The sequence below is a fragment of the Monodon monoceros genome, unplaced genomic scaffold (assembly GCF_005190385.1).
Source record: "Monodon monoceros isolate NGI ecotype Baffin Bay Population unplaced genomic scaffold, NGI_Narwhal_1 Super_Scaffold_21, whole genome shotgun sequence".
NCBI lineage: Eukaryota > Metazoa > Chordata > Mammalia > Artiodactyla > Monodontidae > Monodon > Monodon monoceros.
This window is the reverse complement of record NW_021703778.1, coordinates 63,565,975-63,854,332: the sequence shown is the minus strand read 5'-3', so window position 1 is coordinate 63,854,332 and position 288,358 is coordinate 63,565,975. Positions and strand designations below refer to the sequence as shown.

The window sequence follows — 288,358 nt, the reverse complement described above, 5'->3', positions numbered from 1 at the left end:
CAGAATCCTCCAACCCTTCAGTGGTTCCCAAATATCATTGATCTTCACGGTTTGCTGAGAAGCATTTAAAAAAAATAAGTGCCCGCTCTCTATCACCACCTATATGGATCATGATTCCGATGGTCTGGGGAGAGGCCAAGGAATCTGAATTTGTAAAAGCTCCCCTTGGTGACTGAGGATCTGACAGGTTTGGGAACTACTGCTCGGGTCTAACCCTCTCCTCTTACTAGTGAGGAAAGGATGCTCACGTCAGTGATATTAAGGTAAGCCTAAACTTTCCTTTGAGGCCACTGAAATCTCCTTTCGGAGGGGGTGAGGTGCACACCATGAGCAGTTTCTGCCATTGTGTGGATGTTATTAACACATCTGAGATAGCCTTCTGATTATGTCTGGCCTTTCTATCAACCAGTGTGTAGGAAAAACGTGGGCAGGCTCCCAGTCTGTTACCCCAAATGATCCAAACAGAAGAGGCCCCTGTGATGCTTTCCCAACCCTGTATTCCTTTTCTGCATAAACCTTGCCCAGGAGCTCTGGCCTTCTAGCCCTCGGAGCCCCGGGGCTGGGTCTTGCCACCATTGTGACCACTCAGTGGGGCAGGCTGGGGATTGTGCCTCAAAAGTCAAGGCCAACTCCAGTGGCAACAGTGATGCCTCTTCTATGTTGCTTTTTTTTCAGCAACAAAGTCCAGGTTTTAGAGCCCTGCAAGTTGTGAATGCTTCCTATTTATAAGGTGGTGTTTCTCAGGCCCTGAGCACCTGGTGTGTATCTGCCCCCTTCCAGGCACTGGAATGGCGAAGTTTGAATGACACAGACACCACACTGCCTTTGTGCAACTTAGATTCTAGTCCGGTGAAACAGAAAAGTGGAACTACTCTGGCTGATGTGGAGGAAGGCCGACCCCCTTCTGCACCAACTCCAGCCCCTCCTTCTTTGGAAAATGGCGGTGCCGTAGCCCATCATGTGGCAGATGTGATGTTGCCATGGGGGCAACAGCAAACACAGCAGGCTTCACCTCTGGTCTCTTCGAGTGTATGTTCTCGTGGGAAGAGGTAGATAATACCTAAGTAAACATATAAATGAACTAGATAAATACAGATAGTGACAACAGCTTGGCCAACATAGAAATTGTAACGGCTTAGAATTGCTTATGGCCTCATGGATGAACAGCAGGGAATGAAATCCAAGAATTTTTTCTAACCAGTGATGAATGTCCTGCCGTAGACCCAAGAGGGAGTTTAGAGGTCATCTGGTCTCTTAGTTCTCAGCCTTGTCTGCCCACTAGACTGTCTAGAGAGCTTTTTGAAAAACACCAGCCCAGGCTCCACTCCTGGAAGCTCTGATTTTATTGGTCTGAGGTGGGTCTCAAGTATTGATAATTTGTTAAAGCTGTCCAGATGATTCTGGTCGAGAAACCTCTGAGGTCCAACACCCTTATTTGACATGTGAGTCGTCCGTCCCCAGTGCAGGGCAGTAGTGTTGGATGGTGGAACCCCACCCCCCACCCCCATGTAGGGTGGGAGAAGACATGGGTTCTCCTGCCAGGTCAGGCTACCTCAATTGCTCACTTTCCCCATTTGTAAAATTAGGGGAAATTGATAGCCATCAAGAGCTTTTCCAGCTCTCTCATTCTGTGAAAATGTTTGTCTTAAAACAGAAGGAAAGGTCTGGTTTCTCGTCCAAGACTGGGAGGAACAAAACAAATACACTCTGGTTTCCTTATTCCTTGTCTCAACCCCTAATTGCTAGAGGTCCCTTCATCAGCTGATCGGTTCCTTTGGGGAGTGAAAATTTAAGGTAGAAAGAGGTAATTACTTTCTGCCAATTATTTAAATAAATTTAAGAATAAGCAAGCTTTCATTATATTTATGCCCTGATTTAGTTCTCGTAAATTAGTCATACCTTATGTATCAAATTCTAGCCCAAAGCGTTTTTTGATGGTTGAGTTAAAACCAAGGAGGTCGGGTAGGGAGGTTGCTTAAAAATGGAAGCCCTGGAATAGTCTTAACCATCACACACCACAGTAATTTTATTACTTACCAAATATTCCAGGCCAGAAACCCAAAGACATTGAGTCTCTCCCAATATATTGTTTGCAGTTTTTAACAAGCAGAAACAGTGTATCTCTCCTGTGTTGCCAGCTTAATAAAAGAAAACTACAAAACTAAGTTCTATCATGAAAAATATCATTCTACTTCCTCATCTGTGACCCTGTATCTCTAAGAACTTGGGTTTCGTTGAAACATTTATTCAGAAAGATACCAGTTCATTATAAACCAGCATGGTGTGATGTAAGCACCTTAACTTTATTTCCTTTTTGTGTGGAATCTCCCAGCGGGGTTTGATAATATTTGGCAGTTGCACAAATGAGAAAGGAGTTTGAAGAGTAAATCTGATGGGAGCCGGTAAATGAAATCAGAGCCGTGTATTTTTCAACAGAGATTTTTTATAGGATGAGCACATTGCCTGTTTGGCATGTATATATTTAAGAAATTGACACATGTTGATATACATCCATATGTTCTCCTTAGACAGAAAATTATAGAAAGCCATCTTCCTGTAACTTAAGCTACATCCATAATAGCAAGCACCTTCTGAAAATGATACCGTTTGACAAAATAATTGGCAGAAATCTATTTCAAAAGCAATGTTTCTATCACAAGCATAATCATGTAGAACAGAAGTGTTTTGTTTCCCCCACTGCAGAGAAACAAAGTCATTTAATGTGAGTCAAGACTTCTCAAAGTTTTGGCAGACTTTCTAAGCCCCCTGTTGCTGTTGCATTCAGAATCCCTTTTAAAGTGGCTTGGAAGTTTCTGTATGATTTCAATGGCTGCTTAGGGGAAATATTGGCTAAACTCCTCATTTTGACTGTTAAGATGGCTTGAGTGTTTTCAGAATGTTTTCATTTGCTAGAAATATGTTTTGCGCTCAGGCTTCTCTTGTTGCAGAAGGTTGGTTACCAGCCGTCTGATGACGCCTCAGGGTGTTTACAGAAGATGTGGGTGCTATAGTTATATTTGAGCACAGCCCTCCTCCAATGAAGTGTGTGGTAGTCAGCAGAAATGCGAAAACATGTACTTAAGGATTGATGCTTGTAAGAGATGTGCCGTAAAGAAAAACGGTTGTTCAGACGTACGACATGACTGACAGCCCTCCTTGTAGGCATGCTAGTAACAATAAAGTCTAGAAGTTCAACATCAAAGCGATCACAGCTTACTCCACCAGTGACTTACACATCAAAGAGAGAGCGCAAGACAAAGGAAGTGCACCGAGGTGTGTTTTTCTGCCTCGTAGCCAGATGCTCTGGGGTAGCTCCCAGAGCTCCTTTCTTGAATGCAAAGTGATTTTTTTGCAGATCAGCGTCTTCATTTCATAAATGACCAGGAATATAAAAGGAGGGCAAATGAGCTCTATAATTGCTCCCCGTCGCTCTAAGTTTGGTTAGGAGAGACTCATCGCAGGAGAGATTGGTCTCTGGTTTCCTTAAGAAGCAAATTGTGTACCGGCATGGGCAGCTCTAACTTCACCTAATAGGGTCCAAGGAAATATACACAAAATAAGAGTACAAATTGGATACATTTCAAGTTGGTTGTTTTGAATTATGCTTGACATAAAACTGGACCTAAGTTTCTGGAGTTGTCCCCACCGGCACCCCCACACACACCCTTGCTTTTAAATTTTTTAACATTTGCCTTGTGGGTGGATTTTTTGCTGAATCAGGTGTGCGTTACCTAACAGGTGTGTGTGATAATGAAATTTAGACCTGTTACACCGGCTGTTAATTAGTCGCCAGATCGGTGCCTCAGTTCTGTCAAGCAAGTGGTGTGCACTCCAGAATGCTAACGGTAGAACGGGAAGAAGAGTCTGGATTTGACTCCCCCCCCCACCACTTCTTGTTATTAAATTGAAAATAAAATTAACCATGCAAGCATTTTGGGTGGTTTGAAATAATGTGCTTTTTTTTTTTTTGCTTGCCTTTGACATTTGAAGTTCTTTTATAGTTCATCTTCAGTAATTTACTCATTTTTAAATGCTATCGAAAAATAGTAGTGCTCTGCGTAGTCATTAATAAATACAAAGCAGCTTTCTCAAGGCTCTAGGGAGACCTAATAAACAACTGTTACTAATTGATGCTATACTGAGCTGACAAAAGTAGTGCATCGGTAAACAGAAGTTAGAAAGCAAGAAGTTAAAGAACTATAGGGGATTATGTAGACATCAAGGGTTGGAAATTATAATAAGGCCTCTTTAGGGGAGCATTAATTTGCATGTGGCTGAATTAGGACACCCAATTATTTCTGAGGACACTATGAGGAGCTCATCCAAAATACCCCCGAAGTGAAAGGTTTGGGAGGGTTGGGAGTTAGACGGGATAGAAGGGGGACTGAGCATGTCATATTTCCTATAACTCACAGTAGTTTTCCCAATAGCTTGTTAGAGTAGCTTTCTTTGTTAGGGAGAAAAATGCTGATGAACTCAAGAGTACTGCAATTTCTTTGTTCTATACACACTATTTATGTTGGATCGCCACAATGGAATTTTTTTTGAGCAGGGAGGGCAGGAATGTGGAGACAGAAATAAACCTTTTAAATCTTCTTTCTGTGAACCCCACAAGGACATAAGCATTGAGCAGATTAGAGAGTGGATTTATACTGGTACTATCTACCACAGCAGTGGTCCTCAACGTGTGATCCAGGCACCCCTGGGGGTCTCCAAGGCCCTTTCAGGGGTTCCAAGAGATTAAAACTCTTTGCATAATAACACTAAGACATTATTTGCCCTTTTGACTGTACTGGTCATTTGCATTGATAGTGCCAAAGCACTGGCGGGTAAAACTCCTAATGCCTTTGCAGGAATCAAGGCAATAGTCATTTTTGCTATTACTGTGGACTTGCTGGTAACAAAACATTACCAAGTTCATTTGAGACTGTCCTGATGAAGCAGTAAAAATTATTAAGCTTATTAAATTTTGACCCTTGAGTACAAGTCTTTTTGACAAAATGGGAAGTACACATAAAGTACAGAGCGCTTCTGCTCCGTACCGAAGAAGGATGTTGATCTCCAGGGAAAAGTACTTGTGCCATTGTTCGAGTTAAGAGCTGAACTCACTGCTTTTTGAATGCAATGCCATTTTCTTACTAGAACCACTGACGGCAGTTGTTCAAACTTACATGTATGTCCTACATTTTCTCAAAAATGAACCAAGTAAGCTCATCATTTCAAGAAAAATAGTTGACAATATTTATTACTAATAGATTCAAGCTTTCAGGCAAATATTAGAATTTTGTAACACTTGTACCCAACACCGTGAACCTGACAGCATCCTAATACATAAAAAATTTTCTGATGATGTAGGTGGTGATATCAATAAATGTGATTACTTGATAGAATCCCATTTGGTAATTCAACATGTCAACATCTGGAAGAGCTACATAACTCATTGAACTAATAGCTTCCAAGTGACCAAATGCATGCCATTATAAAAATATGGATGGGTGTAAAAGATTCATTCAAAGTGCAAAATATACCAGTGTATTTGAATATAACAGAATACAGAAAATTACTGGTATGGTTTCAGGTTCCATATTCCAACTAACCTTTAAGAAACTACTACTTGTTGAGTTTTGGTGTAGTGTCAAAGAAGAAAATCCAGAATTATTTGAAAAACCCAGTAAAATGCTCCTCCCTTTTCTAGCTGCATATCTGTGTGAGGCCAGAATTTCTTCACATACTTCAACCATAAGAACACAACAGATTGAATGCAGAAGCAGATATGAGAATCTACCTGTCTTCTCTTAAGCCAGAGGTTAAAGACGCAAAAATAATGGCATTTTTTTTACTAACTTTTTTGTTTTGTAAATATATATTTAAATACTTTATGTCAGTATGTAATGAATTTATTCCTGTTATTTTCAAATTAATTATAGATAAATATTGTTAAATGTTCTGTTTTAATTCCTTGTGCAGTAATTACTGATATCTAGCCCACATAAACAGAAGCTCTCTTAAGAGCATGAAATGATCCAGACACCAAAAGTTTGAGAACTGCTCTCTACAATTTACTCTAGGAGACACAGAAGATTTTTTTTTTTTTTTTTTTGCGGTACGCGGGCCTCTCACCGCTGCCGCCTCTGCCATCGCGGAGCACAGGCTCCGGACGCTCAGGCCCAGCGGCCATGGCTCACGGGCCCAGCCGCTCCGCGGCACGTGGGATCCTCCCGGATCGGGGCATGAACCCGTGTCCCCTGCATCGGCAGGCGGACTCTCAACCGCTGCACCACTAGGGAAGCCCGACATAGAAGATTTTGTGATAAAGCACAAGGTAACAATAGAAGGGGCTTTAAATTTATACAGATTTAGCAGATAAACCCCCAATTATATATTAAACAAAGCACTTTCAAACATGAATTCGAGAACAAATTTTCTAATCCCTGTTTTCTTTATAACGTTATTTCCTCTTTATTGGCCGTGTAAGACCATTGCTGGTGGTTACCTTTTTGTTGTTTCCTTTTTTAATAAAACAGAGGTTTGGCATAAAATTGTGGTTTATGGAGGCTTTATGATTTATCTTTACCAACTAAGAGGCACGCAGGTCTTGGTTCCATGTAGTTACCTACCGGCAGACCATCAGTTGACTAGGAGCAAATGTATTTTGGCACATTGTGCATTGCTAGGGTCTTGCTCCTGACTCCTCTTGCCAAGAGAAGAGTTGGTGCCCCTAGAGCCAGATCAGCGTCAGAGTACTGGGTTATCTCGCTCCCGACATGGTTTTATTAGCCAATTAAAGGTTAGGCTGAAACACACTCACTGTGTAAACAGTGGTTGTGCAATGGCCCAGAGTGAGGCTGGCCAGGAGAAAGAGTGCCTCATTTCCTCTTGGATCTGCCCAAAAGCGGGAGGGCTAAAGGAGAGTGAGAGAGTGAGATGGTCTCACGTCAGAACAACACACAATGATGACGTGAGGGAAGGACGGGAGCGGAGAGGAAGGGAACAAAGATAGCGTCCTCTCTCCTTAGAAAGGCTGTGGGGAAGGCGAAGCCCTCACCTTTGTCAAAAGGGTTAGAGAGCGAACTGCATGCCTACTTACGGTTACAAAGAAAACAAAACTTCTTCCAAATTTCCGAGATAATTATCTTTGAAGGAAGATGGCTCTTTTTAGGCATTGTATTTTATTAAATTTCTAATATTTTCCTGCTAACTGAACTTAAAATAATAAGTTTTATACCTTCAGTTTTGCATTAGTCAGTGGTTTTGACCCAGGCATAGAAAGACTAAAAACCAAAAGGCATTTTTTTTCTTGATCTCAAAGTGTTTACTGTGAAAATTCGTCAAGCTTACATTTGTGAGTTGGGCCTATTTCTGTGTATGTTGCACTTCGACAAAAAGCTTACTAAAGGGCTTCCCTGGTGGCGCAGTGGTTGAGAGTCCGCCTGCCGATGCAGGGGACGCGGGTCCGTGCCCCGGTCCGGGAAGATCCCACGTGCCGCGGAGCGGCTGGTCCCGTGAGCCATGGCCGCTGAGCCTGCGCGTCCGGAGCCTGTGCTCCGCAGCGGGAGAGGCCCGCGTACTGCAAAAAAAAAAAAAAGCTTACTAAAGGGTGGGGGCATTCTAGTTCCCTTTGTGTAAATAAGACACTCACAGTACTGAAAATATTCTCTGGACTGCAGGCTTTGGAATTTTTCACTGCCATTTAACACACATTGCGTTTATCCTCAGTTTCTTCGTACCACCGGTTCACAAACAGAAGACTGAATCTGTGACCCGACAAAAGGGAAACTGAAGGCATTTGTATACTTCAAATATGTGTACAAAGCCATAAACTATATCACAATAGCCACCTTTACATTTTTCTTTTCTTTTTTTTTTTTTAATGTTGGCTTTTGAATGATCCAGGAGGAAGGTAGGAGGAGAAAGTGAATCAGGAGACACGGTGATATTGTTATGGGTACAGGAAGTTCTTCTAAGACTTAATGCTTTCTGTGTACCTTTGAGCTCTTTGCTAAGGGTTCTGGTTCTAGGTAAGGATGGCTCAGCACACTGGCTGTGTTTTCAAAGTCCATCATCTCCTATCTCAGCTCTCCCAGTGGTCTCCTGGCTTAGCAGCCCAGGGCTGAGTTGCACCACCCCCCGTCCCCCGCCCGGCTACATAGAGATCAGTGGTGCCTCTTTTCCAGACCGCCCCCTCTTCCCTCTCCCCAAACTCAGTGTTTCCATCTTGTGTCCCATTCTCTCCTAGCTCTTCCAGGTGACATGAGGGAAATGAATAAGGAAGGAATGTAAGAAATTCGGCACAAGTATAAGAGCATGGATGGATCTGAAAATTTTTCCCAATAGGTTTAAATCCCATAAATACTGCATATGCCAGCTGAAGGATCTTAGGCAAATCGCGTAACCTCTCTACACCTCAGTTTTATCAGCTGTAAAATTAAAAGATAATAATAACATGGACCTCATATGGGTTTTGGAAAGTAGGAAGTAACACATCCAAGGTGCTTTCTACAGTGTCTCACCAGTAAGAGGTGCTTCGCCCATAGTAGGCAGTGAACAAGCATTATGATGAATACGGTCCTCATCATGTTCACGTGGGGAATGGGACACACGCCATGTACACAGATTTGAAGTTGGGGTAGTGACTTCATCCAATCTCACCTCAGCTGATGCACACTGGCATTTTAACCGGGGCCTTTGTCGGTGCCCAAAGACGTGAGTTATGTGATTTGGTCGCAAAGGGGCTGGTGGAACGGGCACCTGGATGATATTTCTCATCATACAACCTAAGAAGCTTCTAATTCTTGAATCTGCACGATCCAAGCCCTACCACTGTGAACAGTAATACAAGTCCTAAGCCTGTCATTTCTAAAGTGCTTCCCCTGTGTGCCAAGCACTGTGAAGTGGATTCCCACATTTCATACTCCTGTGAGCCTTTTACCGCCACCCCTCGGAGGCAGGGACCTGCCCAATGGCCACAGAGCTAGCACGGAGCTGCCCTTGGAGGCCAAGCCTGTCTGACCCCCAAGCCCATGTTTCGAACCTCCTTGCTGCTCTGACCCAACAGCGCAGCACCACAGTGGGAGTCTCACAAAGATACATTGTTCCAGACTCCGAGCTTGGGTGCAAACTGGGATGGCAGGCTCCTTCGGAGCACTTTCGTGGAGTGAGAGGTAGGCAAAATATGCACAGATATTTATTGAGCACCTGCTGTGTGGCAGGAACTGTACAAAGTGCTAGGAGCAGAGAGAAGGGAAGATGTAGTCCCTGCCTTCAAGGAGCTCACAGGCCAGTGAGGACTCGAGGCAGAAATAAAACCATGACACGGTGTCAGTGCCAGATTGGAGAAATGGGGAGTTTGTTGGGAGCACGGAGGAGCCCGAATCAGACTGAGGGCTTAGGAACAGCTTTCTGAGGGAGGCAAAAGCTTAGCTGAGCTTTGAAGCGAAGGAAGTTCTTCCCAACAAGGAGTAGAGCTTGGGAAAATTCTCAAAGGCTAGACAGGGAAGGAGGCGAGTTTGGGGCTGGCAAGTACTTGAGTGTGGCCTGTACGGACTGCAGGAGATGAGGCAGCTAGAGGAGGCCAGTGGAGTTCAGAGCATGAAAGGCCCCAGCTGTCGCTCTAAGGGAGTTGTTCTTTAGAAAGGTGACGGTAAGCCCCTGGGGGAGGTCGCCAAACATTTTCAAGGCACATGGAATTCATTAGGAACAATCAGATGTTCTCAGTATCGTCCTTTCCCTTAATCATTTCAGGGAAGGAAAACAAAAAACAAAAAACGCTTTTTGGATGTTGCAAAAGACCTTTCTATGGTATGATTTGGGTTTCTGTGCAGACACTTTGCCTCTCGTATGCTGTTGAGAGATATATGAAAGGCATCAGCCACGAGACTCCTTCAATGGATTTTTGCACTTTGCTTGTTAGAAATTGATTCCGGGACTTCATTTTGATGTCGCGAAGATGAATGGGGCAGTAGTGTTTTGGCTTGCGCTGCCAGGAGGAGGGAAAACAAGGTTCTGTGGTGCCGCAGTTCAGTCACGCTGCTTACAGAAGTAGGGCCATGAAAGGATGGAGGAGTGTGTCTTTGATACTGGAAGCCCTGTAGCCCTGTTGGTGCTACAAGTGAATGCTTAAATTAAAGGTTGGAGCCCGCTTTCAAGTACTGACTAGCAAGCAAAAAGCTCAGCCCACACGCATGCACCTACTCAAGCTTGTTAAAATAAAAATCCACTCTCGGCTAGGCTCGTGTCACAGCCAGCGTAATTATGACATGGAAGACTACTGTTTAAATTTGAGAGGCTGGAGCACATGTTTATTTAAAGCTACACTTGGTAATTGAATACGTGTTAGTCAGGACGTAGGCCCAAACTGCGAAGAAGTAAGTATCATTGCCAACTGCTTCTCAGGTTGTTTCTCCTTCATGTATTCAAGATCAACACTTGGCACTGGGCAGATTCATCCAGAAGAGAGGTGGTTTGACTCCCTTACCTTAGGATGGGTTACTTACCTCTCTCAGCTCTCATCCACCAATGGGGATAATCATGGCATCACCTCAGTGGATTGTTTTGAGGACTAAATGAGATAATACATTTAAGGTGCTTGGCACCCATCACTGAGTGCTTCATGGTGTAGTTTCTTTGTTTGTTTTTTAAGGTTGTGATTCTATGTACTGACATATAGTTGATTTACAATGTTGTGTTAATTTCTGTTGTACAGCAAAGTGATTCAGTCATGTATACACACACATACACACACACACACACACACATTCTTTTTTTTTATATTCTTTTCCATTATGGTTTAATCTCAGGATATTGAATATAGTTCCCTGTGCTGTACAGTAGGACCTTGTTGTGTATCCATAATGTAGTTTTATTGTATTATTTATAGATTTTTTTTTAAACAGTGGGCAGGAGTATGACTTAAATGCCCCTCTTTTTGTCTGGCTACCAAAGATAAAGGCAGAACAATGCAGCTATTTGTAATAGCCATGGCCTTATTAGGCCCGTTGAGTTAGAGTCCCTGCATTTCTGGTGGTTAGATAATATGCTCAAATTATCCAAGTGTTTGGGAAAGCCATGGTATCATGCTCATTTTGAGAGCATGAGGTATTATGCTCATTTTGTGATTGGTTTCTCATGGGTTCTTCCCCTTGCCATAGATATTTCGAAGTCATTCTCCCTCCTTGCCCTGTATGGACCATGTGAAATGCAGGGTAGCATGTTCTCCAACCAGTGAATCCCCTTTATACCCACTTTATACTGAGCTGCTTTCTACATTTAAGGTATTCAACCTTGCTATGTCATTTTAAGATCCCAGAATTCAGATTACAGATACTGAGGAACAGAGGAGGGTGTGCCTAGTATCTTTTCTGCAGAATCTATGGAATCTCATGCATGGAACTTAGAGGTCAGGCCTCCGTCTCCCCATCTGAGAGTGCTGGGATTTATGACCTCTGCAGCATGCTCTGGTATCTGTAAGTTAGGGCATTATTCTATTTATATAACTCACACTCTGCACTTTTGTGTGGATTATTACATTTTTTTTAATTAATTTATTTAATTTATTTTTTGTCTGTGTTGGGTCTTCATTGCTGCGCGCCGGCTTTCCCTGGTTGCAGCGAGCGGGGGCCACTCCTCCTTGCAGTGAGCGGGCCTCCCACCTCAGTGGCCCCTCCCACTGTGGAGCCCGGGCTCCAGGCACTCGGGCTTCAGTAGTTGTGGCACGCAGGCTCAGTAGTTGTGGCTCGCGGGCTCTAGAGCTCAGGTTCAGTAGTTGTGGCGCACGGGCTTAGTTGCTCCGCGGCATGTGGGATCTTCCTGGACCAGGGCTCAAACCCGTGTCCCCTGCACTGGCAGGCGGACTCCCAACCACTGTGCCACCAGGGAAGTCCCGATTATTACATTTTAATGAGAAAAGTAGTGAGGTCAGTTTAGGAGTTGGCACAGTGTTCTGATGAGTGAATTTTGATAACTCCCCAGCTGGATTTTTTTTTTTTTTTTTTTTGCGGTACGTGGGCCTCTCACTGTTGTGGCCTCTCCCGTTGCGGAGCACAGGCTCCGGACGCGCAGGCTCAGCGGCCATGGCTCACGGGCCCAGCCGCTCCGCGGCATGTGGGATCTTCCCGGACCGGGGCACAAACCCGTGTCCCCTGCATCGGCAGGCGGACTCTCAACCACTGCGCCACCAGGGAAGCCCAGGGAGCAGGATTTTGACTGTGGAAGATGACATAGCTAAAAACAACAGTCCCTTAGCTAGTCAGGCATTTTATAGGATATTTGACCTATAGCAACTTCAGAAGTCATCTAATCCAATGTGTGTGCTTTACACAGCAAGTACCTGGGAGATGAAATGCCCTACCCGGGCTACACTAGTGGCAGGGTAAGGACTAGAATCAGAGTCTCCTTACTCCTCTTCTGGAATTGTTTTCACTGATCATGTTTCATCTGAGAGCTGCAAAGAGTTTACAGTGGAATATTCTTATATCAGAGAGGGCTGTAAGTGATGTGTTAGGTCTGTTTAACTCTTTAGTAACAAAGCCATTCATTTTTATCAAAACGTCTGATTGCATCATTATTTGTATTTTCATAGAAAATGGACAAAAATTAATTCCAGCTAAGCGTAACAGTGCAGAGAAGACCTGGGCTTTAGTGTAGTCTTTAAAACATGGAAAAACACAGGAAACCACTTCAAATATACCGTCACAATGGGTTCAGACTGTGTCAGAGAAGCCAGCAGAACGGTGTCCCTTCCTGCTGAGTGTTGTGAAAATCTATCCTCGTTGTTTGCTGTGGTCTCCCTGCGAGGGACACGTCGAAATTCCTCTCCAAGGAAAAAAAAAATAGCAGGAACAGTAAATAACAACCCTCAGATAATACAGATGGGTAAACATTTCCAGCATTGATTATATAAAGTACTGTTGACAAGCCACGAGCAGGCAAAATGAGAAGGCAGTGGAAAAGAGGACTTTTATCTGCCATTCAGCGCTGGGCTTATGAGGCAGGAAAGAGAGCAAAAGACGTGATTAACATGGTAATATACATCATTGCCTGTGTAGGATCACAGAGGGCCGTGAGAGTTATCTGGTCTGGGCCACTCCTGTTACTCCAGAGGAAACAGAAACTCGAAAAGGTTAAGTGGCTGGCCCAGTGTCACACGCTTCACAGCAAAGCCAGTTTTGGAACCGTGGTCTCCTGCCTGTCAAGTCCAGTGTTCCATCTGCTGTAGCATGACCCCCTAACTGAATCTATGACAGGAGCGGCATCAGGGGTACAAGATGAGGCTCATAGAAACCTCTCTAAATAGATAGATGTTTTAAAGCCATCCCCAAAGGGCAAAAACTTGTTAATTCAATATTGTATAAAATCGTAAGCTGTCATCAGATACAGAAAAGAAGGGATTCCTCATGTATATTTAGTTATGCAACAAATATTTACTGAGTGCCTGTGCTGTATTTGTGTGACCCGTGGTCCATGCTCAGTTATCCTCTCTCTTTTCTTGGAGGCTGATACGCAGGGGGATCACTGGATCTGTCCGCTTCACCTCCCTTCTGTCTAAGGATGTCACGCTCACATCGTTCTCTACTTTTTCCTATCCTTTTAATCTAGTCTTTAAATGTCAGTCTCTGTTCTCGTGTCCTTTTCTAACCAGTGTGGGTTTCTCCTGTTTCTCTTACTCTCCATTCGCTGACGTATTTGCATCACTTTAGCTGCAGTTAATATCTGCTAAATCAAACCATATTGGATTGAATAGCTTCCATTGATTTGTGAACAAAAGGATGCTTCAGCTGCCCAGCCTTGCTCTCTGTCCCTTCTTTGTTACCAGTAGGGTTAACTTACTCAAAACCCTCCTTGTCCTTGTCCCTCTGTTACCCCTGTATTGTTCATCCTCCCCCTGTTCAAGCCGGCTCATCCTTTTGGACTGTCGTTACTATCAACACTATCTCTTGTTTGCGGAGGTGCCTGCTATTTCATTTACTCATTATTTACTGAACGAGAAGACCAGTTGTCATTTTTCTTTGCTGTTGTCCTGTTTTTACTTTTACCCATCACCCCTCCCCCAGATTATCGTGAGGACCACAGTCCTTATTGTCATGAGCTAAGCCATATTGAGCATCTCCTCCCTATTTGCTAAACATCTGAAGACTTGAATTTGGTTTAAAAAAAATGGAGCCTTTGGTTTCTTTTGAGAAGGGGTGCACAACGAACAAGCCGCTTTCACTGATTAATTTAATTCAACCAATTTTCTCTAAATAATACCTCTCCCCAGAGGGAAATGATTAGATTCTATATGCCGAAAGAAGGAATTGTGAAAAGCACTAAGCACAAAAAATAGGATTTTGTAAGTCGTATCATCAGCCTCTCTATTTTACACTCCAGGAAATGCTGTCACCTTGATATTTCCTTCTTAGTTCAAAAGCAGTCCAACCTGAAATCCATATGAAAAATATCAAAACTCTGCCATCAACTTTCACCTACTTCTTGCCTTTGTCACTTAACAGTTGCCCACTCTTCACCTGCAGAAGAAGCTCATCTTTTTTTACTCATACTAGGAAAGCATACAAAATCACACTGACAGGTTGCTGATAGAGCAATAATGCGTAGATTCGAGAGAAACTTGTATTCCCGGAAAAACGAAGGAAGCTCTCAGATGCGTGGGCTCTGTGTTGGAGGCCTTAGAGTTGGAGGACCGGGAGGCCCTGGACGTGGTCTGATGTGTTCTGAGGTCCGTACCTGGCCTCTCCCGGATGTTAGCGCAGCAAGCCCTGCTCTCCCCAGTGACACCCAGAGCGGACCCCGCCACTGCCTTGTTGGGGTGCAGAGGCTTTATCTGTCCTCAGAGACATTCTGACGCCGCACTTGGCCAGGGTATGTGAATGGGGAGGTTTGGGTCTTGAGTAAATCGTGTAAGTTCCTGTCTTCTTTCCCTCAACTACATCAGTAATTAAGAGCATAGAAAGAGGGCTCTTGGTACAAATGAACTTATTTACAGAAATAGAGTCACAGATGTAGAAAACAATCTTATGGTTACCAGGGGGAAAAGGGGGGGAGGGATAAATTGGGAGATTGGGATTGACATATACACACTACTATATATAAAATAGACAACTAATAAGGACCTACTGTATAGCACAGGGAACTCTGCTCAGTACTCTGTAATGACCTTATTGTCCTGGAAACCCTCCTCCCCATAGAGCAGCAGTTCTCAACAGGGAGTGATTCTAACTCCTAGGGGACATTTGTCAGTGTCTGGAGACCCGATTGATTATCACAACTGGAGAGAGCTACAAGCATCCAGTGGGTGGAGGCCAGGGATGCTGCTAAACATTCTACAATGTCCAGGGAAGCTTCCCAAGATATAGAATTATCCAGCCTTAAATGTCAATAGTGCTGAGGTTGAGAAATCCTGCTGTGGAGCATGTTCTTTACCCCATGTTCACTGTGGGCCCCTCACACATGACATCTGCCTTTTCAACCCACATACGTTCTATTTAAAAGTACTTATCTTCACTTTTAAATAAAGGTATCAGTGGAAAACCTCATTGGCAGGAGGGGTCCAAAAAAGGGGTAAAGGGATGTACTGGCCAAAGAAGCCAGAGATCATCAGTATGAATTAACTCATTGAAGTTAATTTATGCTGCTTGCAGTGGTAGAAAGACACGTGCTGTTGAAAGAGGACATCTCTTTAAAAGAGAAGGCACAAACCCAAATATTTAGTGCCCCTGGGCAGGTGGTATGAGTGTGGCAGAAAGAAGAGGCACCTGGGCCACTGGACAGCACATGTACCATCTTGGGGCAAGCCACCTCCCTTGGCTCTGACCAACTGTCCCCATTTAGAATAACGGGTCCACCATTGCCAGGCCTATTGATTTTTCTCAAGAAAATCTGGAGATCTGAGCTTTTATTGAAATTCCCTGGTTATTAACTGTTAGAAACAAATTTTAAAACTCATAAGCTTTGTGTCGTTGAACGTGGGCCAGAGTCTCTTCTAATACATGGATCTGAATAGGCTGCCCACCCCCTCCGTTCGAAATCTCTCAGTGACTTAGAAAATAAGTCCAAATTCCTTTGCAAAGTATTCGAGACCCTTTAAGATTCGGTCTCACCAAGCTGGCTACCTACTTCCCATCCGTTAGCTCCTCTCCACCCTCCTTTGAACACACCACGCATGCATATGCGGAGACCTCAGCCTGGCTTTTTCCCTCACTGCCATCGCAGCTTTCTCTGCCTGTTGAACTGTGATATTCATTCTTCATGGCCCAGATCAAATGACAAAGGATCTTCCTGAACTCCCTCAAAAAAATCTGGTTTGGTGTTTTATGTTATCATGATCTTTACAACTTACCCTGCATTCATCTAGTCATCTCCCCATCTCAAGGAAAATATAAGACTTGGAGGCTGGGAACCCACTTTATTTACTGTTCTCTCCCACATGTAAACTAAGGTTTCAGTATATTTCAATCACCTTCTCCTTAACCATCCACCAGTATGCACTGTTATTAATATGGCAGTTTCTGTATGTAACACGAAACTCTCCCCCTTCCATTTCTATGGCCAAATTCTCCCCCCAAATTACAGTAACATTGAAATATATTAACGGCAGTAAGGGAATTGTGAATTTTTTTGCATCATCTAGGACCTTTTATCAAGAGAAAAAAAGTAAAACTTCAGAGATGAGTAATACTTATTAGACACTTGGAATAGCATTAAAATAACTACTTGTACATAGTTAAATATTTGCGCCTGTACTTAGATATATAAATTACTATTTTTTGAACTTGAAGTGGATTTTGAACTGTACTTGCCACAATTATAATAATCATACAGTTTATTTGTTGAGCTATATAGACATTAACCAATTAATTCTTGATCAAATTGCCTAATAAGGAGACTTTCCTTGGGTACCCACTTTTCAGAGTACGCATAGGAGTGTGTGTTAATTATAGGCCTCTGTTTTTAACTTTGCATTATATTACCCAAGTGCTTACTTAATAATTTACCAACATCGAGGGGTAGGTGGACAAGAAGCTTGTATCTGACTTAACTTCTGTTTCAAGCCAGGAGGCAAGTGACATCTATAAATCCATCAAGTACTTGGCCTGAGTTCAAGGACAATTTATTTTCTTTAAGTGTTTGAGTGGGTGTTCAAGGGGATGTGTTGACTTTCGCAATTCAGGTCACATCATAATTAGCTAATTTTTGTTGGAAAAAACAGGGATGATAGATAAATGTGTCTGAGCCAAATTGAGTTTTATTATGATCCTGGTTCTGTGTAGAGGATATAGCTAATAATTAAGTTACCCCATTCAGTTATGCTTTCAGAAGTTGCTGTCACCTGCTGCCTGTGCCATTTAAAAAACTACCGTACTTATTAATTTTAACATGAAACGATCCATTTGGAGAAAATGCATTATGAAGGAGACAGAGTTGTTTGTTCAGTAACATAGGTTCAGGCTCAAGACTAAACATAAATGTGGTACAAATGGGAAGATATTGGACAAATGTGATTTATCTCATTATTCAGCAGCGAGGTATTCCAAATGCCTAATGAATGCATAAAAACAGATTGCGTATAACATGCATACTGTGAGTCTCATTTGCAGAATTATTTTTGCCACCTCTGTCACTGTCTGAAACCAATCCTGTTTGAATAGCAACAGTTCTTGAGCTTCTCAAGATTACAAGAAGCAGCTCCTTTAAAGAGAAAAAAGAAAACTCAGTGTCTTATCTGTGGAATTTACCTTTATGGAAGAATTCTTGGGAATCCATCAGTTTTATCTAAGTCCGATTGTGTTGTCCTCTGTTAAACCTCTATTGTCCCTTGAAATCGGCCCACATGAAAAGAAGACAGTGTTCTTCAAAGCTCTGGTGGACGAATGCAGAGACTGAGGTTTCTGGAACACTCAGTCTCTTTGCTGAGATATTGTTAGAACACAATAGATAATATTCACTGAGCTCACGGCGAGGACACTGCTTGCCCATAGCAGTTTGTAAGCAGTTGGTTGTGGCATTGAATTTAAAAGCCCCAAAGAGTGAAGCAAAAATGTGTAATGATGCTATTATTGCCCTGGTTACAGGGTTCTAACTCGGGTGTTATTCGGGTACTGAGTGATTTAAATATCACTATTTGCTCTCCTATAATTTTCTGAGAATAAGCATTATTTTATTTTTTTAATTAGTTTATTTACTTATTTATCTGGCTGTGTTGGGTCTTCATTGCTGCGCATGGGCTTTCTCTAGTTGCAGCAAGCAGGGGCTACTCTTCGTTGCAGTGCACAGGCTTCTTATTGCGGTGGCTTCTCTTGCTGCGGAGCACGGGCTCTAGGCGCGTGGGCTTCAGTGGTTGTGGCTCGCGGGCTCTAGAGTGCAGGCTCAGTAGTTGTAGCGCATGGGCTTAGTTACTCCGGGGCATGCGGGATCTTCCTGGGCCAGGGTTCAAACCTGTGTCCCATGCATTGGCAGGCTGATTCTTAACCACTGCGCCACCAGGGAAGTCCCAGCATTATTTTACTTTGAGAAAATAGTGTTTACTCTAGAATTCTCTCTGATTCCCATTCCCCCAAATATGTTTGAACAATACATCTGTTGAAAGTTCAACAAGTCGAAGATGACTTGCTCTCGTGGGCCCCCATCTTTCATGGTTAAGAGGATTGTCCTAATGAGACCGAAAGATCAGATTTACCACAGCCTAGGAGACTTCAAACACAGGAAAACAATTTTTTGCAACCCTCCATTGTACTCTTAACCCTAGCCAGCTCCCTCCTAAGTGGAAGTAAAAGTAACCAGATGAGAGAGTGTGGGTAATTCTCTGCAAGTTATCATCCCTGCATGTTAAAAACCAGCTCCTAGTTGGAGGGCCAGATGTGTTACCATGTTAGGATAAAGTCAGCAACAGTAACAACACAATCTGTCATTTATTGAATCTTTTCTATCTGCCAGGCCCTGGGCTCAGCAGTCAACATGCATGGTCACACTTCACTTGTAACAGCTCCCTAAGTAGGAACCATGGTTACTCTCCTTTTGCAGATGAGGGAAGCTGAGGATGAGGGAGGTCAAAGTGACTTGCACGAAGCCACATGGTGCTGTCAGCTGGGATTTGCGTTTAGGTGTCTAACCCCAGGGCCTCTCAACCGTGTCTCCACAGCCATGCTGTGTACCGATTGTAAGTGTGCACATTTCTCAGATGTCAGAGTCATTGTTTGGACATATAGTTCACAGGCTAAAGGAATGAAGTGTGTGGTGACAAGCAGGCTTAAGTTAGAAGGCCTGCGGAAGGCTGTACCTGAGAGGACAAAGTGAAGGCTGGATATACTTCAAGCCCACGGAGTACTGTGAGAGCATTTTACCCAATCCTGAGGGCCGTGATCACAGTTCGATAAATATATAGGCCATTGTTATCAATGTGTGTACTCGCTGTATTGGAAGAATTTCCCGATGACAACTCAAGAGTGAACCACAGTGAATTAAAACCTATGTCCTCTGATAAACAATGTCTGTGATGTCGCCACACATGAAAAGCCACGATTTGAACCTCTGGGAAGCCAGTTTCCTACATTTACTGAGAGTCCTGTATCCCCCAAGCACTGTACTATCTCATTTCGTTTTTAGGACACCATGAGATGAGGTGAGTGGTAAGATCCCCCGTAAATAAAATTTTTAAAAATTAGAAAAAAATGAAGCCTCTTAATTTGTTAAATTTTCTTTTTGCTTTTCCACTGTTTGTACGATTTTCCCTAGGCTATGGGATATGGTAAAGAAGAAAAGTGTATATGAAAATATCAACTTAAAAAACTCTTCTTATGATGTGCTATTTATATTTACAAAGAATTTTTGTAAAGAAAAATCTTGAATATTGGTATAATTTGCATCTGCATCATTCTTTGAAAAACATGAATTAAGGTGTTTAAAAAAACAAAAGATCCCCATACTACAAGTGAAGAAACCGAAGCTGAAGGAAATTTTCCTAAGATCTATTTATGTAAGTGGCAGAAGAGAAATCCTAAGTGTTCTTTAGCACTACAGTAGATGAAAATATACACAGGAGCTAAAATCTCATGAAGCTTCCCTAATCAAACTCACAAGGTAGACTTCATTTTGAAGTGAAGTGAGACACCTTCTAAATGAAAGCCTGTTTAATATCTTCTATCCATTAGAATAAATGTACACTTCAGCCACAATACAAGAAGTGGAATCCCACATGGAAAACCGCAGGCATATCCAGTTAGGCAGAGGAGCACAAAAGGCTGGGCAGTTGTCTGGCACACCTGGTATTTGCATAATGAGGATCTTGCACGTAGTAGGTATTCAGCAAGTATTTGTGGTTTGTTTCAGGAACAGGGATTTTTGTCTGAATATTTGAATACTCACCTCATTTCGGATTTGCTTCGGTAGGCTGACTCTGTGCTCACTTTGGGAGAATTTCAACTTCTATGGACATAGTTTTGGATTGACATTTACTTTCCTTCTGTTTTTCTTGACCCTTTTTAAAAATGCATTGGTATTTTACGATTTGGAATCTATGGAAGGGGGTCCAAAACCTTGGGAAGCCGTCTTGTGGTTAAAGCACCTTCCTTAAGTTTTCCTGCATCTACAGCACTGGGTGAAATTCTTGTGTTCATTTCAAAGTTAAAGAGTTTAAATTTTTCTGTATTACTTTTTTTATCACAATTGCAATTATGTCTCAATTATTTATAAATATTGCATTTTCTAATATTAAAAAAGTACAAATTAAAATCCTGTGTATGGAAGCACTTGTATTTTAAAACATTAAATGTTTTAAAACATGTGTGAAGATGTATGTATAAAGGCATGTACATATTTAAAACTTTGATTATCTCTAGGAGTGAAGACTGTGAAAACATATTTTTTATACTTTTGTTTATTTTCTAAATTCTGTCCAATAAGCCTGTGTAACTTTTAAACAGAAAGAATATTTAGCCTAAAATTACAGTTAAATATTAGCAGCTGCTGCTAAGGGCAAATCAACACATTGTCCAGGCAGCCACAGCAGAGGGAGGATAACTACTTGAATCTAGTTATTAAGCACAAATATTAAAAAAATGGAATGGCAGCTCAGTTCCTGTGTTAACAAAATATTAAGGGTGTGGCTGGGGCAAGTTGACCCTGGTTGGGTCACATGATTTTTTTATTGTTTCAGAAAGCACTCTTGGAAACAAAAAGAAAAGCAAAAGAAGAGAAAAGAAAAAAAAAAAAATTAAGCACTCTTGTTACTCGGTGTTTTTTAAGTGACATACATCGTAACATATAGCCAGAGTGCATTTCGTGGGTGTATAATCATTTTCCACCTAAATCTCCTTAAGAAGTGAGTCAAATTCTCTAGAGAGATTTAAAATTAATACAGTCTCATAGGAAACATAATAAAGACTTGCTCTGATAAACTTATTGCTTTGCCAGATATGAATGACACATGATTGGTTGGCGGGGTCCGAAATGAACTCAGACCACACATTCAGGTCATTCACAGACATCTTGTTATAACTTAACCCCTTAAGAAAAATCAACTATAGTAACTTTTGACTATCTGTAACAAAATAAAAAAGGCAGTAGCCAGAATTTATCAAGTCTATATATTTGGCTTGGAATATTTGGGGGGGAAACATAAAATTTGTCTTGCTAAAGTAATAGCGAATCAATTTGCTGTTCCTTAAAACATATCTACTTGAAGGCATTGAGAAGGATCTGAGAAACTTTCTCAAACTTAATGTGCTTTCGATAATTATCAAGCCCTGATGCCAATAACAGAAAGGTGAGTGTCATACTCTCTGCACACACTTTCTCTGGGTATCTTGAAGAACATGGTCTTACAGTCACTCTGTTTGCCTTCCTACGGTAGCAATACTTCACCTATGATAAATCTGTCCTCTTGCGACCTCTTTTATCAGGAACCATCTGAGGACTTAAGCGGTAAGCAAACAGGCCTTTGGGTTGCCAAAACAGAGTCCCAAATTTCAGGCACAACAGCTCATGTACTTGACTCAGAGGAAATCCCTGTAGACACGATACATCCTATTTATAATTGGTCTTTATACAGGTCCTCTATATAAAGTTTGGGTGTCTGGCTGGGTTCCAAGCACATAGCGGATTCTAAGATGAAATATTAGTTATAAGTAAGAGGGCCTCATGACATGTAGCATATGGCTACAGATGGAAGGAAAACAACTGATAAAGGGGAAAAAACTGTAAAAGGGACAAGAGACTAGGGCATTTAGCTTTGGGGCAAAATGTCATATAAACCTTAGAAGGCCCTCAGAGTATTACAGCATATAAAATAATTTTGTGCTGTTTTGATAAGTTTCTATTTCGTACTGTTTTGATAAGTTTCTAATAAGTTTTAAAAATAAGTTTTGAAATACTACTTCATCATCAAGAAAGAGTAAATTATGTTCCAAATACTCTAAGAAGAAGAAAAATATATCATGATTTTAGAAATATTCCATAAAAAAGATTTACAATAACTACCCCCTTTGTTTTGATGTGCTTGCTTGGATAAAACTCCAGCTATGAGAAAATTTAGCTTTACTTAGTAAAGCTCTAATCAGCTGAGATGCATTGCCGTTTGCTCTGGTGATGCTCTAAAACACATAATGTTCACAAAAGTTTTCTGCAGGTAGGATAATTTACTTCGTTGAATTCTTTGAGAGAACTATGTAGAAAATGACTACTTGTTTCCAATTTGCAAGATATTTCTCTTGTAGCCCAAGGACATATGCTCCCGATGAATGGTGGGCTTGACAGACTGGAGGATGGAGGACAGAATTTCGTGTGTTTATCCTCCCATCCCAGAGTTTTAACAGTTGACTCTGGTTATTTAAACTCAAGCAAGGCTGAGCTTGTACTTCATTACATAATAGTACAAAGTTAGTTACTTAGCCAAAACACAGGGTTCACTACCCTGGCCCTTCCTGTCATGTAACCACGACCTCTGTGATTTTCGCTGCTTCCAAGTGAAGGCCAAACCACATCTTACACATTCTCTTCTAGGGCCAAAAAGCCCCACTCTCTAGTTCCCAGGTAACCATAACGGTTGTGTGCAGTTTAGATCTTACTTAATTAAGAAAGTGGGTTAATTTTAGATATGACTATAGAGGAACAATGCAAATTCTTCCATGGCAACTTGAACTTCAGCCTTCCCAGAATCAAAGAGTACTGGCCAGAAAGAATACTTTTTTTGGTAGCAAAAAAATTATTCCTGCCAGCAAGGAGAAGGAGGAGGAGGAATTTCTTTAGAAAAAAGGAGAAAAAGACATCCAGTGACAGTGGGAGTAAATCAGAGAGTCGTCGGAATTGGCTATTTAAAGGGTACTTATGGGGTACTTATTGCTGTTCAAGCATTTGGGGATGTTCATTTGGAGATGATACAGAAATATATGCTCCAATAAATCTGTTCCTTGTCATTTATCGTTGAATTAGGGTGGACATACAAATGTTCCTGGGGGGAAGGTGGGAAGGCAACATGTTCACAAAAGTAGGATAAGGAAGTTCACACTGGCTTCATGAATGGTGGTGGGAAACATCTGTTGTAATTTGCAAGGTTTCTTCATTTTACAAGACTTTCAGGAGGAAGTAAGGTTTGAATCAAACATAGCCTATGGTAGAACCCGAAATGATGGGTAGAGAGGGGAACCCATGAACTTCTAGGCGTAGAGGACCTCATTAGTGGCCAGTGGATTTGTGGACTTGGCCCACAGCACTTTCTCCTACCCCACCTACTCAGAGTATGGGGAGTAGTCAATGGCACTGTCTTCACCTACAGAGTAAATGGAACCAAGAAGATAGCCTGGATCCTCAGAGTAGGAAAAAACATTTCCCTAAAATATTTAGAGGAGTAATACAGAACTTGTTTTCAGATAACTGCCTTAGTTCTCTATTTTTTTTTTTTTTTAATTTATTTTTGGCTGCGTTGGATCTTTGTTGCTGTGCACAGGCTTTCTCTAGTTGTGGCGACTGGGGGCTACTCTTCGTTGCGGTGCGCGGGCTTCTCATTGCGGTGGCTTCTCTTATTGCGGAGCATGGGCTCTAGGCACGCAGGCTTCAGTAGTTGTGGGACACGGGCTCAGTAGTTGTGGCTCGCGGGCTCTAGAGCGCAGGCTCAGTAGTTGTGGCGCACGGGCTTACTTGCTCCGCGGCATGTGGGACCTTCCCGGACCAGGGCTCGAACCTGTGTCTCCTGCATTGGCGGGTGGCTTCTTAACCACTGCGCCACCAGGGTAGCCCCTAGTTCTCTATTTTTACATGATGTGCTCGTGAAATAAGAGGGGCATGGGAAGAGGTGAGGATCAATGGTATAAATTCAGAAGTTGTTACTTAGGCCAGATTTTTTTCCTCCCTGTTCCTCCTATTCATGAAACTATCCATAGCACCTTCAGTTTTGAGGATAGATTTCATTTGGAGATGGCGAGGGAACAGAGAGCCTCCCACGCACAATTGGATGCATCTAAAGGAGAGCGAGCGTGAAATAAAGATGAGAGACACCCAAGAGGTATCCCATTTTTTTTCCCCTAAACACTCACCTGAGATGCCAGATGCTCTAAAAGCGTTCATTACAGATAATGCGAAACCCCTCTGTTGTCTGTGCTTCTTGGGCACATAGATGGACCCCTCTTTCAAGTGGGGGAGATTTGTGTAACAGAAAGAAATAGCAGAAAATAGGTCAACAGAGTCAAGTGACCCACACAGATGGGTGCTTTGAGATGTGTAAGCTGTGGTTCCAGAGTCACTACCCAGATTCACTTAAAGTAAAGGCCGGAAGTGGAAAAATATTCTCTGGGCAGGTGGGAGAGGGGAATATGGAGAAGTAGGTTATCATTCTTCTTTCAAGTAACTACTACTTGAAACATTTTTTTAAAGTTTCCTTCAAGTCATTTTGCTCATCAGACGACAGTATTTCTCAGAAAAGAAGCAGAAGAAAATGTCAAGCAATGTGAGTGTTCTCCCAACCTTCCCTCTCTTCCCACCTGTGAACACAAAACAATTCCTTTGTCCTTTATTGGCCCCGTTCTGCTTGGATATCGCAAAGTCGTGCAATCACATCTTGTTTGAAACAGTAACCTAATACCAAACAATTTAAACACAGCCACTAATCCTTTTGAACAAGGCTGTGTTGGCAATTATGAAACAGGGCAGACGTTGGCAAGCGCTTTTGGAATAATTATAGGGTTCCTTGAGTAGTACAGTATAAATAATTGCGGGTTTAAAAGCGGTATTGTGAGCAGCAATTTTTACTAAAATTTATATTTGCTCCTTGAAACCAATATACGTCAAGAGTGCCTTGCTCCCACCCCCACGTCTCCACCTTGAGATCTCAAGGGCTTTGGAAGCTTTTGATTCCATTGCACTTTTAACTCAGCAAGGCAACTACAGGGCACATCTGGGCTGTAGTGAACAAGGGTAAGAGTGATGCATTTAATAAACGGACATGAATGAAGTAATGAAACTCTTCCAGCTCTGGCCACCCGGCATGCTCCCAGGGTACTGGCATGCAGAAAGACCATTTTGGTACAGAGAGAAGCTAAGAAGTGCAGTGGTATCACTTTTGCCTGGCAAGTAGGGCACACCGAAGAAGATTATCGCCTCCTCTTTGGCTGATGATGGTGTGACTGCAAGGCACAGAGGACTGAGGCATGTCCACTGCGGAAACTCATGGAGATAATGCAGCTCTAAAATAGCCACAGAGACTTATTAAAATATCTGTTTTCCTCTCTGTGGAAATTCTCATTTTATCCTATGCCACAGGAAAGATGGGTAGGGATGTCAGGAAAGTAGGGGGTGGGGCTGGGATGGGGGTGGGAGAAAGCCAGGGTGATGGAGGGAGCTGGGCTTTTTTTTTTTTTTTTTTTACATCTTTATTGGAGTATAATTGCTCTACAATGGTGTGTTATTTTCTGCTTTATAACAAAGTGAGTCAGTTATACATATACATGTGTCCCCATATCTCTTCCCTCTTGCGTCTCCCTCCCTCCCACCCTCCGTATCCCACCCCTCTAGGTGGTCACAAAGCACCGAGCTGATCTCCCTGTGCTATGCGGCTGCTTCCCACTAGCTATCTACCTTACGTTTGGTAGTGTATATATGTCCATGCCACTTTCTCGCTTTGTCACAGCTTACCCTTCCCCCTCTCCATATCCTCAAGTCCATTCTCCAGTAGGTCTGTGTCTTTATTCCTGTCTTACCCCTAGGTTCTTCATGACATTTTTTTTTCTTAAATTCCATATATATGTGTTAGCATACGGTATTTGTCTTTCTCTTTCTGACTTACTTTACTCTGTTTTTAAAGGGCTCTGCTCTTGGGGTGAATGCTGAATAGAGGCCTTTCTTTTTCCAAGTAGGTGACTGTACGTGGCATCTTCTTGTCTTTCTCTTGATCCTAGTGGCTTCTCTTACCCAGGCTGAGAACTCCCCTGAGATGTTCACATCCTGAATGTTTCTCACCAAGCTAGCTAGTGTCCTCAGATAATGTGGTTTTTGTTTCAATTGCTGTTCCTGGTTTCTGCTCTCTAAAACCCTTTTAAACCATATTTTCCATGATTGTTCAGTGCTGGCTTTGGTATTTAAATAAGGCTTTCAATGGGTCATTAGCCCTGTAATTAATTGCAGCTATTTTTAAATGGTGCCTTGGTTATTAAAAGAGCTGCCATATTCTCAACAGCCTTGTCTTTCTTGAAGCATCCCTAAGCATTAGCTGATCTTTCCCTTTTTTTAGTGCCAAAAATATGGTAATTTTTTTTTCCTCCTTTCAAATATATTCTTCATGGGTAGGAAGAGTCAAACTTTTTGAAGGAGGACAGAAAATATTGAGCTGTTACACTTCTGCATGACAGCCTCGGGCTTTTATTTTTCTTTCAGATGATCTCAGCAGATAACCATCAAGGACTTCCTGTAGGCCAGGCCCTGCCTTATGTATTTTTCACTTACGTTTTTAAAATCAAGATTGGTAAATCACAGGATTTGAACAGAAAGTGATTTTATGGAGAAGAAGTGGCTGGAACAAAATCACTTTAGCCAGTTAGTTACAGAGCTAGAGTTAGGACCCAGACCACCTGACCCTTAGCCCCTTCTTTCCGTTTCTTTGTGCTTTGTTATATAATATTAACATAGCTGTTGGTCTCTGTGACACTAGGAGAGGCTTACCAATTCTAATATTAGCACCAGTGAGCGTGGCCCCATACCCTTGGCAAACAGCACAGTCAACCACAGCACAATGCATCACAACCAACATCTCAGGGATCCACTAGAAATCCGTCTGACTTGGAAAATGAGCTGAAACCCACTTGCCACCTTGACCTTCCAGTAATCCCAGGATAAAGCAGTAATGCCTGGTTCAGAAAAGCAGATGGAGATTAACTTTGATTATTGAGTATTATCTGAGATCAGATAAAAATACCAATAGCTCATACAATAATAGTTAATAGGGCTACCACTGTGTGCCAGGCACTGAACTGGTTGTTTAGATGTCTTCTTGCATTGAGCCTCCTAACAACCCTGTGAAATCGTTACTATTACCTCCATGGTACAAATTACCATGAAGTTAAATAACTTGCCCGTGATCACTGAGCTAAGAAGTGGCCAGCTCAGCTTTCGGACCCAGGTCTCTCTATCTCTAAAGCTACTCCTTGCCATCTGACAGCCCACACAGGGTATCCATGTGCTGACCACTTGTGGACCAGCCCTCGATGTCAGAAGAATATTCCTACATTTCTCGTCCTGAGACTCCCCCTTGCCTCCACCCCCAGCCCCAGCCTTTTTTCTTTCAATCCTGTGAGGTTCTAGTAAATGTAGTTCCGAAAAGAATGCTTGCCCCAAGTGATTTATGTTTGTTTCATCTTTTATGATAAATTAGGAATCCTTTCATTTATTTTGGTTCTCGCCATGGTTTCCATTGCTAGAAGGAAATGCCTAGGACTGTCTAGGATAGCTTTAACAACCCTTTCATCCCCTCTAGGGTACCAGAGAGTACATGCTAGAAGCAGGTGATAGAATCTCTAATTTATTCATTTTTTTGGAGCCCCTGCTGTGTGTCAGGCACTGAACTAGGCACTGGGGATATTGGATAAGGAAAAAAGACTCATCCCTGCTCTGTACCCCTTCCATTCTCAACGTGTGGAGACAGCCAATAATTATGTAGCATTCCAGGGAGTGATAAATGCTATGAAGAATGAATCCAAGTATTATAATGGTAGATGACTTGGGGGTAGAAGGCTAGGAATGCCTCTGTTTTTTTATTTCCTGTGGACCCTAGCACAAATATTAAGGGAGACTTTAAAAGGCAAGTTAAGCTTCTGTATCTCTAGATGTGTCTGCAGTGCACAGTGGCCAGGACTGAGACTGGGGGAAAATGTCCAGTGGACACAGTTTTATTTCGATATAATCTTCCTCTTTGGTACCACCATCATTTTTTCAATCTGCCGGGACCTTATCTCCCTGATAGCTCTCTCCACCCTCAGCTGCCCGGCCTTGTGTCTGTGATGCCAAAGCTCTTTGTGTCTCCCTACCACCACCACGGTGAACCATGAACTGTCCTGTGTTTTGTGTCATCAAGGTCAGGCCCACTGCGGCTGCCAAGCCCTTGACTGGCCACCCTGATAAATTAACCTCTGCTCACTCCTCCCAAGTGAGTGATTTCTGTTGACACTGGTTCTGTTCTTTCATCTGTGAGATGGGGAGGTTGGGGTAAACCTAGTTGGAAAGATGGCAGGAGAGTGAGCGCATGTGGGTGGAAATCTCTCCTGGGTTTCCCACCAACTTGGTAATCTCGGGATGGTCATTTTACCTCTCCGAGCCCCAGTTGTCTTGGCTAAAGAGTCAGGCGTGTGATTGGGTGATCTCAGAGGTCTTTACCGCCTGGAATTCTGTAATCTGAAACGTTAGGTTTAGCTCTTTAGAACACACTAAACAAAACAAAAGCTATGATTCACAAGAGGCAAATCATACCTTTATTGTCTAACCCAGAGAAGGAGTTTCAGACAAGGAAGGGGGCCAGCAAGGTATCATTGCAAGGGCAGTAGGAGAAATTATTTGAGGTTTTCTAACTTCCCTTCCTGAGAACAGTCAGTGTGATGGAATCTTACTGAGATTGTTAATGAAATGAGAACCGAGATGACTCTTCATATACCCAAACTATGTTTAATGTATTAAACCTTGGAAATAGCAGGTTTTAATTAAGTCTGCCACATCTGCTGACCAAGATGTGGGAACTGAGCAGAGGCCAGAATGAGCCAAAGCATCAAAATCACTTACTTGTGTAAGGGACCAGCTTCTCCTTCCTTGGTGTCTGTCATTGTACTCCACATTGAGATCAGAGTGGTAAAGCCCTTATGCAGTATACGTTTCCTTTTGCCTAAAAGATATGAGATTATCAAGACAACAGGCAAGGGCACTGAATCACTCTTACCAGTAATTTCCAAATGCTGAAGATAAATGCATCGTGGATCTAGTCTACATGGGTATATCAATGTGTTGCGTATGCCTTGTATAGCTATAATTATCACTCAATTGATAGCACTTATGGAATCCTGAGACATCTCCTTGGAGAAATCTGAAAGATTAAAAGATGCAGTGTAATTCATAGCTGTCTTGTCTTCTTCTAAAAGTGTTGGTTTAGTGTGTTAAAGAACAGGTGGTCCACACAGCGCATCTTCTGCTCAAACTAAATTAGCAGGAAGAGCAGCAAAACCAGTGTGGTTCTGCAGAGTGCTCCTCTTGTTTTCTGTAAGTGTGGTAATGATTTCACACAACTGAAAACTTATTTCTGTAAGCCTGTGTTTGGTGTAATATTGAGGTGTTAATTCAGTCATTCATTGCTTGAACTGTTATTGTTTTAGAATTAAAGCAGCATTATTTAGATTCCTTCTTCATCTCTTTTGAGAGTCACCATTTACCTGATCATATATACCCCCATTTACATCTTTTTCTGACTGTCCTTGAGAAAAACAATGTCAAGAAAAAGATTAATTTTTTTCCAATGAAAGCTTGTTACACACTGACAGTAACTTTAATCTCCTTAATGTCCAGATGAAGAGGATTGATAACTGATAACGCTTCCATTGATGTCTTCCAGAAATGATTCTATAGCAAAAAAAAAAAAAAAATTTACTGCCTTTTTGGTGAGCACTAAAGGAAGAAACCATTGATACATAATTATAAGTTCTTAGCCTTTAAACATTATTTTTTGAAATGAATGTGTTGTGAATTTTGAAACTTTAGAATGCCCATCCAGATTTCAAGCCTTAGATATTCCCTGCCTATACTTTTTACTAGGTCAAAAGCAGCTCAAATATAAACAGTTATGTCCTTTGGTCATTTAGGTTTCAAATATCAGCTATATTTTGTTTTATAAAGTGATCTACGTTGTCCTTGTGAGTTCATTCATGGCTGGAAGAAAATCAGACACTTTGTATAAAGCAAAACTTGCAAAACCCTGGAGTCCTATTTGTGGCTGTTTCATAATACGAGTGATAAAATATAAATTTTTGTTTGTTTTGTAGATTAGAAAGGACATGGGAGAGGATGGAGAGTGACACTGTAGTTTGAATTTATAATTTGAAAGAAAGCATAGAAAATAAGTGATATAAAAAGATTACCATAAAAGTATCACCATTTTGCCACCCACCCTGCCTCCAACACCCAGGCGATCTGTGAGAATTCACCTTGGCTGTTTAAAACTCATTGCAATTAAAAAGTGATATTAAAAATAGTATACTACCACTTTAGCCAGTACAACACATATGTGATATCCGGGAAATTGCAAAACATCTTCTTATCCAAAGTTTGGTACCTTGCTCTTAGAGTTTTGCAACCAAGGAATATAGCAAATACTGTTTTACATTTCACCTATTCCCTGATGTTTTGCTTGTTTCCTAAATTAATTCATGGGCAATGCATGGCGGGAGGAAAATAAAGAAAGCAAAATACACTGATGATATGATAGCAAGTACCACTTCCTAACACTACCAACCTAAGACAATAGCTTTATTTTCTTCTCTCTGGTGCCCAGCTTGATTGCATAGAGCAAAAAAATAGATGGCAACTGTTTTCTAATGTACTGTTAATTCCCTCCCAACCCAATATGCTTAATTCCTCACTCTTCATACCTTTGGGATGAAGTATAGTGTTTTGTTGCTTGTTTACAGTATAGTCAGGCAACAGACACCGTACATAAAAGGTGCTACATATCATCAAACATATCAGGAATGCCGGAGAGTTTTGCTTTCATCAATAAGACTGTTCCACTGTACATATCAAGAAGTTCAAGGGGAGCAGTGTAAAGCTACTCTGCTGTTGTAATATTTTTATCCACTACATTTTTTTTTTTTTTTGCGGCACGCGGGCCTCTCACTGCTGTGGCCTCTCCCGTTGCGGAGCACAGGCTCCGGACACGCAGGCTCAGCGGCCACGGCTCATGGGCCCAGCCGCTCCGCGGCATGTGGGATCCCCCTGGACCGGGGCACAAACCCGTGTCCCCTGCATCGGCAGGCGGACTCTCAACCACTGCGCCACCAGGGAAGCCCCACTACATTATTTTTGAACCAACTCTCTGTACCTTTAAATGTAATATTCATACTTCTTGCCTTCCAAAGTTTGAGGATTTCATCATTCACTTGCGATATTCCTCAGAAAGGAACACGTTCTCTTGTGGAAATTATTGGCTAACATTAGCAAATTCAGGCCACCTGTTCATTGAAGAGTGTTGTATTTATTGGAGTACCTAGAATGGATTGCCCAGAGGTTCTCTTTTGGAAAAGTGCCAGCACAGTGCCCGAAATACCAGAGAGTGGGAAAGTCGTGGTCTGGACGGGGAGTGACTGCTGCACTCATGAAAACAGTGTTTGCGCGTGGCTGACATTAATGACAACCGAGGGCTGTGCGCTCACCGAATGTTTTCATTTCAGAAGAGCATCAAAACCACCGAGTCCTTTCAAGTCATCTTCTTTTACTGCGAAACCAGAAACCATGCCGACAGCGACTTCCAGTAATAACCTGGGTCCCAGCTGCAGGCTGTATTGAACTGCGTGTCGTATAATTTTCTAATTTGTGTGTAGGTAGTTGTAGCAGACAACTTAGTTTATTTCAGAGCATGACATCAGAAAGCACATTTTAATGCAGCAGTGATGGGTCGTGAAGTCAGAATTTCCACAGAATCTGCTCGAATTGAACAGTAACATAAGGAGGAGGAAACGGGAGACTCAGAGGTTCCTCCCAAAGTCATTTACATTATTAGGTAAGGAGGCTGATTTTAGTTTAACAAATGTACTAGAAGGTATGCTTCCACGGGAACATTGCCCTGTCAAAGCAGTCAACCGGAGAGGCTAAACCTCTGTACCTAAAACACTGTCACGGCCCAAAAACTAATATGTGATTTCTCTTCTGGAACCTCTTTCAACTCCTTTAGCAAAGTTTTAATGTTCTCCATAGTGACCGCTGTTCCTCTGAAAAAGTGAATTTGATTTTTGAAAACAACCAACAGTTACTGCGATGAATAAAGAGAAGAAACCAAGCCAGGCTGTTTTCCTTTAAAAAAAAAAGTGACTCTAAAGTGACAAAGGTGTCTTTCTCCTCTCATCTCATTGGCACTGAGAGCAGTTGCTAAAGAAGGGACTCAAAGTAGTCCTGTAGCAATGACAACATCACTACTTTGAAGAGCAGTGCTTATTCTGGGGTAGAGGCTGGTGCCAGTGATTTTGCTGGAAGAAAATACTGGCCACTAATTTTCTTCCTCCAGAATATTAATATGGTAGATAATGGCCACAACAGAAACACAGGATGGTCAAAGGCCATCCTCTGCCACAGCACAGGAGCACCTCCACACATCCAGTATGTGTCCAGGATCCAGATGACCTTACCCTGATCGTACATGTTTTCGGTTGTGTCAGAATTACTATTCCCCTGACTAACAAAATTGTACAGCAAGTGTCAAGGGTGGGGAGTCAAATGGAGGAAAAACAAAAGGGAAATTCCTGCCCAGGAGGACCATGGAATGGTGACTTTCATTGTCATAGTCTGATGGTGGTCACAGGAGAATTCTGACTGCAGCCAACAGTTGAGAAATCACTAAGATGAAGCAGGGTTTGGTTGTGGGGCAGCTCGGTGGTTTTACTGCAGTCAACACAGAGTTCCGTGGTTCCGGGCTGGGTGAACCTCACCTACTCGGCAGGGTTCAAGACAAGGGCACCCTGGGGAATTCGATGGAAACGTGAGTTGTGGCATTGAAGTTTTCTCCATGAGAAGTCCTTTGGAACTACCCATGTTTTATCCTGTTTTGCAGTTTGATGTGTTTGGGTGTATAAAAATGGGCTTTCTTAAAGTTTCCTTTCTTTTAATGTCTGTGAAATGCTACTGGATGATATGCAGAACTGCTACCTATCTTCTTGTCCCTATGCCTTTCTCGCAGGGGTTGTTTTGACTTGTTGCAGATGGAGAAAAACAACCACATGGGAGTGAAGGGAGCGGCAGCAGAGTCCTGGAGGAAGCATTCTTACATCTGCCCCTCATGATCTCAAACCCCTTGGCTCACTAAGCCCACTGCTGAAGTCTTTGTGACTAATCTCCCCCAGTTTAGCAATTACTCTCTCCATAGGCTGACCAAACATTAATTCAAATAACAATTAATACGAATTTAAATTCCTAGATTACTAAAATACATCATTCGTTTAGGAACTAAAACCATCGGGGTTTTTAGCTTTCTCCTATATCATCCTTTCTTCCTCCCCGTCTCGCGATTGTAGTTGAATAGAACGTGGGCCTGATAAAGTCAGCAGGGATGGAGAAACCACACAGCTGTTTATCAGGTTAGACGAGGAGTGAAGAAACGTGGTATCCAGTGGGGTGAAGACTCCCCAGCCCTTTGACCCCTTGATGTACGTTAGACTAAAGGCAGCCTAATCACCACTTTCAAATTTTGGTTTTCTCCATTTTAATCTCTTCCTGAAAGCCCCTTTAAGGAAAGCCCCTGGAATGACGCAATATAAAAGTCACACAGACCTTTTTTTTTTTTAAACATCTTTATTGGAGTATAATTGCTTTACAATGATGTGTTAGTTTCTGCTTTATAACAAAGTGAATCAGTTATACATATACATATGTTCCCATATCTCTTCCCTCTTGCATCTCCCACCCTCCGTATCCCACCCCTCTAGGTGGTCACAAAGCACCGAGCTGATCTCCCTGTGCTATGTGGCTGCTTCCCACTAGCTATCTATTTTACGTTTGGTAGTGTATATACCAAAGAGTATGTATATATAGAGTCCATGCCACACTCTCACTTTGTCCCAGCTTACCCTTCCCCCTCCCCGTATCCTCAAGTCCATTCTCTAGTAAGTCTGTGTCTTTATTCCCATCTTGCCCTTAGGTTCTTCATGACCTTTTTTTTTTTTCAGGTTCCATATATATGTGTTAGCATATGGTATTTGTTTTTCTCTTTCTGACTTATTTCACTCTGTATGACAGACTCTAGGTCCATCCACTTCACTACAAATAACTCAATTTTGTTTCTTTTTAATGGCTGAGTAATATTCCACTGTATATATGTGCCACATCTTCTTTATCCATTCATCTGTTGATGGACACTTAGGTTGCTTCCATGTCCTGGCTATTGTAAATAGAGCTGCAGTGAACATTTTGGTACATGACTCTTTTTGAATTATGGTTTTCTCAGGGTATATGCCCAGTAGTGGGATCGCTGGGTTGTATGGTAGTTCTATTTTTAGTTTTTTAAGGAACCTCCATACTGTTCTCCATAGTGGCTGTATCAATTTACATTCCCACCAACAGTGGGAGAGGGTTCCCTTTTCACCACACCCTCTCCAGCATTTACTGTTTGTAGATTTTTTGATGATGGCCCTTCTGGCAAGTGTGAGAGGATATCTCATTGTAGTTTTGATTTGCATTTCTCTAAAGATTAACGATGTTGAGCATTCTTTCATGTGTTTGTTGGCAATCTGTATATCTTCTTTGGAGAAATGTCTATTTAGGTCTTCTGCCTATTTTTGGACTGGGTTGTTTGTTTTTTTGATATTGAGCTGCATGAGCTGCTTGTAAATTTTGGAGATTAATCCCTTGTCAGTTGCTTCATTTGCAAATATTTTCTCCCATTCTGAGGGTTGTCTTTTCATCTTGTTATGGTTTCCTTTGCTGTGCAAAAGCTTTTAAATTTCATTAGGTCCCGTTTGTTTTTGTTTTTATTTCCATTTCTCTAGGTAGGTCTAAAAGGATCTTGCTGTGGTTTATGTCATAGAGTGTTTTGCCTATGTTTTCCTGTACGAGTTTGATAGTGTCTGGCCTTACATTTAGGTCTTTAATCCATTTTGAGTTTATTTTTGTGTATGGCATTAGGGAGTGTTCTAATTTCATTCTTTTACATGTAGCTGTCCAGTTTTCCCAGCACCACTTATTGAGGAGCCTGTCTTTTCTCCACTGTATATTCTTGCCTCCTTTATCAAACATAAGGTGACCATATGTGCATGGGTTTATCTCTGGGCTTTCTGTCCTGTTCCATTGATCTATATTTCTGTTTTTGTGCCAGTACCGTACTGTCTTGATTACTGTAGCTTTGTAGTATAGACACAGACCTTTTTAAATCATTGCACTCTCTATGCCTGAGAACTCCCTACCTTACTGATGCAATTATGTTTTTGCAAAGTGCGCTGAACTTTGGTATAGGTTCTCAAAGAATATTTGTAAAATTATGCCCGAAGAAAACATTCTTTGAAATGAATTAGTAATGTCCAAAAGTCAAGAAAGAAAGGAAGGAAGTAAAGAAAGGGAAATAATAAATTCACTTTAAAATGAACTGTACTGTCTAATTGGGCAATGAAGTGTATCTCTTGAGCACCATTTAGCTCGACAGACCAGAAGAGGGGAAGGGATTGCTCTTTCATAGATGAAGTAATTCACTCTCAAGAAACAGTTTGAAATGGACTGATATTTGTCTGGTAGAGTTACCTGCTTTGGTAAATTTTATGGTAAAATAATCAGTTCATCTTGTCTAACTGACAACTCAAAAAGCTGATTCCAAGAACAGGAGATTGGCTTCAATAGAAATACTATTTGTTTCTTTTAGAGGGTGGGGATGGGTAAGGACCCGGTCAAGCTTACTCTCCTGACTTATTTTAAAGGATGTTTTAAATGAATAATAATTCCTCATAAGTCATCCTTCTGATTATTGGTGGGTGTGTTTGAGGTGTGACTGATTTTTTAAACAAACCTACCAAGGTTATGCACCTAAAAAAATCCTGTTCCATTCAGAATTTCAATTTGAAAGTCTGTACACTTATTCAACTTATTTTTTTCTAAGCCTTAATTTTTTTTTGAGCTCCATTTTTTGGAATTGCTTTCAGTGACTGGTTTGGTTTCCCTTTAAATAACAGGAAAGGCAAGATCAGGGCAGGTCTTGGTGAGTAGTTAGGTTGATTTTCCTGGAGCACTGGAATGACTCCAGTCAGCCCTCTGGGCATTGGTTCCTCAACATCTCACAGGGAAGGCTCTTGCCTTCTGATGAGTACATTTTGGTGTTACCACCAGACCTTGCTTCAGAATTTACTTCTCTATGTCCTAATGGTCCCTGACATGGCCTTGGACTTGGTCCTTGACATTTAATGCCTTAGACAGTTATAGCTGGGAACCATGTAGCTTGAGGGCCCAAAATGCTTCATTGGTGGCGATGGTTTTGTTTTGAAAAACACATATCAATGGGAAATAGATTTGCATTACTGATGCTACCTGCCAAGGGCTTTGCCTCTGTGGATTTAAAGCAAAACGTACCTATTGTGGGCTTCGACAAATAAAAAGCACCAAGCCCCTGCACAACCAAATAAATAAATAAATATGTTAAAAAAAACGCACCTAATTCGGTCCCAGAACCGTCAATTGAAATTGTTTACCTTGAGAGGAAAACCAAATACTTTATTTTCCATTCACACCATGTTAGCATTGTGCTGCCCTGTCTCTTCTGTCAATATATGGCAGGGTGTGGTATTGAAAGGAATTCTCTTTGACAGTAATAAACACTATTTTTTTTTTTTTTTTTAGTAAGGCCAAAAAAAGGAGGGGACAGGTGTGTAGAAACAGAGTGTTCTAGCTCCAATGGGTATTATGCCGGAGCTTTTACTCTGGACCTTGATGAGAACATTTCAGTGTGTTCCCTTGTCTAAACCAAAATGCAATTAAAATGGACAGAGTGGTTGCCAGATGGGCTTCTCTATCACAGTCTATGACTACTTTTCCTGACTAGTGACCCCTGGTGGGTTTCACCATTGAAGAGATCGCAACTGTTGGGGAAATGACTGTTCAACTCGCTCGCAATCATCATATCACCGTGTAACATAGCAGGACCGGATCTGGCAGTTTATCTGGTGCAACACTACACCTAGGGGCAGGGAGTAGCTACAGTATTCCCTAAGAGGGAAGCTGAGCCCTGGAGAAAGAAGGTCACAACGTTTCACACATGTCTGGCAAATTTCACTTGCTAGCAGGTAGTTTTAGAAGCTTCGGAACCCTGCAGCTGAGTCCCTTCCCTACTTCACCACACAGCTTTTAGAAGCCTGGCTCCCACTTCCTCTGCTTACCACCTCTTCAAGATGCCAGCCTTGCTGTGGGCTTTACTTAGAAAGTGGGGGAGCTGCTTAATACCCAGTGGTTTCTTTCCGTCATGCTTTGTACCTGCTTAGTGTTACTTCTCATATTAGGCCTCTGCATTAGAAACAAAGCCGCTGGGACTTCCCTGAGTGGTGCACTGGTTAAGAATCCACCTGCCAATGCAGGGGACACAGGTTCAAGCCCTGGTCCGGGAAGATCCCCCATGCCGCGGAGCAACTAAGCCCGTGCGCCAAAACTACTGAGCCTGCGCTCTAGAGCCCGCGAGCCACGACTACTGAGCCTGTGTGCCTTGAGCCCGTGCTCCACAACAAGAGAAGCCACTGCAGTGAGAAGCCTGCGCACCGCAACTAAAAGTAGCCCCCGCTACTAGAGAAAACCCGCACACAGCAATGAAGCCCCAACACAGCCAAAAATAAAATAAATTACTTTTAAAAATTTTAACAAAGAAAGCCACTGAACTCCATGTCTTTATCTGAAAGGAATATAATGACCTATCCCTCTTCAATCCTCTTGCTCATTCCCACAACTCCAGTAGCAGCTCTTGCCAAATACTACTGTCCTTGAAAGATGGGTGGTGTTGGTGATGATGATGATAGCTAATATTTATTGACCCCTTACTACATGCTATGCACTGGTTCTATAAGCACTTGGTTACCCTATAATAAGGACGTAGGGGTTACTTTAAAGGCTAGGAAAATAAGGCACAGAGATTAAGAAAGCTGTCCAAGTTCACATAGCTAGTAAGTGACAGGGCAGGGATTCAACCCCAGCCTCTAGCGCTTGCAAAGTAAGCCTCTCCACTTTACTTCAAGGTTGTACTCTTCTTTCTTCTTTAAAAAAAAAGGCTCCACTATCATCCTTAATTCACATATACAGTGAAGCTAATGTAACAAGATGACGTGGGCCAGTGGGTTCTGTGTACCCTCTTGTCATCCGTGGTGCCTAGTCGTGCAGGTTACCAGCAAGTGGTGGTAGGACTTACAGCTGGAGAGACCTGTGTGTAACGGTATGGAACGTGTGTGTGTGTGCGTGTGGTGATTTAAGATGGTAGCAGCCATTGGCATTAAAAAGGGCCTGCTATTCTGAGCTCTGGCTGTGACAGTAAGATGCGCCTGTAGCAGCTGTTAGCAATCAGAGTGTCTCCATCTGATGTGAAATGTGCTGCCATCACTTGTGAAGTGGATTTCAAAACCTCGCCGTCCTGAAGTACCAAAGTGTGTGAATGGTGCACTTTTACTGCAAATTAGAAAGAGTCACTTATGCCAGTGATAGTGTCACACTCACTCAAGCTCTCTTTAAGTGACAAAGACGCACATTGCCAAGTGCTGGCTAGCTGATAGGCGTATGTGCAGGACAGTCATAAAATGTCATCTGAAATGTTTGTCTGCAGGCAAAAGGAGCTCCTCGGATTGGAGGAGCAGAAACTGAAAATGGAAGAGGAAGGACAGGGTTGTGAACCTTATTTTGCTATCTTTCCATGGCTGTGGCATTCTTACCCCACCCCTAGTGCATGACTTACATAAAGATAGATAGTTTCAAGGTAAACCCCCAAGATATACATTTTCTGTTGTAGGGAAGAATGACATTCATTAGGTGTTACGGTCTGGGAATTGATGCTTAGATGTCAGACCTTCTTAAAATAAATCTGACAGTCTCTAAGCTTGGTCCAGAGCATCCCCTCTCCTCCTGTCTCACAACTACTTAATATCCTCAAGGCTCTGCTGCCTTTTTCTGTATTTGCCTTTCCAGTGAAGAAATAACTAGAAGCTCCTGCTTTCCCCCTTTGGGAATAGACATAGAAAACAACTCTACTTCAGCTATCAGCCCATATTGTTATCCATTGTCTAGTTGATGTTATGTATTATAACTAAGAATGGAAACATTTCTTTAATAAGCAAGTTTAAAGAACACGTGTTTAGGTAGTCAGAAAAAACTCCTTCGGGCACTTGTCTGGTCATTCCTGTGTCCAGCTAAACTGGTTGTCTTAGAAAAGCATTATAAAAGAGAATTTTTTTTTTTAAATTACCATTGACCTGCAGTCTAGAAATACGTGATTGATGTTTTCAAAGGCTGAGAACTTGCCATATCTGTTGTTTAGACATCATTGGCTATGTCCTGGAAATTGGAGGTGGAGAATCTAGTAGAATCTGTCTTCTAGGAATTGGTCACTCATCCTTCAAGATCTTAGAATCTTAAAACAATTAGTGTGACAACATCTACACTTCTGCTTCTGGCAAGTCTAAATAATTTGCTTGTGATTTTTAATAAAAACCAGACCTTTCCCTGGTCTCTTGCCCAGAGTTCCATGCTCCCTATTAATTCTAGGGAGACTTTGTGAAGTGGGGAACAGCACAAAGGTAGAATGGGGATCTGGGCTGTGAGATAGTCCTCACCCACTCAAATGACCTGTGGACCAAGAAATTTTTGGTATCACCAGTCTGTGTTCCTGTGGCTATGGATGTGTTGTCATCTTAGTTCTCAATGGCTTAACATAGAGGAAAGCAAATGTATTTTCAAGGTTTAAAGTTACAAGTTATTTCCAGTTTTTTTGCCATGAATCCAAACAGTTTGGTTAGGGAATATTTCTTAAATGACATGGTCTAATATTCAATGAACAGTAATTGATCTTCACAAAAACTACCTAAGCTAATGGAAGGAAAGAATAGGTTCCTTTGCCTGGTGAGCTATGATGACTTAACCTGGATTCTTGTTATTTTGACCCACTTCTGCACATCTTCAGCAGGGGCTGGCACCGTTAAGGAGTATAGAAATTGTGCAGTTAGAATTAGCAATCAGTAGCTGACTTTTTAGGCAGGAGACTTGGGCCTTTAAAGAGAATTCTGAGACAAACAGAATATTTGGATTGATTTATTCAGTGAAGTATGATGCTATGTGCTAAGCATACAATGGACCAGACTCATAGGAAGCCATAGAACAAATAGATTTAAACAGATATCCTACTTGTTTTAAGACCCATTTCTGTGTCAATGGATTTTTCTGTCTTTGGACTTTGTAATTGAATCACCAGGTTTGTTTCTTTTTGTAACATTCTGTATATCCATTGAAAAAATACAATCTTGTAAATTGAAGTACCAAGATCATACAATACCTGTAAGTTGAGGTGTGCATAGGCAGGTGCAAAGCTAAGAGGGCTGTAAAATGGAGTGCTTATCTCTTGGGCTTAGGTGTGAGAATTTGGGGGTAATGGTGTAAAGTAAGGTTATTTCATAAAACGCAGTAAGAGTAATTTTGATGTTTTTGGTAAAGCAGAAACTAGATAAGATCTCCAGATTTGGTTTGGTTTTAAAGATGTTCTTCTCTGTTGTTGTGAAAAACAGACTTTGAATGATGAAAGCAAAGAGCTGACCCCATTGCTCTCAACTGTGAGCAAAGGAAGACGTAACCTAAATGTGGCACAATTGCTCTTGTTAAGGGAAAAAAAGGAATTGGTATCTAGAGTGAGGTTGATCGCTAGAAAAGATTAGCTGCAGTTCTGTGAGTCAGATGACATTTTTTTGGGTCTAGTATTATCCAGAATTATATAAGGGACACATACCTATTGTTGGAAAAGAAGTTTTTAAGAAACTCTCTTGGTCATAATCTAACAACTTAGTAAGATCAGATGGATTCTTTTTCCTGCTGATATGAAATGGCTTAACCCACCCTGAGAGATTCAAGAGAAGGATTTTGATCAGACATTTGTGATTTCAAGGTCCAAGAATATCTGCAAGAACTTCATATTGAAAAAATGTGGTTAATTCTAGAATCTTAGAACGACCTTGAGAATAATTGGCTGAATGGCCAGTTACCTTTGTCTTAGTCCCTGATTTCACATAACCCCAGAAATCCTCAAGAACAGGGATGCTCCGTTGTTCACAAAAGTGATAGAGATTAGATTAGGAAAGACCAAAAAAAAAAAGAGAGAGAGAAAAGTATTTGTATTGCTGTTCTTAATGGCATCATCTTTTGTTGGGTGAGAATTTCTTCAGTATTTGACCTACTGGATAAGTAAAGTGGAGTATGAGGAAGCAGCTTCTCTTGCTGTTCAGTAATTTTTTTCAAGGTCTAATTGGTCGCCAGGTAATTATCAAAAGAGATAAAGAGTATGTTGCCTTAAATTGAGGTCTTCTGTGCATGACTATGTCGTAGGAGAATTCTAGAGAGAACTGGATCTAAAAATCAAAGCCATCCACTGTTCCTCTATATGAAAAATCTGTTTCTTCTCTGATTTGACAGAATTTCCCCATCTAGGGACAAAAGTACTCATTGGGATTTTGCTTTTAGCAGAGATACATGTGCATCAGGGAATGCGAGTCAGTTTCTCTGGAAAGCTTAATCCAGTAGAGATTGAAACATATTACAAAGGATTAATATTCAGTTCCCATTGTCAGAACTACCTGCATATTCACAGAAAGCCACATGACAACACATACTTGTCTTCCTCATTCTTCAGATATTTCCTGCGTACACAGCTTAGCTTTCTCTGAATTCATATGGGCTTTAACTCCTAGGCTCCTAAGTCTTACATGTGTAAAGCCTGAAGGAAATAAAGTTTCAAAAATCTAGTTTTGTCATATTTTAGCTTTAGTGTGCAAATGCTTGATCTCTTGAAGAGTTTGAGGTGTGTTTATGTGTATGTATTCGGCAAGTATATGTAACACTTTTTATTTTAAAAAATGATTTTTAAAAAGCTGTTACATTTTCAGCAGAAACCACAATCCAGTTAAAGCTTTTAAGAAGTAGCTTTAAACAGTATGTAAGGTGTAGGACTTTGCTCGGGGGGAGGCAGAGTAAGGTACAGGACCTGTTTTTGGATGGCTATAATTTGACAGGGTCCTTTGAGTCAGGCATGAACTTAATACCGAGGGTCAGAATGTCGGAGGGCAACCTGTGTGTTTATTGTGTATAACAAGTGGGAATCATACCATTTCCAGGATACCTCTGCAAGACAACTGAAGCCCTGGTGAAGAGCTTAAGTTCAGTGACTTTGCTTGTGACAGCTGTTACAGAGAGGTGACTTCTCCATCTATGTGCTTTTTCTCTGAAGCTGAGACAAAGATAGTAACCTCTGGACCCATGAGTCCCTCAGGAAGGCATTTTGGAAACCAACAATTAAAAAAAAAAGCTTGAGTCTAGTTAGCAGATGAAGATTACAGTTCTGCAGATTTTTCTTTATTCTCTTGGTGGCAGAGCCTGTAGTGGGGTAGTAAGGGCACAGCGTCCTGGTCCTTGCCAAGAATGATATGCCAAGCTTCCTAAAGCTTCCCATCTATATAGGTCTTTTCATCTTCAAAGAGCTTTCTGAGCATTCGTTTACCACCACCTGCCTGGGAGACAGGAGTTATTCCCATTTTATAGACGGAGGGAGTGGAGGTGTAAGTGACTTGCTTGAGGCCACTCAAGGAGTTGAGGGTCAGAGGGAAACGCAGGAGTGCCAACTCCACTTTTTAGCTGGATCAACCTCCAGCTCTTTCTCTCTCATGGCATTTCCCCTTGAGAGCCCCAGATTGATGATAACATAAATCTAAAGTCATCAAATAATCCTGAGCAAATAGAGACACCAAGTCTGTCTTTTTTTTTTTTCCTTTGGTGGCTGCCTCTACAGTTAAACCCTGGGAAACCTAGACCTAGAGAAGAAGCCATTTAACCCTCCTGAGATTCACTTTCCACATCTATAGAATGGGGCTAATAAGACCCATCTGCCTACTTCAGAGTTGTTATGAACACCAAAATCAAAACAAGGTAGTGAGGACAAAAACTTTGAAAACCGTTACAGAGCTCTGCAAATATCAAGCATTATTGTTGTTGCCAGAAATGACCACAAGACTGCTCTACCAAAGGGGTAGGACTTTTCTAATTAGGGGGCTAACTGCTTTGGTGATGTTCAACTAGGATCAAGTACTATCATGAAAAAATCCAAAAATCAGTAGAAGGAAAGACTGTACCGGGGACACATACCAGTATTATATTTAGTATATATTTAGTAGAAAAAAATGGCGGAACAAGTTGATTTTTAGTTTGCAGTGTGTAGCTGGAACTCAGCCCTCCCCACCCAGGATGCCTATTGAACATGCCTGCACTGTGAAACAAAATCCATGTTATACTCCAGGCCTTAGGTCCAGGGACAGAGTGTGCCAGACTGTTTGAAGCCCACAGTCTGTTCTTCCACCATGAAGATGTATTGCGAGCTCTCTGCAAACCCTGCTGGTGGCCTGGGGCCTCCAGCAGCAGCGCTGAGAGAGTAGAGAGAGAAAAAGGCTCCCTCCCTCCAAGCTGTTCCAGCCACTCAGCAGCAGGGCTCACAGGCAGGCGAATTTCAGCCCCTATTTTTGCCCCCTTGGCTGAGCCCCATGGGGCAGAGTCCTTGGAGACCCTGGAACTAGAGGTGGCCAGACCCAGAGGGGCTACAAAACTCTAGAAATCAGGAGTTGCCGAAGTCCCTCCAGGAAACCAGGTGAAGACTCCCTACTCCCCCCCCCCCCCCCCCCCCCCCCCCCCCCCCCCCCCCGGCCCCAGCTGGCCTTGACATACAGGCCAGACTGCCATCCAGGCAGCTGCAGAAGCCTTTAATACCCCAGCAGTTTTAAACAGGGGATAAAATAAAGTGACTAATCCATAAAGGACTCAAGCCATTTTGCCGAAAATAAAATCAAGCCTTAGGGTTTTTCTTTTTAATCTTTATTGGTTTTTCCGCTTACAAAAGTAATACATGCTGGTTGTAAAAAATTCAAACGTTAGAAAAATATGTTAACATAGCAGGTGAAAAGTCCTCCATATTCTCAGCCTTCCAGGAAAAACACGGTCAGCAGATTGGTATAAAGATAGGGCTTTTTTTGTTTTTTGTTTGTTTGTTTATAGCAGCAGTTCTTGACAGTTTTTGCAAGACACACAAAATTGCTTGGCATTCATATGTGTGACATAGCGTCATGGGTGTACCCAAGGTTTGGCCATTTCCTGGCAAGCCAGCAGTAACCCCACCCTGTTCCGTCCAATTTGAGAAAGCATATGGTTGTGCAAGTGAGCTAGAGTGAAAGATCTTATGGGGATGATCTTAGGTCCATGTTAGTTTATTTTTTTATATGAACCAGTAAAAAACTTTATTTTTTTTTTTTTACTATTATTAGCAACAAATGCCTTGTGACACATCCCACACTGATTACAACATGCTGCTATGTTGTAGCAGTTAAGTGCCAACGTTGTAAAGGATCGCTGTGGTAGCTAGTATGAACTGCCTGTCATATTAGCTAGAGGCTAAGCCGCTTTTCTCTATCCCTGCTTTGGAAAGAGCTTAAAGTCTGCAGAAAAGAATTTCATTTCGCTATAAGGCAGGATTTCTTATCAACAATAACAATAATAATAACTGTGTTTTGAGTGCCAACTCTTTCTAAGGATTGTGTGTGATGTGCATATATATAGAACACATGTATAAAATAATCATATGTGCTGTGTCATTTATACATCATATCATTGAATCTTCAAATAGAAAACTGAGACTCAGAGAGGTAGGTGAAGTAATTTTCCCAGCCTTAAGAATTGTTAAACATTGGTATTGGTCAGCCTAAGGTCAAAAACTCGGAATTTTATAAAATTGAGAAGAATGGTCTTAGAAGGTTGATGATTATTTCCAGTTATAAACTAGTCAAGTAACTCCCAGAAAGACATCTTGACATCAGTTCTGAGTACTATTAAGTTTAACCAGATTACTTGTGAGATGTCTTTTGATCCTTGGGTAATGGTTTCCTACCAAGACCAGTATCTTCCCAGTGTTTGTATTGGAGTGATTTAGCTCGGCTATTCAGTATGATGAGAAGGGGGGTAGGGTGGAGAGGGAATAAGCTTTTGAGTTAAGAGAAAAAGACCAAAATGTGTCCAAGTTCCAGCCTTCCTTCTTCCAAGCTCTCTGACTTTGGGCAAGTAGTTAGCCTTTCTGAGCTTCAGTTTTCTCATCTGAAACAAATGCAGATAATGATGATAATGATAATAATATCACCTATACCTCATAGAGTTGTTGGAGCAGCAAATTAGATAATGCCTGAGACTTTATGAGCCCAAATACGTGTTCAGTATTATTATCAGTCTATTTAGACTATCATCGAGACATCACTGTTCACCCACAGAATGAAGTGATGGGTACAACTCTTGTGCAATTATATTTTTTAATACTTGGGCAGAATGGGCATTTTTCTCTGGACCACGATAAATCCAGAAATAGGTCCTGAGGAGCAAGTGAGGTGTTAAGAACGCCAGTGTCTCGTTACCTTTTATAATGAAAAGTAAAAAGCAAACTTTTTTACAGAGGTACAACGGTAAATGCCCACGCAGCCTAAGGACCACTTGGCTAATTAGCACACCTGCTTTCCAGGATTTCCTGATGCCCCGCCGCCACTTGTTGTCAGCTCCTTGAAACTGCAGAAATTTGCCTGTGCAGGTGTGGAGAGCCTGTTTGAATTACTTAGGGTGCATGAAAGAGCAAATTATTTAGGCAATAGAGCTGAAAATGTAGGCAAATTAGAATTTTTCATAGCGAGATTGTTCATTGTTAAGCCAATTCATGATTATATGTGTGCGTGCATCTTGCTTCAGATATTCCGCTACAAAATAAACCTCTTTGCTGCAATGAATATGGATGTGGACTAATTTAATCAATATACTTGTGACAGTTGTGGTGTCTGACAGATTTCATCCTTTGAAATACTGGCTGAGTCAATGTGTGCAGTATATATATGGGCCAAGACTCATAATTTTTGTTACAAGAAGATTATTTTGAAAAGACACAATACTGCCTGTCAGAAAATGGAAAAGCCTGAGGGATAGAAAGCAAAGGGCAAGCGGATTTTTGTCCTGTTCCCTCTTACTGGTCTGAAAACTCAAATTTGTGAAACTAAACTGCTTTCCTTTTTAAAAATTTGTAAGGCATTGACTATTTTTCTTCTCCTTGATACATTTGAATTCTGTAAATTGACTAAAAGGTGAAGGGAGGTGGATTTTGTGCGTTGTTGGATGAAATGGAAGATTGAGTAAGTGCCCTGCTCCGATCAGCAAATGTTTACTTTCTGGAAAGATCAACACATGTGACAGATCACTTTCAGAGAATTTGCTTTTTAGAGCAAGTGGATTTTAGTCATTTCCTAAAGAGCACTTGCACCTGAAATTGTCTTCTGAGATAAGAGAGCCACCCAAGGGGGTAGGCTAGTAGAATAGTTTAATCCAGCCAATCAGAATATCGGAACCTGGCTTTGGAGAACCCTCCCATCACCTCACCATGAGATCCCTAGGGAAGCTTGTTCTAACTAATTTGGAGTCTTTGGCCAGCATTGCCCACTGGAGCCAAGCACAAACACAGTGCGGCAGGGGGCAAAGTTCTAGGCAAATGGCCCCTCGCTTGAAAATGCAGGTCAGTCTACAGTGAGTCCATTCATACTAAGCATCTTGGCCTCCATGAAGTCTCGTAAAATATGCCTCAGCTTGAGTGCCCTGCAGATCTGAAAGACCCTGAGAGCTGAAGGAAGGCTGAAGACCAAGAGTTTAGGAGCCTGACTCAGGCCAGTGGTCCTATGAAGTAGTGGCACCAAACTGGATTTATACTACAGTGACTTTCCCAACCCTCACTCCCACCCTCTCCCCAGCCAGCTGAGAGCCATTCCAAGGGTGGAAGTGCTGGGCCAGGATGTCAATCCCAGGGGCACCCCCATCATGATCAGACCCCTCCCTGCCAGACCTCCAGATCACTTGCAATGTTACAGGAGCCTTTAGTAGGCGTTTTGGTCACTGCCTTAAAGATCATGATGTCACTTCTCACGGGTCATCCACTAGGAGTCCAGGCAGAGTGAACAGCAATACACCATTTTCCATTTGATCCAGATACATACAGTTTTACTCAGTGTTCCCTGTCTGGCCTGCCCAGAGCTTTCCTATCTTATAAAGGACTAAATAGATTTGCTTAATCTCTCCATTGCTAAGATGGAATGAAAATAACTCTTGAGAGGCCCGAGTTTAGTGTTAGTGTTGCTTTTAGTTTTGATGCTGACTTAAACTATAGGGCCTAATGAGGTTTGTCTAATTTCTGTGACTGCAACTTGAGGTGAGACATAAGCAGAAGAAGCTCAGTGTCTGTCTTCTTTATTTCTTGTATGAGTTTTATTTAATAGGTGGTCCAAGTACTTTGTGTTGTCTAATTCTTCTCTTCCTTAGGGGTTGGGGTTGGGGTTAGGGTTAGGGTTAGAGGTTTCAGCTGATACCACCTTTCAGAATTTCTTTACTACCACTTGGCTTTTATGAGTCTCTGAAAAATGTGGGGAACAACCATCTCTCTGGAGAGCTGCAGACAATCTGTGGCACAAAACTTTGCCTTAACTATGTATTAAAAATATTGGAGGAGGGCTTCCCTGGTGGCGCAGTGGTTGAGAGTCTGCCTGCGGAGGCAGGGAACATGGGTTCGTGCCCCGGTCTGGGAGGATCCCACATGCCGCGGAGCGCCTGGGCCCGTGAGCCACGGCCGCTGAGCCTGCGCGTCCGGAGCCTGTGCTCCGCAATGGGAGAGGCCACAACAGTGAGAGGCCCGCGTACCGCAAAAAATGTATATATATTGGAGGAGCCTAAGTGTGGAAACATTCTTAGAGTTTAGATTTCATAAAGAATTTTCCTTGAAGAAATCAAGCTAGCCTCTAAGATGAGGAGGCCGACTTGAAGATGACGGTTTTTGTTAAGCGTGATCTTGTAACATATTAAGTTGCATAACTCAGAATAGACATTTAGATAGTGTACGAAGATGCCACTATTGGGGTATTAGAAGGCTTGAGGATTATGGCACATTTATTGGAGGTGAGAGTTTGAACAGTCTCTAACTCTGGATAGTGAAACTCAGGATGTCAACACTAAAAGTGACTGGTCGGCAAAGGACTCACTAAAGGCACTGCAGTACTTGTGGTCCCCTTGAAAGGAAGTTAGCAGGGACACATGGTTTATAATGAGGTTAAGTCCAGTAATTTAATGTGTCCTCTTTTGAAGTATTGAATACAATATTGTATCAAATCCAGAGTAGGTGGCTGTGGAAATTACCCCAGGATATGAGATCACATTGGAAGAAAGGGTGGGCTCTGTGTATGTGTGTTACTTACATCGTGCGATACGTTTGTTGGACTAGTCATTGCTTTGTGTGAGGCATGGCACTAGGTAGGGGCTTTATGAAAATGAAATATACTTGGGCACTTGCAACTGCCTTTGTGTGTGTGACTTAGTAGGTAATCTGACATGATATCCAGTAGTGATAACCATGGAAAATAAATTTAGTGTAATGGAGCATTCCAGGTAAACGGGTGAAACTTGTCATCCTGTATATGCAGCTCAGTGTTGGTTCTTTATTTCGCATATAAATTGTATTTAATAGGTGGTCCAAGTACTTTGTTTTGCCTAATTATTCTATTCCTTAGGGGGTTTTTTAATCCTTAATTATACTCTTTCCAACTCTGCTCAAGATATAATGTGTTTTCTTAGAAACGTGCTTTAACATATTTGAGAACTTTGATGTAATATGTATGAATTATTTGGTTATTCTTCCAGTATGAGGCAACTGTAAATAATCAGTTAGATAGAAACACACGCACGCTGTACCAGAAAATCAATTTCCAATGTAAAGAACTCTGAAGCTACATATTCTATTTGTCCGGATTCATCATTTTTAAATTCAAATAGGATATGAACTTTATGGTTGAAAGGTTTTGATTGTTCACAAGTCGACTAATTTTTAACACATGGCAGGTACATTAATTAAAAAAAGATGAGTAAGGAATTCTTACCGTCATATGTAACTTATTAATATTTAGAGTTGAATCATTTTCCTAAGTAGTTTTGGCTTTTTGGAGTCTATTTTTCTCCACCAGCCGAGCTACAATGCTCAGCCAAGACAGGTTTATGACCTTTTAAAAATAATGATGGAAAATGAGATCGGAGGAAACATTTTAGTATCTGCTTTGCTCTGAGGCCTAAACTGTGAACTCTCCAGTTCTTGAAGGCTTTGAAATGCTGATTCCAGTCTTCTTGTGGGTTCTTAAACACCTCCTCAAATGACCCATTTTAATAACCCGAAAGCTATTATATAACGAGCAGCCATAATTTAGTCCAGGGCTCTAGGGGGACCCTCGCAGTTCAGCAATGAATAGTTAATGGAGTATAATGTTTAGCAGGTTATTAGTTTTCACTATACAAATGCTGATCAGGGAACGCTTTTATAAGGTGTTTAAAATAAAATGTAATTAACTGGTTGCGTGCTTCTGTTGCAGCTCAAATTGAAATTATTCCATGCAAGATCTGTGGAGACAAATCATCAGGAATCCATTATGGTGTCATTACATGTGAAGGCTGCAAGGTAAGCCTTTTTAATTGTTGTTGTTGTTTCTATTAACGTTAGGATGTATCTTTGTGACTTCTATTCTTTACTTCTACTATGCCTAGAAATTCAACTCCTTGGCATTTTGAGTGACGAGAAACGACAGGACAGAATAAATATTTGGGTGTTCATTACAATCAAGGAAGTTATATATATTTTTATGCCTCCCATCACAATAATGAGAGGCTGGAGAATAGTATTCGAGCATGGCTTGTTTGTCACTTCCAATCCCAGAATTGATTGAACTGATGAAAAAATCTCTTGGGTTATCTTTTTTCAAAAGAGAGATGACTCTAGACTTCTGTAAGGTCCCTGTTATACGCTTTATAAGAAGGCGTTTCCAAGAAGTTTAATGGGAATGTGATTGAAAGTCTTCTTGCTGGCTCACAGATGTTGACACGTCTGGCCAAATCATGGCAAGGTTTTTAGAAAGCACAGAGTCCTGGTCCTGGGGCCGCCCTTTGTCCCTGTTGTTTTGGGCATGTCTTCATCTTTTAGTGACTCTGTTTCTTCATCTGTAAAGTGGCATTCTTCCTACCTTTTAGAACTATTCCAAGAATAGAAATAATAACTGTGAATAAACATCCTTATAAACTGAAAAGTGCTATTTAAATCTAATAGTCTTATTGCTGTTGTTACTATTTTAATTATTACTGATGCTGATCTCAGGGCAACATGGACAGCACATGCATAATGTGGGAGTGGAAAATAGAATGTTTATCCTAATCATTCAAGACTCCGGAACCTAGATTGCCTCCGTTATTCAAATTTCAATTTATTAAGATTTAAATCCTCCCGCTTATCTTGGAAGGGCCTTGAGACAGCTTATAGGATAAAACAGTGCAAAATAAACAGGAGAGAAGCTATTTAGACATGCGTGAGGCCTCTGAGACAGTTGTTTGCCACTGAACCAGGCCTGAATTAGCCCTAAAGCATTTGGAGGCTGAAGCAAAAAATAAAATCCACAAATTTGGTTAGCTTTCCTTTAGTGAAATTAGAAAAATACGATGTCAAAAAGTACAAAACCACCTTCAGACACAAATAACTACTGGGAGACTTCAGGGAAGTTTGCCTTGTAATTTCCTTATGTCTTTGTTCTACTGTTAATCATCATAACACTTGCCACTTTGTACATATACAAATGCTTCATATTGATCCTATGTTGGGGAAGCTTGAGATTTTTGCACACCACCTACCATACTTCATTATTCAGAAATCCATCTCGGAACAGAAAAAGGACATTATCAGAAAAACTGATGAAATCCAAATAAAGTCGGTGGTTTAGTTAGTAGCACTGCACTGATGTTAATTTCTTAGCTTTAATAAATGTAGCATAATTACATAAGGTGTTAACATCAAGGGATGCTGGATGAAGGGTAAAATGGAAATGTCTGTGCAATCTTTGCAACTTATTACTAAATTTAAAATTATTTCAAATTAAGCAGTTTAACAAAATTAAAGAAAAGTTCACCCACCTTTAGCAATAGAGAGCTTTCTACTCAAAGGGGATTTTGAATTATTCATCTCTATGGTACCCTCAAGACCTCAAGGTTCTGTATTACCAAGGAAAGAAATTATTTCCTCAATTTGCCCTCCCTCCAAATTAATTAATGAATTAAAATTAAACAAAATGAAATCAACGGCCTGGCCTATGTTATCCCAAGATGTAAGCAAGAGAGGTACCTGCCTGTGACAACTGTCCCTCCATTGATTTGGGGGGGTTAATTCGGCTGATGTGGCTGGGCCCCTGTCACACTTCACCCTCACCCACTCTGTGTACGCACCTTCTTATCACTGGTAGAGGATGGCATGGTCCTTCTTGCTGAAGGGTGTATAGACAGCAGTGCTCCCCTACCAGGAGTTCCAAGCAGACTTGATTTTTGTGCATTGCCTATCACCTAGGTATTTTCTTAAGTGGTCTGGGTCCCAGGGATTAACCACGTGTGTACCATCATGCTGTTCATGAAACTGATCGCTCTCTCTGTGTCTCTCAGTAATGCCACATGTAGTATTATGTGGCAAATTGAATACGATACCTAGGAATGGCGTGCAGGGCAGGACCAGGGAGAAGATGGGGGCTACTTCATAGGAAACACCTCAACAATTCAGAAGATTAATTAACAACACGCTATTCAATAAAATCTGAATTCTCTGAGTACCACTGTGTTTACTGAGGCATAAACAATGTGTGTTTTCTTTTTAACACAATGTTTATTTATGACAGAAATAAAAGCAATAAGAAAACAAAGGGCAGCTATTATTTCACTGTTGTCAGTTTTCTAGATTCCCTTCCAGATCTTGTACAGCCTCGGTGCCAGTGTGTTTTTCGGTCATCTGCAGTTCTGCTTCTCTTTCCTATTGACTTTATACAATGGAACTCACAAAAACAATCAATTAAAACTTCATTTTATTAACAGATTGGGCCTGTACCCAGCCTGGGACCTATACGGTAGCATGTGTTTATATTCGATGCATATAGTATTTGCCCTGCGTCATAGTTTCTGCTACAACTAACATTTTTTTTTTATTGAAGTATAGTTGATTTACAACGTCATGGTAGTTTCAGGTGTACAGCACAGTGATTCAGAATCTTTTTCAGATTCTTTTCCCTTACAGGTTATTACAAAATAATGGGTAGAGTTCCCTGTGCTATACAGTAGGTCCTTGTTGGCTATCTATTTTATATATAGTAGTGTGTACATTACAACTAACATTTTTATCTCTAGTTGCAGTGAAGTCAAGAGACTTCTTTTGCCACTGATGTTAATGATTTATCATGTTCTAAGCAGGTGAAGGTGGTTGTATCATGACAAATTATAAATAATTTGTCTCTGTAATAGTATCATTAGACTTAAGGAAAATTTCTGATTAGATATATAAATAGAAATCTAATGAGAGAGAAAAAGTGACTCGGTCATTTTCTGAGCTAATCGCTTTGTGAATCTATTTTAAATTGCATTTTAAAATCAACAACCTGAAACCACAAGAAACCGGAGAACCTATTTAATTGCTGAAATGCTTCTCTTTCACCACATACTTGCTCAAATAAGCATTGCACATGAACAGCAAAAGTGGTGGACATTTTGGTAGCTCTTTTTCTGGTTCCTGAGTATTCCCAGCTCACCCCCTCCAAGTCCCTTTGGCCACGTGTAGAGAGACGGTATAGTGTCAGGCTTATGCCCTGACTGTGGAGCCAGACTGCCTGGGTTCAAACTCCAGTTCTGCTATTTACCAATTTGAGCAAATACCCAACCTCTCTGTGCCTCTGTTTCCTCATCTGTAAAATGAGGATAGTAATTGTAGTTACTTCATATGGTTATCACGTGCATATAGGTAAAGCACTCACACGAGTGCCAGGCATGTAACAAGCACACATTGAGTGTTGGCTCTTGTTATTATCATTCCTGGGCAAACTCCTCATGTCTGAGTAAATGTGCTGTGTAGAGTCAGACACTATTTCCAGGATATCTGTGGGTCCAGTCTTGATTTTGCGACCATTCGTGATTTGTAATGTAGACTCTGCCAATAAAAGCAACGAAAATATGAGCACCCCCTTGGGTGCTCTCTAAGCACTATTAGGAGTCCAAAGACACAGAAGACCGAATCCTTCCCTCGAGCAGCTTACAGTGTAGTTGTAGAGATGAGGCCTTCATAGCAAACGAAGAACTAAATACTAGAGTAAGGCCGCGGCCCGTGATGTGACCCAAGAAGCACACATCCACTAGGCAGCCAGAGCCTAAAAGTGGGGAAGTCTTGGTTGTACAGCCCGGTTTGACTGGAGCAGAGAGTCACTTTCTGCAGTTAGTGGAAGCTAAGGGTAGACAGGTGTGCCACTCCCAAATTCTTAAGAGCTCTGTTATGCCAAGGTTTTCATTGTAAAATTATTTTCCTTGTTCTTTGGAGATCATGAAAGAACAGTGTAGGAGCACTGGGCCAGCCCTGAATATTGCATTTCAGAAGACCGTTGAATCCAGGCCTGCAAGGGCTTGGTGCTGCCAGTAAAGACGTTCCTGAGCTCTTGGAACAGAATTTAGTCCCAGCCCTGGGTGAGCATTAGCAGGGGGTGTAAGGTAAGCTGGGTAGGCCTGCCAGGGAGGAGGGGCCCGGTCATGGAGCACGGGGACAGCAGAAAAGGCCAGAAATAAAATGAAAGGCGGCAGATGTTAGGGTTAAGGTTCGATCTTCAAAGTGAATACAAATGCTGAAGTGCCTATAGAAAAACGACGACTGGTGGAGGCTTTCTTTCGAGAAATGGTTCTGTTTATCATTCAACTTCATTTCCTAGCTTCAGTATTAGATACAGTGGCTGCTTAGAGGAGGAGGATGAAAAATCTATCTCAAGATTAAGAAAACACGCACACACAGAATTTTTAATCCATATCTATTTAGACTTTGGGCCTCTACCATAACTTTTTTCCCCAATTTTGTTGAGAAATAATTGACATACGTTACTGTATATGTTTAAGGCATTCAGCATGACGGTTTGATTTACATATCTTGTGAAATGATTACCACAATAGTTTCAGCTAGCATCCATCTTCTCATGCACAGTTGACCCTTGAACAACATGGGTTTGAACTGCATAAGTCCACTTACTTATACTCACATGGATTTTTTTATTGGAAAAAATCATAAATAAATATGAATTTCTTTTTAACATTATCTTTTCATTTTTGATGTCTAATGTTGGTAATACATATAACATCTCCTTTATCGTATATGACAATATGGATGTAGATACTGACAGACAATTCACCTTGAAAACAAAGGACATAAACTTACGGTATTGATAAATACAGTACAGTACTGTCAGTGTATTTTCTCTTCCTTATGATTTTTTTAATAACATTTTCTTTTCTCTAGCTTACTTTATTGTAGTATTTTGGTATATAGCACATACAACATACAAAATTTTTGTTAATCAACTGTTTATGTTATCAGTAAGATTTCCGGTCAACTGTAGACTATTAGTAGTTAAGTTTGGCGGGAGTCAAATTAAGATCTACTCTTGTAGTAGCTTTCCTTTATATCATAAAGCAGTTTTAGCTATGATTATCATTCAACTATAGCTTCTTAAATAATAATGTACAGTTGAGTATCGAAGTTAGTGAATTGATTTCTGATTACATCTAAGACCCTTTGCCTCGTGATCAGTCTAAGAATAGAGTCCATTCATGTGTCAAATATTTATTCATCAATTAATACACTTAAGATGATGTCTTATGCAAAGCTTCCTCTTCCACTCAGGAAAGGGAGAACTTGGAATAGTTTCGTCACATTAACAAATATGCTCTCTGAAATTAACAATAAAAAGTCTTTTCAAAGATATCCAGAATGTATAATTGGTACTTTTTTTTTCCTGAAAGAGTTAAAGCATTTTCTGGAGCTTTTTATGTATTAGGTTAGAAACCATATCCGTAATGTTCCTTTTAGGCCCAAATTGTTTTTTGAAGGATTCTAATATTTTTATTTCAGTTGTAAAATATCACTAGCCCTGGATGAGCTTGTCCACTTTTCAGCATTGGTACATTCATGCTCCACATTTTTACTTTAATATTTTATAACACTTGGCCCCAGTATTAGAGCTAGCCATTTAAAATGAAAATTAGACTTGGCTTTTATTACATCCTGTGACATCAGAGTTTCACTTCTGTTATATACAGGTGATAACAAATTTTTTATTTAGCAAAATCTTCCAGGCCTGTGATGAAATAAATGCACAAGTGGTAGGATGTGTTAAACCCCAATTTGCATCAAGATGATTTGAGGGTTTTTTTTTTTTTTTGTATTTTCCTGGTTTCTTTGGTTTGGTCTTAATCATGCCTCAGCTCACAGAAGATGCTGGGCTTCTGACCTTGTCATAGATAGGGTCTAACACGGTGTCTGGCTCAGAGTAGGGCCTCTCATGCTTGCTTGGGAATCACTGTTGCTGAATGTGCCCACTGGATTGGATCTGAGGATGGCACATCACCGTATGGCAAAGCAGACATCTCCACTTACCAGATAGAACACACGAGGTCAGCTTTAATCAGAGATCATTTGCATATACAGTTCTACGGGGAGGCCAGTCACTACTGAACAGGAAAGTAGTTGAGGAGGTCCACGCTTCCATGACTTCCTGCTGCCCGATGCCTGAGTGTGGGACCACACCAGCTCACTTTGGAGAATGAGGTTTCCTGTTCTGTTTTTTTTTTTCCTAAAGAACAAATTTCCTTCTTATTTGCTTCCTTGGGGACTGTTGTTCCTGTCTCCTCCCCCCATTTTAATTTTATCATTTCTTCTGCCTCTTCCTCTCTCTGATTTTAATCCGTGCATGCCCTCTCTTTCCCCCTCAATAAAATTAAGTTGCCAGTTATCTTCTCTCTTAACTTTAAATCCTTAACTTTCTGCCCACGTTTATCCAAAGATATTTCTTGTTCCTCACCCCTATACTTCCGAACATTCCAACAGAAACTTCCCAAAATAAAAAAAATTGAAACAGAGTTCATGCCTCTCCAACTAGGATTCTCAGCTCATCTCAGCCACAGAAATGGAATGAGAGGGATTCCCACGTCCATAGTCCCCCAAATACCAACATTTCCGTTGGATTGGAAAATACAATAATCCGCTCAGGCATATGAGCATTCACCATAAATCATAGAGTTATGAATAAATCTTGGTTGTCAAAAGCAAATGTGTAGCCGTTCCAACGCGTCTGCCATTAGAATTCAGCAAGGCAGCTGTCAGCTGTTTTCTTGTAATTAAACAGCCAATGAGCAGCTAATTAAGACATATGTGTATACAGAAGTGGAAGTGGGTATGTTAATGAACTGTAGGAATCAATTCATTAAGTGAAAATTGTCAAAAGACCAAACATCAGATCAGCATTTCAGCCTGTGCCTCACTGGGAAGGAGCCCCGAGCCGGAGGGGAGCCCCTCAGAGCTACACCCCACTCCACCCCAGCACCTTTCCAGCCAAACCCACAGGTCTCTGTGCAGCCAACGCCCTCTTGGGGGCAAAACGATTAATAACCCCAATAGGGAATACCATGTCTGTTTCAAAGCTTTTTATCAAGGAGACCTAGCAAAGGAGAGCGTTTTCCTACTTGTGTAAGCCTGGTATTCGATACCCTATAAAATGCCATCTCCCTCACCTTGTGTTTGAACCATTACATGGAACTTTGTACAGCTGAAAAGTGGGGCATTTTTACTTGTCTGTTTTGTTGTTTATCTGTTTCTGTTTGGTCTGCCCCACATGTTTGTCTGGATGACTTTTGGATAGTGTATTAAGAAGTCTCTGGCCTTTGGGTTAAGATGCACCCAGGGTTCAGGGATTCAAATCCTGGCTCCTCTCCTTACCTGCTGTGTGACTTTGGGTACATGGTTTAACCTCTCTGAAGTGTCGTTTTCTTATTTGTAAACAGATATAAAAATACCTACTTTGCAGTGTTGTTGTGAACTGCAAATAAATCGTGTTTGCGAAGTGTCCTCCACGGTGCCCGGTATAGAATAGGAGCTAAGCATGTGATTGTCACCACTGTTTTTATCACTGGCATCATTTTTCCTCTGGTCATTCATTTCACAAGTGTTTGTTGACTGCTCCAAGTACTAAGTTAGCTACTGGAAACAAAGAAACAAAGCTGTCAGTGAGGGAGACAAATTAGTAATACAGCAAGTTAAGGGCTATGAGGGGGATAGCTGCAGGGCTCTAGGGGTGTACATGGGAGGGACACCTCAACCAGCCTTGGGAAGGGCAAGGTCAGAGAAAGTGAATCCTCAAGAGAAGAGAACTTCCAGGAAGGTTGCGGGGCCGGGGTGGGGGTGTGTGTGGAATCCTTTGAGGAACTGTGGACACAGTGGTTTAGGCTTGGCCAGAGTGTGACTTCGAGAAGAGGAGAGAGCTGCCTGGACAGGTGGTCATAGCCAGGTCATCAGTGAGGAGCCATTGAGGGCTCCTAAGCAGGGAAGGGACTTGATCAGGGTTCTGTTTTTAGAAACAGAACATCTTCGGTGATTGTGTGAGGATGGATTGGAGGGAGGGAGGATGGAAGCAGGGAGCAGTGGGGAGGCTGTGTAATAACCCATTCAGGAGATGGTAGATGTGGGAACCTGAGAAAATTGCGGTAAAGATGGAGAAAGGTAGATGGATTGGGGAAACATGAAGATGACCAGAAACAGCCTAACTTAGTGAGTGCATGGATGTGGGTGGCAAGGAGGCCGGGAAGCCCACCTTTGTGCCTTGAGTATCTGGGTGATGGTGGTACCCTTGACTGAACAAGAAAACACTGGAGGAGAAGAGGCTGGGAAAATGGTCAGTGGGTCGGGAAATGTTCTGTTCGGAATGAAGATCAAGCCATTCAGTATGTATTGAATGGGTAAACAACAAGGTCTTACTGTATAGCACAGAGAAAAACTCTACAGTATTCTATGCTGAACCATAATGGAAAAGAATATTTAAAAAGAAGGCATATATATATATATTATATATATATAATATATATATAGCTGAATCACTTTGCTGTACAGCAGAAATTAACACAACATTGTAAATCAACTCTACTTCAATTAAAAAGAATAATAAAGCCATTCAGCTGAGGTTTCTGGAGAGTGTGTGTGTATGTGTGTGTTGGTGATGGGGGTGACAAGGCTATAGAAGGCCAGGCCACAGCTTTGGGTTTGTGCCTGTCCAGAATACAGGGGAGCCACTCAGACAGCCTGGTGAGAAGCGAGGGGTCCAGCAAGGACTGGACTCAGTCCAGTCACGTGCTGGTCAGTTTTTAGCAGCCAGCAGTGTCTATATGTATGTCCATAACTTTAGTGTATATGTCACTGATGTAATTTCATACATTTTATAAATAGTAAAATCGACAATATTATAAACAGAGAATATAGTATATAGTGTGTGTATATATATATATATATATACATACACACTATATAGTATATATATAGACGGCCATTTCTCACGGAATGTGCACATTGATTTTTGCTGAACTCTCACATCCATACCTGTGGTTGCAACTGACGAAAGACTGTAGCACCAACGTGATTTTTCGTTTACATTAATGAATAAGAGGAAAGTGAAACAAGGAAAAACATGTTTTGGAGCGTCACTCATTCGTCAGTGATGACTTGAACAACTTCTTTGCTGAATCAGATAATCGTGTTTAAAAACTGGAAGAATATTTCTTTACATTCTTTCTTGTGCTCTTCACAATGTGATGGCTACAGACATGACATATTTTTAAATTGAACCCACATCATTATCATTTTCTTCATCACTTTTTAAAAATTTTTATCGAATTATAGTTGATTTACAATGTTGTGTTAGTTTCAGGTGTACAACAAAGTGATTCAGTTATATATATATATGTACATATATCTATTCTTTTTCAGATTCTTTTCTCATATAGGTTATTACAGTGTATCGAGTAGAGTTCCCTGTGCTATACAGCAGGTCCTTGTTGGTTATCTATTTTTATATAGTAGTGTGTATATGTGAATCCCAAACTCCTAATTTATCTTCATCACTTTTTAAATCTAGACGGTAAGCAGAGCCATAAATCAAGCCCTGATCCGCAGCACTTGTCAATTTCTGTGGCGTGAATACTCTCAGCACCTGGTCAATTTCAGACCCCCCCACATGACACCTCACTGCACGCAGGATAAGGAAAAGGTGCACAGTAGCACACCGTTATGCAGGGAGCTACCATTCAGATGTAATTGATGTAAATAACCTCAAAAACAGGGACAGCAGCAAAATAGTAATAAAATAATAAGTTAACGTTTAATAATGGTGATGTTTAACAGTTGGTTTACAAAATTCCTGAAATGTTAACATTCAGCTCTTGCAACCTGGTATCAGCCTTCTCCCACACCCACGGCCTCAGTCCCTGTGCTGGGGAGCTCCAATCTAGTGGAATCGATTAAAAATTTCATAGCATACATCCAAATTGTTGTGTTTTTTTAAATTAAGAAATAAAATTTTCCAGGGCTTCCCTGGTGGCACAGTGGTTAAGGAATCCGCCTGCCAATGCAGGGGACTCAGGTTCGAGCCCTGGTCCGGGAAGATCCCATATGCTGCGGAGCAGCTCAGCCCATGCACCACAACTACTGAGCCTACACTCTAAAGCCCGCAAGCCACAACTTCTGAAGCCTGCGTGCCACAACTACCGAAGCCTGCGCGCCTAGAGCCTATGCTCTGCAACAAGAGAAGCCACCGTAATGAGAAGCCCGCGCACCGCAAGGAAGAGTAGCCCCCACTCGCTGCAACTAGAGAAAGCCCACGCGCAGCAACAAAGGCCCAATGCAGCCAAAAATAAATAAATTTATTTATTTATTAAAAAAATTTTTTTTCCCAGAGAATAGAGGCAGGAATCAGGAATAAAACTCAAGGAAAGGCACTTTGAAAGACTTGGTGAAATAAGGGGAGATAAACTTGAGAGTTCTCTTTGAGGCAGCAGGAATGGGGGCAGAAGGCTGACATGTGTGAGGAAATCAAGACTGTGTGACATCGGTTTTGTTAGCCCAGCACTGCAGGAGAGATGCTTACGTGGGAGGACACTGCACTTAAAATTAGGGCATTGGAGTTTGAGTCCCAGCACTAACACGTAGCCATGGGAGAGCCTTGGACAAGTCACTTACCATTCTGAGCTTCATTTTTGTTATCTGCAAAATCAGAAAACTAGACCTTAACAAGGGAAGGCAGCCGAGTCTTCAGAAAGCTTTGTTAAAATGTTTGCCATACAAAATGACATTTCTTCTTTTTTGACCTATAAAAATGGTGCTTTCACATGGTTCAAACTAGTTTGTATGCCTGCGACTATACTCCCAAAGGTTGTAGTTCAATAGATCTCATGTGTATTTTCTAAAAGCTCCATGGGTGATCCTCATACACCGTCAGTTTGAGAACTACTGAATCTGATAATCTCTCTACTTCATTTCATCTCTGAAGGCCTGTTTGTATTGTTCTAATGTATTGCAACAACTGCATGTGAGTATGCTGCCACTAGGTGGTGGTAGTGTGCCGCAGTCACACCAAGTGCTGTATCTTACCCTGCAATTCATCATGGTGGCCCTCTCTGCTCAAGCCCACCATGTTTATAATGGCACATCTCCGTGTATCTTGACATCCATAAAAAGTGAACTTTTAAGAAAGCCAAAGAAGTCATTCATTAGCTTAGCTTTTAGAAATAAAACTCCAAAATTGTGTACTTAATATCTTTCCCAGCTGACTCACAGCTTCAGCACTTTCTTCTTTATGTATACCTCCTCAGTTCCACCCCAAAACTCCGAGTGCTGCCTTGTGCTGTCACTGCTCTCTGTGTGGCCTCAAGCTTCCCAGCCCCTAGAACTGGTGTCTCAGCTTACTCATTTCTCAGTGTGACCCTCTCCAGGATTGCTCCCCAGTCAGTCAAGATCCTGCTTCTACATTTATGAGCATACTTCTCCCTTGAGGAAGGAAGGTACCTACCACACTTTCTCCCTTTCTTCCTCTTCTTTCTTGCTCTTCTAATCCTTCTCCTCTTAGGTGTTCATCAGCTTTAAATACTTTATCAGTTTAACTGCCCAAATCCTCTGAGAAACCCCAAGGAATACTGAAATGAAAAGTTTTATTGTTTGTTTGTTTTTAAGGGAAAAAAGGGAGCAGGAAAGGAAGACCAACCTCATTCTGTCTGAAATGCAAAGTTTAGTGTATCAGAGTCACCCAGGCTTACCCTCTTTCTCCCTTCACAGCTCTCACCTTATAACCCCACCTGACCCCTCCCACTTGGTATTTGATAGCTAGCCTTGTGGGCATGACTCTGTCGACTTAATCCAAAAGAAAGGTCTCTTTTCTGGTCCTTAGCACTGCCATTCTCTGAACTTTCCACAGTCATTTGCTCAAATGACTCAGTGAGAAATAAATGGTGTTGTAAAGAGTAAGGTGAAGCATCCATGAACAAGAAACTATATTCAATATCCTGTGATAAACCATAATGGAAAAGAATATTTAAATAAAGAATATATATATATATGTAAAACTGAATCACTTTGCTGTACAGCAGAAATTAACACAACATCGTGAATCAACTGTACATCAATAAAAAACAAACAAAAAACAAAGCTGAGGCATCCGAAGAAGTGTAGTCCTTTTCCAAACATTGGTTGCAGCCTCAGTGCTGTCGCTCCAAGAGCATGTGGAAAACCTCGTGGATTTGCCTTGCAACTGATGGCATTTCTCAGACATCTTTAATGATAGTGATTGTGTGTCCTTGAAGTCAGTTTGTTGTTGTTATGTTTGTTTTCTAAACAAGCCAGAGTAAAAGTAACTTGAATAAATGGGGACATAATTCTCCCAGTCGGAAATGAGGGAAAAATCACGAAATCGTGAGACTGGTTTCCTCATGTGAATAACCCACATCAGGAGGTGGCAGTAGAAGAGGAATCTGTAAAATGCCTGGGCATTGGCGCCGTGGCCAGCCAAAGGGGCTAACCTGAAGGAAAACGCTAATTTCAGAGCAGATCAGTCTCGCTCTTTTGTCATGCATACCTTGTGCCTTGACACTGCCTCCTTTCAGGATTGCCTTCTATGAGAACCCCCAAGTGGGAATCCTTCTGACACCCAAAGGAAGCAGAAAAATAACAAAAGGGATAAACGTGTGAGTTCTGGAATTAAACCACCTAAATTCAGATCCTGGCTTTACCCCCATGCAGGGGGGTAGGGGGGGCGGGGGTGGGGGTGGGGTTCTGAGCTAGTGCCTCTCTAAGCCTCAGGTTCTTTGACCTAAAAACCAGGAAAACGATAGCAACTGCCTCGTGTTGCTCTTGTCAAGATTACGTGATGAAATCCATGTAAAGCACAAGGTGCCTAGCAAATAATAAGCTCTGTTTTAACGATTCCTGGGATTGGTTTTAATCAAGTAGGTGAGACATATAGACAAAAAACGACTGCTGTGAAGAGGGAAGTTTGTCAGATTCACAGACTTAGAGAGTGAATTTGTGGTTACCAAGGGGGAAGGGTTGTGGGGGGGATAGATTGGGAGTTTGGGATTGACATGTACACACTGCTATATTTAAAATGGATAACCAACAAGGACCTACTGTATAGCACAGGAAACTCTGCTCAATATTATGTAACAACTTAAATGGGAAAAGAATTGGAAAAAGAATAGATACATGCATATGTATAACTGAATCACTTTGCTGTACACCTGAAACTAATACAACATTATTAATCAACTATACTCCACTATAAAATAAAAATTTTTAAAAAGAGAAGTTGGTTATAACATAGGTCCCTTGAAACAGGAGGCACAGCATGCCACACAGAGGACCACAGTGGAAAGCACCAGGGTCAGTCAGGAGGCAGATGGAATGAGGGGGAAGCATCGGAGGAGGTGGCTGGATGTTAGGGCTCTGGATCGGTTGGTCTGCATGTAAAAGGTGTGCTCCCAGGCAAGTTGTTTGCTATTTCTAGGAATTAGGTAGTCCTGGGGAGCATAATCTCTCCTGGGTCATTTGCTCCTGGGTTATCAAGACCTCAAGATGTCAAAGCATTAAAAATACAGAATAAAAAGATATGATTAATATAGACACTCATTAAGATCTCTCTTATCATCATCATCATTATCATTATCGTTATGCCCTCCCAGACTTCTCTTGTAGCAGAGCAAACTAGTGGTTGTATATAGCGTCTGTGCTAACATCCTGGAATTTCATTAGTGGTGGTTTGATGTTAACTTGAGTTTAGTATGTGAAAACTAAAGAGTAGCCTTTTTTTTTCCTTTGATAATGATCCAAGCATTATTCAAGAGCTGTGTCTAGGGGCTTCCCTGGTGGCGCAGTGGTTGAGAGTCCGCCTGCCGATGCAGGGGACACGGGTTCGTGCCCCGGTCCGGGAAGATCCCACATGCCGCGGAGCAGCTGGGCCCGTGAGCCATGGCCGCTGAGCCTGCGCGTCCGGAGCCTGTGCTCTGCAACGGGAGAGGCCACAACAGTGAGAGGCCCGCGTATCGCAAAAAAAAAAAAAAAAAAAAAAAAAAAGAGCTGTGTCTAGTCCTGGATTTCAGATTTTTTAAGAAAGTGGAGAAACTGGAAAGGATCCTAAGAAGAAATACTAAAGGTACAAAAGAACCTAGAAAGAAAGGTGACAGATGCTGTGATTCGGTCTACAGACAAGGTACTGGGAGATAACTTGGCAGCCTGCAAGTACTGGTTCCATTTAAAGAAAAAAGAGAGATTGTGTAGACATTCTTCATATTCGACGATTATAGAACGAAATGGAGCAGGCTCATTCAGCCTCAGTTAAAGGAGAAGAAAAATTCAGCGTCAGCTAAAGGAAAAGCAAATAATTCCTGATCCTAGGCACCTGCAGTGACAGCAAACATGGAGGGTCTGAAGGTGGTGGAGTCTCAAGAAGGTAATAAACACCTTTCAGCCTTGACAGAGATTATGTGTCTCCGACTCAACTGAATACCTAGACAGGTGACCTCTTGGTATCTCTTTCTAAGGATTATCTGCCTCTGTTACCATTTATATTTTCTTGAATTCTCTCCACTAAGCCCCAAAGAAAGCTTTACTTCTCACTTTCTTGTCAACAGAGGAAAAAAAAAAAAAAAAAACCCACAGCTTTTTAGATATTTTGAGAAGAGAGAGAGATTGCCTCACAGAAGAGGCCAGACTTGATATCAGGGAGGTTTGAAGTACAATAGACATTCTGAGACCCTGGGCCCCCAGCCTTGCCCATGTTGGTCAGTGAGCAGCCTGGCAGAGAGGTGGTAAGAGGTCAGTGCCTGTCCCTCCCATCCTAAGTTGGTTTCCAAAAGGAAAGAACTGGGAACTGAGGTCATATCCATCATAACCGTGACTTAATCCACCAAGTCCCCAGCCATCACAGAAGAAAGCAGATGTACTGAATAGTTCTTCCTGAGTAGCTCACATACCTTTCTACCCACATACTGTAGAAAAATCAGAAAGCACAGATGAACAGAAAGAAAATTAAGATCACTCATGCCCCCACCAACCAGTGCCAGCTGTTCTTTTCACTCGAGGGCATAATTTTCCAAAGTTTCTTCCATGTTAAATATATGGATTTTCCCTACAAAATTGGATTATGTTGTGTTTAGTTCTTTAGCTGTTTTTTTTATTCAGAAGTATATTTTTAATAACCTTTTTATGTCAATAATTGTATTTCTAAAACACCGTTTTTAAAGGTTGCTGAATGTATAGATATCCAGTATGACTCTTACAATTCACTACTGTTGGACATTTAGCGTCTTTCTAATTTTTTTTTTTCCCTTACCGATAGTGCTGTGATGAACATCCATGTAGGTAAATCTCTGTACCATTCTTAACATTCCTTTAAAACATATTCCTTAAAGGGTAGTTACTGGTTCAATGGATAGGCATGTTTTTAAGGAGTTTGATAGAACTGCCAAGTTGGCCTCTAGAAAAATCTTCTGGTGAGAGAGTGCTCTTATCAGTTTGCCCAGCACTCTGTCACTCTGTTAGTTCTTCAGGATTTTACCTTACCTTCTCCACTAGTGTCCCCTTGGTTGGGATCATCTGTCTTTGCCATTAGAGATTTGAAGGTGACTCTACTCTTGTGTACCTTCCATGGCTCTGCTTCATAGAAATGACTCTGGTTACCTTCTTTTTTTTTTTTCAGAGTACATCCCTAGTTTGGAAAACCACTGAGAGATAAGTAAACAATCAAAAGATAACCAGAAACAAACCCCCCATATGTTTGGAAATTAAGAACTGTGCTTGTATAGATAAACAACAATATCCTACTGTATAGAAGAGGGAACTATATATATATATGTATATATATACACACACACACACACATACATATATATGTAACTGAATCACTTTGCTGTGCACCAGAAACTAGTACAACATTGTAAATCAACTATACTTCAACTTTTAAAAATGTGCTTCTCAAGAACATATGGATTAAAGAAGAAAGCTGTTGAAAACTAGAGCAGATTTCAGGTTGAATAATCATGAAAATACTACATAGCAGAACTTGTGGGTTGCTACCAAAACGTAACTAAAAGGAACCCTTGCAGCTTTAAGAAAAGAAACAGCAGTGAAAATTAATGAGCTACTAAGAATCCAGCTCAAGAAATCAGCAAAAATGAATGGATCAATGAGTGAATGAATTAGTGAAATCCTTGAGGTCAGTGCTCCTTACGCATCTTAGTACAGCTCCTTATTTCCAAAACAGTGCTTACTAAGTGGAACTTGATGAACATCAGATTGGATTTGTTCAATCTTCAAGGCCATGATTCTAAACACAGGATATTTCCAAACTGTCAAGGGTAGAGTATTCCCAGTCTGACTGATCTGCCAAGATAATCCTTCCAAGTGTCACTTAACTTCTTGGGGCAGTAGATTCTGACTTGAGGAATGGAAGACGCCTAAAAGACGGTGGATTTACGTGGTCTGGTTGAGATGAGCACAGTGTACCAGGATTGCAGCCACCTGTGTTACGGTGAGGCTGCACCTTCTTATCTCTGGACACCCCAGAAGAGTGTTTTGTGTGTATTCTACTAAAAATGTTTTGGAGATAAAGGTTAAAGATAAGTGCCTTGGTACCGTTTCATTAAGCACACAGCCTTTGATCATCAGAGACCAAGAAGAGGGCCCAATCCTGTGCCTTCTACATAGGCAGCTGTCTGCTGCAGTTAAAGAAAGCTTTGCATGTGTAAGGGACACAGGATTGGGCTCTGGGGATCAATTTTACTCGAGGAAAAAGAAGTGACTTTAATTTCATTAATGGTCTCCAGGATGATTGTGCTACCAGTTTAATTCTCCATTAAATGTGCATGCTGCGTGGCGCTCCGTTTCTTGCCTTTAGTATCATTCAGCTCCAGCTGACACTAACCTGTTTCCTATTTCATAACTGAATCACAGGGCTTTTTCAGGAGAAGTCAGCAAAGCAATGCCACCTACTCCTGTCCTCGTCAGAAGAACTGTTTGATTGATCGAACCAGTAGGAACCGCTGCCAACACTGTCGATTACAGAAATGCCTTGCCGTGGGGATGTCTCGAGATGGTGAGCACCCGGATCTGCCAGAATATGTCCCCTCTGTCCCTCGACCCCCTCCACCCCTCCCTCCTCTGGCAGCTTTGTGGGTGTCACAGCAGTTACTTCTCCTCCATAAACCATTCCAGTCAGTTCACTGGCTGATGGGGGGCTGGGGGCGGGGGTGGCATGGAGGAGAATTGTCTGTGTGGTCAGAACACCTTCAGATTTTTGACGTTTAAAACAGGGGTCCCTTGGGCTTCCCTGGTGGCGCAGTGGTTGAGAGTCCGCCTGCCGATGCAGGGGACACGGGTTCGTGCCCCGGTCCGGAAGGATCCCACATGCCGCGGAGCGGCTGGGCCCGTGAGCCATGGCCGCTGAGCCTGCACGTCAGGAGCCTGTGCTCCGCAACGGGAGAGGCCGCAACAGTGAGAGGCCCGTGTACCGCAAAAAAAATAAAACAGGGGTCCCCAGCCCCCAGGCCATGGACCATTACCAGTTAGGAACCGGGCCGCACAGCAGGAGGTGAGCGGCAGGCCAGCAAGCTAGTGAAGCTTCATCTGCCGCTCCCTCATCGCTCGCATTCCCGCCTGATCTCCCCCGTCCCCCGTCCGTGGAAAAATGTTCTTCTATGAAACCAGTGCCTGGTGCCAGAAAGGTTAGGGACTACTGGTTTAAAACATTACATGTGGATGAATTGATGGAAGGTAAGTGTTAACCTGAGGGTCTTAAAAAGGATACCTTCTAGAAGCATTTTTCCCCACAGAAGACACAAGCCAGAGCTAATTGTTACATGTCTTACACTAGTAAGGTTATTGCCAGTTGGGATGAATTAGCTTTTATGCTAACTGGATCCAAAGTCAAACGTTTGTACATACAGTATGTGTGAAAATAATGCAAAGCATGCCCAAGTGACAAATGTTCTTTTCATTAAGAGAAGCTATTTTAAGAACTAGAGACCATCTACCATTTATTTGCAAAACAGTTCAGGATCTTCCTGGAAAACTGTCTTAAGTGCACGGAATAATCAACACCAGATTTCAAGACTATTCTTATATAAGGAAATTGGGCAGTTAGTGTAGTGGATACATTTTAAGGACTTTTCCAAATATACTGGCTGGCTGGTTCTCTTGAGAGATCTCTTTGAAGGAAACATCTCTTCCAATGGAGTTTCAGCCTGTGGAAAAATAACTTCAGACTGCTGGGCAGGCATTCTGAAGGTCTCCTTTCCCCATAATCAGATGTTCTTGGGGCCTGTGGACCCACCCAGGCACAAGTTGTACACAGGGTGACCTCTTAGAATTTGTAGGACCAAAGTGAAGTTTTGGGGATTGGAAGATGCAAGTCACAGAACTCACACTGTATTCTCAGAAATCCTGTGATATGCAGCTCTGCAGATTTCATCTTCCAGTGGCACTAAACTCACAAAATTAGGTATATCTCTTATGAATCTGTAAGTTAAAAATCACAAGTTGTGTGTGTATTTTCTCAAGACCCAATCCAGGGACTTCCCTGGCAGTCCTGTGGTTCGGGCTCTGGGCTTCCACTGCAGGGGGCGTGGGTTCGATCTCTGGTCAGGGAACAAAGATCCCACAAGACGCACAGCACAGCCAAAAACAAAAAAAGCCTGATCCATTCATTTCACTTATGGGATAGCATGATTACTGTTGTTAATATTAAGAAAACAGTTAAAACACAATTCAGAGTCATAGCAGAACAAGTTTCCCCTATGGGTATTAATCCCCTTGGGGGTTCCAGAGTATTCTTTTCAAAAAAAATTAAGTACCTTCAGTATGCCTTGTGGAGATTTCTCGTATAAGTGACAGCACACTTTGTTGTGGACTTGGAGTGAATCTGGGGGCTTATACAATTATAGGCCTGAAATTCAGAGCCTACATCAGCCTGACTGCTATCTAACCAGCCCCACCCAAGTTTGTCACCTGAGTTGTGGAAACTGGAAATTGACCAGAATCCAGCTCGCTTGTTTCCTCTGTGCAGAATGAAAGCACATCCTCCTTGGCAGGAAAAAGATCCACCAGCTGGCCTGGACAGTGGGCCCTGATTCCCAACTTCACTTCCATCTATCCTGCCTCCTGCCCCAAGAGTCATAGAATTATGTTGATGGTCAGATGGGTGAATTCATCCACCTGGTCAGGTATCAATTTAACCATAATCAATTAGGAGGTTTTAATCCCTCCAGCAGCGGCTTTATCTACACATACAGAGTCAGGCTGAGAAATAAATGGGTTAGTGGGGGGTTCAGACCAGGAAATCATAGGATTTTTTTTCTCAATTATCTGGGTGTTTTAGGAGAAATCATTTGGGATACTAAATGAACTGGAAAATTACTCCAGTCACTGTTCCACTTTAAATATGGGGACACATCTCACGGAGAAGGGCTGCACACACAAATTCTCCCGATGGGGATCTTCCACAGAGTCTGCCCTTTCCAAAATTCTGATATTCTTTTTACTTGAGGCTAAATGAGTACAGCAGAAAGTGTCCTTTAAAGATGGATCCAAGGCATGGAAGCAACCTAAGTGTCCATCGACAGATGAATGGATGTAGAAGATGTGGCACATATATGCAATGGAATATTACTCAGCCATTAAAAGAAACAAAATTGTTATTTGTAGTGAGGTGGATGGACCTAGAGCCTCTCATACAGAGTGAAGTAAGTCAGAAAGAGAAAAACAAATACCGTATGCTAACACATATATATGGAATCAAAAAAAAAAAAAAAAAAAAAGGTTCTGAAGAACCTAGGGGCAGGACAGGAATAAAGACACAGACATAGAGAATGGACTTGAGGACACGGGAAGGGAGAAGGGTAAACTGGGACGAAGTGAGAGAGTGGCATGGACAAATATATACACTACCAAATGTAAAATAGCTAGCTAGTGGGAAGCAGCTGCATAGCACAGGGAGATCAGCTCAGTGCTTTGTGACCACCTAGAGGGGTGGGATAGGGATGGTGGGAGGGAGATGCAAGAGGGAGGAGACATGGGGATATATGTATACATATATAGCTGATTTACTTTGTGATACAGCAGAAACTAACACACCATTGTAAAGCAATTATACTCCAATAAAGATGTTAAAAGAATAATAATAATTTTAAAAAGACAGGTCCAAGGGTCTCACAGGGACCTCAAGACCCAGGAGCAAGAGAGGGCATAGACTCAAGAGATGTAATTCATGGAATTGCAAATGCTTCGTCCAGTCTGTTGAGCTTTCTCAAGGAAGCCCCAGATTTGGCCATTTGATCAGGAAGAAACTCATGTGAGCATACGGATTAGCGAAATGAGTGCAAGTTGAGGTTTGACTGCTTGTGCCCCAGTAACACCTCCGTGAGTCTGTGCGTCCCTGTGCTTTGTTCTGAACACTGGGAAAAGAAACATCTAGACCATCTACCTGGGTAGAGAGGGAACAAGCCCATTAAGTCGCATTTCAGTAGCTCCTACTGAGCCTGGGGTTGTGTGACAGCACAAAAACGTAGGTGGTCATTGCTCTGGGTCTCTTATACCAGCCCTGGGTCTGTTTCTGAAACGCAGCTCCTCTGGGATGTGTCTTTGCTGTTTGGGATGTGGAACAAGCCTGTGTGAGGTGGGACCATTTATTTTCACCTCAGGATCATGTCCTTATTTTGTGGTTGTGTGGTTTTTGATGGAATTGTCTGCAACTTCAAAGGAACTCCTAAAGCATGTTGGAGAGGATCATGGAGAAAAGCGTGTTGTACATGGTGTGTCTTGGCTTTTTTCTTCCAGCTGTAAAATTTGGCCGCATGTCGAAAAAGCAACGAGACAGCTTGTACGCAGAAGTACAGAAACACCGGATGCAGCAGCAGCAGCGAGACCACCAACAGCAGCCTGGAGAGGCCGAGCCGCTGACTCCCACCTACAGCATCTCGGCCAACGGGCTTACGGAGCTTCACGACGACCTCAGCAGCTACATTGACGGGCACACCCCCGAGGGCAGCAAGGCAGACTCTGCCGTCAGCAGCTTCTACCTGGACATACAGCCTTCCCCGGACCAGTCAGGTCTTGATATCAACGGAATCAAACCAGAACCAATATGTGACTACACACCAGCATCAGGCTTCTTTCCCTACTGCTCTTTCACCAATGGAGAGACGTCCCCAACTGTGTCCATGGCAGAACTAGGTAATGGCTTCCGTGTTTCCATTGGGATGGACTACTTGTGCCATTTGAAGGAAATGGGATTTGTCTGACTTTCCTTTAATGAGTTATGTTATTAAAATGATGCATCTAAAAGGGCGAGTCACCTTTACCATTTGGACCACTTCATAATTCCAACCTGCCCCCTTGGTTTTGACTGTCCACTGTTTCCCATCATATATCCAAGAAACTCAGTGACCTCTCAGCATCAGAGCTGAGACAATATGAACTTAAAGCAATCTTTAAATTCCACAGAAAACTGTAAGTTCAGGGAATGGCCCCATTAACTCCACTGATTTAGTTATGTTCTAAGTATTGCTTTATACCAAAAGTTATAAAAATAGCAACCCACAGACTTAACCTGGCACATAGACATGGGTTTTTGACCAGTGCAGAGCTTTACAATTTTTGAATTGGTTGCTAAAATTTTAAACCTGGACAATTCCACCTGAAAGTTCAGATTTTCAGTTTCTTGTGGAAGGAAAAAAAAACATGGTCTAGTTACACTGGACCAGCATTTGGGAATGGCAACAACCAACTGGTACCACTTAGGGCCTAACGCCTTGAAATGGGCCCATCCCACTCTCGGCATTTATATCCCTGCCCAGTCGCCGTATGCATCTAAGTTTTGCAACTCTGACACATTCTATAATCGTTAAAGGGAAATTGGCTTCTTTATTTGCCAAAATGTTTTGGTGATGGATATTAATGCAAAACTGATGTATGTCATAGAAGACTCACCATGCCAAAAAAAACCCCACAAAAACCTGTCATTTCCTTATTCCTGTGACATTGGTGCTTCTTGGGAGATGTGACCTAGAAATGTTAACACAGACAATGGAAAACTTTTCATTTCAAGGAAGTTGTGTTATAACATCCTCTGTTATATTTAATCGATTTTTAAGTACAGCACTATTATTAGAGAAACTTTGATAAGGACCTTTACTGTTTGAGAATTTGATCTACTCCTCCCCATGGTTCCTCACACAAGGTTATAATCCTTTGGGATATTTCAATTAGTTGCTATGAAGATGACTAAGTTAAGACGAAGAGAGAAGGAAGACTTCACATGGAAAAGAACCAGCAGGTTCTGACTTGAGCACAGACGTCCTTAGTTCACAGAAATAACGGTTGTGTTCTTTAGACGGTTTCTCCACCTCTGTACCCCATAAAACATTTTTAAAGTGAAATTTATATTTCCAGTAAAATCTTTCTCCAAATAGAACAAATTGAATGTTCTTTACGGTTTTTACACAAGCACCTCTTTATGGGTCTAAATTTAAATCCTCAGGAGCAGGGACATTTTAAGCCTGGTCTTTAGCCACTGAACAGCATTAAAGGTGTATCACAGCTCTTTTGATTAACAGAGAAACCTCTGAACTAGAAGCCAAGCTGAGCCAGAGCTAGGCTTGATTTTTTTTTTTTTTTTTTCTTGAACTAGAACAAAAACCTTCCGTTTTTGTCGTGAGATCTTGGTTGACTGAGCCTTAAGCAGAGCTGTAATGAAAGTAAAATTTTCAGAAATGAATAAGGATTTGATTGAAAACTGACATGATACAGTGAAAAATGACCTAGCTCGCTTTAGGTTTGCTTCTACTTTATCATAAATACTAGTGAATCTATGCCATTTGCTTGTCGAATGTTCAACCCGGAAATAAACTCACACCGCTTGGCCTAAGTGTGTCCCTTGAACATGGCACTTGGGCTAAATGTGCACTAATACCTGAGTGGAGCCAGAAGTGGCTCAGCCGATTTCCCCAGCCCCTCCTTCACCCACAAATCCCTTTCCTCTTCTACAGCTGTCACCTCCCAGTGAGTCTGAGAGCCCTGTGCCCTCATCCATTCTCCATGTTCTCCTAAGCTACGGATTTTTCACACGTAATTGTGGCATTTTTTTTCCACGATGAATAAAACTAACTCATCGCTAGGATTTGCCCCAAACCCAAAACTAAACAAGAATTTCGTTGAAAGGGATATAATGGAGCTCTGATTTTCTGTCCCATTTAGAGGTGCAAAATAGTTTGAGGAGCTAAGAGTAGCGTAAAAGCAGCCAGAGACCTTGCTGCTACTTCTTCAAAGCTCTCTGAAGTTCCCTGACATTTCCTTGGGGGCTTAAGTCCGACTCTTTCTTTAACTAACTTGACTTCATTTTAGGCTAAATTTTACCATCAGATTTGAAACAAATGAAACCATTTGTGCAATTGGAAAATAAATTGTAAATTAACATATCCTAAGCTCAGTTCTATCTTTCAACAATAGTACCTACTAATCCATTACCGTTAGTGGAAATACATCTGCATTCCTGGCTATGAAATTTTGCCCTTGATGTACACTTAGTACCTGAATTATACATTCCAGATAAACTACCTAGGTTCCTTTTTTAAAAAAAGCTAACTGGGGAATTCCCTGGCGGTCCAGCGTTAGGACTCAGTGCTTTCACTGCCATGGGCCCAGGTTCCATCCCTGGTCGGGGAACTAAGATCCCGCAAGCCGAGCTGCACAGCCAAAAGAAATAAAAAATAAAAAAGCTAACTGCACTTATGACTATAATTAATAACTAAAGCCTTGTACATAAGAGATAACAGATATGTTGGGCAAAGCATGAGACAAGAAGTCAGCTTCTGTGGGTTGTGGTCCTAGCTTTGCTGTAGGTTGTACAACCTAGTATAAGTCATGTTACCTCTGCAAGCTGCAGTCTCCCTACCCATGGACTATAAAGATTCAGAGCATAGACTCTGGAGCCAAATTGTGTATGTTTGAATCACCGCCCACTTGGCAGCTATGACACCTGGAAAAGTCACTTTACCTCACTGTGGCTTGGTTTGTTCATCTGTAAAATGGAGATAATACTAGTATCTTCCCCCTGTCCTCCTAGAGTTGTCGTGAAGATTAAGAAAAGATATTTGTATATATACACAGTGTGTGTGTGTATATATATATATATATATATATATATATATATAATGTGTATATATATATAGAGAGAGATGTAGTAGGTATATTAGTCTGTTATATGAGTCTACGTTATATAGAGTTTACATGGTAAACTCTACCTAAGTGTTAACTTTTATCATCGTTGTTAATGTTATTATCTACAAAGTGATGAGAGTTTGGACTAGATGATACCTAAAGTTCCATACCACTGTGAAAATCTGTGACTTTCTCAGAAGACAGGATTTTCCATCTGAAGTATCTAGACCTTGGTTGTCCTGATGAAGCCATCATAGTTGAGGAGGTGAACTGATTTGCCTGTCACAAAGTGAGTTACCCAACTGAGCTCAGACCAGAAACCAGGTCTCCTAACTCCTAGTTCCAAGGTATTTCACTATTCCAGACTGTTTGTCTGAGAGACCACACTAACTTCTTAGCTTTTACTCAGTCTGACCATATTCTCCTTTGCTGAAATGGAGACTTAAAAACAGCACAGTGTCTAAAATCTTACACTTGCCAAATCAAGTATGAATTTTGATCAAAGGCAGCTGGTGAGAATGCAGCCACTGCCCTCTACTGGTCATTGGACATTGCATCATTTGTTGTCCCTTCTAAAAGCTGGACTCAAATAGGTAGGGATGGGTGGGGACAATTTTTAGGATGAAGTGAAACAAGAAGATGCTGACCATATTAACTGGAAACAGAGCATGATCTGGAAGAGAATACTGTGAGCTTCTTCCCATTCTTCCCTTCCTAGGATTCTCCCAGCTTCCCTGTGAACACTTTGCCTTCATCATTTCTTTCATATTTACAAAAATTGAATTTACTATGTACACACTTATTTTCTTGTTTCTGATTCCCCATTATTTTGTCTTTATTCCCCTCTTCTCTTCACACACGTCACTGACTCTAAGACATAGACATAATTTCTTTCTCTCTCTCAGTTTCTGTCTCCTTTAATTTTTTTTCTTTCGTTTATGTTTTATGATATTTACTTATGTTGTTTTCATGTCTGTGTGTTGCCAAGTAGAGCTGTTAAGGTTTATTGTGCTTCAGTGTTTCAGAATCTCTGAGGAGGTTCTAGTCTCGAGCTTTGTTTAGGTGAACCTGCTCTGTTTTCACACAAACAAATCTGATTCTGTTTGACGTAAGCAGTAACAAATTTCCAAACAGACACTCTTACTAGTGTTGCTAAGTTTGCCCTCAGCACCACTGTTTTAAATAACTTTCCTATTATATATTCAAGACCCTGGGAGGGGCATCACTTTGGGGTATGGTTTTGTATTCTTGGAGTCTTGTCAGTTCTTCTTTTAAAATACTTCTTGAGTTGTCCTTCCCTTCCATAACAATTATTAGCAACCTGTTTCAAGCTCTTAGTCCCTTACATCTAGATTTCAGCAGCCTTCTAATTGATCCTCCTGCCTCCAGTCCACCAATGACAAAACTGCTTGTTCTGTTTCCCCAAATACAGTGTTCAGCATGTCAGCTCCCTCTTGAGACTCCTCCTGACTCCTTTTGTTAATCAAGTCCATACTCTCAGTCTCAACATTCAAGATCCTTCAGGATGTGGACTCTTCTCTACCCATATTTCTGTTTTGACACCATCACTTTATCACATCTTCCTGTCTCCTGTAGATGCCATATCCATTCTTTCATCTACCATCCCTTGAACGTGGAACTGGTCCACTGCCTCACACACTGGCCTCTGCCTACCAAATCCTCCCCTTCCTTCAGGGGCCAATCCAAATGTTCCTCTTCTGTCAAGAAGCATCCCCTAACTCCCCTCATCTCTCTGATAGCACCTATTATGTTTTTATTTTTCTTTCTCTTCTAGTAGAATTCAACTTCATGCTTTATTGTCTAGTGTCTTGAATTGTCCTTTCAGCATGTATGTACATGTTCACCAAATTATAAGTCCCTAGAGAAACTTATTTGGCATCTGTTTCTTTTAATGTCTTCAAATTCGGTACACTTCAGGATAATAAGAACAAATGTTTATGTAGCAGATGCTATGTTATCCTCTCTATTCTAAGTGCTCAACTCACTTAATTTTCACAGATGCCCTATGATAAATAGGAAATTAGGTACTGTTTCCCTCATTTTACAAATAAAGAGACCTAAGCGCAGAGAGGTTAAGTAACTTACCCAAGATCACACAGCTACTAAGTAGCAGAGCTGAGATTCAAACCCAAGCAGTCTGGGTCCAGAGTCCATCTCATCTCTTAACCACCACACTATATATATATATATATATATATATATGTATGTATATATAGCGACATAGTAGGCTTCAGTAATGCTTGTTCTGCCATTTTTGCAGAAAAAACAAAAGAAATACGTAGTTGTTGTCCCCCCAAAAATACCATTTTCTAATTTTTCAAGAGTAATCCTCCACCAGTCAATGTATATGGCAGATCTGTCTTCATAAAAATACCAAGTACAGGTCGTGTCAGTCATTTTTCACACTTCTCTAGGTCAATATTTTCAACTCCAGCATTCACTCCCAGATGCTGGTGTAAAGGCACAGAGAAGGTCAGGTCAGGAGGGTCTTTGAAGATGCCAAGCCTTATTGCTAAATGTTGGCTTTGCCTGTCCTTTATCCTCATGTCCCCAAATATAGAATAGTTCCAAATTGCTTACTTAAATATGTCGAGCTCTTTAAAACTGGTTCAGCCATGTTGCTTTATACTTGTTACTTTTTAAATCAGATATTAAGTAGGGAAAACCCTGAAGAACTTGGCTTTTCATGTTGTGATCTCCTGTTTTCTCCTTAGAACACCTTGCACAGAATATATCTAAATCACATCTGGAAACTTGCCAATACTTGAGAGAAGAGCTCCAGCAGATAACGTGGCAGACCTTTCTGCAGGAGGAGATTGAGAATTACCAAAACAAGGTAGACTGAAGAATTTTACCTAAGATCGAGGCAACGTTGGGAAGGGTGTTTGTGCAGGAGGTTTGAATACAAACAGACCAAAGAATGAATGTTTTTCATCAGATAGCAGATTTCTATTTAAAAATCTTTTTTCCAGAGCTGATCACGTTCTTGGGGCTTTATCACCTTATTGAGATGTCAGTGTGCGAAATTTCAGAAATAGCACACAGATTCTATTGTTCCTGTAACTAAACACATATGTCCTATCATTTGTCAACAGGGAGCTAGATTAAGGAGCTTCCAAAAGGCTCAAAGAATTGGGATTTGTCCCGATATCACAATGGAAGATTTCACGGTCCAGAAGTTGATGTAAAATAATCTCAGCCTCATGGTTCCGAAGTTTAAAAGGAGGAGTTTAGAGAATATGTGTAAAAAAAAGTTTGGAAGCTATGCTTCTAATTCCAGTCTGAATCTAGCAACATGAGGCTGACAAGTAGTACTGCCAGTTACCTTTTTCTATAAAACAGTCTGATCAACAAATTACCTAAATGGGAGGGCAGGGCTGGAGAAGGAGGACTTTGAATTTTCCATTCTGCCTTTAGTAAAAGAAAGTGCTGTGATTGTTCCCAATAATCCTAGAAATTCAGGCTTAGGAAGTACCGTAGAGATTGTCAAGGTTAATCCTCCCCTTCATTTTACATATGAGGAAACGAGCATCCCTTGGCACGTGGCTGAGAGTGAAAACATCAGGACTAGACCAAGAGTCCTGGTTCCTAATTCAGTGTTTCTTCCATCCTGTTGTATTGGTAGAAACAGTCTTAAACTAAGATTGGGGAAATAAGTGAGCAACAAGATGGATCCAGGTTAGCCTGTAACTAAATTGGAGGGTGGGTATATAAAAGGAATTAAACAGGACAGGTTGGGGGAATAGCAGCGCATCACCTTGTTTACCTTTGAGATAGCAGGTAGCACCAGCCGCCAAAATCACAAAGGGAAGCAAGAAAGCAATAAACAGCAGCAAGGTGTGTGAAATGGGATTCAGAGTCAGAAATGCTGGGATTTGAATCCCACCTCCAGTACCTCTTAGCTGTGAAACCTCTGTGAGCATTTGTGTCCATTTATGGGAAATGGAAAAACATTCTTGTGAAAATGAAATGAGACAAGGATGTCATAAAGCACCCAGCTCATAGCGGGTGCACAATAAATATAACTGACTCCCCTTTTCTTCCCTTCCCCCAGTAAAGTGGTGGGAAATTCCCCAAGGCAAAATAATTGTTTATAAGGAGATTCTACTTTGCTACTCTCCATGGCCCAGGGTTAAATCAGTGGCGTGAGTTGCTTTCTTGACTCCCGTTTTCATCTTCTGCTGCATGTATGCTCATAACATCTTCCCCCTGTCCCTTTGCCACCAAAATGGTAAGAGAGGAATTGGAGGAGACCAGGAAGAACTTGGAAGCAGTCATTATAACGGAAGTAACTGGCCGACTGATTATTTTTAAATCCTCTAGCTTTTTTGGATCCATTTCCAAAGAAGGATTTTACACAACAGGAACAGTTAAAACAACTGTGTCAAGGGTATGGGTAATGGGGATGTTAATGTGTTTCCCTCTTCAACAGCAGCGGGAGGTAATGTGGCAGTTATGTGCCATCAAAATTACAGAAGCTATACAGTATGTGGTGGAGTTTGCCAAACGCATTGATGGATTTATGGAACTGTGTCAAAACGATCAAATTGTGCTTCTCAAAGCAGGTATGTGCTTTGCAAGTGAATTTTGAGATCTCTGACTAACCTGCTTTCACCGGCTTATTAAAGAAATGCTTGGTAAGGAAGGTGTCGAGAACAGTTTTTCTCCAAATGGTAATAGCTCAGTTTCTCTTAGCAGAAACTGAGAGGTGTTTTTTTTTTTTTAAGGTTTTTGAGCTATTTGTAGGAAACATTCCCTCCATTTTGTTTCTCCTCTGGGTGAAAAGATTAATTTGAAAGACACCTGCATTCCACAGTTTTAACCATCACCTGTGTTTTGTTTCTGTGCCCCAGGTCCTCAGGAGGTTTTGGTAAGCTGTTAGGAAGAAGGCTGCTTGTGGAACTCAGAGAGACATCCCTGGGTTTTTGTTTGTTTTAATAACAGGAGTCCATGTTTTTCTCGCAACTCTGAGATTCTGTATTATTGCAGGACAGAGAAGTGCCCAAGAAGTAATTCATAAATCAGTCTCTCTTCAGTAATACAGGCCTTAGGTTTGGCACAAGTCTTTAATTACTCTAATGAACTCTGCTCTTTTAAATAGAGAGCTAAGGTGACTGAGAGCCTGCTAGTTAAGCCCAGCCCCATTGACTCAGAAAGGGGTCTCTGTGGTCAAAATCAACTCACCAAGGCAATAACCCACCCCGTTTCTGCCTTTGCTCAGGTTCTCTGGAGGTGGTATTTATCAGAATGTGCCGTGCCTTTGACTCTCAGAACAATACCGTGTACTTTGATGGGAAATATGCTGGCCCTGACGTCTTCAAATCCTTAGGTAAGGAAATCTCTGGGTGCTTTGTCTTCAAATCAGGACTAGGGGAAAAGATGGGAGTTGGGTGAAAGCTCTTCTTGAACAAAATGGAGATTGGTTTTTTGGACACAAGAGTTAAAGGATTTTATACCTATGTTACTTTATAGTTAATCACCATAGAAAATATACACAGCTCAAATGCTTTTTGTCTATGTTACACGTAAGGGTCTAGAGTTTCATTTTATCTAATTGGTAATCGAAGAAATTTATGTTCTATATCCTTCCAGTTCCCTTCCAGATTTTAAGAACCAGGTTTGCAGGGGATATATAATTCAATAAACTAGAGGATGTGATTTGCTACATAAAATCAAGCAAGGAGCTAAAAGTCTGCCCTTCCATACCCGTTAAATAGCAACCGTTAATGAGATATCAAAGAAAGAAAGTATAGCTAAGTGAAACTGTGACATATACTTTAAAAATAAATTATTTTAGATTTCTGTAATTTAAAGTAAGACAAAGTCATTAAGAAGAATGGGACGGTATCCAAGATATGTTAAGTGATTTTAAAAACAATTAAATGACGGAAGGTATGTATACTTGAGGAGAGCCCGTTGACACTTTTTTTTATTTATTTATTTTTGGCTGCGTTGGGTCTTCGTTGCTGCGCTCAGGCTTTCTCTAGTTGCGAGGAGCAGGGGCTACTCTTCCTTACGATGCGCGGGCTTCTCATTCCAGTGGATTCTCTTGTGGCAGAACACAGGCTCTAGGCACACAGGCTTCAGTAGTTGTGGCATGCAGCTCAATAGTTGCGGCACGCGAGCTTAGTAGTCACGGCACACAGGCTCGAGGGCGCAGGCTCAGTAGTTGTGATGCATGGGCTTAGTTGCTCCATGGCATGTGGGATCTTCCCAGACTAGGGCTCAAACCCATGTCCCCTGCATTGGGGGGGGACCACTTAACCACTGCGCCACCAGGGAAGCCCCTAGCCTCTTGACATTTAACTATATGTACATAATATGGAAATCTGAAAGAACAGACCCCAACTTAACCAGCTTTGTGGGGGTGGGTTTTTATTTTATGGGACTTTCACATTCTGTGTTTTCAGTTCTGTAATAGTTACAATAGGGACTTCCCTGGCGGTCCATTTGTGAAGACTCTGTGCTTCCAGTGCACGGGGCATGGGTTCAATCCCTGGTCAGGGAAGTAAGATCCCACGTGCCATGTGGCACGGCCAAAAACAAAAAAAATTATAATGGTTTTACCACCATAATGTGTCACTTGTTTTCACTTTTAAGCGTGTTGTACATAGAATAGAGTAGAAAACAAAAAAATGAGTGACGTTAACATTTCAGTTAGATTATAGCTGTTAGACTCTGTTGGTTAAGAGTGTGGGCTCTGAAGTCAGGTAGCTGGCTTTGAATCTCAGGCTGTCACTTCCTACTTGTGGAATCTTCAGCACATTCCTCTTCTTTCCAAGTCCATTTCCTTGCCTTTAAAATGGGGATAGTAACAATAATACCTCCCCCATAGGGCTGTTGTGAAATAGTAGAATCCCCAAAGAATCCTCTCAGAGCAGCACCTATCACAGTAATCACACAACAGAAGTTCACTCTCATTATTGCAGACGATGATGGTGGTGGCGATGTTGGTGGTAATGGTGATGGTGGCTAAACTGATTTTTCTTTTAACATTTGAAAGTATTAAACTATAGAAATGTTATTACTATTCCCTCTGATCTTCAACTGCTAGATCCCTCTTCACCTTCTTCCATATTTTTCTCCTAGGATAATAACCAAACTCCTAACCTGTCTTTAATTTTGGCAGGTTGTGAAGACTTTATTAGCTTTGTATTTGAATTTGGAAAGAGTTTATGTTCTATGCACCTGACTGAAGATGAAATTGCATTGTTTTCTGCATTTGTCCTGATGTCAGCAGGTAAGATAACCAAATACAATGGTTTTTAAATTGTCCAGGTAAAGAATTTCTACAAGTACATAACTTACAATGGCTATAGACTATTCAGAGGGACTGCCACCCTTATTAAGTCTAATTTTAAGTTTTTCAGACAACAATCCCCTGCTACACACATACATATACATGTACGCTTCTAAGAAGACCTCATGCCATTCTGATAAAATCTTAAGAAATGAGGATTGAATAAAATCCCATCTACAGTTAACCTCCTGCTACCAAGAGAAATGCTGTGGTAGAAAAGGTGTGCCCTTTTCAACACCAATCTCCAAGATAACATGGTTTTTAAAACATTCTACTTTTTAAAGAAAATCCATTTGGATGTCATCCACAAGCCTATCTGAATTTAATGTATGTTTTCAACCAGTACTGCCTCTTGGTGATAATCACTTTTGCAAATTTGCTGACTTCGTTTTGGAATTCTTAAACATAAAGACTTTATCCTAAATTAACAATCCTAATTCATTTGGCACTCTCTTGACAATTTCAGTTGCCTTAGACTCTAAGGCAATTTTCATATTTGCCAGAAAGACTTAGCAGGATTGATATGAGTATGTCATTCAGAAACATAGCTATTAGAAAGGCTTAAGGGCCATGGTGGTTTCATTTGCACTCGTCCGAGCATGGCCTTAGATTTAAATGGCTGTCTTTTTGGAAAGGGAGGATCCTTCCTTCTTTCAAGTGTCAGTAAAGATGGAAAGGCTTAACACTCTGTTTTGTAACTGTCCTAGATCAGTTTTTCACTCCTTTAGGAGCAAATTTTGAAAGAGGGGTGAAAGTGGCCTGTTAGTCCCTGACTCTGCAGTGTGGTGTAATAATCTGTATCTAGGAGTCAGGAGGAGTTGGGGTGTTCTGACACCATGTTGGAAGAATACTCAGGAGTATGGCTTTTCATATTTAGATCGCTCATGGCTGCAGGAAAAGGTCAAAATTGAAAAGCTGCAACAGAAAATTCAGCTAGCTCTTCAACACGTCCTACAGAAGAATCACCGAGAAGATGGAATACTAACAAAGGTGAGAACCAAAGGTTTCCAACTGACAAGGCTGAATTATCCCTTGCCCAGATCACGCCAGCCACGTTTATAAGTCATGCCGCCAGACCCCAAAAGTATCAATAAGCAATGGCCTACTGAGAAGAGAGAAGTATCCTCATTTCAAAAAATTATCTTGGGCCAAAATTCAGGTTAAATTCTATTTATTATCATTGGTTATAAAGTGTCCTGGAATAATAGAGCAATGATTGAGTTTTTTTTGAAGCATTAATTCATTCTGAAAAATCCTCCACCTATCCCATCAAAGATGGGCAGAAGGCAGAGTTAATGTCCTGCCGTGAGATAAACTAGAGAATTTAGAATTTAAATCTTTGATTTTAGAAAGACGAAGTTATGAAGGACTAAAACAATAGAATTAATCTATTCTAATATTAGTTCTAGTTCCATTAAAGTCATTAGTAATCAACAGTAAATGACTTTTGTATTTTCTTCATCAATTTCTCATTACTACCCTGTATTCAAAGCATAGGGTTTCATTTTTGCTAATTACTGTCTTAATAAAAATATAATTAGGATGTCAATTTAAAATATGATAATATCCTTCAGTGATAGTGCTAGTAGTATGTATTTGGTCTTAGAAAAATCAGCCCTATTCTTTCTTGGATTATTTTATGTGTTCTATTGTTCCAGAAGATGATTTGAAAGGTTTGGATTTTTCTTCCTGTCTGTTTTCTTTCTTTTCTCCTGATAGCTAGGTTAGGTCAGAAAGGGGAAGTTGGGGAGTTAAATGCGGTTTTGTTTTTGATTTTGCCCCTGTTAAATGAGACACTGAGGCAGGATTGGGAAAGAGAAGGAAAAAGAACTTTTCTCCATCTTCTTGCCCCAGTGCAAGGGTACCATTAGGGTCTTTTGATTATAGAGAGCACCTAACACATGGCCAAGATCGATGCTCTGGTGAAAATGTTTCTTAGGATTATTCTGGGTGGAGATAATAAATATTTTGTGCTGTACAGTGCTTTAGAGTTTAAAAAGCATTTTTGCAAGTCATGTTATTATACTCAACAGGTAAATAGTCAATGCTGAGACTTCCACCAGGCCTGCTGACTATTTTTTTTTTGTGTTCCAGTCAGGGCCTTTCGCTCAGACCCAGAGTTGCTTTGTTCTAGGCAGAGCTCTTTCTCCAGAAGAAACTTGTTGTCACTGGAGTCGACTAGTACTCATTTTGCATAAAATATGTAGGTGATGCCATCATCTCTAGTTGCAGTGACCTCACCTACCGGTGGCTGCCCCCTTGCCCACTTCTCTATTACCACATGTCTTCCTTTTCCCCAGTGGTAGAGGACGGGGTTCAGGATGGTAGAGCAAAAAGCATGTTTGAATAGGAGGAGGAGGTGAGACACTTGGGTTCTTCTGCTTATGAACATGTTTTGGGGTTATAAATTATTTGTCTTCAAAATCATATTTAGTGTATACCTGGTATTCTGTGATATGACTATATCATCATTTATTTTTACCCTTCCTCTATTACTAGACGTTTAAGTTGCTTCAGGTGTGTTTCACCGTTGTAAACAATGTTGAAGATGATCCAGATGCCCTGATTTTTGATTCTCACGTCTCTTCTCTCCTGACCCTATGTCCTTTCTTCCACTTACAGTTAATATGCAAGGTGTCTACATTAAGAGCCTTATGTGGACGACATACAGAAAAGCTAATGGCGTTTAAAGCAATATACCCAGACATTGTGCGACTTCATTTTCCTCCATTATACAAGGAATTGTTCACTTCAGAATTTGAGCCAGCAATGCAGATTGATGGGTAAATGTATCACCCAAGCACTTCTAGAATGTCTGAAGTTCAAACAATGAAAAACAAACAAACAAACAAATTAACCAAGACACTTTATATGGCCCTGCACAGACCTGGAGCGCCAACACACTGCACATCCTTTGGTGATCGGGGTCAGGCAAAGGAGGGGAAACAATGAAAACAAATAAAAGTTGAACTTGTTTTTCTCATGCATATGATTTCCATTATGCCTACAGATATGGACCCTTTTTCTGTCTCGACTTCTTGATCATTGACCTCTGTTTACAACAGAAGGCGGGTACTAAAGTCAGAGGATGTCCTTTTTTTGTAGCTCACTGCCCACAGACTTTCTACATCTGTCGGTAACAACAGAGAGTCCAGCACTAATCGGTGACTGGTGTGCATAGCGGAGGTTGCGGCATTACTTTGCACAACTTGCTCTTTGTCTCATGAAGGAAGTTTTTATTTTTTCACCGATTATTGCCAGTCAGCAGGATGGCACGAAAAGGGTCCATAGCACTAGCAACAATAGCATTATAATATATTACAGGGTAAATGGGCATGAAGACTATATATAGCTAAAAGAGATATTGTTTATATATTGTTTTAATTAATATAAAATGTAGTTACTGGTGTAGCTTTTCCTGTTGAATTGATAAGGCACTTTCATTTTGCACCTTTTTTCTTTAAATTAAATGCTAGCGTGTTCACTGTCGTGTCGCATGTGCACCAGAAACACAAGTTTAACTGAGAAGGCTTGGAAGGTACGTCGGGAGGTATTTATGCTGCTGTTTACACAATTACTTTTAAAAGACTGGCTGGTCATATCTAGAAATCACGCTGTTGGATTAATTTTTTTTTTTTACACATGAATTTGGAATTAGAAACAGAACTCTCCCTAAATTGTACTTTGCTTTTGGGTCAGTTTAAGGATAGATGTGTTTATGCTTCATACAAAGTTGAGTGATTGATTGATTGGTGCTGTGGACTTACACCCTCGCACACAGTATTTTTTAAAAGCTTTTGAAAATGCCACCTCATTGAGGCAGGGGAAGGGAGGCTCATTTTGCACAGCTGCGTAGTTATATAGACTCGGCCTCAACTTGGAGTTCTTAGGCTTTAAGAACAGATCAGTAACCAGAATATTTATCAGAATCTAGCTTTTATTAGAAGAAAGACCCAAAGATTATATCTGGAGCAAATGCACACTCCCCATGTGAAAACATGAAGCATTTACTTTGTGAATGTTTATGTTCTTGGTATAATCTAGGAACCCTGAGAGTTTATCTCAGAGTGAATGGTTTCTAGACTAACTGCCTCTAGATGGTGTCATTCTAGAACACTGTTCTCCATATTTCATAGCCAATGGATAGGAGGGCAAAGGAGGCGTGCAATGTTGAACCAGTTTCTCTTATTTAAGTATTAAATATTTTAAGCCTTTAAAGTGAAGTCGATGCAAGCTGCAAACATTTACTTTTGTATTTATCTTCACTAGAAAACTGTGGACTGTAATTTATTTTATTAAATCTTTAGAAGATTGTTTGGCTTTTGTGTTCAGGTGAGAAATACTGAGGTTTTTTTTTTAATAATTTTTTATTAATAATTCCCAGTGGGGGAAGGGAGAAGGAACAGTCTGTTAGACAAGTGTGCATATTTTAAAATAGGTGACCTTTGGGGATGTAGGCATTTAGATGATGATTTTAGTCACACTCGGAATGGGATTCAGACTTCTGGTCTGCCATCGAAGACCATGTTTGTATAGAAAAGAGAACATTTCCCGTAGTGTAAAGGTGGGAGTTTCCAAGCAGCCGGGTTACAGCGAAGAAAGCATCTCCCCTACCACCAGGGTCCCTCCCAAATCTTCTGCAGGAATTTGGCTCCTGCTGTCGTGCTGGGTCATCAAGCAGGAGTTTCCCAGAGTCCTCCACTCTGTTTTTAACTCCACTGGCTTTCTGAATTGTTTCCTGAGGGACTTGGAAACGGGGAAGGAATTATTCACACCGAAGTGTGTATGAAGCCTAAATGACATCTAAAAAATTGTTTTTTCAAAAATATAGTAAGGGTTTCACCATAAACAGAAGACGAGAGTAATATTTACTTAAATTTCTTACAAGCATATAAAACTTTATGGGACTTTATATAGAGAGGTAACTATCAGCATATAGTATTTATATTTGGGCAAGAAGGGTTAAATCAAATTTTTTATTTAAATAAGCATAGTTCCTTGAAAGATCAATAGTATTTATACTCTGAAAAGAGTACCAAGCTTAGTTCGGTTATTTATTTATCCATTTTATTTTTTCCTGTTGTTTCTCCTTTGGGGGGAAATGGTGTGTTTTTATTTTGGTTTTGGTTTGTTTTTTCTTTTTTTTTGTCATTCTGATTCACTAAATTTGGGGATGGTTTTATTAAAGTCTATTAACTTCTTTTTAACCAAAGCTTTCTGAATATGACCAGCCTCAGGTGCTAGCGCATTAAAGAGCAACTAAACCTAATTCCAGTGTCCATTTGTGAAATGATGAGAGCTAATTGAACTTCTCTGAGGGTGAGAGAGAACACAATGTTGAACTTAAATTCCTTTTCCCAGAAAGGATTTTGCATGCACCTAATGCAAAAAAAAAAAAAAAAAAAAAAAAAAAGATGCTCTAATCTCAGTAATAGTCACACCATGGTGACATTGCTTTTAGAGTAAACCAAGATACATTGACATGATGCTGCTACTAGGTCTTTGTGAAAGAAATACAGGGTGTGAGACTTTAAGACTAAGTACATCGACAGTGTAGGAACAGAGTAGAGAGTAATAGAGGCGTGCTAGGTGAAATGAGGGAACAACTATTATTCGGATTGAAGTTGGGATCTGAAGTTAAACAATAATCTCTTGAAAAAAATATGAGGTACAGAGAAGGATGTGAAAAACTTTGTATTTTTATTTTCTTCCTTATTATAGAAACACCTGTGTGATGACACAAAATACTTGGTGATATAGAACAATTATTATTAATCGTTCTTATAATTAAAATTTCCTAATCTTAAATGTCCAATAGTCTTTTAAAGATTGGAATCACATCATTGTTATCCCGGCTGCTGTAATGCCTTTTATACAATATTTTAACATAGGGTAAATAAGGCTTTTGCACAGAGCCTGAATACCTTCGGTTACAGTGGTGTCCAAATGATTGCATTATATTGTGAAGAAACTGGCCGTGGTCACAATGAAATCAAAAGTGCAGGTGAAAGTGCTTTTGGGGGCAGTTTGCAAATTGCAGTTAAAGCTACGGATTTTTTTTTTATTTTTAAGTGTTCAGCATCCCAATTTGCTTTAAAGGTGTGGGTTTTTTTTTAAGTCTTCAGCATCCTAATTCACCCTTTCTAACTTAAAGAAAACATGACTTAAGACACTGCTTCTAAGTTTGGTTGTTCTTTATAGTGTGGATATTCAGATCTCTGTGAGTGTATGGGGGTGGGCTGAGGGTCAGATGAGGAGGGAGCGTGTGTGTGTGTGTGTGTGTGTGTGTGTATGTGTGTTTATGTCTGTGTGTATGGTTTTCGTGTGTATGATGTGTGTGTGTGTCGAACCGCTTCTAGGCTACTAAGTGTCAATGGAAAAGAAAATGTATTCAAAATACTTAAATCAAAACTAGAAGATGGAAAAAAAAGATTTATTCTATACAAAGCCTTGTCTGGACCACTTTAGAGAGACTTCTATTTTTTTAACCCTTCTATAAATATTTGATGGCACTTGAAATATTCCTGCAATAAAATGTGATTTGTGTAAAGAAAAAAAAAAAGATTTTGTAATGTGAAACAAAGAAAGAAAGTAATGTAATTTTCTAAAAAAAAAAATACAAACAAACAAACTTTGTATTATTTTCTTGATGGAATTTGTCTATCTGTCTTTGGAAAACTTTTTATTTCATTGAATGTGCCATAGTAGAAATACGTGTTTTTAGTTTTAGACTTAAGGAATAGCTGTTTGTGTTCCGACATTCCAAAATGCAAAACAACCTAGTAGAATCTTTAATGAAAAGGTTTAAGTAGGATGTAAGCTTCTCTCATTGTTGCTTTTTTGCACATGTTCTTCATTCCTCTCTAGTGCAATATGTACATAGAGCACTTGCGGGTGTACCTTGATCCCTCAGGGAAAAATACATATTTGTACAGTTTTTTTTTGGTTTTGTTTCTTGTTTTGTTTTTTGTGGTTTTTTGCCTTTTGGTTTTGGCTAAGGAATGTCGACTGAATCACTTGTTATTGTTGAGGGGCAGCCAGATAATAATCCTAAAGCCACTGTTTCAAACATTGATTGTTTAAATCATGTGTCCTTCCAGTGCTATTATTTGAAGATAATAATAATAAAAAGTTATTTTCTGACAGTTCTTTGTGCTGATTGGTGAAAGAAAAGGGTAAATAAGCACCTTACAATTGACTTACTGTGAATGACAATCCATCTTGATATCAACAATAGAAGCCCTATCACTTTGGAGTTGGGGTTAAGAGTCAGAAACAATGTGCTCAGGGATCTTCTAAAACTCTTAAAACAGGGTGGCCAGTACTACTGGGACAAAATTGTGTTTTGTATTGTTAATAATAATGATAATACTATCCCTCCAAGGCACAAGTGAACTGTGTAGAACTGCGCGTGTGTATAAACTTCACTGTTGTTAATTTTGTTTTGTTCAGAATGTATGCGTTCTTCAGTCTTGTATGCTTAAAAACATTGAATAACTTCCAGAGCAGTACAAAGTGATGCCAGTATGTTCAAAAGATAAATTAATAGGTCATATATCAACAAAGAGCATCATTCAGAGTACAGTCCTGCCTACTCCACTTACCATTTCTCTAATAATTAAAATATTCTTGATAAATATATTTATAGCATTATATGTTAAAAACTATTATTCCAAATCCTGTATAGCATGGATAAAAATTTTGTAAAGCAGTAATGAGAGCCCTACCTATCAGTGCAGTGAGAGAGGTAAAAGATGAAACATTGTGGGGTTTTTTCCCCAAATACCAGCAAATAACTCCCATTTTCATCATGTTCTCCTCTAGAAATAAACCAGGAAAATCTCTTTATGTAACACGATTCTTCTACTTACCGCATTTGTAATCTGTACGAGAGCTAATGTTTAAAGACAAACAAAACCCACCAGTGTAACAGCGATGTGAGCCAGCTTTTAGTGTTACATTTTACATTTTTGAAACATTTTGAAAGTAATATTTTGATATATTACTTTCCATAAGGTCAATGAACATCACTGTAATTGTTGGCTTTGGTTCTTGCAAACCTAGAATATACTTTCAGAAGAAGCTTTACATGTTTTCTTACCACCATGGAAAAGCAAAATTTGCGATAACTTTCCATGTGTTTAGATTAAAAAGAAACCATCACTTTGTTTTGATGATAAAGACTATGGGAAATGGCAGATCTCTCTCTCTCTCTCTCTCTCTCTCTCTCCCCCTCCCTCCCTCTCCCTCTCTCTCTCTCTTTCTTTCTCTTTCTCTATCTATCTATCTGTATATACACACACAGACGTTATTGACGTACATACTATAACATTTGGTTGCCACTTCTTACTTACAAAGATATGACACAGCAGAACCCCATAAAAACAACTTTATACTGTGGATCAAATTATATGCCTATAAATGCAATTGCAACAGTAAATCTTCATCTATTACTAAAAGTCTGTGATATGGGTCTTAATTGTATTCCCAAAACAGTAGTATTGTTAAAGAGGTTCCACCAGATTGGACAAAAGAGACCTTCCTATTATTGTTTATTCTTAAGAAAAGAGCAGGCTGGCAAGCAATTTCTTTACAAAGCAGTTGGTTTCACTTTTGGGTCTGTTTGCTTGTTTGTGTAATTGTGATCATTTTTGTCAGGCTCTCAGTACAGCTTTTAAAATAATCCAGAAGCCTGGCTTCATACCAAGGAGACATCGTAGATGGGGGGGGGAATCTCCATGTTTAACCAGACCTTCAGAACTTAGAGCAATAAATACATTCAGTCATTTATTTATTTATAAATGAATGACAGAATATTCAGTCCAAATAGAAACAATGTTTTTTCAGCAATGCAACATAACATGGAGTCTTACGTTAAGAAGGTGAATATGAGAATATTAAGTAGATGCCTAGAAAATCCACGTTTGCTGTTGACATTTAGTGTGTTTGCCACATTAGTAACATCACACTTCTTTTTCCCTTCTAAGAACTGATGAAAGATCTCTTGCTGTTAGCTTTGACATGCTGCACGTGCCATTATGTTGTTCTCTAAGAGCAACTAAATTCTTTGCAGTATTCGTGTGTGATTCCGTTCTCCCTCGTTATTACTTTAATGTGGATGAATACTATCTCTAGGAACTTGGTTATCATTGAACAGATTGCATATGTAAATGCAGATAATTCTTGAGCAATATAGTGAATCTGATTTCACACACACACACAAAATCCGTATGTACTGTACACATCTTCCTGAATCCAAAACTCTCTCCTTATCCACAATGGTTTGAAATCTCATATAAAACAGTGGTAAATTTTTAAACATTAGGACATTAGCTGGCTGCTTCTTTAAATGTACCTGTATTGTCTGCCTGCTCCTTTTGTGGAGATGTGTTTTTGTATTGGATGTTTGGGCCAATGGGAGGCTTCAAGCTACAACATATTTTCCCAGTTTAAATATATTTAACATACGACAAACCCCAGACAAGGCTTTTAATATGTATAAAGAACTGCAGTGTTAGGTGGTTTATTTGCAAACCGTTTTCAATGTTGTCCATTTTTATGGCACCTTTAACAATATTCTTGTTTCCAAAGTACAAAAAAAAAAAATAGGTTAAATAATCTAGCCATAACTGAATGTCAAGCAATAAAACAAATGACTTCTGTGCATAGACTTAAAAAAAATACAAATTTTAGACATCTGCATGTAAATGCAATCTCTTGTTTACTGCTTTCTTCAACTTGAGCAATTGATTCCTTATTTACTATTAACTTAAGAACTTGTAATGGCCTGTAAACATTTTCTCTCTTACTCTTCTTTCAAATTTACCTTCGTCCCTGCTTTTGAGTCATAATATTTAATGTTGTTCTGCACATCTCTATACAGTTAACTTTTTGGCTTTCATTCTGTATAGATAAGAAAATGTTATATTATAAACAGCCTACTCAGTGCAAATATTTATCTGTTTATCAAATCCACAATATGCTGTATGATACTGGTTTTACTATATAATCTATTTTAGACATAGCTGTTTAGAACTAGAGTGTGCTATTTTTGTGTTTTTCTGATGTGTGGTGCTAGATAAGTTACTTTTGTGAACAAACAAAAAAAAAACCCCTTTTATTCCTAGACAATACCACCTTTGGGTCTTGTTAATTTCACTGAGTATAACTATATATTTGTATATATATATACATATATATATATATATATATATATATATATATATATATATATATCTACCTGTGCCCAACTGGCAGCTGTATCAGAGTGCTGGATTTGGGACATGCTTTTCTCTTTAAATACATAATATCATTATATAAATTATTCTAGAGTGTATTTAATTAGGATAAAATTACTTCCTTAGTATGGATATTTGACATCTATAGGGTGAATTTGTTCGTAAATATGGATATATAAAAACGTATTAGCATTTACTTTATGTTTGCTACTTGGCTTTATACCATATCTCCTAAGCTGAAAAATAATTTGCCAGGCCTTCAAGGTCCTAAAGAAACACTCTAGTTTAATGGAGTAATGTTTTTTTTTTCTTACTAAGGCACCTTATTATTGGCACCTGGCAGAGTTATGTATTAGCTCCTATTATAGATAATAGGCACTTATATAAAGTATCCTTGGTGGCTTGATGGCAGAATAAACCTTTCCCCTCCTACCTGAGCCATAAGAAGTATATAGACGTCCACTATCATGGCAGAACATTGGCCATAAAGCAACTTTGACAAGGGGTGTTCTGTGTTAACATGACCTCAACCAGTTCCATGAACTGAGTGAAGGACCTTCATTTTAAAAATCATTTAATAATGAGCTTAGTTAAACTCTTTCACCTGTTCTTCCGAGACCTATCGGCATTGTTAAAAAATCAAAGTATATCAAATATCTAACTAAGGATGTAGTTAACCTTATTAAATATTGATTAGAATTGTTCTGTAATATTACTGAATTTGTAAGATCTTTAGCAAAGATTTTTGAGCAATTTATAAATATAGAGCAAATGTTTCTGTTTATTGCACTTTTTGTAATTGAAGGTGATAAATCCTCAAGCCATGGTTATTGGCTTCCATGCACTGAATATTTACCCACAATTCTAGACATTTTCCATTTTTATGGAAGAGTTGCTGTTACCTTAATTATAAATGCAGTCATGTGGTTAATGAGAGCTAATGCTAATAGTTAACCTTTTAAAGTGAATTGGCTACAGTTTAGGGAGAAATCTCTTTTAATACAAATCACGTCATTCCTTATTGCTTCGCTTAGAAAGGAATTGAAACCTTTTTTTTTTTTAAGCACCATTTAGTATCCTAAGCTTCCTGAGGATAGAGATTGTATCTCTTTATGTCTGCACAATGGCCAGAACATGTCAGCATTTGATCATTGTTAAATGACAAAAAGTATGCCCCAATTCAGACTTTTTTCCTGGGTTGTTTTGGAAAATTTATAAAATATGCCAAGCCTTATGGTTAAAACTTTCTTCTACAACTAAGTATTAAAGCCACATTTTAAAAGACCACATGAAATGCTGATTCTAATTGTGTGTAGGTCTTGAGGATTAAGCACACAAATTTCACAAAACTCTGTGAGTAACAAACTCAGCCTTCTGTAAATATACATGCAAGTTTGGAAACAGTAATACTGTACCTATAAATATATGCTGTCTGTTTTGTGTACAGTATGTAAAAACTCTTTTTCTGCCACACTAAAAATGCAAGCCATTTATGGGAATCCTAAAAATAGTATTGTACTAAAACTTTGCTAATGATCTTTATTAGAGGATCATCCAACTTTTCACTTACATTGGGTTTTCTTTTCAATTCACTCTTACAGTAGTCTGCTTATTTCCAGCTGTTTGTTATTTTATTGAGTCCTGAATTAAAAAAAATATATTTTGATTTCATTTTGTACATACAAGCTGTAAAAAAAGAGAGATTTAATGTTGTCTTTTAAATACTCCGATTTTCATTCTAATATGAATGTTGTTATATTGTACTTAGAAACTGTACCTTTAATATTACATTACCTTTATTAAAAGTGCATTGAACACATCAATTTTAGATGTGCTTTATGTACTGTTATCCTATAATAAAATTTCAGCTTCTAATGGAACACTTGCCTTGTTTTTCTTCTTTTTTCTTGGTTCTTGAGTTGCATTGTACAGTTTTCTAGCTTACATCTTGTCTCCAGAGAATGGAGTAGTAGAACCTCGCTACTCAAAGTGTGGTCCACAGACCAGTAGCACTGGCATCACCCGCGACCTTGACCTTGTTAGAAATGCAAAATCCTAGGCACCACCTCAGACCTGCTAAATCAGAATGTGCATTTTCACAAGATCCCCAGGTGATTGGTTTACTTATTAAGGTTTGGGAAGCACTGCTCTATAGTGTAGTACTTTAAAAAATATAATTCATTTCTATTTTGCAGGGGACAAAACACATATACAAGGATCAAACTACCCTTTGATCAGAAAAGGGAAAGAAAGAAACTTCAACTTGTGAGTTAACGTCTATTGATTGATAGTAGCTGCCAGAAATGCAGAATTGAGGATTCTTAAAGGAGGGCCATGACTGATCAGTGATACCTGTCCTGAGTGCAGGAGGGGAGAAATCCTGAATGCACACCACACTTTGTCATTTTTGCTTTAGAAATCGTTAAAATAGAATGTCAGAATAATGCCAAAGACTTTAATGATGCCAAAGACTTTTTAAAAATCTGGCTTTACTGGGCTGTCGTTGTACCATCCCAGCCCCACCCCCTTCTCTTGAGTAGATCAGATAAGAGTAAACCAACAGGGTTAACATCAGCTAAATATCACACTATTTTAATGATGCAAAACCTCATCATAAATTATTTCCAAAGTAATCTCAAGGACATTCAAATTATAAAATATTCAGAAGTCAGAACAAAGGCAACTGAGTTGGGCTTTTCCTCCACCCACATTCTATAATACCTAAGCGTCTCTTGCACTTTATAAAATAAATATTTGAAATGATCCCAAAAGTCATTGCGTATAACAAATATCATGAATCACATTGATGGATCCCCAGCTTTTCTGAAGGCAAGCCTAGATTCCCAAGAGTGGCAGAAGCCTCTTGCTAGATTAACAGGCACTCTATCCTTGCCCTGTACCACCAGTTGTGAGCTGGAGAAAAATCCCGTTTTTTGCTAATGTCATTTATCTATGATGTAAGGAGCTAACAAACTAGTGTTTGTGTGTTTACTTTGATTCTGGATTTTTTTCTCTCCTTTGAAGGGGAAATATTGACTCTAGTAAGGTATAGTCATGTCTCAGTAATCCATTTGTTGTTTATCTGCTTGATAGAATTCTCAAACAGTATTTTTAATTCCAGAATGATTTCTTTGTGGGGGGAAGTTGCTTCAACTATGAATTGTTCTGTGCTTAGAGAACAAAAATTAATTTTAGCCTCACAATTAATTATGATAGTCACCTCCTAACAAGTCTCACATCCATCCTCTACCATTCTCTCTTTACCCCTCCCATAAAATGCACACTTTATTGTAAAGACAAATATAAATAATTAGTTATCCTACTTGGAATTATTTCTGCTATCATTACCTTCTCTCTGTGGGATAGTTAGGTGCTACCTGTAAAAGACCAGCATTCATAAAGAGGGTGTGGAGAAAAGGAAACCCTCCTACACTGGTGAGCATGTAAATTGGTGCAGCCACTGTGGAAAACAGTATGGAGGTTTCTTAAAAAACTAAAAATAGAGTTGCCATGTGATTCAGCAGTCCCACTCCTGGGCATATATCTGGAGGAAACTCTAATTCAAAAAGATACATGCATCCCAACATTCATAGCAGCACTATTTACAATAGCGAAGACATGGAAGCAACCTAAATGTCCACTGACAGATGAATGGATAAAGAAGATATGGTATATATCTAATGGAATACTATTCAGCCATAAAAAAGAATTAAATAATGCCGTTTGCAGCAACATGGATGAACCTAGAGATTATCATGTTAAGTGAAATAAGTCAGAGAAAGACAAATACCATATGATGTCACTTATATGTGGAATCTAAAATATGATACAAATGAACTTACTTACAAAACAGAAACAGACTCACAGACATAGAAAACAAATTTATGGTTACCAAAGATGAAAGAGGGTGGGGGAGGGATAAATTAGGAGTTTGGGATTAGCAATTACAAACTACCGTATATAAAATACATAAACAATAAGATTCTACTGAATAGCACAGGAAACTATATTCAATATCTATAATAAACCACAATGGAAAAGAATATGAAAAAGAATATATATATTTATTTATTTATAACTGAATCACTTTGCTTTACACCAGAAACTAACACAGCATTATAAATCAACTTTACTTCTATTTAAAAAATTTTTAAAAGAAGACCAGCATTCAGATGAACAGTTGTTTCTGGGTCTTTTTTTAGCCCAGGGACAATCTTACACAGAATACAACAAAATATACTATAGAAATTATCATCTTCTGAGTAGAAAAATTTGAATACTTTAGCCATTCTCTTCTGACACAGTATATCCCAAACACAGCATAGCCAGTATTTTTCTGGTTTTCAGGAGTAATAATAATTCCTCCCCACTTGAAATACCATTTATTGCTGAAAAGCCTGATTTGAACAAACTACTATTGGCAACAGTATTTCCCCCACTAGTTTCTGAATCAATTACTAGATTGAAACCTCTTTGCTAGAGGGCTATTTCTGGATTCTCACTTTGAAAGGGCCTTATGGATGATTGTAAATTCATGAAGTAATTCCCTGAGTGAAGTAGTTACCAGCCATAAACTCTCCAAGGCCAAGTTCACCCCAGATCAAGCAAAGGAAGCTCGTCAGCTGAGAGGTAGGAAAATAACTTGGTACTGATAAAAAATAGATGATCTTGCACATTTCTCTGTCTTGATTTGGTCTAAAGAAATACACATCTAGAACAACTCTGATAACTTCACTTAGCCAGGTGCTTGCAGTTTTAAGAGTTATTTTTGAAATTGTGGTCCACTGAAACATAAACTCAAAATAAGTAACTACTGTTATCAATTCTTTCAAAAAGAGATTGGCTTCTCATTCAACTCCCGAGTTTGTTTATTTCTCAGTTTAGAAGAAATGGAAACCAAATCTTTTTTCTGCTTGAACATCCACAGAATAAAATGGAACAATCACTTTGGAAAACAGTTTGGCAGTGTCTTAAAGTGTTGAACACAAATTTACCATACAACCCAACAATTCTATTCCTAGGTATCTGAGCAAGGGAAATGAAAACACAAAGTTCACACAAAGACTTGTATACAAATGTTCATACCAATATTACTCATAATAGCTATATATATATAAAGTGGAAACCATCTAACATCCATCAAGTGTTGAAGGGATAAAATAATTGGGGCATATACATAAATGTCATTCTACTATTCAGCAACAAAACAACTGCTAATGCTTGCTACTACGTGGATGATCCTCAAAAATGGATAATCTACTAGGAGAAAGAATCTGGATGCAAAAGACTATATATTGTATGATTTCATTCACATGAAATGTCCAGAAAAGGCAAGTCTGTAGAATCACAAGCAGTTTAGTGTTTGTCCTGGGGCTGGGGATGGGAAGAGAGATTAACTACGAAGGAGCACACAGGATTTTTCAAGGCAATGGAAATGTTCTAAAACTTGGTAGTGTTGATGGTTGCACAACTGTACATGTACTAAAAATTAGTGAATGATAACTGAGTGAGTGAATTTTATGGCACATAGATTACACCTCAATAAAGCTGTTTTACAGACACACACATACACACTCACGCACACACACACACAGTGGTTTCCCTATCACCCAGAGAATGAAGTCCAAAGTTCCAAATTCTCTAGCATGGCATGAAGATCCTCTCAGGCCCCTCCTCCCCTGTCCGGTCCAATGGCCTCCACTTCCCCCACAAGGCAATACAGTAGCTGTTCCCCTCCCTGCAACACGCAGCACTGTTTCACACTTCTGGGCTCTTCATACCCCCAAAACCACAGCCCCTTCTCAACCCAGTGAACTCCTACTCATCCTTCAAGACCCAATGTAAATTAAATTTTTTCTCTGAAGTAGTCTATAAATTGTCAGAATGAGTTCCTTCCTCATTGTGTTCCCATAGAATCTATAATTGTGTGTGTGTGTGTGTGTGTGTGTGTGTGGTCGACTGAAATAGAAACAACATGAGAGCTGTGAGTTTCAATTTTATTTAGGGACTTACTGAGGAGTATAGCCCAGGACACAGCCTCTCAGATAGCTCTGAGAAACTGCTCCAAAGAGGTAAGGGGAGAGGTCAGTATATATGTGATTCTGTTGAAGTGGGGTATGTGCAATCAGGCACATGTCTCGGTAGAAGGTTGCTGCCAGTCACAAGGAACAGACAGGTAATGGTTTTAGGGATTTTCTAAGTATGGGAAGATGCAAGAATCCAGGTTCATAAAAAAATTCTCCTGAAAATATCTAACTCTCTAAAGGCTTGTTCTGCCAGTTTTCCCAGAGCACAGAGTGTCTCATTCCTGATCTCTGCCCTGAACTCCTTTCAGGGTGTGTTAAAGGTCAACGGCTACAGTGGCTAATTACCTAATCCTTGTAGAGCCAGATGGAGAGTGACATTCTTTAGTTGGCAGCGTATATCATTTCCTGTTTATACTGTATTATAATCATTTGTTAAACAATGCCACCACCACCGTGAGTGGTCAAATGTATTTGCTTGTTTGTCTTTGGCGTGAAAGTGTATACTAATAGCTACTACTTGTTGAGCATTTACTCTTTGTACTGAAATTTTTACATGTTACTTCTAATCCTCACAACAATCCTGTAGGTGAGATAATTACCTCACCCATTACCCAGATGTGGAAACTGAGGCCCAAAGAGGCAACACAACATGTCTGGGATCACACTGCCAGTAAGCAGGAAAACTGAGATACAAACCTATATCTGCTGGACTCCAAAAATCCATGTTCTTTTCATTAAACTGCTTCTGGTTTACAGAGTAGCGTGTAAAGAGGGAAGGATGCATAGACTTAACATTTTAATGGCAAAAGTTATGAGACCTGATTTGTAGTATCAGCTTTACCACTGATCACGTAAATGTTGGAAAAGTCACTTGACAATGTGGGCCTCAGTCTCCTTATCAGGAAGACAAGAGAGTTGGACTACATAATCTCCAAAGTTCCTTCTTGTAACCACTGGCACTCAGATACACTGGACCAGAGCAAACTGATGATAATCTGTAATCTCAACACAGGCCATGTCTGGTGACATTACCATGCCACACTACTATGGGCTGGTGCACCCCAGCAGCATGAGTGCTTCAACAATTCTTGAGCAGTTTTTTTTTTTTTAAAGGAAATATTTAATTTTTATTTTATTGATGCATAGCTGATTTACAATGTTGTGTAAATTTCTTCTGTACAGCAAAGTGATTCAGATATATATATATACACATTTTTTTTAATATTCTTTTCCATCATGGTTTATCACAGGACACTGAATATAGTTCCCTGTGCTATACCATAGGACCTTGTTGTTTATCCATTCTCTATATAATAGTTTACATCTGGTAATCCCACTCCATCCTTCCTCCATGCCCCCTGCCCCCTGCCCCTTGGCAACCACAAGTCTGTTCTCTATGTCTGTGAGCCTTCTGTTTTGTAGATAGGTTCATTTGAGTCATATTTTAGATTCCACATGTAAGAGATACCATATGGTATTGCTCTTTCACTTGAGCAGTTGCTGAAGACTAGGACATGACTCCCAACTCCGACTGCATGCTTTGCGAGATAGTACCCAATTCTTAAACTTCTACACTGCCTCGATGTCCGTCTCTGTCCTAGCGCGTGAGTCAGCATCGCTCACCTAATAAGAAATGCTTCCCCACAGTGCTGGGCACTGCACCAGTTGATTTGCAAGCATCCACAAGCACTGTCTCCTAACTGGCCTCTTCCCTACAAATCATTCAATACATTGCCAGATAAACATTCCTAAAACACAGAAGCTCTGATTGTGTCATTCCTCTCCTTATAAGCTCCCCTCTCCCCTCAGCATCCCATTTCTTATACAATAAAATCAAAATCCTTACTCTGGCTTATAAGGTCTTCTGTGTTCTATTCCCAACCTAATTTTCCAAACCCTTTCCTATACTGCTCTTCAGAGACCTTGTAATGCAGGCAAAGTAAATTACCTAAGGGTCCCTGTATTCAAGGGAGATTTTTCACATACGTGTGATTTCTATGTAAACATAATTTTAAGCAATATCACAAATCATTCTAAACTTCAGAACATGCTTTCCTGCTAGCACACAAACTGGACTCTGTTCATGCAGTAGGTGTATGCAGCTCCCTGTGCTGGTCTCTATCTAGAACCATCCTTTTCCATCATCCACATACCTCAAATTCTTCAAATGGGCTGACATGTCAAGTGCCCAAAGTGGTAACTGACATATAAGTGCTCAGTAGATGTCTTTAGCTAGTCAAAGTTGCTTTCTGTTTCTCTCACTAGTGATTTCTCTCCCTCCCTGAACTCACACAATCTTTTCTATAATACCTTTCTTATGTAGCTCATCACTTTGTATTTTATTTTGTAATTATTTAATGTGTATATCTTAGATTCCCAATGATCAAAAGCTCTTGGAAAAACCAGTATTGGCTCCGAGTCCTATGTGTACGCAGCACCAAGCACAAGTTATAAGTGCTCAATAAATCTTTCCTGAGTGAGTGAAAATCTTACACTTAGTGAGTGTAAGAGCCAGAGTGACCGCTGGTAGAAAATGACATCTAAAATGGGAGGAGAATGGAGTGGAGATGCTACTGCGTGCCAGGTAACTGCGCTGAGCACAGCTTCATCCCTTATTTCATTTAATCCTTTCAAAAAACCCTTCTAAGTAGGTGCTTATATCTCCATTTTATTGATGAGTCAGTTAAGACACTTAAGGTCACAACCAAGTCTGGGTCTTTCCAGTACTGTACTTGTTCCAAGTCTGGGTCTTTCCAGTACTGTACTGTACTGTCCTTCTCCCAGTTTATGATCTCCTCAAGGTCGAGGACTCTCTAGGACAATACATAGCCCCCCAGCCCTCAAGGTGAGCTCCAGCAACCCGTCTCACAGTTTCCAGCGGAATCTACCAGGAGTCCGGGGGCGGGGAGGAGGCGGGAAGGGGGCGGGGGGGAGGCGGGAAGGGGGCGGGGGGAGGCGGGGGACGGCCCTCTCGAGTCGCACGGGCCCCGCCCGCTGCGTCGCTGATGACGTCACCACGCAAGGCCGAGGCGGCGCGGCCATGTCCTTTAAATAAGGCCTTCCCGAGGCGCGCGACAGAGAGGCGTGGGTTGTACTGGCGTGTGATTGTTTCGCTAGGGTCCAGGTCGCGGTTCGGGGCGGAGGCGCCGCGGACCACGAGGTGGGCGGCAAGGCTGCTTTGTTGCAGAGACTCGGCGGGGAGGGCGCGCTTGTGAGGGGCGGGAGGAGGGAACATGGCGGCCCCTAGGCCGGGCCAGGACCCTTCGCAGCTGGTGCTGGCGCGGTCCCCTCCCCTGTCTTTGCTCACCGATTTACAGCATTTGTAGAACCTTGTTTTTCCTTTGGTTCCCTTTCCCTCAGCCTTCCTTGTGCCTTCATCGGCTCTCCCGCCCCAGCCCCTCACCGGGCAGAAGCGTGGGAGGTGGATTAAGTGGGAGCAGGTGAGGCCCGCCCGCTACTGAGAGATCGACTCCTACGTTTGACTGTCCGTTGCTCACAAACTCTTTATCCGCACGGGGTGGCAGGAGAAGCACTGAACATGCAGTGTTGACGTTCAGGCCAGATGCAAGCCAGATTTCTAGTGCTGGTGAGTCCTCTAAGTGATCCCGTGAAATGTCACTTAAGTTATCTGGCCCTCAGTCTCCTCCAAAAGTGAGGTTCTCTTTGAAAGATTCTTGACATCCAGATAGCTTTCGTCCTTCGTTGCTTGCCAGAATCTGCCCCATAATAATGTATGGTTGGGAAAATGGAAGCAAGATTTATTTTGACAATAAGGGAGTCGGGGCAGGGGACTGAGTCAAGACATACAGCCCATTCTGGGATCTTGTATGTGAGCAATGAGAACACCATTCTGTTTCGGTCTTCTTTCGTGACGTTCCTGGAATAAGTTAAATGGAGAAGGACTGATCCTATGTTAGCTTCGCTGTTTTGCCTCAAAGACCTTGGGAATATTCGTCTGTCTGCCCTTTTCTATTTTACGTGTCTGTGTCGATTGAGGGTGGTTGTTAGGAACAGGTTCTTGACTCATCTGAGTTAACAGTATCTGGTCCAGCCAATCACCTGCTTTTGTTCTTGACCTTTGGTTTTTTCCTCAGTTGAGTGAAAATTCTAGAGACACCCTGCCTCCTTAGGAGCCTACACTGCCAGGCAGCAGAATTGTGAACTAGAGTGAAGCAGAAATCTAGGAATATGAGCTCCATGATGGCCATGGGTGAACCAAGGCTGAACTGGTGAGTTACATCTGTTTGTAATCTCCTAAAGAGGATTGAAGTGGGTCTGGTGTCTGCATTAGGAAAGGAGGGTGTCTGGCCTGGAGAGATTTGGAGGAAACAGAAAGAAGATAAGTACAGTGGCTTAGAGTTTACCCCATTCTCATCTACCCCGTTCTTTTTTTTTTTTTTTTAAATTATTATTATTTTTTCGGTACGCGGGCCCTTCACCGCTGTGGCCTCTCCCGCTGCGGAGCACAGGCTCCGGACGCCCAGCGGCCATGGCTCACGGGCCCAGCCGCTCCGCCGCACGCGGGATCCTCCCAAACTGGGGCACGAACCCGTGTCCCCTGCATCGGCAGGCGGACTCCCAACCACTGCGCCGCCTGGGAAGCCCTACCCCGTTCTTATCTACACCTGCTTGGCACTTTTGAGTTATCTTTGACTGCACTTCCTCTCCTAAAGTGATAACAATTCAGCACTTAGATTGCTTCTAGGTATAACTCCATCATGTATTTATTGTTGATCTTAGTAAAGGAAAGATGCTGGAACTTTCCTGCGTTCAACAACCTTTTTTTAAGAATAGGCAAGCTTCTTTTTGTTATATTGGAATTTATATCAAGTGATAATGTAAATGCATAGACTATTTTAGAAGTGTATGAGAACTTTACAAATAGAGAACTTTATTAAGTAATATGGTGGCTATGTAGAAATCTAATGTGTGTGCTGCTTTAGATCAATTTAACACACATTTAGTGAGCATCTACTCTACTAGCGAAGGAGTTTGCTAGGGGAGGAGAATACAAAAGTTACAAGAGATTACAAAGATGACTGAAATAGTACCTGACTCAGAAGATTCAATCACTACATCCTCTAGTATAATGCATATAGACAATGATATTGTCTATAATTATGTAATGTGATAAATATTGATTCAGTGGCAATCATATTACAATATAGAAATGTTATCAAAGTGACATGCTGTACACCTTAAATTTACAAAGTGTAACATGTCAAGTTTATCAAATAAATACAATCAGTATGTGTTCAATAAGTATTTGTTTATTGAAAACAGTGTTTCCTCCAAGGAGCTCACAATTCCTGAGGCCCATGACTTTGTTTTTGTATGTTATGCAAAAACTTTAGAATTTAATGAGATGTCACAGATACAGCACAATAGCAAGTACTAAGAAACTACCCCGGTGCATAACAAATAAGACTTTTTAGATTTATCGTTAATACCTTAATTATTGTTTTTAGATAAACACCTTTAAAACAGTAAGAAATGAGTATGGAGCAAATATGCGAGAATTTCCCATTTTAGTAATGGGCCAGCCACAAGGTGCCATTTGACTAGATTTTTCTGTTGTAAGTTTTAAGAGGTACGCACATTTATGCTCCTTGCCATAAAAAATGTGTTCAAACGCAGGACAGATGCTCTTCTATATCATTGACATTGTGAAAGCAGACGTGGTTTAGAGCCTTTGCACAGTCCTTGGAATGGTCCTTTTCTACAGAATCCTTCTAATTTTTTTTCTCCCTAGATTAATTGTTCTCAGTGTGTTTAATTTTTAAATTCTTTCGTTCAACCAGCATTTATTGGATGCTTACTATACAGAAAGCATTGACTATAGTATGTTAGTCTGTAAATTAATTACAGTATAGAAAATCATATATGACCTTGCAAGTAGTTTTAGTAGAGGCACACCATTTATCACATTTGCCAAGTTAACAAAAAATGTTGGATAATCAGTCTTTGTAGTGTTTTTTGGCTGAGCACAATAGTGAATGAGACAAAAATAGGTTAAGAAGCACTTTCTTTCAGCAATCAAACATCTTAATGTTATGCCACAGAGCCTGAGGTGAGCCTTGCCTCTGACAGACCCTTTATGATACTTCAGTCTGCTCTATCTTTAACTCTCAAGTATCTCTGGCATTTAGTTGGGTACTAAAGGAAAAAGCAAGGCTGATTGTTGGAATTGGAGAATTTCAGAATGGGCCTAGGTTAAAAACTATCCAAGAAGTAAAACATCTAAACTCACACATGAAATTAAAATTATTAAGAGGTGATTTTCTGGGAAAGGGGGTGTAGGGGACGTGTAGTTTTAAATTACAATTGTACCATTATGCTTGTTAATCTAGCATGAAATTTTGAATTGTAAAATTCAAGTAAATTACTTTGTTTTACAGGGATGTTTCCCCCAAAAATGGCCTTAAGACATTTTTCTCTCGAGAAAATTATAAAGATCATTCCATGGCTCCAAGTTTAAAAGAACTATGTATTTTATCTAGCAGGTAATATGTTTATTTATTTGGTTATTTATTTCCATATTTGATTGTTATTTTCCTGATAGTTGAAGTTTTGTATATATCTATATCCACCATGATAAATTCAAATTATAGAAATATAGAAATTAAAAAATAGAAGAACTCAGTACCAGAAAGCGACCACTCTTTGGTGTGCATATATATCTTTTCAGACCTTTCTCTCCACTCATGAACAGATACATATTAAAACAAAAATGGGGGGACTTCCCTAGCAGACCTGTTGTTAGGACTCCGTGCTTTCACTGCTGAGGGCCTGGGTTCAATCCCTGGTCAGGGAACTAAGATCCGGCAAGCCGTGTGGCATGGCCGAAAGAAGGGGTGGGGGATCACACCATAAATACTGTAAAATGCTGTAAACACTATAAAACTGTTTTGCAGTTTGCTTTTTTCATTTAAAATAATAGCTTGGGTATTTTGTGCCTCTACATTAACTCAGTCTTCTTAATGGTTGCATATTATTTTACTATACAGAGATACTTTTAATTCTTTCAGCTAGTTTTACATTGCAAAATGTTTGTGTTCCTCTTTCTTTGGAATTTTAAACAGTAACATTTATAAAGTTCTTGTAATTATTTCTGTAAGATAAATTCATAGAAATTGAATTGTTTGGGCAGATTCTATAAACATTTTGTATTTTAATAGATACCACCAAATTGCCATAGAGTTTTTTTCTGGTATGAAAATGCCTATTAAGTGATGATTTTCCCTTCTCACTGCTTACTTGCCTGTAACAGCTCTTCTTTCCTTTGTGATTACCTGTTTCAACTCTATTGTGGATGAATCTTAAAACTAATCAAGTTTACTAGAAAGCAGTGAAAATATGCCAAATGAGGAATTGGGGAGCTTCCCTAGGGGAGCTTAATTTTTAACTTTCATCCTTTCTCCACTCCTTTTGCAATGGAGGAATCATACTTGTAACCTCTGCATGGAATGGGACCCCATCTTTTCCTGCCTTTTCAGTACCTTTTCTGTCAATTAGCATCCCCTCTTAACTCCTGTCTCTCTTTTTTTTTAAGCCATGCCGCTCAGCTTGTGGGATCTTAGTTCCCATACCAGGGATCGAACCCATGCCCCCTGCAGTGGAAGCGCAGAGTCCTAACCACTGGACTGCCAGGGAAGTCCCTCTTTGTTCTCTCTTGACCAATATTTAAACATGCTCAAGTTTGTCCCATCTCAGTCCCTGGGTTCCACATTCCCTCCTAGTTGCTTTCTTAGCTCTTCTCCCATTTGTACTTAGACTTCTTTAAATACTTGTATATGCTTGCTGGGAGGAAATGAGGGACAAAAAATCTATAAGACATACCAAAAACAATTAACAAAATAACATCGCTGAGTCCCTCCCTCCCAATAATTACTTTAAATGGATTAAACTCTCCAGCCAAAAGACAGATTTGGAGAATCAATTTAAAAAACAGGATGGAGGGCTTCCCCGGTGGCGCAGTGGTTGAGAGTCCGCCTGCCGATGCAGGGGACACGGTTCGTGCCCCGGTCTGGGAAGATCCCACGTGCCATGGAGCGGCTAGGCCTGTGAGCCATGGCCGCTGAGCCTGTGCATCTGGAGCCTGTGCTCCGCAACGGGAGAGGCCACAACAGTGAGAGGCCCGTGTACCGCCAAAAAAAAAAAAAAAAACCCTTCCCTTTATTGCATATCCCATTGCACTTGCTTTCACTGAACATTCCACTGTAATCTGCCTTTTGCCCTCACTAGGCTACTAAAACTGCTTCTCTTAAAATCATTGAGCTCTTGACCATAGAGATATCGCACTCTAATTTTCCTCCTAGTTTTCTGGTGACAGTGGTATTTCTTAGTGGAATCAATTAATTGCTACCACTGATACTCATTTAGGTTGTTTCCATTCTTTTACTGTTACAAACAATGAGCATCTTTTTTTTTTTGGCTGCATTGTGTCTTCGTTGCTGCGCGTGAGCTTTCTCTAGTTGTGGCGGATGGGGGCTACTCTTTGTTGTGGTGCGTGGGCTTCTCATTGCGGGGGCTTCTCTTGTTGTGGAGCACGGGCTCTAGGTACGCGGGCTTCAGTAGTTGTGGCTCTAGAGCGCAGGCTCAGTAGTTGTGGCGCACAGGCTTAGTTGCTCCGCGGCATGTGGAATCTTCCCGGACCAGGGATCGAACCCATGTCCCCTACATTGGCAGGCAGATTCTCAACTACTGCCCCACCAGGGAAGTCCCTTGCTACTGCTTCTTAATTATTTTATGGTCCTTTTCAAATCCGGTTCTATTCAGCATATCCCAAGCATGGGTTATAGTCTGAAATTTGTAAGGGAGAGGACGTCCTACTGGAAGTTGAGTACACTTAACACCTAAAATCTTTTTTTCTTAGAATATCACTTGTTTTTCTTTAGATTTCTATATAGCACAAAATAATTTGTTAGTATAATACACCTTTTAGCATAGAAGAAATAAAGACACAAGTCATTGATTTCGTATGTTTCTAGTCTTTTTTGCTAACCTTTAGTTTTATTATAGTAAGAATGGATTTTCAGACTATATTAAATTACCACAGTTTTCTTGATGAAAAAACCAGGAAGAAAAAAACAAAAAAGGACTCGGAAGAATGTGAATTTATTAGCCCTAATTTTGTATTTTGTGTTCTATAAAAACATATTTGGGAAAATATTGATACCTCTAATTATGCTACTTTCAACAATATGAGGTTTTTATTCAACCCTTTTCCCTCCACTAAAAGGTAAATATTTGCCTTTTAAAACTTAGTTTCTGGGGACTTCGCTGGTGGCGCGGTGGTTGGGAATCCGCCTGCCATTGCAAGGAACAGGGGTTCGAACCCTGGTCCGGGAAGATCCCACATGCCGCAGAGCAACTAAGCCTGTGCGTCACAACTACTGAGCTTGTGCTCTAGAGCCCACGAGCCACAACTGCTGAGCCCGCGTGCCACAACTACTGAAGCCCATGTGCCTAGAGCCCATGGTCTGCAACGAAGAGAAGACACCGCAATGAGAAGCCTGCACAGCCCTTGCTCGCTGCAACTAGAGAAAGCCTGTGCGCAGCAACGAAGACCCAATGCAGCCAAAATTAAAAAAAAAAAATCAGTTTCTGGTTATTCATATTTATAACTGAGTTTTAAGCCAACAAAGGGGAAAGAAGCTTCAAATACACAAAAAAGAAGAAAAAGAAGAAATTTTAACATGTTTAATGTATATAAGTAAATCAAATTCAGGAGGTACAGGTAGACTTTAGATGGAGGCTAGAAGTACCATTTCCAAATGCTACTTAAAGAAGCTACCCAAACCAGGAGACTTAAAGCATAGGAAATGAAAACTTTTGAATTCTGCCTTTTTTTCATAGAGACTTAAAGTAAAAAAGGAGAGTTGACAAAATGAAGGGAGAAAACTTCAAACCATCAACTTAAATAAAATATAATGCTGTAAATGTGGATAGAAAAACCCCGTCAGATGCTTTTGGCTTGCACCCTGATGAACATTTTGACAGCGCTGCACACAGAAATGATCTTGATGTGCTGCCGTTTCATTCTTTGCTGAATGTAGCCAATTTAAACTGCTAGAATTTCTTGACATTCCTACTCTGGCGTATCTGAGTCAGCATCTTGTTGCTGCAGCAGCTTAATTAAATTTGCCAGTTTGTGTCACAAGGACAGACGTGTTCTCATATTCAGAGAGACAGCTGTGAAGCAGTATTGTTAAGAATTGCGGACACAATACTGTTAGGTTTGAATAGCTCTCAAGACATTTTCTAGTGAGAAATCAATTTGCTGTAATACATTTCTCCCAAGATCAGCAGTTAATATTCATTTTGTTAACCTAAAATATGCTTATTTTTATGCAGTTATTGGAGAAACTTAAGTAGTTAAGTATGTCTTCTTTCACCTGTATTATTTTCAGAGCCAATCTAAGCATCCTTATTTTAATTTCCAAAATTCTTTTTCCATTTACTAACCTGCTCTCTTGGTTAGTTTTACCTCCAGAGTTTAGCTCTAAAAGAGTAATCTTGAATATTTTGCCTTATTTGAGGGCTCTAAGTCTTTTTTTAAAGAATTTTGGAATTTTTATCGTATTTATTCTAATATTTTAACGTTGATCTAAAACAAATTAATGGTAGCTTTGGATGGGGCTTAACTCACCCTTTTTAGTTTGGAACCAAATCATTACTGTGGTGGAAATTGAAGTTGTAGAGGCTAAGGAAATGTAGTTTGTGTGTGTGTGTGTGTGTGTGTGTTTGTGTACTTTAAGACTTTCTTATGAAAAATGTAGATTATAACACTGAATAGCAGCAATAGAGACAGATTATTTACAAGATAAGAAATTTGTATTCATATACCTTAATTGGGGTAGTAAGGTGATTTTTTTTTAAATTTGGGGTAGCCTTTCATAAACGGACAGGGTAACAGGTTCTCTAGCTACTCACCAGTTTTTCCTGTAGTGTATTTCATTATAGATGTGCCAAGATTTCTCTTTTGTATCTATACAAAACATAAAGACATTTCTATAAACTCAGCCATGTGCATGAGTGATAGAGGATTATACAACTTTTCTAAAACCACTGTTATTTCCATAAAATATATCACAGAGTGTTGGGATTTTCTTTTTAATTCTTGAGATAATTAAAGCAGAGGAAACCAGAAAATTTAGAATCTCATTGAATTTGTGAACTTCAAGTTTGTGACCCCAACATATCCTGCTCTTAGTGGCTTTTGTTCACTGCATTAACTGATATATCTTATTGAAGACTTTATGTACTAAAAAACAACTTGAATTATAATAAAATGTAAACACAAAATACCTGCGTATATAACTAGCAAGAGTGATTTACCCCTCTTCAATAAAGGGAGGAAGCTTCCAAATTGAATAACTTGTCTAAGGATTTTGCCTCTCCCTCTCCATCAGGTAATTGAAGGTAAACTTGTAATGTGATCCTATCCTGCAGAATACTTAATTTATACTAAATGGCTAAACATCCAAATGCAGGTGGCAGAGTTAGATAATAATCCAGAATTTACTCTGTTAATCACTCTGTATTCTCCCTGGTGATTGAGAATCATGAAGTTTCATGATAGTAATCTTCATGTGAAAAGCACATATTTGTAAATTGTATTTTTTTTCCCCAGACGTATAGGAGAAAATTTGAATGCCTCAGCAAGTTCTGTAGAGACTGAGCCGGCAGTTAGTTCAGCAACTCAAGCAAAGGAAAAAGTGAAAACCACAGTTGGAATGGTTCTTCTTCCAAAACCAAGAGTTCCTTATCCTCGTTTCTCTCGTTTCTCACAGAGAGAGCAGAGGAATTATGTGGATTTGTTGGTTAAATATGCAAAAATCCCTGTGAGTTCCAAAGCTGTTGGAATAAATAAAAATGAATACTTGCAGTACTTGGTATGTATTGTTTTCTTCAGCATCAGTTAAAAAATATTTAAAAGTTAGGAAATATTTGAAATTTGCTTTTATGTTTTTAGGTGCAATCACATTAATAAAAATGGAAACTATAAGGAGTTTAATTGACAGAACATTGGTGCTTTAATTCTACTGTTTCTATTATAGTTGAGGCATTTTGCTCTAGTTCTGAGTATATTTCACCCCAGTTCATATTAAGTACTAGCAGTAGAACTTTACCTTGCACCTGTAACTGCTTTAAAATTTTTGTTACTTATTACTTTAATTAAGTAGTTTCCAAATTCTCGATTAGGTAAGTGATGCTGTGCTGAATGTCATTGTTGCAAACTCTTTGTTCATATCTATGATTGTTTCCTTAAGATAAATTCTTAAAAATATAATTACCAGATCAAAAGCTATACATGTTTTTAAGGCTTTGATCTGCAGTTACACACGAGTAAATTGTTCTGAAAAAAAGTTTAAACCAATTTGTATGTACCAGTACTGTAAGAAGGTTTTTTTCAAAATATCTTCACTAATAATGAACATTATTTTTTTTGCCACTAATTTGATATGGAAAAAATGGCAATCTCTTGTTTTATATTAACTTACAGTGGTTACTAATGAAAATAAGCATTTTCCATGTGTTTATAAGACATTTCTAATTCTTCTTTTGTAACTTGCATATTTATATGTTTGCTTATTTTTCCATTTGGGTGTTTGTCCTTTTTATGTTAAAAGCATTTTATAAAATGAGCTTATTAATTCCTAATCATATATTGTAGCATTAGTCATTAGCTTTTCTCTTTTTGTGGAATGAACTTTTTTGTGATTTCTGCTTTGGACATGATACTTTAAGTCCATATTATTAGTGCAGCAACTGAGAAGTGATTGTTTTTAACCAAGCTTCTTATTCTAAGATATGTCTACTTTTTTTCAAAATCAGGATATGAAAAAACATGTGAATGAAGAAGTTACAGAATTCCTAAAATTTTTGCAGAATTCTGCAAAGAAATGTGCACAGGATTATAATATGCTTTCCGATGACGCTCGTCTCTTCACAGAGGTAAAAAAAAAAAATCGCATTTACTTAAACTGCCAAGTAATATGCAATAGCAGCATTTTAAAATGTGTGATGATTTTCCAAAAGCACATGTTAATATTGTCAAATTAAAGACCAAATTTCTGTAGGTCTTTTATTCATCATGTATTTAAATAATAGAAATACTGACACCTCAAAATCAGGTACTATAGTATATTCATGTTTTTTTCTTTTAATGATCTACTGTATTTGAGTTATATTTTACTCATATGGATGGTTTGATCTGATGCACTGATTTCCCTTGCGAGAGAATGGGGTTTAAGGAGTTATATTGGTCCTTAAAAATCTGTATGTTCCTTTAGAACCTAGTCATATAAATTTATATTCACTATTTTCATGGTAACCAGCCACCGGATGATAAATTTCATCAAATAATTTTTTGATACTCAAATTATTCATGCAGGTTTATTTTTAAATATTTTTTGAGGGCAATTATCATTTATTTTTTTAATGCACCTTTATTGGAGTATAATTGCTTCACAATACTGTGTGTGTTTCTGTTGTACAACACAGTGAATCAGCCATATGCATACGTACATCCCCATATCCCCTCCCTCTTGAGCCTCCCTCCCACCCTCCCTATCCCACCCCTCTAGGCTGTCTCAAAGCACGGAGCTGATCTCCCTGTGCTATGCTGCTGCTTCCCACTAGCTATCTGTTTCATGCACATTTATTAGCAAAGCATGTAAATCCTCCCATCATGTAGTGGGCGTAGGAAAAATTTAGAGTACACTACTTGAATAGTAACTTAATAGTAGAGTTGTAGTAGAATTCATCTAGAAACACCAACACCAGTCTGAATTTTTTTTTAAGCCTTTAAAACTAGTCAGGGCTTCCCTGGTGGCACAGTGGTTAAGAATCTGCCTTCCAATGCAAGGGACACAGGTTTGAGCCCTGGCCTGGGAAGATCCCACACGCCGTGGAGCAGCTAAGCCCATGCACCACAACTACTGAGCCTGCGCTCTAGAGCCTGCGAGCCATGACTACTGAAGCCTGCGTGCCTAGAGCCCATGCTCCACAACAAGAGAAACCAGCACAATGAGAAGCCTGCACACCGCAACAAAGAGTAGCCCCCGCTCACAGCAACTAGAGAAAGCCCGTGCACAGCAACGAAGACCCAACACAGCCAAAAATAAATAAATAAATTTTAAGAATTAAAAAAATAAACCATACGTGATAAAATTGATAAATTTGAAATAAATAAATAAAACTACTCACTGTACAAGACAATGTGATATACTTAATAGTATTGAATGCTACACTTAAAAATGGTTAAGATAGGGCTTCCCTGGTGGCACAGTGGTTGAGAGTCCGCCTGCTGATGCAGGGGACCACGGGTTCGTGCCCCGGTCCGGGAAGATCCCACATGCCGTGGAGTGGCTGGGCCCGTGAGCCATGGCCACTGAGCCCACACGTCCGGAGCCTGTGCAACGGGAGAGGCCGCAACAGTGAGAGGCCTGCGTGCCACAAAAAAAAAAACAAAAAAGGTTAAGATAGTAGGTTTTAAGGGTATTTTAGCACAGCTTTTTTAAAAAGTGCTCATTATAAATTGGAGGACAGCAGAGGGTATAAGTTCTACTTTAAAACAAACACTTTTTTTTTTTTTTTTTCTGGTACGCAGGCCTCTCACTGTTGTGGCCTCTCCCGTTGCAGAGCACAGGCTCCGGACGCGCAGGCTCAGCGGCCATGGCTCACGGGCCCAGCCGCTCTGCGGCATGTCGGATCTTCCCAGACTGGGGCACGAACCCATGTCCCCTGCATCGGCAGGCGGACTCTGAACCACTGTGCCACCAGGGAAGCCCACAATGATGGTTTTAAAACATAAATCACATCCCCTCATTTTGCTGGTTTCAAATGGCTTCTCATCTCACTCAGGAAGAGACAGTCTTTAGAAAGTTCTGCAGTGCCCTACATGATCCTGCCTCCTCACCACCACCCCCCCCAAGCCTGCTTCATCTCCTGCGTGTTCCTCTCAGTTATTCCGTTCCAGCCTCCTGGCCTCTTTGTGTCTCTTGAATACATCAAGCACGGTCCTGCCTTAAGGCCTTTGGCTGTTCCCATCTTTCTGGCAAGCTGTTCCCCAGATACCTGCATGGATTAGTTCCTTGATTCCTTTAAGTCTCTCTCTGTTCAGTTGCCAGCTATCACTGAGGATACTCCTAATTACTGCATAAAAAGTAGCATCACCCTCAGCATTTCCTTTACCATGTTTTGTTTATTGTCTTTCTCCCTAACACTTGTATGTAAGTACTGTTTGCGCACTGGGGTGTTCCCAGTCACTGGAATAATGCCTGGCACACAGTAAGTGCCCAGTATAATTACTTGTTAAGTGAATATAAAACTGTTTATGAACAGAGTACATTATTTGATAGCTAGCAGTCAGCATTAGGTCTTGCTTTTTAGCCAGGTTGACTTGGCAGCACATTGTCTTATTACACTTTACATCTTACCCCGAAGACTCACTGATCTTTTTCTAACCTTTTTATTGTTTTAAAATTTTAATTTTATATTATGAAATGTAATGTACCTATGCAAAAGTATTTAGAACAAATATGTACAGCTTAACAAATAATTATATAGTGAACACCTATGTAACTCTCTTCCAAGTCAAGAAATAAAACATTACCGGTGACCTAGAAGGCCCCTGTGTACCCCTCCTAGATAATAACATTTTCCCTTGTTGAAGAAATAATCACTGTGCCAAGTTTGGTTTGATCATTTCCATGCCTTTAAGAAAAATTTTTTTTTGATAATTCAAGTTTTCTTTTGCCTGTGTTTGAATTTTATGTGAATTCTTTTGCTCTTTTATGTGAACAGAATTCTTCCTTTACTCAATAGTATGTTTGTGAGATTCATATGTATGTATGTGTGTAGTTGTATTTCATTCATTTTTATTTCTGTACATCTATAAGTAAACTGGTTTATTCTGTTGATCAAAATCTGGGCTGTTTCCAGTTTTGAGCTATTCTAAGCAGTGCCCCTATGAAAATTCTCATACATGTCTCTTGCTGCACATGTACACACATATCTACTGGGTATATGAGTAGGAATGAAATTGTTGGGTTATAGAGTATGCATATCTTCAACTTCAATAGATAATGTTAGACTGTTTTCCAAAGTGGTCATGCCAGTTTACATTGTACCCAGCAGTGTTTGAGAGGTTTTTACTCCATATCCTCAACAATTGATACTTACAGTCATTTTAGTTTTAACCAATCTAGAGGATAGGGTGCTATATTTATAAGACTATATACCTTTTCCTATGTTTCTAGGTCATTTCCTGTGAATTGAGTGTTCGGGTTTTGCCCTTTATTCTACTTGATTTTCCATCTTTTTGTTACTGATATGTGGGAGGTTTTGTATATCCTAAATACAAAAGTTTTATGGGTTGTACAGTAGTCCCCCCTTAATCTTGGTCTTGCTTTACTCCGTGTCAGTTACCCACAAATGGAAATTCCAGAAATACTTCATCACACACCATTCTGAGTAGTGTGATGAAGTCTCTCACAGTCCTGCTCCACCCCACCCACAATGTGAATTATCCTTCTGTCTAGTATGTCCCACCCATTAATCTCTTAGTAGCCACCTTGGTTATCAGATGGACTTTCAAGGTATCACAGTGCTTGTGTTCAAGTCACCCTTATTTTACTTGATAATGGCTCCAAAGTGCAAGAGTAGCGATGCTGGCAGTTTGGGTATGCCAAAAAGAAGCCACAAAGTGTTTCCTTTCAGTGAAAAGGCGAAAGTTCTCAACTTAGTAAGGAAAGAACAAAAATCATATGCTGCAGTTACTAAGATCTGCAGTAAGAACGAATCTTCTATCCATGAAATTATAACAAAGGAAAAAGAAATTCGTGTTCTGCTGTCACACCTCAAACTGCAAAAGTTACAGCTGCAGCGCATGATAGGTGCTTAGTTAAGATTGAAAAGACATTAAATTTGTAAGATATTTTGAGAGAAAGTTACCACATTCGTATAACTTATTACAGTATTGCTATAATTGTTCTGTTTTTATTTTATTATTAGTTATTGTTGCTAATCTCTTACTGTGCCTAATTTTTAAATTAAACTTTATCATAGGTATGTATGAATAGGAAATGATATTCAGTCTTATCCACGATTTCAGACATCCACTGAGGGTCTTGGAATATATCCCCCATGGATAAGGGAGACTACTGTATACATTGGGAGTTTTTTCTTTTATTTGATAAAACAGTTTTTTTAATCTACAAGATCCCCCTCCATATTTTTTTTCCTTAAACTTTATCTTTTCAAAAACCTGGGTCATTTGACCTTTCGAGTTTCCCACAGTCTAGATTTTGATAACTATATATTCATGATGATGTTCGACATGTTCTTTTTTCCTCTATATTTCTTACAAATTGTGAACTGGATCCAGAAGCTTGATCAGAATTATAGTCTTGCCAAAGGGTTTGAACATATAGATGGTGGTGTTTTCTTTAATCAGGTGGCACATAATGTCTGATTGTTTTTTGTGATGTTAGTAGCTATTGATGCTTAATGCCAGATTTGTTCATTCACTGGGGTTTGAAAAATTGTAAGATTCTAATTGCGTCATTTATTTTTATTCATTAGTTGGAATAATTTTATTAAGATATGTTTTTCCTCATCTACTCTTTGGCTTCCCATTTCATGTAGCAGAAAAAGTGCTAGATTCTTTATATACCAGTTTTGAAAAAATTAATTGGTTCCTTATTTTACAATGGTGATCACTTTTTAAAAAAATATTATTATTGAATCATGAAGTTAAACACATTTGATGGGTTTTAGTCCACTACAATTATCCTTTTTGAAACTCAGATAATACCAACTTTGACCAGTGATGGGGTCTTCATACTGGCCTTTGAGTCCTTTTGAGTCACTCTAGGAGTCTTTGAGGCTTATTTTGTACATTTCCTATCCCAGCCCTGGAAACATTTTCTAGAGTCTTTGTTTCTTTTAGTGCGAAATGGCATTTCAAGACTACAGTCTGGGCACTGGGGATGCTCACTGCACCTGAGTTGATCAGTGTTTATGAGACTTTTTCAGTAGATGGAGCTAGAAAAAGTACATTTAAAGAAAAAATTACCACGTGTCTCATTTGCTTTATCCCACATTATACTCACAACAGCCTCAGAATAATACAGTTGCCACCAATCAATAGAATTTCTGAAAATAGTTTGAAAAATTTTTTTCATATGTTCTCACCATGAAAAAATTTTTTCATATGTTCTCACCATTCTCCCATACTTTTTTTAGTACTGCATTTATATTGTTAGAACATGTAGCCATTACGTACTAAATAAACTCTGTCTTTTTTTTTAAGTATAGTTGATTTACAATGTTCTGTTAATTAACTGCTGTACAGCAAAGTGATTCAGTTATACATTTTTTACATTCTTTTTTTAATATATTCTTTTCCATTATGGTTTATCATAGGATATTGAATATAGTTCTCTATGCTATACAGTAGGACCTTGTTGTTTATCCATTCTGTATATAAAAGCTTACAGCTGCTAACCTCAACCTCCCACTCCATCCCTCCCCCAACCTCCTCCCCCTTGGCAACCACCACTCTGTTCTCTATGTCTGTGATTCTGTTTCTGTTTCATAGATTGCTTCATTTGTGTCATATTTTAGATTCCATATATAAGTGATATCATATGGTATTTGTCTTTCTCCTTCTGACTTACTTCACTTAGTATGATAATCTCTAGTTGCATCCATGTTGCTGCAAATGGCATTATTTTGTTCTTTTTTATGGCTGAGTAGTATTCCATTGTATATCTGTACCACATCTTCTTTATCCATTCATCTGTTGGTGGACATTTAGGTTGTTTCCGTGTCTTGGCTACTGTGAATAGTGCTGCTATGAATATAGGGATGCATGTATCTTTTTGAATTATAGTTTTGTCTGAATATGTGCCCAGAAGTGGGATTGCTGGCTGATATGGTAATTCTATTTTTAGTTTTCTGAGAAACCTCTCTACTGTTTTCTTTCTTTCTTTTTTTTAATATTTCTTTATTTATTTATTTTGGCTGCGCTGAGTCTTAGTTGTGGTACGTGGGATCTTCATTGTGGCATGTAGAATCTTTTAGTTGCAGCATGTGGACTCTTAGTTGCAGCATGCGAACTCTTAGCTGCAGCATGCATGCAGGATCTAGTTCCCTGACCAGGGATCGAACCTGGGCCCCCCCACACATTGGGGGCTCAGAGTCTTACCCATTGGATCACCAGGGAAGTCCCTCCCTACTGTTTTCCACAGTGGCTGCACCAACTTACATTCCCACCAGCAGTGTAGGAGGGTTCCCTTTTTTCCACACCCTCTCCAGCATTTGTTGTTTGCAGATTTTTTAAAGATGGCCTTTCTGACCAATGTGGGTGGTACCTCATTGTAGTTTTGATTTGCATTTCTCTTATAATTAGCAGTGTTGTCCATCTTTTCATGTGCCTATTGGCCATCTATATTTCTTCTTTGGAGAAATGTTTATTTAGGTCTTCTGCCCATTTTTGGATTGGCTTGTTTGTTTTTTTGTTGTTGAGTTGTATGAGCTGTTTGTATATTTTGGAAATTAGGCCCTTGTTGGTCACATTGTTTGCAAATATTTTCTCCCATTCCGTATGTTGTCTTTTCATTATGTTCATGGTTTCCTTTGCTGTGCAAAAGTTTGTAGGTTTGATTAGGTCCCATTTGTTTATATTGTTTTTATTGCTGTTGCCTTGGGAGACTGACCTAAGAAAACATTGGTACAATTTATGTCAGAGAATGTTTTGCCTATGTTCTCTTCTCGGAATAAACTCTCCCTTTTTAATCTATATTTAACTTTAAATCAATTTTACTGAGGTAAAATTTATATACAATAAGAATCGATTTTAAGTGCATGTCAGTGAGCCTTCCTGTGTAACCATGACGCCAGCCATGATATGGAGTATTTCTTTCTCTTATCTTTTTTTATAATTTTTTATTTTTTTAATGTATTTTATTACTATTTTTTTTAATTTTATTTATTTTTGGCTGTGTTGGGTCTTTGTTGCGGCAAGCGGGGGCTTCTCTCGTTGCGGAGCACGGGCTCTTGGCACGTGGGCTTCAGTAGTTGCAGCATGCGGGCCCTAGAGCACGTGGGCTTCAGTAGTTATGGCACGTGGGCTGTAGGGTGCTTGGGCTTCAGTAGTTGTGGTGCATGGACTCAGTAGTTGTGGCTCGCGGGCTCTAAAGCACAGGCTCAATAGTTGTGGCGCACGGGCTTAGTTCCTCCACATCACATGGGGTCTTCCCAGACCGGGGATCAAACCCATACACCCCTGCATTGGCAGGTGGATTCTTAACCACTGTGCCACCAGGGAAGTCCTGATATGGAGTATTTCTATCACACTAAAAAGGTCTCTGTGCCTGTTTCCATCCATGGCCCTAGGAAACCACCAATTTGCTTTCTGTCACCATAGATTAGATTTGCCTTTTCTGGAGTTTTATAAAAATTGAATCACACACAGTGTATTCTTTTGTGTCTGACTTCTTTCAGTCAGCATTTTTGAGATTCATCCACATTGATGCAAGTATCCATAATGTATTCCTTTTTATTCCTTTTTGTTTTATTGTATGGTTATACCAAAATTGGTTTACCAGTTCAACTGTTGATGGGCAGTTGTGTTATTTCCAGTTTGGGGCAATTTTGAATAAAGCTATTAAGAACATTCTTGTACAAGATTTTGGGGGGGCATATATTTGCATTTTCTTGGGTATATAACTAGGTATAGTATTTATAGATCATCTGGCAAGTGTACAAAGTTAAATTTTATTAGAAACTGCCAAGCTGTTTTCCATAGTGGATGTACTATTTTATACTCCTGCCAACAGTGAATGTATAAGAGTTCCAGTTGTTCTACACTTTAGCTAAAACTTAACATTGTTGATCTTTTTAAATTTTAGCCAACCTATGGTGTGTAGTAGTGTCTCATTATGGCTTTAGTTTGCATATCCCCAAAAAGCAGTGATGTTTGAACATCTTTTTTGTGTTTTTATTGGCTTTTGTGAAATGTCTGTTAACATCTTTTGCTAATTTTATTGGTTTTTATTTTTATTGATTTTTGAAAGTTCTTTATATATTCTGAATACAAGCCTGTTTTATATATATGTGTGTGTGTGTGTGTGTGTGTGTGTGTGTGTATATAGTTTTCTCCCAGTTTGTGACATGCTTTTTAATTTTTTTAATAGTCTCTCAAAAACAGAATTTTAATTTTAATGAAGTCTAATTTTTGCAAGTGTTTTATGGTTGGTGCTTGTATGCGTTCTAGCATAGAAATATTTGCCAACCCCAAGTGGTTCTTATCCGAGGTCACTTTTACTCCTTTACCCTTGTGCCCACTCCCCACGCAGGGGACTTCAGCAGTGTCTGGAGATACTTTTGGTTGTCACAACTGGCAGAGAATTACTCGTATCTAGTGACTAAAGGCCAGGGTTGCTGTTAAACATCCTACAATGTATATAACATCCCCCACAGCAAAGAATTATGGAGCTTCAAATGTCAGTAGTGCTTGTGTTGAGAAACCCTGATCTAGAGGTTTTATAGTTTTAACTTTTATGTGAATGTGTGTATGTTAATTTCAAGTTATATTTTTGTGTAAGATGTGAGGTTTGAGTCAAAGTTAATTTTCCTTTCATCTGGATATCTCGTTGTTCAAGCATAGTGATTCTCTACTGAGAGTGATTTTGCCTCCTACCAGACATATGGTAATGTCTAGAAATATTTTGGGTTCTCATAACCAAGGAAGGAGTGCTTCTGGCATCTAGTGGGTAGAGCCAAGAATGTTGTTAAATATCCTGCAATGTAAAGGTTGCCCCCCCAACACAAAGAATTATCTGGTCTAAAACGTCAGTAGTGCCAATGTTGAGAAATCGTTTTGCGCTATTGGTTGAAAAAGCTATTTTTTCCCCTCATTAAATTGCCTTTTCACCAATGCTGTGTGGGTCAATTTCATGACTCTAATCTGTTTCATTAATCTATATCTCTGTCTTTATGCCAATACCACCATGTCTTGTAGTGGAAGACTACAAGAAACCATCTGGTAGAAATCCTACAACTTTGTGCTTTTTTAAAATTGTTTTGGCTTTTATTGGTTCTTTGCATTTCCATGAAAACTTTGGAATCAGCTTGTCAATTTCTAGAAAAAAACTACTTTGGAATCAAAATTTCTAAAAGAAAACTAAGTGGGACTTTAATTGGGATTGCTTTGAATCTATAGAACTTATATTAAAGTTCTGTAGATTCTATAGAACTATAGAAATAATTTTTAATTATGGAAACAAATACCTCTTAAAATGATGTTTAGCTAGAGTGCCTTTTTAAATAAGATCTGACCATCTCTTGCCTATTAATTAAAAAGTTGAGTCATTTACATTCATTGTGATAATTTATGTATATAAACCTGTTTATGATTTCTATTTGTCTTTTTCTAAACTTCTTTCTTTGACTTCTTTTGAGGAGATTGACTTTTTCCCCCTTCTTTTTTCCCTCTCTACTGATTGGAATTTATACATTTTTGATGTTGTTGTTGTTCTCAGTGGTTACTCTTGAATTTTCACAATGAATTTTTTCCTTATTGAATTACCTTGTCACCATTGACCTATGGGTAAATTTCTCAACTCTATTTAGTTCTATTAACCTATACATCTACAGAGACCATAGAGCATTTTGACTTTCATCACATCCCTCCTCACTGATATTATTGTTTTGATGCTGTCTCTTTTTTAAACCTAGGTAGGTTTAAAAACCTAGGTTTTTAAAGGTAAAAAAACCTAGGTACATTATTATTTTATATGAACAATGTTTGTCTTCATTTATCTACAAATTTGGATCTTTTTTGCCTTTCCATCTCCTCTTTTCAAATCTACATTCTGAAATCCTCTTCATTTTTCCTGAAATGTTATATGTTCTAGATGTTCCTTTGGTGAAGGTCTCTTGGTAATGAACAATCTTCTTCTTTGTTACGTGGAAATATTTTTATTTTGTTCTCATTCTAATAAGATAGTTTTGCTCCATACATAGTTCTAAGTTGACAGTTTGTTTTATTTCTCAGCGTTTGATAATATAATTCTACTTTTTCTGGCTCACGTATTATTATTGAAAAGTGTATTGTTTGTTTAATTGTCATTTCTTTTAGGGAATCTGCCTTTTCTTTCTGACCGCTCTTAATTTTTGGTGTATTACAGTTTCATTACAATGTACTTTATTAGAATAAAATTCTACTTGTTTCATTGTGTGTCTTGTATCTGTAGATTCAAATCCATCATCAGTTCTTGAAAATTCTCAGCCATTTTCAATTATTGCTTCTTTTTTGTTTTCACAACTCTCTCTCTGGAATTCCCAAACGTCCTAGGTTTCAGTCTGTCTTCCATTTCTCTTTTTTTTTTTTTTTTTTTTTTTTTGCGGCATGCGGGCCTCTCACTGTTGCGGCCTCTCCTGTTGCGGAGCACAGGCTCCAGACGCGCAGGCTCAGTGGCCATGGCTCACGGGCCTAGTCACTCTGCAGCATGTGGGATCTTCCCGGATGGGGGCACGAACCTGTGTCCCCTGCATCGGCAGGCAGACTCTCAACCACTGCGCCACCAGGGAGGCCCCTCTCTTTTTTTGGTGTGGTAAAATATATATAACATAAAATTTACCATTTTAACCATTTTTAAGGATAGTTCAATGGCATTAAATACTTGCGCACTGTTGTAAGTGGATTTTCATCATCCATTCCCAAACTTTTCCATTGTCCCAAACTGAAACTCTGTATTCATTAAATAATAACTCATCATTCCCTCTTCCCCCCAGTCCCTGACAACCACCATTCTATTTTTTATTTCTATGAATTTAACTTCACTAGGTACTTTATATAAGTGGAGTCATTTCAATATTTGTCCTTTTGTGATTGGCTTATTTTACTTAGCATAATGTCTTCAAGATTCACCCATGTTATAGCATGTGTCAATATTCTTCCCTTTTTTAAAAACAATTTTTAATTATGGTAATATACACATAACATAAAATTTACTGTCTTAACCATTTTTATTATTTTCTTAATAGATTTTATTTACTTATTTATTATTTATTTATTTATGGCTGCATTGGGTCTTTATTGCTGCGCATGGGCTTTCTCTAGTTGCGGCTAGCGGGGGCTACTCTTTGTTGTGGTGTGCGGGCTTCTCATTGTGATGGCTTCTCTTTTTGCAGACCACGGGTTCTAGGCACGTGGGCTTCAGTAGTTGTGGCTCACAGGCTTTAGAACACAGGCTCAGTAGTTGTGGTGTACAGGCTTAGTTGTTCCGTGGCATGAGGAACTTACTGGACCAGGGATCAAACCTGTGTCCCCTGCATTGGCAGGTGGATTCTTAACCACTGCACCACAAGGGAAGCCCCTTAACCTTTTTTTTTTTTTTTTTTTTTTTTCCGGTACGCGGACCTCTCACTGCTGTGGCCTCTCCCGTTGCGGAACACAGGCTCCGGACGCACAGGCTCAGCGGCCATGGCTCACGGGCCCAGCCGCTCTGCGGCATGTGAGATCTTCCCGGACCGGGGCGCGAACCCGTGTCCCCTGTGTCCCCTGCATCGGCAGGCGGACTCTCAACCACTGCGCCACCAGGGAAGCCCTTAAGGGGAGTTTTATGGAGATTTCATTTAGTGGGCATGCTTGATTAAATCATTGGCTGCTGGTGATTAGCTATCTATGGGCCTTTTGTCATCTAATTAGCATAAAAAAGACATTCTTATCACTTAGGGGATTCCAAGAATTTTAGGAGCTGTGTGTCAGGAACCAGGGACAAACAGGAAATATTTATTTATTGTTGTGCCACTCACCATGCTACTTTCTGTGTCTGAATTTGTCTATTGTAGGTACCCCCATATAAGTGGAATCATATAGTATTTGTCTTTTTGTGACTCGCTTATTTTACTTAGCATAATGTCTTCAAGATTCATACATGTTCTAGCATGTGGCATAATTTCCTTCCTTTTTAAGGCTGAATATTCCATTGTATGTATATGGACATTTTGTTTATCCATTCTTCCATTGATGGACATTTGGTTTGCTTCCACCTTTTGGCTGTTGTGAATAATGCTACTGTGAACATGGTTGTACAGATATCTGTTCAAATCTCTGCTTTTCAAGCCTTAAATGTAGGGCTTTCCTGTTCAGCTCCCTACCTGATCTTAGAACTGGTTGAGGCATTTGCCCTCAAACCACTTCACCTTTCATGGGTTTTCTTACTGCTCACAGCTCCTGTTTCTCCTCATTCTAGATGTTTGGCGTTTATTTATTTATTTATGGTCCTTGGAGATTCTCCTCGCTTTTACCAAGCCCAGCAATGCATGAAAATTGTTAGTTGTAATTTATCCAGCATCTAGTGTGGTTTGGATAGGAGTGTTCTTCAAGGTACCTACTTTACCATATTGCCAGAAGCAGTATTTGTTAAATTTTAAGCTTCAAACATGTATGAAAACATATTATATTTTCTCTTTCTGGAGCATAGTTATTTTCATCTTTCTTTGTAAATGATAAATGTGTTTTTGGTGTTTTTAACTTTCAAGATACTTTGAATGTTAAATAACATTCAGGAGTGGGTGATGATGGGGAACAGCCTGAATCTTTTAACCTCCTTTGTTCACTCTTAGCAGTTTTTCAAACATAAGTAAATTACTAATTAAAATTTTTAATTAAATATATTAAATAATGATCCTTTAGTTACTTAATATCTACCAGTTGTGAAATACCTTTAATACTATGTAGCGTATCTGAGTATAGGTATAAAGCTGTCTTAGATTTTCCCTTGAATTTTTCTCTTGCCATAATTACTGAGTTAAGTGAAACTCACTTAAAAAGCACTGTAACATCTAGCATAGTTTTACCAAGAAAGATGTGCTGATAAATACCTAATCAGAGTAGTCTATATGTCACATAGTTCTTATATATTGCTTTCCTTTGCATGTTTAGATTTTTGTAATGACTTCTATAGGATAGGAATATTAGGGGTGAAAGTTGACTAATATTATAAATGAGGAGCAAAGATATTATGCAGATCCGAGTTTGCGGTTTACTAGGGTTTTTAAGAGCAAACAGAACTTCTTCATATTAACCTATATCTGCCTTAATTGCAAGTAATATCCTGATTAAATATCAAGGTCATTATTGAAAAGCGTAGAATTGAGGGGGGAAATGTGAAAGATAATAGAGAGTGAAGATTAAAGAAAGAAGAGGATATGAAACTATAGATAAAAAGATGTACTGGAGTAATGTTTTTGATTTGTAGCTTGACACACTTTATAAATATCTGAAGGGAAAGAGGGTGTAAGATATAAAAATATACTTATTGGGGCTTCCCTGGTGGCGCAGTGGTTGAGAGTCCGCCTGCCAATGCAGGGGTCATGGGTTTGTGCCCCGGTCCAGGAAGATCCCACATGCCGCGGAGCGGCTGGGCCCGTGAGCCATGGCCGCTGAGCCTGCGCGTCCAGAGCCTGTGCTCAGCAACGGGAGAGGCCACAACAGCGAGAGGCCCACGTACAAAAAAAAAAAAAAATATATATATATATATATATATATATATATATGTGTGTGTGTGTGTGTATATATATATGCTTATTGCTAAAAGCTTTTGTGATATAAACTATATTCTAAAAGGTTCAGATTAAGGTTCATTGAGAGAAGAAGAGAAAACACATACATTGGGCCCTCCATATCCGTGGGTTCTACATCAGTGGATATGGAGGGCTGACGGTACTATACCATTTCAAATAAGGGATTTGAGCACCCTTGGATTTTGGTATCCATGGGGGATTCCAGAGATGCGAGGGACAACTGTATCTTAGAAGATAATGTAGTATGTATGGTTTTATAACTCCCCTACCCCCTCCAAAACTGCTGTGCTTCTTTGAGTTATTTACATGTTATCACATGCTTGGGTGAAACTGTGAATTTTTCTTCCTCATTACATTTCCTGGTAAGTCATTAATATTTTGAGAACATTTTGGAGAGAAGAAAATACTAAATACTCCATCATTTGAAGTAGTTATAAAATTTCTCATTTATTTTTTAGATTGAAGGTTAGAATGACCTGTAAGATAACTACTTCATTAATTCATTGTGCTTGGGGATCTTTTTAGGGTACTAAACTTACTTACTTCTAATCATTCATGTAACCGCTTTTATTCCCATAAAGTGTGTTAAAATTTTCACGTGGCTTTATTTCTTTGACAGTTTCTTAAATAGCAGAGAAAATATGATGTGTCTTCTCTAACTTTAAATTTTAATACAATTGCTAATTTTAGTATTATTAAACATCAATGTTTTAAGAAATTAGGTTAAAAAGAATTGTTACGAAAAATAAGAGTTTAAATCAAGTAAGGAATATACAGTGTGCCTGGATTGTTAGAAGTTCGGTTAATGAAATGAGGCTCATATTTGAAATGAATAATTATTTAGTCACATGTGACTAAGTTATTTTTGTTGCATTATTAGAGAAGTACAAAAAAATGAATTTCTCTTAATTTTTATTTTTTAGCAAATTTTAAAAGCTTGTATTGAACAAGTGAAAAAGTATCCAGAATTCTATACTCTCCATGAAGTCACCAGCTTAATGGGATTCTTCCCATTCAGAATAGAGATGGGATTAAAGTTAGAAAAAACTCTTCTTGCATTGGTAAGGTTTACCATAAGAAAATAAAAGTAAACTTATTTTTGTCTGAAACATCATCTGTATTTCACACAGAAGCATAATTTAGACATATTTCAGTATTTATGTTTAAATTTTGAGCAGTAACGAGATATACTTTTTAAAATACGCAATACAAATGTGTCCCCTTTTAATGTATGACTACCATTACTTGATGTTATTAAAAATATCACTACTGGAACTTCCCTGGTGGTCCAGTGGTTAAGACTCTGCACTCCCAGTGCAGGGGGCCTGGGTTCAATCCCTGGTCAGGGAACCAAACCCCACATGCCGCAACGAAGATCCCACGTGCCACCAGCTAAGACCCGGTGCAGCCAAATAAATAAATAAATATTTAAAGAAAAAATAAAAAGTTAAAAAAAAATATCACTACCAACTTTATTTCTTGATTTTCTTTTCTTAGTTTCCATCTCTTTTATGTTTCTGAATACAAGCAGAAAGCTCCTTTTCTTTTAAGGGGATTTTACTCAATATCATGTTGGAAGTAGGTGTGTGTAAAGAAGATATTTTAGAGTTTCTCTTATACCCTGCTCTGACTTGTACTTCATAAAATGAGAGGTTGGATTTTAAAATGACAGGGAAGATTTCATGGCACCCTTATCTTGGACCCTTTTTTTAAAAAAAACCTATATGGGGGACTTCCCTGGTGGTACAATGGTTAAGAATCCGCCTTCCAATGCAGGGGACTCAGATTTGATCCCTGGTCGGGGAACTAAGATCCCACATGCCGCAGGGCATCTAAGCCCACGTGCTGCAACTACAGGGCCCATGCACCCCAACTATAGAGCCCACGCGCTCTTTAGCCCGCGCGCCACAACTAGAGAGCCTGTGCACCACAACGAAAGATCCCACGTGACCTAGCTAAGACCCAATGCAACCAAAAATAAATAAATAAATAAAATCTTTAAAAAACAACTATATGGTGGTTGTCAAGTAAAAACATTAAGGTCTTGTCTTAAGACGGCTCTAAACTTGGTATTTGCATTTAGTACAATGAAGAATTTTAAGTTATAAGTTTCATATGATGAAAAGATACTTCAGGGAAAAAATACATCAAGATTTCTGCAATAAAACATTCCTTTTTTTTCTTATTTAGGGCAGTGTAAAATATGTGAAAACAGTATTTCCCTCAATGCCTGCAAAGTTGCAGCTGTCAAAAGATATACCTGCCACTGAAACACCAGAACAAACAGCTGCAGCTATGCATTATGTAAGTAGTAAAGTGGTTTTGGATCTTCCTAAGCAATCTTCTGTACCTCATAAAGTACATGTAACCTGGTTGGTCTAAAGTATCCTTCCTGAATTTCTCCCTTCTTTTCATTATTTAATCAAAGACGTTTCTAATAAGTGTAATCAAGTAACAAGTTTCATGTTGTTTTTCAGGACATTAGTAAAGACCCAAATGCAGAGAAGCTTGTTGCAAGATATCACCCTCAGATAGCTCTAACTAGTCAAGCATTATTTACCTTATTAAATAATCATGGACCAAGCTACAAGGAACAGTGGGAAATTCCAGTGTGTATTCAAGTAATACCTGCCACAGGTTTGTGATTTGCCATGTCAAGTAACACTCTCAAAAGAGGAGTTGAAACAGTTCTATTTCAGCTGTCTGATTATAGTGGTCATTTGTCAAATACAAAAAGCTAAGTTTTGATTTAAGGAGGATGTAAATTTGACAATTACATGCAGTAGAAGAACTTTTTAATATATAGTGCTAAGTATACAATTGACACTCATAAATGAGTTATTAGATTTACAGGACCTGTATGCATGCTGGGTGTGTGAGAAGTAGAGAAAAAATTATAGGTTAGGGTGGCCAAAGGTACATGAAATGGTGAGGTTCTTCTGTCTTTCACTGAAATAAAAGGAATGCGATACTTTATTAGACAGCCTCAAATGGGTTAGTTTCCAGGGTTTATTTACTTACCTATTATTGGAATTCAGATTTAAATAAGTCTATACTTACAAGATAGTCTCTCTCTTAACAGTAAAATGTTTACACATAAATTCTGTACCAAATATTATTCCCCTTCTATTTTTGTTCATATTTAATAATTTTCTCATATCTTTTAGAATTAATATTCTTGTATGTAATAACATAATTGGAGTAAATGAAGGACTATGTCTAAAAACAAAACTACAAATTAGAGTTAAATGTAATATATTCTCCGTGGTAAACATTTTATCACTTTTTGAAAGTATAACCCAAGAGGAACCGAGTAATAATGACAGTAAAAGTATAACAATAAAAAACAGAAAATCTTTTTTTAAATTGTTAGAAAAAGAACATATTTTTCTTGCCAGTAAGAGTCTCGGGGCTTCCCTGGTGGCGCAGTGGTTGAGAGTCCGCCTGCCGATGCAGGGGACACAGGCAAAAAAAAAAAAAAAAAAAAGAGTCTCTTGCCCTTAGATCTCTAAGGGACTTTAAAAATCTTTTCATTCAAGGCACACGTATGGGACATGTGCTTCCAGTTTCTATCCTGTGTCTCTTTGTTTAGTAATTCTTCTGTTATACATCCTGGTTTGTTTTTTTTTTAATATGACTACTAGTAACTAATCACTCCCATTCTTCTTCTGTGTTAAGGTTCAAAACCAGTTAAAGTAATTTATATTAATTCACCACTTCCCCAAAAGAAAATGACAATGAGAGAGAGAAATCAAATCTTCCATGAAGTTCCCTTAAAATGCATGATGTCCAAAAACACAACTGTTCCAGTCTCTGCAGTATTTATGGACAAACCAGAAGATTATATATCTGAAATGGAAGTATGTAATGCTTTCTTTTCTTTTCCTTAAGAGAATGTACTTGTTTATCCTTTTGAAGAATAACATTTTATTGCAAGTCTCTAAATCTGGTAGTTAAAAATACAGACTTTAGATTGAAACTTAAAATTGAACCCCACGTGGATCTTGACTTTAGACAACTAATTTAACCTCCTTCAGCCTCAGTTTTCTTCTTTTATAAAAGAAAGATGATAATACCTACTTCATAAAATTGCTGTCAGGATTAAGTTTGATATTTATACGTAAGATGCTGAGCACAGTCTTTAGTACGTATGTACTAAAAATTCAGTCAGTAATGGTGATCATAGTGGTGATGGTTTTATTTAATTAGTCTCATTTGTATTCAAGAGTTTTTAAGTATGAAAAGGAACAGATGAGTTTGACTGGTGCAACAAGAATTTGCCGGATTGTTAATCCTTTTTAGTGTATGCTTATTATCTTCGTGACCGTAGGCAAACTACATAATCTCTTTGTGTCTAGTTTGCTCTGTCTGTAAGATGGGTATCATGATAACCTAACTCCTAGAATTCTTGGGGATTAAATGAGTTAATACACCTAAAGCATTTAGAACAATGCTTGGTACTCCATAAATACTAGCTTTTATTATTTTGTGTATTTTGAAATATTTTCCCATGATTATTAGAGCAAGGCATTCTGTTTATACAAAACTTTATTCATCCATTCCACAAATATTTATTGAGCAGATACTGTTCCATGCACTGAGGATACAGCAGTAAATAAAAATGAAGTCTCTTTTCTTTCAGAACTTACATTAGTTTCAGAGGGCACAGATAATTAAAACAGTATCAAAAAAGCACACATTGATAAATGCTATGCAGAAAAATGGAATAGGTTAAGGGGAAAGAGATGGGAATGGGATTCATGATCAGGAAGCCTTTTCCAAGGACAGGAAATTTGAACAGGGACTTGAATAAAGTGAGAGAGCAAACAAAATTAGAAAATAAAATAGAAAAATTTTTTCTTATTTACATATAAGAGCTCATACTATTTTAAGAATATTGGCCTTTTGTCTTTCATATTTATTTTTTTTTGGTTTGCCATTTGCCTTTCAGTATTTTTATGATGTGTATGTCATAAAGCACTTCCAACTTAAGTTTTTTGGAGGTATTTTTGTTTTTTGTTTTGTTTTACATTTTTAAATCTATCTAAAATTTATATTGGTGTGAGGTGAATGTCAGTAAGTAACAAGTGCTATGAAGAAGCATGAAGTAGGTTAAGAGGGATGAAAAGTGATGGAGTAACTTCTTTCAGTAATGGCAGACCAAGTAATTTGGGCCTTCCATTACTGATGACAACTAAAAAAAGCTGTACATATTATATAAGTTTATTTCTTAGAATCATCAAAGACCTAACAAGATAGGGGGTACTATCTGAGGACTGAGATACTAAAGAAGAGCAGAATCCAGGTTGGTAAGCCTGTCACTTAGGGTAGTTTTTGCCCTGAATGGTATTTGCCAGTTCTGAAGAGGCAACAGAGAATGTGCTTTTGGCAGCATCACAGGACTAGGAGGACAAAAGTCAGAGTTCAGTTTTCCACCATGACCTTGGACCCTGCAGGGCTATACCCCAGGAGTAAGAGTGAACAAGAAATAAATCAGCTTTCTTGTAGATTGTATTCTGGGTTTTCAGGCCTTGAACTTGGATTCAGATGCTTTTGGATTGCTAGTGTCTCTAGATACCTAGCAAAAGCAAGTGACAATACTTCTTAGAGGAACAGAATGTCATTTTGAGCCTCAAATTATTTCTACAAGCAAGTTTTTAAATATAGCATCTGGAAAACATTTAAAGATAACTAGACACTGGAGGAGTAAATAAAAATTAAGTTTCTTTTCATGTACTGGATACTCTGAGCAACAGCCATCACAAACAATGACCAAAGAAATAGACTCACAGAAATGGATCCTAGAATTATCAGTCACAAACTGTGAGCCAACTCTGCTTAATTATACAGCATGCAAGAAAATTAAAGCCATGTTTTAATTGGAAGGAATATGCCCTGCAATGCAGGGGACGCGGGTTAGATCCGTGGTAGGGGAACTAAGATCCCACATGCCGTGGGACAACTAAGGCCGTGCACCACAACTACTGAGCTCGTGCGCCTCAACCAGAGAGCCCGCATGCTGCAAACTAGAGCTCACATGCTTGGAGCCCGTGCATCACAACTACAGAGCCCACATGCCCTGGATCCTGCACGCTACAGCTAGAGGGAGAAAACCTGCATGCTACAACTAGAGAGAAGCCCACACGCCGCAACTAGAGAGAAGCCCGTGTGCTACAACGAAGACCCAATGCAGCCAAATAAATAAATATTTATTTTTTTTTTTTTTTAAAAAAAGTACAGTTAAGAATTCTGTAAAGGGGGTTATTAGCACATTAGATAAAACTGATAAGAGAATTAATAAACTGGAAGATGGGTCTGAAATGACTATAATGAAACAGGCAACAAAAAGAAAATATGGAGAGTAGGGCAAGAGGTATAGAGAATGTAGTGAGAATGTCTAACATTTGTGTACTTGCACCCAAAAGAGAGGTGTACAAGAGGTAATGGGACCAAACCATACTTGGAGACAAAGAAAAAACTCTTAAAAGCCACCAGAGAAACAAAAGGCACATTAGCTATAAAGGACTGAGAGTTAGACTGGCAGGTGACTTCTCAACAACAACGATGGAAGCCAGAAGACATTGGGACAATATATTCTCCTGAGGGAAAATAACCCTCTTACTAAAATTCTCTAACCAGTGAAATATCCTTAAGTAATAAAAAATTAAGAAAAGATATTTTCAGATAAAAGCTGAGTTTGCTACTAGCAGACATCCTCTAATGGATGTTCTTCAGGCACAAGGAGAATAATCCCAGATGGCAAAAGGATGGTGAAAGATGCAAGAATGAATAAAGAATAACAAAAGTGAAAATAATGTGGATGGGCTCTAATTTGTAGGTGAGTGCAGGGGCACTTGGGAACTTAAATAGTTCTGAGATGACCTGGGTCCTAAGAACTCTAGAAACTAACCAGCCAAAGTTCCTTCCAAGACAAAAGCCTTGGCTCAGGAAAATTCACCAGTGGTAAAGTTCATACTGAGCAGAACAAGGACATTAAAGGTAAAGGAAAAATAAGTTTTCAGATAATTGTGGGAGAGGGAAATAGAGAAAGCAGATATCAGAATGTACTAAAGATTTTATATGAACACACAAACACATGCAAACCTACATGCATACATACATACATCATGGTAACAGTGAAGCATGAGCTTAGAACCATGAAGCTAAGAAAGCTATCCTGGCACACTCTCACACAGGATTGTCCTCCTGCAGAAGCAGGTGTGCCCATCTCAATTAAACACGAGAAACAGAAGAGGATTGTTGATGGAAATTCTTACAAAGTTATTAGAGGAAGAAAAGATAATTGCTATAACATTTTTACAGTCAAATGAAGAGAGATGTGCCCACAGAACAGATGAAAACTAATGTGTTCATCCTTTGCCCTAGAAATCTCACTTCTAGAAATGTAGCTCAGAAGTACACTAGGAAAAGAATAAAATATTTGTGCAGGGTATTCACCGCAACTATAGGTATTCATTAGAAACAGTCGTCATGTCCCTTAATAGGGTGTTTATTAAATAAACTGTACATCTTCAATAGCATACTATGCAACTATTACAGGCATACCTTGTTTTATCGTACATTGCTTTATTGCACTTCAAAGATGCTGCGTTTTTTACAAATGGAAGGCTTATGGTAACCCTGCATCAAGCAAGTCCATCATCGTCCTTTTTCCAACAGCATTTGCTCACTTCATGTCACTGTGTCACATTTTGGTAATTCTTGCAGTATTTCAGACTTAGTCATATTTGTTAATGGTGATCTGTGATCATTGATTTTTTTTTTTTTTTTTTTTTTTTTTTTGGGTCCGGGGGCCTCTCCCTTTTGTGGCCTCTCCCTTTGCGGAGCACAGGCTCCGGACGCGCAGGCTCAGTGGCCGTGGCTCACGGGCCCAGCCGCTCTGCGGCATGCGGGATCCTCCCAGACCAGGGCACGAACCCATGTCCCCTGCATTGGCAGGCAGACTCTCAACCACTGCACCACCAGGGAAGCCCAATCATTGATTTTTTGATGTTACTATTACAACTTGCTGAAGGCTCAGATGATGGTTAGTGCTTTTTAGCAGTAAAGTATTTTTCTTAAGACATGTACATTTTTAAAGACATAATGCTATTGCACACTTAATAGACTATAGTGTAAACATATCTTTATATGTACTGGGAAACCAAAAAAATTTGTGTGACTCACTTTTTTGTACTATTTGCTTTATTGTCGTGGTTTGGAACCAAACACACAATGTCTCCAAGGTATGCCTATAAAAAGAATAAGAAAGCTCTAGGTATGCAACTGTAGTGTGATATCCAAGATATACTGTTTAAGTGAAAATGGTCACTCAGAGAATTAAGTGTCTATACATCCTTAAAGATTTATATCCTAAGTTCAAAAAGAATTGCCAAATATCTTAAACTACATTTAGTAATCATAGTAGTAGTAATGATATTGCTGTTGTTATTTTGGACACATTAGATAGTATGACAAAGCAAATAAGTACTTATATTTATATTAGAAACCAAGAATTTTAGCATAAGAAATACAAATGCCAATCAAAGGACTTAAGTAAAAACCTTATAATAATATTGGAATTATATAAAAAAGATGCCAGTGCCAATTTGAAGGGTTTCCCATTGGCCAGAGTGTGTCAGTTTGACCATGACAAAGAATAACTGCAATGGATGGAAACATGAAATAGTTAAAATCCATGAATTCATAGTAATATCTTTTAAAAAAGTATTAGTCACCTTTGGAGGGTGCTAGTGTATCAAGTCATTATTCTGAAAACTGATTTTTGAAAATTCAAGTATTTGTCTTACTTTTCCAGTACAAACTGTATTTCAGGTAATGATGAAATACGACTGTTACCATTTTGCAGTTCCTAATGAAATAGTGAATCTAGGCAGTGATCATCATCAATGACTGCTAAAAGCATTAGAAGATTAACAAGGAATTTTAATGGGTGGATTAGTTTGTTGACCCTTGATGAATCAACAGAACTGTTGTAATATCACAAGAAGAAAGATAAGCAGACGACATTAGCCTCCTGATTGAAGTGGGAAGTACACAGTACCACATATAACATGTTCAGATTTTTTTAAATGTGCCTGAATCTGATCAAGCTACTAGATCATTTTAATAGGAAATGTAGGGGAAGAGTATGTTAAATGATATCATGGGGATGCAAAATCCAGAATATGGAAAATTTTATAGGATAACTCATCTAGTTTCTTCTACAAATACCTGGTGGATATGGGAGTTGGCAGACTATGGGAGAGAGGCATTTGAGAAATAAATTTGAGAGACATCACCCAAATGCAGTGTAGGGATCTTGGTTGGATCCTGATTCCAATAAACAATTGTAAAAAGAAATTGATCAGACTAGGAAATTTTAACAGTGATTAGATATTTCCAGCCATTAAGGAAGTGTTAATTTATTGATACAATTGATGTGTTTTACCGAAGAATCTTTTTATAACCACATACTAAAATATTTACAGATAAACTGCTGTTTTTATCCAAATTTGTCAGGGGTTGAGAACATTGTTTTTCAATTCATTAATTTTGGTTTTATATTTATGAAATTCCTTCATTTTATTATTGTGATTATATTATTCTTTTCCTGTTTCTTGAAAAGGCTATGAATGATGCTTCAGATTTTTAATGTCCAGTGTTCTCATTTTTATTGCTTTTTAAGTGTTCTGTAATTATCATTTTAATTTCTTCTTTTATCCAATAATTTGGAGAGTTTTAAAATTTCCAAGTTCTTGGGTTTATTATTGTCTGTTTACTTTTTTCTTAATGATTTCTAATTTTATTTTCTTCTAAACAGAGAGTCACACCTTAACAGATTCTGCTTTATACTATATTGATGTTTTCTTTGTGTATTAATTTATAGTCCATCTTTGGAAATGCCCCTTCGATCCTTGGGAGGGAAAAGGTATATCTTTGCAGTCTATATGTATGTTTTCAGTCATTCATGTATCTTTGTTTCAGTCATTAAATATTATTCATACTTTCTACATCCTTATATTTACTAAGAGACAGTGTATCAATGACCAAGTACAGTTGTGTTTCTGTCAAATTTTCCTTTTATTTTTCAGTTTTGACAATTTTGATGTTGTTATTTGACATGTCACAGTTCATTATTCATCATGGATTGCATCTTTTTCAACATAGGATTCCTTTTTCTATCTAATGCTTTTTCATTGACTTCTCTCTAACACTTAATATTGCTAGTCCTTCTTTCTTTATTTCTTGGTGTCATGTCCCATTGTTTTGTTTTGAACCTTTTTGTGTAAGAATGCCTCATGTAAACAGAGTATAGTTTAACTTTATTTTTTGACTAAATATGGTAGTCTTTTTATTTTAGCAAGTGCTACCATTTGCTGAGAAACTGCTTACTATGTACAAGGACTATGCGAAGAAACTTTCTATATATAATTTCTCATTTAATCCTTAGAATAAACCCAAGAGGATAACCCTATTATCCCTATTTCAGAGATGAGGAAATTGAGTTTCAGAGAGGTAAAGTAATTTACCCAGGTAGACCTTTCTTACTCACTACCTGAGGCTGTCAGAATATTTTTCTCTCAAATCCTAAACTGTAATCCAATTCCATGGTATTTATCTAAAGTGCTCTGCCATACTGAGGAGAGATGTTGCTACCTAGGGAGAAGATAATTTATTCCTGAATAAATTAGAACTGTCTGTAGTTCTTCTATTACCCAAACAGTACATGAAAAAGTATAACCTCAGTGGCTTCATGTCCCAGAATACAATAAAACCACTTCCTATCCATTTCTCCTCTTATTACTGAGAGTTGTTTTCCCTGAGTAGATGTATAAAGAAAGTCACTGATTGATGTGAGAGGCTGTTGACACTTCCCCAGTTGCATTAGAGAGCAGCTTCCTTACCGTGGCGAAGACGCTTTCCTCCTGGTCAGCTAAGTCTCTGCAAGAGTGTATAAAGTGGGTATGAATGAAGATCTTTTGCCTTCCTATTTGGCCTAACATTTCTTCTTTGTGGTCCTGTCTGTTTTTTTTTTTTGCGGTACGCGGGCCTCTCACTATTGTGGCCTCTCCCGTTGCGGAGCACAGGCTCCGGACGCGCAGGCTCAGCGGCCATGGCTCATGGGCCCAGCTGCTCCGCGGCATGTGGAATCTTCCCGGACTGGGGCACGAACCCGTGTCCCCTGCATCGACAGGCGGACTCTCACCCACTGCGCCACCAGGGAAGCCCCTGTCTGTTTTTGATTAGTGGAAATACCTCTTGAGATGTGGTAGTTCACAAGTATTCCCCATTTCCTGTGGTATTGCAACTTGGCAAATTTTTCTGTTTCATCAACATTTCAATGGGAAGGTAAGGTTAAATAAATTAGGTGCTAGTAGTTTGTCAAAGCAAGAACCTTTCAAAGCCATTAGACTTTTCTTTCTACTTTTAAAGAGTATGAACTATGTTTGTGATGGGACATTGATGGGTGAGGGGCGGCCTGGAATTTTTGCTAATAGTTTGCCAATATATTTTCTTAAGATGTCTTATGAAGTTAATGAGTGCCGAAAAATTGAGACCCATGAAAACTTGGATCTGGATTTTGATGATGACGTCACAGAACTTGAAACTTTTGGAGTAACCACCACCAAACCATCAAAGTCACCGAGTCCAGCAAGTACTTCCATAGTACCCAACGTGACAGATATGCCCCCAGCCCCCAGCATAGCAATCACATCTGAGGCACCAATTGCACCAGACATTACTGCTCATTCTAGAAGTATATCTCAGATTCTGATGGAACAGCTGCAGAAGGAGAAACAGCTGGTGACTGGTAGGGACAATAGCCCTGAAGAGTGCAAAAACAAAGATGATCAGGGATTGATGCTCTGTGGTGAAAATGTATCAAATTCTGAGAAGTCTTTGGTACAAGATAGTGACTTGAAAACATCTGATGCCTTACACTTAGAAAGTTCTTCAGAAATTGAAACCTCTAATAAAAATGATATGGCTTCTGATATGGAGTGTGTTGATGAAAGAGTGAATGTTCCAGAGAACACAGACAATAATTCAAAGGAAAAGCCTGTTACATCAGAAGCAGCTAAAACTGAAGATGTTATTCTTTGCCATAGTGATACAGATGAAGACTGTTTAATCATTGATACAGAGTGTCAAAATAATAGTAATGTAAAGACTGCTGATATGGGTTCTAATTTAAGTTCTAAACCAGCTAGCCTAAATTCTTCCTCAGGACAGGCTTCTGTAGGAAACCAGACTAATACTACTTGTAGTCCTGAAGAGTCATGTGTTTTAAAAAAACCTATCAAACGAGTGTATAAAAAATTTGATCCAGTTGGAGAAATTTTAAAAATGCAGGATGAACTCTTAAAACCAATTTCCAGAAAAATACCTGAAATGCCGCTGATGAATTCAGAAAATTCTAAACAACCTCCTAGTTCTGAGCAACCCTCTGCTACTTCAGATGCCTCTAGTTGGCCAAAATCTATATGGCCTTCTGTGTTTCAGAAGCCAAAAGGACGTACGTAAATATTTACAAAGAATTTTATATTAACTGTTTTGCTTGTTCCTTATCCTTAGGTTCCCCCCCTTCCCCCTACTTTCTCTTTGTTATAATATGTGTATGATCTTTATATAGTCATTGAGAGTTCATTTTCCAGTCTACTGATCAGTATTTCAGCTTTCAAAACCTTCACTCTAGCGATGTACCCACAGTTGTATGGATTTTTGTAACCTGTGTTTATCCAACATTTACGATGGCTGCTAAGCTATAGATAATGTGGTTTGCTGAACTGATGAAGGGAAAATCCAGCAAAAATAATGATAAATACTTATTAGTCTAAATTTACTTATTCTTGGTGTTTAGACTGTAGTTTTGTACTTTTTCATTTTGTGAAATAGATGTAAGGCTGCACCTCAACTCTGCCTCGATTATGAATAACACTACTTTTTTAAACTTTTTTTTTTTCTTCATATGTTGTCTTACAGATTTATACTTTGCCTAGGGTTAGTGAAGGTAGTAGGTAAAAGGAAGAGAACCCTAAAGCTTTGATTTCAGCTCTTGCTGGAGTTCCAGTAAAAGTAGACAGAAATGGTAATAGTGTAATGGTCAACTCAGAGGAAACAGAAGATTGATAGTTGAATTGTTTTATCTTGGATTATGATGGATAAAGAGCTAATGTATTTTAAAATAAAAATGACAAATATAATTATTTTTAAAGGATTGCCATATGAACTTCAGGACTATGTTGAAGATACATCAGAATATGTAGCTCCTCAGGAAGGAAATTTTGTTTACAAGCTATTTAGCCTACAAGACCTGTTGTTACTTGTGCGATGCAGTGTCCAGAGGATAGAGACCAGACCACGTTCTAAAAAACGGAAGAAAATCAGAAGAGTAAGTTGTTACCTGGGGAGTTAGGGTGTGGTAGCATAAGTAGACGATAAGCGAATATTTAACATGCCATTCTTATGAAGTTTAATTTTAAATTGTTGATCACTCTTAGAGTAGTTTTTTCAGGTTGAGTTTTTTTAGTAAAATACTGAAAACACTTTTAATAAAGTGTTTAGTTCAATGTAATAGTCATGAGTGCCAATAACATTCTTGCATGGAATATATAAACTTTGTGAAAAACGGCACCATTGTAGAGATCGGCACCATTATAGATATGACCTAGACTGGCACGTACGTTCCAGCTTTCTCTGTGAATTTGGATTTCCTTTATGACATATTAGCCTCTTTATTTCTTACTTTGGGAATCTTTTTGAGTCATTTTAGAAGTTCACATTTTGAGAAGTAGGCTTTCATACACATTTGAAATGTCTTCCCAGGACTGTTAGAAAACCAAATGTCTTCCTTTCTTTTTCCCCTATTGTTTCTTTTGGGATTTGATATAAATATTTCCCTCAGTTAAAAAAGTTTTTGCTACAATTTGAGTAATTTGTTCTTTCGGCAGATTGCTATATTTGATATTTTAAGGTCTCTTTCAGATTAATTTGATTTTTGTGTGTGTAACCACTGAATTCAGGTAAAGAGGAGCTTTTATGGTATAATTGATTACGTAAGAAATAGTGAAGTCTCTAATTTTTTCTTAAGAGATTTTTTCAGTTGTATCCATTACATCATAGTTCACTTTTCCTTCCTTCCTCCCTCTTTCCTTTCTTCCTTCCCTCCTTTCTTCCTCCCTCCCTCCCTTTCTTCCTTTTTTTTTTTTAATTTAAAAAAATTTAATTTATTTATTTATTGGCCACACCGTGTGGCATGTGGGTTCTTAGCTCCCTGACCAGGGATCGAACCCACGACCCCTGTATTGGAAGTGTGGAGTCTTAACCACTGGACCACCAGGGAAGTACGTTCCTTCCTTTTTTTAAATTTTTTTTCCCGGTACGCGGGCCTGTCACTGTTGTGGCCTCTCCCGTTGCAGAGCACAGGCTCCGGACGCGCAGGCTCAGCGGCCATGGCTCACGGGCCCAGCCGCTCCGCGGCATGTGGGATCTTCCCGGACCGGGGCACGAACCCGTGTCTCCTGCATCGGCAGGCGGACTCTCAACCACTGCGCCACCAGGGAAGCCCCGTTCCTTCCTTTTTTGATGTCTCTGTTTCTTGCTATTTAACCTACCACCCAACAAGAATCCTCAGTGACCACTTTAGAATGTCAGTATTTTGGATTAGGGAACAGGTGACTGAGGAACAGTGATGTTCCAGCATTGACCCTTATGGATCAAGTCCCTGACTACTACTTTACCATATTAAGGTATAACTGGAAAAAAATTTTTAAAAGAAGAAGAAGAAGTGCCAACCTTTCTGAGCTGCTAATAGCAATAGTGTGAGGGTCTATCATGAAAAACCTCTAAGGCTAACCCATCAGGATCAAGGATGTATACGCTGTCCACCAAAATCCAATGGACCTAGTGGATCTTTTGCTTGATGATACTTTTGTTCTTAGAAGGAAGACTGTGAATAAAATTTTAAATTTCTAACTCTCGTAATTTGGTATTTCATCACTGGTTCAGACTTGAAATTATAGAAACCAACTGGTTTTGAATTAAATATATGGGGGAGTGTTTTTTATAAGAGAATGTCAGGAATTATGAGATGCTATAGGTCTGATTTTAGTCTCCTCCTAGATAAATACAAATATTCCCTGTATTAAAAGATTTTACTTTATTTGCTGATTTTTTCCTGTCTCATCTGTATTTAATGGCCATAGCATGCGTATCTTGAATACATATAGTGTCAGTGCTATGGACTGTATTTTCAAGGTTTTATTTCATTAATTCATATTTGCTATCTGATTTATTTGGGGACTAACCTCATTTCTTTCATTTTCTACTCTGTGAGCCCATACCACTCTGTATTGATCTGCCAGCTTACAGCACTTAGAAATTATTGATGGCCAGGATGCCTTAAGTAAGAATAGCCTAGGGATATTTTTGGACACTGGTTTAATTGTTGAAAGAGACAACCTGTTAAGGACATTGTCATTCACTTGACTAAAGTGAAATTTGTAAATATTAAGATAAAACCTTACAGGAGAGAATTCACTCTTCATCAAAATATATCAAAAAAGTCAAGCCCCAAAGATTAGCTAAATAGGAGCCTTCTATTTCTGACATGTCAAACCTAGAGTAAAATTTTAAAATTTTCAGTGAATGCTTATCATATTATACCTATCATTATATGTAATCGTTTAGTACACATGGTTTAAATTCCTTTGTAGAATTTATTCCCTTTGGAATCATCTCTTCATCTCTGTTTCTTTCAAATGTTTTATTCCGTAGATACTCAATAAATAGGTATTGAATAAATGAGAAAAACTGAGGCGTGAGGAGAGAGGAGGGTGTTGTTAAGGAAGGGAAGTTGAGGCACTAGCTGAGAAATTTTGAAGGTAATGTTTAAACTCTAGTTAGGTAAGAATGCACCTTCATTAACATTTCCTTCTTAAAAACCAACTTGTTTAGGTAAAGCTTTAAAATACTCGGAAGTCTCTTCAACCTCTGCTCTGCAAGAACCTCATCTCTTCTTTTTTTCCTTTGGTTCTTCAATTCTTTGTTATTGTAGCTGAGATTTTACTTTCCAATATCATTTATCCCTTCTCATCAAAATTCTGCTTAATAAGAGCTACATGACAGAGGAGAACTTAAAGCAGCAGCCAGTCTCAAATGATGGCATGAAATAAAGAGGGCTAATTTGGAACACAAGATGAAGCTAGAACTTACTGAGTTCTACATATAATTATGACATCCAGACCACGTACCTTTGAATGATTTAATATTATGTTATCGCCTGTCTCTGTTAACCAAATTTCCTAAGAGTTATATTCTAAAGTGACTCAAAAATTTAGATCCAGTTATATTAAAGTTTATATTGGCATTCTTGGGCCAGAAAAAAAGGATCCTGAAGGTGCTTGAATATTAGGAAAGAACAGAATGTACCTATTGGGATTACTGACAGGATACTAGCTTTGAAATATTTATTTAGGAATGTATGTAAACGTTTGGAAGGTTTATGTAGGAAATTGGAAGACAGAGAACCAAAAGAAGCTTTCATTTAGAATAGGAGTGACCAATAAGGGATAAAGGAAATAGTAAATTTAATTTTTATAATTTGAAAACTTTGTACTTAAAGTTTCACTTTAAATTTGGAATACTGAGATCAAATATTCAGACTTTTCTTTCCCTTGGTTTCCTGGAGATGGCAGTAGAATACATATGGAAATTAATACCAGGTTCAGGATTTAGTTTTATAGATATGACAGTATTATCAAAGAAAATCCCCCAGAGTACTTTCTTCAGAAAGAGTAATATTTTTTAATTTGAAAAGAAATCTTGAATTAATTCTATTACCTGTTCATGATCCAAAAGGGGATCTTCTTTATCAATTATTCTTTTTCTGACTCTGCTGTAAACTGGTTATCTCTCCTTGAGCAAATATCTTAGCCCTCTGGGCCTTTATTTCTTTATCTCTGGCTTCTTCTGGCAACTATAAGCAGCCATAAATGCAGATTACCAGTTGCTGAAAAATTATTATACAATTAAGTGCTTTTAGCAATGAAATTACCCTATTCATAATTTTTTTTTTTTTTAAATTAAGAAGACACTGTAGGGACCTTACTACTCAAAGTTTGGCCCCTGGAACAACAACTTATTAAACATGTAAAGCCTTGTTTTTCACCTCAGATTCTGCATTTATTTTAAAATGGTTATTCACACACACTGAAATTTAAGAAGCACTGCTGTAGAGTTTTACTACATTCAAAGGTAATAATGAACCAAAGTTAATTGTTAACAGAAATTTTACTGGATTTTAATTGTTCTTACCACCATTGTGCTAATAAGCCCACTAAATTTGCTACTTTATGAAAATCAGTAATTCTGAAACATTTATGAAATATTTTCAGGTATAAAAGTGAAACACAGCTTAGTATAATTTCAAAAGTACTAACCAGTTATATCACTTAAAGTTCCTTAAATCATGTGTTTCTCCTTCTGCAGCTGGAAGTGAAGAGACTGCTATTAAGATTAGAATTTTCTTTGACTGAAATGAGATAATATGAGCACAGTGAACATGACTAGCACTATGTTGTTTTACAAGCATGTATTTCCTTACATATCCTCCTTAAGGCTAGTAGAGGGTATAGTCATTTTGCTTAATCTATTTAGTGTCCTGACCAATAAACGCTAAATGGCTAATTTGCCAGGTACTTAGTGTCTGGAATAAAGCCTTTTGTATTAATGAAGATAGCAACATTCACAGATATTAATGTAGGTGTTAGTGCTCATACATTCATAGAATGAAAGCACAGTATTTAAGCCTGAGACAATGTGACTAATGCTTTAAAGGGGCAAAAAATTCCTACTTTTTTTTTACCCTCTTGAGAATTATTAGTATGTATTACAGTCATGGCTTTCCAACTTCTAGCTTTGAACCTTGGGCCATTATGTATCCGAGGCTTTGTTGCAAGGATTCTGTCAGTCACGTTCTGTGACAGAAATAAAATATGTGCATGTGTGGAGAGGTATGTTGATTTTGGTTGTGGGGTGGGGGCAGCCTCTGGTTCATGATCTCTTATTTATCCACCATTTGCCCACATCTACTAAGGGTTCTATCCATCTTTCTGTCTGAATCCTACTGTATTTGAAAGGATGAAATAAGATTACCTGAAAGTGTTTTGAAAGTGGCAAAATTATATAGGCAAATGTATTTACTGTTAATAGTAAATTAATGGAGCTTTATAAGAGTATAACCTTGGATTGCAGCAATTTCCAGTTTACGTACTACCAAAAGTGGAGTATCAAGCTTGTTATGGAGTTGAAGCTCTGACTGAAAGTGAACTTTGTCGCTTATGGACTGAAAGTTTATTGCATTCCAACTGCTCATTTTATGTTGGTAAGTTATGCAAGAGGCTTTGCTCTCCTTTTTAATTCCCTTGTAAATATATACAGTTCAATTCATTCATAGATACTTCCATTCTGTACTTTTAATTTTCAGTTTTCTGATATATTAATATTTCTATTAAAACACCATTCCTACTCAAGAGTTAAATGGCAGGGTGGGAGTAGTGATTATCAAATGTTTTAATTTCTCTCTTATTCCCTTATTGTACATGAATGCCAATGTAATCGTTGTATTTTTAAAATACTTATTTAGGAGTGTAACTAAAAATGTAGACATGTTTTGTAACAAGCGTTTTTTAAAAGTACTATTTAATTGGCTTTAAAATAAATAAATAAATAAATAAATAAATATATATATATATATATATATATATTTTTTTTTTTTTTTTTTTGCGGTACGCGGGCCTCTCACTGTTGTGGCCTCTCCCGTTGCGGAGCACAGGCTCCGGACGCGCAGGCCCAGCGGCCATGGCTCACGGGCCCAGCTGCTCCGCGGCATGTGGGATCTTCCCCGGCTGGGGCATGAACCCGCGTCCCCTGCATCGGCAGGCGGACTCCCAACCACTGCGCCGCCAGGGAAGCCCTAAAATATATATTTTGAAATTTTCTTAAAATTATAATGACATTGTTTTTTAAACCTCAAATATTACCTTGATGAAATAGTTTTTTACTTTGTTTCTGTTTTTGTTTTTTGTTAGGGGGGTAGTTAGGCAGGTTCTTAATTTGTGTTGGCTGTGTTCATGTACAGTTAACATACTTCACATGAAGGATTACTTGCTAATCATTGTTGATACTGTTCTGTTTCATTTGAATGCCTAATCCTATGCTTCTCTATTCATCCCGTACCTCTCATGCCAGCTATCTCAAGCTGCCCCTCCATGACGTAATTTCCTTCCTTTGAGCTCTCAATGCGCTCTTTTTTTTTTTTTTTTTTTTTTACCACTTTTATGATTTGTTGCTTTCTACTTAATTGTTGGGGTTTTTTTTTTCTTTTTTTGCGGTACACGGGCCTCCCACCGCTGCAGCCTCCCCCACCGCGGAGCACAGGCTCTGGACGTGCAGGCCCAGCGGTCACAGCTCACGGGCCCAGCCGATCTGCGGCACGCGGGATCCCCCCAGACCGGGGCACGAACCCCCGTCCCCTGCATCGGCAGGCAGACTCTCAACCACCGCGCCACCAGGGAAGCCCTAATTGTTGTTTTTTAAGCCTATCCTATCTTCCCCGTAGACAATAAGTAGTGTAAGGTCAGAGTCTGATGAAACTTTATGTTCTTATAGTGCTTAGCATAATTCCTGGTGTGCCATAAGTGTTATAAGTGTGCTTTTCTTGCTTAATCAAAAAAAGTTTACTCACTTGAAAACCTTTTCCATATTTTGGTTAATCAGTATTTGGTCTTCTTATTTTGTGAGAGTGTTAATAAGATCATTGATTCACTCTCTTTACATAACCCAAAAAGGAAGTGGCTAATGTACTACTTGGTGGCCCTAGCCTCTTCGTCCCCCTTCATACACACTGCCAGAAGTTTATTGTAGTAGTTTTCAGCCAATAACCACAATTTCAATGTTCCTCCAAAAGACCTGTTGCCATGACACATACCAACAGTCCTCGTGTAAACTACTTGAAAGCAATCGCCAACCACATCCATTTTAGGAAAGCCCCAAACAAAAACTTATCATTGAAATCCTCTTTAAAGTACTGACAGAAAAGACATTCCTGACTAAAACATTTAAGGTTTTTTTTTAAATGTACAGTTTAACAGATAAAACTACCATCATCTATATCTACATGGCTTACTTCATCGAAACTATAGTAGTCTCGCCTTAATTGCAGTTTCACTCTCTGGTTTCAGTTACCTTCAGCCAGTCAACCATGGTCTGAAATATTAAATGGAAGATTCCAGAAATAAGCAATTTATATGTTTTAAATCTCACACCATTCTGTGTAGTACCTGGGACGTGAATCATCCCTTTGTCCAGCTTATCCCACCCATTAGTCACTTAGTGGCATCTCAGTTATCAGTGCTTATGTTCAAGTAACCCTTTTTACTTAATAACAGTCCCAAAGTGCTGCAATTTAGATATGCTGAAGAGAAACTGCAAACTGCTTCCTTTAAGTGAAAAGGTAAAAGTTCTCAACTTAATAAGGAAAGAAAAAAAGTTGTATGCTGAGGTTGCTAAGATCTGTGGTCAGAACGAATCTTCTATCCATGAAATTGTGAAGGAAAAAGAAATCCGTGCTTGTTTTGCTGTCAAACTGCAAAACAAACCTCAAACTGCAAAAGTTATGGCCACGGTGCAGATAAGTACTTTGTTAAAATGGAAAAGGTGTTAACTGTGTTAAGATATTTTGAGAGAGAGTGAGGGAGAGAGACACCACATTCAGAAAACTTTTGTTGTAGTATGGTTAAAATTGTTCTATTTTATTATTAGTTATTGTTGTTTATTTCTTACTGTGCCTAATTTATACATTAAACTTTATTGTAGGTATGTATGTGCAGGAAAAAACAGTATATGTCAAGTTCGGTACTATAGTTTCAGGCAGTATATGTCAAGTTTCTACTTGGGGGGGGTCTTGGAACGTATCACCTGTGGATAAGGGGGGACTGCTGTATTCTTTAAAGTCATAAGTAGTCATTGCCTTATGTGCTATTTATCGTCGGTAAATCCTATCCACTGATAAGCATTCATTTTAATGTAATGGGGTGGTGTATCTGGTATCTTTGACAACAGAAACAGTGATGTCTGTGTCTCACTGTTTGGTGAGAAACATGTTGCATTGTTATATGGTTGTGTTTGCTTTGTTTGGGTTTTTTGTTTTTTATGTGGGGGTGAATGTTTTGAAGTGCTATTTTAAAAGCATCTATGAGTTTTGAGGGTTTTTATTTATTTTATAAATTTATTTATGTATTTTTGGCTGTGTTGGGTCTTCGTTGCTGCGCATCGGCTTTCTCTGGTTGCGGCGAGCGGGGGCTGCCCTTCATTGCGGCGTGCGGGCTTCTCATTGCGGTGGCTTCTCTTGTTGCGGAGCACAGGCTCTAGGCATGCGGGCTTCAGTAGTTGTAGCACCTGTGCTCAGTAGCTGTGGCTCGCGGGGCCTCAGCTTTTTTGTCTGTATGTAATGGACATAATAATAATTTGTTCAGGGAATTCCGTGGTGGTCCAGTGGTTAGGACTGAGCACTTTCACTGCTGTGGCCCTGGGTTCAATCCCTGGTCAGGGAACTAAGATCCCACAAGCCACGCGGCACAGCCAAAAAAAAAAAATGATAATAACGTTTTGTTCGATCTACCTCAGGGACTATATGCACAAATCCTTTTTCTTCCAATGATTACATAATATAATGCCCTAAAAGTACACTTCTCCTTGATGAAAATAGATACCACAAGATAATGAAGTGATACTTCGTGTATTTCTGTACTGAGAAAGAACTAGCTATTAATCTAAAATTTAGATGAAAATATGGACAATCATCTTTATGATACAAGAGTAAAAAAGGATTTCTTAACCAAAGATTAAAAGTGGACTAAAACAAAACAACTGGTAACTTCTCTATATTTACACATAATTTAAAAAATGTCTACATAGTACTCCTGTCATAAAATATTGTCAGTTGTAAAATACATCTTTGATTTGATAATGTTTTCTTTTCCATATGCAACTTTTTAAGTATAATATACATTCAGAAAAGTGAAAAAAGTAAATGTACAGCTCAAGGAATTATAACAAAGCCAGCATCTCTATAATTTGCACCCAGACCAAGAACTTGAAAACTGCCAGTGCCCGGGAAGACCCCACCTTGTGCCACTTCCCAACATAGCTGTCTTCTCTTCTCCAGGGGTAACCACTGTCCTGCCTTCTAATGTAATCATTTGGTTTTTGCCAGCTCTATACAAATGGAATTATAAAGTTCTTTTGTTTATACCTTCTTTTACTTAACACAGTTTTTGAAATTTATGTGCGTATAACAGTAGTTTTATTGTTTTTGACATATTCCTTTGTAAGAATATACCACCATTTATTTATCCATTTAACTTTGGGAGCCTGTTTAGGTTGTTTCTATGTTAATGCAACTATGAACATATTGTAAGTGTCTGTTAGTGCAATGGGTACATATTGCTGTTGGGCCCATACCTAGGAATGGAACTGTTTGGTCATAGAATTATTGGGTCATAGTTTAAGCTTACATTTATCTTCAGTAGATAATTCCAAAAAGTTTTCCAAAGTGATTGTACCAATTTACACTTATATTAGCACTGTGAGGGTTACCTTTTCTCCTCATCCTTGCCCACACTTGGCCTTATAAGTTTAATTTTAGCCATGCTGGTGGGTAGGTATTATTAATATCTCATTATTGTTTTAATTTGCCTTTCCTTGGTTATTTATGAAGTTGGACACTTTCATGTTAATAATCATTTGGATGATCAGTTTTGTGAATTGCCTATTCAGACCTCTTTTTCTGTTGTCAAGTTTTTGTTTGTTCGGTAGTTCTTTGTTGGTTTTAAATGTTACAAATATTTTTCTCGTACTCTGTGACTTGCCTTTTCAGTCTCTTAAAAGTGTCTTTTGAACTTAATATAGACCAATATTTAGCCATTTCCTTTATGGTTAGTGCTTTCTTTGCCCAGTTTAACAAATCTTCCTTACAGCAGCATCATGAATATAATATCTTCTAGAAGGCTTTTTAAAAGTATTTTTAAATTTCTAGATACACAGTTTATGTGGTGTTTATTTTTGCGTGGAATATCAAGATTTCTTTTTTTCAGTTTTCAGCACTGTTTATTGAAAAAACCACCCTTTCTCTGCTGCTCTCCAGTGTTACTTGTGTTGTAAATCATATATGTGAATCTAATCCGGACTCCCTATTTCTCTATCCTTGAGGCAGTACATGTCTTAATTACTCTAGTTAGAGTAATTACTCTAGCTAGACCTGTCTTAATTACTCTAGCTTTATAAAATCTTTTACTGTTTGGTAAAGTAAATCTTGTCAACTTTTTTTTAAATTAATTTTTACTGGAGTATAGTTGATTTACAATGTTGTTAGTTTCTGCTGTACAGCAAAGCGAATCAGTTATACATATATCTGCTCTTTTTTAGATTATTTTTCCATGCAGAGTATTGAGTAGAGTTCCATGTCAACTTGTTTTTCTAAAAGAATTTTTTGGCTATTCTTGGCCCTTTTGCATTTACAAATTTTGGAGTCAACTTGTTAAGTTCTCCCAACAGCAACAGGAAGATTGGGATTTTTGTTAGGAAGTGCATTGACTCAATGTGGAACAAATTGACAGCTTTACAATAACAAATCCTTCAATCTGTGAACTTTAGATATTCTTCTATTTATTTATATCTTTAATTTCTGTTAATATCTTTATGATTTTCTTTGTAGAGATCTTGCACATCTTTTATTAAATGTATTTGTTGATAATTGATTCTTTTATGTTATTAATGGTATTTCTGAAATTTTATTTTCTTACGGGTTACTAATAATATAGGATTTATTTGCATATTGATTTTGTATATTGATATTGTATCTTAGTAACTTTGCTAAGCTCATTCTTTCTAGTAATTTATATTTTCTAATTAAATAATTATGTTCTCTGCAAATAATGACCATTTTATTTCTTCTTTACAATCATTATACTTTTCTTTTTCCTTGCTTTCTTTGCCTAGAATTCAAATAGAAGGTGAATAATGGGCATCCTTGCCTGTGTCTAATCTTAAAGGGGAAGATTAGACATTTTGTTTAGTATTTTGTATGGGTTTTTGTAGATAGCATTTATTAGAAGAAAGCGGTTCCTTTCTATGCCTAGTTTAAGAATTTTAATCATGAATGGGTAAAAAAAATTTATCAGATATTTTCTCTGCATTTATTGAGATTATATGATGGTATAACTTTTGTCTTTTATCCTACTAAGGCGATGAATCATGTTAATTAATTTTAAAATGTTAATCCAGTCTTGTATTCCTGCCGTAATTCCATCTTGCTCATGATATATTACTCTTTTTATTTATTGGTAGATTTAGCTTGTTAATATTTACTTTGCCGTTTGTGTTTATGAGTGAGATTGGCCTGTAATTTTCCTTGTGAGGTATTAGTATTAAGATTAAGTTTATGCCATAAAATGAGTTGAGATTTATTTCCTCTTTTTCTGTTATCTGGTAGAATTTCTATAAAATTGGTATTATTTCTTACTTAAATGTTTGGTAAAATTGACCTGTGAAGCCTAGAGTTTTCTTTTTGAAAGTTTCTAATTATCAATTCAATGTTTGCTCTTTTTTTTTTAATTGAAGTATAGTTGATTTACAGTGTGTGTTAATTTCTGCTGTACAGCAAAATGATTCAGTTATACATATATACATTCTTTTTTATATTCTTTTCCATTATGGTTTAATCATAGGGTATTAAATATAGTTCCCTGTGTTATACAGTAGGACCTTGTTGTCTGTCCATTCTGTGTATAATAGTTTACATCTATGAACCCCAAACTCCTAATCCATCTCTCCCCCACCCCATGTTTCCTGGCTTCTTTTGTTTCTGTTGAAAAGTGAGCTGTTCATCTGATTTATGCTCTTTTGCAAGTAATATGTCTCTTTTCTTTGGTAGACTTTAAATTTTATCTCTCTCCCTTTCAACAATTTTCGTACATTGTGCCTGTGTTAGGTTTTCTTTGTAAATATTCCTTTTTACATGTTCATTTTATAACATTGCTCCTTAATATGTGATTTGATGACCTTTATCAGTTTGGGGAAATTCTTGTCATTACCTCACCAAACATCACTTCTTCCCCATTCGCCCTCTCTCTCTTCTGGGATTTCAGTTGTATTATGTTACATCTTACTGTATCCTTAACGTCCCTTACATGCTCTTCTGTATTTACCTTCCTTTTGACTCTTTATTGCATGATTCTCAATATTTTATTCTACTTTACTAATTTTCTCTTCAGCTATCCCTAATATACTATTTCACCCATCACCTGAGTTCTCAGTTTCATTTATTGTATTTTTTGGTTCTAGATTTTTCATTTGATTCTTTTTTATACATTATAGTTTTCTATAGAAATTCTCAATCATGTCTTAAGCATATTAGGCAAAATTACTTTAAAGTCTTTCTCTAATACCTCTGTTATCTAGATTCTTTGTGAGTCTTTTCTATTATTTTTTTGGTGTTAGTTTCCTAGCGCTGCCATAACAAAGTACCACAAACTGGGTGGCTTAAAATAATAGAAACTTCTTGTTTCACAGTTCTGGAGGCTGGAAGTTTAAAATGAAGGTGTCACAAGGCCATGCTCCTGAAACCTGTGAGAGAGAATCCTTTGTTGCCTCTTTTTCCTTCTGGTGTTTGCCAGCAATCCTTGGCATCCTTGGCTTGTAGATGCATCACTTTCATCTCTGCCTCTGTCATCATATGAGATCTTCTTCCTGTGTGTCTCTATCCTCTTCCTATAAGTACACCATTCATATTGAATTAAGGGTCCACCCATCATAACTAATTACATCTACAACCATTCTACTTACAAAGGAAGTCACGTTCTGAGGTAGTGGGGGTTAGAGCTTCAACATATCTTTTTACCGGGACAGTTCATTCCATGGCATGTTGTTTTCCTGTCTTCTTTTTTATTCCATGTTTTTTCATTGTATGCCAGAATATTCTTTATCAAGGGCCAGATATTGTATATGAAAAATTCTAGAGCAAATATAAGAGCTAAAATGTTATCTTCCTCTAGATAGGATTACTTTTGACCACACTAGCAATCCGGATTCACTGTAATCCAGTTACAGGGATTTAGGTGATTTGAAGCTTGACTTTGGACCCTAGATAGGCCAATCTGTTTCCCCCTTATTGCTAGGATGTTGCCATTCATGGTCTGACATTGCCAGTCTTTGGAAAAGCTTACTTGCAAGTCTGGCCCCTGGCTGGTATCTGGGAACTTAGGTAGTAAACAGTTTTCTACACTGACGTAAAACTTCCTTTAGCTGATAAGGAGAGTTCATTGTGCCTACACTGTTTGTATAAACAATATGGCTTATTCTGAACATCTGCTTTCCTTCTGAGAGTCTGGAATTTTGGTATGTGTTAGTCAGAGGGTGCCTACATGATGAGCTCCCAATAAAAACCTTGAGCGCCGAGTCTCTAATAAACTTCTCTGGTATAAAAAGAAAATGTTGCTGGAGGAATTAAGTGAATCTTGTGTGACTCCAATGGGAAAGGCCTCTTTTTTTTTAAAATGTGGTAAAATATATGTAATATAAAGTGTACCATTTCAACCATTTTATGGTACAATTTACTGTACATTTTTTAGCGTATAATTTAGTGGTATTAAATACATTCACAATGTTGTTCAGCCATCATCACTGTCCATTTCCAGAGCTTTATCATCATCCCAAATAGAAACTCAAGAGAGGACTTTCGAAAATTGCATCTCATTTCCTCTGAACTTCACCCACACTTCTTTTCCTTTTGGTGTTTCTCCTTTTGCTTGTATCCTTTTGCTATAACAAATCTTATGCATGACTGCAACTGTATGCTGAGGCTATGAGTCCTTTTAGAGAATCACCAAGCCAGGATCCCAACTCAGAGCTTGTGTTTATCTAATTCACAGACCCTGAACTCCAGTTTTTGTTCCTCTAATCCTGAGAGACTATTGAAAGCTCTGGTTCATTTCTTAGCTTCTCAGTTGCTTTTTCCACATTAACAGGTACTCCTAAGAGAGAAGCACCCCTAAGTGCCAGGCTCACATCTCTGGGTTTCTTTCTTCCTCTGGTTTGTTGGCTCCAAATATATCCTCAATCCCTTTTTCTGGTAGCCACTAACAAATTATGTAATTTAATTAGCCATGATATTTATTGCCTGTCTTTGTCTCTTTTTTTTTTTTTTAACATCTTTATTGGGGTATAATTGCTTTACAATGGTGTGTTAGTTTCTGCTTTACGACAAATCAGTTATACATATACATATGTTCCCATATCTCTTCCCTCTTGCGTCTCCCTCCCTCCCACCCTCTCTATCCCACCCCTCCAGGCGGTCACAAAGCACCGAGCTGATCTCCCTGTGCTATGCAGCTGCTTCCCACTAGGTATCTACCTTACGTTTGGTAGTGTATATATGTCCATGCCTCTCTCTCGCTTTGTCACAGCTCACCCTTCCCCCTCCCCATATCTTCAAGTCCGTTCTCTAGTAGGTTTGTGTCTTACCCCTAGGTTCTTCATGACATTTTTTTTTCTTAAATTCCAGGTATATGTGTTAGCATATGGTATTTGTCTTTCTCTTTCTGACTTACTTCACTCTGTATGACAGACTCTAGGTCTATCCACCTCATTACAAGTAGCTCAATTTCGTTTCTTTTTATGGCTGAGTAATATTCCACTGTATATATGTGCCACATCTTCTTTATCCATTCATCCAGTGATGGACACTTAGGTTGCTTCCATGTCCTGGCTATTGTAAATAGAGCTGCAATGAACATTTTGGCACATGACTCTTTTTGAATTATGGTTTTCTCAGGGTATATGCCCAGTAGTGGGATTGCTGGGTCGTATGATAGTTCTATTTGTAGTTTTTTAAGGAACCTCCTCTTTGTCTCTTTTGTTTATTGATATATCCCAAGCACCTAGAACAGTATCTGGCACACAGAGGTGCTCAATAAGTATTTTTAGAATAAGTGAAGTTGGCTTGGATAATTGATTGAAGGAACAGTAAAAGTCAAGGAGAAGGGAAATGGTAGAAAACAAGCCATAGAATTTGTATACTTTATTCTTTTTACTGTCCCTAGGTGTATGTAAGACAAACCATTGGGATGCAGGAAGAATATATTATAACTCTTATTTTTTGTTTGAAAAATTAAAAATTTAACATTACTCATATTAAGTATGTGGATTGACAGGTGGTCCTCTCCTTAAAAACAATCAGTGTCATGCTTTAGTAAGCCAAGCAGTGAGGCACTTGTTCCATTTGGATCTGTGTATCATTGTGGGTATCTTTTTTTAGCAATGGCAGCTGTTAAAACCTATATAGCAAAATGAATTGAACTTTACAGCCATCCTTCAAATAGTTGTTATCGCACAGAATTAAGCCAAGATTTTTCAAAACAACAAAGCATAGTTAATTATATATTATATTGCATATTATTTTATTCTTTTCAAAAATTTTCATCTGTTTCAATTTCTATTAATAGTTTTTAATGTGTGTTGACTGCTGCTCTAAATAAAAGAGAAAAATAAAGCTCAGAATGATTAACTTACATATAGATACAGACTCCATCAGCGGCAGGATCAGAATTTAGTCACAGTCTTTTAAGTGTTTATAACTTTGCTGTAAACCTAAAAAGGGCTAGGGAAAAATTGGTGGGGGGGGCGGGGAGGTCAGATATAACAAAAATGAAGCACTGTGTGTGTAACAATGTTAATCAGTGTGACTTAAGGCAGATGATTCATTGTGTCTCAGAAACTGGGACCTTAAAATCCTAACCAGAAGATCTCCACGTGATCATATTCTCTTTCCCATGCAGTCATGCACCATAGTCCTTTCTCAGTTGTGGCCTGTGTTTCCCTCACTCAAACGTTGCTAGCCACTCCTCCATTTAACTTAAGCATTTCATTGTCAGTTTTCCCTGCCCAGCTCTATTATCTCAGAATTTCAAAGAAACTTAAGACAATCTCTTCTCAGAAATCAAAGTTGGAGACCAGTGCATTAGATCTTTTGGAGAGGACAGTAAGGGTAGAGTTTACGTGCATGGTTCAGAGATTGATATACAGCATATCTTACGAGACACAAGTGACATAGAATCTCATTTATTTAACTGAAGAGCATATTGGTTTATAGGACTCTAGTTCAGCAATTTTGAACTAGAGTCCTATAGTCTCTTTTTCAGGTAGAATAAACATACTTGTTTTTTGTTTGTCTGCTTTGCTATGAACGTGTTCTCCTGTTCCTTTAGATTGCAGTATTCTTTTTATCCTCTTGCCCCATAAAAACATTAAGATGTATTCTTTAAGGAAAATTCCCAAAGTCATCTTATCACAAGTTCTGTATCTACTTTCCAGTTCTCTAATATATATCAATTTTGTATAGTTGACATACAGGCCTTCCTTTGCACAATTCTGATACACACAAATTTCAGTTACGAAGGTATTTAACTGTGAGTAATTGCGTAAAGTACAGACGTTACTGCTGACTCTTCAGTCCACAAATCACTACATAAGTAAAAAATGCACATCATGACCAGTGACCAATCATGTCACTTCTTTCAAAGTCTGTCAGTGATTGTTCACTACGCACCTGTTACTGAGTTGATGCACAGGAAGCAAAATGTGTAGTTGTGTTCCCTCCTTGTCTCCCAGTGATAAACTCATGTGATGTTTTACAAAAGTGGATAATCAGAAGAGGGAATTGGCCAACAAAGATTAAAGCACAGCAAAGAAACAAAAGGTGATACTGCTGGAAGTGGAATTTGAATTGAGCATAAATGGAGTTACAGAAGAAATAGCTGACAGTAGAAATGTTGACACTGGTGCAGTTCAGGAGACCAGATATGCCAAAAGAGGAACTTAACGAAGGTGAACTCATAAATGAGGAAAGTGCTTGTGGCATAAAGGATGAAGAAGTGACACTGGCATAATATTTTACATTAAAAGAACTCTTTGAGATATATCATGATATTAAAAGCGCAAAGGCTATCATGTTGGAAGCTGATCCAAGGAGTGTGACCATTCACCACAGCATAGAAAAGGTGCTTGCTCCCTATCGTAAGTTGTACTAGGAGAAGGCGACAAGCACTATTCAGACTGCTCTTAATGAGTTTTTTATAATGAAATAACACTTTAAATCTCAATGTTTTTAATTTACAGTATACTAAATAAAGATTACTTTTTACTGTTTTTTCATTTCTCTATACGTTTATAACTGATGGGGAATTTATAATGTTTTGACCAAAAAAATCTTAAAGGTAATGGAACAGTTTTAATTTTTCCCATTGATTTTTAAAATTGCTTCCATAGTTCTGGCTTATGTGTGGTTATTTTTCTCATCCCATACTGCATGCAGAGTAGGAACTGCCTATGTATATGTGTGTGTGCACGTAAATATGTATGAATGCGTGCATGTATATAAAGCCTTGATTTGTATTATATAACTTCCCAAACTTGACACACATAAAAAATATTTGGATAGCACACTGTGATATACAAAAGAGATTGCTGTGGCTGAGGGGTAATGTCCAGGAAGCTCTTGCCATCCCACACCTTGCTCAGCTGCCCCAAGGACTGAGGAGATAAATATCTCAAAGACACATGTATACTCATTTAAGGCCCACAGGTTAAAACGCTCCAATGTTGAGAGAATTGTAGACTCCTTGAGGAGGTGGGCCCTCATAGCACTTAGTATGGTATTCTCTGTATATTTTTTGACCTAACTGTATTTGACATATACTATATAATACATACTTTTCATTGAGATTGCTTTAAAAAGGTAAGAACTGTTAGTGATTTTCCTCAAAGGCACATTTAGTAAATGTCTAAAAATGTTTTATTGTACATGATATTCCCTTTCTACAGTTATTAAACCATTGAAATGTGTCCTTTTTATTAGAAACGTCACTGTATAATGAGTGTTAGGAATGCAGAGGTGAAACTGAAACTTGGCACAGGAAATGATAAGTAGACGTGGGAAAAACAGATTTGTTGTAGAAGAAAGGTATCTGGTAAAAATGTTTCTAATTCTTTTTATGAGCACAAAGCAAATGAAAGGGGACTAGATAAGAAAATGCAATATTAAATTATGTGCATTTTTTTGTTGCACAGTGATTGATTCCAGGTCATGTATTTTGATAACCAAATATTGGAAGCTGAAAAAAATTAAAACCAGAATGTTATTATTTTCAGCATTGTTGAGTATTATACTCTTACGCTATTGATGTATTTAACTGCTGTAATAACATGATTTTTGTATTGACATGGTTATATAACATTTAACTAAGAGCTGTCTTTTATATCACTTCCTTGGAACATTTCAGGACTTCGGTGTTGTCTCTCAACCTGTTTTGTTGTAGAACATACGCATTACTTTTTAAAATGGAAGTGTAATCTTGAGAGTTTTCTATTTTGTTTTTTGGAATTCTAGAATTAGGTCACGTTTGTAAGAAAGTAAGTCTTTGAGCAGACTTTTGATTTTTTTTTTTAAAACCATTGGAAATGTTATGGTGTGCTTTAATTTAAAAATAAGCCAGATTTTTTTAAGGTTTATTGAGATATAGTTAACTAATAAAATTTTAAGATATTTAAAGTATACATCATGATGATTTGATATATGTATACATTGTAAAAGGATTCCTCCCATCTAGTTAAATTAACACATCCATCACCTCACATATTTATATTTTTTTCTTTTTTGTTTTTTGATGAAAACATTTAAGTTCTACTCTCTTACTAAATTTCAGTTATATAGTACGGTACTATCAACTGTGGTCACCGTGTTATACATTAGATCCTCAAGACTTTATTCATCTTATAGCTGAAAGTTTGTACCCTTTTAGCCCCCAACCCCTGTGAACCACTTTCCTACTTGTTCCTGTGAGTTTGACTTTTTTTTTTTTGCAGATTCCTCGTGTAAGTGATACATGCAGTATTTCTCTCTCTCTTTCTGACTTATTTTACTTAGCATAGTGTCCTCAAGGTCCATTATGTTGTTGCAAATAGCAGAATTTCCTTTCTTCTTATGGATGAATAATATTTCATCGTGTGTGTGTGTGTGTGTGTGTGTGTGTGTGTGTGTATCACATCTTTATCCATTCATCCATTGATGGACACTTAGGTTATACATGTCTTGGCTGTTGTGAATGAGTAAGCCACATTTTTGTAATCTAAATTTTACCTTAACCCAGACTGTCTTAGAAATTTGTAGAGCATGCCCAAACTATACATTTAACTTTATCTGCTTGCTTTCATAATAGGTACATATTTCTCTAAAAATTTAATTTCCATAAAAATGCAACTTTAATAAAAATTAGAAACACCACTATTTTAACAGTTGTTATGATTTTTTTTGCTATGGACATGTGTAAACTTTTCTATGTTAAGCAAATATTTTAGAATTAATACATATTTCTTTTACAATCTGACTTATAATTCATTTTATTTTATTTTTTCTATAAATTTATTTTTTATTTTTGGGTCTTCGTTGCTGTGCGCAGGCTTTCTCTAGTTGCAGTGAGTGGGGGGTACTCTTCCGTTGTGGTGCACGGGCTTCTCATTGTGGTGGCCTCTCTTTGTTGTGGAGCACAGCCTCTAGGCACGCGGGCTTCAGTAGTTGTGGTTCGCGGGCTCAGTAGTTGTAGCTCAGGCTCTAGAGCACAGGCTCAGTAGTTGTGGCACACGGGCTTAGTTGCTCTGCCGCATGTGAGATCTTCCTGGACCAGGGATCGAACCCACGTCCCCCTGCGTTGGCAGGCGGATTCTTAACTGCTGTGCCACCAGGAACGTCCCTAATGTCATTTTAAAATACATCCTTAGTTAATAAACTTAATAAAATGTCTATTTCTCCTCTTTTTAGAATATAAAGTTACTTTACAATTATTACAATTTTGTAAAAACATCTTTAAAGAGACTGGATAACTTGGCTTTTTTGTTTTTTAAATACTGCAATTGTTCTCTTTAAGTTTGATCTTTTATTTTAGGACATATTGATACATTTACTTCAAAGCTTTTCCTGCTAGAAGAAATCACCTCAGAAGAATTAAAAGAAAGACTTTCAGCACTCAAGTAAGAAGCTTTACTTTGTGTTGGGAATTTAAAAACTTAATATGATCACTAATTTTCCTTTATCTGTAAATATTGGTTAAGTTTAAATTATTTATTTTCAAGACTTTTAGTCCTTTTTTACATTGAGGTTCCCCCCTGACCCAGTTTGTGATCCATTTCACATTAATCATTTCCATTTCCAAATTAAATGTACTAGTGACACTAGTATTTCTACTTAAGACAAAGGAGGCTAGAACAACAGAGGAGTCTTCCGTCTTGGTAGTGTATGGAAGCATAAGACTCTTAGCTCTCAGGGATGTATACACTCATTTGGACACCCTAACTTCTAGAAGTTTGTTCTTTTACCAACTATTACTGTACATCAGATTGAAATGAATTTAATTTGCATCTCACAACTTTCCGGGAAGGACTGGTGGTAGTTTTATCTCCATTTCATATATGAGGAAACTGGAACTTGGAATGACTTTCCCCAGAGCATACAGCTGAACTAGGGTGACAACCTTGGTAGTTAATATGTTTGATTCACCTTGAAGGCTGGGAAATTGTCCTGACTTTTATTACTTCCATAGTTCCAGTTTTGGGGCTTGTCATAGTTTTTGAAGCCTCCAGATTCAAACTTGAATTCTCTGCTTATACTTAAAAACATCTACTTCTATTATAAGGATTGCTTCTTTTGAGGAGTAACTTTTTATTTACATATGTGAATAGAAAAGCTTTTCTGTACATTACTCACTGCCTGCTCTACCTCTTCCAATGAAAACCATTTTTAAATAAATAATAAAGGGAAAGAATTTAGGTCTAGAAGAGATACTAAATCAATATATTTCATTTCCCTTTATTCATTTAAAGTACCTCTCAATTTCTCTGGTTACCACCACCATCTCTAAAAGGCAAACTCTTCTGCAGATTAGTTCTACTAAAGGCTTTTTAAACTTTTAATCTTTAAAAAAATTTTAAACTTATAAACTTCTTAAAAAGTTTATAGTTTCAGTGTAAAATATTGATCTCTTTACAGCTGCTCTGACTCACACAAGCCAAATACTTTATGATTTTGAAGAGAAATCAGAAAATGGCAAAAAATATTATAAGTGAATCAAATTAGAAATAAATTTTTGTGTTTTACATTATTTCATCTGTTGTTTTTTTCTGCTATTGAGGATATTTCTCTTCCTGAGGAGCTAAAATTGTTAAGAGTAAGTTTTCTTGTCGCTTAATTTTATATAGATTTCTTCTGTTTAATAGGATATCAAGTTTATTTAACATCCTTCAACACATTCTAAGAAAATTAAGTAGGTAAGTACTTTGGAGGCATTTTGCATTGATATGTCTAATTTTCTTGGGTGAAAATTCATAGAAACTTTGAATATATGTTGTTAGGAATAGATAGAAAATAACCTAGAAATACAGAATTTATTCTAGTGTGTCAAAGTTGAAATTGTGAAAATATAAATAAGTAGGTAATATAATAGTCTCTGGCTTCAATGAGCTTGCAATTACATTTTTCTGTAAGGCTATTGTAATGGTTTCCTATTGCCACTATAACAAACTTAGTGGCTTTAAATAACACAAATTTTTTCTATTATAGTTCTGGAGGTCAAAAATCTGAAATCATTTTCAGTGGACTAAACTTGTATCAACAGGGCTGGCTCCTTGTGGTGGCTCTGAGGAGACAGTTGTTTCCTCACCTTGATTTTCAGCTTCTAGCGGCTACCTGTATTTCTTTTCTTTTTTAATTGAAATATAGTTGGTGTACAGCATTATGTTAGTTTCAAGTTTACTACATAAACTTGCAAGTGATATGATATTTGCAGACATTGTAAAATGATCACAATAAGTCTAATAACCATCTGTCCCCATACAAAGTTATTACAATAATATTGATCATATTCTTTATGCTATGTGTTAAATCCCTGTGGCGTTTTAGTTTTATAACTGGAGGTTTGTACCTCTTAAATCCTGTTCGCCTATTTCTCCCTACACACACCACCCGCAACCGGCTACCACCCTTTTGTTTCTGTATCTGTAAGTCTGTCTTCATTTTGTTTTGTTTCTTTTGTTTTTCAGATTCCACATATAAGTAAGTCATGTGGTATTTGTCTTTCTCTGACTTATTTCATGTGGCATAATACCCTCTAGATCCATCCATGTTGTTGCAAATGCAAGATTTCATTTTTTATGACTGAGTAATATTCCATTGTATATATATCACATCTTCCTTATCCGTTTATCGATGAACACTTAATTTGCTTCCATATCTTGGCTATTGTAAATAATACTGCAGTGAACATTGGTGTGCATATATCTTTTTGAATTAATTTTTTTGTATTCTTGTGGTAGATACCCAAGAGTGGAATTGCTGGATCATATGGTAGTTCTATGTTTAATTTTTTGGGGAACCTCCATACTGTTTCCCAAGTGGCTGCACCAATTTATAATTCCTCCAACAGTGTACAACGGTTCCTTTTTCTCCACATCCTTGCCAACACTTGTCTTTTTGATGATAGCCATTCTGACAGGCGTGAGGTGGTATCTCATTGTGGTTTTGATTTGAATTTCCCTGATGATTTAGTGATGTTGGGCATCTGTATGTCTTCTTTGGAGAAATACCTATATATCTTAACTTGTAGCCCCTTACTCCATCTTCAAAGTACATCACTCAAATTTTTGCTTTTATTGTCACGTTGCATCCTTAATTTCATTTGCAAAGCCATTGATGGGTAACATTCACAAGTTCTGGAGAGAGGATGTAAACATTCTGGGGGAATATTAGTCAGCCTTCCATAGCTATATTGTGTACATTTTCAAGGTGAGGAAGCAACATAGAGGCTAGTAACTCGGTACATAGCAAATCTTAGAATATAGATTCTCTACGTGATCATTTATCAAACCATTTCATTATACAAACCTTTGCACTCCTTGTCTTACGCCCTTACCAAAAGATAAACTAAAAAACAATTCAAGAATTTGAACAAAAGGTCAAAAACCTCGACGTTCTAACTCTCCTACTTTTTATGCAACTAGATAGATGTCAGTTTCCTTATTTATAAAATGATGGTGTTGAGTTCGGTGATTTTCAAAGTACTCCTCAGTTCTGAGATTCTGTGGCAAGATTTTTGCTTTATATATTCCATTCTTCATGTTAAGTACAATGCTTAAACGCGAAATTTGCCAAGTGTTTTTTGAAACTTGAATATCAATATCTTAGCTTATGTATTAGTTTTCAACTGCAGCTGTGACAAATTGCCACAAAATTAGTGTTGACAACAGGAATGTATTATCTTGCAGTTCTGTGAGTCAGGAGGCTAACAGGTCTTCTCAGGCTGAAATCAAGGTGTCATTTTTCTGCCTTCTTTTCTGTAGGCTCTGGGTATGGTCTGTTTCTTTGACTTTTGTATATTCTAGAGGCTACCTGCATTCTTTGGCTTGTGGCGCTCTTCCTTTCCTCCCTTTTCAGACTTTGAAAGGCGAGTTGAGTCTTCCTCACATCACTTCACTCTCACCTCTTTCAAAGCCGTTATCTCCCTCTGAGTCTCTTCTGCCTCCCTCTTCTACATTTAAGGACTCATCGTTAGTGAGCGCAGTAAAATAATCTAGGAAAACCTTACATTTTAAAATCAGCTGATTAGGAACCTTGATTTCACTTTAATTCCATCTTAATTCCCCTTTACCATGTAATGTAGCATATTCACAGGCTCTAGGGTTTGGGATGTATGTTTTGGGGGGAGGCCGCTACTGTGCCTACTGATATTTGTAGCCATCCATGTACATTGCTGCCCCCATGCAGCACTTTTAAGATATTCTTTCTTGAACTGTCTCATTCTCCATGAATTCTCTCTGTAAACCAAAGCATTCTTCTTTTTTAGTGAAGGAGGTTAAGATATAAAGTTTCACTGATAAAAGCTCAGTGTTTGAAATGTTACTTATTCCCACTGTCAAATCAATTATTATTCATTTCTTTATATGGGAATAGAAAATGATTGGGGAAAAAATGCTCTGAGAATAATAGTTCTCTGAACCACTTTTGTCGATACCTATTACTTTTCTGTTTAAAAACAGTAATGAATTAATGAAAAACTTATCAGGTTTGTAGGAAGATCCTTGTAAGTATGACTAGTCCTTATTTTTAATGATAGATTGTGGGAAAGAACTGATATCTTCCATTGTACCTTTGAGCTAGAATGTAAAATCCCAAAAAAAACACAGTATATTAATCGTATCCCTTTAGCTCTTTATGTTGTTACACTGAATTCCTTAAAGCTTTCTAAAGAGAAAGGGAAAATGTAGATTTGACAGAACTTATTATTGTGACAATAGAGGATCATAATTAAGGGTATGGCTTTTGGTGTTCGACTGCCTGGGTTTATATCCAGGTCCTGCACTCAGAACTTTGGGCAAATTACTTAGCATGTCTGATTTTTGTTTATCTCAAATATGAGGTTAATAATTAATATTATTCCTTAAAGTTTTGTTTTGGAGAATTTAATGATGAAATGGATATAAACAGTATAGTCGTCGTTAGCTCATGATAAACATTCAGTACCTATTAACTGCTTTGGTTGCTATTATTCTCATGGCCCCTCGTATTGTGATTGTTGCACTGACTGTTTCTGCCACTTTATTTTAAACTTCTCAGTGTAGTGAATTTGTCACATTCACTTTTCTATCTCTGTTCACCTATTAGTAGACAGAAAGTAGGTACAGTGTTTAATTAATTTAAATTGTTGTGTATAGGAATGGTACGTATATGTACTTATGTACTCATATGTATATGTACTTTTCCATATGTGTTGTCCATGAATTAGAGAATTAGGCAGACTGTCTGTTTCCCATTAAATTTTTGAAATTTTACAATTTAACTGATGTAACAGTGAAAAGAAAATAATTATATATCCTGAACTTGGAATAAGAACTAAAATGAGTTGCTGAAAAGGCATGAAAATAGTTTAAAAGATTCTTAAATCTTATTTGGTCATAAAAGTGTTTTTAGAGTTGGTATCCCATTCCCCTAATTGTTTTCAGTTTTATTAATATATTATGATTAAGAAAGTGCTATTGAATTTGACACAGTGAACCAATGAGTTGAGTTTCCTTGTGTGGATTTAGCTTGCAGGAGGGCTCCTACTTGTTGTCTCACGCAGCAGAAGATTCTTCACTCCTGATCTACAAGACCTCTGATGGAAAAGTTACTAGGACAGCGTACAATTTGCATAAAACACATTACAGCCTTCCTGGTGTGCCTTCCAGTCTCTCAGTTCCCTGGGTCCCGTTAGACCCCAGTCTCTTATTACCATATCATATCCATCATGGAAGAATACCTTGTACTTTTCCACCTAAATCACAAGGTCCCACAACACAACAACAAAAGGTAAGATCTTTTTGAAATTAAATGTTTGATTAGGTTGTTTATTATTAATCTGTTTCACTGGCTATAAAATATTTCAACCTGATGTCCACATTTGCCATGTTAATCACAACACCATTCTAAAAATAATATCTATAGGAAGCATAGATAAAGTTGTACGCTCTACTGAACCCAGTCATCATGTCAATGGAACTTTTTATTTCTGTAAGGTTTATGAGTCAACTAAAGAAAATTCTATTAGACTCCCCAGTGAGGGCATGGGTAAGGCAACCACATAGTTAAATCCCTATGTGCCTATGAAAAGCAAAGTTATAATTTTTTTGCAAGTTTTATTTATGTATACTGTTTCATTTCATTAAATATTTGAGGCAATTTGCAGAATACATGCAATAAAATTATGATGATACAATTAAAAATTAATAAGTAGGATATGGGAAAATATAAAAGCAAGTGTTAGTAATTAGTGACTGCAGTGCCTTATTAAAAGTACAATAGGGACTTCCCTGGTAGCACAGTTGTTAAGAATCCACCTGCCAATGCAGGGGACAGGGGTTCGAGCCCTGGTCCGGGAAGATCCCACATGCTGCAGAGCAGCTAAGCCCGTGCGCCACAACTACTGAGCCTGCACTCTAGAGCCTGCGCGCCACAACTACTGAAGCCCGTGCACCTAGAGCCCGTGCTCCACAACAAGAGAAGCCACCACAGTGAGAAGCCCGCACACCGCAACGAAGAATCATCCCCGGTCGCCGCAACAAAGACCCAATGCGGCCAAAATTAAATAAATAAATAAATAAATAAATTTTTAAGTACAATAAAATGTTAAGATGTAAATTGTGTTTTAATGCTAAGTATTTTATCACTCAATATTTTAGTTATAATTAATGTTATGCTCTTTATAGAATCCTTCCCCAGAAATACCAGTTGAATGATATTTCTCTATCTGAAACTTTTGTAAAACCATGGTTTAGAGATACTCTTTACCATGTCACTCATTCTTTATATCATGTAAGAAGTTCCAGTTTGAGTTTAGTTGAAGGAAAAGTTTTATTCTCTACAAGTGAATCTGACTGTTCAGTCAGCAGTAACACAGTACATTTTCCTTCCCTGCTGCCAAAAATCTTTGAACCAAAATTATTGTCTGAGTTCTCTACTCTTCTCAATATGTTTACCACAGAACATCTATCACGTGTATGTTTTTCACTTCTCCATTCTAATGTTATTACTGAGAGGATCCTTTTAGAAATGACAACTTCTTATACATTCATAGTTGACTTTGGCCAAGAAAATATATAAATGTGGTTAACTAGTTGGGACAAGTGAAAGAATGGAGAAAGTGAGTTATTAGTATTTTAAGCCATTTTAGCTACAGTTTTTGTTGGCTATTTCCAGTTTAAATTTAATATAAGTAGTGATTTTTATAACCTCCTGAGGCAACATTTTCTTAACTTAAAAATAATAATTGAAAACTTTTTTTGAAGAGTTTATGTTATTTCTAAGAGAATGATTTTGTTTTAACTTAGAAAAATCTGATGATAGTTTCACCTGTAACATTTAACTGTGTGAGTGGCTTATTCCTCTTTAGTGAAAGTGAACAGTTTAATGTCTTGACACAATTCCATGTTTTCAGGATTTGACCACATAAATATAAACAGCTTAGTTATGTATATGCTGAGCATTTGTTGATTTGTGTTTTTTTGAAGATATTTCATGCATTCAGTCCAAGGACAAATCCTTAGTGAGATTGTCTAGGACCAGGTTGTTGTACAGCCAAACATTAGGTACAGTAGACAATTAGCTAACTAGTGCTTGGTTTGATGTTTTTTTAAGCCCATGGAAAGTTTTTGGTGATCTGTTACACATCTCCCTACAATCTGGCCCTACATATGTAGGAATTGCCCCCATCTTTCTCCCTTACTTCCTCCTAGCGAGGCCATGGGAATGAGACTTTCTAATCCTACCAAGCTAATAAGCACAGACAGGGATTCCAGCTTTAGCAGCAAAGGAAAAGACAAGAGCTTCAGGAAACCCTGGGACGTAAGATCTTATATGGAACAGAAATGATCTAGTTATTTCATGACGTAAAAACTCATATGACAGATATCTCTGCCTCTAATACGATTCCTTAGTCCCTAGTCCACTTGAACTCAGATGTCACCTTTGTGTAGTAGTACCTTAAGCACTAATCCTGAGAGATACCCCAGTAGAGCCTGTGTCTGCCTCTTTTTGCATCAAGCAGAGCTTAATAGGAGGATCCCATTTGCTTCCTGTGCTACTCCAGACTTCTGATTCTAGTCTTTTTATAATGGCTCTGTGCCTATCCCTTTTCTCCTTCCACAACTTCTGCTATAAATATGGATCTCACACACACACACACACACACAACACGCTCATGCTCATACACACATACACATATAGGGTCAAAATGCTTGCAGTGTGGTAGATATAATTAGTGTGGTCAGTATACTTTTATAGTAAATACCAGTTGAGTGGGGAGTGGTATACATAATCTAAAAATCACAGCAATTTTTTAATCTGTATGTTAAAAAAGTTCTTCAGATTCAGACAGACAGACTGGCAGGCTCAAACCCTAACTCAAATTTGTCTTTTCTAACCATCTAATTGTAAACCAAAAAATGCCCCTAAAGAGACAAGATATTAGGTGAGGGTAGCTGGAGTTTGATTCATTCTTAGTGAGCCAGTAGCCTCTTGGGGCAATGCTAGTAATATTTCTGTTGTATAAGGAATATGAGAGAGTGTGATTGGAATTACAATCATTTCCAGGTCTGAAACACACTGGAGAAGATGTGAAGAAATAGAAGGGGGTGCAAGGTCACTAAAGAAAATAGAGGTAGATATGGACAAGTTCTGGGAAAATGGTTTCAGACTGTACAGCTTTTGTCCTTCTCTGTAATGCCTGGCTTTCTCCATTACCCCATTTTAAAATTTTATACTCTTCCAGTGGCCAAGGGGATGACAGTATTTCCAGACCTCATCTTCAGTGGGACTGCAATTAGCAAGGGATTGCATCCTAAGAATACACTCTCTCTTCCCTAGACTGTGTGAGCTAGAAAGTGGGATTGAGTAGCAACTTGTGCTGAGGAAGAATAAATATTAAGGTAGAATCAGCACCCCAACAAAGCTTCTTCCCCCTGCTTCCCTTCTTCCTCTTTTCCCATCCTCTGTAATTGCCTTCCAATTTTTCCTTTCCCCTTTTCTTTCTTTCTTTCTTGCTCTTCCGGCCTCTCAACTCAAATTGGGGTCTTTTTTCTTTTCCCTTCGTTTCCCTTTTATTCTTTTTATCCTCCTTTTTTGGACTCTTCTGTTTTTCTTACTCTGTCTCCATTTCATAATTTCTTCTCTCTCTTTACCACCTCTGACCTTCTTGTATTTCCTTTCCCTCCCTTCCTATTTTTCATTTCTCCTGCCCTTCAGTTTCATTATTGTAAGCACATTTCTCTAAAGGCCTGTCATTCCTTCATTTTCTCATTTAGCGTTTCAAACTTTCCTAAATTTAGCACAAAGTGTGGTTTTCCTCTTCACTTCTCTCCGTTTACCCTGATGTATCTCCTTCCCTGATTGTTATTTGAAAGTTTCGTACTTTAAAACTCTGTCAGATTAAAGCTTGCTTAGAAGCAGTTAAGTGGCTAGGGATTAAAAATATATAAAGGACCATTTGCAAGGAAATTAGTCCATGTGTAAATAATAGAGTTGACTGTGTTTAAGAATGTTGTAAACATTGTTAAGCCATCCTGTTCTTTGCTTCATCTCTTAGGTTGGTGGAACAAGAATGCCTACCCGCAGCCGCAGGAATTCAGTTTCCATGGAAACCAAAAGTCTGCCTGCTCAGCAAGTTGAAAATGAAGGAGTGGCTCCAAGTAAAAGAAAAATAACTTGAGGACTGTACCATGGAAAATGAAGAAAAACCAGTTATCACAACAATCAATTTAGAAAAATTTGAGGGGAAATATACCTGAAAGATCTGTAGGCAAGAGGAATGTTTTTCTTTTACTGTTCTTGAGAGTTTTTATAGTGCCTTGCAAATACACATTGACTATGTGAAGCAGTGATCCAACTAAAATGGAATGTTGTGCTCTTAACACCTGATGTTTGAGGAGACTCCAGATATGGTTTAACATTATCGTGGCAGGGAAATAAAGAGAGAAGAAAATATTTTTATAGTAGACCTTTTGCAAAAAATTTTAAGTAGGAAAATAATTTGCTTTTTTTCGAGAGCAATATTTATCATTATGTATTATGTTAATAATTTGAGTTATATTGCCGGTCTGTTGAGGTTGGCTCAAAAGGTTAAATCTTGCCACTGTCAGAGATAATTTTGAACTACATAAACCTTATTTCTGACCCATTTGACAGTTTTTATATACTACTTTAAAATGATGATTGATGCAGGTTAAAGAAGTTAATATCTTGAAAAACTTGGTGAAATTCCATTGCAGAAGCCAAAAAGGAAAATAAAAAACCCTCTGCCTCTGAAAATTCACAAGTAAGTTAACAGTTTTTTATTGGGCAGTCATCAGTTTAAAAAGAAAAAACTCTTGTGGTGTAACAGGTTCGGTGACAAATGCCTCTATCTCTTGGCACAAATCCTGGCTAAGTTTTGAAATAGGCTACTAAAAGCAAAGAGATGAGTATAGTTTCCAGAAAAATCTCATATTTCAACCAACAAGGCTAATGTGTGGTAAAACGGAAGGTATTTTTCTTCATCTACACTGATTCATTTAAATTTTTCAGGACCGTGGAGATGAATTTGGAAAAAGGCATGATCAATTGATGTTATTATAGTCAATAATAAGAAGGGATGGACTTAAGAAGGGATGGACTTATTTAACTTTTGTATTCCTCCTCCTTAATGTGCACTAAATATGTGCATCTTTTGTAAAATACAAGCTTTGTAAGATAGGGCAATATTTGCTGTGTTTTTGGAATTTTTTATGCATTTTATATTAATATAAGAAACTAGTCCTAGAAACCTTCTCAACTGTTATAAATAGCAGTTAAGTATTTTATTTACTACCAAGTTTTGATTTTTTTGGTTGGTTATAAAATTTTTTTCAAATTAATGAGCAATTACTAGTAAAATTGTTTTATGCATTTTAATATATAGTTTCCTCATCCTGCCATTCCCATTTTAAAATATTGAGCTTGGTTTTCAGTGGTCTTGACCTTTTTTTAACTTTGTCACATACCCATATTTCCCAGAAATATTCCAGCTGTGAGTTATTTGGCAGTGAACCAAGGGAGAGGCAGGGATTCCCTTGGAATTTGCTCTTTTAAAAAAACTAAACAATGATTGCTTCAGACTTCTGAATACCAGAAAGAGTTGGCTTTCATTTTTTTAGTATACTTTTTACTTAGTAAAATGTGTGATCTTACAGGTGGTTATTTTGAAATTATCTTAGCCATCTATCTGAGTAACCGTGATAATATAAAGCTAGACTTTGTTTTCCACTTGTGCTTTATCAAGCCTCTTTTTTCTAATGTACATTTGATCTTGTGTTCTTTTTCTTGATTTTTAGTACTGAGAATGTATAAACAAGAAAGTGACATTGACAGTATGAGCAAAGATTTAAAAAAAAAACAGACTCAATGTTGGCAAGGATGTGATGAGCCTGACCCACTTATATCTCTGAGGTGAAGGTATAAACATTTCGTTCAGTAAATGTATGAGTGCATCTGTACTGTATGCCACACAACCTAAAGTAGGTCCTTATGTTTACCCTCTGATAAAATTCTTTTTTCATATATCACAATATTTGTTTATTTAACTTACTGTCTGTCTTCTTGAATAGAATACAAGCTATGCCAGGGTAGGGCATATTTGTTTTGTTCACTAGTATGTAACAAACACCTAATACAGTGTCTGTTGTAGTTGCTCAGTAGATATAAGTTGAATGTAGGAATAAATGAATGTCTAGGTACCGAGGATAGATTTTTTTTTTTCCTCAGGAGCTAACATTCTAGTGGAAGACACATGCTGATCTATGTGATAAGTGCCCTGATAAAAGTACTATAAGAAAGTCATCTAATCTGGACCTGATAATTAAGGAAGGTTCTGAGATAAACCTTGAGCTGAGTCTTTTAAAAAAGAGTAAGAGTTATAAGGAAAGAATGAAAGATCTTCCACAATGAAAGAAAGCAGCATATGCAAAGGTGAAAGATGGCCAGATTGTAGGCTGTGAACGTGGAGATGAGAGAAAAAGCTATAGGACACGACAGACATGCCATGCTATGACATTTGAATTTTGTCCTGTGCAATGTGGGAACCAGTAGTGATTTTTTAATAAAAATAAATAACATGATCAGATATATTCTTCAAAAAGTTCTTATTGGCATTAATCTAGAGAATGGAATGGAGCTGGGAAAGACTATAGGGAAGGAGAAAAGTTGCAAAGGTATGTTATCAAAATTGAAAAATGGTAAAGGCCCTGAACTAAAGCAATAAGAGTAGGGATGGGGAACTTCCCTGGCAGTCCAGTGGTTAAGACTCAGTGCTTCCACTGCAGGGGGCACAGGTTCAGTCCCTGGTCAGGGAACTAAGATCCCACATGCCGTGTGGTGCGGCAAAAACAAAAAAAAAAGTAGGGATGGGCTCAAGTGATGGAAGAAAAAAAATGATAACTTGGTGATATAGTTGGTAGGGAGAGTCAAATATGACTTCCAGGTTCCTCATATGGGATACTGGGTAAATAACTGTTACTTACTGAGAAAGTACGAGGAGGAGTGTGATTAGAGTGGAGAGAGAGCTCACTTAAAATGGTCGTTTCCATTCACCACTCATATTCCTTGGATTCTGGGTCTGGGTGTGCCATTATTGCCTCATAACAAGTTACCCCAAAACTTACTAGTTAAAACTACAGATAATTATTATCTCAGAGTTTCTGTGGGTCAGGAGTCCAGGTGCAGCTTAGCTGGGTGCCTCTGGCTCAAGGCCTCATAAAGTTGCAGTCAAGCTTGGCTAGGGCTGCAGTCGTCCGAAGGCTTGCGTGGGCCTGGAGCATCTGCTTCCAAGGAAGCTGTCTCGTGGTAGCAGTGGAAGTTCTCAGTCTCTTGTTGGCTGTTAGCAGGAAGCCTCATGTTCACCACATGTACCTCTCTATAGGTCTGCTTGAGTGTCCTCTTGACCTAGCAGCTGCTTACCCCAGAGAGAGCAATCCAAGACAGGGCAAGGAGGAAGACACAGTGTCTTTTAAGGCCGAGGCCTGGAAGTCAAATACTGTCATTCATGCCATAGTCTCCTTGTTAGAAATAAGTCACTAAGTCCACACTCAGGCTTCACCTCGTGAAGGGAGGAGTATAAAAAGACTTAGTGAACATGTTTTTAAACCTTCACAAATGCCATGAACATTTTAGGCATACAGAAGAAATAGGTTTAAGGTGGAGAGAAAAAGAGAGGACACTTTTAAAAAATTCCTTATTACCACCATGTTAAATCTGACATAGAGATAGTTGGTGTCAAAGATAGTTGCTCATTTGAGTTTTGAACTCAAGAGAGAGAAGCCTGATCTCTTTAGTACAGATTTGGGAATTGTTGGTGTATCTGTGGTGATTGAAATCAGAGAAAAGGATGACATCGCAGTAATGAGTGAAATGAAGAAAGGACCATGAATAGAGCCCCAGGAAGAACCATAGAACTTCAGTGAAAGGAGAAGTTTCGTTAAAGTGGCTACAATGGAAGTCAGATTTATGAATGTTAAGGAATGAGAAAGTGAGGTGGAAACAATGAAAATCTTTATTGCAAAACTTGGAAATAGCTCTGTTTGGATCTTCTTTTGCAACTGCAAAGGAAGTTAACCTATTCCTTTCCATTTCTACTTGGATTTTGTGTTTGGACACCATGAACGTTTTAGAGATAATAGAAGGAGGCACAGGTTTAAGGTAGAGAGGGGAGAGAACACTTTTTAATATTTTATTACCAACATGCTAAATATGAAGTTCTTGATGGACATGCTGGTAGAGATATTAAGATGTTTTTCATGTTTTATAGGCATATGGTAGGTACTTTTTTTTTTAACATCTTTATTGGAGTATAATTGCTTTACAATGGTGTGTTAGTTTCTGCTTTATAACAAAGTGAATCAGCTATACATATACATATATCCCCATATCTCCTCCCTCGTGGTCTCCCTCCCACCCTCCCTATCCCACCCCTCTAGGTGGTCACAAAGCACTGAGCTGATCTCCCTGTGCTATGCGGCTGCTTCCCACTAGCTATCTGTTTTACATTTGGTAGTATAAAATAAAGTCCATGCCACTCTCTCACTTTGTCCCAGCTTACCCTTCCCCCTCCCTGTGTCCTCAAGTCCATTATCTACATCTGCATCTTTATTCCTGTCCTGCCCCTAGGTTCTTCAGAACCATTGTTTGTTTGTTTTTTTTAAGATTCCATATATATGTGTTAGCATACGGTATTTGGTATTTGTTTCTCTCTTTCTGACTTAACTTCACTCTGTATGACAGACTCTGGGTCCATCCACCTCACTACAAATAACTCAATTTCGTTTCTTTTTATGGCTGAGTATGGTAGGTACTTTTTAATCAAACCTTAAGAGTATTTGATGTCAGGATTTATCGAGTTTCTCACTGAGATATGGAAATAAAGGGTATGCATTTCATTGATCCTTCCACTCTTGCTGTCTTCCCACGGCTAGTGTCCAGACTTCTTATCAAAGTACATAAGGGCAGACACACAAGCATCTATCTGGGGATTGGGTCCGATCTGCTGAGCAAAGCTTACTGAAAGAGTCGAGGCCCAGACATATATTTCTAGGATTGGTCTCCAGGTTGCTTCAACAAATAGGAAGATTCAGTTACTTTGGCGTATATGTTTGCTTTCAGTATATGAGCTACTGTTAGAAAGTGATCAAGCAAGTACCTACCAAGGGTTAGTTTTTAATTGTTGTACATGCATGGTATAACCCAGTTAATTCTCTAAGGAACTGGGGTTGGGGGGAAGCCTGAATGTAAATCAGTTGCTGTTTTGAAAGTGAAGAAACCTAAAGAACCTGTGGTTAGTGTCTTGAATTACTCCTTCCCTTTTGCATGTTACTCTTAAAAGGCACACTCCAGTAAGGCAGTGCCACACAATTGCCATGGGTCTCAGGTCTCTCCCAAGCCCTGCATTAATGCAACATCTGCTCCAGTCAGGCTTTACCAACACAAAAAGTAGCCATTCTTGTCCCTACCTGCATGCTTTTACACGTAAAGCTACATCTGCTTGCATTTATTCATGCCTCTCAAAACTTTGCCTGTCCTCTGTTGAATTGATAATGTGTATTTGAGCATCTATTGTAATACATTATACCAGTCTCTTGAGATTTAAAGATAAATAAGATTGCTTTCTGCCTTAAGGGTATTACCTAATCTAGTTGGGGAGATAGGTATGCACAATTAGCTATAATACAGAGCAGAATATTCAAGTGACGTAATAGTGAAGGGAGTAAGAAAAAGGGATACTTGGAAGTAAACAGAAACTCATGGTAGAAATGACTTTTAAGCTGTGTTTGAAAGACAAGTAAAATATCAATGTGGATTAAAAGGAAGCAAAGCATTAGGGCATGAGGGAAATTCTTATGAAAAGAGCTAGTTTTAGGAAATAACGAATGTGCTTATTTAATAAGCATGGAGGTAAAGGATGATAAATGGAAGATGAAGTTGAAGAGGTAAGTTAAAGCTTGATAGCGGAAGGTATTGACTGTTATTTCCAGATAGTTTGATTTGATTCTAAAAACAATGAAGAGGGCTTCCCTGGTGGTGCAGTGGTTAAGAATCCGCCTGCCAATGCAGGGGACACGAGTTCGAGCCCTGGTCCGGGAAGATCCTACATGCTGTGGAGCAACTAAGCCTGTGTGCCACAACTACTGAGCTTGCACTCTAGAGCCTGCGAGCCACAACTACTGAGCCTGTGTGCCACAACTACTGAAGCCCTCGCGCCTAGAGCCCGTGCTCTACAAGAGAAGCCACGGCAACGAGAAGCCCATGCACCACAACGAAGAGTAGACCCGGCTCACCGCAACTAGAGAAGTCCTGCGCGTGGCAAAAAAGACCCAACCAACCAAAAATAAATAAATTTATTAAATCAATCAATCAATCAATAAAAGCAATGAAGATTTATTGAAGGCTTTTTGAGCAAGATGACATGATCAGTTTTAGGAATTACAATATAAAGGTTTATTTAGAAAGGAAAAAGTCTTCATACTATTTTACAGTATGAAAATATCGGAGAACATGGATAGGGTGAACAGACAACTAGTTATGTTTTCAACCAAATGTTGGCAGTACAATTAAGGTGATATCCTACAGAACCTATAGACTGAAAATGTGGGTCTGCAACTTAGAAAGAAACAAGAAGGCGGGGACCCACCTTTGGGCTGACATACCAAAAAATTGAGGCATTTCTGCAACCAAGATGGCTTTTTTTTTTTTTTTTTAACTCTTTTTCTTCCACTTCCCCTTTATTTGGGTCAAGGGGCTAGGAGTTTGGTTACATACCAGATTAACTGAACAAATAAATACATTGAGAATAATGGGAAAGAGGAAGGCAAGAATAAACCCTGTAGTATTGGTTTGGAATTGGAAATGAAATCATGGTACTTAATATATAGAGAGATGGAGACATAGATGTGTGTGTGTACATATGCATACGTATTTCCTAACTCTGCTGAAAGGGTCTAGAAGCAATGGCACTCTAGTAGTAATGAGCACACCTAGCACCAGCACCCAGATCTTGGTTTCCAAGTCCCATTCTTCACTTAAAGAAACTGGGGCTCCTTGGAGAAATTACTAATTCCAAGAATGGGGAAGGGAAGCTGTAAGATGAACCTGGAAGTGTGAAAATGCTCAAAGAATGATGAGTGCATGTCAAAAGAACACAGGAGCTAGCTTAAAGGAGTTCCCAGGTCGGTTGTAGTTTGAGCATGAAATAATGAGAGTAACAGATTGAAATCCTTTGAGTAAAATAGTAGTCCACAAGCTCATACAGATATGAGTGAATTTAAAAATGGGGCAAAAGAGAATATTATATGGTAGAATGCCAATCAATTAATCTAGAGAGAATGATGGAATTAGAGAAGTCACAATTTGCAACCATTATAATAATAATAAAGCTAAAAATCATCAAAGGATAAATGCAATGGGTGAAAATTTGATGGCAAATAGGAATACTTCATAGTCTTAAAGAACCTCACTGCCAGATAGTTATTATTATTAATAAGTATAACATGCTTATTAGTTTACTTAATGCTGAAGAAACCTGGCAGAAACTATTTTAACCAAGTAACTAAAGTTGATATCACCAGTAATGAGACAACTTAACAATGTGTGTTTCTAGGTATGCATGAAGAAGAACACAGCATCCCTTTTGTGGTATGTTCCTGCCAAATATGCGTAAGTTATAAGGAAATACCAGAGAAACGCAAAGGCATAGTCTGTACAGTAATTGGTCAGCAATCTTCAAAACTGACAGGATCATGAAAGACAGAGAAACACTGGAGGACTGTTTTACTTAAAGACTAAGTTAATGGGACTCATAATCCTGGTTTGTATGTATAGTCCAGTAAAGGACATTATGGGAACAGCCAGCAAAACTTGGAGTTTGTAGATTACATGGTAGTAATGTATCTATGTTAATTTCCTTTGCTGTGGTTATGTTAGAGCATGCCTTGTACTTAGGAAATAAACACTGAAGTAAAAATTGGTAATGGAACATCACGTCTACAACTTAGTCTCAAATTGGAGGACTTGGGCAGAGAAACGTTAACAGGATGGCTTGGTGAAAGGTATATAGGAGCTATATGTACTATTTCTACAACTTCTTTATAAATTTGAGATTATTTCAGAATAGAAAGTTTGTGAAGGGACTACCCTGGTAGCGCAGTGGTTAAGAATCCGCCTGCCAATGCAGGGGACACGGGTTCAAGCCCTGGTCCGGGAAGATCCCACATGCCGCGGAGCAACTAAGCCTGGGCACCACAACTACTGAGCCTGTGCTCTAGAGCTCGTGGGCCACAACTACTGAAGCCTGCACGCCACAACTACTGAGCCCGTGTGCCATAACTACTGAAGTCCATGCACCTGCAGCCCGTGCTCTGCAACAAGAGAAGCCACCGCAATGAGAAGCCTGTGCACTGCAACAAAGAGTAGCCCCCGCTCACCGCAACTAGAGAAAGCCCACATGAAGCAACAAAGACCCAACACAGCCAGAAATAAATAGAAAATTAATTAATTAAAAACAGAAAAGTTTGTGAAAAATGTATTGTTCAGTGTCAGGTATTATAGGAAGGTCAAGGAGGATGAAGACTGAAGAGAAACGTCTGTTAGATTGAATAATCAATCAGGCAGAAAGAAGAATCTAAATGAAGTGGCAGGGGGTGGGGGAATCAGGGACTCCTGTTTTTAGGGTCCCGGGCATGAAATTTTCCTTACAGTTCAAAACCCTAAAAACAAAACTTTTCTGCTTTAAATTCCTACTGTACTTATTATAATACCACAAATTTTGAATCTCAGCTGTTACCTATATTATTCTCTTTCAAGTATTTTGCAAAAGTCCCTAAACAGACCATAAGCTCCTCACAGGCAACAATTATGTTTTTATACAGCTGTGTGTCTAACCCAAGACCAAGCACAGGGCGAGGCAGCCTCCAGATGCTGCATCAACACCTAAATTGTGCTGATACCTCGCCATATACCAGCATGCGGCCAAGTTGTCTCTAACTCAGTCTTAGATCCCTTACTCATAAGGGCAAGTCTATGGGCAGCTATGAGCCCTGCACAAGAAAAGAAATTTAAAAACTTGTATTTAGGGAAACCCTTGGTAGTCCAGTGGTTAGGACTCCACACTTTCACTGCTGAGGGCCCAGGTTCGATCCCTGGTCGGGGAACTAAGATCCCACAAGCAAGCAAGCAAGCAATAAATAAATAATAAAAATAAAAACTTGTGCTTATTAAAGGCCATGCCAGTCACCTATCCAGAAAGACTGAAGTTCCATGTTTTGGATACATTTTTACAATACTGTCTAACTCACAATGTTACTATATGTCATTTAAGAGCAACAAGGTAAGTATAAATTCAGGTTAGCTTTAACAATTTGGAAGACACTGTATTTAAAACCTCTTAAAAACATTCTGTCTAGCACCCAAAACTTGTTTGGACATGAATATGTAATCTGTGATTCTTTCTGCGGCAGAAAAACAAAAAACAACAAACTTCCCTTGTCAAAGAGTGAGACCCATGTGCAGTCACCGGCATGCTGAAAAGAAGCCTGCTCCACAGCTCTGGGGTTGTGTGAATGCCAAGTAAACTCAGCTCCTCCCCAGTTTGCAAACTGCTCTTTCAACAAAATTCTGCCCAACTTAGACTGCAGAAACTAAACTGTAAGGAAGGTATTTTGATTTTAGCCCGTTAGATAGGACTGCAAATAAATAGGATGTTGTGTCCAGGAAGACAGTCTTACTGACTGCATCATCCTCCATGAGACAATATTTAAATTTACTCCTGAAAGTTTTCAACTGAAAGTGAGAAATGAGTCCGAAATAGGTAATAAAGTGATTACAATCTCTTTGTTTAATTGAATGAGAAAGTTAACATTTCTATAAAACTAAGAAATAGAATGTATTTTATGGAGTTTGTGTTTTATGTTCAGCTAGTCTTGGGTCCCAACAATATGCAAACAGCAGTTTTACTAATGTGAAAAATAAATAATTGAATACATTTTACAAGTATATTATCTGCCCTCTGCCCCACTAAAAGTGAGGCAAGTTATAGTTTCCCAAGTGCCGCAGTGGGCAGCTGGAAATAGTCTCTGTCCAATTATACAATGAGTTCTTTTGAGTTCGGGAAGAGGGTGAGGGAGACTGAAATCACAGTGCATCAGGCTTGAATGTCTTTGTATATGTGTGTATGTTGGGAAGCTAATAAAGTGGTAGGTCAGTCCCTAATTCAGTTTGGCTTTTTTTAATGCTACACTCTAGTGCCTGAAAACTTTTACTCTTAAGGAGCAAGGACTGTGTAACTTACTAAGTGCCTAAGGCCAAAGTGTCATTTTGCATATGAGGGAGTGCTGAGTTTGCTGTCAGCCAAGCCTTCTGCCTCCCAGGAGCCCCTGCTAGAGTTAATTCACGTCCAGCAGTTGGGGAAGTCTTCAGAATGTTAAAGACTGTCAGCTGCAACTTGGAGAGGTAAGAGAGGCTGAGTCTTAGAAGTAGCCAGTCCAGAGTTTGTTGGAAGAGGGAGGCGATGAGGGGGTAGCAGAGAGCACTGAGTTAGTCTCAACTCCACCATTTGCTAAGGCTGTATCTCTCCCCTCTTTGAGCCTGGGTCTTTTCAACTGTAAAATCCAGAATTTGATGCCTTCCCAGCATATTCTACAGGCTCTAGTGGCCTTCCAATAAATAATGGATATAAAAGTTCTTTTTAAACTGCAAGTCACTGTATAAATGTGAAGAATTGTCAGATCACATCAATTGGAGATGTCACTTGAGTTAAAACTTGAAAGGAGTTTGTCAGACTGGAAGGGAAATTTCAAGCTCAGGGACAAAGTATGATCTATGCTGCAGAGATAGAAACATGCACAGCATGTTGTAATGGCAGGATATCCAGGGTGCCTAAGGCCCGCCCAGGGTAACTATGGTGAAGAGACCAAAAGGAACCTAAGAAAGTGTACTTGGGAGAACTTAATAAAAAGCCCTGAGTGCCTTCTCAGAAACAGAGGGTATTGTCTTGGGGAGTAATCGAAAGCTTTTTAATGAGGGTGGCAGTCGAGGTAGGCAACATGATTAAACTTCTATAATGGAAAGTATGGCAGTAATATGTCAGATAGATTGGGAGGCAGAATGGACAGTAGGGAAGCCTGAGGGTGGGGGAATCAAGGGAGGCTATTTTTCAGTCTAAACCTGAGGTTGTGGTGATAACGTTAATCGGCAATCTGTTCACTTTTGTTTCTGCAGTACCAAATATGCCTGCCAGATTTGTGAGAATGTGGCCGAGCCAATGAGATAGAAGGTGCAGATCTTAAATCTACTGGAGTTGGACACGTCAGAAATGGATAATAAGTACTACAGATCCTCACACAAGGTAAGTCAGATGCCTCTCCTTCCTCTAGGGCTCAAAGCTAAATGGGATAAGGGTTCCTTTACAAAAGTTGTTCTTTGGGGAATCAAATTCCAGTTGTATCACTTGGAAGTGGATTCTAAATCTGCAAAAAAAAAAAAAAGGTAGTATCCTCCCAAGAAGGTTGCTTAATAAAGGATGGTTAACTCTTTAAATGTTACTTTTACCTAGTTGGACTCTCCTAACCTTTAAAGCTTGGAGTCTGGAGTCTAGGAAAGAAAAAGAAAGTGAGGCAAGCAGCAGTGCCCAAATTGAAGCCCAAGTTGCCCTCCCTCAGGGACTTGAGAATCTGTGTAAATCACAGCATGACCTCCTCCCCAGAACGTTTCAATGTTTACGTGATATTTATGTTAATGTTTAAACGTTTAAAATGGATACTACAGCCTTGAGAGAGAAAATTGACCTTAACCCGTTAAAACTTAATAATATGGAGACCAACATTGCTAACCCATGTGGGTCTCAGGACATGCCCCCGCCCCCCATTCCTTTTCAGTTTGTATCAAGTGTGTTCATGCCTCATGTATTTTTTTTTTTAACAATACAAGGTGGATGATTCTTTTTTTTAATGTTCCTAACTTATAAATAGACCAACTTGTTAAAAGACTAACAAAAGCAATATTAACAATTCTGAGAAATGATTTCTGTTTATGAAGGAAGAATAACTGCAGCTCCAGGAGAGTAGTCAACCTTTGTGAGAACTGGCTGGTAGAGGTCTCTGGGGCAGCTCTGTATCCACCAACTCTGTGCCTTTTCCTTTTCCTCTGGGGTTCTGTCTAGGTTTGTTCCAGCTCTCCAGAATGCCCACATGCATACCACTGGCTCTGGAAGGGGAAAGGGACTGACGGTATTAACTGAATTCATTTTGCTGGAGACTTACTGGAGGCTGATGTCATTCACTGGAAACTGCAGCAAACTTGGCTATTCCCTTGCCCATGGGAGTATTGGGTTTTTAAGAATTTTTTTTGTTATATAAGTACCTCATCCATAGATATGTCATTATTGAAGATTCCACCTCAATCCAGTGTATTTTTGGACATTTTTCACCAAAAAGATTACTTTTAAATAGTATTACATAATTTTGAATATTTAGCATCTCAGGAACTCTGAAAACTTTATTGGGCTGATAGATATCCACTTCGGACCTCATATCAGAACAATCAAATTTCCTTAAAACTAGAAAAAAAGTACTACTGAGTCCATTGAACAATGTAATCAAACGAGGGCCCGATCACGCGTTCATGTGTTTTTAATCCTAGTTGGAGGTATTCTCTCCTCCTGCTATTTTTTGCTCTCTTAGTCATGGACCTTGTCTCAGAGTGACATTTAGCTGTTCCTCAAAACTCCTCCCAAGTGACCAGGATTTGCCTTAGGCTCTGAGGAAAATACTTAAGTGGAGAATTTCCAAAAATATTTCCACAGTTTAGACAATGGTGCCATTAAATAAATATACACCTTCTCCAGTGACTAATCCTCTTTACCAGGTTTTATAATTGAATGAAATTTTTTTTCTTTTTTTTTTAAATTAATTAATTTTATTTATTTATTTTTGGCTGCATTGGGTCTTCGCTGCTGTGCACGGGCTTTGTCTAGTTGCGGTGAGCGGGGGCTACTCTTCGTTGCAGTGTGCGGGCTTCTCATTGCGGTGGCTTCTCTCGTTGCAGAGCATGGGCTCTAGGTTCGCAGGCTTCAGTAGTTGTGGCACGTGGGCTCAGTAGTTGTGGCTTGCGGGCTCTAGAGCGCAGGCTCAGTAGTTGTGGCGCTCGGGCTTAGTTGCTCCACGGCATGTGGGATCTTCCTGGACCAGGGTTCGAACCCGTGTCGCCTGCATTGGCAGGCGGATTCTTAACCACTGCGCCACCAGGGAAGTCCCTGGAATGAAATTTTTAAAAATTAACAGCCACATCTCTCTACATTGACGCCTCCCATGGATATGGAATACTTTGGTATATGGTACATTTCCTGTTTTACGATTGCACAATGACTTCAAATAGCTATGAGTAACTGTGAATGCGTTGACCAAGAGGGACTATCTTACTTCCTTTCTCTAAGGGTTAACTGCTGCTGGGCTCCCCTAGCATTTTGATTTCATTTCTGATACATTTGTTAAATTACAATTACTCATTTACCTCCACCAGATCTTGAAGTTAGAGTTAATGTGTTTTCTCCTATTACACATCTGCTATGCAGTCTTACCCTAGTACCTGGTGTATAGTGAATACTCAATATTGGTTAAATTAAATGAATTTACCCTGATTTCTATAGTCAGATAGATACTGGTAGCTTTCTCAGGAACATGAGTGATCAAAATCAAGTAGGCTTCTATCTATACTAGATTAAGCATTTTACTAATTTCATAGAAAAATATGTGTAAAACAATAAACAAAACATTCATGTAATTGATAATTAAAGAGAAAAGATGGGGGCACCGGATATAGGGAAACCTCCTGGGAAAGATTAACAAGTTAGGAGTATTGTGACTCATATTTTTTTTTCATTGTTTTACAATCTTAACAGCTTTTCTTAGATTCCTTCCTTTTGAGCTGTGGCATAACCTGAATATTAGGGTTGTTTTTTTTAACCCCACCCTGGTTGCTGTAGTTGATGAGTCATAGAAACCAGAGAAGGGAAAGACCAGTGAAATCATCTGGTTTATCTCCAAATTAGGGAGTGGAGCGTTGGGATTTGGGGAAGACTAACCTCTCATTTGAAAAGACAAAAGGAAAAAACTGCAACTAGAGCTGATTAGAGCAGCTCACCCATCTGTTTGCCTTTTGCTTCTAACACAGTCCTGAGATCCACCCTGTTAGAAAGCAATCAGGAATTCTTATCAAGGGCCCCAGGAAAACCAGATGCCAAAGTGTTGAGGAGTTGAACCAAAATTCTACTGCCTGAATAATAAAGTCGGATTATGAATCTTTCAGTGATTGTTTTAATGGAGTCTTACAGAATTTGAAACTCTGTTTTTAGCAAGGTCTTATAAATTTAAGAGCTAGCAAAAGCCTCACAGAAGATCTGGGCTAAAATGCCTAGTTCCCAGATGCAGAGACTAAGGTGGAGATGATAAGAGATGATAGGTATGCCTAGGTCAGGAGTACAGACTGTCAATCCCTTTCTCTCTGTGTCACAGTTGCACAGTATCCTCCCTCACAATGCTCTCCTCCACTGTCATCGTCCTCCTCTTCTCCTCCTTCTTGTTCTCCTTTTTTGCATTGTTGGCTGAAGCAGTGGCAGAGACGGTTCAGCATCCGTGTCTGCTCTTCATGTTAACCAAGGCTGACCCCCAGGTATCACATGAGCTTGGGCCATAGCGGCAAGTGGATGCCACTTCAGCCTCACCTGCAGCCTGTCTACCATTCTTCTTGCTCTCCTCCTACTTCTTCTGTGTCGTTCCAGCTGCAGAACCTTGGCCTTATCTCCTGTTCAGACTTTGCCCTTGTCCTTTGAAATTTTTAACAAATCATAGTGTCCTCACCTTCCCCCTTGATACCTAGCTTAGCTCTCCCCCAACTTTTGATGACCCATAGCATCCCTGCTCCAACTTTGGCCTCTTGGGTTGCAGAACCGGCTTCACACTGCTTGCTCTTTGCCAATGTCCCCTTACAAAATGGGGAGGACTCTTTGAACCTTATCAATGCTGATAGCATCTGTATATCCCCAATGTAAATCCCCATATCTAGTTATCTGAGTATGTTATCACAGGTTCACATTATTAGAAATCTAAATTCCTTTGCAACATTAGAGATATTCAACAGTTGCCTGTTATTTTATTTTGATAATATTCTAACAGACTTATTTTACTTTAAAGTGATTTTTTCAGTCACAGCTATACATTTAAATAACTTAGGGACTAAGAACATGTTAGGGTCTCATGACCCAAAGACTCTGAATGAAAACAACAACTTTATATGGATATATTCAGTTATGCAAGGGGTATTCTTCCCAACTACAAAAATGGAATGCAGAGAAAGAAGTTGGCCAGTTGTATTTGATAAAAATAATCTATTGATCTCCTTGCAAAGAGATATAATTTTGTTATTCAACGTATTTCCATTTAGAAGTCCTGTTGGGTCTGTTTGTTTGTTTGTTTGTTTTTTGCAGTACTCGAGGGTTCAGTGGCCATGGCTCACAGGCCCAGCCGCTCCGCGGCATGTGGGATCTTCCCGGACAGGGGCACGAACCCGTGTCCCCTGCATCGGCAGGCAGACTCCTAACCACTGCGCCACCAGGGAAGCCCTGTTGGGTCTGTTTTAATGAGTAGATAAGACCTGTTTACATTTAGTAACATCCATGTGCCTATAGACATTAATGTGCCTAAATCAGTTACATTTGAATATTAAGGATTGAGTTTTAGAGCTAAAAGAGAATTTGAAGATTTTCTAGTCAAAGCCCCTCATTTTCCAGATAAGAAACAGAATCATAGACCCTGGGTAATTTGTCCAAGTAAACTCAATTAGGATAGTAGCTAGGACCAAAACCTCTGCTTCCTGGGGTTGATGATGACTAGCACAGGACTCAGCGATAGAGTACAGTCCAGCAAAGTCAGGTCTTTAAAGATGCAGAGCCTGTCATGGACCCACACTGGGCGAGGTGCTGGAGTTGCAAAGACGAACAGGGAGCTCCCTGTCTAATGGTACAGCCTGGTACGTAAACAGCCATAGTGCCATGGGATAAAGAAGTACTGCAAATAAGACAAAGGTTACGTGAATAAAGAAGTCTATTCTACCCTTCCCATAAACCTCATGCCACGAGGTATCTTATTTATTATATTATCTTGCTTAGCAAACCTTTTTATTTTTTCTACATAGTATATGAACTGTGTAAGCTTTGGCCCTACCTAAGTTATATTATCATAAATTATGATTAGAGGAATCAAAATCAAATGAGGGACTTCCCTGGAGGTCCAGTGGTTAAGACTCTGCACTTCCACTGTGGGGGGCACAGGTTCGATCCTGGTCAGGGAACTAAGATCTGATGTGCCATGCGGCGTGGCTAGAAAAGAAAAAAAGAGATGTTGGTTTAAAAAAAATCAAATGAAATTTTACTGTATTGAGTGTTTTCTGCAGAGGGTGCTGTGATATCCAACTTTTACTCTATAGTTTTTTAATTGTATTTTCTTGAACATATTTGAAAAAATACCATCAAGAAGATTGAAGTTTTCCCCAAAGCCTGCCACAGGCTGTTATAATCTTAGTGTGTAAGATGGAAGCCCTCTTTTCACTATTTCTTTTTTCACCTGTGTTTAAAATTATAGAAGTAATATGTATTCATTGTTAACAAAAATCAAATAATATAAAGAAGTGTATAAAAGGTGAGCATTCTCCTTTACACATACACACCAATCTTCTTCTTTCCCAAGAGCTAATCAATATCAGCTTGGTGTATATCCTTCCATATATTTGCATGTGTGTGTATATACACATTTATACACCTACACACATATGTAAATATGTAAATGTACATACATAGCGATTAACTTAAAACTAGAGTCAAATTAGTATTATTAGTCTAATTGACTTTTTTTAACTCAGGAGTTGTAAGGTCTTTAAAGTATAAAAATATTCAAACACTCAAAATGTATCTAGTAGACATTTAATAAAGATGAAAACATTTGAAGTATAGTTATCTTTATGTGTGTTTTCATACTCACTAAACATTTTATTTTATGAAAAATACTGTCCTATTTTAAGCAAACTCTTATGGCTAAGAGATATATTTTTTATTACAGAATTAGGATTTTTCCAGACACTTAGCACCTAAGTAATATTTGTATATATGTTGGAAGATGCTGCTTGAAGGAATGATAGAGGCTGAGAGAGTTTGAAATATTTATCCTCTGACTTGCCAAACCATAAAAATGCAACAAAATGTACTGAGGTTAAGACCTAAGATGCTACTCTGATGGCTCAGGAAGCATCCCAATATCTCAGCAATTTAATATAAGAGTGATCATGATGGGGTGGATATGTGTAGCCAGATCTGTTTTCATAATGTTTTATATATCAGTATTGTAATAACTTAGCATGCCAACAGACACAGGTTTACACTCACATTCTGCTTTCTCTTCTGTTTTACTCTATATTTTTGAAAACTGTCCATATTGATCTAGCTTCAGTCGATAATACAGATATTTCATAATTAATTTTACTTTAGCCTCACTGATGGGCACTTAGGGCATATCAACCTTATAATGCTACAATAAAAATCCTATACACATATGTTGTGGTCATGTATGACACCCTTTTCAGGATAGCTTTCTTGAAGCAAAATCACTGAATCGAACGGTATGAACATTTTAAATATTGATAGATACCGCTAAATTGCCTTCTCACTGATAACATATAAGCATTTCCGTTTCAGCCATTTCCAACCACACTGGATACTATCAGCCTTTTAGTTTTTGCCAGGTAATTTAAGTATGAATAAGGACAAGGTAATGTTTTATGGAGAGAAATCCAGTAGTAAGAGGTACTGGGTAAGAGTGTCGGCACAACCAGTAACAACCAAATGCCTGTCCTCCCGGGGCTCCTGCCTAGTTGCAGAGACCAACAAATAAAAGAATAACGATGCAAGGTGATAACTGAGAGAGGAGAAGGACATTAAAAATGTCAAGAGAAACAGATTAGCACCAAATCTGCCTGCAGGGCTTGGGGAAGGTTTTCCTTCATGAGAAAATAATATTTGCTCTGATGATTGAAGGATGAGGAGAAACTCACTATTAAGGAAAGTGGGAAAGGGCATTCCAGGCAGGGAAGCAGCGTGGAGAAAGGCATATGGAGGCGTGAGTATGATTGGCAGTGGTGCAAGGTGGGAGTGAAGGGAAAGATGTGGGCAATTGGCTGTCAGGTCAGTCAGACCCTACCTGCCAAGAAGGGTTTCCAGAGAGGGGTCATGTAATCAGAACTATTTCATAGAAAGATATTCTGGATGCCTTGTAGAAAATGAATTGAGACCAAAAGTATATTTTACAGCTGGGAAAGAGAGGTTGAAGTCACTGCAGACTTTCCCTGAAAATATCTGAAAACAAAACAGAAATTGTGGTTTGACCACACAGAGTACTCTGTGTGGTTTGGGTCGTGATACCTTTATTCAACAGGTGTGTATTGAAACCGTACCATGAGTTCAGCAGGGCTAGATGCTGAAAGAACTCAAAAAGCCAATGAAATAGCCACTGTTTTTTCAACACCTACAATACACCAGGCACTTTTTTACTTTGTCTAATCTTTACATTTGTCCTGCAGTATCACAAATGAGAAAACTGCGGTTGTTAAAGAAGCAGAGGGACTTCCCTGGTGGCGCAGTGGTTAAGAATCCACCTGCCAGTGCAGGGGACACCAGTTCGAGCCCTGGTCCGGGAAGATCCCACATGCCGCAGAGCAGCTAAGCCCGAGCGCCACAACTACTGAGCCTGCACTCTAGAGCCCATGCACCACAACTACTGAAGCCCTCATGTCACAACTACTGAAGCCCGCACACCTAGAGCCTGTGTTCCGCATCAAGAGAAGCCACCACAATGAGAAGCCCGCACACCGCAACGAAGAGTAGCCCCCACTCACCGCAACTATAGAGAAAGCCCGCACGCATCAACGAAGACCCAACGCAGCCAAAAATAAATAAATAAATTTATTTAAAAAAAAACAAAAAAACAGAAACAGAACAAGATGCCAGAACTGGTTCACTCCAAGCCCCACTCTCGTTCACGGACTCAGTCTCTCTGATTCTCCTCTACCCTCTTCCCTCCCTCTCTTCCTTCCTTCCCTCCCTCCTTCCCTTCCTTCCTTTCTTCCTCTCTACCTCCCTCCCTTCCATCTTCCCTCCTCTTTTAATATTTATCTTCAGCTAAGTTATATAGTTCTAAAAGTCACATGTTTACACAAGAATTCTATATCAATTCTATATAAATCAGAGTTAAGCTTATTTGTTAGTAATAGAGACTGGATGTAAGTACTTTAAATAAGGAAGAAATTTATTTTTTCTTTCATGTACAAGAAATCTGGAGGAAAGCAGTCCAGGATTGAATTGATGGTTTCACATTCATCAGGAAAACAGCCTCCTCCTGACTTTTTGCCCTGTGCTTTTGTCTTCATCCTCAAGTTTTTTGATCTCCATCCTTTGTGCCTAGTTTCCATCTTCCAGTTTTCCTCAAGGTCCACAGTAACCGAGGGAGCTCCAGACATCACATCAAGTATTAGGCAAAGGAAGTAGGAGAAAAAAGGGTGTTCAGAGCAAAAAAACCCAACCCAACCCAAACCAAACCAACAAACTAAAACAGACCTTTCCTTCTCATGGCAACTGTTTCAGCTATATATTGCTGCATAAGTAACCAGCTCCAAATTTAGTTTCTGAAAACAATAATTTGTTTTGCTCACTAGTTTGCAGTTTGGACAGAGCTTGGTGGGAAAGGCTTGTCTCCACTCATATTTAGCTGGCATGGTCCACCTTCAGGAGAGCTCACACAGATGTCAGGTTGGCAATGGCTGTCAGGTATAGACTTTGGAACCTCTCCATAGGCTGCTTGGGCTTCCTCATGGCATGGTGGCTGGATTCCAAGGCAAATGTCTCAAGTAAACAAGGTAGAAATGCAATCAGGATCTAGCCTCAGAAGTCACACAGCATGACTTATGCTGTATTCTGTTGGTCAAATAAGTCACAGCAGGTCATGAGATTCAAGGGGACTGGGCATATCCTCCTCCTCTTGATGGGCAAGTTGCAAAATTCTAGAAGAGCATCTGGGATGGGAAATACTACTGTGGTCATCTTTGGAGAATATAATGTTGCATCTCAGTCCATTTGGGCTGCTATAACAAACTGCCATAGATTGCGTGGCTTATGTGCAACAGAAATTTATTTCACACGGTTCTGGAGATAGGTAAGTCCAAGATCAAGATCTGGTGAGGACCCACGAGGCTTGTGGGATCTTAGTTCCCCAACCAGGGGTTGAACCTGGGCCCTTGACTCCCAGGGAATTCCCTGGGCCTCTTTTTTTTAACATCTTTATTGAAGTATAATTGCTTTACAGTGTTGTGTTAGTTTCTGCTGTATAACAAAATGAATCAGCTATATGTATACATATATCCCCATATCCCCTCCCTCTTGCATCTCCCTCCCACCCTCCCTATCCCACCCCTCTAGGTGGTCGCAAAGCACCAAGCTGATCTCCCTGTGCTATACAGCTGCTTCCCACTAGCTGTCTGTTTTACATTTGGTAGTGTATATATGTCCATGCCACTCTCTCACTTTGTCCCAGCTTACCCTTCCCCCTCCCCATGTCCTGAAGTCCATTCTCTACTCGTGGCCTCTTATAAAAGTACTAATCCCATGTGAGTGTTCTGCTCTCATGGCCTAATCACTTCCCCAAAGCCCCATCTCTAAATACCCTCACATGAAGGGTTAGGTTTTAAGATACGAATGTGGGGAGGATATAAACATTCAGTTTATAGCATGCTGCAATAATTTTTTGTTTTCCTGGAGCTTTTCATTTGATATCAATAGTTTTTCTTATCACGCTCACAAATTCGTTCCTAAGCCACCCAGTGAAGCTGTTAATGTCTTCTCAGTATGTTCAAACACCTGGGGTAATTTCTTCCTCCTACTCTTTCTGAGGCATTTGTGCTAGAGCCTTTGGTCCTCTTCTCCAAGCTAGACTGGTTGCTCTTTTTTTTTTTTTTTTTTCTTTTTTTGGCCGTGCTGCACGGCTTGTGGGATCTTAGTTCCCCAACTAGAGATCAAACCCGGGCCCTCGGCAGTGAAAGCACGGAGTCCTAACCACTGGACCGCCAGGGAATTCCTTAGACTGGTTGCTCTGTATGCCTGCTGCACAGCTATTGTTCCAAGTTCTCTCTTCCCCGTCATTCTGGGAATTCTGTTCACTTATTTGTGCATTGGATCCCTGGTTTTCTGGATCCAATGCTCCAGTTTTTGCTCTATTCTCTTGTTTTGGTGAAGTACATCATTCAGAAGTCTCCTGAGATGGGGTGTATAGTGGGATGAATGGTGGCCCCCCAAAGCTTATGTCTCCATCCTAAGCCTCAGAATCTGTGACTATTTCCTAATTTGGAAAAAGGGTCTTTGCAGATGTAATTAAGTTACAGATCTCAAGATGAGATTATCCTCGATTATCTAGGTTGTTCCTAAATCCAATGAGAAGTGCTCTGAAAGACAGAAGAGGAGGAGATGCAGAAACAGAGAAGAGGGCCTTGTGAAGATGGAGGAAGAGACTGGAGTGATACAGTCGCAGAGAATGACTGGGGCTGCCAGAAGCTGGAAGAGACAAGGAAGGATTCTGCTTTAGAGCCTCCAGAGGGAGTATAGCCCTGCTGATACCTCAATACCTTCTGGCTTCCAGAACTGCAAGAGAAAACATTTGTGTTTTTTAAGCCACCAGGTTTGTGGTAACTTGTTATGGCAGCCTTGGGAAACTAACACAGGGCACATAGGCATAAACAACATTTTTGAAAACTGTTAATTATGCATGCATTCTTGATTTATTGTTTGGCTGGGTATGGAATTCTAGTTGCAAAATAATGATTTTTTATATTTATCTTTCCTGATACATTTATAAGTTAGCATTCTTCTCTAATTAAGAGCTTTCTCTGTCCCCTCTTTGTGTATTTTCTGTTTGACTATCAGTTAGACTATTCAGTGTGTATCATCAGTTCCTATCATTGTTCAATATGATGCTCAAATTGCCCCTAATTTTAACCAGTGAGAACCCCTTCAATTTGGCTTTTGTGTCTTTTTGATATGTTCCCATAAGTCATTTAGCTCAAAGCCCATCATGTATTTTCTCTCTGTCCCACCTCTGGAACCAGCCATTTCTCTAAGAACTGGACCATTTACTGGGGAATAGTATTTGGAAACTAAGATCTGAGTCTTATCATGACATTCTCCTTTCTTACCTTTCATATATGACTTATTTTTTTAATCTCTCTGGAATCTTTCAGGAATTTTTCCCTGGCCCCACCCAGTGTTCTGAAATTTCATGATAATGTGCCTTGGGTTTGTTTTTCCATTTCTTGTAGCTTTTTCAATCTAAAGACTCAGCCTTCAGTTCTAGAAAATGGTCTTCAGTTATTTCTTCGTGATTTTCTCCCCTCCATTTTGCCTATTTTTCTTTCTAGAACTCCTATTATTTGGATGTTGGGTTTTCCAGATAAATCTTTTTCCTCTTCTGGCCACGTCTTCAAATATAATACATTATTATATACTGATTGCATATAACAAGGCTCAAGGTAATAACAGCTTTATGGTTGATGAGACTCTAAGCCATATAATGTAGGGGACTTGGAGACAGGCCTGTGTCTCCCTGAAGCAATGGTGGTATGTGAGAGATATGGTGTAATGGAAAACGCAGTGGATTGAAAGGCAGACAAATGTATTCTACCCTCAGTTCTGCCACTTACTAGTTTAAGGATTGTGATAGATTGTCTACAGAGGTGGTTGCCAACGACTCCTTCCACTCATGTAAACATATGTCTCTCCCTTTATGAAGAGGTGGAATCTATTTCCCCTTCCCTTGAATCTGGGTTATATGACTTCCCTTAATCGATGGATGCAGCAGAAGTGGCACTGTTCCACTTCTGGGCCCGTCAGCTTCCACTTTCACTCTTGAAGATCAGTAACTACCCTGCTGGAGGGAGGCCCTTGTGGATCTTCCAGCCTCATTTGAGTCTCCCTAGACAACGCTAAATAGATAGACCAGAGATGAGCTGACTCCATGAACTCTGCCCTATGTGGAATCATGAACAAATACGTCAGTGGTTGTTTTAAGTTTCTAAGATTTGGAGGTGGTTTATTTCCTAGTAATAGGTCACTGAAACAGAAGTTAGTATGTGGATGTGGAGTGTTGCTATAACAAAAACCTAAAATATATGACATTGACTTTACTTCCAGACAGTAACCGGAGAGAAGCCTGTTAGTGGAGGTTGGAAAAGCGGTAAGGAAATTGCTACAGAAGGCTGGAATAAAGGCAACCCAGGTTATGTATTGGCAGAATGTTTAACATTACTGTTGCCTGTGGTAACATGAGTGATAAGAAAATGTGCCTAATGAACTTGTGGATCTAGTCAAGGAGATTTCCAGGCAGAATGCGGAAGATGCCAGTGGTCTTTTTTAGCCACTTATGATAAAGTACAACAAGAAAAAAAATGCACTAAATAAAGATCTGTTTGGTTTTCAAGCAGAATTCTAGACAATGAAAGGTTTGCAAAGTAAGAAACGGCCTCAGAATAAAGATCAAATCACATGTGGCTGCAAAACTTTTTTTTATTTTTAAAATTCCAGAAAGATTTAATGTGGTACTTTGAAGACCATCTCAGGGCTTCTAAGAATCTTAAGTGCATTGCTCCTGCCTGACAAGCTCAAAGTAAAGAGAGAGATCTATTATTAGAAAGAATAATGTGAATTTTGGAGCATGGAGTTAAGCCTCATTAAGATTTACAGAAATTCCACAGTGTTTTTGAGAAAATTGCATTGGATATGAATTTTGGAGCATGGAATGAACCTCAGTAAGATTTATAGAAAATCCACAGAATTTTAAAGATAATTGTATTAATGAAAGGACTGCTAGGTTGGACACAGAAACAGTTGAAAAGTTTCTGGGCCTTCAAGTTTCTACTAGCATGAAGCAGGTTGAGAGAGCTACTCATCTACAAATATGGACCATTCTTAAGGGAAAGGAAAGACATCTCAGAGAGTGGAATCAAGAGGCCAGAAGGCAAAGCCAAAAACCGATCAGATGATGGATTAAAGCAAAGATTGACAAACTACAGCCCATAAAGTCAACCCAGCCTATTTTTGGATAGCCCACAAGCTAAGAGGCCTGGCAGCTTCAGCTTTTGCTTCTTGAGAGCCAGCTTCCGTTATTATCCTGGTGTGGAGAGGAGGACCTGGCAGATGAGAGTCCAAGGGACGGAGAGACCCAGCCTGCTCTCAGCCATTCGAGCAACCCTAGCTGAGGCACCAAAAGAGTGAAGTTCCTTTCCATCCTACAACCCTAGTTGAGCTGCCCCATCCAACACCATGGAAAAGAGACAAGCTGTTGCCCCTGAGTCCTGTCCATATTGCAAAATCATGAGCAAATAAATGGTTTTATTTATGTTTGAACCACTAAGTATGGGCGGTAATTTGTTAAACTGCAATAAGTAACTTGAGTGCATTTTTAAATCTCTGGACTGGGCAGGAGACTTTATTTGGGCTCCAGTTTCCTTCATCTATAAAAATCAAGAATTGGAAATGTTAGTCTCTTAAGGACCCTCTCTGCTCTAACATTCCGTTATTGGGTGAATAATTCTATTCTGTACGTTTTAGTGAGTGCCTATTACTGCTAGCTAGGCACAATTAGCAGTGTTGAGGCGCAGCAGAGAAAGTGTGAACAAAATAAAGTCAAGGCTTTAGAGAACAGAATGCACAGCAGCAGACACAATCTGAGATCTGTTGTTGTAAACATTCTTCCAGCCATGGAGGAGAAAGAAAGAAAAAAGGATCTTTGCACTCAGAGATTCAAAAGCTCATTTAAACTGGCAGAATTGCCCCCCTCATTCCTCAGAAAGAGCAAACCATGACTTCTGATAGCTTCCTTTTTATGAAAATATCAGTGTGAAGTTCTGTAGCAAGAAGCAGACCCTGGTTATTGGACAGATCTGTATGTTTGGCTTTGCTGGATGCCCTAGACAAGCAAAAGCATTCTTCCGGCTACTTGGCTTTTAGGTATTCCACATGATTTGAATTAAATCTTATCTTCTGTAGAGGGCCTATCACAGCACAGCTGGGCGTCAAGAGGCCCAGAGAAGAGAAGGGAAGCAGAATCCCGTTCACCATTACGGTCAGCCTATGTTCTCCTTCTGTTCCAAAATGTTTAGGCTGTAAACTTTCAGCCTAAATTGAAGGGCTATAAATGTAAATCAGAAATTGTATCAACAGAATTGCTTTATTTTCTATTTGTCCTTCTGACGGTGCCTATCATGTCTCATTCTGAGTGAAAGAAATGGGTAACAGTGCTCTGGGCTGAGTGTCCAGGGACCCCATTTGTGGTATGGACTTGACTGTTAGCTTGGCAACGATGTTTTGGCCTTGCTTGTTTCCTGATTCCCAGGAGTGAAGTGACGCTTAACTGGAAAGTAAAAACGGACGTTAAGATAGACGGGGGATTAAAACAGAAGCATCAGGAGAAAGCTAAGTGAGGTCTGTGAAAGGGAGGAATTCAAAGGTGCAGAGAGATCTTTGGGATTCTTAGCAAAACTCTCCTGCTAGTTTGAGGTGAGTACAGTATTTGCGCAATCAACCACAAAACCATGTTTGCCTGCATGTTGCCACTGCGGTTCGTGGAAGCAGAGTGGAAGAAAAGCGAGAAACAGCAAAACCAAGCCATGGAGCTAAGAGTCTGAGAAAAAACAAAAAAACTCAGAAAACAACGGCAGTTAGTACAGAAGGAAGGGAGGAAACTTCTTTGTTGGAACTCGAGGGTCAAAGCCACCGGCCCCACCCAGCCCGGGACGGCCTGCCACGAGGACGCGCGGGAGTCCCGGAGGGTCGCGGGAGGCGTGGAGGGAAGCCAAGCAGAGAGCGCTCGGGAAAAGGGCGCCTCCCCGGGCGGGCGGGGTGGGATCTTGGCTCCTGGCTTCGGCCTCCTACCCCCCCACCCCCCGACCCAACTCCCACCATGGCTCCGCGTCTCCCAGCGCGCTCCGAGGCCGGGGCGGGGCCAGTCCTTTGCCCGCCAGGACCCGGCGGATCTCCCTCCCCGCGATCCTCCCGGCAATAGCCGGTCAGAGGTTAAGCTGATATGTTTGCAGACGGTAACAGGGAGCTGGATGCCAACGGCCCAGCTCAGGGGAATCACGATTTATGTCTCTTGGAACAATTCTTCCTTCCATTGCTTTGACGCCTTAAACAAACAAAAAAGCGACTTAAGGTCAGAGTTTACGAAAGTCTTGAAAACCTATTAACCTCAGGCAGGGCTGCGCACTCGACGTGGCGCTCGAGAAGTAAAAGAGGAAGAGAGGAGAAAACTAGGCCTCGAGGAAGCCTCGGCGGCGCTTCATCGGACGGCAGAGCCGTGGGCGTGGGGCCGCTCCCACTGGCGCGGCCCGGGCAACGTTCCAGGGCAAGGCGTCTCCCGCGGGCGAGCGGGCGGACCGGGGAGTGTGAGTCACCCCCACTCGGGTGCTAGCGGCCGGAGCAGGAGAAGGCGGGGCGGGGGGCGGCGGGGCGGGCCTCCCGTGCACCGCGAGGATGTGGCGGCTATAAAAGCCCCACCCAGGCCAGCTGGCTCCGCTTTGCATCTGGCGACGCTTGCAGCGCACTGCGCTTGGCCCAGGTAAGCGGGGCGTCCCGCCCGCCCGTCCGCTATGGCCTCGGGGCCGCCGCGCTGGCGGGGTGTGGGGAGCGGGGGAAGGAGACGGCCTTGCAAAGAGCAGCTCTGGAGACGGGGACTCGGGAGGCCGTCCGGAGAGGGGGCTGAAGGGACGGTCCGCACTAGGAGCTTTGCGAGGAGGGCGCCCAGTGGCGAGGGGGGTCTGGACAGGAGTGAGGGGGGCCGCGTGTGCCCCGGCCTGGGGCGTGCAGGGCAGAAGGAGGGAGTTGGGCATCCCCCGCGAAGTGCTCGCAGGAAGCCCGAAGAGGTGGCGCCGGGGAGGGGGGCGGAGGGAGGCTTCGCATTCCAGACGCGCCGGGCGCCGCTGGGGGGCTGGGTGTGGCCTCCCTGCGAGCCCCTGGTCGGGTGGAGAGCAGACGTGCGGCACCCTCCACGTTTAACACTAGCGCTACGGCTATCTAGAAAGTAATCCCCATCTGTTGCAACTTTACTTGAAACAAACGACATTTGTGGAACTTGTGCCGACGAGCAGGAGGGAAGCAGTCGGGGGAGGATGAGGGGTGGGAGTTTTTAGCAGCAACCTCCTGCCCCAGTAAAACAAAACAACGGAAGAACCTCCCCTCATTCTCCTTTGTTTAGCTTAGCTTGTAGGAGAGCAACTTTTGATTTCCGTGTATCTGGAGAGTTTCTTATTTGGTTGACTACTTTTGCGTCAGGAAAGGAAGTGTTCTCCCGTGGTTCTGTAGGGAGAATCGTCACTGACTTACTGGCGCTGATGCGACATTGAGTCAGGGACAGAGGGTACAGAAAAGGGCGTAGCCCCCCGGGCTGCTCCTTGTAGCTCTGTGAGATGGGTCCCAGCGCCTGGTGGTGTAGGCCTGGATTCCATCAACTCTCAGTTTAAAAAAAGGTGTGGACATCAATTTCCTTATCTATGAAAGTGGTTTAAGAATGCACATTCTTACTTTCCCCACATAGGGTTATTATCGAAGATTCCAAAAACCATATTCATTCAAAAATAAATTTGTAAAGCACACTGGAAACATTAAGTGCCATACCAAAACCGAGTGTCATTCTTTTTGTGTTAAGATTTGCCATTTTAAAGCTATTAAAGGTAAAAGAACAGTAACTTCATGGGGCACGCTGGGTCTTTACCAGGAACCCTAAGGTCCTGGAGTCCAGGGGTCGGGACCCCTGAGCTCATACTGACGGTACTGATGGGTTCTGTCCAAAAGTGTGCCCTACTGTGCCTGTCCGGAACTTGGTCATTTCCAATGCAGAATGCGCTGCAGCACTGAAACAATGTTACAGAAGGTGCTTAGGTTCTCAGGCTAGCCCAGAAAACCCCTACCTTAACCTGCAGTATATCAAAGTACTGATAGTACATGCCTAATTTGCGGGATGGGAGTGATGGTGGGTGGGGAGGGAGGGTGGGAGGAGGGTGAGGTATAATATGTAAGAGTAAATCATTGAAGTATTTCACTGGAAGTTTTCTAAGTTTTAAGCTTGGCCCTGATTAAATTATTTTAATTGGAAAATTATGTCCTTATCACCCTCTCTACTTTTCTCTCTTCCTCCTGCCTCCTTGGAGACCCCCCGCCCCCACATATTACAAAAGCCTGTCCATTCTTCTCCAGTTCTGCTGCACTCCCCCCTCCCTCCCACTTCAGTGTCCTCATACCCAGCTCGAGACAAGCAGGTTGAGTCAATATTCATTAATATTCAACGTTAGGAATGGTTGGTGGTCCTGAAATCCTCAGCAACCCAGGGGAGATGCGTTATTTAAAAGATAACAAGAGCATTTTGAAGCCTAAACATGTAATTTATGGAATTTGAGGCTATGGAAGGAGCCACATAATATATTATTCAAGCATTGTGAAGGAGGATCTCATATGAGGCCAGGTTCAGTGTGCTTAGTGGTCAGTGGTGTTAAGACCATCCCATACAACACTTCTGACTCCACCTGTTGTCTCAAATCTTCAGTCAAGGCTTTCTCCAGAGGTATGGATTGCATCTGCAGTGCAAGGGTGTGACCATCAATGTAAATTTTTTAGTTGGAGGTTTATGATTAGGGGACCGCCTAGATTTTGTGATTTCTTGCAGTGCTAAATGGCTTGCCTGTTGCAAATGCCCAGGAAATATTGCTGACTCACTGGCTTTGAGCAAGAGCTTGGTCTTGGACTGGGGTCACAATAACATCCTCTGTCTCTGAGCTATTAAAAATGCTGTATCGATTGACATGCCGGCAGTCGTGACCATTGGTTTCCTGACTAATTTCTAATTTAAGTAGTTCTCCTGGCAAGGTAGATATCCTTCTATAATTGTTATTGATTCTGAGGGTTGTAGGCTCTTCTTGCACCATCGGTCCTAGAATTTGGCCTTTGTTCTTGGTCTTCCCTTGTGTGGGGCTGTGCGCCTGCTGAGACATTTCTTACAAACTGAGCGTGGGTGTGTCACAACTAGAAGTCCCAGGCGCTCTCTTTTTTCTTTTGTGGTACGCGGGCCTCTCACTGCTGTGGCCTCTCCCGTTTCGGAGCACAGGCTCCGGATGTGCAGGCTCAGCAGCCATGGCTCACGGGCCCAGCTGCTCCGCGGCATGTGGGATCCTCCCGGACCAGGGCACGAACCCGTTCCCAGGCTCTCTTGGGCTGCCTTAACATCTGTTCATTCCACAATATTTATTAAGCACCTACTATGTTCTACTTACAGTATAAGCACTGAGGATATAGCACTGAACAAAACAGACCAAAACAAAAACAAAACTCTGCTCTTTAGGCTTTAAATCTAGTGGGGAAAAAAATAAAATAGACAAAATCGAGTGAATTTGTATAGACAGTAATTGGATTTTGAGCTTTATGTTCTCCCAAATTAATATTTGTTTCCAAACTTGGTTGGGGCTCATTTCCCCTTTAATCCAGCTGTTCCACAGACCTGAGCGTCATAGTTTACTTGCTTTAGGGAAAGTGTTGTTTAAAGTTATCATTGACTTAACCTGCCTTCTGGATTTGACTGTGAGAATAGAAACGGAGGGCTTCCCTGGTGGTGCAGTGGTTAAGGATTTGCCTGCCAATGCAGGGGACACAGGTTCTAGCCCTGGTCCGGGAAGATCCCACATGCCACGGAGCAGCTAAGCCTGTGCGCCGCAGATACTAAGCCTGTGCTGTAGAGCCCGCAGGCCACAACTACTGAAGCCTGTGCGCCTAGAGCCCGTGCTCCGCAACGAGAGAAGCCACCGCAATGAGAAGCTTGCGTACCGCGATGAAGAGTAGCCCCCGCTCGCCGCAACTAGAGAAAGCCCGCGCACGGGTAGCAACGAAGACCCAACACAGCCAAAAGTAAATTTAAAAAAAAAAGAATAGAAATGGAATGTTCTTTTTTTGCATGCATATGGGAACCCACCTCCCTCTTTTTCCCTGGTGCCACACCCTATTCTAGTTGTAGGCTACATCAGGAGGAAATTCCAGTCTTTTAAAAAAAAATTTTCTGCTCTTTCACTGTCAGGTCTGTTTTTCCTCCTCCAGTTGCCAGAGGCGGTCCCCGTCTCTTTTGTTGGGGAGCAGGTCAGCTGTAGGGGTCAGGAGATGCCCAGCCTTGTTCTTCACAGTGGCTCCAGTGAGATTACCTCCAAGTCTCCCCTAGGGTACACCTGAAGCTGTGAAACCGTCTGAGCTCAGTCTTTGTCAGAGAGAAGTCAGTAGCATCTAAGTAAGTGGTCTGAGTTACACTCCCAGGCTTGGTGTGGGAAGTTCTGACTCAAGGGAGTGGCTGTCACATGGAATCCTTGCCCTTTGTCTCTCTGCCACACCCAGTCCCCACACTCCCAGCTCAGAGGAAGTCAGAGTCCCAAGGCCACTTGCAAATCTTTCCTCCTTGTTGCCTCCTTCCCTGCCTTTCTTGCCACAAGGAGATGTAGGTTACGTTTCCACGTTGTCCCGTGGACAGAGCTAGGAGCCAGGGGGCCCTGATGGTATTAAAGGTGGAGGTTGAGCTGTGGGAGAAGGTGAAGAGCTGCATATCGTATGAGAAAGAGGCAGTCTCCTGAATTGCTCTACCAGGCTTTGCAAAGGTGTGAACAGAGGCTGGGAATTGAAGCCTCCAGCTCTGAATGTATGGAACTGGAGCTGCATTTGAGATACGCAGTCCGAGGAAGAGAAAGGAAATTGAGGAAGGAGAATGTAGTGGAAAAGAAGGAAAATAAGATATAATGTGGAAAGACCCAGTGTGTGTAAACCATCCAAAAATGTGAGTGAACGCCTCCAGTGTGTTAGGCACTGTGCTCAGACCTATGGGGAAATGGGGATGCATAAGACAGAAACCCTGGGGGCAGATAGAATGGAAGACCGCCTTTGTATCCTCAGCTCTGATATTTCACAGATACACCAAGAGAGACAGGAGCACAGAGCAGGGAGAGGTACAGGAGAAAGGTAACGGTATTTTTTGTGTCCTGAAGTCTCCCGAGGATGTCAGCTGATCCAGATAGAGCATTCCCAGTAGAGGGAACTTGGAAAACCCAGGCCTAGAGGTAGTTGGACAGTGCTGAATGTGTTTGGAGAATTACCAATCCAGTCTGACTTCAGTGCTGGGTGTGTGTGTGTGTGTGTGTGTGTGTGTGTGTGTGTGTGTGGTGTTTGCATGTGCTTTATTTATGGAAAAGTAGGTAGAGTCTAGAGTGTGGAAGATCTTGAATGCTGTGTAGACTTTTTTTCTGTAAGCAGCAGGGCCCCATTGGAAATATAATATTTGGGCCATAAAACACTGAAATTGAGTTGTAGATGTGAAGACCTTGATCTCTCAACCGTGAGACTACTTTGTGCCAAGTGACATCATTCTTCTGCACGTCTCTTTCTGCCCACTCCAACCCCACTTCGGGAGATTGAACGAGAGGCTCTGAGAGCTTGAGGCCACAGTGTGTCTGGAGTTAGTAAACAAATATTGATTCAGATCAGGCAGCAAAAGGGACAGGCCAGAGCAAGTGCAGCACCGTGTCCATCCTGCTCAGTTTGATCAAGGCCCCTGGGCAGAATTCCAGGATTTCTGGGGAATGACTTGCGCCTGTGACTCAGGCATTAATCAAGACCATAAAAACCAAGGAGAAAACTGTGTGCTCTCAGGAAGGTTCTGTTAAATAAAAATGCTCTGGGAGGGAGGGGTGGAGAGCGAATAAAGTGGGAACTCTACCCCTACCCCCCACTCATGCATTTTTTTTTACCCCCTCTTGGTTTAAAATTTCAGTCTGGTCCTGTAGGCCCAGGACTGCACAGTAAGGGCTTGGCAGGGAATCCCAACCCTCCATCCCCACACCCGCCCCCATTTTTTTGGTTTTAAAAAAATCCTCCTTTGTATCATCCAGTCCCTGATTGATTCATCATGGTTGCTAGGGATGTGTTTTGCAGTAACACATCAACACTCCACATTTTAAAAGCGGGTGTGACCACGAAACTGCTGGGTTATACTCAGATTCTGCTGGGCAGAGGAGCCCTGCCGCAATGTGTTTTTGTTTGTTTGTGAGAATTAATATTTGGGCTTTCTGGAGCTGGTTCTTCATTCATTTCAGTAGAACTTGTTTTTATTATTTGAAGCACTAACTTTTAGGTTTACTTTTTTTGTTTGTTTCAACCTTTTTGCCAACTTTCTTTTACTTTTTTTGGGGGGCGGGGAGACGTTAAAGCTGATTTACTTGTACTATTTTTGTTGCAACTGTGTGTTGGAAGTGAAACAGTGAAATGCAGTGTAATCTATTGGGTTTAAAAAAAAAAAAAAAAGGACAAACTCTTATCTTTAAGATAGTGCTTATGTTAGATGTTAAATTGCTTCATTTCCAGCAGCTGCACGGATTTCTTTAATGTCTAGCTTTGCGCTATAAGAGCTTTTCCAGTCAGGCAGTTAACAGTCTCACTTATTAATATTTTCAAGGCCAGAGGAAACTGTTCCGTTCCCTTTGTTAAGGTGGAGTGTCTGTGTTCCCTTCCCAGTGGTGCGTTATTTCAAGCCAGTCTGAAGTGGGTATGGCTCTCAGTGAGTCTCCTTGTACTTCTCTAGTTATTTTCTTAAACAAAACACTTTCCCTGAAGAAGGCGATTTGAACAATCTTGTCTAAGTCACCCAACCCTTTCCTGCGAATAAGAGGTACTGGTATGTGGAGGTACTCATCAAAAGATTGAATTTGCTGATTTTTTTCTTTTTCTTTTTTGCAAGTTGAAACCAGTTGGCGATCTTTGTGAGGCTGTAGTGTTGGAAAGAGTGATGCCATTTTCGTGTCTGTGGAGAGGTCTGCCAGACACGGAGCGGTTGTTCTGATTTTAATGCGCTTATGAATTTTTCAGTGTGCTAAGTGGTCACTGGGGGTGGAATTGTCTCCTATGGTATGGAGACTTGAAAACAACAGGTACACTAAAAAGGCAGAGCTATTGTTTCAGTAAGAAAATTCAGCCCCCAGAGCAAATACGGTGAATGGATACTTAGTATTGGCATCAAATCCCTTTCCATAGCCAAGCTTAAATCTGCACAGTTCAGAAACTTACATCTCAGGCCCCCCACGTGCCACCACATTAGACATGGCTGGTTTTAAACCTGGCCTCTTGTCCTCCCACCCCCCCCCCCCCCCCACCCCCCACCCCGCCTGCCCGCCACACTCTCCCACATCCCATCTCCTCAGGCTTTCCCTTGTTTCTCTGGCTGGAACCTTCCAGGGTGAGTGAGTGTCCTTCTCAAACTAGTCAGTACCTCACCTCTCAGACCCTTAGCCAATCTCACTCATGCTGCTTTTATCTTTCTCTCTCTCCATGTCTTAATCTCTTGGAATGAAAAGCCACTGTGGTGAAGTTGAAAGGGCAAGGGCCCAAGAGTCAGGGGACCTGGAGCCTGGCCCTGACTCCCTTACTCATTAGCTGGGTGACCTGGGCTAGTCTTCCTGGGGCGAGAAGGGAAGAGAGCTGCAAGGTCCTGCAGGAGTGGAGTCTGTGTTTCATAGATTTGTGTGTGTCTCTCCCAGCCCTTAATGCGGGGCAGGCCCGGTGTGTGTGTGTGTTAGGGGCTTGTTGATTGATTACCTGGGTGTCACCAGTGATTGTAACCTACAGTAGCCCCTGCCAAGACTTTCTCTTTCTGCTTCCAAGGATAGCAGCACTCTGACATCTTCTCATTAATCATATGTGCTATATTAAGCTAATGTTTTAACAAACATAAGTGGTACAGCCGACTCTTTCTTCTGGAGATTAATTAGTCATCTGCAGGATGACTTTGCATTCCCAGGGGACTGGATGTAGTGAAGAGACCAGGATGTAGTGAAGAAACCAGTGGATTGGATGTAGTGAAGAAATGAGGGCCATGTTTTTTTAAAAAACTATATTATTTATTAAATAATATTTTTAATATTTATTATTTATATTTAATATTTATTTATTTTTAAAATATTTATTTATTTTGGCTGTGCCGGGTCTTAGTTGCAGCACGCAGGATCTTTTAGCTATGGCACGTATGCAGGATCTAGTTCCCTGACCAGGGATCGAACCTGGGCCCCCTGCATTGAGAGCGCAGAGTCTTAACCACTGGACCACCAGGGAAGTCCTGAGGGGGCCGTGTTTTATTTCTAAGGTGAAAATGTGTTTGCCCTTAAGCTTGCATGGAGTAGGAAATATTTATATGGATACAGAAGACACTTGCATGGAGTAATCCCAAGCTTCATGGATATTGTTTTTTTGGTTATTGTGACATTCTTTTCCTACAGAATGACTATCAACAATATAAATATAAATGTTCATTATGCAAAATAGCAACTCATTTCTGACCGTTTATTTAGCACCTAGAGTGTGCAGAGGCCCTCTTAAATCTGTGGGGGAACTGGGACTCTATGGGGCATATGAGACCCCCATTTGGTTGAATTGTACTATGTATTTGCCTTCTGAATATGTGGCGCACGCGTGGCAGGAACTCAGGACACTTTTGCTCAGTGGTGAGTAAGTCTAGTGGCATCAGAAAGTGTTTCTGGCATTGAAAGGTGGGAGAGGCAGTGCCGGGGAATGTGGGCCGCAGCCACCGCGTTGGAGCAGGTGCCAGAGGTGTGGTGACTTGAGGAATGGGCAGCATCTGTAATCAGAAGAAGAGACAAGGGTAAGGAGATGAGGCAGGAGACACGAATCAAGGTGCTGTGGATTAAAGCAGTTACGGTGTGTTTGGGGAGAAGCAAGGAACAGTTTGGTTGAGGTCCACTTTTGCTGGGGAGTACATAGAGGGCTGGATGGAGCTGGAGTAAGAGAACATCACGGAAGGATGGATTTTGAACTATTTATTGTGACAAGATAAAATAGAGCAATTTAGTTGGTAGTGGCACGTAGGACTGATGTGAGGTGAAAGAGGAGCAGTACAACTGTCGACCGTTAAACAGCAAGGAAGACTTGTGAGGCTTTTTAAAGTCCCCATTTTCTGTCTCTGTATTGTGCCTGTGGGAGAAGGATTACATGAATCCGATGGTCTTTGGTTTGTACCATACTGAGGGGGGGTCCGTGTGGGACATGGTTAGGCAGCTGTCTCCCAAGCCGGTGCTGGAAAGGCAACTTGAAAGAACTCCGTGGCAGAAACTTACCCGCCTCTGCAAGTTGCGATTTCCTAAACCTCAGAACCCATGTGAAGTAACTGATCTAATAAATAAGTGGAATTTAATCCACCCGGAAACAACTCTGACTTGTTGGTTTTCTTTTTGTTTGGACATTTTTCTTTCTTAGCTGTTTACAGTGGGGACTAGAATTCTGCAAGGCAGATGACAACCGTTTTACCCCTCGCTGCAAACCTAGCCCAGTTCTGACTGAGCCCCAGGGGTGGGAGTCCAGGCCAGGGCTTAGGTGGTTCATGTCCTGGGGAGCTCATGTCCTCTTTGGTGATTCTCAGCAGCATCCTGATGAGACGCTATAGAATGTTTCTTGGCCCAAGTTGAAGTTGGAGATTATTCTTCGATTTTACATTCTTATACTAATTCTTCCACATCTGGTGTGTACTTGACACTTACAGCACATCTCAGTATGGTCTGGACACTTTTCAGTGCTTGATAGCCCCATGTGGCTGGTGGCTAGTGTATTGGACAGTCCAGCTACAGAGCAAGACTCTTAAAGAAAATAGACTTTATTTTTCAGGGCAGTTTTCGGTTCACAGAATAATTGACTACGAAGTCGGAGTTCCCATATATTCCCAGCACCCCCCCTATATACACACACAACCTCTCCAACTATCAAAATCCCCCACCAGAGAAGTACATTTGTTATAATTGCTGGACCTACATTGACACATCTTTATCACTCAAAACACATAGTTTACATTAGGGTTCATTCTTGGTGGTGTAAATTCTGTGGATTTGGGCAAACGTGTCATAACATGTATCCACCATTACTGTATCACAGCCCTAAAAATCTTCTGCGCTCTGCCAGTTCGTCCCTCCCTCCTTCCCCTCTAAGCCGTAGCAGCCACTGATCCTTTTACTGTCTCCATGGTTGTGCCTTTTCCAGAATGGCATATAATTGGAATCATACAGTATGCAGCCTTTTCAAACTGCTTTTTCCACTTAGTAACATACATTTAAGTTTGCTTCGTGTCTGTTCATGGCTTGATAGCTCATTTCTTTTTAGTGCTGAATAATATTACATTGTCTGGATGTACCACAGTTTATTTATAGAGGATGACTTTGCAAACTAGGATCGTATCCCAGTGCTGTGATGCATTGCAGGGGTTGTGTGTGTGTGTGATAGTGTCTGAGAGTTGTGGGAATGGGGGAGTTGGAATAGCTGTGATTTTCTTTTTTGCCGTGTGCTTAAAAAGCTTCTATAAGCATCTGGGCTTCCCTGGTGGCGCAGTGGTTGAGAGTCTGCCTGCCGATGCAGGGGACACGGGTTCGTGCCCCGGTCCGGGAAGATCCCACGTGCCGCGGAGCGGCTGGGCCCGTGAGCCATGGCCACTGAGCCTGTGCATCCGGAGCCTGTGCTCCACAACGGGAGAGGCCACAACAGTGAGAGGCCCACGTACTGCAAAAAAAATTAAAAAAAAGCTTCTGTAAGCATCAAGAAGAGAAAGGACCTCGTGTTAGGAGAGAGCTCATGGTGAAAATCTTGTAGAAATACTTGCATAACCACAAATAAAGGTGAATCTTTTTCTCTTAATTCCTCTAACTCACCCCACACAGAGCCTGGAATCTGCCTAGTCCAACGCCTTGTGATAAATTAACAAATGTCTATGTCCAAATATTCCTTCAAAGCCAGCTGTCTGAAAACACGTAGACTAAGCAAACTGTTGGAAGAGAAAAGAAAGCTGAATTGCATGGGCACCATTTCCTTGATCAAAGAATATTAAGCAAAAAGAGACCAAAACAGGAGCTGCTGCAATTCAGACGTCGTTCCCACTGTTTCAGGATGCAGCTCCGCTCTGTTTTCTTTATTTTCGGGAGGCTGTTGGCTGAATGAGCTGTCTTGTCTCAGTGGAGGTAAATTTCCTGCCAGTTGAGCACTTTTTATTGGCAGGGGTTGGTATATCAATTCCGAGAACTGTGTGATTGCAAAGCTGGAAAGCCCGTTCATTACGTTGTCGTATCACTGTCCAATTAAGTGTATGAACTGAAAGATGACTTCACTTCAGCCATTTTGAATCTTAAATACAAGGATCAGTCTTCTATGGGATGAGTTAATGTCAAAATCTGTCCATTGTGTTTCTCATCAACAGTTTAATATCTTTTTTTTTAACACCTTTATTGGTGTATAATTGCTTTACAATGGTGTGCTAGCTTCCGCTTTATAACCAAGTGAATTAGTCATACGTATACATATGTTCCCATATCTCTTCCCTCTTGCATCTCCTTCCCACCCTCTCTATCCCACCCCTCTAGGTGGTCACAAAGCACCGAGCTGATCTCCCTGTGCTATGCGGCTGCTTCCCACTAGCTACCTACCTTACATTTGGTAGTGTATATATGTCCATGCAGTTTAATATCTTCTAAGCATTGGTGAGCTAAGAGAATAATTATGGATAGTAATAAAGGGCTCCGTTTAGGAATCAGCCATCATGAAAATGCTACTGATTTCAGTTCATATCCATAGTTTTCAGACTATGGATATATATTATATATGATATATTAAATTATTGGTGAAAAATACAGCAGTACTTGCTGCTTTGACAAGATTATCACTTTTTAGGAGAACTGGAAGATTCAGTCTTATCCTGTTTGCACAAGTTGCACTGGTCTTGGGAAGAAACGTTTTGGTTTTGTATTTACAAGTCAGTCTCCCCAGGTTCTCTTCAAACTGGGCAAGAACAAGACTAGCTAGTTCTGTCGTCCATCCCAAACCTAAGGCAAACCATCTCTCAGCTTTAATTTTCCCAATCACAAGATAGGAATTGCATCTATTTGCAAAAATTACTCTAATATCGTCAGGTGAAATGGCCCAAGAAGTAGAGATGAGTATAATGAATCACTGCGCTTCGGGGGAAAGGAAAGCCTCTTCATAATAAAGAATTGTACTTTTTTTTTTTTTCCAGCTTCTTTCAAAATGTCTACCGTTCATGAAATTCTCTGCAAGCTCAGCTTGGAGGGTGATGTAAGTATATCATTTTCACTTTGTGTAATTTTTGCAAATTGGTCATCTCTCTGGGTAGCTGTGCCTCTTCCTTTCCTTGTACCTCTAAGGAAAATGAGGACAAAATTCGGACAGTCATTCCCGGAATCCCCTTGCTTCCCTGTCTTCCCCAGTACTTTATCTGTTCCTAGTAGTTCAATTTGAAAGAAATGGTATGGCTCCAGAAACTGTTTTGGCATCACATTAAAATTGGACAGACACTAGTGACACTGAGATGCTTGGAATTTTATCCTGCTATATACTTAACATGCCAGTGGTAGTAATCATTGTGATGATACAGGACTCTTTTTTGTGTGTGTGTTAGCGGGCCTCTCACTGTTGTGGCCTCTCCCGTTGTGGAACACAGGCTCCGGACGCGCAGGCTCAGCGGCCATGGCTCACGGGCCCAGCCGCTCCGCGGCATGTGGGATCTTCCCGGACCGGGGCACGAACCCACGTTCCCTGCATCGGCAGGCGGACTCTCAACCACTGCGCCACCAGGGAAGCCCGAGGACTTTTTTTTTTTTTAAATTGGAGTATAGTTGCTTTACACTGCTGTGTCAGTCAGTTTCTGATATACAGCAAAGTGAATCAGCCATATGGATACATATATCCCCTCTTTTTTGTATTTCCTTTCCATTTAGGCCACAACAGAGCACTGAGTAGAGTTCCCTGTGCTCTACAGTAGGTACTCATTGATACAGGATTTTTAATGTCATGCCCTCAGATTTTATTAATGGTTGGCATAAGCTACAGCCATATTGAAAATGATCCTGCATGTTTTGGACTTCTTATAGTGTCCAGAGAGTTATTCCAGACAAGGACTTTTTAAAATTTAGTACCTGGGAAAGCTTTTCTTCAAAATATATAGAATTTTTTTTTTAACTAAATAATAGAGGTATTATAATTCATCTTGTTGCCTTTTTTGCTTTGGCTATCAGGTAGCTCAGACTTATACTTAATTGTCTTTCACAGGAACTTGGAAATTCTGATACATTTGCTTTTTTGTTTTACAGTCAAAATTTTTAAAAGCTGTATGCAAAATTATAAGTCATTGCAAATGCTTTTAGAATAAAGTAGAGTATAAATTATGAATATGTAAACTATCTAATAATACCATACATCTTTCAGGTTATCTTGGCAGAACTGGCTTTTACAGAAACTCAGCAGTGACACTGGTTTGTAGGCATATCTTCCAGATATTTCAAAATACGCTCTCACTGAAATTAAAATACAAAGAAGCACTCAAGTGGGTTGACAGCAGCTTGGGTCTTGTGGTACAGAACCCTCTGTCTCTGGTGCTTGCCAATAAAACATTCAGATGGATGATGTTGGTGCGAGCACAGGTTGTATGGAATGTAGAGCCTACCTCGTTTTCATCTTTCTTCTTGGACCTTGTGCACACTGTTGTTGGCAACTATACAAGCAGCATGTTGAGGTCCAGACAAGTCCAAGAGCTAAATAAATTTTTTCTTAATGGATCAGATCATTAGATCATTTTTAGTATCGGGTTTCATCAGAGGGCTTTTCATGTGGCCTTTGACGTTACGCTAGTATGATGTGCTTCTCTGTGGAGAGATGGGACTGCAATAGAAAATGTCATGTATTCCCCAATACTTTGAGGGAAGAGAAACATCACTTTGGCCTCCATAACTTGATTTTCAGATAAATGAATTTTACAGGTAATAAGTTCAATTATCCATTTAATTTTATTTCCAGAGATACTATAAAATTATGTAAAACTTTTCCCTACTCACTGTTGTTTTTGGGATGAGTTGACATAGCACCTGATATGTGAAGCCATATTTGATATGGCTCGATGGCCAGACTGCCTGCCTTTGTAAATAACTGATGGCATTGTTAATAAATAGGAAAATGTGTTCCCTTAGATTTCTGTCCTCATTTTGTAGCCACCATAGCATATATAGTAAGTATTTCAGAATAACACTTTGTCATTACCTTTTCCTGAATGTGTACTCTATTCCCATTGAGTTAATCTTACTGGAAAGTTTAAGTAGTGAAATTATATGGAAACACCTTGATAATCCACTGTGTTTCAGTTACATGTATTAACTGGATTTACTATTTGGCCAAGATGGTCACAAGTACATTTTGAAACATTTTGTCCAGCCCTGAACTTAGATTTGTGGCTTTGTGCTAGGAGACATTTGGGAGGATGGCATCTTAGTTGTTTACCTGCACAGCCTCACTGCTAATAAATGCTGGGGTGCCTTGTAACGTGATGTGTGTGGGTGGAAAGGTAAGTCAGGGCAACTCTGTCTCCGACTATTCCCAGAAACTGAGCCTAGACGGAGTCATGATGTGATGGGAGGTGTGCGGTGTGGGGAGGCGGGGATGGGGAGCCTTGACGTTGAAGGCGGTGCAGTGGTGGATGGGTCCACTGGCCATCAGCCAACCTAAAGAACATTGTCAGTCCTGTTTTGTCTGTCCTTTGCTTTGGGACTGGATAGCAGGGAGGAGGAGAGCTGTAAGTGCATTTCAAAGGAGAGAAGTTAACACTCTGGAGAGGAGAACTGATGTAGAATCATGCTGTTGTCCTTACCTCAGTCTGGGGTGGGGAGAGCTGGGGAGGGTCCATCAGATCTGGAAGGGTGATGGGCTTTGAAAAGCACCAGAAAGGAAGAACCCGTGGTTTAAAGGGCAGTGAGAAAAAAAAATACTAGGAAGAGTAGTAGGCAGAGGGGATCGTGTTAAAGACAGCAGAGTGGAGGGTAGAGAGAGTAGAGAAAGCAGGCGGAACCTGGCCGATATGAAGAGGATGTGGGCCATGTGGCCTGAGCACCTTGGTTCCACGGCGGTGGCCAGAGGGGGGGGGATGCAGGAAGAAGATGCTTCCCTCACTTACCTCATAGTCTGAGACAGGCAGGCAGGCATTCTACATTTGCTTTTTAAAGAATTGTGAGCTCAACGATACAGGCTCAGTGGAAATTCATGTGCCTGTAGCAAAAACTTGGCTAAACACACTTGTCATTCGGGCATTTCCACATTTCCAGCTTGTTTCAAATTTTGGCCAGCCCAGTTTCATGCTCTTCAAAGCCTTCCGCAAAGAAACGGGTGGTTTCAGGTGCCCAGCTCTGCGTTTTCCGCCTTTGAGCTTGCATGAAAAGTAAGATGAAATGTAGAAATAGATTTATCATATTCTAAACTAGTTGAGCCTTTGAAGAAGAATTCTCATTAGAAATAAGGAAGTTTCGTATCCTATGTGTGATGGCATGTTAATATACTTACTGAGTTACCTAGCCTAAGAGTGATGCGAATTATTAAAAGAAACTATAGGAAAAAAAATTTTAGGAATTGACATTGCAACAAGAGGATTTTAAATATGTGTGATTGAAGTGTGTTTGTCTTTTAACCTCAGCACTCCACACCTCCAAGTGCGTATGGGTCAGTCAAAGCGTACACCAACTTTGATGCTGAGCGGGATGCTCTGAACATTGAAACAGCCATCAAGACTAAAGGTAGGCCATACATTTGTCCTCCTTGTCAAACACTGACCAAAGGGTTTTTAGTCTCTCTTCTTGAATCTTCACATGTTGGTCATTTGAAATCGTCATCAAGCTTTAATGGAGCGATCGAAACCTACCCCACCCCATCCTTCTCTCCTTCGTTCCCCCTCTTTCTCCCTCCCTCCCTCCTCTCTTTGGAGAGAAGAAGATTTAAAACATGAGAAACTAAATAACTGAATAGCATAGTGACATGGAAATAGGCTTTAGCTGAGGGCCAGGAGGTCTGATCCCCTGGGTGTGTGCTTTGGGCTGAGCTCTTCACTTTGAGGCCTCACTGCCCCTTCTATAAGGAAGAATTTGGTCATGGTGATCCCTAAGGGTCTCTTTTTGGTCCTAAATTCCCTTGAATTTTATTACATTTCTTGGGAAAATGCTGGGAACATCTTACTGCTTTGATCTCAGATTGATCTAATGAGCGAAAAATTCAGACTTCTTTTTTTTTTTTTTTTTTTTTATTAGCTCCACAAGTTATTACGCCCCTCCTTAGGCCTGGAGCTTGGGTTTGAAGAGCTGTCGGGATGATTGTATTTCCTAGAGTTCCAGGATGAGTAAGAGAGGACAAGGAGGCATAAAAGCCTCTGTTCTGAAATAAAGCAGATAAAGCATTTAATTGGCTAAGAGTTGAGCAAGGGCCTGTTGAGCAAGGGCCTGTTCAGGTCATCGTGCTGTTTTCTGTATCCACAAAAGCCAGTGTTCAGACTTCTTTGGCTTACGTTAACGAAGCATGTCCCTTTGGGGTTGCCCCATCCCCGGATCCTTGGAAACACTGTGATTATTGTGCTGATGCTTGTGATTCGCCACACTCTTTTCCCCTTTTGGACAAAGTGCTTCTTTTCATATGAGGCTAGATTGAGACACGTATGTGATCCAGCAGCCAGAGTGGGTGCTTGTTCATCCCCTGCTGACGAGTTGTGGGACATTAGGACGATGGAGTGTTTTTACTTACTGACACATGCATACAATTCACATACGGGTCACTGAGAGACTGGGGACCTCAGTCAGGGTGACCTGGGGCTCTAAAATTGGCGTGGACATGTGTCCCCGTTATGCCGGCATATTTACTGATTGTGCCCCCTTTCGCCCTCCGAATTGTCTTATTTTGCAGGATAAATTGCATAGTCACTTTTCCTAGAACCCTTGGAAAAACTGGTGACCGTGTTTCCAGGGATAGGAAGGAGTGCAGAAAGATCCTTTACGTCCTGTGGTTCTAATAGGACATAGGTTTGCATCACTGGCCTCAAAGCAGCCTTCGTTTCCATGGGGACATTGTGGGCACCTCCCACTACGGGCGGCCTGGACAACTAACTACCTTCAAAAAGCCATCTTTTTTGGTGCTTTTAAATGACGATACTTGTCAAAGGCCAGGCTGGGAAGTCAGGAAGTCACTAATCAGAAAATGAAACTAAAATCTGCAGGGCTTACCTCCCTGCAGTCAGTTCTACTTGGTGGAGCCTAGTGGACGAGAGCATATGTGTTCGTGGGTTCAAATCTTAGCTCTACCACTAATTTACTAGCTGTCTGACTCTGGGAAAACATTTAACTTTCTTAAGCCTCAGCTTCCTTACTGTAGAAGGAGGGCTAATGAAAGTTCCCACCTCACAGGGTTGTTGTGAAGTAGGAAGCGCTTAGCATGGTGCCTGGCATATAGATAATACTCAAAATATGTCACCTTAACACACACACACACACACACACACACACACACGCACGCAATCTGCTCTCCTAAAAACTCACCTTCTCACTATTGAATGTGCCTGCATTCCTGGGGTTTCCCAACTAGCCATTGTAGAGATATAACCGGAAGTTTAACAGTTAACTCATCTGACAAAGATGGTGCCTTTTACAAGCTTGAGACAAAGGCTGCTTTTATCCCTGCATGAGAAAGCTTTTAGCACGCTGGAATGTAAAGATTGCGCAAATGAACTCTGGTAACAGCTGAAACTCCCAGGGTAGTCAAAATACCTTCAGGCGCTTTCTGAGTTAGAAAACTACTGTAGTTTCTAAGCAGAAGCATCTGGAGGGCTAAGGTCTGGATTCCTGCCTTCCAGTTTGGTCAAGTGCAGGTGGCATCACCATTATTAGGGTTGCAGCTGCTCCTGGGCTGGCGGGGCACCAGGCACTGCAGGAACATTCTTCCTGGGTGAACTTCAGATTAATCCTCTCCTGTAGGGTGCTGTCATCCCCAGTTTATGGCGGACATAATCTAGGATTAACAGGCTCCAGGTCTCTTGGCTGTGGTTCAGATAGGGGTTTTAACACGCCTCTTTCCAGCCCCAGGGCTGTGCTCTCAAGCACCCCAGTGTTATGCTACCCACCTGCCAGGGTTGGACTTTTTACTTTGCCATGAGTTGTTTTCAGGCATGAGAACATTTTCTAGCTGTGATTCTATGGGTATCAGATACATGTTATATTTGTGGGTCCAGCTTTTGGTCTCCTGTCTTCTTCTCTCCCAAACTTAATGCCCAGTGGGTCCCACTTAAGACTGCTTTTTATTATTTGCTTTTGGTGCCTAGTGATTTTAAAGAGTAACTGATTTTTCTTGAGTTAAGTCTGTTGGTCCTTTAAAATAGTTTCTAGATTGTTGGTATATTTAGAACCTTAAATCCTTCTAGGAAACTCGAGAGGAAAGAATATGATAGCTATACAGAGCTTAGAGTTGTAACAAAGATTTTATTATCAGCATTGGTTATTACTTTTTTTAACATCTTTATTGGGGTATAATTGCTTTACAATGGTGTGTCAGTTTCTGCTGTATAACAAAGTGAATCAGTTATACATATACATATGTCCCCATATCTCTTCCCTCTTGCGTCTCCCTCCCTCCCACCCTCCCTATCCCACCCCTCTAGGTGGTCACAGAGCACTGAGCTGATCTCCCTGTGCTGTATCAGCATTGGTTATGATGGTGACAAACCTAGATCCATCTTCTAGTTGGAGAGTGACTTAGTACATTATGGTAACTGCCTTTATATTGCATAGAATGTCTGTAGAATGTCACCAAGACATGAAAAGTAAAGTTTGTAAACAATTTTTTTACATTGTTATTGAGATACAATTCACCTATATAAAATGTACAATTCAGTCTTTTTTAGTATATTCACTGAATTGTGCAACCATCACTACAGTCAATTTTGGAACACTCATATTTCACCTTAAATGTGTCAGTTGCGTAGGAAATGGACATAAAATAGTACATACAGTATGATGATACCACCACAATTTTTTTTTTATGTCAGAAAGAAAAAGATAAAAGGCATTATTAACTGATATATAGAATTATGGGTAATTGATTCTTTTCCTGTGTTTTCGGTATATTCTGTTTTTTCCAATTTTTCTGTGGTGACATGTATTACCTTCATAACGGAAAGCAGTAAACTAAATTAAAAACAAAAATGAAGTCATCGTAGTTGAACAACATGGGTTTGAACTGTGTGGGTCCACTTACACGTGGAGGTTTTTCAACGCTAAGTACTACGGTGCTACGCGGTCAGAGGTTGGTTGAATCCACAGATATGGAACTGAGGATAAGGAGGGCCGACTATAAATTATATGTGGTTTTCAGCTGTTGGGGGTGTCGGCACCCCAAACCCTCCAGTTGTTCGAGGGTCAGCTGTAGTTGGGAAACTCACATCCCTTTTGGTTTTTTCTCCTTCCCCGTGATCTTTTTAGATACTAACACTAGTTTAAAAAGAATGAGCTGATTAAGATCTTACCTTCCCTTTTAGAATGCCTTTCACTTTAAGTGTAATTAGGAAGCTCATGCCCCACCTTAACTGGCTCCTTCTCAAACTCTTTTCCAGGAGAATACAATGCAAATTAATTGGTGTTTCCCTGACATCCAAGGAAACAGGGTAAACCTCAAATGCTGATACAAAGCCAAGGGACCGTGAAAAGATGACCCTCTGGGCCTCCCCTCTCAGGGTAGCCCAGGTGTGTGTGCACAGGTGTGTGTGCATGTGCCGAGTGTAGAGCATGCTGGGCATTACCTGTACTGCCTGATGAATGTCTGCTTCCCTGTCCGAGTACTCGCAGGCAGAAGGGCTGTGAGCAAGTCAGCTGTGGCCTAGGGTTACTCACTGCTCTTAAACCCAAGGATTGTAAACCGAGGCAGGCCTGCAGTGGGGAGAGTTAGGAGGGGCAGACCTGGGTGAGATCTATAGGCTGGTGCTGCCTAGACTGGTCAGAAGGCCCCAAAACAGCTCTTATCCCTCCCTTCTCCTCTGCCCTTATCTCTCACCTGGGCTGCTAGGGCATTTGTCCTTATTTATTTATAAGATATTTATTTATTTGGTTGTGCCGGGTCTTAGTTGCTGCAGGTGGGCTCCTTAGTTGTGGCACGTGAACTCTTAGTTGTGGCATGCATGTGAGATCTAGTTCCCTGACCCGGGCCCCCTGCATTGGGAGTGCGGAGTCTTACCCACTGCGCCACCAGGGAAGTCCCTGTCCTTATTTTTACGGGCCTCCTTGCCTCATCCGTTGCAGATTCTCTGTCTGGCTTCATCTCCAGGCTATTCGGTGCCACAGACAGAGCCTTTGCTCTCTCGGGAGTGTGCAGCCCGCTTCTAGTGGGAGTGTTGGCGCACTTCTGACATCCAGGCAGTTCCCACTCATCTTGGCCCGAGCTGATGCACCACCTCTTCTCCGAGCTTTCTCTAAGTGGGAGGCAGAATCACTTATTCCTTGATTTGTGTCTCATGATACTTCCATCTCATTTATAGCTCTTGCCACATTGTGTTTTAGTTATTTATCTATGGGTTTGTCTCTCCCACCAGAAAGTGAGCTCCTTGAGGGCAACGACTTTATTTCATTAAACTTTTCTAATGCCCAGGCCCCTGGGATCATGTGAAAAAGTACATATTTAACTTGAATAGTAGTGAAAATGTACACAGATACCAGCATACAGGTGAGTGCAGAGTCAGGTTATGTGGCTGGCAAGAGAAGGCAGCAGAAGGCAGTTCCAGAATCCTGACCATATCCCCGAAGGATTAACAGTCCCCTAGTAAGCTTTGATCCTTTTTTCCAAAATGAATTTAGCTCACACTTGTAAGTTTGCTTTGTTTTTGGTTTGAAGGGATCTCAGTGTTCCCTGAGCATGTCACCTAAACCAAATGGATGATTGCTTTGTGTATGCTCTGGCTTGAGGTAGACTCTGCAATTACTTACCTTAATTAATGTCTAGTTAGAAACTGAATAAAGCCATGCAAAAGTAGTAATATTGCTTAATTAACAAGAGGTTTCTGAGACTTAAATCTGTAGGAGTCTCTTGGTCTAGATTGGCCTTGGGTTAAATATATACTGCAGAGTGTACAACACAGCTGTGAATGGTTTACCATATGGGTCCAAATAACTAGAAAGGAAAGTCAGCTAAATTAGAAAAGGATGAATCTAGACTACATAAAATAGATTGTAATTAGAAGCAGCACAACCCCGGAGTTAGTGTAAGTGCCAATAAACTGGTACAGCTTCGGTCTCTCTCTGGAAGGGGAGGGTAATGAATTGCCCTGTTATTATTGCCAGTTTTGATTTTAGCAGTATTTGTGTTCTCCGGAAGGGGTGCAGAAGCGGGTGATTTTTCCCTCCCTCATAAGCACAAGTATAGAAGCATAACGGCAGCAAGTTTCTGCGCTTATTTTTTCCTTATACTTTGGAAATGGAGCTGCTTAAGATTTCCAGCATGGCCGAAAGACTTAACATCCCATGGCAGTGGGAAGCAAGCCAGGATGTGTATTTTTGGTTTCACCTGCACACCTGGAGATATATTCTCTTTTTTTTTTTTTTTTTTGCGGCACGCGGGCCTCTCACCGTTGCGGCCTCTCCCGTCGCGGAGCACAGGCTCCGGACGCGCAGGCCCAGCGGCCATGGCTCACGGGCCCAGCCGCTCCGCGGCAGGTGGGATCTTCCCGGACCGGGGCACTAACCCGTGTCCCCTGCATCGGCAAGCGGACTCTCAACCACTGCGCCACCAGGGAAGCCCAGGAATGTATTCTCTTGAAGATGCCAGGAGGCAGATTGGCTCTGAAAAGTAGCTTCTGCCCCACGGGAGCGGCATCGGAGGTGTGGGCCCAAACTAAGAACCCCCACGCCCGAGTGTGAGCACGCTTGTGGGAAAGGCCTTTCTGCCCCACGTAGCCCAGGGCCTTCTCACTCTAACCATCCTGGAAGTGAACAGGAGGGAACAAAACCTTCCCGTTGATGAGGACTTTCCTTCTGTGTTCAAGCTCACTTTAGACTGAATTCTCATCTTACAGCACTGCTGGGAACAAAGAGGGACCAGTGCTGAGTCACAGCCACCTTTACTCTGGGCACAGATTTTCTGATTTTTTTCAAGATGATCATTGTCTACTCGGGTAGGTAGATGCCAGACTCATGCCAAGGAGCCTGTGAAACATGGGTGAAGGAGTCCCTGGTGCCTTTCTCATTGTAGGCATCGGCTGTGTTGCCTGCCTGTCAGCTTTTTTTTTTTCTGTAAAAAATGGTTACCTCTTTTCCATGAGGAAATCCAAATACTGGTGACACCCAGGGACGATGGAAGTCACCACGTTCAGGTGTTGGCAGTGCTGAGACAATAACTAGTAACTTCTCTGTCAGCTGAGTTCAGGGCGGGTATCAGTTTCTTTTACATCTGTTCAGATATTTTTACTTTCTGACTCAGGAAGCTGGTAGAGCAACAGGGCACAAATTGGTGCTTTCATTTTATGCATAACCCTTCATTTGCAATTTTATTTGATTTCGATCTTGAGTAGTGGCCTTTGTGTTTTCCTGCTGGTCCTGTAGAGTATCTCAGAAATGTAATTATGCACAGAAGGCAGACAGGGTTCCAGATTATTAAAATACCCCAGTGGGATTACCAAGGAGACTGTACTTAAATCCTTTCTAAGGGACTCAGCTGAGGTGAGACCAGAGCAGAATGGAAATAGAAGAAATTTGATTTCTGGGCCCAATCCTCTTCTTAGGCACTAAGCTAAACCACGCTTTCCTTGAGTCGGGCCAGGCAGCACCATGGCAGATGGTGGGAAGGGTACTTTGGGCAACAGTGAGTGTGTGAGTGTCTGTGTGCGTGCATGTGTTTCTCTGTCTCTAAAATCACTCTTACTGGCATTTTAGGCTCCCACTGAGTTATGAATGGCTATTTCCAGAAGAGAGTCTTCTAGCTCTTTCTCTTGAAAAAAACCTCATTTGGGTTAGCTCAGTGGCCACGCATTGTTACTGGGTGGCAAATCATTATCTACAGATTATTCAATGGGTGTACATTTGTATGGTCTAAACAGTAAGTCCAGTTCTGTAGACAAATAGACACGTTACCGTCTCCAGTCCTTTTTAGCAACAAGATGGAGGAGTGTGGTATAAAGAAGTACCAAATTATAATTCAAAAAGGTACAAACATGACTCATAGAGACATAGGATAAACACGTGGCAAACGTTTATTTAATTCATTGAGATAGGGCTGGTTAAAAGGGAAATTTGAGAGACTAGGTGTTTATAGACACGGAGGAAAGAATGTTGGAAGAAGATTGCTAGGCTGGATACAAGACCATTAATGTCCTTCAGGGCACTGAAGCCATAATCTTGGGGGCTATCCTTTCTACTGGACCAAAATCTACAAGTTAACACATAACCCCATAGAGCCTATCCCGTAATCAGTAGTGAGTAGCAAGTTGAGTGAGAGCGTGCCCTGGAGAAACAGTCTTGGATGGGCCTTTTAGCCACACTGGGAAGACATGTTCCCTTCCTTTTGCCTTATTTTCAAGTTTTGGATTATTTTCTGTAATAGGAGGCAGAATAGCCCAACGTAGATATTTAATCCTGGTTTGAATCCCAGCTCTGCAAGTGACTTGCTTGTGTGACCTTGGGTGAGTCCTCGTCTTTTCCTCATTGGTACAATGGGGATGACACTAACACCCATCGCACATGGACACGATGACAATTGCAAGAGAGCTTTGTACAAAGCACCTTGTAAAATGCCTGGCATGTAGGTACTCAGTGAATGGTTGATACTATCAATATTATAATAAAATAAAACCCATGGGCCTGTGCCTTCTGCTCTCTCTGTGGCCTGCCTGTGACCTTGTTGTAAAGATGATTTCTGAGGTTTGATACTGATATGCCCAGTAACCTAAGCCAAGTCCCGGTTTTACCTATAATCTAGATAAGGAGCGGATCTGGGCAGTTTTCCTTTATCTTCTAACTAGTCAGTCAGCCCTGCCTGGAGGGCCTCCTGAGTCCTTTATCAAACAAAATGAAATCTGTCTTCTCTGTGCAGTCAGTGTGCCTTGGCAGATGTGAGTCAGCATCCTGTTCAGAATGGCCTCTTGGTTCCTGGCCATGAACAGTAAAGATGCACATTTTCCATGCAGTGCCAGATGTGGAGCTGACTTGGGGTTTCCACCCGCAGAGAGGAGGAGACTCCAGGAGGCCCATTTTGTGGGTTTGGATTCAGCCGTTATTTTAGACTGCAAGTGTTCTTTGTTTTAAAACTATGGCTGTTGTTTTAAGGAACCCACGACCCCAGAGTTCTCTATGTGAGCCCTGCTGTCAGCGGTGCCTTCCCATGGCATCACTTGCTGGAGCTGTGGCTTCAGGTGACTAGCACTTAGAACAGGGACTGATTTTTTTCAGATGCCCCGGAGTGTGGGAAGCATTTCTGTAGTTAGCTGATAAGATTAGTTGGCCATTTTCATTCAAGGAAAAAATGCTTAAAAACTTTCGTGCTGCTTTCCATCAGGAGCCAGATAAATTTGTGTCTTAGTTCCTCACCAGTCTTGAAAATCTTAACTTCTGTTAGTGTTGAAAAGACATTTAATGTCCATCAACAGAGGATTGGATAAAGAAGATGTGGTACATACATACAATGGAATATTACTCAGCCATAAAAAAGAATGAGATAATGCCATTTGCAGCAACATGGTTGGACCTAGAGATTATCATACTAAGTGAAGTAAGTCAGACAGAGAAAGACAAATACCATATGGTAACACTTATATGTGGAATCTAAAATGATGATACAAGTGAACTTATTTACAAAACAGAAACAGACTCACAAGCCTTTGAAAGTAAACTTACAGTTACCAAAGGGGAAAAGTTGGGGGGAAGGATAAATAAGGAGGTTGGGATTAACATATACACACTACTACATATAAAGTAGATAATCAGCAAGGACCTACTGTATGGCACAGAGAACTCTATTACGTATTCTATAATAACCTATATGGGAAAAGAATCTGAAAAAGAATGGATATATGTATATAAATATGTATAACTGAATCACTTAGCTGTACACCTGAAACACAACATTGTAAATTAACTATACTCCAGTGTAAAATAAAAATTAAATTTAAAAACATTAAAAAAAAATCTGCCTGAGTCACAGAATTTACTGTGTTCTCACCCACATTCTGTGGGATCCTGCACCCATGTCATTGTTTCCCAATGTGAGGCTTTGCTTGGATTACTTTGTGACCTTCCGTATCAAACACAAGAGGAATGGGATGGGAAAATAGGCATTATTCACATTTATTGTTTTCTTTATGCGTTTGCTTCATCCACGCAGTTTCTTTTCGACCCTGGGCTCCTTCCCTCAGCAGACACTTCCCTTCGCACTGGCACGGGAGAGATCGGAAAGTGCAAATCCAGAGAGGCAGAGCCTCATCTGCCGTCGTCTGCACCTGCGTTAACCTTGTTTAAATGTAAAGCTTTCCTGGAGTACTGGCACTTGCTGTGCATTTGTTGACGGTGATTGTGCTGACATAGGGAGCTGAACGCTCAGCCGTCATCCTTCAGCTGCATGCTGGGCAGGACTGTTTTCCACAGGAATAAACCGTCTCACCAGTTATGATGCCAGGTCGAGAGGAAGCAGCGCTGTTCTGAAGATAAGACGGTGAAATCCCACCGGCAAATGTGTGCATTCTGGGGTTCCAGCCCAGGACGTGCCTTACGTGGCTTTGAGTAGGCCATTGATCCTGGGTGCTGTGATTTATTTTCCTCTTTCTAGTTCAATTTGAAACTTGCGCACAGTGGTATGGGAGGAACAGCTGATGCAGGTGAGGCCCTCGGAAGGAGGAGGGCGCTTCCACTGGTAGAAATAGCCTCCATTTACTTTCTTTGTAGTTGCTGGCATTAGCATTTGTGCAATGTATCAGATCTTTCATTGGTAAGGGGTCCCAGCATGCTCGATGCTGCATCGCAGCGGTCTGTTTGTTTGGTAAGTAATTTAGGTAAAATACACTTAGAAGCCTTCAGGCTCTAGTTGTTGCTGAGTCCTAGGTGAGATTCAGGTTAACCGCCCAGGCTCTTTACGGGGGATTTCCAGTAACTGGATTGTATTCTGACTCTGTTGGCTGAACGCTAAACTGCTATGAACAGAAAGGTTCATTGTTTGGTTGCTAAGAGAGGTTTGTTTCAATGACTAAGAGCATGGGACTGCACTGAAGTTTGTGGAGTGAGCTCTTTTCAGGTGTTATTTCTTACCAGGGTTGTTTGAACAAAGGTAAGCATTTCTTTCCCTAAAATTGTAGTTGACCCTGCACCTCACAGAAGCAGTTGGTAGAAGCGATTTAATAGTCTTATACACAGGCAGATTTCCAACGACCTTTCCACTTCCCACCCATGCTTTTCCATCTCTGTTGGCGATTCTCAAATGAAGAATCACCAGGGAGCTGGTTGAAATGCTGCTTCCCAGGTCCAAAGTCCACAGGAGTCTTTAATCATATCTCAGAGGGCAGGGAGGCCCAGGGAGCTGTGTTTTTTTTTTAATTTTCTTTAATTTTTTAAATTGAAGTACAGTTGATTTACAATATTATATTAGTTTCAGGTATATAGCATAGTGATTGGGTATTTTTGCAAATTATACTCCATTATAGGTTATTACAAGATAATGGCTATAATTCCCTGTGCTGTACGGTATATCCTTGTTGCTTATCTATTTTATACATATTTTTTTTTTTTTGGCCATACGTGGGCCTCTCACTGCTGTGGCCTCTCCCACTGCGGAGCACAGGCTCCGGACGCGCAGGCCCAGCGGCCATGGCTCACGGGCCCAGCTGCTCTGCAGCATGTGGGATCTTCCCAGACTGGGGCACGAACCCGTGTCCCCTGCATCGGCAGGCGGACTCTCAACCACTGCGCCACCAGGGAAGCCCTATACCATCATTTTAAATGTCTGTATATTATCCCATTATAAGGACAAAAACATTTATTTAATCAATCTACTATTAGACATTTCCCCCCTTTATTTTTTGCCAAAATAAGCATCTTTGAAACTATCTCATATTCAGCAGTTGGGTTTCTACGTTGACACCGGCTACTCTGAAAATCAGAGCTGAAGGTATAAATGCTGCAGTTAAGGTAACTAACGTATTGGTATGAATTCACTTAAAAATGAGTATGTAAATACAAAATTCTAACTTTCTGCTTTTTGATCTTTCTAACACACTTGAGAGTTTAGAATACCTTCTTTGTAAGCCTGCTCATTGCCTCTGTCTCAGAGCATTATCGTTCTGACCTTTCTGTTGCTTTGGAACTCCTGATTTCCTATAGGCTGGGCTGTTCGCAGTTCACGTGTGACCCTGAAGGCTTAACCACTCTGCTCTTTCTCACTCAGGAATTACCTATCCAGTTATGGCAAAGACTTCTTTTTATTAAACAAAGTTCATAATCAGTCAGGAGAGAGACCTTTCACTTTCTGAATTCTTAAAATAGTGCTTCCTTAAGTTAAATGGCATGTTAAGAGTATTTCTGATATAAAATTGCAAACTTTCAGATACCAGAAGGCATCGCTTATCTTTGTAAATACACATGTTCCAATAAAAATAAGTACTAAAATATTTTGGTGGCACTTCAAAACTCCCAGTTTAGATTTAGATTAAAACATTATTCTTCTTAATAAAGTTACAAAATTGATTCTTAAAATTGCCTATTGAATATTAAAAGCAGTGGAACATTTATTTTCCTTACAAAACAATTGTCTTCAGTAAGTAGGATTGTATTAATCAATTATGCTATTAAAATACAACTGCCGTATTAAATCTGACTCATTTGTCATGACATTTTATATAATTATAGAAATTGTACCTAGCTGCTTATATAGCCATAATCCTGCAATAAATATAAATAATTGTCTCTATTAATTCAGGTCGCGGTTACTGTCTGTTAAAACCTCAGTTAAATGGTAATTCGGGGACCTTCATTTAAAATCTTTCTAAATCTTTGTTGTTCCATGTGACTGCCAAAGCCCCACAAATGCACCTCCTACTGTTGAGTCCAGAAACCCAATTTATGAATGAAATAGTTGTTTGTTTTTTTTCAAATACAGATACTTAGAAAGGTCCATTTAGACTTGAGGTTTGAGGCTGTTAGGAAAAACAGAAAAGAGGGTATACATGTTGGGTGGAGGGTGCTGACAAAAAGAAAGAAAACATCTTAATGTCTTGGCATTTCACTTTAGGGACTAACGTATACATTTCAGGTTGAAAAAATGCTTAAAACCTTCTATGTAAGCCCAGAGAACTAGAGCATATGGTTGAGTAACTACTCCCTACTTGTGTCTTCATAGGTGTGGATGAGGTCACCATCGTCAACATTTTGACCAACCGCAGCAATGCACAGAGACAGGATATTGCCTTCGCCTACCAGAGAAGGACCAAAAAGGTACAGCAGGTTCAGGGACGGAGGGCATTCCATGTTGAATTTCAGTTCCTCAGCCATTGCTTTTTCTTTTTGTGAATTCTGGCTCTTCCCAGCAAGCGCCTCCTGGAACCCTAGGAGATCCAGGGTTTTCCCCTTACATCCTGTAAGAGTCACAACTCACATATACGTGTCCCCTGGGGTGCTTGGAGCTTATGCATAAAGACCACACCCTCTTCCAACCCAGAGGGTGTAAAGGGAGCAGTTCTGGAAATAGAAAGGATCGGGGAAAACAACAACAGGTATCATTTATTGAGTGCTAACCTTTGTGCCAGGTATGCCGTTCTCTACATGTGGCCACTCATTTCATCTTTATGACTTCTGCTGGTTCTTGATAAAATGTTTTAAATTTAATCTTGGGACACTAGCCTCCATTTGAGTATTGATCCTGACACACTCCTCTCATTCTTAAAAAAATACAGTTGAATTCCTAAGATCTTTGCAACCGCCAGGTTTAGTTTAGTAGCTCATTTGGTCTCTAGGCTGTCTTCACCTTGCCATGCTCTCACTATTTAAAGGGTCTTGTGTGACTTTTTCCCTTGCTCGTCCACGAGTGGTTAAGGAACAGCCCAGCACTTGTTCATCCTTTATTTTGTCGCAGTGTTAGGAAATTTATTTTTACAGACGGGCTGCTTTATTTTTAACTTCTTGCTATTAAAAGCTTTCGATTTATTCTTGGACGGTGCAGTAAGCATGGCTTCCTGCAGCTCCTGCTTGACTTATGGCTTTCACTCGTAGTCACAGTGGAGGTGAGCTGGAAGGATTCTAGAAAAGACATTTCTGCACTTGGAGTTGACATGACCACCAGGGTCCAGGAAGTTGCAGGTCACACCCTGCTATATCTCCCTCTCCCACCTCTCAAAACAGTTGGAAAGGACATAAATAGGAAAGCATGCAGCTTGTTTCCTCTCATATGCATTAAAATTTTTCTTCAGCTAGACTGACATTAATCTACTACAGTGAGGCATGGAAGAGAGTGTTTATTTCTCCACTTTCCCAAAAGGATCTGTGAGCTGGTAGAGCTGAGTTCCAGTTGGAGCAGAAGGCCCACCTCTTTGGACAATATGCCTGTAATTGCTCCTTCAGCTGTCACTTACAGAGTGTGGTCTTGGAGCACACTTGGGTGTGGACACATAAGTGTACATAGAAATATAGAAGCCCGGATTTCGATTTCAGATGAGATATATGGAGGACAAAGCTCTCACATACCCTGTTGGAGGGATGATGTTACAGAATCATGATGGGTTTGGTGACCTCACAGGCTTCATGGTGGGCTGGGGACAACTCACTATCCTATGATTCTTGACACCTCTTAACCCTGGGCTAAGGAGAATTATCACATTTTAAGAAAGATACATAAAATAATGGAGATACTTTCCGAAGGAAATCCTGAAAGCAGAACCTTATTGTTTGCATAATAAAGGAGAAGGCCCTGTATTGTACTTTAACAATAGGGACCGAAGCTGCCTAGGTGAGGGGCTTGAACAGCATGGGTACAGCTAGTAGAAGTGGACAGGAACTGGGACACAGCATCAATGTTATATTTCTTTCATGTTCAAGCAGATGCCAGGTTTCTCCGTAGAAGGAATGGTCATATTTTATTTGTCAAACATATCTGGACAAATATTCTTTGCTAAGTGCAAAGAAAGCCCTTTGCTTGACATTATGAGAAGCAGGAAGTTGGCTGCCCATAAGGAGTTTATTATAGAAGTGGAAGAAGTCAGTAGGTGCCCAAATGCTATTTGAAGTCTGAACAGAGAATGGGTAGAGGGGAGTGTCAGGGTAGGCTAAGTTTGGAATTACCTAACCTCAGAGTTCCACGCCGGAAAATTGGTGCTATAATTGGAAGGTGTAGCTTTCTAAAGTTCTCTCCTAAGTGCTCTGTGTTACTAGGACTTCAGGAAGCAGGAGAAAGTAGGTGATGAAAGGGTTGGGCCAGATTATTTCTAAGACCCATCTCAGTCCTCGACATCTGTGAATGATTTGAGAAGATTCTCTCTGAAGCAGGCTGCACATCACCTGTTAGAGCCTGCACATGCCTCTAGGGGCTAAACATCGTAGATGCCATGGGTGCTGCTGGAAAGCAGGAGAGGAAGAGAGAAGAGGGGGGAAAAAGTGAAAAGAAAGAAAAAAAATAATTACAACAGGAGAGTTCAGCCATCACTCAGTGCCCATGATTTGTAGGAAATCTAATCCCCGAGGAAGCATCTGTCAAAGCCACATCGAATTGGGATATCTGTCTGCCTATCTGGGTGCTGACTCAGGCCTCTGACTTGAAATCTGTCAGTGGATTTTAATGGTAACAGTGGGAACCTTTAAGAAACAATATATAGCAGGGAAGCCCAGCGGTGAATGGGGAGGGCGTTAGTCCCCGCCATCTTGATAACACCGTTCCAGTTTGGTATGGAAAGTAGAGGTTCTCTCAGTCTTAGGTGAAGTGTCTTGCATAGGAAAGCTTCATGAGATCACTTCTAGCCAAGTGGGGGCCTCTGGTTCCACCTGGAGACTTTCTGGAGCCACCTCTGCACAGCTGCACAAAACCTTTCACAGGAGGATACCAGCAGGCCACAAGGGTTCTGCTTCCTTGGAGGCTCCCCACTTTGATCACCTCCTTCTTAGCAGGGGCCTTGACCCTAGAAAGTGCCCTGTCTTAAATAGGCTGTTACCACGTGCGAGTGTAAGCGTACTGTAAACTGCATAGCTTTCTGAGGCATTGCATGCTGCTCTGGTTTCCTTTTACTGACTGGACGAGAGGGCAAAATCAGCTTGGATTTTAGGGGATTTTACCGGCGGAAAGTCTGATCTTTCCATTTCTGACCTTTGGGTCTGCCAAAGGGAATGCGGTTGAAGGATACTTTGACCGAACACCCCAGAGTTGTCAAAGAATCACAATCTGATTTACACACACATGCCTCTATTTTTTTTTTTTTTTGGTACGCGGGCCTCTCACTGTTGTGGCCTCTCCCGTTGCGGAGCACAGGCTCCGGACGCGCAGGCTCAGCGGCCATGGCTCACGGGCCCAGCCGCTCCACGGCATGTGGGATCTTCCCGGACCGGGGCACGAACCCGTGTCCCCTGCACCGGCAGACGGACTCTCAACCACTGCGCCACCCGGGAAGCCCCCACATGCCTCTATTTTTGTCTTACTAGTTTTAAAGGGAATATTGGTTACCAACCAAGTTTTCCATGTTGTTGCCTGTTGTTCTGAAGGAACTTGCATCAGCACTGAAGTCAGCCTTGTCCGGCCACCTGGAGACAGTGATTTTGGGCTTGTTGAAAACACCTGCTCAGTATGACGCTTCCGAGCTGAAAGCCTCCATGAAGGTAAACACGTGTGAGATGCAATCTCTGTCAAATCTGCCATTAATATTTGTGAATTACAGCTTCCTGAGTGTAATTACGTGATTTTCAGTTATGTTGAATTCTCATTTGGAATCATTTTTTGGGAATGAACTGAAGCTATAAGGCTCAGGATTTGTACCAAAAATATTTCAATTACTTTTTTTTAAGACTGTAAAGAAATTTCATGATGCAGAGAAGTCAGTTACCAGCTGCTACTGCTTGGCACCTGGGCAATTGGAATACCATTTGGAAAAACTACTTCCTTGATTACACTTCCTCTTTAAAAAAGATTTGTTATGATATTAAGGCAAAAGTAATAAAACTCATAGCTTTTGTTAAGTGAAGCTTAACAAAAATCTGCGTATGCTGTTTTGGTTGTTTCTTCTGACCTCCTTGCTGGTCCCATTGTTTGATTCAAATTTTGGGCAAAATCAGAGCATCACAGTGCACATAAAGGGTGATTTCAGCTCGTGAATGGTTCCTGTGTTTTGTTCAAAGTATCAAGGCACATGCTACTGTCTTTTGTTTGTATTTTGCAAAGTTATTTTGAACATGGATTTTTTAGGTTAAATTAGATAGTAAAAATTCCAGGTTGTAAGTTCCCCTGAATTTTGTGTGTACCTAAAACATCGAGTATTATATAAATGGAATAGATATATAAACATAAATGCATGTTTAATGGCAAAGCGCAGAACCCTTTTCGTTAAGTGTGCCTGCAATACTTTGAATAATCTGACACTGCCCTCTGCTGGTAAAACTGGGTAAAGCCTCAGAGTGGAGGGAAAGCTGTAGTTCTGATTTTTTATTCTAAGTCCGAGTGCATTTTCTGTGATGCCACCATTTCTGAATTATGGAGAGACGGAGCTGTAAGTCAGTCACCAGCTAATGAGCTAATGTCACAGTTCAGTTGTCATCCCTTCCCCCACAGAGCACCTCAAGAGGGAGGCAGCTTCCCACCGGGTATTTCCAAGGCCCAGAAGTTGATAGCTCAGGGCTGCTGAAAGATTTGCTCTGAAATCAGTTTTCCAGCTTGGCCCAAGCTGTGCTCAGTTTATTTGAGCAGACTTGCTCTGAGTTTTCTAAGTAGACTATATTGAACAGAATGATAAAATGTCAACAACACTTAATGATCCTGTTTAAAAAAAAGAACACTGAAAACACTCAGTCTTGGGACCTTTGGAACCATGGATGAGCTGGCCTCTCCTAGGTTTCTTCTGACCATCATCACTTCAGATCAGTTTATCTTATTTTTGCCAAGAATTCATTTAGTTGTGATTTGTGCAATTTTATAAGTATCTATTACTAGGTATTAGTGACTTGAAACAGACCTGCTTGAGCTGTCAATCACCATTGTAATCTATGTAATTGGGCCCAATGAAAGGTGCTTTGACTGCTAGATCTTTGACCTTGTGCCAGCTCTTCCATTAGCTATCACAGCTGAGTACCCTTCTGAAATCCATAAAGCTTGGAGTGACATGAACTGAGCTATGCTTTAAAAAAAATCTGTTTTGACTTCTGGCAATACCAGTGGCAATATCTACCATATGTTACAGTAGACGTTGCCCTTGTGATGGGAACTGTGGACAGTCTGTGGAGAGCTTGGGCCAAGTTTGAAATTGCCAAGGTCACTTTTAAATATAGAGGAAAAAATGCTATTAGAATTCTCTGATATTAACATGGTTATATCAGTGATGAAAGAAAACAAATCTTCTATTGCTATACCTGTTCTACGTTTCAACAGTGTCAGGATATAGCATTTCTTCCAATGCATGAGTTATTTTTAGACTATATTATATATCCTTGAGATTGAAAAACTGCCCCCTAAAATATTTGAAGATGCTTGGTAATCTCTTTATAATATCTGTATAGAATGTTGTGTAGACCTTTTGCTAAGAAGGGAAGAAATTTTGGCTTTGCCAGCACCTCTACAAATCATGATTAAAAACTCTGGGAGAAGAGGCCTTGGCTCATATTAGATGAGGAATCAAATTCAAAATTAACTATTAACCTGAGGCTTAGCTTCTATAAACCACTGTTTTAGGGGCATATAAACTCTAATAAGTTTAATTAATAGCTGACACACTTTTCATGTGGATAAGTAAGTTTCTTATTGTATTAACACCTTATAATTGATTTACATTTTAAACAGTTGTAATTCTACTTAGTTCAAAGTGATATTTCCATACTCAGAAAGACAAGTATTAGAGAATCCTGATTATTAAATCTTGACTTTGATCATGAAGCCAGCTTTGAAATACAAGTTTCATTGGGTCCTTTCAAGCTCTCTGGCATGGCAGCTCAAAAGTGTATATATTAAATTTGAATAGATCACCCATCAAATTCTTACTCCTTCATCAAGTGTTGGTGTCTAGGTTTATCTGGCACTTCCTTATTTCCTTTTGCTTCTCTAAAATGCCCGAAGAGTGCATCGCAATCAAGCAAAAATGGAAGTACAAGAATGAAATTTTTAACATTAAGCCAATTTTACATTTCAAAGAGGTAAAGCTAAAAATTTTATCTTATCTATACCTTTCCCTTGTAGAAGACTTACTCCAATCTAATGATGCTGGCTGCACATGACAGCATAAAATCTCTGTGTTCCTTTGTTTTAAATTTCTGAGCAGAATTGTACGATAAAGAAAATTATTTCTCATCTATTAAAGTAATGGCCGATTATTAGAGAAGTTGAAAAATAAAGAAACATAGGGAGACGATAAAGTTATTCAGTTTACAAACCCATCGCCAAAAGGCAACCACTTTTAACATTTTGGTGTATTCCATTGCTGTCTCTTCCCATTTCACTATATATTTATATATAGTGGAAAAAAATTTTTTAAATATAATTGAGCTAAAAACAACATGTCAGTTAAACCATCTTTCATTTTGATGAAGCTTTTTTTTTTTTTTTTTTTTGCGGTACGCGGGCCTCTCACTGTTGTGGCCTCTCCCGTTGCGGAGCACAGGCTCCGGACGCACAGGCTCAGCGGCCATGGCTCACGGGCCCAGCCACTCCACGGCATGCGGGATCCTCCCGGACCGGGGCACGAACCCGCGTCCCCTGCATCGGCAGGCGGACTCTCAACCACTGCGCCACCAGGGAAGCCCACTGATGAAGCAGTATTTTAAAGGAATAGAATATAACTTTACCTTGTGCTGAGGAATGCAGTACAGACCCCTCAGGAGGAATGCAGGAAGGGGCGTGCTACACACCCGGTCTGTGTGTGTAGTTTACCTGATTGAGATCAGGGAAGTGGGCTAATGGCCTGGAGGGCTTTCCCTGCTGATGTCTGCAATGCCTGGTTCGCAGGGGCTGGGGACCGATGAGGACTCCCTCATTGAGATCATCTGCTCGAGGACCAACCAGGAGCTGCAGGAAATCAACAGAGTCTACAAGGAAAGTGAGTAGCCCCAGTTCTGTGGTGCACCCTCTCAGCCCTGTTTCTGTGACCCCCATCCTGGCCTGCGGGGCTGGTGTTCAGGATAGGGTGCCTGGATTACTTGTGGAGAAATGCTTGCCACCTGGACCGTCCAGGGGTCTGCTCTTGTTCCAGGTCCCTCTCCTCCATCTCCTGATGGCCTGGGTTTTGATGATTATATTCCCCTAGAACTAATACAAAAGGATCTACAGGAGCGAAAGCAGAGAAAACAAACAAAAAAGAAGAAAGAGATCTGGTGGGGAGAAGTAGAAAGTATTTTACATGGATTTCTTGGAATGGGTGCTGCCCAGTTTCTGCTGAGGAGGTTCCCAGCTCTTGACTGTGGATCACTGTTGCAAGAGGCGCATGGACCTTTGTGCACCAAGCAGTGTAGGAGACCCGGGTGGAGTAAATGGTGCAGCTTACATGTGTATGTGGTACCACTACATTTAAACAGAGATGCTATTTTGAATAATAAAGTACAAATTCATTGAAAAGTACTCTTTAATTCTTACTAGTTTTTGCCATTGTGCATTTTCTCGATCAGTAGATAATAAACCGCAGTTGTGTATGTGTGTGTGTGTAGTCCTCCAAATTTTTTAATGATCCAAATAAGTATAGTCAAGAAGTTTGGGAACCAGTATTTTAGCTACCCAGGAAGTCACTGATCAAAGGTGAGCTTGAAGATCCCTGGCCTGATCCTGCTCTGCGTGTCCCTTGTCACTGATAATAGCACTGGTTCTGATTTTATGAGGGTAAAAATCATTCTAGAGAGTCCACCTCCTTTGGGTGGGTACATCCGTGCTGCCACAGCTGTTTCTGCTTTTTAGAGGCTTAATGGTTAGGGGGTAAGTGGGACGGGTGGCTGGCTGGCTGCACAGGCAGGAAGCATCAAACCAGATGTGTTGTTTTGTTTTCCAAGTGTACAAGACCGATCTGGAGAAGGATATCGTTTCTGACACATCTGGTGACTTCCGCAAGCTGATGGTCGCCCTCTCGAAGGTTGGTTTCCAGTTTATTTCTTTGTCCTTGCTTCCTCCCAAGGCAAGTTGTGCGCCTCATTTTATACTTGGGAACGAATTAACTCAATCCTCTGTGCCTGCATCAGAAATTCCAGCTGCATTTTCGACAGTGGGTTTGCACTGTCACTGCAGAGTTGTCATTTTTGTATAATAGGATTTCTTATCCTGCAAAACCGTATGGTCAGGTGGACTTCGGGGCCAGAGGAGGAAGAAGCGGCTCTCAGCTCCTGGCCTGGATTTACGTGCCAGCCCTCACTGTGACTCGGGGAAGGTCATTTTGCCCCTCTCTGTGGTCACATAGGACCCAGTGGCAAGTGACCCTCTTGTTTCACTTGCTTTCATTTCTTAAGAGACGGTTTGCCCAGGTAGTGGTTTCCCTGGAGAGGTCTTTGCTTGTTTGCTAATGTTAACACATTAATGTGGATGAAAGGCATTTCCTTCCTTAGTCTGAGTTCTGACCCGAGTGCAGTTTAATGTGTATTAGCTGGGCGAGGGAAGAGGAATTTTCCCCTGGGAACCCTGATGACAAATGGTCGATGGGCATGCTGTATCCTGCCCACGCACCTCTCCATCACCATAACAGCTCCGTACTCCCCTCCCCAGCTCTCTTCTCTACCACGTGCCCTGCATACTGCCACCCACCCGTCATTTTTTTTTTTTTTTTTGTGGTACGCGGGCCTCTCACTGTTGTGGCCTCTCCCGTTGCGGAGCAACAGGCTCCGGACGCGCAGGCTCAGCGGCCATGGCTCACGGGCCCAGCCGCTCCGCGGCATGTGAGATCTTCCCAGACCGGGGCATGAACCCGTGTCCCCTGCATCGGTAGGCGGCCTCTCAGCCACTGCGCCACCAGGGAAGCCCCCACCCATCTTTTTGAAATCCACTTGCACCAAACTCCTGATCAACAGACATTTCTGCTGCATCAAATCCAAACTCTCAACTGCCTTTAAGTGTCTTCTGTCCGCTGGCCCTCCCTAACTTAGTCCTCCTCGCTGGGCTTCCCTCCCGCTCACCTTCTCCTCGGCTGGGCGCACATCACTCCTCTGTGCGGAATGGCTTCTCCTGCTTCCCACTGCCAGCCTCATCTGACGGAGCCTTTGCGCTTTGCCTCAGCTGCACCCCATTGTCCACAGACTTTGCTGACGATTCTGCCTGACAGATTTCTGCCTTCTTTTGCATTTCACGTCTACTTAGAGCCGCAGATACTGTGTTGTTTTACCATTTATTCCATGCGTATTTCTCCATCTGGGCTGTGAGCTCTCTGAAGGAAGGAGCTAAGTATCATTACCTTTTTTAGGGAGATTCTGTAAGGTGCTTAGCCCAGAACTGGGTAACAAGAGGGTGTATATATATAGCCCCCACTTCACTGCCTCAATTATTGTAACAATCCTTGGTCTTACCTAGACTTTTTGTTTTTAACCTAGACTTTTAAGTGAAGAAAAATTTCAGGAGGGTGTTTATTCAGTAAATAGTGGCTTACATGAGTTGGGGAGAAAATAACAGTTTCAGTTTTAAAATGTACAGAGATACATTTGATGTTCTTAATTTTTTTTTTTTTTTCCCTGTAGGGTCGAAGAGCAGAGGATGGCTCCGTCATTGATTATGAACTGATTGACCAAGATGCCCGGGTCAGTGCCAAGCTTCTTGGTGTTCGGGGTTTTGTTTCCTAGTCTCTGGATAGTGGGTATAGTTATCCATCCTGCATAACAAATTACCGCAAACTCAGTGGCTTAGAACAACAAGCATGTATTATCTCTCAGTTTCTGTGGGTCAGGGACTGGGAAGTGGCTCAGGACTTCTCCTGAGGTTGGAGACAAAGTGTGGACCAGGGCTGCGTCATCTGAGGGCCTGGCAGCTTCAGGAGGATCTACTTCCCAGATCACCCACCCATGTAGTCCCCCACCCATGTGACTGTTGGCAGGAGGCCTTACTCTTTTTCCACGTGGGCCTCTCGAAGGGGTTGCTTGAGTGTCCTCACAGATAGATGGCAGCTGGCTCTCCCCAGAGTGAGTGGTCCAAGAGACACAGCCAGGAGGAAGCCAGGTGCCTTTTATGGTGTAATCTCAAGAGTCACACACACACTGTCACTTCTGTCACACTCTGTTCATTAGAGGCGAGTCACTAGGTCTAGCTTCCAGTCAGTGGGAGGGGAAGTAGGCTCCACGTTTGGAAGGGAGGAAGGTCAAAGAATGTGTGGGCTTCGTTTTCACTTTCTGGAAGCTGTGGTTATAACGGGATATACCCTTATAATGCTGGTGTCAGTTACAGGATCAATTTCTGACTCACATTTGCTCATTTAGGCTTTGCTTGTTTCTGCAGGGTGTGACGCTGGTGTTCACACTGGTGGGCATTTGCTACAAACACACACTAATAGAATTCACAACACAGAACAGTGGGAGGAGATGGTAGAGGCACAGGCAACGACAGGAAGGCGTACTGCCCTTGGTGGTGGGGGAAGAGGTGAGAGAGGCAGAGGCCCTTCCTTCCTTTCTGGCTGAATAGAACTGCTGGTTCTCATTCCATAATCACCCAGAACTATCTGTGAAGCTGATTCAGATCACTGTGAACTACATGCCTTTCCCAGAGGGTCGACAGCTGTCTCGAAGTATTTCATAAGAGCTGAAGAACAGAATTAATTTTAACCCGTTTTAGTTTTTAAATTCAGTATATTTCACATAGCCCACTTAGCAGGAGGTAGAAAAGGGTTTTTTTAATTTATTTTTTATTAAATTTATTTGTTTATTTATTTTTGGCTGCGTTGGGTCTTCTTTACTGCGCGGGCTTTCTGTAGTTGCGGTGAGCAGGGCCTTCTGTTGTCGCGGAACATGGTCTCTAGGCGCGCGGGCTTCAGTACTTGTGGCTCCCGGGCTCTAGAGCACAGGCTCAGTAGTTGTGGCGCACGGGCTTAGTTGCTCCACAGCATGTGGGATCTTCCCGGACCAGGGCTCGAACCCGTGTCCCCTGCATTGGCAGGTGGATTCTTAACCGCTGCGCCATCAGGGAAGTCCCTAGAAAAGGGTTTTGCAGCTCCCAGATAGTGGATGGTCACTGAATAAGTATCGGCTCTTGCATAAGCCTTTCTCCTTCCTTCCCTGCCATTCTTAGCGTCACTTATAGCCCCTAAATTTTCCAGAAACTGAAAATGTGATTGGACCAGCTTTTTTTTTTTTTTTCAGCTCCATCATTTCCGGAGTCTCTAAGAATTCTGGGGGTGGGTACGTGACTTGTAGCTGTCTTTAGTAGACGACCATTAGTTTATGTGCTATTGAACGTGCCGAATGGAGGAGAGCTGGGTGTGCTAATGAGCATTGGCTTGTCCTTCTGTATATGAGTAGAGGTTCTTGGTCATCCCTTCGGTGTTCAGGGAAGGAGATTTCTACAGCATCACCCTCACGAACAACCTCCTGTCATGCTGTATGTCTGTGCTTCAGGAAGACTGCTCTTAAGACTTTTGACCTAACAGCACATTTTTCCTGTGTCTGCAGTGCAATCGTCCTTTCTCATTTTGGCGTTCTGAATGTACAGGTTTTGGGGTTTTGTGCGTGACGGGTTTTTAATGACCTTGCTCTGGACTGTGGAATTAACTTTCGTGGTCGGTTGTGCTCGTAGGATCTCTACGATGCTGGCGTGAAGAGGAGAGGAACTGATGTTCCCAAGTGGATCAGCATCATGACCGAGCGGAGTGTGTGCCACCTCCAGAAAGGTGAGTGCTGTGCTGGGGAGGTCTTAGAGCCCCAGGGCCAAACCGGAGGGCCCTCTCAAGTGGGCCAGCTGGGTGTCTGTGTTGGGGCTCGGGTCTGCCAGAACAGAGTACACTCCCTGCTTTGTACCGTCTAATCTCACCCATTTTTCCTCACCAAGTCCATTCACCCTTCTTTCCCATTTTGGATCGTTTTTTTCCCCTAAATCCTTTTCATGTTTGGTGCTTTGTTGTGCTGCCTCTTCTCGTCTGGATCCTTTTATCTTGCTATATCTGTTGAAGTAATGGACTTAGTTGGGTGCTATGTATGTACTGTTTCTTGTGGCCCAGAGAAAGTGGGTTCCATGCCGGAGAGATGAAGATGGTCAAAACATGTGGCTGGGGCAGTGCCATTTAGCACAGGTGCACGGTACGGCTGTCCCAGGGCAACTGGTACAGTGTCAGCTCTGGTCTGCATGGCAGTCCCTAACCCTCTAGGACGCTATGATTATCATCATCTTTGTGTGTGTGTGTGTGTGTGTGTGTGTGTGTGTGTGTGTGTGATGCATAACCGTGTGGGTAACCATTGATAGCTTTGACTAGTGGCTCTGTTATAATAATTATCTGTTGCTTTTCTTTAGTATTTGAAAGGTACAAGAGCTACAGCCCTTATGACATGCTGGAGAGCATCAAGAAGGAGGTTAAAGGAGACCTGGAAAATGCTTTCCTGAACCTAGGTAAGCAGGTGTGGCCCCCTCATCCCTAGTGGACATCAGCTTTCAGTCAGCTAGCTGTGCTGAAGCAGAAGTAACAAATGGCCATCCTGTTAATTCAAGTGGCTTTGGGAGACATGAGACATGGCTTCTTTACATGATTTGGGTAGTTTCATAATCTTCACCGTATGAATTTAAGATACGGAACTGAAGAAGGGCTTACGTTAGTAGAATGGAGCATTGCCCAGGAGGAATAAGATAACCAAAGAGGGCTTCCCTGGTGGCGCAGTGGTTGAGAGTCCGCCTGCCGATGCAGGGGACACGGGTTCGTGCCCCAGTCCGGGAAGATCCCACATGCCGCGGAGCGGCTGGGCCCGTGAGCCATGGCCGCTGAGCCTGCGCGTCCGGAGCCTGTGCTCCACAATGGGAGAGGCCACAACTGTGAGAGGCCCGTGTACCACAAAAAAAAAAAAAAAAAAAAAGATAACCAGAGAAAGGGCTCTCTCCATTGGGGGAACTCACACATCCATTTGGGTTTCTGCATTGCTCAGAGTCCCCTGGTTTAAGAGCACAGTTGGGGGACTTCCCTGATGGCACAGTGGTTAAGAATCCGTCTGCCAATGCAGGGGACATGGGTTTGAGCCCTGGTACGGGAAGATCCCACATGCCGCGGAGCAACTAAGCCCGTGCGCCACCACTACTGAAGCCCGTGGGCCTAAATCCCGTGCTCCCCAACAAGAGAAGCCACCGCAATGAGAAGCCCGCGCACCACAATGAAGAGTGGCCCCCGCTTGCCGCAACGAGAGGAAGCCCGCCTGCAGCAATAAAGACCCAGCGCAGCCAAAGATAAATAATATATAAATTTATTAAAAAAAAAAAAAAAAGCACAGCTGGCTGATTCAGAGGATTCCTGGTTTTCCCTGAGCGTTTCCCATTTTGCAGAGCCCATTCCTGTTACGTCTGGTCATCTGGTGGTGTCCCAGGTCAGGGCTTCACCCCCTACTGGTGGAGGAGAGAGGAGTTACTGACCCTTTTCTTCTCTCCACAGTGCAGTGCATTCAGAACAAGCCCCTGTATTTTGCTGACAGACTGTACGACTCCATGAAGGTAAGGGCAACTGGCCGAGAGGTCCATGTTTCCACACTAGGCTTTTTCTTCCTTTGTGCCCCAGACTAAAGCTCCTGACTAGTGGATGGAGGAAGGGACCCCGCTGTCTAGGTGCAGGAACACACTAGTCAGCTCTGCTTTTATGTGACAGGTGAGAAAACCACAAATCTGTCTTCTGTTTCTCCCAACTACTTGAACACGTGTTTGTGTACAGGTAGAAAGCAAAGTGCCACGGGAGAGAGAAAATGCTAGATGGTGATCATGTCAGATTCCTGTTCAGATTTCTCAGTGATTCCCTCCCGGTACCCCAGAGTAAGGACAGACAAGGAAAAGAGGTTATTAAGCAACCACTAGGCAGTAGGCATTGTGCGACTTACTTTATCTTAGATCATTACCAAAAAACCTGTGAGGCTTGTGTGACTATTTTCTTTCTAGATGAGGAGAATGGAGCTTGGAAAGCTTCAGCTTGCTTGAGGTTACATAGGCAAACTTGAACTTGGGTCTGTCTGACTCCAAAGCCAGCCCTGCACTTTTCCCTTAAATGGACTGTCTCTTCCCACAGTCGCATCCCCTTTTCCACGCCTTAGATGTGCCTTGTGCCTCATGGCTTCCAGGCCCTTGCCGCCTCTTTCTGGGTCACCCCCTTGTCCACACTGCCTCTCTCCCGTCTCCCCTCAGGTTCCATGTCAAGTATGGCCCGTTCTCTGCTCTGAGGTTCTGGATGTAAACTTTAGTGGTCCTTATTGCTTGTACCATTCAAAATGGCATAGAGCCACGGGGAGCGTGGTAGCACGTGCTCTCTAAGCCCCCGAGAGCCAGGAGCTTTGTGTTACGTACGTAAACTCGTGCACTTCCTGACCTGAGCCTTGCAGTGGTTAGTGCTCAGTTCACGTTTACTGAATGTACAGCATGGGGGCTTTGTGCCAATTTATGCTGGTGTGTTTGGAATTCCAAGGCGCTCATTGTTCTTAAGGGAGCAGTTTTGCGGTTATCTTTGCAGTCTCTTAGAGGGCGGCATCAGGAACCCAAATGAGTTCCATGCGCAGGAGAACTCACTAGACTCTTTTTTAATGGTTAACATTGTCAGCGAATTATAACTTGGAGCGTAAATTTGACTTTCAGGGCAAGGGCACTCGTGATAAGGTCCTGATTAGAATCATGATCTCCCGCAGTGAAGTGGACATGTTGAAAATCAGATGTGAATTCAAGAAAAAGTACGGCAAGTCCCTGTACTACTACATTCAGGTAAGGCCCCACCTGACCATCAGAGGGCTGGGAGTCCTGGTCAGGTGCCTGTCAGAACAATGGCAGAGGGCTTCCCTGGTGGTGCAGTGGTTGAGAGTCCGCCTGCTGATGCAGGGGACATGGGTTCGTGCCCCGGTCCGGGAAGATCCCACATGCCGCGGAGCGGCTGGGCCCGTGAGCTATGGCCGCTGGGCCTGCGCGTCCGGAGCCTGTGCTCCGCAACGGGAGAGGCCACAGCAGTGAGAGGCCCGCGTACCGCAAAAAAAAAAAAAAAAAAAAAAAAGAACAATGGCAGAATGGCGGTTTTCTGTTTTCTAACTCCCCGGGGAAGAGATGCTAGTCATCAAATATCAGAGATTTATTTTGAAAGTGCTATTAGGATTTGTCCTGGAATCTTACAGAATCAGGCAGATATTTCATATTTCCCGCACCTATTCTGCAGTGACAGTTGGTGCTCGTGACAGTGATCCTGCAAGACTTGCTGACATCCTGAAAAGACTTAGATCAATTTAATCTACGTTTTATTATATTTCCATTTCTTTAAAGTCCGCTGTGATAAGCCTGGCAACATTTCCTCACTCAGAACTCCCATCTCTCCCCTCCCCATTTAGCCTGTCCCTGTTTTGGAGGGATAGAGTGTTCGTATATAAGAAGCAGTTGACTTCACCGTGGTCCCTCCCACTGTGTTTAATTCAGACAGATGTTGCAAACCCCTCTTTCTGAAAGATCCTGAAAATTTCAACGTCGTGCCAGTGGTTACCAGGGATGAATTTAGAGCTGAGTTTGCTATAACTAGGTTTACTAGGGCATATGTTTAAAATTCAGGGAGGATTTAGACTCAGTAATTATTTCCTTAACTCATCAGCTTATTCCCACGTGACCTTAAAAGCCCACGAAACAACAGAGTCAGGCAGGAAGGTGCCTTGCGTGTCTTCTCTGGAAGGATGCGGGCCAGGGAGAAAACAGGTGCTGTTTGCAGGACCTCAGTGCAAGAGGAGCAGACTGGGTTCTGTCCTCTGGTCACTTACCATGTTAATCCCCAGGACCCTGTGTTCTCTCTACCCTTGTGGCAATAATCTCCCCTGGGCCGCGATCCCTGAGGGTCCTCTGATGGTTTGGGTGTGTCTGGGCAGGTCCCACAGAGGCTCCATGTGCCGTGGGCCTGCTTGTGTGTTTCTGCAGAGTGTGGGTCTTTCTCCTGACCCTGAATTTCTTTTTTCTCCTTGGCCACATATAGCAAGACACCAAGGGTGACTACCAGAAAGCGCTGCTGTACCTGTGCGGTGGGGATGACTGAAGCCCTCAATGGCCCGAGGGTCCAGGACGGCCGCTCTGCGCTCCCAGCTAACAGTTCTACACAGTCAGCTTGTGGCTAACAACCCCCTTGTGCCCATCCCTGGGAGGATGACGTTAGTGCTGCCCGCCTCACCTGCTCCATCCTTAGTTTAGTTGCCTCAGCATTGCCTGCCTTTCCGGTCTAGTCTCTCTTTACAGTAAAGGAAATGAACATTCCAAGGAATTGGAAGTGATATCTATGATGTGAAACACTTTGCCTTTTGAGTACTGTGTCGTAAACAGATGAATAAACTGAATTTTTACTTTAGGAACAAGTACTTTGTTGACCTTGCTCTCAATTTAATTGTTTCAAAATCAAACGTGCTTAAGGGCTGTATTGTTGGGCCAGTAAGGCTGTCCCCTTGAGGAAGAAAGCTCTAGAAAGGAGCTGTCCGATGTAGTAGCTGCTATCCAGACGCGGCTGTTTACATTTAAATTTATTTAAACGAAATAATTAACAGTCGGTCTGTCCACATTTCCTGTAGTCAGTATCCATGTGTGGTTATAGCCCCTAGTGTATTGGACAGCACAGGTATCGTACATTTTCATTATAATAGAAGGTTCTATTGCATAGGGGATGATAGTACCTATGGGGGGAAAGATCCCAGAATGACCCCTTCAGCTGCTCATCTTTATACAGGTAAGTTAGGTGAAAACAAGCTGCAGGGGCTTCAAACTGGGAAAAGGGTAGGATGGTGTGGTAGACTCCATGTAGCAAATATTGCAAGTATTCCCATAAGAATTACAGAAATCAGTAACATCCTGCCCCAGCCTCAAGGGCTCACCTGTCAGAGTCAGGCTACAGCATCCTCGTACAAGCGGTGTAACAAAAGTAGATGGGCACACAGAGAAGAAAGCGATTGGCTTTGCCTGGGAGGACTGAGAAAGATGACCCAGAGAAGAAACCGTCTGAGCCATGCCCTGGTATCTAAGGGGAAGTGTTCCAGCTGGGAGGAAGCTCTCCACGAGCATTCTTATGGTTCTGATTAAAGGTAATTCATACACCTGGTTCACATTTCAAACGCCACACAGAGTCTGTGCTGTGAAAATTACATCTCCCTCCCACTCTCTTCCCAGCCAGCCAGGGGGCCTTCCTAGAGTCACGTGGTTTCTGGTCCTTCCTTCCATGGATAGACTGTGTACTACGCAGGTGTGTGTGTTGACGTACCTGTCTCCGCTCACAAGGTGAAGGTGCTGTTCATTGGCTTCTGGCCCAGGACCCTGCAGATGGCTTGCTCATACAGGTACCTCCCCTAAGCTGGGGGTAGGGCTGGGGCAGTGTTGATGACTATCCCCAAATTCTTACACTACATTTCCTCCTCGTAAAGGGTGCTGTGTCAGTCACTAATTCTTGACACCTGGCTGATGTTGGACGCGCTTAGTGGTCTGCAGGGACTAGGCAGGTAGTGGAAATGCAGGTGTGAAATGGGCTGGTTGGACAGAAGTCGGGAGCCTGGAGAATGGAGAACACCTGCCCCACTTTCAGCCTTCAGATCCAATGAAAACAGCACCACGATAACCGAAAGATATACATCTGTGGACTGATTGATTTGCTACTTTGACCTTTGGCAAACTTGCTGTAGAAACTCAGATGGAACAGAGCTCTTCAGTCACTAGGCCCATAAAGTGCCCGTAAGGCCACTGAGATATACTCTTTAAAATGCAGGTTAGGTAAAAAATAGTGTGTCTTCTCAAATGTCTCTTCCTATGCATATTAGATGTGATGCCTCCGATCCCAGAATATACTTTTCCGCGTGCTTGGGGCAGAGTTCAAGGAACTACATAAGAAGCGGGGAATTTCTGTCTCCCCGCACATTCTGGTGTTGCCCTCAGAAGTGGTCGGGCTCTGCGACTTTCCTGGCAGTCCAGTGGTTGAGACTCCGTGCTCCCAATGCAGGGGGCACAGGTTCGACCCCTGGTTGGGGAGCTAAGATCCTGCACACCACGTGGCGCGGCCATGAAAACAAAACAAAACTGATTGGGCTGAGCAGAGGCTGTCGGGAGCCGTGTTTCAGATCACGAAGCATTCAGGCTGTTTCTTCCCACCACACAATGCGCTTCATGCAGCAGAGGGAAAGGTGGTGGAAAGAGAAGGCAGGGCTGGGCAGCCAGGGTGTGGGCAGGCTCCTGCTCTCGCCCTGCCCAGGGTGGCCTGGCCACTGGTCTGGCAGCTCCGGACCCTCCAGCAGGCGTGAGGGAACACCCAAAAGGCAGCTTGGCGAAAGGAAGGCCCCCGGAGAACCGTTCCAAATGCTGCCTGCTGTCTCCCCTGAATGGAACAATGGCTGTCTAGTGTTTTCCAAAACTGACAGAAAGGGCACTTAGAATTTGGCCTCATCTTCTGGATTCCAGCTTGTCCTCCACAGTTAAGCTGTCCAAACCATTTCTTTTTTTTTTTTAATTATTTATTTGGTTGCGCCGGGTCTTAGTTGCAGCAGGCGGGCTCCTTAGTTGCAGCACGCTTGTGGGATCTAGTTCCCTGACCAGGGATCGAACCCGGGCCCCCTGCATTGGAGACGCAGTGGAGTCCTAACCACTGCATTACCAGGGAAGTCCCCAAACCGTTTCTGGAAGTAAAGAACCATCTGGAGATTTGACTATTCTCCCAATTTTACTTTGTAAAGAGAAGGAAAAGGGAATGCGGCAGGCTTTAACAATGGCAGCTGATAATAAGAACTTTGTATTCTTTGAGGAGTTAAAGGTAAATGCATGCAGTTTAGTCATGGAAACTTATTAAACTATGATTGTGAACAAGAAGATAACGATTTTTTTTCTCCCTGACCTGTGTGGTGGAGCAGGACAGGACTGTCACATTGCACAGCTCCAGACGGCACCCTTCACATTGTAGCCTATATGAATGGTATGTCCCCTGGACTTACGCAGTGCACAACCTGAGCGGCCATACATGACAGCCCTATATGGTGACCCTAGGTGTGTGTGAGATGACCTACTAAGCCTTTTTGTCACATTGTTGGCTTCCAGATTAGAGTTGGAAGACAAATCTTACTTAGAAACAGGTGGCTAAACCTTGTCTTTTCCACAGACTCCTGATCTTTGGACCCATCTTACTGGGTTATGCATCAATGACCACGCATATGAATCTTCCCAGGATGTGAAGCTCCTGTGGCGTAAATTATTAGTAAAGATAGCTAGAGCAGGGGAAACCAGCCTCACAAAGTGGCTGCATTTAGCAAGAAAAATGATTTGAGGACAGAAATCTTTTAAATCAATTTTTAGTCTTTAAATGACTCCAGTCTCCAGGCCTCTCCCCACATTTTGACAAACGGCTTTGCCTTCTCATCCACATTAGTTTATCTGACCTCCTTTTTCCATCAACTACCAAAATGAAAACTCCGCTGCAAGAGAGAGGGAGCAATTTTAAACATCCCTTAGCAATGAGGCAGAACATGCTATAGCCATCAAGTTCTAGTTGTTCATTCTATTTATTGAAAAAAGCCTGTAGCCTGATTTCTTTTATGCGAGTACATTTGAGCAAGCAAAGTTTATAGAGATGACTTATCTCATTACATTAGAAGAGTGATTTGCTATCTCAGCATCTATAAGCAATTTTAACAGACATTTCTGGATGAAGAAGAGCTTTTGTAAATATATGCGAAAGACACGATTTCATCAAGCATTAAATTGGAGGTGCCCTGGAAAAATATTACATTTGTGCATTCAATTAGCTTGATTGTGGCTGAATTTTGTCCACTGAAGGAAGCATTTCTACAGAAAAACAGGAGCATTCCCTATGTCAGCAGGTTTCTTAAAACAGAAAACACACTTTCCCCTTTGCAAGTCCTCTTTTGCATTTGTGCTGTTCCCAGCTATGCGTCCCTTATCAGCCTTCTCAGTCTCGTTCTCCACAGTAGAGGGTAAGGGGAGAGCGAACCAGGAGCCACGTTGTTTAGGCCTTAGAGAACTCCCAACCCAACGATTCCAACATTAAATAGCCTGCATCTAGTCTGAAAGCTAGGCAAGCTCTGGGCAAAACTGGGACGGGTCAAGGATGGACTTAAGCTCTCCGAACTTGCCTTCCTGGTCTCTGCAGGGCCTCTCCTTTCAGGGTCTGTGGGATGCTGTTTAAATCTTGGTAGGGCTGTTAGCCCATGTCTCTTTCCTGGAAGTAAGTGTACAGGGTCAGCTTTATCTTGGAATGAAGGCTTTGTTCCCATATTACGGGAATGAAAGGAGTTAGTGAAGAAATGGGAGAATGGTTGGGATTCAAGAGGGCTTTCTTGGACCCCTGAAATCACAGTAAAGAAGTGAGCTAAGTATTTAGGATGATCACTAGCCCTTCCCTGCAACCCTTGGTGTTCTGTAGTTGAACCATCAGCTTTATATTAATAAGAAACAAACCAGAAAGGACATAATATGTCAGTGGAACCTGGTGTGGAGGTGGCTTGTTAAACAGTAGGTGAGGACAAATGACAACTTTCCCAGCTGTAATCCATTAGAGCCCAAGGCTATCATACTTCAAGTACATTTCTAATGATTAATACAAGGATTAGCAAGGAGTTTGGGTCAGGAATACAGAAATATTTCAAACAAGTTTTAGGTTTCTATATCAGTGAGGTTGCCAGATTTCTTGGATTCTTGAGCTTTGGAAACCCATCTTGGTCTTAAAGGATCACCTTTGTCTTAATAGATATGAACTCATCCATGACTAGGAAAAATTTTAAAGTCCAGAGTTGGTCAGGTAATACAGGATCTCTCAGTCATTCACTTATTCATTTATTGACTTATTAATGTATTCAGTAGACAACCCTACTATATGCTGGTGACTGAACTAATCACCGAGGATTGGAAGAAGAACACGGCAATGCTGACCATGCAGAATAATAAGGGCTGTGATGGAGGCACAGGTGAGACTCTTGGGGGGGGCGGTCCAGAGTAAACGATTCTCACCTAGGATAAAGCATCTGGAAAGGTTTGGGGAGAGGCAATCCTTAAAGCAGGATTTTTTTTTTTTTTTGGTATTTTTTTCCTGACGTACAGGAGGAATACAGAATCACTGTAGAAAGTTAAAAAATACAGAAAAGTATAAAGGAGAAAATCTGAATCACCTGGAACTCCAACTAGAACAAATCACTGTTAACATTTTGGCAGGACGACTTGAGACTGAGCTCTTGTTTCCTTGGCAGTAAGCTCAAGAGGAAGGAATGAGAGGCAGGTTTTCCTTCCCATCCTGAAGAGGGAGGGCTGAGTTCCAGGCAGTAGAAGTCAGGCTTCCCTTGCCTCATGGAAGAGTTAAGTGGATTTTGAGTTTTCCAAGTCCAGTTCAAGAATATGTAGGCCTGGATTGTCTAAAGGGAAGGGTTCTGGAGGAAAGGAAGAAGCGAGTAGCCTAACCCTGGCTCAGCTGGGTTCAGAGACATAGCATGGCAGTGCCCAGGGGATGGGGACAGTACCCAGCCTCCATGCAGTGCCTGGAGTGTCCTGACCTCTGGGAAGCCTGGGTGTTTGCAGGGAATTAAAACCTTGTCTGCCACAGTGCTGGCTCCCGCAGGGAAGGTCTTAGTGATGGTATGGTGAATGGGGAATGAGGCTCTGCCCAGTGTTAAAATCTATTTCCAGTCTTGCTCTGACTCTATACCATTTCCTCCCCAGTCACCGGGACAGCACACATCCCACGACCAACTGCTAGAAGGGAACCTCTGTACGTTTACCTTCTGACTTTTCTCCTTGTCACATTTTATGATTTACAGTATCTATTCCAGATAAATCCTAAGTATTCCAGACAGTTCAGAGCTCCATAATTTAGACCTAACTTTGTGCTTTGAAGACCCTAAGTTAGTAGGGAAAACAGGTTCCTATTAGAGTCTTAAAGCAAGAGAAGGAAGATGAAGGATGCACTCCAGATAGCATATTCCAAGTTGCTAGGAAAACAAAGAAACCATAGAAAATGATTTCAGAGCATAGATGAAACAAAGGAAGAGGTAGAATCAAAACTTTTCAGCTCTTCAGTGGGATAACTGCCAGTTCTGTTTTTAATATGAGGTTTCAGCATCGTTCACATGTAGCTTCTAATACGAACAGATCCAGAGTAAGGGAATGCATGTCAGCCTTATTCCTAGCCTCTGTATCCTTTGTTTCTCCCCTTGGTTGAAGCCTCCAAATCTCCACATAGAAATTCAGGCCTGTCCTGTGCCTGGTTTCAGGCCTTTGCTGGCCAGAGCATGGAGTATTTAACCAGCTTTGTCTCCTGCTTGGCATGACCCTGCTCAGTCCCGGGAAGCCCAGCTGTCCCAGGAACAGGCTACTTGCTTCTTCCTTTCACCCCAGAGCCCTCCCCTTGGAGAGAATCTGCCTCCACTGGGCTCAGGGGGTTCCAACCAGCTTATATATTCATGTCTCTGCAAACCCTGCAGGTTACTCTCCTGACTAGGTGGTGACCAGCTTATGCCCTAAAGCAACAAAGACAGATACTGAGACAGCCAAAGTTAAAAAGATAAGGTGGAAATCGTGCTTCCTTCAAAATCAGTTGGCTTTGTAATTGCCTTTTCTCCTGGTCTAGCAACTGCCTTCTCCCACGTGGATGCTGGTATTTATTGCCTTATGCTTGAAATGAAAAGGCAAATTTTGACATCCAAGGACTGGTTAGTCCTGAGAGGGCAGGGGATCTGGAAGAACAGTAGTTAGCACAGGCTGTGCTCTTGAAGCGGCTTGGCTTTCCTTCCCTCTGAGAACCTATCTTCAAGGTCAGTCTGAAGTTTGCAAGCCTGGTGGCCACTACCCCACTGGGGCAGCCTGACAGAGGGAGCAATTCAGTACCGCACAGCCATAAAATGTCCACGAGTTTAAAAAACAAAACCACAGTTGTTCTTGGGGCTGGGCTGGTTCCCCCATCCCAGTTTTAGCAGGATGTGTATGTGGCCATGAAACTCTTGGTGAGCTCTGAGGCCGTCCAGCGGGTGGTAGGGAACGTGCAGTAGGAACCCTGCACGTCAGGGCTCAGTGTCTGCAAATGGGCTTTACATGACGAGCGGGATGCACCCTCCGGGCAGAAGGGATCCCGGGGCAGGGAGTGCGAGGCAGGATCTCAGGAAGCCAAAGCTGGGCAAGGTCACTCTCCTCCTCCTCTGGATGTGATCAGTGGCCTCCTTCAGGCGGAACTGACATGAGCTATGCCGATGGCAGACGAACGGGAGATCCCAGCTTCACAGTGGACCAGGGCCTTGCCTTCCTTTTCCCGGACCCAGTCAGTGAAGCCTATTGCTCCTTGGAAGCAGGAGCGAATGTCAGCCGCGTGGCTGTCTAGCACAGGGATCCATTTGTAGTGCAGGTGGGCCGTGCAGGCCTGCGAGGTCCGCCGCCAGACACTCTGCAGGGCCGTGATCACGTGCAAGGTGGTGAGGAACCGGCACTTGGATGCTTGGTGGGTACTTTCAAGGTGGAGGAACAGAGGGATTGCACCTGGGCCGCCGTGGTCCTAAGGCGGCCGGTAGCTGATGTTGAGCACTGGTTTCCCACACTGGCTGATGAGCGCGCTCTCGTTTCAGCCTCCTCTGGTGAAATGGGTTTTACAGCCACGCAGCACTCGGGAATATTCCGAGTGGAAAGCCTCCTACCCTCGCCTGTAAGAAACACACCTGCCGGCGAGCAGGCAGGGAGGGGAGCAGCGAGGCTGGCGGGACGCACACCGCGGTCTCCTCGGCACCCCCGCCGCGCGCGCGCCCTCTGTCGGGCAGCACGAGCGCGCCGCCGAGGGGAGATCGGCGTGAAGCGAGCCGCGCACGCTCGAGGGGGCCAAGGCGTGGGGTGGGGGTGGGCGTGCGCGTGGTCCCGACCCCGCCCACGCCGCACGCAGGTGCCCAGGCCCCGTGCACGCAGGCGAGGCTCCGGGCTAGCCGGGCGTGGCTGCGCGGGCCGGCAGCTCCGCTCGCGTTTCCCGACTCGGACGCTCGGCGTTCCGCCGGCCACTCGCCGCCCCCTGGAGTCGGGCCGAGGAGTTTTGAACGGGGTCTGAGGATAACTCAATGTGCAGCGTTACAGGAAACTAAATATAAGACGTTTAACTGGAAAAGCCAGGTAAGATGGGTCATTTGACCCTTGAACCACGCGGGGGTTAGGGGCACTGACCTCCCGTGGAGTCGAAAATCCTCTCATGCTCAGTCTCTGCCTCAAAAACAGGAATTGGTAAACGACTCACCCAAGGGCTGGAAGCTCAAACAGTTTGGTTAGAATGAGGATTCAAGCTCTAGTTTTTTTGATTCCGCATAATGTGATCTCTAATTGAACGCAGGCTTTTCCCCACACTTACTTAACGTAAAGGTCTGTATAATGAAAATACAGGTGCTGTATTTGTTGGAAAAAAACTCCGTGTAAGTGGACCTGCACAGTTCAAACTGCAGTTCAAACCCATGTTACTCAAGGGTCAACTGTATTTTAGGATGGAACTCTGGCTTAGATATCAGAAGTTGTTGAGGGCTCCCTCTCAGAGGTGAGTTAAATCATCAATCAGCCATATTCTATCCCCACCCTCAATAAAGAATACAGGTTTGGAGTGTCTAGATCCGGGTCTGCTGCTGTAAGTCAGATGACTGCAATTAAGTGATAATAGTAAAAACTATACGGAATATCAGGCTGCCTAGATTCAGGGGAGTTTTGCTCCCACAAGGTCAGAAAACATGGAAAAGGCCAGGAAGCCCGCAGTCTGGGGTGTCTATTTTCTATGGATGTGTTAAACCAGTGTGGTGAGTCTTAGGTCTAGGCAGTGCTTCTCACATTTGCTCCTGTGGCCAAGTCCCTGTGAGTCACTTCTGGGGACATCACAAAATAATGACCCATTTTCCATATATAAACCAGGAGTAGCTTTATGGATGGAAAATTTTATAATCACATATGTAGCATTTTCATGCCTCACAAAGATGTATGTAAAATATTTCTAGGAAATGACATGTACAGTGGTGGCCCTTCTTGCCCTATTTTCTCCTCCTGTCCTGCAGGCTGCCCTTGCTGAGGCCAGGGAAGAGAAGGAGGCCTTTTACAATGAAACTCCCCTCTGAGCTTCATAACATATAAGGAGGTTTGCTAGTGGGTGTGAACCCTTTGCTGGGCGTATCTTTTTTTTTTTTTGGCTGCGTTGGGTCTTGGGTGCTGTGTGAGGGCTTTCTCTAGTTGCGGCGAGCGGGGTCTACTCTTCGTTGTGGTGCGCGGGCTTCTCATTGCAGTGGCTTTTGTTGCGGAACTCGGGCTCTAGGTGCGCGGGCTTCAGTAGTTGTGGCTCGTGGGCTCTGGAGCGCAGGCTCAGTGTTTGTTGCGCACGGGCTTAGTTGCTCCGCGGCACGTGGGATCTTCCCGGACCAGTACTCGAACCCATGTCCCCTGCATTAGCAGGCGGATTCTTAACCACTGCGCCACCAGGCAAGTCCCTAGAGCTTGATTGTCTTTTAACTGTCTTCTCCATTCTCACGACTTGACCATGGAGCAGAGCTGAATCTCAAAGGACAGGCATGGAGGGGTTTTAGCATGAAGGAGCAAAAGGAAAGGCAGAGCAAAAGAAGGCACAGGGGCAGGGTGGAGAGAAGGGAGAGGGAGCACATTTTTCAGGCTGCAGCCACAGGGCCAGGGACTAAAGACCCATTTGTATGGGCTGAGCCCTGGAGTCAGACTGAGCAGATTAGAGAAGAAATCTCCAAATCTCTCCCACCAGAAAGGCTTTCTGTGAGTTAGACTGTATCACTTGAACCTGGAGTAGATACCTGTTTGAATGTGTTTTGCGAACTGATATTGATGCTTGATGGGTTAAGAGTAAGACTTTGTCATTCTCTCCTCCATATTAAAGGACTCAGTGTAGAGATTTTATACATTCTGAGTTTTTCTGTTGAAATCTATTTACTACCAGGACATTTGGCAGTCAGTCTACACTGGCTAGCTCATTAAAGCAACAGTCTCTTGAGCTTACTCTGTGTCAAGCCCTGTGTTATGTGTTTGACATAGATTATGATGTTTAATTCCTCCAGCGTGCCTGGAAGTGGGTATTATGAGGCCATTTGACTGATGAGAGAGCTGAGGCTCGGCGATGTTGACTTTCCCAAAATCACGTGGCCAGTAAGAAGCGGAACCCAGATCTCTTACTCTCTTTCTCCAGCGTGGTTAGTAAACTAGCTCATCCACTGCTTCTGCAGGAGAATTTTAATAAAAATGGAAGAAAAATATATTCTTTGATTTTTTTTGTGTGTGTGTGAATTGGGAAAAGACTATCAACATTTTTAAAGTAAACTTTTAATTTTAGAACATTTTGAGATTTGCAGAGTTACTGTGAAGAAAGTAAGTGTACCTGTATCCCCACACCCAGCGTTCCCTTTTGAAAACATCTTATGATAGTATATGTTTGTTACAATGAATAAACCAACTTTGATACATTATTATTAACTAAAGTCCAGGGTTTATTCAGATTTCCTCAGTTTTCCCCTTATGTCGTTTTTCTGTTCCATGATCCTGTCTAGGATATCATGTTATATGTAGTAGTCATGTCTCCTCAGGCTCTCAGCTGTGGTAGCTCCTCAGACTTTGCTTGCTTTTGGTGACTTTGACAGTTTTGAGTTCCTCAGTTGGAATTTGTCTAATGTTCTCATCGTTAGATTGGGGTAGTATATCTTTGGAGGAAGACGACAGAAGTAAAATGCCATTTTCATCATCTTATATCAAAGGTCATCCTATCAACGTGACATCACTTAAATGCTAATGTTGATCACCTGGCTCAGGTAGTGTTTGTCAGGTTCTTGCCCTGTCAAGTTACTCCTTCCCCCATTTCCATGCTTTCCTCTGTGGGAGGAAGTGACTTAAGAAGTGGGAAGTTACCAGCTCCTTGAGGCTGGAGTATCTGTATGTTATTTGGAATTCTGCACAGTGGATTGGTCTCTTTTCCCTATTTCTTTATTTAATCATTACTTTATATCAGTATAGCCTCATGGATATTTATTTCATGCTTTGGGCTGTAATCCAACGCTACTTAATTTTCGTGCTCTAATTGTTCCAGCTTTGGCCACTGGGAGCTCTTTCAGTTGGCTCCTGTGTCCCTATGACACATCAACTTTTATTTATTTATTTTTTTTTTGAGCACTCCCTTATTTTCTGGAGCTACAAGATGCTCCAAACTCATCTTGCATATTTCCTGCTCCAGTCCTCGAATCTGCCATTTCTCTAAGCAGTCCTGGTTCCTTTCATTGGAGAATGGTGTTAGAAACCAAGATCTGGGCGTTAGGTGTGCTCATTCCTATGGGGATGGCATTGCTTCTAGGCCCTGTCAGCTGAAAGAGCAAGGAAACATTTATGTATATACTAATCTGTGTGTATACACATATCTATAAATTTTTCTATATGTAACCATCTATATCTATGTTAAGCTAAACATGAGTTCATACTGGTATCTCCAACTCCAATCTACTACTGCATGGCTCGTTCTAGCCTTCTCCCCTTCTTTATCTGTAAATTCCCACTCCAACAGTGAGGAACCTGCTTCCTGCCATCTGCCATCCATTTACTTAATTGTTCAGTTCCGGTATATATGTACAGCCATATCAGAACTGTTAACCCATATCCCCAAGGAAAACAACTTTATCAGCTAGAGTATAGTGCTGTGTGCAGTTACTTTCTTCTTTGGTGTTTCAGATTCTCCTCATTTCCAGAGTTACTTAGGCTAGCACTATTCTCCCCCCCATCCCCTTTAATAAGGTTGTTTCACACATTTGTAATACAGTTGGGTTGTTTGTCATATTTTTTATTCCATTCTGGGATCTCCGAAATCGTTTTTTTCTAGTTTGCATGTACTTTACAGTATCACACAGAATCACCACCCCCAAAAATCCTCTGCACTTCACCTACTCAACTTCACCCCCTGCAAGTACTGGCAACCAGTGATCTGTTTACCACCTTTATAATTTTGCCTTTCCAGAATGTCATATAATTGGAACCATACAGTAGGCAGCTTTCCCAGACTGACTTCTTTCGTTTAGCAATATGCATTTAAGATTCATCCATAGTTTTTAGTGACTTGATAGCTTGTTTCTTTTTATCAAATGGGCAATGCTTCATTGTCTGCAGGTAGCACAGTTTGTTTATCCATCCACCTATTACAGGATATGTTGGTTGCTTCCAGGTTTTGGCAGTTAGGAGTATAGCTGTGCAGACGTCTGTGGGGACATAAGTTTCAGCTCATTTGGGTAAATACTTAGGAATACAATTACTGAGTCAGGTGGTAAGACTATGTTTCGTTTTGTAAGAAACTGCCACACTGTCTTTCAGAGCGGTGTACCATTTTGTGTTCCCATCAGTACCGAGTGAGTCTTCCTGTGCTCTGCAGTCAACGTTTGGTATTGTCGGTTTTTTTGGATGTTGTCATTCTGATAGTCTTTTTTTCAATTTTTATTTTTTTAAACATCTTTATTGGAGTATAACTGCTTTACAATGGTGTGTTAGTTTCTGCTTGATAACAAAGCGAATCAGCTCTACATATACATATATCCCCGTATCTCTTCCCTCGCGTCTCCCTCCCTCCCACCCTCCCTATCCCACCCCTCTAGGTGGTCACAAAGCACCCAGCTGATCTCCCTGTGCAATGCGGCTGCTTCCATTCTGATAGTCTTGTAGTGGTATCTTGTTCTTTTCACTTGCAAATCCCTAATGACACGTGGTGTTGAGCACCTTTTCATCTGCTTCTTTGCCATCTGTATCTTCTTCTGTGAGGTGTCTGCTCAGATCTTTTGACTTCTTCTAGTTCTTTTTAAAAAATTGTTGACTTTAAGAGTTCTTTCATATTTTGGATATAAGCCCTTTACCAGGTATGTGTTCTGCAAATATTTTCTTCCAATCCGTGGCTTAGCTTTTCATTTTCTTAACAGTATCTTTCACAGAGCAGAAGTTTTAATGTTAATGAAGTCCAACCTATTTTTTTCTTTCATAGATTGAGCTGTTAGTATTGTATATAAAAACTCATCGCCAAACCCAAGGTCACGTAGATTTTCTCCTGTGTTTTCTTTTTAAAATATTTATTTATTTGGCTGCGCTGGGTCTTACTTGCGGCACAGGGCATCTTTATTTATTTATTTCAAGTCTTTATTGAATTTGTTACAGTGTTGCTTCTGCTTTATATTTTGTATTTTTGGCCAGGAGGGATGTGGGATCTTACTCCCCAACCAGGGATCAAACCCACACCCCCTGCATTAGAAGGCGAAGTCTTAACCACTGGACCACCAGGGAAGTCCCACACGGGATCCTTAATTGCTGCATGCATGCAGGATCTAATTCCCTGAGCAGGGATTGAACCCAGGCCCCCTGCACCACCAGGGAAATCCCCTCCCATGTTTTCTTTAAGAAGTTTTTAGAGCTTTTCATTTTATATTGAGGCCTACAATCCATTCTGAGTTCATTTTTGTGTGAGGTGTAAGGTCTGTGTGTGGGTTCATCTTTTTAAATTTAGGCATTCAGCACCATTTGTTAAAAAGCCAGCATTAATTTTTTTTTGTTTGTATATCTTTATTGAACTGTAGTTGATTTACAATATTAGTTTCAGATACACAGCATAGTGATTCAATATTTTTACAGATTATGCTCTGTTTAAAGTTATTACAAAATAATGGATATATTTCATTGTACGATATATCCTTGTGCTGTACGATATATCCTTGTTTCTTATTTATTTTAAAAATAGTTTATTGCCGATGCAGGGGACACGGGTTCGTGCCCCGGTCTGGGAGGATCCCACATGCCGCGGAGCGGCTGGGCCCGTGAGCCATGGCCGCTGAGCCTGCGCATCCGGAGCCTGTGCTCCACAGCGGGAGAGGCCACAGCAGTGAGAGGCCCGTGTACTGCAAAAAAAAAAAAAAAAAAAAATAGTTTATAAATATGTAACAGTTTGTATCTCTTTATCCCCTACCCCTATCCTGCCCCTTCCCCTTCTCTCTCCCCACTGGTAACTACTAGTTCTCTAAATCTGTCTTTTTCTGTTTTGTTATATATATTCGTTTTATTTTTTAGATTCCACATATAAGTGATAACATAGAGTATGTCTTTCTCTGTCTGACTTATTTCACTAAGCATAAGACCCTCTAGGTCTCTCCACACTGTTGCAAGTGGCAGAATTTCATTGTTTTTATGGCCGAATAATATTCCATTGTATATATATGCCACATCTTCTTTATCCATTCATCTGTTGGTGGACACTTGGGTTGCTTCCATATCTTGGTTATTGAATGCTGCTATGAGCATGGGGTACATGTATCTTTTTGAGTTAGTGTTTTCACTTTTTTCAAATGTATACCCAGGAGTGGATTTGCTGGAGAATATGGTAGTTCTATTTTTAGTTTTTTTAGTAACCTCTATACTGTTTTCTGTAGTGGCTGCACCAAGTTACATTCCCACCAGCAGTGTTCAAGAGTTCCCTTTTCTCCACATCCTCTCCAACATTTATTATTTGTAGACATTTTGATGTTAGCCATTCTGACAGGTGTGAGGTGATACCTCATTGTGGTTTTCATTTGCATTTCTCTAATAATTAGTGATGTTGAGCATCTTCTCATGTGCCTGTTAGCCATCTGTATGTCTTCTTTGAAAAAAGTCTATTCAGGTCTTCTGCCCATTTTAAAATCGGATTTTTTTGGTTAATGAGTTGTATGTGCTGTTTATACTGGGTTGGTCAAAAGGTTCATTCGGGTTTTTCCGTATTGGGTTGGCCAAAAAGTTGGTTCGGGATTTTCCGTAAGATCTTACTGAAAAAGCCAAACGAACTTTTTGGCCAACTCAGTATTTTGGATATTCACCCACTATGGGTCATATGATTTCCTAATATCTTCTCCCATTCAGTAGGTTGTCTTTTCATTTCGTTGATGGTTTCCTTTGCTGTGCAAAAGCTGAGTGAAGTAACTTTTGTATTACTGACATCTTTTAATTCAGCAGATAAACTTTAATCTCATAATAAGTACTTCCTTTTCAGACAGAAAAGATCATTCTAAATGGGTTTACTTTGTTTGGTATCTATTAAATGTTGATTTAACATTCTTAATTGCAATTATGCATTGGTTTGCTTGGTATCTTTTTAAAGTTCTTTGATTAAGGGTCAGTACAGCGTGGTCTTTCACATACCAAGGCCATTGAGTCCTATTAGAAGGGTAAATTGTATAGTGAAATGTTTCACTGTGTGCAAATCTCAGCTGTGTGTTAGTTAAGTAAAAGCACATTGGCTTTGATCACCACTGGATCAATTACTTATAACGTAAAAGTGATGGCTAAACAATGGGTGCATACTTAGAATTCCAAATGTAGCTCTGGGAGTAAAAGGGAAGAAGAAAATTGTTCCTTGATAATCACAAATAATGTTGCCTTTAAAATATTCTAAAATGGTTTCGTCATAGAGATGTTAATGGTTGACTAAGTCCTGGCCACGCAAAGTGTGGTCTTCAGACAGGAGCACCAGAATCATCTGGGAGCTTGTTAGGAATGCAGAATCAGGTCCTGCCCCAAACCTATTGAATCAGAATCTGCAGTTGAGCAGGATCCCCAAGATGATTTGTATGCACATTAAAGCTTGCAAAGCTTTTTATTGGCAGAACGTTTCTGTCTGGTTCGTGGAACTAGAGTGCTGTGGAAGTGAGCTTTGAGAGTTCCGGCCCAGGCACTGAGGTCTTATAACCTCCATGTATCATTTTCCTTTTGCCCATCATTCCTGCCAAATCAGATGTTATCTGCCACCTACTAAAGAGAACTACAAAGACTTTGTTATTTCAGCAGCACAGGAGACGGAGTGCTGCGTGTGTATGTGTCAAAGATAGTAAAGTCCCTTCAGAAGGGAATTTGTGGAGCAAGGCACTGTAGTTGGAGAGCCTTTATTTTGGCCTGAAGATAGAAAAGTGTTAAGATGGAAGAGAGTCTTTAACATACTTTTGAAACAGAACTCACCTTTAAGAAAAAATATGTGGTACGTACACACACACACACACACACACATACACACTCTCTCTCTGTCTCTGTCTCTGTCTCTGTCTCTGTCTCTCTCTGTCTCTGCCTCTGTCTCTGTCTCTCTCTCTCTCTGTCTCTCTGTCTGTCTCTCTGTCTCTCTGTGTCTCTCTCTCTCTCTCTCTCTCTCTCTGTCCCAAGGCCTGCCATTCCCTCAGAGCATCAACACCTGTTTTCAGGCCTTTCTGTCCTCCATCATCGCATTCCTCAGGGAAGGGGTGGGGGGCAGATTTTCACAACTGTGATGCCTGTTACAACATTAAACGTGACATTGTATGGGGTTAGCTACATATCCCATTTATTCTTAGACTGTGTGGAGAATCAATTTTTTTTTTTTTTTTTTTTTGCTTACCATGAATTAAAAATAAAGAAGAGTGCCATCTTGTGGGCATCTCTGTTACTACCACAACCGCATCAGATCTTGGTGGAAGTCCATCAACCCCAGAGAGAACCGTTCTGCTATGTACACATCTATATGTAATGTATCATCAGCCGGGGGCAACTGATCAAGGACCTCTCTTCAGTTCTTTTACTTACAATGAATCATTCTATGGGCTTTTATTTTCATAAGTGACTAATAACCTATAAAGTGAATCATGGAGGAGTACTAACGTTGGCATTTATGACAAAAAATGGCACATTATCAGTTCCCTTACATACTCTAATTCCATTTTGTATAAGAAGTTTGACGGATAAGCCCCACAGTACATGAGCCCACATGGAATGGGAATTCAGGAAACTTCTGGGGAGGATGTTTTTATTCTGTGTTGTATTGAATTTGGTCGTGGTTTTCAATGGCTGCTAGTCTTGTTTTAAAGAATTTCGTTGTCATTTATTTCTCATTGGGAGGAGAGAATGAGGACAGACCACTCAGTAGCAGGAAAGAAGTTTTAGTAGCAGTTCAGGGATCACTGAGCTAGAAGATTGTGGATCACAGGCCTCCACAGGGAATTGGATGCCAGGATGCTCTTCGGCAAGACGGGGCCAAGGAGGATGGGTCATGCTAGTTAGTATAGCTGGGAGACTCCCTTCTAATCCTGGGTTTGCTGCTTTTTACCAGGAGACTTCGGGCAAGTCCCTACACCTCATTGGGCTTTGTTTTTTTTAATCTGTAAAGTGACAAATTTGCAATATATGATCTCCAGGCTCCCCTCAAGACCTAAAATTTGATGTATGAAAGAGAGGGTCTCCTTTCTCAATCCTTCTTAACAGAGGTTTCCTGGTCAAAGGCAGGATTTATTATAAAGATCCTTATTTTCAGTGAAACTTCTAGGTAGAACATTCTGAAGCCATAGAAATGGTTTATATTTTACATAGTTAACGAATTATGGAAATACTTGAATGTAATTACTCCCTTCGCTATTTTTTCCCTCATTTTGAATTCCTGCAGCTCTACTGGAGTGGGTATCACAAAAAAGCTACACTTACTTCCACTCAAAGAATGAGGCAGCTGGGCCCCTGGTCCACTGGGGATATATATTTTCCTTGTAGATGGGTGCAGTCAACATCACAGCATTTTAAGACGTCTCAGGCCGTGTTGGGTGACATTATCCACCCAGCCTGCAGCTGCTTTGTCCACCTCATGCTGTCAGTATCTGCCAGGGGTGCTGATGCTAGGGTCTATGGTCAGCTGAAGGACATTTGGGGATGGGTGCCATTTCATGTAGAAGAGTTTGTCTGTTCCCAAATCACTAGGAACATTGTGTTTAATTGGTGCATGTGTATGTTAAGAGATCTTGTACATTTAAGAATTCTCATACTTTCCTGTTCACTCGAGTGAATGCATTGTAAGTTGTTTTTGGGGAAGAGGAGAAGATCCAAAACCCAACAGAATATTAGAAAGTTCACTCCCAACTTGCAGCTTATTTTTGTCAGAATTATGCTACTGTGGATTGTTGAACTTGTTCTTTAAAAAAATGCGGAACAGAAATTGTGTTGATGACGTTTGACCACAAGAGGGCGGTCTAACAAAACACCGCAGCTCAAAAATCGACATCTGCTTCCTCCAATGTTTACCTGCTACAATTTCTGCCTCGTCTTATGACATAAAGCTCAGTGTCACAAATATTGTTTCAAACTTCATAAAAAGATTTTTTTTTTAAAGACTGTTGGGAACCTGGGAAGTGAATCCTAAGCAGAAGTTCAACTGCTTGTTTAGTTGGAGGTGCTTTATAATTCCTCCATCAATTTCCGAAAAAAGGCAGAGTTTAAAAACCTTTGCTTTCTTTAACAGACCAAACAATACAAATCAAAACACTTTAGGAACATTTGCATTTTCAAAGTAGAGCTTTTATGGATTATCTTCCTAAGAATTCTAACTCTAGATATATGATTAAAAAACAAAACAAACAACTCGTTCTCTAAGCTAAATACAACTGTTAGAGAAAAATGCTGTGTTATCTCTTCCAGGATACAGATACTTGAAAAAGAAAGTGGGGGAAAGGCTATGTGATAATCTCTGAAGTAAATTAAAGCACCCGGACTGTGTTTCCCTAGAAGGATTATTATTCAGATAATACTTGAGGGGGTAATTGCCAAAAATGAATATCCTTTAAACAATCTTTACTGATAGTAAAATAATTAGAAAAATTTATGTGCATCTTTGCTATTATTAATGTGGCTTTGCTTAAAGGAGATTCAGTTGGTTATGCATGGATATTACAAGAATCTCCCTCCCCCGCTTCTCAGATGACATGTTTATACTCAGGCAGCACTTCTAAATGTTTAATAGAGACGAAGAGATTCCATTTAATTAGGCAGAATGACTTGTTTATGTGCAGGTTATGTATTTACGAGCTCTAATGAAGAACGGAAAATATCTATTGAACGGCCTTTGAAGTTTCACTGGTTTAAGGATAATTGTAAACCCAGCTCGGTGGAAATAGCATCTCAGTCAATCAGATGATTGGAGAGTCAAGCATACAGAGTTAAATCTAGGTAAAATAACTGCACAAATCGAGTGTCGATCAGTGTTCAAAGGATTTTTTTCCTCTCCCAAATCAAAGCTCTTCCATCTTACACTTGACTGGAATCTTGAAACTGGGTTATAGGAAAAAATGGTGAAGAAGTAACAAGATCTTTTTTCTTTCTTAAAAAATACCCCTACCATTTATATAAAACCTTTTGCCTTTTTCAGTTTTTACTTCCTGTATTCTGTGCGGCCTATTTTACTTGCGAACTAGGTAAGATAAACATGTTACTGTCAAAAGCATTTTTTTCACATTCATAAATCCTTTCCGAAAATGAGAAGTTAATTTTTTCTTAATCTCTGACCTAAGGTAAAAATCCCAAATATTTGCGTGCCTCAGATGTGCCGCAAAAAGGCCACCTAAATTAATGAGGTTTCGTGAATTGGTGTATAGAAATGAATTACAAAGCTTAAGAAGTCGAAGAGATTTCTCATGATGTTTAAAGCAGTATTAACGATCGCATGGAATGAGATATCAAGCTTTGTGTTATTACTATAGGATTAGCTTTTAGTTCCTGAAAGCTCGTCTATTTATGGGTATATAGGATGGAATTAAACTTTGAAAAGGTTAATTTTTTTTTTAAAAAGTGTTCTGTAGAAGGTTTATTTCCTATCACCTTTTATTAAGTTTCTCTTTGAATTGTAGTTGCAATCTGCATTTGGAGTGGGTCCAGGAAGCTTGCATAATAATCTAATCCCTGGTGGAGCCTCTCTTAGGGGAGGGAGTGGGATAAATGAACTGGTACTTACAGGTTCCTGACAATATATTCATCTTGATATGATTGCAGCCGATGGCTTGTAGCAAGGCGACTCCTAGGACTTGCGTTTGCTGTCTTTAGGGTATGTTATAATTTCAGTGTGGAAAACAAAACCCCAGCGTACAAGAGAAAGAAAAACATCCCTAATCGAAAAATAGTACCTGAAATACAGATATATATATATATATACACACACTGAGCATTTACTCCATCCCAAGTACTTTACTAAGATTTCTTTTTGATATTGGAGTATATTTGATTTACAGTGTTATGTTAGTTTCAGGTGTACAGCAAAGTGATTTAGTTAGACGTATACATACATTTATTCTTTTCTGGATTATTGAAAAATATTTGTTGAGAGCAAAACATTTGTCTTGTTGCAGGGAGAATGGAGAGTAGAGAATAAAAGACTAAAGAAGATGGAAAAAGAAACCATTGCCCTTTGCTTTTAGCTCACGACCATAGTGAAGGCTCTCAAACATTTTAGCAGTTAATTGCACATCCGTTTTCTTTCTTCTGTGTACTTGTCTAGTTTATTTTCATAAGAAAATTCTGCTCCTCTTGTCTGGAGCCAGCATTATGTAGCTGAAATCTTGGATGCTGTGGGTTTAAGATCAAACAGGACCTAATCAGGTGGGATTTGTTTTCTTATTGATCTTTTTATTGCTTGGGTCCCGCTGACAAGCTGCGAAATGTTGGGGAGGAATTAGGGCTGCAGCTCTTCAGAGAAATGTGTCCTGGCTGGAGCTCCACCTGAACATGGGCGAGCAAAAGATGGCAGACAGCTCCGAAGGAGGGGCTTAGGGCTTGCAGAGGGGAAGTGGGTTATGCCGGCAGCATAAACGTTAAAAGTGGAAGATGCTAGCTGATGTATTTGTGTTTATTGTCTATTCGGTTCTGGTAGGTTGGCTGATGCCCTTTAGAGTTGACCATCATACCTAATTCAGGCCTAACTTAAGCAACAAAAGTCTCCCGACTTTGTGGGAGACACTGGGAAGGACAGGATACCATCCCCATAAGAGAAAAGCAAAGGACGTGGGTACTTTTTAAGAAAAGTTCCTGGGCTTCCTTGGTGGCGCAGTGGTTGAGAGTCCGCCTGCTGATGCAGGGGACACGGGTTCGTGCCCCGGTCCGGGAAGATCCCACATGCCGCGGAGCGGCTGGGCCCGTGAGCCATGGCCGCTGGGCCTGTGCGTCCGGAACCTGTGCTCCGCAACGGGAGAGGCCACAACAGTGAGGCCCGCGTACCAAAAAAAAAAAAAAAAAAAAAAAAAAGAAAGAAAGGTTCACTTAGGAGTCAAATACTTAGGAGTTGTTTAAAGGAAATGAAAGTGAGAAAAAGAATTTCGTGAACATGTTAAACTCCCTGCCAGTAAATGCGAAGAGGCAGGGGGAAAGTGTACTAGGACTAAAAAGAAATCTTTCTGCTTCACTCTTTCCAAAAACAGAGAATTGAAGGAGACAACGGTTCATGGTCATATTCGATAACTTGATTGAACTGGGGAGCATGACTGTCTCTCTCCTCCGAGGTTGGAGAATACATGTTTCATGTCCCTACAGAACAAGAACGACAGCATTTTCATATTATTGGCAAAGAAGAAAATATGTCTATAGAACCGACATCATTTTAGACAACTGCTCCCGCCAGCACGGGCGCTGAGGATCACATTCTACCTCTGCCCACCTTTTAGTGTTGCAGAAAAGCGAGAGGGAAAACAGAACAGAAGGGAGTAGCCATTACAAGTGAAATATTATGGAGACGCTGGACTCCCTTTGCCCAGAGCTGACTTCTGAGGCTCTTTGGCAAGATATTTACAGATGCAATCTCTCTCTCAGGCTCCTCCCTCATTCCGCTCTTTGTTCCTTAAATGGGCGAATTAGCCATAGGTTCTTGTTAAATCTGTTCCTTTTGGGAAGAGAAAATGATGTATATCCTTATGACTGGGAACTCCCAGGAGAGAGGTCGTTGGAGGAGAGTGTCCCCTTTCAGGGATGCTTTTTCCTTGGGCTGCGGCTGTCACCAGCTGCTGCAATGCCACCCCCTCTATTGCCCTCATTCCGAGTGCGGTCCTGTGGGGTGAAGGGCAGAAGACATTCAAAATAGTCCTAGGACGCACCTAGTGATATTTGCGCAGGGAGACCTCCCTTCACTGTTGGAGATGGGAAGGAACTTAGCGGCCAGATACTCCACGCTTTTCATTTCACGGATGGGTAAACTGAAGCCCTTTGAAGCTTAGTGAATTGTTTAAGACAATGCAAGGAGTGAGTGGTAGAATAATTTCAGGCCTACCTACCTGAGTGGTAGAATAATTTCAGGCCTTGCATTTAAGACAATGCAAGGAGTGAGTGGTAGAATAATTTCAGGCCTTGCATTTAAGACAATGCAAGGAGTGAGTGGTAGAATAATTTCAGTGGTAGAATAATTTCAGGGCACTTTTGAGGAGAAAGCTGCTGGGAGATGGGGTTGTCTTTTAGGGTCCTGGAGGGGCCTTGAGATAAGAGAGTGTGCTCGTCGCTCCTCAAAGGGTAGTTCATGGACCAGCAGCATGGCATCACCTGGAGCTTGTTAGACCTCAGTCTCTACCCCAGACCTACTGACTTGGAATCTGCCCTGCAACAAGATCCCCAGGTGACTTCTGTGCATAGTGGAGTTCCAGAAGCACTGAGGCCCCAAACCCAAACTTGGATGGCCGGCAGCTTGTGGCCGCCTAATTTCAGCAAATGTCATAACTATTGATACCTCTGAAAAAGATGCTCTTGTAAGCAACATTTTTAGCTAAGGTGGGTACATTAAAACTTAAAACTATGAAATGCAGACAGTAGGAAGAGTGATGCTATCAAATGAGGGTGAAGACATGGGGAAATGGTGGCTTTTAATGGTACAGCTTTTCTGGAGGGCAATTTGGTAATAGGTGTCAACGTCTTAAAAATATGCTTAGCTTTTTTTTTTTTTTTTTTTTTTTTTTTGCGGTACGTGGGCCTCTCACTGCTGTGGCCTCTCCCATTGCAGAGCACAGGCTCTGGACGCACAGGCTCAGCGGCCATGGCTCACGGGCCTAGCTGCTCCGCGGCATGTGGGATCTTCCCGGACCGGGGCACGAACCCGTGTCCCCTGCATCGGCAGGCAGACTCTCAACCACTGCGCCACCAGGGAAGCCCTGCTTAGCTTTTTAAAATTTTTATTTTTTATTGAAGTAGAGTTGATTTACAATGTTGTGTTAATTTCTGCTGTACAGCAAAGTGCTCAGTTATACATATATACATTCTTTTTCGTATTCTTTTCCATTATGGTTTTATCACAATATTGAATATAGTTCCCTGTGCTATACAGTAGGACCTTATTGTCCATCCATTCTATATATAATAGTTTGCATCTGCTAAGCCCAAACTCCCACTCCATCCCTCCCCCAGTCCCCTTCACCCTTGGCAACCACAAGTCTGTTCTCTATGTCTGCGAGTCTGTTTTTGCTTCGTAGATAGGTTCATTTGTGTCATATTTAAAAATATGCTTCCCCTTTGATTCAACAACTCAAATCCCTAGGAAGTTATTATGGAGAAATAATTGGGCTAGTTTGAAAGGATGTGTGAACAAGAATGTTGTAATGTTTATTATAGCCAAAAAAAAAAAAAATTGGAAGTGGTCTATCCTCTACTATCAGGCAGTAGAGCATAGTAAAAAAAATTATGGAACCTATCATGGAATTCTATATAATCACTTAAAATGATAAGTTAGAGGAGCATTTCTACTCCAGAAATATGTTAATAGATGTTTGTTGAAAAGTGAAAAACCCAGGTTACCATACTCTGTATAAAATGATTTCATATCTTGTTCAGATACATATTTTAAAACCCAGAAGGCCATCCATCTAAATGTTAACAGTAGTTATTCCAGACAGTAAGATTATAGTTTATATTCTTCTTTTTGCTTATCTTTATTTCATGGTTCTTTTTTTTTGCGGTACGCGGGCCTCTCCCTGCTGTGGCCTCTCCCGTTGCGGAGCACAGGCTCCGGACGCGCAGGCTCAGCGGCCATGGCTCACGGGCCCAGCCGCTCCACAGCATGTGGGATCTTCCCGGTCTGGGGCACGAACCCGTGTCCCCTGCATCGGCAGGCGGACTCTCAACCGCTGCGCCACCAGGGAAGCCCTATTTCATGGTTCTTTTACAGTTGATGTGTATTAATTAGCTAACGAAAGGTGGTAATGTAGCCATTTTGGAAGAGCATTTTTAAAAATTCACATCTTAAATATTTTGCTTCCCAGGCCAAATTCCTAACAGGAAAAACATTTTGACATCTTTGTGTGACTTTTTCCGCTATACTGACATTATATTAAAATTATCTATCAAACATCTTCCTCCTCCAAGACTGTGAAGGCCTTGGTGACAAGGACTAAGTCTTTGGCATTTGTATATATAGGGCCTAGCACGGAGTGTGGCGCGTGGCATGTGGTAATAAGTGTTTTAAATGGATGGATGAAAGGGTCTTGAATGACAGTCTAAAGACTTTTCCTTCTTGGGTGCCTTACTAAAGTCTAAAGTACTTAGCACGCAGGAATTGATTGCTGTGTATATAGATAATGTGCGAGATGAGGTAACTGTGGAGGGCTAAGTTCTGTTTGACCTATTGGTTTAGCTGCGATCTCTGCTTTGGTAGTAAACTGCCCTGTGAGATGTGGACCAGGGCTGAACGTGTCAGGAGGTCAGGCCGTAGAGGTCTCTAAAGACTCAGAGGAAGTGTGCTTCCTGGGACCTACCCGCCATCTCCCATGGGGTGACAGCTCCCCTGGTGGCCCTAGGGGGATCCTAGGTGAGGACTGGTAGGTTCAAGTGCGAGTTCATGGGCAGTAGAAAGTGCACCTGCGGGTCCCAGTTTGTATTTTATTTTAGTTGTGACTTTGGATCTTGTCTCATTAAGAGACAGAGTTTGGAGAGGCTTGAACGGTAGCTAACGAGAACTCAGTTGGTTTCAGCATTATGCTAAGAAGGGTTTGCATATTCCCCCACCTGATCCCACTGCTTCCTTATGATGTGGGTACCCATTTTATAGAGCAGGAGACTGAAACTGAGAAAGGTTAAGTTACTTGCTCCAAATTAAAACATGAAGAGGCGGAGCTGGAATCCAGACAGAAGGGCCTGGACCCAGAGCCCAGGCCCTCCTGCCAAGCTATAAAAAAGTTAGGGGGATGCTCTCAGGGTTCCCCCCCGAGCTCTATCACGTTTCCCTGGGTCTGGTCCAGTGGAGAAGTCCCTGGGCCTTCCTGAATTTCCCCAGTTCTCCTTGTGAAACAGATCCTATTTAAGAATGGGCCTCTGTGTTCTGTGGTCACGTATTTTTTTATTGCTTTTGCCTCTAAGTGAAGTCACCAGAAAATGCATTTTATAGTTAAAGAAAAGAAGTTATTGGAATAAAAATTATTTTAAATCAAGTAATTTATATTATTTAGAAATAGTCATAAGGTTCAAGAAAGTGGTTTGCATACTTAAAGGTGAACCTTAACTTTAACTATGAATTAATTTTAATTGATAAAGTTCTGAGAAAATTCATGGAAGATTCACTGACTGTATCTGAACATAGGCTTGTTTCTTGGGATATCCCAGTTTCTGTATTTGGAAATGTTAACAGTATTAAAAAAAAAATAAGTTCTGACCTACACAATTGGGGCAATGTTACTGACGTTGAATGGTATAGTCATGAAATATGAATATTTGTTTACAAATCTTTTTGGCTGGTTTACATTTGGAATTTGCATAGTAATACAAAAGGATTTGAAAACATCTGGGGAAGGGTTGTGATTTGGTCTAAATTATATATCCAAGAGGTTTCAAAATCATAAAATGATAAAACTACTCTGGGCTTTTCTTAGTTCCCATCCCCCATGGGTTATATCTTAATTGTACAGTTTTTGACTTACATTTACTTGTGTGATTATTTTTTTGGTGTCTGTCTCTGCTGCTAGCCTGTGAGCTTCATGAGAGCCACATCTGTTTTGCTTTTCATTGTATATACTTAGCACATAGTAGCACATCATGTAACAGTTACAGCAGCAGCAACAATGAATAAGAAGGAGAACTAATACTTGTTGAGCCCTTGCTATGTGCCAGGTCTTGTTCTAAGTGCTTAGTACTACCTCATGTAATGGAACTTCGGACAAACAGTGGTTAAGTGATTTTTATATAAATGAAAAGTAAATTTTGAGTTTAGTGTTGGGGAGGTTTTGGAGACTTTATTACAGTGAGAACTGGAAGATATTGGACTCAGAGTGATTCAGAGGGACTTCCCTGGTGGCGCAGTGGTGGAGAACCCTCCTGCCAATGCAGAGGACACGGGTTTGAGCCCTGGTCCAGGAAGATCCCTCATGCCGCACGGAACAACTAAGCCCGTGCACCACAACTACTGACCCTGCGCTCTAGAGCCTGCGAGCCACAACTACTGAAGTCTGTGCGCCTAGAGCCCGTGCTCCGCAGCAAGAGAAGCCACCGCGATGAGAAGCCCGTGCACCGCAACGAAGAATAGCCCCCGCTCGCCGCAACTTGAGAAAGCCTGCATGCAGCAGTGAAGACCCAACACAGCCAAAAAAAAAAAAAATTGATTCAGAAAAGTGTAGATTTTCTTTCTTATATCTGACAAATATTTAAGTTTTTATGTTTTCACATTCTTTTTTATTTGTTGGCCTCCAGAGCAGATTTTTAAGAAACAAGAGTAAAGGCTAGACACTAATTAAAGAAATAGGATGGCAGTACCATTGACATTTAATTTTAATGGCTATGTGTTTGACTGGCAGCTCTGAACTCCGATGGTGGGAGGAGAAGATTGTCTTTCCAGAAAGTTTCGGGCTGATGTCTTTGTTGCTGCTGCAGTAGCCTCCACTTAATTTATTGTCTTTAGGGCAAAAATTGATGAGAACATAACCTTTGTAAGGTTTTTATGTTTTGTTGGCTGTAAAAGATAAAATATGGAGTAAAAGGAAGTAAAATAGTATTTTGTTAGGTTGGAGGATGGATTTATGCTTTAACTAACTGATAGAATAATCAGAGGGTCATGAAGATCAGAGTCTCTGCCTCCTATCTCTTCTCTTTTCATGTGTGCATTCAGCAAGCTTCTCTTTGTGACTGTCAGGCCCATAGGAGCTCACCCAAACACCAGGCCCCTTTGTCCCAGGGCATTAACTCAGCTGTTTAGATCAAGAGTATCACGGAGGCTTCTGTTGCAGACATTAAGCACTTGGGATAAGTCTAAATGAATCAGGTACTTGACATGTGCAGATGGGATGTTTGTTCACTAGGGACTCCGGGCTGCATTGTGTCTTGAATGAACAGACAAAAACAAAGTGTGTGAGTTAAATTGAAATTTGTGGGAAACACACAGAGAGATCTGGATCTTCAGGAATTGCTGGTGAGTGTTTGTGGTGTGTGGGAGGAAGATGCTGGGAAGGCCTGACCCCCCACCAATTCCCCCAACACACCTTCCCCAGCCAAAAAAAAAAAAATTGGAAAGATAACAAACATATTTCCAAGTGATAAAGTGATTAAATTTGATCATCTAGGCCAGTGGTTCTGAAACTAGCCCATGCATCAGAATCACCTGCAGGACTTGTTAAAACCCAGATTGCTGGGCCCACACCCAGAGCTTGATTCAGTAGGTCTGGGGTGGGGCCTGAGAATTTGCATCTCTAATAAGCTCCCAGGTGATGCTGATACTGCTGGGCTGGGAACCACGCTTTAAGAACCACTGCTTCAAGCACTTAGCTGTCCATGGCGTGGCCAGATGGACGTGCCTCAGGGAGCTGTAAGTGTCCAGGAAGACAACTCACCTCAGAAGGGTATGGCTGGGTGAGTCTACAGGGGTGTGTGTGTTTCATGTACAAGCCGGGACCTGTCCTGAGGATAAGTAACCACTTTAATCTTTAGAGCTTTCAATCTGTCGTTGGGCTAAGGAATAAAACAGGCATGAATTTCTTTCCTGAGTGTCCTGTTTTTTATGTAGGATTTGCCTCCCAAGTAATATACTTGCTTGGAGCCCCCCGAGGGTGCTGGTCTGTTTTATTGCCGTGTCCTGGACGCTAAGCACAGTGTCGGGTACCAGGCCTGCCACATGATTTGCGGGACTTAGTGCAAAATGAAAATGCAGGGCTCCTTGTTCAAAAATGAAGAAATTGGGACTTCCCTGGTGGTCCAGTGATTAACACTCTGTGTTCCCAATGCAGGGGGCCCGGGTTTGATGCCAGGTCAGGGAACTAGATCCCACATGCCACAGCTAAAAGATCCTGCATGCCGCAATGAAGACCCGGCACAGCCAAATAAAAAATAAATATTTTTTTTTAAAATGAAGACATTGAAGACGGTGACATCGGAACCTTAGCCCCCATGTGAACCCTTCTAAGTGCAGGGCCCTGTGTGGCTGCTTGGGTCCCTCCACCCCCACCCTTCCCCCATGAAACTGGGGCTGTTTATCACCTGGTAGGCACTGGACACGAGCAGGTGGTTTATTAGCTCTTTTTCTCCAAAGGATCATGGACTAAACGTTGATCAAGAAGGGACTTTGAAGGACCTCCTGGTTTGACTCCTCTTTTTTCTGGGGGGGGAGGGGTGGTGGAGGAGTAGCCTTTGCCCCGTTACCCACCCCTGCCAGCAGCTCTGTGACATAGGCATTATAAGCTCATTTGCATAAGGCTCAGCTGTGACTTGGCCATAGTGATTTGGACCAGTTTTCTGAAGTCTAGTGCTTTTTAAAAAAATTTTATTTTCCATTACCATATTTGCCTCTCAGAGACGTTTAGCTATTTGCTTGAAGACACACAGCTAGTGAGGGTTGAACAAGAATTTGAACCCAATCTTTTAAATCCTAGTTGGACGTTCCTTTTACTCCCCACGACTGAAGAAAGCAAGTTTTGGGAAGTCCCTTGATTCTATTGATCAATACTTTTGAGCTCTGAAACTTTCGTAGTGGGCTGAGAAATCTCGACTCCTGGTCTGTTTCTGTCCCTGTGTGCTGTTTAGTTTTGAGAATAGATGGCTTTCAGGAGAGTCCTGCCCCTTAAGTTTTACTGCTGCTGGCTTGGAAGACCTCCTCTGAGTTAATTCCCCACTCCCATGTCAGTGTTCTTCAGCGATGCTACCCAATATTTTTTTTTGTTTGTTTTATTTTTTTAAACAGCAGGTTCTTATTAGTCATCCACTTTATACACATCAGTGTATATACGTCAATCCCAATCTCCCAATTCATCACGCCACCACCCACCCCCTGCCACTTTCCCCCCTTGGTGTCCATACGTTTGTTCTCTACATCTGTGTCTCTATTTCTGCCCTGCAGAGCGGTTCGTCTGTACCGTTTATCTGGATTCCACATATATGCGTCAATAAACGATATTTGTTTTTCTCTTTCTGACTTACTTCACTCTGTATGACAGTCTCTAGGTCTATCCATGTCTCTGCAGATTGCACAATTTCGTTCCTTTTTATGGCTAATGCTCCCTTGGTATAGATGTACCACATCTTCTTTATCCATTCTGTTGATGGACATTTAGGTTGCTTCCAGCAGTGGATATTTTAAAGCAGGCTTTTTTGCGGGCGGTGTGGAGTGGATAATGCTGTGGTTTGTTTGTTTGTTTGTTTTGTAAAGAAGATAGAATTTGTTAAAGGGAAGGGTGGCTGACTTTCTGATAGGGAGAGTTGACCCCGAGCATGGGTTACTGGTCTGTTTTTATAGCCAGGGAACGAAGGAACTTGCGAGTCATCTGCTGGTTGGGTAGGGTGTGCATACTTCCAGTGTGCAGAGTTGGGGAAGAACAGGATGAATACCCTTCCTTGTATGGGACGGGAAAGGAGCAGGGCAGGCTGCTTGGGAGGGTTCAAAGATGTAATGGTTTCTGCGTGACAGAGTGATGAGTCCGGTAACTCTCTGTTCTGGCGATGTTGGCCCTTTGTGTTTATGTTGTTCTTTTTCCTTGGAGCACCACATTTCTCCCTCTCTTTAAATAAGCAAAGAAAACAGCAGTCCTCCTTTAACACTGCACAGGTCCCACCTTGGTTAGCTGTTAGTAAGTCTAAAGCTCTCCTAGTCCGTAAAACCACTCCTGCTAAAGAATTTATTTGTTCTTGTAGAGTGTTAATTGGAGCTGCTAGGTTGACAATCTGTTGTGTGAGTTCAAGAGAGAGCTGTTGGGCAGTGAAAACAGAGTTTAAAAGTCCGGCTGAGCCTGTTCCTATCCCAATGATAATCCTTTGGCCTTATTGGATACCCTGCTCATGTCTGTCTGTCTGCCTAGCTCCCTCTCAGGCGTTCGGGAGCCCTTTCCGTAAGGAGAAGGGGCGACGATCTTTCTCTGGCTGCTCGCTGCTGGGCGGGGGCATCGTAGGGCCCTGGGTTCCCGTTGCCTGCTCTCTGTCAGGGTATACCTGGTGGGGGGGGGGTGCTCCATGGACCGTGATGACGGCTTGTTTAAGTGTTATCCAGGTGTTGACTGCCCGCTACTCTTGTTGCGTTACCATTTGGAGGTTTATTTGCTGTATTCTGGAAGAGACAGACTTAACAAGGAGGTTAAAAATACATGGCCCGAAGATCAGTAGAAGTGGGAAGGCTGCTCTAGGACCTAGAAAAGGAGTTAGGCAAGAGAACCAGGACCAGATATTAGTCTTGAAATCCCACCAGTTGAATCCCCCTGAGGCTCCCTTCATATAAAACCTGTTATCTCTTTCAATAATATTCCAAAGGGTAGTTTGAATTTTATTTTATTATTTTTATTTTTGCGGTACGCAGGCCTCTCACCGCTGTGGCCTCTCCCGTTGCGGAGCACAGGCTGCGGACGCGCAGGCTCAGCGGCCATGGCTCACGGGCCCAGCCGCTCCGCAGCATGTGGGATCTTCCCGGACTGGGGCACAAACCCGCGTCCCCTGCATCGGCAGGCGGACTCTCAACCGCTGCGCCACCAGGGAAACCCCCTAGGCTGTTTTAATATACTCTGTCTGGATAACTATTCTCAGCTCAAGGGTCACCTCTTCCTCCCTGACGGAAGTCCTCCCTGACTGCTCAGGCAGACTTGACTCCTCCTTTTGACTTCATATAAAAACATCAAAGCACTGGTGGCACTACATTATACCTAATTTTTAACAGGTGCTATGCGACAAGGAGCTCATCATGCCGTTAGGATTATTACAGTATTTTTAAACTTTCATCATAGCATATTTTAAACATGTTTTCATGAACTGTAGCATTCAAGGAGTATTGTAAATGTATATCTGCAGTGTAAAGAACATCTACCACATAATCAGACACCCACGTGGCTATCACCCAGGCCTTACACATAGGACTTGGACGGTCTCCAGAAACCCCCTGTGCATCCCTCTTTGGTCTCAATCTGCCTCTGCCACCCCCAGTAAGTAACTAGTACCCTGAATTTTTTTTTTTAATTCTTTTTTTTTTTGGCTGTGTTGGGTCTTCATTGCTGTGCATGGGCTTTCTCTAGTTGAGGCAAGCAGTGGCTACTCTTCATGCGGTGCACAGGCTTCTCACTGTCGTGGCCTCTCTTGTTGCAGAGCACGGGCTCTAGAGCACAGGCTCAGTAGTTGTGGCACACGGGCTCAGCCACTCCGCGGCATGTGGGATCTTCCTGGGCCAGGGATTGAACCCGTGTCCCCTGCACTGGCAGGCGCATTCTTAACCACTGCGCCACCAGGGAAGCCCCTAGTATCCTGAATTTGATGTTAATTAATAACTTGCTTTTCTTTGTAGTTAAAAAAACAAAAAACAAAAAACGCCACCTAAGCATGTATTCCTAGGCAATATATTGTTTAATTGGCTCTCTTTTGGAACTTTATATAAATGGAATTGTTCAGTTTGTATCCATTTGTGACTTGCTTCTTTGATTATTATGCTTATGAGATCTATTCTGTTGATAAGTGTTGTCATGGTTCATTCATTTTGTCACGGTTGCATAAGTTCCATTTTATGAATACATTATATTTTATTTACTGAATCTATTATTGATGACTTGTTCATAATTTCAAAACCCAGAAGGAAGGCTCCTATGAACTTTCTTGCCCCTATCTTCTGGCACACATGCAGCTTTGGCAATAGGATATATGCAGCTGGCAGCAGGACATCTGGGTGGAATATACATGCAGTTGAACCTTTATAGGTATTTCCAAACATTTGCCAAAGTAAGTGTACTAGGGACTGTATCTTTTTAATCTTGGTATCCCTGGTACCTAAGACAGTGAATGGCCAAATACAGTTGCTCAATATACCATTGATTGAAAGTAGAGCAGCAGAGTAGTTGTTCCGTCACAGCCCTTGTCTATGAATAGCTCTGAGAAATAAAGTCAAAGCAAGCACCTTTTCCACCCCGCCCTCAGCCTACAGTGTGGGCCTGTTGGCTTGGTATAGAATGGTGTATTTTAATAATAATAGAGATAGGAGTGATATAATTGTAATGTCTTACACAACTTTAAAGAGGATTCTTTAAAGGCCCATTTGAAATTATGGCTGTGCTGAACCTTCAGAGCAAAATTGGTCTCAACTACCCTTTTAAATTTTATTCCATATTGCTGAGGGGCTAGATCTTGGGAGCTAACCTGCCTTAAAATGTGGGTTTTTCTTCAGTGCTTCTTCTGCAGCTTAGAGTATAAAGATCCTTGACAGAGGAGAGACTAATGCTTCTAGAATGGGTGTGAAAGACCACAAATTTACAGTGCTACACAGAGAAAGACACAGATGGGCTTTCTGTGTAACAAAACACTGCTTAGCCCTGTTAAAATGCAGGTCATAAATTTGGATAAAGCATGAATTTAATTGTGTTCCTTGAAATAAATACCTCTCTATAAAACAATATTTTAGGGACCCTTTCTCTTATTCAAGCCTTCTTTAAAAATTGGTTATTTTTTTAAAAAAACCTTTTAATTTAAAAATAATTTTGGATTTACAGAAGAGTCACAAAGACAGTGCAGGGCATACCTGTACACCTTTACTCAGCTTCTGCTGATGTTATCATCTTATATAACCATGGTACGCTTACCAAAACTAAGAAATTAACATTGGTGCAACACGGTACTACTGGCTAAATTACAGACTTTATTCTTTTTTTAAAATTAATTTTTATTGGAGTATAGTTGCTTTACAATGTTGTGTTAGTTTCTACTGTACGGCAAAATGAATCAGCTGTACATACACATTAATCCCCTCTTTTTCGGATTTCCTTCTCATTTAGGTCACCACAGAGAATTGAGTAGAGTTCCCTGTGCTATACAGTAGGTTCTCATTAGTTACCTATTTTATACATAGTGTCAATAGTATATATATATGTCAATCCCAATCTCCCAATTCCCCCCTCCCTGCTTTCCCCCCCACTTGGTATCCATACGTTTGTTCTCTATGTCTCTCTTTTCTTCTTTGCAAATAAAATCATCTATACCATTTTTCTAGATTCCACAGATATGCGTTAATATACAATATTTGTTTTTCTCTTTCTGAGTTACTTCACTTTGTATGACAGTCTCTAGGTCCATCGACATCTCTACAAATGACCCAATTTTGTTCCTTTTTATGGCTGAGTCATATACCATTGTATATATGTACCACATCTTCTTTATCCACTCCTCTGTTGATGGACATTTAGGTTGCTTCCGTGTCCTGGCTATTGTAAATAGCACTGCAGTGAACATTGGGGTGCATGTGTCTTTTTGAATTATAGTTTTCTCTGGGTATATGTCCAGTAGTGGGATTGCTGGGTCACATGGTAGCTCTATTTTTAGTTTTTTTAAGGAACCTCCATACTGTTCTCCATAGTGGCTGCATCTAGACTTTATTCTGATGTCACCACTTTTTCCACCAATGTCCTCTTTCTGTCCAGGATCCCATCTGGGACACTGCGTCTGTACAGTTGTCACATCTTCTCCAATCTGACATTTTGTCCTTCCTTGTTTTTTATGACCTTGGCCCTTTTGAAGAGTACTGTGTAGGCATTTTGTAGAATTTCCCTCAATTTGGGTTTGATGTTTTCTCATGATGAGACTGGATTATGGATTTTTGGGAAGAATGTCACAAAAGTGGAAGTGTGCTTATCGCATCATGTGAGGGTGGACAGTCCTGTCAACAGGACCTGTCACCGGCCATGTTAACCTTGATCAGTGTATCAGGTTGTGTCCACCAGGCTCCTCCACTGCGGAGTTACAGTTTTTCCCTTTCTGTACTCTAGTCATTAGACACGAGTCACCGAGTCCGGCCCACACTGAGGAGAAGGGTGAGGAATATCAGAGAGTGTGTGAATGTGTATTAACACCAGACAGTAATGACTATTTCAAAAGATACCTTGAGGCTATGCAAATACCCTTTATTTTCAAACTGGTTCTTTTATATTGGGCAGAAATGGAACATCAGAACCCCAAGAACAGAGATCAGTCAAAAGGAAATTTTGACAATAAAAGTTCTGTAATTTTTTACTCAAGATAATAAGTCATACTGTTCATTATTAACCAACTGTTTTTTTTCAGGCCTCGGCTGTAAAGGGTTCTCTTGGCCTAAAGGTTGAGCAGTTGCAACCCATGTCATAGGAGGATGAGCCAAAGTAAGGCTCATCCATAACCAAGCTCTGTGGATAACCCCTCATGACTGTTTCCTTCTCTTATTTAATTGGCATTGGTGACATCCATTCACAACTTTATTTTTCTATTTTGGGACATTAAGAGTTGGGCTTTGTTAATGGAAATACTATTAAGTAGTAAGCACGCATAATTTGTCTAGACAGAGCACAAGAGGTGAACGTTCCATTTTTCTGTATTTGTCTCTTGTTGCAACTTGTATAAATTATCACTTGGGATAAGATTCTCCAGGCCTTGTGGTGCCATTGGCGATTTTTTATCAAGCCTATGTATTTTTTCTAAGTGAAGAAAATGACTAAGAATACCCCTGACCTACAGTGCCAACTTTTCCAAGGGTTTTCTGGCACAAAGAGGAGCTCTATATTATTAGTTTGTGAGACTATACCAATTAAGCATTAAGGCCGAGGAAAAGTTCCACTAAAATAATCTCTTAGGATTCTTGCCTACATTTCCTGGAAAATCATTTTATGTGAGTTTTAGAAAATTATTCTTCTTTTTAAAATATGTTGGGTTATCTATTTCTTATACTATTCTCTGTCTAAACTAGAGGTTCCTAACATGGGGGGTCTGAATTCTTTACAGTCTGGGTTCTTATTTGCTAGTGACAGAAACTCACTCTGCTTCTTTTAAACCAAAAGGATCTATTAAAAGGATATTGGATAGGAACTGAGAATAGATTTGGAGCTGGCTATGCAGCCAGACACTGTCCTCCTACTGAGGCTGCAGAACGGATCCACTGAAAGCACAGTGCTGGTGAAACTCCAGCCAGATGGATCCTGGGCCATCCCTTGTTCTTTGGGTCATTAGCTTCCGATCCTGGGTCTTGGTTGTGAGTATCTTATTAGCAAAGCTTTTACTATTCGTGCACCATAGCTGTGTGGGAAGCTGGGAAAGTGACTGTCTCCTTCTGTGGTGGAGTGAGCTTTGACTAACCAGGTGTGAAACTCCCCAAGCAGAGTAAGGAGGTTCAGATACTGGCAGGCAAAATTAATGACACATATTCACTACAGACCCTCATCTGTAAATTTCATCTGATTCTCCAATAAGTCATTTTTTTTAAAAAGAAACACTGCTTTAAATGCTCTATGATAAACATGTATTACATCATAGTAATGTAAGAAAACCATTAAAAACTTATTTTCCTAAACCATGAGTTGACTTTATTCATAGGACTACTGTCAGTCTTTTCTTCTTTTGAGTATAGTGTGAATATCTTTGTGGCTTCTCTGGTATTTGTTTCAGTTTTTTCTTTTTACAAAAACTGTATCTTTTCCTTTAAAAAGTTGGTATCCTAAATTTAGTTTTCCTTCCTTTTCATTTAGAGATGCGCTTTGGGTTAAAAATGGTGGTTGAATATAAACATTTACCCTTGCTCCCTCCTGACACCCGTCTGAAATGGCAATAAGACATAGACTCAGAATAACAGAAAGAGTGGGAGTGGAGAGGTTAACAATAACATTTTGGAAACTAGAAAGCAGGAGGATGAGTAATTAATTGACTTAGCAGATCTGACAACTCTGAAGCGTAAGTCAACACTGGGGAAAACATTTACTCAACATTCCACAAACATTTATGGAGCATCTACTGTAGGCTAGGTCCTTTTCTTGGTCCTTTGGACCAAGGTCACTGTTCCTGTGGAGTTACCATCCTGACAGGAAAAGCCAAAAAGTCAACCAGATTTGTACCTCAGAACTTCCAGTGGGCTCAGGAGTTGGGGATACCAGATATCTCTGGGAGTGGCAGTTAACGTAAGGCTGAAACATGAGAATTGATCAAAAGTCTATTTGAGAAGCAATAAGAGCAATGCTGTCCAGTAGAACTCTCTGCAGTGATGGACATATTCTCCATCACTGTCCAGTACAACAGCCCCTAGTCACATGTAGTTATTGAGCACTTGAAATGTGGCTAATGCAAGTGAGGAACTGAACTTTAAATTTTATTTGATTTACATTAGATTAAATTTACATAACTTCTGTGGCTAGTAGCTGCTGTATTGGACAGCCTAGAGTTAAATCATCTGTTCCCTCCCCAACCTGGAGCAGCTGGATGATTGCCCCTCTTCCAATGCACAGAAAGTTTTGAAGTTTATTCTTTGAACTAAGGGACATAAAGCATTTAAGAGGGTGGGGATACCATATTGAAAAGAGGAGGGTGACCTGAGTTTGAGGACTTGGTTTTCTTCTCCTATTTGACTCCTGATAAGCTGGCAGCCAGCTTCTGCTTCCAGGCATGAGATTAGGAATTTAGTATCTGAACAATCTGAGTAGTCTACAAGAAAAGATCTAAAAATCATGTTTTAGTGCTGTAATCTTAAATGTGAGCAGACAGTAAGGGATCACCAGGCATCTCTCTAAGGATGACTTCTCTCCTTGTGAATGAAAGGCACTTAAGCCAAAAAACAAATTTGAGGAGATTTCAGGAAGAAGTAGAAGGAAGAATCAGTTAAGAGATGATTTTGCATTAATAAGGCAAGAATAGAATGCTATAATAAATGAAAAATCAGAAGAATAAAAGCTAAAAAGGTCTTGGAAAAAAATATGATACAAATCAGAAGCTGAGTATAAGATTTGGAAAATAAGATTGTGGAAATCTTCTAGTAACCAGAATAAGAAGGCAAGGAAATGTAAAATAGTAGAAAAAGAGGTAAGAAAATTAGATCAGATGAGGAACTTTAACATCTGAATAACAGAAATTCCTGAATTTGAGTGAATGAAAATGAGGAAATTATCAGATAAATAATTCCAGAACTGGAGATTGCAGCATGAAAAGAACCATCAAGTGTCCAGCAAAATGGATGAAAATAGATTCCTACTAAGGTACATCCTGACAATATTTCTGAACACTGGGGTCAAAATGGTCCTAAAAGCTTCCAAAGAGCAGGGGGAAGATCATAGACAAAGAATCGGAAATCCAAATCACTTTAGACTTTGCATGTGCTCTTCAGCCTAGAATTCTGTACCCAGCTAAAATATCAATGAAGTGTACCAGTTGAATAAATATATTTTTTAGACATGCGAAGCCACAAATATTTTACCTTCCCTGCAGCTTTTTCTCATAAAGCAACTGGAAGAAGTGGTTTGTCAAAACAAAGAAGTAAACAAATGATGAAGATATAGATTGTGAGAAGAAGGAATTTAACACAAGTGGGAAGTGACGAAAATTTTCAGGATGGTGGTGGAGGGAGATTCCTGGATGAACCTGTGCAACACAGTAAGAGAGCAACCAGAAGATTGGAGCAGGTCAGAAGGTCCAGGAAGAGAGAATGCCAAAAATAGAATTGGTAGTGTTTGAATGTATTGAAAGGAAAGTTGGGTAATCAGAGGAGAGTCTGAAGATAAAGTAGTGAGAATGCCTAAAAAACTAAGCAAACCAGGGCTTCCCTGGATGTAGTGGTTAAGAATCCGCCTGCCACATATATACAATGGAATGTTACTCAGCCATAAAAAGAAACGAAATTGAGCTGTTTGTAATGAGGTGGATAGACCTAGAGTCTGTCATACAGAGTGACGTAAGTCAGAAAGAGAAAGACAAATACCGTATGCTAACACATATATATGGAATTTAAGAAAAAAAAATGTCATGAAGAACCTAGGGGTAAGACAGGAATAAAGACACAGACCTACTAGAGAATGGACTTGAGGATATGGGGAGGGGGAAGGGTGAGCTGTGACAAAGCGAGAGAGTGGCATGGACATATATACACTACCAAACGTAAGGTAGATAGCTAGTGGGAAGCAGCCGCATAGCACAGGGAGATCAGCTCGGTGCTTTGTGACCATCTAGAGGGGTGGGATAGGGAGGGTGGGAGGCAGGGAGATGCAAGAGGAAAGAGATATGGGAACATATATATATGTATAACTGATTCACTTTGTTATAAAGCAGAAACTAACACACCATTGTAAAGTAATTATACTCCAATAAAGATGTAAAGTAAAAAAAAAAAAAAAAAGAATCCACCTGCCAACGCAGGGGACATGGGTTTGAGCCCTGGTCCAGGAAGATCCCACATGCCACGGAGCAACTAAGCCCATGTGTCACAACTACTGAGCCTGTGCTCTAGAGCCTGTGAGCCACAACTACTGAGCCCACACACCACAACTGCTGAAGCCCACATGCCTAGAGCTTGTGCTCTGCAACAAGAGAAGCCACCGCAATGAGAAGCCTGTGCACCGCAACGAAGAGTAGCCCCTGCTTGCTGTAACTAGAGAAGGCCCGCACGCAGCAATGTAGACCCAATGCAGCCAAAAATAAAATTAAAAAATATATATATATGTATGTATATATATACACACACACACACACACACACACATATATATATATATAAACTAAGCAAACCAGAAAGCTAAGCAAAACAAGCAACCTAAGATAAGTATTAATTCTAGGGTAAATAAAAAGTTGTACAAGGAAGAAGGAAAATTCTAATAGACTTCATGGTTCAGTCGTAGAATAGCATTCACATAATCATCATAATGTAAAAGTGAATAATGAGCAGACTAAAAATATGATAAAAATAGGTTGAGGGCATAGAGAATTGGGAAGTACACCCGTGTGGGGGTGGGTGTTTGTGTGTGTGTGTTGGGGAGTTGGGGCAGAGAGAAAGTGAAATACCTTTTTTTTTTGGCCATGCCACGCAGCTTGTGGGATCTTAGTTCCCTTACTAGGGGTTGAACCCACGTCCTCGGCAGGGAAAGCACAGAGTCCTAACCACTGGACTGCCAGGGAATTCCTTGAAATACCTGTTTTCAATAGGGGAAATCGATAGGTAATGCTTAAAACTAAAAATGCTAAAGGAAAGAGCTTACACTTGCTATCAGAAATATGGAGGTAAATGCCCAAATAAACAGTAAAGGTGCTGTGCTGGGGTGGAGGGAAGGTTGAAGGAGAACAATTATTTTCCGTGATAACTACCCCTTGTAGAACTATGTGCCTTTTAAAACTCTTTGCACATAAAATTTCAATTAAGATAAAAACAAACAACGACAACCAAACATTAGAAATGAGGTGTCATTAGGTGGGATGGCAAACTTTGTCAACTCCTCAAAAGTTGTTGGGGGAAAGATTAGAAATGCTATCAGGAGTCAGATTCTTGTCTTTACTTTCCAGGGTTGTAGAAGTAAACTTATTTGCAGCAACAAACATCTGACATAAAATAATAGCAACATGGTCTTGCATAACTTTTTTTTTCTCCCTAGAGTAACATAGATATGTTGAGTTGGCCCAGCCCTTTTCCTACCTTCTCCTGGTAGCAACACTCCTTATCTTTGGGAAGTGGCTGTATTTCCACTGCAGCCAGTACTGGTGGGTGCCTGCTGGTCCTCTCTCCTGGGCCACAGGGGTGGGCGTGTGAGAGAGTTAGAGCTGAGCTCATTTACTCTCCCTCTGGTCACGTGACTGGCCTAGGCATGGCATTGTGACTCACTTTAGGCCAGCCAGGATCCTTCCCTTTTCTAACTGGAACTGATGGAGAAGAACAACACTTTTTTTTTTCAGTCTTGTCCATGTGGCTAGAGGGATATAAGCCTGGGTTGCCTGTGGCCATACTGTCTCCAATGTGTAGGGTCAGTTGTGCAGAGAAATTGAAGCAAGTATGCAGGCAGACACAGAGATGGGGGGCAGAGGGAAGAGGAAAGGAGGGAAGGGAGACTCTGTGTCCCTGTATCCAGCTGACCCTGAGTCTAGCTCCATCCGTGCCCTTTTTATAGTTTGAACTCAAAAGCCAACAAATCTGCACCCCCTTGTTAAGAATAGAGTTGGAATTTTGTCACTTGTATCCAGAGGATCTGGACTAGACTAGCAGCTAGTGTGTTTTATATCCTTAGGCAATAAGTTTTCCACATTAAAGAAGAGAGTATACAGACATGTCCATTACTCTCTGTTTATTTTTATTTTTTTAATTGGGATTATATCACTGAAGGGAAAAGCCTCTCAGATGGGATGGAAAAGGAATCAACACACAGGGCTGGCCTGTGCCAACCGCAGCAACAAGAGTCTCACTTTTGCAATTTCTACAGAGATAGATTCGATTCAATTCAAAATGAAAAGTTAAGCATTTTTTTAGAAAATTTCTTTATTTAATTAATTTATTTTTGGCTGCTTTGGGTCTTCATTGCTGCGCGCGGGCTTTCTCTAGTTGCGGTGAGCGGGGACTACTCTTCGTTGCGGTGTGCGGGCGTCTCATTGCGGTGGCTTCTTGTTGCGGAGCACAGGCTCTAGGTACGCGGGCTTCAGTAGTTGTGCCTCGCGGGCTCAGTAGTTGTGGCTCACGAGCTCTAGAGTGCAGGCTCAGTAGTTGTGGCACACGGGCTTAGTTGCTCCCTGGCGTGTGGGATCTTCCCAGACCAGGGCTCGAGCCTGTGTCCCCTGCATTGGCAGGCAGATTCTTAACCACTGCGCCACCAGGGAAGCCCCTAGTGAAACATTTTATATTCAGTCAAGACATTTACTAAGGAGTTAAAAACTGTGTTTAGGGGTCTAACAGTGATCTTCTGGACACTGTTAGGTTTGGTACTTTGGATAAATCAGAATAACTATAAAGCATGGTCCATGCCCTCACGTCACTTAAAATCAGTTTGCAAAAGATGATGTAGACGTGTGAAATATTTACATACAATATTATAGCATAAGGTCTGTAGGCACTCACCCAAAGGAAGGAACCATTCTCTTTTTTTTTGTTTTAACTGAACATAATTAAACATTTATTTGATAATGCAGAATCATCATCAAAAACAGTCTGACTGCTATGCTAAGCTCTTAAACAGAGATGTTCTCGGGGATTACCAGGTTTGGCAGACTTGTATCTCCCTATTCAAATAGCCCAAGACTATTACCATGTTTAAATGGAAGCTTGCATCTTTCTATATTTTTATTTTTTATTATTTTTTTAACATCTTAATTGGAGTATAATTGCTTTATAATGGTGTGTTAGTTTCTGCTGTATAACAAAGTGAATCAGCTATACATATACATATATCCCCATACGTCCTCCCTCTTGCGTCTCCCTCCCACCCTCCCTATCCCACCCTTCTAGGTGGTCACAAAGCATCGAGCTGATCTCCCTGTTCTATGCGGCTGCTTCCCACTAGCTATCTATTTTACATTTGATAGTATATGTAAGTCCATGCTACTCTCTCACTTCATCCCAGCTTACCTTTCCCCCTCCCTGTGTCCTCAGGTCCATTCTCTAAGTCTGTGTCTTTATTCCTGTCCTGCCCCTAGGTTCTTCAGAACCTTTTTGTTTCGTTTTTTTTTTAGATTCCATATATTTTTTAGATTAGATTTAGATTTTTTTTAGATTTAGATTTTTTAGATTTAGATTTTTTTTAGATCCCATATATTTTTTAGATTCCATATATATATATTTTTTAGATTCCGTATATACGTGTTAGCATACGGCATTTGTTTTTCTCTTTCTGACTTACTTCACTCTGTATGAGAGACTCTAGGTCCATCCACCTCACTACAAATAACTCAATTTTGTTTCTTTTTATGGCTGAGTAATATTCCATTTTATATATGTGCCACATCTTCTTTATTCATTCATCTGTCGATTGACACTTAGGTTGTTTCCATGTCCTGGCTATTGTAAATAGAGCTGCAGTGAACATTTTGGTACATGACTTTTTTTGAATTATGGTTTTCTCAGGGTATATGCCCAGTAGTGGGATTGCTGGGTCGTATGGTAGTTCTATTTTTAGTTTTTTAAGGAACCTCCATACTGTTCTCCATAGTGGCTGTATCAATTTACATTCCCACCAACAGTGCAAGAGGGTTCCCTTTTCTCCACATCCTCTCCAGCATTTATTGTTTGTAGATTTTTTGATGATGGCCATTCTGACTGGTGTGAGGTGATACCTCACTGTAGTTTTGATTTGCATTTCTGTAATGATTAATGATGTTGAGCATTCTTTCATGTGTTTGTTGGCTATCTGTTTATCTTCTTTGGAGAAATGTCTATTTAGATCTTCTGCCCATTTTTGGATTGGGTTGTTTGTTTTTTTTTAATATTGAGCTGCATGAGCTGCTTGTAAATTTTGGAGATTAATCCTTTGTCAGTTGCTTCATTTGCAAATATTTTCTCCCATTCTGAGGGTTGTCTTTTCGTCTTGTTTATGGTTTCCTTTGCTGTGCAAAAGCTTTGAAGTTTCATTAGGTCCCATTTATTTATTTTTGTTTTTATTTCCATTTCTGTAGGAGGTGGGTCAAAAAGGAACGTGCTGTGATTTATGTCATAGAGTGTTCTGCCTATGTTTTCCTCTAGGAGTTTGATAGTGTCTGGCGTTACATTTAGGTCTTTAATCCATTTTGAGTTTATTTTTGTGTATGGTGTTAGGGAGTGCTCTAATTTCATTCTTTTACATGTAGCGTTCCAGTTTTCCCAGCACCACTTATTGAAGAGACTGTCTTTTCTCCCTTGTATGTTCTTGCCTCCTTTATCAAAGATAAGGTGACCATATGTGCATGGGTTTGTCTCTGGGCTTTCTATCCTGTCCCATTGATCTATATTTCTGTTTTTGTGCCAGTACCGTACTGTCTTGATTACTGTAGCTTTGTAGTGTAGTCTGAAGTCCAGGAGCCTCATTCCTCCAGCTCTGTTTTTCTTTCTCAATATTGCTTTGGCTATTCAGCATCTTTTGTGTTTCCATAGAAATTGTGAAATTTTTTGTTCCAGTTCTGTGAAAAATGTCAGTGGTAGTTTGATAGGAATTGCATTGAATCTGTAGATTGCTTTGGGTAGTATAGTCATTTTCACAGTGTTGATTTTTCCAATCCAAGAACATGGTATATCTCTCCATCTGTTTGTATCATCTTTAATTTCTTTCATCAGTGTCGTATAGTTTTCTGCATACAAGGCTTTTGTCTCCTTAGGTAGGTTTATTCCTAGGTATTTTATTCTTTTTGTTGCAGTGGTAAATGGGAGTGTTTCCTTAATTTCTCTTTCAGATTTTCATCATTAGTGTATAGGAATGCAAGAGATTTCTGTGCATTAATTTTGTATCCTGCTACTCTACCAAATTCATTGATTAGCTCTAGTAGTTTTCTGGTAGCATCTTTAGGATTCTCTATGTATAGTATCATGTCATCTGCAAACAATGACAGTTTTACTTTCTTCTTTTCCAATTTAGATTCCTTTTATTTCTTTTTTCTGATTGCTGAGGAGCCATTCTGTTGATGCACCTTATGGCCAGTTGAGCCTAGAACTTGCTTGTAAGTGTCTCCCCTTTGTAGATGGATGTTTTTTTCTCTCTCTTTCCTTGAACCCAGGCCTGGGGCAAAGGACCTTGGCTAACGAAAGAGAATAGAGCAGCAAGGCTGCTTTTCTGCGTTGGGTTGTAAATAAACACCCCCGGTACAATCTTGGAGGCCGAAGAACTCCAGTGCTTTGTTAGGAAGGAACTGAAAAGCTCAGCTGTTCTGTGGGCCAGAAATGCTGAGCCTGCAGGATCCTCAGCAGAAGAAAAGAAACTGCTTTGCAATGGCTCGATGCCTCCAGGGTTGCCCTGCTCTCGTCAGATGCTTTCCCTGTTCCTACAGGCAGCCATCGCCCAGAGGAGGAGGGGATGGCAAGGTGCCAGCCGTAAATAATGAATAGCACCCTCATTTACATTCTTTTTTAGTGGCGCCTGTTTGCACACAGCATTGCAGGGACCTGGAGCCCGAGGAAATAGGACTTGAAGCCTGCTTGGGTGACCTCCCTCCAGTGTGCCTAGCTCAGGAAAAGGCAGGCTCTTCCTGTCAGACCATCTGGCTCTCTTGAATGTGCTTATTAGTAACAGTGGAGGTGGGTCTGTTAGCTTAGGACGGCATCTCAGAGACAGATGCTGAGTTTATGTGTAAAACATGGCTTCCAGCCAAAGCCCTAATCATGATCGCCTCTGAAGTGGTTCCAATCGTCTGGATGAGGCGCTCCGGCTCTTATGTTGTTTGTACAAGCTGGTAGTTAGAGGTGTTGTGTACAAGATATTTGTAGTCATAATTTCTCCAAACAGGTTAAGGCAAACATTATGAGAATCAGCAAATGAATGTGCTGTGTTTCAAATGAGAATTATAAACACACTTTCCTCATTGGAGGCCTAATCTGCTAGGAGGAATCCAGATGTTTAATGATGAAACCATTATTTAGGAGGACCTATCAAAGTAAAACAAATTGTTGTTTAAGTGGAGGGAAAAGGCTGCTTTGTGCAGGGGAGTTAGGAAAAACTGCTTTGAGAGAGGCCTTGCTTGTGTTGAATTTCCATGTACCTCTTGTTGCTGCTCGAGAGCAAGGGTTTCTTCTAGAAACATCATTTAGCAAATGGGAGTATTGCCGTCCTAGGACAAAACTACAGGCCAGGACAGTGCCTTTCCCAGTGAAGAGGTGGTAGCTAGTATACTGAAGCAGTATTTGGGGAAAAATTGGGTCTCAGCAGCTTTTTCATGTTAACTTTTTATTTTTTTTATTTTATGTTTTTGCGGTACGCGGGCCTCTCCCGCTGCGGAGCACAGGCTCCGGACGCGCAGGCTCAGCGGCCATGGCTCACGGGCCCAGCCGCTCTGCGGCATGTGGGATCCTCCCGGACTGGGGCATGAACCCGCACCCCGTGCACCGGCAGGAGGACTCTCAACCACTGAGCCACCAGGGAAGCCCTCATGTTAACTTTTGTTATCAACTCCTCTTCCTCTCTCTGTTTCTGAGGTGAGAGGCAGGAAGCAGTGTTTGATGGCCGTGGACATCTGTGTCCTCCACTTGTCTCCTGAGCTGCTTCGTGTAGAGCTGGCTCCCCCATTCCTCTCGTTCGGGTGTAGTCATTCCGTGAGCCCCTTACTATTTTTAAGGGGGCGCAGCCCCACTCTTTGCATCTGTCTGTGAATATATCTTTCCTCTTCTCTTTTCTTCCTCCTTTCCCTCCATACTGCTCTCCGCTTTCTCATTTTCCCTTCCTTCCCTTCTCTCTCCCTTCCTTGTAGGAAGCACATAGAGAATAGATCCAATTGCTCCTAATTTAGGCAAAGAGCACATGAAAGCAGGAAAAAGCACGAAGATGGGCACTGGAGGTGGTTTTCTAAAATTGAATGCCATCACATGTCCTAAATGTCTAAAATACTCCTGCTGCTATTTTGAAGAGTTCCAATTTATTCACTTTCCCATAGTTTTCTTTGCTGCTGGCAGGTTTTTGGACCGTCCAAGTCCTTCCAGAGTACACAAGGCTGTTTCCTAGCAAATTAACAGAAGTCATTTTGGCAGGCACACAATTTTAGTCAATAAAACCATGAGAAGAATAGCAGCTTGAAGTGGTTAGAAACCACAGGGGTGTTTGGAGGCTTCTTTTCTGCTGGATTCTAGAATCTGGCAGCTGCCAAGTCCTGAAAGGATCCAGAGACGCAGCATGTCACCTGAAGCTTCTCCACAAAACTGGGAGGGTGCACGTGGCCCCAAGGACTCATTCACCCCATCGCCTTTGCCACTGCAGGAGACCAGAAACAGATCATCCCGTAGAGATGAGACTTTGTTCTGTTACTGAAGACGTCTTGATTTACATTAATGCCACCTCATTTTCCTTGAAATAAATTTTGATTTCTCCTTCTGGTCTGTTTCCTGTTCCTCTGTTTCGTTCATTCAAAAGCATCTATTAGGCCTTCCTTGTTTATATCTTTATTTTAGCAAGTCCTAAAAGGGACTTGTAGGACCTAACTCAGCTTCCCATCTGCTACTTGAATTCTCTCAACAGCACCCACTCACCTAGAGTTTTTCCAGCACATAATGGATCATATGCAGTGACAGGATGGACACCTGATGTCTTTCAGTGCAGCCTGTTTCACCTCTGCCGACTCTAATTATTAGGATATTATTCTGTGCGTTGGTTTTAAATCTGTTTCTTGGTAACTGCCACTCATTAATATCAAGATTGTTGCGACAATTAAATGAGCTAATGAATATAATGTACCTAGTGTAGTATCTGACACAGAGAAAGAACACAATAAAAGGCAACTGCTTTTATTTATTTATTTATTTTTTTGGCTGCGTTGGGTCTTCATTGCTGTGCACGGACTTTCTCTAGTTGCGGCGAGCATGGGTTACTCTTCGTTGCAGTGCGTGGGCTTTTCATTGCAGTGGCTTCTCTTGTTGTGGAGCATGGGCTTCAGGCACGCGGGTTCCGTAGTTGTGGCTCACAGTCTCTAGAGCGCAGGCTCAGTAGTTGCGGCACACGGGCTTAGTTACTTCGCGGCGTGTGGGATCTGCTCGAACCCATGTCCCCTGCATTGGCAGGTGGATTCTTAACCACTGTGCCACCAGGGAAGTCACCAAAAGAGAACTGCTTTTATCTTTGCTATTACTGGTTCTTGTTCTGCTCCTTGGAGTTGTATAACGTGAACCAACACAAACTAGTTCTACACGTGGGAGCCCTTTGCATTATTGAAAACAACTAATGTCTCTCCTTGATCCCTAGTCTTCCTTTCAATATTTTAAGCTAAATATTCCCATTAACTTGGACCATTCCTCACATGACAGGGCTTGGATTTCTTCACTCTTGTGGTCGCTTGCCTTGAACAAATTATAGCTTGTTCTAGGCGTAGCTTCTAGAAGTGAAAGTAATATTCATGTCAGGGGTGGGTGCGGGGTGGGTTCTGATTTAGGCATAGTAGCTGTTAACGAGGCCCAAGTCACATTATCTTCTCTGGAAGTTATATGAAGTTGGTGATTCATACTGGATTTATTGTTGACCAAGTCTCTTTAAGTTTTTCTTTTTTAATAGGATAAACCTATTCGCCTACAGTTTTTTTCAACCAAAGACTCTTACATTTATCATAGATGACTACTGTCTTGTTAAGTACCTGCAGCTTATTATTCTAGCTCTCAAAGACCTCTTTTGGCTCCATCTACATTACATTTTGCTGTTGGACCCACATAAATAGCTTTCTTTGTTTTCTTGGTTTCTCTGTTTATTGATTTGTTTGTTTTTTTGAGGAAATTCTGGGTTTCTGCAAAATGATGTCTTAGTTTGGGCTGCTGCTCTAACAAAAAAATACCATAGATGAGGTGGCTTATAAACTACAGAAATGTATTCCTCACAGTTCTGGAGGCTGGAGGAACAGGGTGCCAGCATGATTGGTTTCGGGTGAGGCCCTCTTCCGGGTTGCAGGCTGCTGATTTGTCATTGGGCCCTTACATGGCAGAGAGCAGAGAAGGGAAGCAAGCTCTTCTAACGCTTAAAAGGGCACTAATCCCATTCTTGAGGGCTTCACCCTCATGACCTCATCTAATTCTAATTACCTCCCAGAGGCCCCATCTCCTAATACCATCACATGGGAAGGTGGAGTTACAACTTAGGAATTTTGGGAGGACTCATACATTCAGTCCATAATAGATGAGGAGACAGATGGGGGGTTCATTGGAAAGGAGAACAAAGAGTGTGGGTGAGCACAGTAGTTCAGAATAGCAGAGTTACTCTGAATTCAGTTAGAGTGAACAGGAACACAGAAATAGGTAAACACAATAGAATGAGTGACCAGAGGCACGGATTTGGAGACATTATGAAAAATTGAAAATAACCTAGCTGTTCTGATGGAATGCAGTCACTAGCACTGAATTCAATTGACCAAGCGTTTGAGCAGCTATGAAAAAGCTCGACACTCTCCCTGGAGGGGCTGTTATTAGGATCAAATGAGATCATTATGAAAGAGGTTAGCATGAGGCTAGAAACCTAGTAGAGAATCAATAAAAATGTGTCTAGTAGACATTCATCCTCCCTGGGTACTTCTAAATCTTGACTTTGCCTTTCATCTTTTTCTGTTTAATGATTTTTCTCTTAGGTGATTGCATCCAATCCATTATCTCTCTTTACTTCTTACATTTTCTATCTCCAGCCTTTCATTTTGTGAACAAACCCATGTTTATGGTCTCCTTACTCTTCATGATTTTATAGCCTTTGATCATTCCCCCTTTCATTCTCCATCTTCCCAGGCTAAAGGGCCCTTAGATTTTTTTTTTTAAGTAAATTTATTTATTTATTTTTGGTTATGTTGGGTCTTCATTGCTGCACGTGGGCTTTCTCTAGTTGCGGCGAGCTGGGGCTACTCTTCCTTGCAGCACGCAGGCATCTCATTGTGGTGGCTTCTTGTTGCGGAGCACGGGCTCTAGGTGTTTGGGCTTCAGTAGTTGTGGCTTGCAGGCTCTAGAGCTCAGGCTCAGTAGTTGTGGTGCACAGGCTTAGATGCTCCGCAGCATGTGGGATCTTCCTGGACCAGGGCTCGAACCCATGTTCCCTGCATGGGCAAGCAGATTCTTAACCACTGAGCCACCAGGGAAGTCCCAGAGCCCTTAGATTTTTAGCTTACCAAATTCTCTGTCTCCTCACCCCAGGTGCCCCTCTCAGGACTTTCCTAGCTCTCAGCCTCACTTGTAGAAGGCCTTCTTCTTGGGCTTGTCTCCCAAATCCCCTTGCTCGTTTTCCCTGGCCTCCCTGTAATCTGTTTAGTTTCTCCACCTGTAAAGTGGGGCATGAAGCCAGTACTACCACAGGAGGAAGTGATGAGATGTGAGTGGATGAATATAAATTGCGTAAAGCAGAGGGTAGCATGGAGGGTCACTCAGATGTCATGGTAAAACCGTCATGTTCTTATTTAAATCTCCTTTTGTAATTTGACTTGGAAGCCATCAGTGTGAAATATGCAGGCCTCCCTTAAAAAGTCACACTGTAGATTCCTGAATGAGGAACACAATTTTTCTAACCAGTAACAACTCATTTTAGCCTCATGGTAGCATGCTTTTGTCACTTGTGTGGAGAATTGTGACAAAAGCCCTGATGAAGTCATTCACTCTGTCCTACTCCCACCTAAACCATACCCTAGGTGCTTGATAGCTCTTAGAATCTGGACCTAGGGATTCCATGAGCCTGATAGGAGCACACCTCTGAAAAATGTTGACCTCTGTGTCACCTGTGAACTTCTCTACCATTAACAAGAGTGATGATGATGTTGATGGTACTATTTTTGAGCTACCTACTGTGTGCCAGGTACCGTGCTAGGTCCTGGGGTCAAAAGTATAAACAAGATAGCCATAGATGAGTGACCATCTACATAGTGCTCCTACCCCAGTGCCTGGCACATGGTAGGGAAAAAAAAAAATGATGCTCAGAGTTTTGAAGTGATCTCCAAGGAGGTCTTTCAGATTCTTGAAAAAATAATAACTTCATATGAGGCTCAAAATACATCTGCTCCATCAAATTCGGCTCCCCGGCAAGTGATGTGACTCTGAGATTAAGTTGCATTGGGGGCCCCTTCAGTTCTCACAAGCTTATTACATGAGCCCGACTTCGGGTTACTTCCTCTTTAGTTCCTTCAGACTTGTCCTTGGTGCCCCACACTGTTACCTGGAGCACATCTTTAGAGCAGAGCTGGCAGAGTGTGTTACAGAAAAGAGCTGGCTGAGGCAGTAGGGCATTCAGTTCATCTGGATGAGTTTTCTAGGTGTAAGTGTCAGCCAGAACTTAGGAAGACAGTGCTTTTCTCCCTCACTTTCTCCCTTTTCTTTCCCCTCAGTTACTGACAGCAAATGGTTCTTAATTGTTAAACAAGTAAACTGCTCTTGAATTGCTTTGAAAATAGGGATGACATCGACAAACCAAGCTAGAGCTCTCTGTTGTTGGTTGGAACACGGCAGTACTATTGCTGTAGCCAGGCTCTGTGTGCGTGTGTGTGTTGTGTGTGAAGTACAGTATGTTTGTTAAATGCTCTTGATTAGCTTAACTCATGCTTGCCTAGGTCTTTGTGGCTTTAATTACAGTTTTAAATGACATTCGGTGGTGGATACATAAGGTACTTCGCTCCTTCTGCCTCTTAGGGTCCATTTGTTAAATGACCCATCTCACTACACCTGATAGCCTCTGGGTCCTGAGGAAGTTAATGCTCCCGTTGAAAGTGAGCAACTTTATTCCTGAGCTTTGCACATTAGAAGGATCATCATCAAATGTTTTTGAATTACTTACGGAGGTGAAAAATATCTTTATTTTCTATTTGATGACACTTCTGGGTAATGTGAGGAATTATAGTATAATACCTTAGCTTGGAAAGGATTTTACTCCAAAATACAATCAAGTCAGATTCTCAGCTGTTGCCCGTTAAGTGCCAGTTTGACATTCGAAATGATCTGAATTTAGTGATTTGGAGAACCCCACAATCAGCAGCTATAACTTTCATCCACTTGAAACCCATTTGGCCATGACTGATGAAGGGGCTCATCGTGTTTGGGAGGATTGAATTGGAGCAATTGGGAATGAAAACATAAGACCTAATGATGGAGTATCTTCTGTGCAACTTCAAGGTCCAGATCTATGTTCACTTTAAACACTCTAACTGTCGTGCCTTTTTTCTTGGGAAAGTTAGGGTGGAAGAAAAATAAACTAACATTGAGAACTGTAGAAGTAAGACTTCTAAATATTCTTTTGGTTTTAGGAGGCCACATTGTGTTCTGGCCAACCATAGCGCACTGGAGTTAAGTCCTAACTCTGCCCTCTATGGCAGTGTGACCTTGGGCAAGTTGCTCAACCTTTCTTGGCCTTGGTCTCCTCAATTTTGCAGCAAAGCTAGAAATAATGTGTTTCTCAGAAGGCTGGGATGACAATTAAGAGGACTTCTCTCTATAATCGGTTTAACCTGTAGAAAGCACTGGTAGGGGCTTGCTCTTAGGAATACCTAGTTGAGAGGTGGTTTACCATGAAGCTTATGAAATTTAATTTTCAGGACTCCTCACTTGCACATAGCCATTTTTTTGTTTTGTTTTTCCTGTGGTACGCGGGCCTCTCACTGCTGTGGCCTCTCCCATTGCGGAGCACAGGCTCCGGACGCGCAGGCTCAGCGGCCATGGCTCACGGGCCCAGCCGCTCTGCGGCATGTGGGATCTTCCCGGACCGGGGCACGAACCTATGTCCCCTGCATCGGCAGGCAGACTCTCAACCACTGCGCCACCAGGGAAGCCCTAGCCATTTTAAATATTTTCTTTTGTACCTAATTTTGTATTCATTATTGTCATGTTATCTTAAACAGGACCTCCCAAATTACATGCTTCCGTAAAGCCTTGATTCTCCTTTGTCAAGCCCTCTTCATAAGTCGGTTCCATTATTCCTCTTACTTGGGCGCAGACTTCAGAATTCATCAATTTAAAAAATGCTTTTAATGACTGCTAAAAATAAGACACTGTTTTTAAAGCATCTGCAT

The 288,358-nt window shown here is 40.7% G+C and overlaps 3 protein-coding genes, 1 non-coding gene and 1 pseudogene across 16 annotated transcripts in view; 3 read left to right on the top strand and 2 right to left on the bottom strand.

The window, feature by feature from the left end:
• RORA (RAR related orphan receptor A) overlaps positions 1-88,068 on the top strand; it is a 728,434-nt gene extending 640,366 nt beyond the window's left edge. For both annotated transcript variants that reach the window (XM_029239445.1, XM_029239444.1), the window contains 9 exons: positions 49,869-49,954; positions 66,857-66,998; positions 70,736-71,131; positions 76,852-76,973; positions 78,570-78,702; positions 79,359-79,466; positions 81,267-81,377; positions 82,315-82,427; positions 84,060-88,068. In XM_029239445.1, the coding sequence (XP_029095278.1) occupies positions 49,869-49,954; positions 66,857-66,998; positions 70,736-71,131; positions 76,852-76,973; positions 78,570-78,702; positions 79,359-79,466; positions 81,267-81,377; positions 82,315-82,427; positions 84,060-84,224 (1,376 nt within the window). In that variant the 3' untranslated portion in view covers positions 84,225-88,068. The remainder of the gene's footprint in view (positions 1-49,868; positions 49,955-66,856; positions 66,999-70,735; positions 71,132-76,851; positions 76,974-78,569; positions 78,703-79,358; positions 79,467-81,266; positions 81,378-82,314; positions 82,428-84,059) is intronic.
• A 12,652-nt stretch (positions 88,069-100,720) lies between these two features.
• On the top strand, positions 100,721-188,397 carry ICE2 (interactor of little elongation complex ELL subunit 2). 11 transcript variants are annotated; one of them, XM_029239726.1, is made up of 22 exons: positions 100,721-100,861; positions 101,062-101,287; positions 101,796-101,930; positions 104,100-104,204; positions 109,337-109,598; positions 110,542-110,661; positions 125,232-125,369; positions 126,499-126,612; positions 126,786-126,945; positions 127,987-128,168; positions 135,832-136,828; positions 137,529-137,704; positions 142,567-142,696; positions 157,368-157,452; positions 158,695-158,745; positions 162,556-162,817; positions 166,587-167,315; positions 168,349-168,463; positions 174,159-174,193; positions 176,014-177,004; positions 177,773-177,899; positions 188,056-188,397. In XM_029239726.1, the coding sequence occupies exons 3-17, from the start codon at positions 101,890-101,892 to the stop codon at positions 166,707-166,709; spliced, it is 2,946 nt and encodes a 981-aa protein (XP_029095559.1). In that variant the 5' UTR covers positions 100,721-100,861; positions 101,062-101,287; positions 101,796-101,889; the 3' UTR covers positions 166,710-167,315; positions 168,349-168,463; positions 174,159-174,193; positions 176,014-177,004; positions 177,773-177,899; positions 188,056-188,397. The 11 variants fall into 11 exon arrangements, with proteins under 11 accessions (XP_029095559.1, XP_029095560.1, XP_029095562.1 ...); XM_029239727.1 differs by having other exon boundaries at positions 174,159-174,214; XM_029239729.1 differs by lacking the exon at positions 174,159-174,193 and having other exon boundaries at positions 168,349-168,469; positions 176,014-176,200; positions 176,798-177,004.
• Positions 188,398-193,128: 4,731 nt separating this feature from the next.
• ANXA2 (annexin A2) lies at positions 193,129-237,169 on the top strand. 2 transcript variants are annotated; one of them, XM_029239736.1, is made up of 13 exons: positions 193,129-193,248; positions 204,757-204,815; positions 208,213-208,312; positions 220,908-221,002; positions 224,249-224,362; positions 227,688-227,778; positions 228,719-228,798; positions 230,384-230,443; positions 232,425-232,518; positions 233,136-233,231; positions 234,256-234,314; positions 235,437-235,559; positions 236,797-237,169. In XM_029239736.1, the coding sequence occupies exons 2-13, from the start codon at positions 204,768-204,770 to the stop codon at positions 236,854-236,856; spliced, it is 1,020 nt and encodes a 339-aa protein (XP_029095569.1). In that variant the 5' UTR covers positions 193,129-193,248; positions 204,757-204,767; the 3' UTR covers positions 236,857-237,169. The 2 variants fall into 2 exon arrangements, with proteins under 2 accessions (XP_029095569.1, XP_029095570.1); XM_029239737.1 differs by lacking the exon at positions 193,129-193,248 and adding an exon at positions 203,684-203,707 and having other exon boundaries at positions 236,797-237,162.
• Positions 200,735-200,807, bottom strand: TRNAE-CUC. The gene has a single exon. It is a non-coding gene; the product is annotated as a tRNA-Glu (tRNA).
• Positions 237,170-243,750: 6,581 nt separating the features above from the next.
• LOC114903835 overlaps positions 243,751-288,358 on the bottom strand; it is a 179,274-nt pseudogene continuing 134,666 nt past the window's right edge.

Coding starts and splice junctions, on each gene's coding strand:
- ICE2 (XM_029239731.1), top strand. CDS start 101,890: ATGAGCTCCATGATGGCCATGGGTGAACCAAGGCTGAACTG. Junction 125,370..126,498: donor AAAAAACTCTTCTTGCATTG/GTAAGGTTTACC, acceptor TTTCTTATTTAG/GGCAGTGTAAAATATGTGAA. Junction 126,946..127,986: donor TCAAGTAATACCTGCCACAG/GTTTGTGATTTG, acceptor TTCTGTGTTAAG/GTTCAAAACCAGTTAAAGTA.
- ANXA2 (XM_029239736.1), top strand. CDS start 204,768: ATGTCTACCGTTCATGAAATTCTCTGCAAGCTCAGCTTGGAGGGTGAT. Junction 221,003..224,248: donor ACCAGAGAAGGACCAAAAAG/GTACAGCAGGTT, acceptor GTTGTTCTGAAG/GAACTTGCATCAGCACTGAA. Junction 230,444..232,424: donor TGATTGACCAAGATGCCCGG/GTCAGTGCCAAG, acceptor TTGTGCTCGTAG/GATCTCTACGATGCTGGCGT.